Source organism: Jaculus jaculus, chromosome X, assembly GCF_020740685.1.
Source record: "Jaculus jaculus isolate mJacJac1 chromosome X, mJacJac1.mat.Y.cur, whole genome shotgun sequence".
NCBI classification, from domain to species: domain Eukaryota; kingdom Metazoa; phylum Chordata; class Mammalia; order Rodentia; family Dipodidae; genus Jaculus; species Jaculus jaculus.
Genome location: NC_059125.1, coordinates 148,787,081 through 149,075,438, shown reverse-complemented (window position 1 = coordinate 149,075,438; position 288,358 = coordinate 148,787,081). Strand labels below are relative to the sequence as shown.

At 45.3% G+C, this 288,358-nt stretch overlaps 2 protein-coding genes and 1 pseudogene across 11 annotated transcripts; 2 read left to right on the top strand and 1 right to left on the bottom strand.

The window, feature by feature from the left end:
* The first annotated feature begins 51,184 nt into the window (after positions 1–51,184).
* On the top strand, positions 51,185–171,371 carry Cd99l2 (CD99 molecule like 2). 4 transcript variants are annotated; one of them, XM_045140347.1, is made up of 12 exons: positions 51,185–51,327; positions 116,600–116,665; positions 122,511–122,579; positions 123,922–123,996; positions 146,159–146,230; positions 146,360–146,440; positions 149,555–149,620; positions 162,761–162,799; positions 163,695–163,814; positions 165,856–165,873; positions 167,455–167,520; positions 168,814–171,371. In XM_045140347.1, exons 1-12 carry the CDS (start codon positions 51,261–51,263, stop codon positions 168,876–168,878), a joined length of 804 nt encoding a protein of 267 aa, XP_044996282.1. In that variant the 5' UTR covers positions 51,185–51,260; the 3' UTR covers positions 168,879–171,371. The 4 variants fall into 4 exon arrangements, with proteins under 4 accessions (XP_044996282.1, XP_044996283.1, XP_044996285.1 ...); XM_045140348.1 differs by having other exon boundaries at positions 167,455–167,597; XM_045140349.1 differs by lacking the exon at positions 165,856–165,873 and having other exon boundaries at positions 51,186–51,327.
* On the top strand, positions 130,983–131,748 carry LOC101601770 (annotated as a pseudogene).
* A 661-nt stretch (positions 171,372–172,032) lies between the features above and the next one.
* On the bottom strand, positions 172,033–244,820 carry Mtmr1 (myotubularin related protein 1). Of its 7 annotated transcripts, XM_045140421.1 has the most exons (17): positions 244,535–244,820; positions 238,096–238,201; positions 226,157–226,180; positions 223,999–224,049; positions 219,738–219,813; positions 211,261–211,355; positions 210,826–210,933; positions 206,646–206,747; positions 206,077–206,160; positions 205,394–205,543; positions 204,086–204,274; positions 188,585–188,770; positions 187,484–187,690; positions 181,057–181,149; positions 178,336–178,449; positions 176,556–176,732; positions 172,033–174,397 (listed from the first exon to the last, which is right to left on the bottom strand). In XM_045140421.1, the coding sequence occupies exons 1-17, from the start codon at positions 244,675–244,677 to the stop codon at positions 174,233–174,235; spliced, it is 2,070 nt and encodes a 689-aa protein (XP_044996356.1). In that variant the 5' UTR covers positions 244,678–244,820; the 3' UTR covers positions 172,033–174,232. The 7 variants fall into 7 exon arrangements, with proteins under 7 accessions (XP_044996356.1, XP_044996357.1, XP_012806765.1 ...); XM_045140422.1 differs by lacking the exon at positions 226,157–226,180; XM_012951311.2 differs by lacking the exon at positions 223,999–224,049 and having other exon boundaries at positions 244,535–244,819.
* Positions 244,821–288,358: the final 43,538 nt, after the last annotated feature.

The window sequence follows — 288,358 nt, the reverse complement described above, 5'->3', positions numbered from 1 at the left end:
GTTCCTATAAGTAACCTTTCATGAAAGCTCCCATGAGTAACCTTCACTCAAGCTCCTGTGTGTAACCGGTCACCCAAGCTCCTGTAATTAACACCACAACCAAGCTCCGGTAGGTAGGGCTTCATCCATGCTCCTACACGTAGCTTCTCTCCCAAGCTCCTGTCACTTACCCTGTGCCAGTGCTCCTGTAACCCAAGACCCATGACCCTGTGAGTAACCCCTCACCCAAGTTTGTAGACCACTGTATCCATGCTCCTGTAGATAACACCACCCAAGCTCCAATAAACAACCAGTCATCCATGCTCCTGTGAGGAACTGCTACCCTATGCTCTTCCGTTAACCCCTCGAGCATGCTCCTATATGTAATCTCTCACCCAAGCTCCTGTGAGAAACACCCCATGCAAGCTACAGTAAACAACCCCTCACTCATGCCCCTCTGAGTAACCCCTCACCCATTCTCCTGGATGTAATTCCAATGCTTATGGACTATTATGAAGAGAGCTTGAATCTGCTAAGAGCAGAGAGGCTTGAACTTGGAGGCTTGACTTCAAAACTCTCTAAGGGAAAGGAAAGACTGCAGAAAACTTTGTTGGAACTGGGCTACTGGCATAAGGGCTGGCTATGTTCTGCTGCCCATGCCCAGAAAGTTTGATCAAGGTTAAATTTGTAATGGACTGATGTGCCTGAGTAAAGATATTGGACTGAGAGATTTAAGATTTTAAGTTGGAAAAACTCAGGCATGTTTAAAATTACAGGCACAGAGACTGGTTTTAGGTTACTGAAGCTGCTATTGTTAAACACATTAGCAATCTTAAGGAAGGTGGCCCAACTGCTTTACATTGAAACAATGAAAAAGATATGTAGTAGACAGCTTCAGGTTGCTGAGATGAACCTCTAAGCACACTTAGGAATTCCAGGTGGAACTCAGGCACTTTGTATGTCTTTATAATGGAATTTGAAATCCACCACTACACCTTAGAGCTGGACCCTAAGATCTGCCCAGTGACACTTCCTCCAGCCAAGTGGCTGGAAAGCCAAGAAGTTTTAATAAACTCCTGAAACCTATTGGGAGGCCTTTATTCAAACTACCACATTCTGCCCCTGGCCACCAATAGATTTATAACCATTTATAACCCACCCAAGATCCAATAAGTAACCCCTCACCCATGCTTCTCTGAGTAACAATTCACCCAATCTCCTATAAATAACCCATCACCCATGCTCTTGTAAGTAACTCCCCAACCTAGCTCACATGAGTAAACCTTTACCCATGCTGCTGTGAGAAACCCTCCATCCAATTTCCTGTAACCGCTTATCCATGCTCCTGTATGTAATTCCCCACCTAAGCCCATATGAGTAACGCCTCACCTATGCTCCTATAAGTAACCCCCCACAGGGCTGGAGAGATGGCTTAGCAGTTAAGGTGCTTGTCTGCAAAGCTAAAGGACCCAGGTTTGATTCCCCAGGACCCACGTAAGCCAGATGCACAAGGTGGCGCAGGCATCTAGAGTTCGTCTGCAGTGGCTAAAAGCCCTGGCACACCCATTCCCTCTCTCTCTCTCTGTCTGTCTTTCTCTCCCTCCCTCTTTCTATCTGTCTCTCTTTCTCTCAATAAAACAAATAAAGTAAATAAAATTTAGATACCTCCCCACAAATCTCCTGTGAGTAACCCCTCAACCAACCTCATATAAGTAAACGCTCCCACACTAATGTAAGTAACCCTCACCAATGCTCTTGATGTGACCCCTCAACCATGTTCCTATGAGTGACTTCTCTCCCGTGCTCCTGTAAGTAACCCTTCATCCATGCTCCTCACCCATCCTCTTATAAGTAATACCCTAGTCAAGCTCCATTTAGTAACTTCTCACCCATGCTTCTGTAAGAAACCCCAGACCCATGCTCCTGTGAGCAATCCCCTACTATGCTCCTATAAATAACCCCAACCTGAGTTCTTTTTCTAAAAAAAAAAAAAAAAAATTTTGTTCATTTTTTATTTATTTATTTGAGAGTGACAGACACAGAGAGAAAGACAGGTAGAGGGAGAGAGAGAGAATGGGCGCGCCAGGGCTTCCAGCCTCTGCAAACGAACTCCAGACGCGTGCGCCCCCTTGTGCATCTGGCTAACGTGGGACCTGGGGAACCGAGCCTCGAACCGGGGTCCTTAGGCTTCACAGGCAAGCGCTTAACCGCTAAGCCATCTCTCCAGCCCCCAACCCGAGTTCTTGTGAGTAACCTCTCGCCCAAGTTCCTGTGTGTAAACCCACACCCAGCCTCCTGTACGCAAATCCCCACCCAAGCTCCCGTAAGTAAGCCTGTCCGCAGGCTCCTATATATAACACGTCACCCATGCTTCTGTGAATAACCCCTCAGCAAAGCTTGTGTGAGTGACCCTTGACCCAACCTCCTGTATGTAACACCTCACCCAATCTCATATAAGTGACCCCTTCCCATGTTCCTATGAGTAACTCCTCACCTAAGTTCCTTTAAGTAGCCTCCACCCATGTTCATATAAGAAACCCCTCACCCATGCTTCTATAAGTAACCCTCCCCCAAGCTCCTGTAAGATGCCTCCCACCCAAGTTCCTTGAGAGTACCCCTCACCCAAGTGCCTGGGTATAACCCTTGACCCAATCTTCTGTAATTAACTCCAAACTCATGTACCTGTAAGCAATCTCTCACCCATGTTCCTTTGAGTAACACCTCATCCAAGCTCCTGTAAGTTACCCATCACCCATGCTCCTGTGAGTAACCCCCACCCAAGCTTATGTAGGCAGCTTCAGAGACCAATTTGAGATGTCTGATCTCCAGAACTGTGAGAGAGTCAACTTGTGTGATGCTAAGCCACTTCAACTGGGACTATTTATTACAAATCATAGGAAATCAATACACCTTATTCCTCCCACAGTGTAGAATGTGAGGCTTTCCAGGGCCTGATCTGTGCCTTATTCATGTGTCCTCATGCCTTGAAGGAACTCATCTGATTCCTAGTAGTCAGGAGACGTTTGTTTGAATTTGCTCAGCCAGAGAGAAGGGCCACCGCACACAGGAGGCTGGGAGAAGTCGCAAGACCTCCATAGTGATATGGTTGGGGGTCTAAGGAATCCCAGAACCAAAGCTTTTCCCTATTCTTTTTTTAAAAGTTTTTGTTCATTTTTATTTATTTATTTCAGTGTGACACAGAGAGAAAGAGACAGACAGAGAGAGAGAGAGAGAGAGAGAGAGAGAGAGAATGGGCACAGCAGGGCCTCCAGCCACTGCAAACGAACTCGAGATGCGTGCGCCCCCTTGTGCATCTGGCTAACATGGGACCTGGGGAACCGAGCCTCGAACCGGGGTCCTTAGGCTTCACAGGCAAGCGCTTAACCGCTAAGCCATTTCTCCAGCCCTTTCCCCTATTCTTAAAGTATCTGCAGCCTGCCTTACCTAGCCGCTAGCACTACACCCGAATCTGTAGACCCAAAGCACCTGTCCACTGGTCCAAAGTGACAGCTCAGTCCCCATCCCCTGGGTGAGAACCATTGTTCTGAGTTCCAAATGCCACACTTCCCAGGATGGAAACAAGGCCATGGCTGGGGTGTTTCCAGTGCCAGCATTAGTACCTGAGTTTGGATCCTCAGAACCTACGTAAAAGCCAGACACAGTAGCAAGTATATGTAGTCCTAGAAAAAAAAAAAAAAAAAAAAGAAAGAAAAAAAAAAAGTATATGTAGTCCTAGCCATCCTATATCAAGCAGGGTGACAGAGACAGGAAAATCTGGAATTTGGGGGGTCAACTAGGCTAGTATTTCCAGCAGTGGACAAGGTAGAAGGCAAAGACTGACAACCAAAGTTGTCCTCTGAGCATGCAAAAGCACACATACGCGCGCACACACACAAACCCGACCACACACAAAGATAACTGAACAAACAAGGCCCTCAGAGGGGAAAAGACTTGCTCAAGATGTCTGAACCACTCATTGATGGTACTGGACTAAGTGTGGCAGGAAAGAAAGGCATCAAAATTGACAGATGGAAGAAGTAGAAACTCACTCTTTCTCAGTTCTCTGGTCCACTTCCATTCTTCATTCTTGAGCTTTTCTCTTTCTTGCTTTATTTTTATTTATTTAGTTATTTTTGGAGGTAGGGTCTTGCTCTAGTACGGGCTGATCTGAAATTCACTTCACTATGTAGTCTCAGGCTGGCCACGAACTCACAGCAATCCTCCTGCCTTGGTCTCCCGAATGCTGGGATTAAAAGTGTACACCACCACACCCGGTTCCTTTCTCTTAATAAACTGCCTCTATTTCTATCTCCATCTGTGCATCCCTGGTCCCCAGTTCTTTGTTCTGGGACACAAGAATTGGGACATCTCGGTGCATGTCCTTCGGAAGCCCATCTAACCCTATGACGAGAAGCTAGGCAGCGAAGCTTCCAGTCAGAGGCCTGGGAAGACAGAAAGCAAACAACTGCAACCTGGCATGGTGGGCATGCCTTTAATCTCAGCTCTTGGGAGGCAGAGGTAGGAAGATTGCCTGTGAGTTTGAAGCTACCCTGGGACTTCATAGTGAAGTCCAGGCCACCCTGGGCTAGAGAGAGACCCTATCTAGAAAAATCAAAGGGGGAAAAAAAAACCCCAAACACCTGGCGTTCTGGAGTCTGTCAGCATGTGGACAAATGCACGTATAGAATGACAGAAGTGTTCCAAGATGTCATTGTGATGGTGGTGGTGCTTGTCCAACTATAAATTTCCTTAAAGTTACTGAGTGGTATGTATGTGTGCGTACAATGTATGTATTATTCCTCAATAAATCTGTACCAAAAAAAGACCTAACAGCTATTTGGAAAGCTCATAAACCGGCCTGTATTTATCCACCAGAAACTGTGAGAAAGCTTGCATTAGTATATTTGTCTAGTGCTGGGATACTAACATGCACAAGACTCCGGGTTCCATCCCAACCACTGCAAAAATATTACTTTTGGGGGTGAGGTACGGTTTCTAAAAGGCAGAGCTGGAGGGGCAGCCCACCCCCTGAGGCTGAAGGTATTCTATTCGCACACAGCTATATGTGTTTACGTGTAACTGGTGCCGCCCTCTGCTTCCAAGGAAGCTCACAGTAGGGAGATAGGGTGGTGACATACATGTCTGCACTGCCAGGGATGCCAGGGACTAACGGTTAAGGAGACATAGATCAGGTGCCAGTTTGGGGAGAACAAGCACCCCAACTGAGTACCCAGAGTGCCAGTCAGCACAGGAGCCCCTGCCCCCCCCCCCCCCAGTTGCCTGGGCTGCTGTGCTGCGGCAGAGCTTCCCATCTCTGCCTTTCCTCTAGCCCTCCTTCAACTCAATCCATTACCTTCTGTTTACAGCCTCTTCAGACAGTTTTCCTTGGCCTGGTGCCAAGCCAATTTGAATTAATTTTCCAAGCATGACCCTGTGAGTCACTATATTAAATGCCTTCCAGATAGCTCTCATTGCCGCATCCAGGCGGTGCGTTTGGCCAGCCATCTGCAATCGCAATGAGGTGCACCAGCAACAGACAGTCAGTCCTCCAGGATGATGCCGGGGCACATACCCCATGGCCCACAGTCCTTCTTTTGGGGTTTCTGGGCAATTGAAAGAGGCAGGTCAGCCTTGACTGGCATACAACTCACCTGCTAGACACATCACCCATTGAAGGTGCACACTTCCAGGGTTTTTGTTTTTTTTTTTTCTTTTTTAAATGCATTCACAGGTAGGTTCAGTTGTCACAGTCCATTTTGGAACATTTTTGTCACACCTAAAAGCAACCTATTGTCTTCCTCCAGCTCCTCCCCCAGCCACTGGCAGCTGCTAATCTCCTGTAGTCTCTCCAGATTTCCCTAGAGCAGACAATTATTTGAATGGAATCAACGGTATGTAGATGGCATTGGTCAGCTCTCAAAAGAGAAACTGCCAAAGGGCTAAGGAGCTGGATTTGGGGGTGGGAGGCGGATCCCTTGGCATGGAGAGAGGATGTTGGCCAGAAAAGAGAGAGCAACTCAAGCGAGATGGACAAGGGACGATGTCCCCGTGCGAGCCCTGCTCCCCACCCACAGCAAAGGTGACGCCTCGAGGCCTGCTCTGCTTTGCCCTGGCTGCCTCTCCTGTGGCTACTGTCCTCAAAGGACAGGGGAAGGAGTTTTCCTAGTTTCCGTCTCAGGAGAAGGCTAGAGGGAATCCCGCATGAAGAGAGGTCCACGGCCACCTCATGAGTAGACTTACACAGTCCCCTCCACATAAATTCTCCTTCAGCCCAGGCTGGACTTGAACTCACTGCATAGATAAGGCTGGCCTTTAACTCTTGAGCCTCGCCACCTCTCCATCCCCCTAAGTGCTGAGCTTATGTTTGTACTGGAGATCAAACCCAGGGTTGGGTTTTTTGTTTGTTTGTTTGTTTTGTTTTTCAAGGCAGGGTCTCACTCTAGCCCAGGCAATCCTCCTACCTCTGCCTCCCAAGTTCTGGGATTAAAGGCATGCATCACCATGCCTGCTTTTTAAAAACATATTTAATATGTTTTAATTTTGTTTATTTGCAAGGAGAGAGAGAGAGAAGAGAGATACAGAGAGAGAATGGGCAAGCCAGGGCCTCCAGCCACTGCAAATGAACTTTAGATGCATGTGTCCCTTGTGCATCTGGCTTGCATGGGTCCTGGGGAACCAAACCTGGGTCCTTTGGCTTCATAGGCAAATGCTTTAACTTCTAAGCCATTTCTCCAACCCTATGCGTGGCTTCTTGTTTGTTTGATTTTTCAAGGCAGGGTCTCGCTGTAGCTCAGGCTGACCTGGAATTCACTATGGAGTCTCAGGGTGGCCTCGAACTCCCGGCGATCCTCCTACCTCTGCCTCCCTGGTGCAGGGTTTTGAGCATGCTAGGCAAGCAGTCTACCAGCTGAGCTACCTCCCCAGCTCACGGAGTCCATATTTGAGGGGTGCCTGCTGCCTCCCATCAGTCTCCTTCTTGAAGTACGTTGACTCTTCTCCAGTTTGCGGGAGAGTCATGGACATCATCGGCAGCCTCCCCTCAGAGGTCTCCATAAAACCAAGCTTTGAGATATGTGGCCCAGACACAGATGGTTGTCAGCTCGGCCCCCAGCAGCTCCACTGAGTGTCATCCTCCTTCTCCAAGCAAACCAGGAGAACATTTGCCTTGCTTGGTGGTGTGGTTTGAATGGAACACGTTTGACTGCTTGGCCAACTGGTGGCGCCCTTTGAAAAGATTGGGAACTTTAGAAGGTGCAGCCTGCTGCAGGAAGCAGGTCATCGTAGGCAGGCCTTGAGGTTTATAGCCCAGCCCCACTCTTGTGTGTGTGTGTATGCTTTGGTATTTTGGATTTTTGGTTTTTCGAGGTATGGTCTTACTCTGGTCCAGGCTGACCTGGAATTCACTATGGAGTCTCAGGGTGGCCTCGAACTCATGGTGATCCTCCTACCTCTGCCTCCCAAGAGCTGGGATTAAAGGCGTGAGCCACCAGGCCTAACTATCCAGCCCCACTCTTTTTTTGTTTGTTTGTCAAGCTGTTACATTTTTTTATTTATTTGACAGCAACAGACAGAGAAAGAGGGAGAGAATAGGCGCGCCAGGGCTTCCAGCCACTGCAAACGAACTCCAGACGCGTGCGCCCCCTTGTGCATCTGGCTAATGTGGGACCTGGGGAACCGAGCCTCAAACCGGGGTCCTTAGGCTTCACAGGCAAGCGCTTACCCGCTAAGCCATCTCTCCAGCCCCCAGCCACACTCTTGAAGCACCTCTGCTTCCTGGCTGTGGCTGCAATGTGGCCAGCTGGCCTCCTGCTGCTGTACCTTCCACATCATGCTGGACTGTAGTCCCTCGAAAGTATAAGCCAAAATAAAATCTTTTCTTCCTTAAGCTGCTTCCTGTCAGGTATTTGGTCATAGCGATGAGTAAAGGAGCTACTCACTGCAGCTGGGGATGTAACTCAGTGTCGACAGGGCCTTTATGTAATATACTCAAGGCCCTCAGTTTCACCCCAGCATTGGGAGAGAGAGAGAGAGAGAGAGAGAGAGAGAGAGGGAGGGAGGGAGGGAGGGAGGGAGGGAGGGAGGGAGGGAGAGAAACAGGGAGAGAGAAGGGAGAAGGGAGAGTGAGAAAGAAGAGAGAGACATTGTCCTTACCTGGAGCCTCTCTCTAGTTTTACTGCTTAGCCCTCAGGGATAAAGTCTATTCTGGGGCTGGAGGGATGGCTTAGCGGTTAAGGCATTTGCCTGCAAAAGAGCCAGGTTTGATTCCCCAGGACCCACATTAGCCAGATGCACAAGGGAGTTTGTTTGCAATGGCTGGAGGCTCTGGCATGCCCGTCCTCAATCTCTTTCTCTCCACCCCTCTTTCGCTGTCAAATAAATAAAAATAAAATATTTTTTAAGGGCTGGAGAAACGGCTTAGCAGTTAAGCGCTTGCCTGTGAAGAAGCCTAAGGACTCCGGTTCGAGGCTCAATTCCCCAGGACCCACGTTAGCCAGATGCACAAGGGGGTGCATGCGTCTGGAGTTCGTTTGCAGTGGCTGGAGGCCCTGGCGCGCCCATTCTCTCTCTACCTATCTGCCTCTCTCTCTCTGTGTGTCTGTCTGTCACTCTCAAATAAATAGATAAAAATGACAAAATATATTTTTTAAAGAGTCTATTCTGTCTCTGCTTGAGTGTCTTGAAAAGATGTGAGGACATCTTAGGAGTCTGTCTTGAATCTTGTGCAGCTGGGACCAACAACCACATGATTAGAATTCTATCAACACTCCTCATTTTTTTTTTTTTTTTTCGAGGTAGGGTCTCCCTCTAGCTCAGGCTGACCTGGAATTCACTATGGAGTCTCAGGGTGGCCTCGAACTCACGGCAATCCTCCTATCTCTGCCTCCCAAGGGATGGGATTAAAGGCGTGCACCACCACGCCCGGCTGAACACTCCTTCTTTTTGTACATTGTTTGCTCTGTCTAGCCATCGATGCACACATGCATCCATCCGTCTGTCTGTCTGCATGCGTACATGCATCTGACAGGAATTGCTTAGTGCAATCATGCCAGCTAATAAATCCCTTGATCTCTGTGGCTGGCAGGCACCTCCTCAAGGCCCAAGTTCCAGGCGCAGCAAAACCAAACACAGAAGATGCTTGTCTTAGCTCATGCACTGAGGGGGAAGATACCTTCCTTCGCCGTTTTATTTCTCAGGCTCTCGAAATTGGAAAAGAGTGAATTAATTTACTCAGGTCAACCAACTCAAATGATCATCTCTTCTTGAACCACCCTCACAGACACAGTCGGAAATACTGCTTTTCCAGTAATCTGAACATTCCTTAGTACAGCCAAATTCATTCATAGAATTTCACTATCAAAGCCATAGCACAACAATGCCTGTGCTTTCTTCTGAGGGTTTGATACTTCAGGTCTGAAATTCATGTTTCTGATCCATTTCTAGTTGAAATTCAACTTGCCGTAAATGTGAGAGTTTACTTTGAATTCGTTTGGGGGACTTGGGGGGGGGGGTGTTGAGACAGGGTCTCACTATATAGGCCAGGCTTTCCTGCAATTCATTGTGTAACCATGGTTGGTCTTGAGGCAATCTGCCTCAGCTTCCTAAATGCTAGAATAATAGATATATGATATCATACCTAGCTGCTTCTAAATTCTTAGTTTTTTTAAAAATATATTTTTTTTTATTGACAACTTCTACACTTACAGACAACAAACCATGGTATTTTCCTCCCCTCCCCCACTTTCCCCTTCATAGCTCTGCTCTCCATCATATCCCCTCCCTCTGTCCATAAGTCTCTCTTTTAATTTGATGTCATCGTCTTTTTCTCTTATTATGAGGGTCATATGTAAGTATTGCTAGGCACTGAGAAGTCTTGGATACAGAGGGCAAATTCTGTCCGGACAGTTGTATGTAAGGAGTGGTGCCTTTCCTTTGGCTCTTACATTCTTTCCACCACTTCTTCCGCAATGGACCCTGAGCCTTGGAGGGTGTGATAGAGATGCTTCAGTGCTGGACACTCCTCCGTCCCTTCTCAGCACTGTGTTGCCTTTTGGGTCATCCCAGTGGTCATCACCATCTGAAAAGAGAAGCTTCTCTAACCAGAAGTGAGAGTAGCATTAATATATAAGTATGAACATTAAGTGTAGTGCTTTCAGGGCAATTTGGTGAGAGTAATATATGCATTTATCCAGACAAGAGCAGGCTTTATACCTCTAAGGCTCATGATTCCCCTGCCATAGGCTTTTGATTGGGTTTTCAGTACCAGGCATGTATTCCCTCCCATAGAGCAGACCTTCAGTCCAATTAGAGAGCAGTTGGTTTCCCCCAGAGCAGACAGGCCACTATTGCACTCGTTCAGTCATTTGTCCTGTCTGGCCAAACTTGAGGTTTCCAGTGTCCACTGCTTTCACCACTGATGACTTCTGTCTCCCATAAGGCTGCATACAGTGCAGCTTTTTCCAGCTTTCAGCTGGCTGGTCTACAGGGAGAAGGTTTTCTGCTCAGCACCAGCTTGATTTCTCAGTGACTTCACTGCTCAGGCATGTGAAGTCTTCAGCAATAGGGTCTTACCATCTCTTTCTCACGGGAAACCAAGGGCCTTGGCAATGGCCTATAATGTTTTGGAGGCAACAGGGACTTCCCTGGCCTACAACTCACTGGAAGGTATCCCATCCCTGACACTGAAAATTTTCTAGTAACAATCTATGGCTTCTGGATATGTCATTATTCAAAAAAGCAGATTTTCATATGTCTAATTCAGAATATCTTGAATTTTGATTGACCCTCCCCCACAACCTTCTTTTATACAATCTCTTCCCCTGACCTCACTAAGGCCTTTCCCTCCCTGTAATCTGTTCTTCTGCTTATATATATGTAATACCATCCCTTCAAGACCTTCCCTCTCCTCCTTCCCTTATAGCCTTTTTCTAGCTTGTGGATCTCTGCTACTGAGTTTTGGCTCCAGATCACACATAAGTTTATATTTTTGTAGCTAGGATCCACATATGAGAGAGAACATGTGATGTTTGGCTTTCTGGGCCTGGGTTACCTCACTTAGTATAATTCTTTCCAGACCCATCCATTTCCCTGAAAATTTCATTTTTCTTTACCACTGTAAATTCTTAGATTTTTAAAAATATTTTTATTTGGGCTGGAGAGATGGCTTAGTGGTTAAGGCACTTTCCTACAAAGCCAAAGGACCTCAGCTCGATTCCCCAGGACCCACATAAGCCAGATGCACAAGGGGGTGTATGTGTCTGAAGTTTGTTTGCAGCAGCTAGAGGCCCTGGAGTGCCCATTCTTGCTCTCTCTCTGCCTCTTTCTCTCTTGTTGTCTCAAATAAATAAATAAATAAATAAAATTTAAAAAAATATTTTTATTTATTTTCAAGCAAAGAGAAAGAAGAGAGACAGAGAGATGGGCATGCCAGGGCCTCTAGCTGCTGCAAATGAACTTCAGACACCTGTACCACTTTGGCTTAACTTGGCACTGGGGAATGGAATCCACACCCTTAGGCTTTGCAGGCAGTCTCTTAAATTGAGTCATCTCTCCAGCCCTAAATTCTTATTTTTTTAAAAAATGATTTATTTATTTATTTAAGACAGAGGGAGAGCGAGAGAGAATGGGTGCGCCAGGGCATGTGCCACTGTGTGCATCTGGCTTATGTGGGACCTGGAGAATCAAACCAGGGTCCTTAAGCTTCAACAGGCATGTGCCTTCACTGCTAAGCCATCTCTCCAGCCCTAAATTCTTAATTTTTAAGAAAGAGTATTTATATGTAGCCTTGTCTGGCCTGAATCCTCCTGCGTCTGCCTCCTGAGTGCTAGCATTACAGGCATATGCCAACATGCCCAGCCTAAATTCTCAATTCTATTCCATGGATCTATTTGTTTACCACACCCATGCATTCATTATTTATTCTTAGGTTAGTTTTTTAGTTGTTTTCAAACATATTTTATTCATTTTCAAGGAGATGGAGAGAGAGAAAAGGCGGGAGGCAAGGAGAGAGAGACAGAGACAGAGAGAGAGCGAGACAAAGAGAGAGAGGAAGACATAGAGAGAGAGAGAGAGAGAGAGAGTGCAAGCGAGTATGGGCATTGCAGGGACTCTAGCCACTGCAAATTGCATGCACCATTTTGTGCATCTGACTTTCATGGGTCCTGGAGAATTGAACCGAGGTCCTTTGGCTTTGCAGGCAAGTGCCTTAACCACTAAGCCATCACTCCAGATGCACCATTTTGTGCATCTGATTTATGTGGTTACTGGGGAACCAAACCTGGGTCATTAGGCTTCGTAGGCAAGCACTTCAACAGCTGAGCCATCTCTCCAGCCCTAAATATTATTTATTTATTGTTTTTTAATTTTAGTTATTTATTTATTTGAGAGCAACAGAAAGAGGCACATAGAGAAAGAGAGAGAGAGAGAATGGGTCCGCCAGGGTCTCCAGCCACCACAAATGAACTGCAGACGTATGCGCCCCCTTGTGCATCTGGCTAGCATGGGTCCTGGGGAATCAAGCCTTGAACCGGGGTCCTTAGGCTTCACAGGCAAGCACTTAATCGCTAAGCCATCTCTCCAGTCCTGTTTATTTATTTATTTATCTGACAGAGAGAAAGAGAGAGAGAGAGAGACTGAATCAGTATGGATGCACCATGGCCTTCTGCTACTATAAACTTGAGACGCATAAACCACTTTGTACATCTGGCTTTACATGGGTACTGAGGAATTGAACCCAGGCCATCAGGCTTTGCAAGCAAGCATCTTTAACTGCTGAGCCGCATCTTCCCCCCACTTCATTTTGTTTTGAGATAAGGTTTCTTACTGATCCCAGAGCTCACCAATTCAGCTAGACCAGCTAGTTAGAAAGCTCTGGGCCGGGCATGGTGGCACACGCCTTTAATCCCAGCACTTGGGAGGCAGAGGTAGGAGGATCACCATGAGTTCAAGGCCACCCTGAGACTACATAGTGAATTCCAGGTCAGCCTGAGCTAGAGTGAGACCCTACCTCAAAAAAAAGAAAAAAAGAAAAGAAAGAAAGAAAGAAAGCTCCGTGACCGTCCTTGCTCTTGCCTTCCCCAGTACTGGGTAACAGTTGTGTGCCATACAGCTGGCTGGATGCCAGTGTGGGTATGTATGCTCACGTGGCTAGCACTTTACTCACTGAGCCACATTACCAGTCCCAGATCTATTTTTTAAAGTTTTTAATATTTTGTTTTTTATTTGACAGAGAAAGAGGGAGAGAGAGAGAGAGAGACAATGGGTGCACCAGGGTCTCCAGCCACTGCAAACTCCAGACACTTGCACCACCCTATGCATCTTGCTAACGTCAGTCCTGGGAAATCAAACCTGGGTCCTGTAGCTTTGCAGGCAAACACCTTAACTGCAAAGCCATCCCTCCAGCCCATTTTTTTTTTTGTTGTTGTTGTTTGTTTGGTTGGTTGGTTTTGGTTTTCCGAGGTAGGGTCTCACTCTAGCTCAGGCTGACCTGGAATTCACTATGTAGTCTCAGGGTGGCCACGAACTTTCAGCGATCCTCCTACCTCTGCCAGCCGAGTGCTGGGATTAAAGGCATGAACCACCATGCCCAGCTCCCAATTTTTTATATTTTTTTTGTTTATTTTTTATTTTTTTTATTTGAGAGTGACAGACAGACAGAGAGGGAAAGAGGCAGAGAGAAAGAGAGAGAGAGAGAGAGAATGGGCACGCCAGGGCCTCCAGCCACTGAAAATGAACTCCAGATACATGCACCCACTTGTGCATCTGGCTAACATGGGTTCTGGGGAATTGAGCCTCAAACCGGGGTCCTTAGACTTCACAGGCAAGAGCTTAACCGCTAAACCATCTCTCCAGCCCCAGATCTTTTTTTTTTTTTTTTTTTTTTGGTTTTTCGAGGTAGGGTCTCACTCTGGTCCAGGCTCACCTGGAATTAACTCTGTCATCTCAGGGAGGCCTTGAACTCATGGCGATCCTCCTACCTCTGCCTCCCGAGTGCTGGGATTAAAGGCGTGCGCCTCCACACCCAGTTCCAGATATTTTTTTTTAATGTATGTGTGCTATGTGTGTATACGTATGTGTGTTTATGTGTGTAAGCTGCACGTATGCTAAGGAACATGAAGGGAAGTCATAGAACAGCTTTCAGATGTCAACCAACTTTTTTCCTTTGAGGCAGGGCCTCGCATTGTTCGCTGTGACTTTGTTTTCCAGGCTTATTGGCTTCTAGGAGTCCGCTTGTCTCTGCCTCCATTTTCACCTGTTGGTGTGTCTGGGCCTACAAACACCTGACACACCATTGGCCGCCCACTGAGCCATTTCCAAGCCTCCCAGACTTTGTTTTCTTTGGCGATAGGGGCCTTGTTTGAAGTTAACGAATTATTCAATGAATTAAAATTACATGGATATAGTTGCAGCATAAGTATGAAATATAGATCAGTAAAATAAATTAAGAATACAGAAAAGGGGGCAGGCTCATTCATGCCTGTAATATCAGTATCCTGGGTGCTGAGGCAGGAGGATTGAGACTGCAAAGCCAGGCTTGTTACAGAGTGAGTAAGAGGCCAGCCTGGACTACATGAGACCCTATCTCAAAACAAAAGAAAACATGAGAATAAAGAAGCATTTGTAACAGCCAGGCATGGTGGTGCATGCCTTTAAGCCCAGCACTCGGGAGGCAGAGGTAGGAGGATCGCCATGAGTTCGAGGCCACCCTGAGACTACAGAGTGAATTCCAGGCCAGTCTGGGCTACAACAAGAACCCTACCTCAAAAAAAAAAAAAAAAAAAAAAAAAGCCAGGCGTGGTGGCTCACGTCTTTAATCCCAGCACTTGGGAGGCAGAGGTAGGAGGATCGCCGCGAGTTCGAGGCCACCCTGAGACTCCATAGCGAGTTAATTCCAGGTCAGCCTGGGCTAGAGCGAGACCCTACCTCGAAAAACAGAACAAAAACAAACAAACAACAACAACAAAAAAAAACAAAAGTAAAAGAAAAAAGAAAAGCATTTGTAGATAGGAGACTGGAGGGAGGAAGGTGTGTTCCTAGCAGATCATGGGCAGAATATCTGTTTGCAGTAAGCGACTGGCCACAGCAAAATGTCTGTCTTTTAGAAAGCCCGAACTAAGGTCGCAGTGTAGAGCCTTCCCGACACAGGCCCTGAGATGATCTCACCTGCCCCAAAGCCTCAGAGTAAATGAACAGCGCTTCCCATGTCACAGATATTCTGTTCACAAGCTATTTGTACACTGAGACCCAAGCAAGAGCAAATGAGATGGGCTTCTGTCATGGTAGGAGAGTTTTAAATTAGCTCCAGAGCACAGCTTCTGGGAGTGGAGATGGTAATTAAGAAGATTCTTTAGTGATAACCTTGAAACAACTTAGCCATGGAGATGACTTCACCCTCATCCTCCTCCCGGGCAGGGACCTGAGCCTTGGGCCAGGGGTTGGAAAGACACTCGGGGAAGCAGATTTTTCCCTCATGGCATTTCAAATGAGACCATCTACAGAAGACCCGAAGAACTAGGCGGTGAAGTCCCTCTCTCACCTTTTACTCTCACTACCGTCTCCAGAAGACTGTATAGAATGCCATCTATGAAGCAGTTTTGGAGGAGAGAGATGGCTCAGAGGTTAAAGGCACTATCTTTCTTTTGTTTTTTGAGGTAGGGTCTCCCTCTAGCCCAGGCTGACCTGGAATTCACTATGTAGTCTCAGGGTGGCCTCGAACTCACGGTGATCCTCCCACCTCTGCCTCCCGAAGGCTGGGATTAAAGGCGTGCGCCACCACACCTGGCTCTAAAGTCACTATCTTTCAAAGCCTGTCAGCGGGGGCTGGATTTCCCAGTACTCACATGAAGCCGGGTGTACAAAGTAGTGCATTCATCTGGAGTTTGAGTGCAGAGGCAGGAGGTCCTGGCTTGCCCAAACTCTCTATCATTCATAAATTAATAAATAAATAAATATTAAAAATAAGGGCTGGAGAGATGGCTTAGCGGTTAAGCGCTTGCCTGTGAAGCCTAAGGACCCCGGTTCGAGGCTCGGTTCCCCAGGTCCCACGCTAGCCAGATGCACAAGGGGGCGCACGCGTCTGGAGTTCGTTTGCAGTGGCTGGAAGCCCTGGCGCGCCCATTCTCTCTCTCTCCCTCTATCTGTCTTTCTCTCTGTCTGTCACTCTCAAATAAATAAATAAATAAAAGATGAGCAAAAATAAAAATAAAACAAAAAAGGCATTTCACAGTGCTAGCCTGGGTCATAACGCCTTAAGACATCCCTGCCATAATTCCTGGAACTCTGTGACCTGCTGTGACCAAAGGAAGTTTGCAGATGCGATCCTGAGACCAGGAGATTACGTTGGCTTTCAAGGTGAGCCTGTCACTGGTGGTAGGGGCAGAGGCTTAGCTCCACTCCATCTCCCACAGGAAGGGTTCCTTTATTCCCATAAGGGCCCTCCTTTCTGGTAACACTGGGATTCGTGGCTTTTCCACAGAAGATAATTCCAGAATGAACCAATATGAGCAGAATTAGAGATTTTATTAACGATATTATGATCTAGATTTAAGCAGGAAGGCTAATTAACCAAGAAACAGGCGCTCAGGGAAAGAATGAGACCCAACCAAGCACAGGTTGGGTTTTCCAAGTAGGAGTAGCAGCTAAGTGTCTCTGTCATGGGTGTATATGTAGGGTCACATCTCTACAGGGTGCTTAGAACCCCGCCTCCTTTTAACACCGCCCGAAGATTGTAGTTTGTACCAAGGCTCAAAGTTGACACTTTCTCTTTAGCAAACGAAGTTGTAAAGTTGATTTCTGAGGGACATTGTCCAGACCGAAGAATGAGAGGCTAGTGCTCCAGATACAAGGTTATAGATCATGCTGACCCTGTGAGACAGGGTATTACTGTCTTTGACATGGTGTTTTTAGGAAAACATACACTGTCTCTGTGGGCCATTTGGCCCACAGGAATGGCGTGTGAAGTTTCAGCAGAGAGGGCAGATCAGGTTGGAGGAGTAGCTCCTCTTTCCTTTCCCGAGTTTCTCCTTCCCATGCCACTATAATTTTCCTATCTTTCCAGTCCACCTCAGGTCCAGTGTCAGCACTTGGGTCTTTGTAAGAGGGACAGGTGTGGGCTGGAGAGATGGCTTACCAGTTAAGCACTTGCCTGTGAAGCCTAAGGACCCCGGTTCGAAGCTCGATTCCCCAGGATGCACGTTAGCCAGATGCACAAGGGGGCGCATGCGTCTGGAGTTCGTTTGCAGAGGCTGGAGACCCTAGCACACCCATTCCCTCTCTCTCTCCACCTCTTTCTCTCTCTGTCTCTGTCTGCCACTCTCAAATAAATAAATGAATAAATAAATAAAAATAAATAAAAATTTAAAAACAGAGGGACAGGTGTGTCAGAGACAGAGAAAGACATTTGAAAACACCCCTCCAGTGGCTTTGAAGAAGGAGGAAGGGGGCCATGGATCACAGAACACGGTGGCTGTAAAAGCTAGTGCGTCCACGGTCCTATCCCCATCACAATATTCAATTTTAGTTCTCTGTGTTTTTGTTTGTGGTCTTCTTAAAAACTATTTTCTATATTTACTTGCAAGCAGCAAGAGATAGAGAAGAGAAACAGAGAGAATAGGTGCACCAGGGCCTCCAGTGACTGCAAGCAAACTCCAGATGCATGTGCCACTTTGTGCATCTGACTGTATGTGGGTACTGGGGAATTGAAGTTGGGTCATTAGGCTTTACAGGAAAGCACCTTAACTGCTGAGCCATCTCTCCAGTCCGTGTTTGTGGTCATTTTGGGATGTTTCTTTTTTATAGTTAGTTAGAGAGAGAGAGAGAGAGAGAGAATGGGCATGCCAGGGCCTCCAGCCACTACAAATGAACTCCAGACGTGTGTGCCCCTTTGTGCATCTGGCTAACGTGGGTCCTGGGGAATCGAGCCTTGAACCAGGGTCCTTAGGCTTCACAGGCATGTGCTTAACCACTAAGCCATCTCTCCAGCCCTGGGATGTTTCTTTTTGTGCTGGGGACCAAGGAACTGGGGCCCTTTAGCAATTAGCCCTCCACCGATTCCTAAGCAAGTACTATCTACTTTCAGTTGTTATCTGTTATGTTCCTCTATGAATATGTCTGAGATATAATTAACAACAACCTAGGTACTGGTTACTTTAAAAGAGAGATTTATTTTTGTTTATTTATCTATTAGAGACCGAGATAGGGAGAGATAGAGAGTGAGAATGGGCGTGCCAGGGCCTCTATCCACTGCAAATGAACTCAAGACACATGTGCCACCGTGTACATCTGGCTTACATGGGATCTCAAGAATCGAACCTGGGTCCATAGGCTTCACAGGTATGTGCCTTAACCTCTAAGCCATCTCTACAGCCCTTAGCTACTTTTCTTATTGCTATGACCGAATACCTGACAAGAAGCAGGTTAAGGGCCAACAGCTCTAGGGGATACAGTCCGTCATAGCAAAGAAGAAATAGTGGTAATACAGCTGATTATTCTGTTGGGTTTTTGTCTCATTGACGTAAAGACTGAAATGGATGGACGGAGAGGGTGAACAAAGAGAAGAGGACTTGATTCACACAACAATGATAACTCAAAAGAAGCAGTTGTTAACATCTCTGAATGCTCAGCGGCAATAGGATGTTGACCAAGAAGGCACAAAGGTGAAAGTAGCAGCTCCGAACTTTCAGTGATGGCAGGTTGCCAATGAGTGTCACAGCTCTAAGCCCTTGGGCGGCCTCAGGATTCCAGCCAAGAAAGGTTCTCATCAAAACAGAAATAGGGGCTGGAGAGATGGCTTAGCGGTTAAGGCATTTCCCTGTAAAACCAAAGGATCCTGGTTCGATTCCCCAGGACCCATGGAAGCCAGATGCACAAAGGGGTGAGGCCCTGGTGCGCCCTCTCTCTCTCTCTCTTTCTTTCTCTCTCTCAAATAAATAAAATATTAAAATAGAAATGAACAGAAAGCTGGGCGTGGGGGCGCACACCTTTAATCCCAGCACTTGGGAGGCAGAGGAAGGAGGATCACCATGAGTTGGAGGCCACCCTGAGACTCCAGAGTGAATTCCAGGTCAGCCTGGACCAGAATGAGACCCTACCTCGAAAAAAAACAAAAAGGCACTCAGAGATAAGAATGGCAGGAAGGAGCTAGTCTAGCAGCAGTGAGTAGGAGGAGGTCATCACAGGCTCTGCCCATAGATCCAGGAGGTCTCTGATTGGCTAGGTGCATGCAAATATGCAAATGAGGTGAAAGGGTTGAGGATGACTAAGACCGTGCCTATAAACCTGGGAAGGGAAAGTGAGGTCCTGCGTCCTAAGGCACCCGTTTTTTGTTGTTGTTGCCGCGGCAATCGCAAGGAAGAGGCGCTTGCTTGGCTGTCAAAAAAGGTTGAGCTAAGCAGCCTGCACCAGGTTGTTAAGCAGCTCCATCTGCCAGCTCCAGTCCCCGCTCTGACAGGGGCAGGAGCCAGAGGCGGCTGATCACACTACCGCGCACCTAGAATGCTAAGAGCCACGAGTGACTGCTTAGCTCACTCTCTCCTTCTGAGTAGTCTGGGTGGATCTTCCCACCTCAGTTAACCTAATCTAGAAACTTCCAGAGACTCGTCTTCTAGCTAAGTCTGGATCCTGTCAAATTGACACTAGTAACCATCATAGGCTCCCAACTCCATTTTCAGAGCTCTTAACCAATGTTACCCAGTTTTCATTTTCCCCTTTGATGGGTCTGTTAGAGATAATGCTTCTATGAACATTAACTTGCAAGTTTCACTTGGTCCAAAAAGGAAACAGGCAAATTCCCAATATGGATGACAACCCAGCTGTACACTTGGTTGCTTGAAGCCAGGAGATGGGCCCTTTTGTGGTATCTGGTGCCATATACCTTTGTTTGTTTGTTTGTTTTTTTAGGTAGGGTTCACTTCTAGTCTAGTCTGACCTGGAATTTACTCTGTTTTCTCAGGAGTGCCTCGAACTCACCGCGATTCCTCCTACCTCTGCCTCCCGAATGCTGAGATTAAAGGCGTGTGCCACCACGCTCGGCTATACCTTTGTTTTTTATTTTCCTTCTATAATAGTCAGTCAGTATGCGAGGTCCATTGAACCTATTGATTGGACTGTTTGGAATGCCTGGCCTCCCATGCCCTAGGTACTAGAAGGGAGCCTGAGTGGAAGGGACTGGAAACTTTGCTTTTAAGCAGCAATATATGTTGCTAAGACTCTTAAGAAGGCGTTGTGACATTGACTCATGTCACACACACACAAAAAAAGACATGTTAAGGTCCAAACCTCTGGTATCTGAATGTGACATTATTTGAAAATAGGACATGACCTAGAATCACTTAGGAATCACATTCCTAAGCAGGTCTGTGGTGAATTTCTAGACTCGTTTAAGTGAGGTGAGAGCCCTCACCCTAACTATGGATGGCAGCATCCCACGGGCTGGGGTCCAGGTTGTATAAAAAGGAGAAAGCTCCGGCTGGAGAGATGGCTTACCAGTTAAGGCATTTGCCTGCCAAGCCAAAAGACTCAGGTTTGATTCCCAGGACCCACATAAGCCAGATGCACAAGGGGCACGTGTATCTGGAGTTTCTTTGCAGTGGGTAGAGGCCCTGTGTGCCCATTCTTTCTCTGTCTTTCTCTCTTTCTGGTAGCAAACAAATGAATTTTTAATTTTTTTTATTTATTGGGGGGGGCAGACAGAGAATGGGCATGCCAGGGCCTCTAGCTATTGCAAACAAACTCCAGACACACGTGCCACCTTGTATATCTGGGTTTATGTGGGTACTTGGGAATTGAACTCAGGTCATTAGGCTTTTCAGTTAAGTGCCTTAACCACCAGGCCATCTCTCCAGCCCACAAATAATTTTTTTTAAAACAACAGAACTTTATTCAGCTGCAAAGAAAAATGAAATTATGAAATTTGCAGGAAAATGGATAGATCTGGAAAAGATTATAGTAAGAGAGGTAACCCAGGCTCAGAAACTCAGATGCCATATGCTGTCTCTCATATGAGGACCCTAGCCACAAATAATTTTTTTTAATTTTTATTAACATTTTCCATGATTATACAATATATCCCATGGTAATTCCCTCCCCAAATAAATTTTTAAAAAAGGAGAAAGGGTTGGAGAGATGGCTTAGCGGTTAAGCACTTGCCTGTGAAGCCTAAGGACCTCGGTTCGAGAACCCACATTAGCCAGATGCACAAGGGGGCGCACACATCTGGACTTCGTTTGCGGTGGCTGGAAGCCCTGGTGTGCCCATTCTCTCTCTCTCTCTATCTGCCTCTTTCTCTTTCTGTCACTCGCAAATAAATTTTTTAAAAAGGAGAAAGTTAACAGTCATCTTCCCAAGTGAGTATGCAATGTGACCAGCTCCCTCATGCTTCTGTCACCACGTCTTTCCCATCACGAAGGCCTGTACCCTCAAACTGTAAGCTAAAACTACCTTCTCCCTCCTGAACTTACTTCTGCCAGGCATTTGCTGAAGCAGTGGGAAAGACAACTAACCCAAGTTCATACTGGAATATGGTGGTGTATCAGGCGCTTTCTCATGACTGGGACAAAACACAGAACCAGAAGCAGTTTACGGAAAGAAAAGGGGTCTTTGTGGCTTACAGGTCCAAAGGGCAGTCCCCCACAGTGGGGGCAGCCTGGAGCAGGCGCTGATCACATTCCGTCTAACAGCGAGGAGGCGGAGTGCAGCAATGAATGCTGGCGCGCAGATAGCCCGTGGGATGGTGCCCCCCACAGCTAGGGTGGATCTACCTACTTTAATTAATCTAATCTAGAAAATTCCAAACAGGTTTGTTTCCATGGTGATTCGAAATCCTGTCAAGTTGACAAGCAGATTAATCATCATACGTGGCCCCCTAAATCCAATAATTGTCCTTATGAGAAGGCCATATGAATAAATAGGCACAGAGAACCCTCAAAGAGAAGGCCACACAAGGATGGAGGTGGAGAAGGGAGTGATTCATGTACAATCCAAGGCACGTAAAGAGTTGCCAACACAGTGACCTTGGGATGACTCAGAAGGCATCATGGTGCTGGAAAGAAGTGACCGGAGTGCTCGGTACTGCAATATCTTGATCGCACCTTCCAAGGCTCAGGATCTAAGGTGGAAGAGGTGCCGGAAAGGATGTAAGAGCCAAAGGAAGGGTAGGACTCCTTACAACATGCTCTCTCCAGACAAAAATGGCCTGGATATCCATGACCTCAGAGTGCCTGACACTACCTGCACAAGACCATCATAAGAGGAGGAAAGGATCATGACATCAAAGTAAAAGAGAGACTGACTGAGAGGGGGCGGGGATATAATGGAGAATGGAATTTCAAAGGGGAAAGTGGGGGGAGGGAGGGCATTACCATGGGGTGTTTTTTATAATCAGGGAAGTTGTTAATAAAAATTTGAAACAAAATGAATTGCCAATAGCCACCAGAAACTAGGAGAGGAACTTGGTGCAGAGCCTTCAGCAGGAACGTGGCCCTTGATGAATAGCAAATAGAGCTGATTTTATGCCAAGCACAGTTGAGGGCACAGAGTAAAAGCTCACCCAGGCCTGAACATTGATCAACAGGCCAAAAGATATCAGAGAAAACACCAGGCCAGGATAGTCCCTGCCAAGGTCAAACCACAAAGCATGCTGGGAAAGTGTACATGCCTCCAGGCTCCAAGGAAGAATTTCTAAAACCCACAGGCCTCTCCCTGTGTCTCTTCCTCCCTCCCTCCCTCCCCCGCTCCCTTCCTTCCAGAAACCTTTAAACCAGAGAGAAGTTACAACTAAGAACTTCCCTCAAATTCTTTTCATATTGAGGCTGGAGAGATGGCTTAGTGGTTAAGGCGTCTGCCTGCAAAGCCAAAGGATCCTGGTTCAACTCTCCAGGACCCACGTAAGCCAGATGCACAAGGGGGCGCATGCATCTGGAGTTGGTTTGCAGTGGCTAGAGGTCCTGGTTCACCCATTCTCAATCTATCTGCCTCTTTCCCTGTCACTCTCAAATAAATAAACAACAACAAAATAAATCCTTTCATTTCATGGAATTCTACTTCCCTTGACGTCTCACCAAGACTTGGGTGAAAGGAACTTATGTGAAAGGAACTGGCAAACTGGGAAGCATGAGAATTAAATCACTGGATCATGAATGCTAGACATTTCTGAGACTAGATGCTGCAGAGGGTGCACATGCATGACCCATGCCTGAGACAGAGTCTTCCTACGAAGCTGAGGCTCTCCTTGAAATCTGCTTTCCTGTATTATCCTCTCGAGCGGTAGTATTGCAAGCGTGCGGTACCACGCCCAGCTCAGAGTAGAGGCTGTAAGCGCGCGCCTTTAATCCCAGCACTCAGCAGGCAGAGGTAGGAGGATCGCTGTGAGTTCGAGGCCACCCTGAGACAACACAGTGAATTCCAGGTCAGCCTGGGATAGAGAAAAAAAGAAAAAATACACACTTTACCCTGGAGTGGTGGCACACACCTGTAATCTCATAGGCTCAAAACAAACAATAAAAGCATATTCATTGGACCCTATTCCGCCATGACGTGAAAGGCAGATGGCACTATCACATACCAGTGCATATTTGGGTAGCACAAGTTATGGCTGTAACCCTGGGTGAGCCAGCAGCATCCCGAGCACTGAGCAAGCTGGTATTTCAGGTCTAAAGAGTGTGGCCCTTCACTATGTTTCTTGTTTTTTTTTGGGGGGGGGTTTCAAAGTAGGGTCTCACTGTGGCCCAGGCTGACCTGGAATTCACTATGTAGTCTCAGAGTGGCATTGAACTCACGACGATCCTCCTACCTCTGCCTCCCGAGTGCTGGGATTAATGGTGTGTGCCACCACGCCTGACTGTTTCTTGTTTTTATTTTTTTAAAGATTTATTTTTATTTATTTAGTTATTAGAGAGAGAGAGAGAAAGTGAGAATGGTGTGCCAGGGCCTCCAGCCACTGCAACAAACTCCAGACACATGTGCCATCATGTGCATCTAGCCTACGTGGGACCTGGAGAATCGATCCTAGGTCCTTAGGCTTTGCAGGCATGCGCCTTAACCACGAAGCCATCTCCCCAGCCCATTCTGTTTCTTGTTACTTCATGGAACTTTCCAGCAAATGTCAGTGCAGTCAGGATATTGCTTATAACAGAATACATCAAGGAGGTTGTGTGGGCTCCCTAGGGTTGCTATGCCCAGCCACCCACGAGTCAGAGACTTGAAGCAGCAGGTACTCATTCTTACATTTCTGGAATCCAGAAGTCCAAAACTCATTTCACTGGGCCCAAACCACGGTGTTGGCTGGGCTGCTGTCCTCCAGGAAAACCATTACCCTCCTTCTTCCAGTTTCTCCAGCTGTGTTCTGCACATTCCTTGTCCATGACGTCCACCTTCTTCAAAGCCAGCCAACTGCTCAGGATCCTCCTTCAATGGTCAAAGCACTGTTTCCTGTGTGTACAGTGTCCTCTGTGAGGAGCCTTGTGATTTTAATTAGAGCCCGTTCACATGATCCAAGCTGTTCTTCTCAGTATCCATACCTAAATCTTTTCTACAAAGCCCCTTTGCCATCTAAGGTCACACACATTCACCAGAATCAAGAAACGGGTCACTCCTCTGCCTCTTATGGGAGTGAAGGTAAAACCCAAGTGTCTGTGAGTTGGCATGTATGACAACTGATCCCAGCCTTCTCCTCCCAATGGAAACAAGAGACGTATCAGGCTCCCTTGAGGGGCTCCTATTCTGCAGAGCTATATCACGGTGGTGGTAGTTCCCATCACACCCAGGTGGAGGAGAGCTTCCCCCCAGGGCCAGCAACAGTCATTGATCCCGGACCTGGTGGACATCTCAACCATGCTTTGGTCATATCACAGCAATTTGCAGCCTTCCTGGATGTGGCAGAGCCCATAGCAGAATGGATCATTTCAACTCCTCCAAGAAATACCTCACTCTCAATGTCTGCACTTCTTCTAAAGACATAATGACATACCAGCCAGATCCTCTGACACCCGTCTTGCCCCCTCACTGCCCATAATGAGCTTCCTTTTTTTTTTTTTTTTTTTTTTCCGAGGTAGGATCTTGCTCTAGCCCAGGCTGACCTGGAATTCACTATGTAATCTCAGGCTGGCCTCGAACTCATGGCAGTCTTCCTACCGTTGCCTCCCGAGTGTTGGGATTAAAGGGGTACACCACCACACCTAGCCAGAATGACCTTTTTTGATACTTTCACATACACACATATACGTAATGTATTTTGATCATATTTTCTCACTATTACCTTTTCTTGTCCCCTTTCCCCTCTTGTGGAACCCCTTCTTCCCAACTAGTCTCCCTACTACTTACATGTCTCTTTTTGTGTGTATAAGTCACCCCCCAAAATTAATTAGGGCTGGGCATGGTGGCGCTCACGCCTTTAATCCCAGCACTCGGGAGGCAGAGGTAAGAGGATCGTCATGAGTTCAAGGCCACCCTGAGACTACATAGTGAATTCCAGGTCAGCCTGGGATAGAATGAGACCCTACCTTGAAAAAAATATATAATAATTAGGGTTCCTTGCGTGGGTATGAGTGGGAAGTTGTTTACTGGAATACATATGAGTAACTTACATATGAGTGGCTACACCATTGAGGAACATGCCACCTCTTCCTCTGGTAACCATTGATTGCCAATAGCTCCTCAGAGATGGGGGGATCTCGTGAGGTCCTCCCTCATCCATGACCGAATGTTGACCAGCGTCATCTCATGCAGGTCTCATGCAGATAACCACAACTGCTATGACCTCATGAGTGCAGTGGTCACGTCAAATGCAAAAGACAGCATTTCATAACACTCCTCCCCACGCCCCAGCTTTTACATTTCCTTCTGCTCCCTCTTCTGTGACATTCCTTGAGCCTTGACAGGGGGTGATACAGATGTCCCACTTAGGGTTGAGCACTCAACAGTCGATTTATCCTCAGCCCTTTGACCAGTTATGAGTCTCTGAAGAATCCCCCCCCACACACACACCTTGGACCAAAGCTGAGAGAGGTACTAATCTATGGACATTCACATAAATATCTAGTGTTTACATTTAGGGGTATTTAGAAGGCAGTTTGATGGATACAACATGCCCCTTTAGTAAAGTAACAATAGCAACTTCCCATCTCTAGGCCTATGACCTCCCTAGTCACAGGCTTTAAAAAAATTTTTTTTTGTTCATTCTTATTTATTTATTTGAGAGTGACAGACACAGAGAGAAAGACAGATAGAGGGAGAGAGAGAGAATGGGCGCGCCAGGGCTTCCAGCCTCTGCAAACGAACTCCAGACGCGTGCGCCCCCTTGTGCATCTGGCTAACATGGGTCCTGGGGAATTGAGCCTCAAACTGGGGTCCTTAGGCTTCACAGGCAAGCACTTAACCTCTAAGCCATCTCTCCAGCCCAGTTTCAAGAATTTTCATGATCAGAGGCCAGACGTGGTGGCGCATGTCTTTAATCCCAGCACTTGGGAGGCAGAGGTAGGAGGATCACCATGAGTTCGAGACCACCCTGAGACTACAGAGTGAATTCCAGGTTAGCCTGGGCTATAGCAAGACCCTACCTTGAAAAACAAAACAAAGTTATGCTTAAGCCGGGTGTGGTGGCTCACGCCTTTAATCCCAGCACTTGGGAGGCAGAGGTAGAAGGATCGCCGTGAGTTTGAGACCAGTCTAAGAATACAGAGTGAATTCCACGTCAGCCTAGGCTACAGCGAGACCCCACCTCAAACCCCCCCCCCCAAAAAAAAAAAGATTTTTCATGATCAGGTCTTGTAGAGAGGTTTCGCCCATCTCCACCATCTTCCTTTACTCTCTAAACTAAATCGTCGACTCCCACATCCCTGGACCATTGTCTCCTGAACAAACTATGCAGCTGATGCCTTTGCGTCTTTGGTGATGTCACCTGCTCACCAGATTTAGAGCTTTCTTGAAGGATTAGAAGGGAAGGAAGGAAGAAAGGGAGGGAGGGAAGAAGAAAAGAAAGAAAGAAAGAGGGAGGGAGGTTTGGATTGTCAAACCCTCTCACCAGTGCAGAAGACCTTCCTACTGTCCTGGACTTTACAACAGTCACCTGGGGGCTTTGCGCCCTCCCGCCCACTTCCGAAAGACATTCTCCCAGGATGACTCAAGGTACAGCAAGTGTGGGGGCTGGGAAACTTTTGAGTCCTTCTGAAGCTGCGTGAATAAGGGAACTTTCTCCTTTTCTGTGAACCCCTGGGAGACAGTTCAGTGCAGGCAGACTCGCTAGGTCGTGGTCAGTAGTGTTAGAAGCTGAGTGATCTGGAGCAAGCTACGTCACACGGCCTCTGTTTCCTCAGCTGAAAAAAAAAAAAATGCACCCAAAAGTAGCACCTATCTAAGTCTGCCCAGGCTGTAATAAACAAATCGCCTGTGCCAAGCGGCTTGAATAACCAAGATTGGTTCTGGGGTCAGTGCTAGCATATTGGTAATCAAGGACGGTTCTCCTGACTTGTACACAGTGACCCTGCCGCAGCCTTATGAAGGCCCCATCCCTTCACGGAGGCCACAGCCCAACACCATCGCATTTAGTGACAGCGTTTCGACATAGGAATAGGAATGAGGGACGCACGTATTTAGCCCCTAATAGTACCTCATAAAGTTTCCCTTTTTCCTTTCCTTTCCTTTCCTTCCCTTCCCTTCCCTTCCCTTCCCTTCCCTTCCCTTCCCTTCCCTTCCCCTTCCCCTTCCCCTTCCCCTTCCCCTTCCCCTTCCCCTTCCCCTTCCCCTTCCCCTTCCCCTTCCCCTTCCCCTTCCCCTTCCCCTTCCCCTTCCCCTTCCCCTTCCCCTTCCCCTTCCCCTTCCCCTTCCCCTTCCCCTTCCCCTTCCCCTTCCCCTTCCCCTTCCCCTTCCCCTTCCCCTTCCCCTCCCTTCCCTTCCCTTCCCTTCCTTTCCTTTCTTTTAAAAATTCCAGAACATTTCCAAACTTCCAAAAGAAACTCTGCCCCTGTATGCCATTACTCACCACCCTTCCCTCCCCCTAGCCCTAGACAAATAATAATTTGTTCTTTGTCTCTGAGGGCTTGCCTATCAACATTTGGCATGTGTAGAACCATATGTTTCTTTGTGCCTGCCGTCTATCACTTAACATCATGTTTTCAAAGTTGCCTAATGATCTTCCTCTGCATTGGCAGAGCACATTTTGTTAATTCATCAGGTCATGGACACTTTGAGTTGTTTCCATTGGAGCTATTATGGACAAACTAGTAGTGAGCATTCATATGTGAGTCTTTGTGTATAAATGCATGGAGCTTTTTTATATTTATTTGAGAGAGAGAGAATGGGCACACCAGGGCCTCCAGCCACTGCAAATGAACTCCTTATACATGAGCCCTTTTGTGCATCTGGCTAACGTGGGTCCTGGGGAATCGAACCTGGGTCCTTTTGCTTTGCAGGCAAACGCCTTAACCGCTAATCTATCCCTCCAGCCCAGCATGTAGCTTTTTTATTTAGCTAGGGTCTTACTTTATCTTGAAGGCTGACCTGGAGTTCTCTATTGTAGCCTAGGCTGCAATATGCTTCATGCTTCAGCCTCCCAAGAACTGGAATAACAGACACAAGCCACCACATCTCCCTCTCTCCATCCTCTCCTTCCTTCCTTCCTTTTTCTTTTTCTTTGATTTTTTTCAATGCTAGAGTCAAAGTCAGGGCCTAATTCACATGAGATAAGGGCTTTACCACTAGGATACATCTTCAACCCTGGACAGTTTTCTTAGGTGTATGCATAGGAGTGGGCTTGCTGGGTCATTTGGTAACTCCATAATGAACCTTTGATTGTAGATAGTGCCTTATTCTGTAGCTGTAGATGTCCCGGAATATTGCCCAGGCTAGCCTTGAACTTGTCGCAATCCTCCTGCCTCTGCCTCCCAGGTGCAATATCACTGGCACAGAAAGTATCCAAATGTCTGAGACACAGGGGTCCTGTAACATCTCCCTGAGCCACAGTTTAGTCTTTTGTGGGCTGGAGAGGAATAAGGAGTAATCATTTTTTAGGGTGAGCACACTGATTGCCCTTCGTGAGCCTGGGCTCACAGGAATTACTTGGAGATGGAAATGGTGGGAGCAGGGTGAAGGCAGCATATCCCTGAGGGGTACTTTCCTCACTCTTTCCTGATCTTTTTCTAAATATATATATATACATATGCTTTTACTTTTTCTGGAGACAAGCCCAATAGACTGCGTTTTTTAAATGTGAGAGTGAGAGAGGAGGGAGAGTGAGAGAGAGAGAGAATTGGCATGTCAGGGCCTCCAGCCACTGCAATTGAGCTTCAGATGAGTGCCTGCCCTTCTGCACATGTGCGGCCTTCTGTGCTTGGGTCTCTGTGCATCTGGCCTACCTGAGATCTGAAGAGCTGAACATGAGTTCTTAGGCTTTGTAGGCAAGTGGCCTAACTGTTAAGCCATCTCTCCAGCCCTTTCTTGATTTTTTTTTTTTTTTTTTGTTTTTTTTTGTTTTTCGAGGTAGGGTCCTGCTCTGGCCCAGGCTGACCTGGAATTCACTATGCAATCTCAGAATAACCTCGAACTCATGGCAATCTCCTACCTCTGCCACCCGAGTGCTGGAATTAAAGGCATGTGCCACCACGCCCGGTCTCTCATGATCTGTTTTTGAAAATATTTTTATTTATTTACTTGAGTAAGAGAGATAGAAAGAGATGAGAGAGAGAATGAGTGGGTGCATGGGTTCCCAGGGCCCCTGGCCTCTGCAAACAAACTCCAAGTGCTTGTGCCACTTTGTGCATATGATTTTACGTGGGACTAAGCAATTGAAACCTGGCTGTCAGGCTTTGCAAGTGAGCGCTTTTAACTGCTGAACCATCTCTCCATCCATCTGCTCATTTTTTATTTTACAGAAAAACAGTCAGAACAATTAAAATGTAAGCATTTATATACTCTTTTTCTTCCCTCCCTTACTTTAAAAGTTTTTTTTTGTTTATTTTATTTATTTATTTGAGAGCTACAGACAGAGAGAGAAAGAGGCAGAGAGAGAGAGAGAGAGAGAGAGAGAGAGAGAGTGAATGGGCGCGCCAGGGCTTCCAGCCACTGCAAACGAACTCCAGACGCGTGTGCCCCCTTGTGCATCTGGCTAACGTGGGTCCTGGAGAACCAAGCCTCGAACTGGGGTCCTTAGGCTTCATAGGCAAGTGCTTAACCACTAAGCCATCTCTCCAGTCCTCCCTCCCTTACTTTTAATGCATGTGTACTCATGCACATGTGCATGTTTGTGTGTGCAGACCAGAGGACAACCTTGGGTTCCTCAGGAATGATCGGATCTCTCACTCGCCTGGAACTTAACCAGGTAGGCTCGACTTGATGTCCAGTGAGTCCAGAAATCTTCCTGTCTTCCACTCTACAGAACTGGTGTTACCAGCATTTATTGTTTTTAACTTCTTTTTTAAATTCTTATTTATTTATGAGAGAGAGAGAATGAGGCAGATAGAGAAAGAGAGAGAATGGGTGCACCAGGACTTATAGCCACTGCAAATGAACTGCAGATGCATGCACCACCTTGTGTATCTGGCTTATGTGGGCACTGGGGAATTGAACCTGAGTCCTTAGGCTTCATAGGAAAGTGTCTTAACTGCCAAGCTATCGCTTCAGTCTGTCTTTAACTTCTTCTTTTTTTTTAATTTTTATTAGCACTTTCCATGATTATAAAAAAATCCCATGTTAATTCCCTCCCTCCCCCCCACACTTTCCCCTTTGAAATTCCATTCTCCATCATATTACCTCCCCATCACAATCATTGTACTTCCATATACAATATCAACCTATTAAGTCCCCTCCTCCCTTCCTTTCTCTTCCCTTTATGTTGTCTTTAACTTCTGATTGACAACCTCCATCCGTGTTGACAATATACCATGACTGTCATATCATCCAACCACCCTCTCTTTTTCCTCACCTGAATCTACTGAGTCCCTTCTTCTTTCCAACTCGTCTCTCTTCTATTTTGATATCTCTTAAAAAAATTTTTTTGTTCATTTTTATTTATTTATTTTGAGAGAGAAAGAGGCAGATAGAGAGAGGCAGAGAGAGAATGGGCGCGCCAGGGCCTCCAGCCACTGCAAACGAACTCCAGACGCGTGCGCCCCCTTGTGCATCTGGCTAACGTGGGTCCCGGGGAATCGAGCCTTGAACCGGGGTCCTTAGGCTTCACAGGCAAGTGCTTAACCACTCAACCATCTCTCCAGCCCGTTGATATCATTTTTTTTCCTCTAATTATGCAGGTCTTGTGTAGGTACCATCAGCCACTGTGAGGTCGTGAATAACAAGGCTGCCTTCAGACCCAGCTTTCTTTTATGGGCATGCACTTTACCAACCAATCTATCTCCTTAGCATCTCTCTGCCTGTCTGTCTGTCTGTCTGTCTGTCTGTCTTGTGTGTATGTGTCTCATTTTTCTCCCTCTCCCTTTATTTCCTTCCTTCCTTCCTTTCTTCTTTAACAGGGTCCTGATAGATAACCCAGGCTGACTTTGAACTGGAGATCCTCTGACTTCCACCTCCCGTGGGCCGCCATACCCAGCTCAAAGGTTCAGAGCTCCTAACGGGCCATTCCACTAATGAATATTGGGAATAGATGAAGTGCTAACTCACCTCCACGTGTTCTGAAAGCAGGACCACCTCCATGCTGGAGTCTAATGGGAAGAGTGGAGGTGTGGAGGGGACAGAGAAAAGAGAGGCCTAAGTTCTAGGAGCACCACAATTTAGATAACTCCCTGCACTTCAACAATGTTCATTTTGAAATGGGAATTTGGGGGTTCCTTGCCAATACAACAATACGCCAGTGCACAAATAAATTTAGAGTACCCAAGACTCTTGTGTTATGAATTAATTTTTTTTTCATTATTTATTTATTTTTTATTTGAGAGCAGCAGACAGAGAGAGAAAGAGACAGAGAGAGAGAGAGAGAGAGAGAGAGAGAGAGAGAGAGAGGGAGAGAGAGAGGGAGAGAGAAAGAGAATGGGTATGCCAGGGCCTCCAGCCACTGTAAACAAACTCCAGACGTGTGCACCCCCTTGTGCATCTGGCTAATATGGGTCCTGGGGAATCGAGCCTCAAACCGGGGTCCTTAGGCTTCACAGGCAAGAGCTTAACCACTAAGCCATCTCTCCAGCCCTTGTCTTATGAATTTAAAGAATTAAAATCCATAGACCAGAGGGTAAGGTCGAGAGACTTCATTAGATTAAAAGAAGGAAAGAGCAGAAAGTACACAGAGCTCCTGCTATGTGGAGAACGGGAGGGGTTGAGATCTCATGGGAGAGTAAGGAGGGTGGCTCTCTGCTCATGTCCACCCAGCAGGGCTGAGAGGAGAGAAGTTGGTGGGTTTCCCCTTCTGGCTCAGGTGAACCAGAGTTAAGGGCTGATTTGCCAGGGCTAGGGCCTGGCTCAGAAAGAGGTGAGCCATGGCCCCAAGTTCTAGGGACTGAACTTGACCAAACAGTGTCAGGACTAGATTTAAATTCTAGGAAAGGGGACCTCTCTCCCAGGCTGCCCATGGAAAAACAGATCTCTGGAACTGTAGGACCAAGATAAGAAGTTGTATCATCCTTTGATCTCTAGCAAAGTAGAGGTTGTGGGGTCAGACATTCCTACCATGACTTCTGCGGGCCCAGTCATCCCAGGCTGACTAGCAAAGCTACCTGACTCCCGCTCAGAAAGACAATGGCAGAGAATGGAAGGGTGTACCTTTAGGTAGCAAACGCTCAGGACTGCCTGAGCCACTGAAAGCTGCAAGAGTCAAGAAGGGATTTCCCCAGAGCCTTCGGGGGCACCACCCTTCTAGTTCCTTGATTGGACTTGCAGCCTCCAGAACACTGAGAGAGGAAATTGCCGTCATTCTAAGGCTCCAAGTTTGTGACAGCTATGGCAGCCATAGGAAATGTGCCCTGCACGGGTGTAATGAAACCATTAAACATGGGACCTGGCAAGTGATTGCCAATCATTACGCACATTGCTCAATGCTTCTCAAGAAATGATTCCATCTCCAGTGCCCACATCCACAAGCTAAACCAGACTCAGTTATGCCCTGCAGGGGTGCAGTGTGTCCTCATCAAACCCATGCGTTCTCTGGGACCTTGTCAGCTCACACAGAAAGTGCCTGGCTCCTTTTCATTTGTCCTACCGACACAGTAGAGCTGGTGGCACATGAGCTGGGACACTGGGTTGCCACTGACTTGCTGAGTGGCCTGGCTAAGATTTGTTGTGTCATTTGTCTGTAATTTTCTTTTTATTGTTCTGTCTTTGTCTGGTTTTGGTATCAGGGTGATGCTGGCTTCGTAGAAGGAGTTTTGCAGGATGCCTTCCTTTACTGTTTTCTGGAAAAGTTTGGGAAGCATTGGTGTTAGTCTGGTTGTTGTGTCATTTGCAATTGTGAGAATGACAGGAATAATTCCCTCCTTCTTAATCTATCGATGGATGGACAAGGTGAGTTGTGCATTTCTAGATAAAATAGTATGGTGGTACATGGTTGTTGGGAGTCTGTGGTACTGTGTTCATCAGGAAGCTTGGAGCTGCAACAGACACCTCAGCAGTAGTCTTGCCCAACCACCTCAGTTTATAGAAGATAAAACCAAGACCTGGAGAAGGAAGTGACCCGCCAAAGGCACAAAGAGATCCCCTGACCCTGCTCCTGACCCATCAACATCTGTATGATGGGGTGCAAGGGGCCCAGTTCCTGAATGCTGGCCACCACAAATCCACTCCCCATGTGGCTTCCTCAAGCTCCAGACAGCTCCCCGACAGATTGGGTTTCTAGGAGTCCAGTGAAGTGGGCATGTCAGGCAGCAGCCAGTGTTCAGCTGTGCCAACCGCAGCTGAAAGACCAAACGACGAGAGGACTGTGAATGGGCCAAGGCAGGGGCCAGCAAGCGTTCTCTGTAGGCAAGCAGAGGCTGACTCAGCATTGTGGACCATGCAAATGAGCGAGTGTGGCCTTGTGCCAATAAAACTATGGACTCTGAAGTTGCATGCCACACCATTTTCACATGCCACAAAATATTATTTCTTCTTTTCAAGATAGGGTCCAACCCTTCTTGCCGAGGCCAACCTGGAATTCACTCTGTAGTCTTAGGCTGGCCTTGAACTCACAGCAATCCTCCTATCGCTGCCTCCCAAGTGTTGGGATTAAAGGCGAGCACCACCACACTCAGGTAAAATATTGTTAAACACACTCACGTGTCTTCTATACCCAAGCCAAGTACATTGATGACTTGAGGAGGAGAGCTCTGGCAAGTTAATTTTAATACCTTCCTTGGTCCGCAGAAATTCATCTGCATACCCAAGGAAAATGAAAACATATGTCCACAAAACAGTCTTGTAACATTAGTGTTTTTCAGACATATTTATTTATTTATGAGAGAGGAGGATGGGCACACCAGAGCCTCTTGCCATTACAAGCAAAATCTAGATACATGAGCCACTGTTTGTGACTGGCTTTATATGGTGGGTACTGGGGAATTGAGCCCAGGTCAGCACGCTCTGCAAGCAAGCACCTTTAACCACTGAGCAATCTCCCCAGTCCAACATGTATGTTCATAGCGATATTATTCACAATAATCTCCAATGGAAACATCCTAAATGTCTGTCTGTTGATGAATGGATAAACAAAATGTGGCATGATTACATAAACCAAGATTATTAGGCCATAAATAATGATTTTTTTTTCCCCCGAGGTAGGGTTTCACTCCAGCTCAGGCTAACCTGGAATTCACTATGTAGTCTTAGGGTGGCCTCGAACTCACAATGATCCTCCTACCCCTGCCTCCCCAGTGCTGGGATTAAAGGCGTGCGCCACCACGCCCAGCCAAGAATGAAATTTTGAGGCATGGTATGATTGTGTTGGATTTGTGTGTGTCCCCAATGGTTCATATAAATAGGAGCTTGATCTCCAGTGTGGAGATGTTGGGAGGTGATGGAACTTTTAAAAGGTGGAATTTAGTGCAAGGGAACTAGGTCATTGGGACACTTCTCTCTGAAGAGATTAACACAGTTCTTATGGGACTCTGTTTAGTTTCCATGAGAGCAGATTGTTATAAAAGAGCAAACTAAGCAGGTTGATCTTCATTGTCAACCTGACTGGATTTGGAGTCACCTAGGAGGCACACACCTCTGGACATGTCTGTGAGACAGTTTGTAGAGAGGTTCAACTAAGGAGGGAAACCTTCCCCTGAATGTGAATGGCACTATTCTATGGGCTGGGGTCCTGGATTTACTGGAAGAGGAAAAGGAAGAAAGTGAGTTGAGCATTCCTCTCTCTCTCTCTACCTTCTCACTGGACATCATGTAACTGCATCATCCTGATGCTGTGCCCTGACATTAGGGGCTGTCACCCCCATTATCAAATTGTTTTTGCCAGGTATTTTGTCACAGCAACAAGAAAAAATATCATATCTAATCACAGGCATGGTGACATATGCTTGTAATCCTAGCACTCAGGAGGTAGATGCAGGAGGAATAGGAATGAAATTTTGACGTGTGGTATAATTTGATGTATTATTCAATCTATTTTATTTATTCATTTATTTGAGATAGAGAGAGAGAGAGAGAGAGAGAGAGAGAGAGAGAGAGAGGGAGAGGGAGAGAGAATGGGCACACCAGGGCCTCCAGCCACTGCAAACAAACTCCAGACGTGTGTGGCCCCTTGTGCATCTGGCTAACGTGGGTCCTGGAGAGTTGAACTGGGATCCTTCGGATTTGCAGGCAAATGCCTTAACCGCTAAGTCATCTCTCCAGGCCAATTTCATGCATTATTTGTGTTCCCAAGAGTTCAAGGTATTCTTGGCTACGTAGCAAGTTAAGGGTCCAGCCTGGGCTACATGAGACCCTGTCACAAAAAAAAAAAATAAGCAAAATTGACCCTTGACTTTCTGTGACTTCTGGTCTCACCATGTGATCTCTTACATTACTTTCTTCAAACGGGAACCCATCTGCCACAAGGTCTTCTCAGAGACTAGACCAATGTGGCCACCTTTTCTTAGAATCTTAGCCTCGGACTGGAGAGACAGCTTGGTGGTTAAGATGTTTGCCCACAAAGCCAAAGAACCTCAGTTCAATTCCCCAGGTCCCACATAAGCCAGATGCAGAAGTGGCACGTGCATCTGGAGTTCGTTTACAGTGGCTGGAGTCCCTGCCTCCCAAGTGATGGGATTAAAGGCATGTGCCACCACAGCAGGCCATTCTCTCTCTCTCTCTGTCTCTCAAATAAATAAAAATAAAATACAGGGCTGGAGAGATGGCTTAGCTATTAAGGAGTTTGCCTGCAAAGCCAAAGGACCCAGGTTCAATTCCCTAGGATCCACATTACCCAGATGCACAAGATGGCACACACATCTGGAGTTCATTTGCCGAGGCTGGATGGAAACCCTGGTGCACCCATTTCTCTCTCTTTCTATCTCTCTCTCATATAAATAAAGTTAAATTAAAATTAAGAAAGGGAAATTAAAAAAAATAAATAAAATACAAAGAATTTTCAAAAGGTTAAAGGAAAACTGTCTAGCTAGGCAAGCTGTGCCCGCCAGTGCAGTGGTATGTCTGTTATGGAGGTCACTGCCAGCTCTCTGACTGGACTTGGGGCCCACTCCCCAGAAGCGACTTCATGCCTGGTACCGAAAACCTCATCAAAAGCCTGATTTTTGGCTACATACTATGCCCACCAAACTTCCCTTTAAATACTTATATTTATGCCCATATATCAGTGCTTCTCTCACTTTTAGTTAGAGAAGATTATCTTTTCAGATGGCAGTGACTGCTGGTGAGACTCAAAACTTGTCCACGTGCTGAGACGTGACATTGGAGTTTTCAGCACCAAATAAGACATCGCTACCACACCTTCCCGTGGCGCAGGGTCTAAATCAGAAGAAGTGGAGGAAGGAGCCAAAGGTTGGGGAAGGCTGTGCTGGAAAGCTGTCTGCTGCTGTGTCCCTTGTATTCATGACCTCATAGCAGCTGTTGATTGGTACAATATTGTCGTGGGTAACAAAGGAGAACAAACTAAACACGACATTAAGATACAGGACGGGGGCTGGAGAGATGGCTTAGCGGTTAAGAGCTTGCCTGTGAAGCCCAAGGACCCCGGTTCGAGGCTCGGTTCCCCAGGACCCACGTTAGCCAGATGCACAAGGGGGCGCACGCGTCTGGAGTTCATTTGCAGTGGCTAGAGGCCCTGGTGTGCCCACTCTCTCTCTTTCTTCCTCTTTCTCTCTGTCTGTCTCTCAAATAACTAAATAAGAACAGGGCTGGAGAGATGGCTTATTGGTTAAGCGCTTGCCTGTGAAACCTGAGGACCCTGGTTCCAGGCTCGATTCCCCAGGACCCACCTTAGCCAGATGCACAAGGGGGCGCACGCGTCTGGAGTTCGTTTGCAGAGGCTGGAAGCCCTGGCACGCCCATTTGCGCTCTCTCTCTCTCTCTCTCTCTCTCTCTCTCTCTGCCTCTTTCTCTTTGTGTCTGTTGCTCTCAAATAAATAAAATAAACAACAAAAAAAATAGAGGTAGAGGTAGGAGGATCACCGTGAGTTCGAGGCCACCCTGAGACTACAGAGTGAATTCCAGGTCAGCCTGGGGTAGAGTGAAACCCTACTACAAAACAAACAAACAAAATAAATAAATAAAAGAAAGGGGAAAAAAAAGGGAAAACTCCCTCTAGCTGTTGGATGCAGAATGGGTTGTTGGAGGCTGCCTTGCAACTCTTCAAGGTGGGATGGATAGGTATGACCAGGAGATGGCTCCTCGCCACCTTTTGGATGGGACTCTAGCAACTGGGAGACTGGGAATGCCATTTGCTAAGATGGGGGTTTGGAACAGTTGGAGGAGGAGCAGAGTGATCTAGGTGCCATGGATGGACAGTTCCGTTTTCAGACATTGTCACACTGGGATGAAATGGTATTGCTAACTGGATACTATGGGCCACGTTTGTATTCTACGAGTCTCATTTCAGGTGGCCTGGGCTGCTTCGAGGACATAAAGGAACTCACCTGCTGGCTTTTCGGTGAACTCGAATCTCCCAGGCGCTGGAGGAAGAGTTTTTGCTGGGTAAAATCTTAGATGAAATCCAAGTCCGCATTTGAGAAGCAAATGTTAATTCTTGTTCAGACCGAGGTCAAGATTCAGAGTAGAAAATGCTGCCTTGGAAGCGTTACAAAGACAAAAGTTATTTCTTGCCAAGCGTTTATGCAAATTCCATATGAATCTGACGGAGCCTTAAAAAGAAGTGCGCAGAGGAGCCGCTCACATTAGGAAAACGCGCAGGTCTGAGGTTTTGCCCTGCTTGACTTGGCACGCAGGCGTCCGGGGTGCTCTGCATATAGATGGTGAACGGGAGGGCTCCTGCTCATGACAATGAGCTTCGAGATGGCATCCGGAGCCAGAGGCCTTTTCACCTTGTTTCCCTTCTAGTCTTTACTATGGTGTGGCTCGTGAGGTGTTAAGAAAGCTCCTCAAACCCCAAGTGGCGGCCATATGGCTCCCTGGGTTCAATCTCTCCCCTCCCAACCCCTTCTCCTTCCCCCTTCTCTCCCTTCCCGCCCCCTCTCCTTGCCCTTCCCCTCTCCCTTCCCCGCACCCTCCTGTCCCCCTTCCCTCTCTCCGCTTTTGCCTGTCACGCCGGGGTCCCAGCCTAGTTCAGCAGCATTGCCTGAGATAGACTCTGGATTCCTTACAGCGCAGTGCCCAGGATCCTTGAGTTAGCTTTGGAATTCAAGACCGTGTCTTGGATCCGTGACCATTATGATGGGGGAGACAGAGAAGGGGAGCAGAAAGAGGGAGAGAGAGCCGAGAAGAGAAGAAAGGGAAAGGAAAAGGATGCATGCAGGAGAGAGGAGAGCGTGTGGACGGATAGAGAGGGCTAGAAAGGGGGAGGAGCAAATCCCTGAAGAGCTGGGAAGCTAAGGGGGGAGGGGGTTATGGAGAGGGGAGAAGCTGCTGTGACGGAGGGACCTTGAGTGGCGTGCAGAGGAGATAGAGGAGGTAGCTGGTAGAAGGTGGTCTTCCCTCCTCTTAGCCCAGATGTATCCCCAATTACCATCCTAGGAGGCAGTGTCAGGGTCCTGGGGCTAGCCTGACATGATGGCAGGGGAGAGAGGGGATGGATAGAGAGTTCTGGAACTCCTAACACCTTGAAGAAATGTCTCCAACATAAAGCCATCTGGTTCTCAGCATTCCTTCCCCTTCTCCGTAGGTGAGCTGTTGCTTTCCCTTCTAGCTCTGGTCTGACCCTCTGGATGAACCTGTGTCTGTATATGGAAGGAATCCCATATATTTAATGTTGCAAGCTTTTATTAGTTTAGATGGAATATACTCAATGTATAAGAAATGTAAAAAAAAAAAAAAAGGGCCAGGTGTGGTGCACTCGGGAGGACGAGGTAGGAGGATCGCCATGAGTTCGAGGCCACCCTGAGACTACATAGTGAATTCCAGGTTGGCCTGGGCCAGAGTGAGACCCTACCTGGAAAAACCAAAAATAAAAAAAAAAAGAAAGAAAAGAAAGAGAGAAAGAAATGTAAATGCTCCTAGGACTTTCAGTGAAGCGATAGACATTGCACTCCCCTCCTCTGAAACTGCAGCGAGGGAGAGTCCTCTGATGGTAGCTAACAAGAATTCCGTGGGCTGGAGAGATGGCTTAGCGGTTAAGCACTTGCCTGTGAAGCCTAAGGACCCCGGTTCGAGGCTCGGTTCCCCAGGTCCCACGTTAGCCAGATGCACAAGGGGGCGCACGCGTCTGGAGTTCGTTTGCAGAGGCTGGAAGCCCTGGCGCACCCATTCTCTCTCTCTCCCTCTACCTGTCTTTCTCTCTGTGTCTGTCACTCTCAAATAAATAAATAAATAATTAAAAAAAAAAGGAATTCCGTGACTCCGAGCCTGACCCCTTTGGGCAATATATAACTACCTTATCTCAGGAGACAGCTGCCTGTACTTAATCTTATTTGACAGAACCCTACACTTACGGATGTAAATCTCTCTCCTTTCCAAGCGCTCGAGGATTCAGACAAGGCATTGTAAAAGATACGTAAGTCTAACACAATCTGTGCTCAAGGCCTCTGGCAGGTTTTTTTGGCATTAGCCAGCAGAGGTCTGCGCGTGACTAAAGGCTCTCTCCTTCTCTCTGAAGTGGATTTTGCCTGATTATTCTCACTGACTCATCAATTCCTATAACAAACCCAGGGTCCTGACTCCAGTTGCCTGCACCCTAGGGAGTTATTTTGGCTGGGTTTTACCATTCCACTGCTTGGGTCCTTGGATTTTCTCATCTGTCCTGAGCCGAGAGCAGGGCGTGGCCACACCTGCGGCCCTCCCTTCTATAGATCCCGGGAATCTCCACCCAGATTCCCTCTTTAGAAGAGGCTGGTCTTAACGGGTGCAATAGTGGCACGTCTATCATGGCAGAAACCAACTGCCCTCTAATTGGACTGGAGGCCCACTCCATGGAAGGGAATACATCCCTGATACTGAAAACTTAAAACAGGGGTAATCATGAGCCCTAGGGGTGTAACGTCTGCTGATGTCTGGATAAATGTATATACTATGCTTATCAAACTGCCCAGTAAGCACTTCTGTTAATGTTAATACCCTTATATTAATGCTACTCTCACTTTGGGCAGAGAATCTTCTCTTTTCAGATGGCAGTGACCTTGGCATGACTCAGAAGGTATTATAGTGCTGGAAAGAAGTGACTGGGGTACCGAGTAACATCTCGATCACACCTTCCAAGGCTCAGGGTCTAATGTGGAAGAGGTGGCAGAAAGAATGTAAGAACCAAAGGAAGGGTAGGTCTCCTTACAACGTGCTCCCTCCAGACACAAAATGGCCTGGATACCCATGACCTCACAGTGCTTGACACTCTCTACACAAGACCATCATAAGAGGAGGAAAAGATCATGACATCAAAATCAAAGAGAGACTGATTGAGATGGGGAGGGGGTGTGTGATGGAGAGTGGAGGTTCCAAGGGTAGAGTGGGGGAGGGAGGGTATTACCATTTGATATTTTTTTTTATAATCATGGAAGATGTTAATAAAAATTGAGAAAAAAAAAAAAAAAAGAAGAGGCTGGTCTTAGTCCTGTAGACCGCTGGCCCGTCCTGCCACTGACCACCTAACATACTTCAGTGGCCTCCTTCTAAGCTCAGGATTAAAGCTGTACCATTACTGTGGCCATTCACATCCCTGCCCGGCCTTGTGGTGGTACAAAATCCATAAGAGGACAGAACAAGGATGCTGTGGAGAGGCCTAGGAGCCTGAGGAATCATCTGTTTATGACTCAAAAGCAGGGGAGGCTCCATCCTCCTCCATTCCCGAGCTGGGCTGTGTACTGCAGGTGAGACAGGTCAGGGGCGGCAGAGTCCTCTGAAATAAATGAAAAGTGGCTAAAGGTGGAAAATGCCCTTGTGGGAGGAGAAGCTGTCTCTTGCCACTCTAAAGGAGCCCTTACAGCCTCCCCTTGTTTAGAGGCCAGAAATGTCAGAAGGGTGTAATGTTTCCTGATCATGTCTTCCCTAAAGGAGTCCCTCTTGCCTCGAAGAGAAAATGAGATGAGACTCCCTCCCTTTCATGGAAACCTGGCTGCACCTGGACACCCGAGGTAGGTGCTGGACCGACCAACTCAGCCCCCAGCCAGCAAACCCACATGGTCAAGAGGGCTTTCACATTTCCAGGGAACCCCTTTTATCTCCTAGCAGGAGGTCTGTCTTCTTCCCTTCTCTTAAGCTCTAAAATAAAATCTTTCTAAATTTACCGGGTGTGGTGTCGCACACCTTTAATCCCAGCACTTGGGAGGCAGAGGTAGGAGGATCGCCATGAGTTCGAGGCTAGCCTGAGACTACTTAGTGAATTCCAGGTCAGCCTGAGCTAGAGTGAGACCCTACCACGAAAAACAAAAACAAAAACAAAAAGTCTTTCTAAATTTCACCCTCTATACCCTGTAAATGTCATTCTGAGGCAGTTTAGGGGGACTGGGCCCCTGAAAGTTAAACTGAGGAATGAATGTCTTTGATGCTATCCTTGCAGTCTGCACTTTACTAGAGATCAGAGAAGAATCTGGCTTTTCTTTATCTCTTGCTGCCTTGTTCCCTAGATCTGTTTTTCTTTTTCTTTTTTTTTTAATGATTTTTAAAAAAAATATTTGAGAGAGAGAATATGAGATATATATATATATGTGTGTGTGTGTATATATATATATATGTGTATATATATGTATGTGTATATATGTATATATATATATATATATATATATATATATATATATATATATATACATACATACACATACATACATACATATATGGCATACTAGGGCCTTAAGCCACCGCAAACCAACTCCAGACACATGAGCCACCTTATGCATCTGACTTACCTGACTTAAATAGGTACTGGAGAATCAACCAAACCTGGGGTCCTTAGGCTTCGCAGGGAATCACCTTAACCGTTAGGCCATTTCCCCAGCCGTAAGATTCACGGAAGGATTAAACCTGAAGCTGGCATTGTGGTTGGTGAACTCAGCTCTCATTCAGAACTTAAAAACGACCCCAACTAGGGAGTCTAGGTGGGCTTTCCTCCATTTCTGCCTCCTCATGGGCAGGAGCTCTCTGTATTGTCTCTTCCTTCCTTCTCCTAAGCTCTGGGATTCCTGACTTTTGGAGTCCTGGTCATGCCTCCTGGGCATCAGCTCCATATTCCTTCTTTCTCTGAAGTTCTATCTGTGAACTAAGGTTCCCAGAAAGCAACTCTGTCTGTTGCACCTACTTCCAGCAAGGCTGAAGGGACTGACAGAGCTCCTGAGACCACAGGGAGGAGGAATGTTGCAAGTCAGAGCCAAATTACCTTGGGCCACCTTTCACCCCAATTACTGTCTACCTCTAAGTCTGAATTAACATCCTGGTGACTATCAGTCGATCAGGTATAATCCTTTTTGAAATGCAAGAACAGACCCCAGCTTCCTCCAGCCCAGGAGCTAAGAGTGTCACCAGATAGCATCTGAGGCCTATGGCTGAGATTTCCCCACTTTGCTATAATAACCTGCCTGCCTGATGGTCAGCCAAGGTATTTGAAAAGTGCCTTGATTCACGAAACTGTTAATACATTGGCACATAGAGTTGGAGTAACCTAAATTTGTGTTCCCAGGCCGTGGTCACTCATATCTGGCTCCAGAATAGACTACCTTATATTTCTCTTTGAAGTGAGAGCTGCATCTTTTGCATGGGCATATCTATAATCTACAAAACCTGTAAACCTTGCTGTGGTACTTTGAACGTACGGCCGCATAGACTCAGGTGTTCTATTAAAATTAACTTTGCGCTTCAGTCTCCAGCAGGCAGACTTCTACTACAGGCTGTGTCAATGGGGCCGATCTGTACTCTAGCCCAAAGGTCTGGAGAGCTGGCTGAGCTCTGGTGGGGTCCCTGCTGCTTGCTGCTTTTTAGTGTTTGCTAACTGCTGGTGGTTTCTGTCTGTCTCTCCCTCTCTCTCCCTCCTTCTCTCTCTCTCTCTCTCTTTCTCTCTGCTTGGATTTATGAATGACAGCCAGCATCTTCTTCCATTGATGGAACTTTCCCCGGATATGTAAGCTTGAAATACATGACTTCCTCCCATAAAACTGTGTTTGCAGAGGAAACCCACTTGCTGTATCACATTGGGGTGTTGGCATATGCTGCAGTCAGCTTTGAATTGCTAACCATCAGACAAACATCAAACATCTGCGGTTCAAGTCTGATATCCGTAACCATGGCGCAGTGAAGAGTCTGGATTTTCCAGTTCTGCCCCTCCACCTGGGCTGCGAAGCCAGGGAAAACTTCCATTCTGAGCCATCCGCGCTCCATGGTAACCCTTCAAAGTCCTGGTATATCCAACCATCCTTGGGTCTCCACTGCAAACCACACAATCCACAATGGCTTCCCTAGTCTATCAGGATCATCACACCTTGCCTCACTCCCTGTGTCTCAGCAGTGGCTCCTGGAACCACGTGCACTTCATGAGCCACTCAATGCAGTTTTCATACTTCTGAAACCAATACCTGGTATGAAGGACACAGCCATGTGGTTAATTCAAGGATGAAATAAATCATGACCTTGAAGAGCAGGTCCCTTCCTTTCAGTCAAGTTTGCACTTCTACCATTCAGTCTTTTCTCAGGCATCCTTTCCATTGTTTCAATTGGGCCATCTTCCTTAAAATTGCTAATATATTTGACTGTAGCAGCCTCAGCAACCTCAAACAAGTCTCTGTGCCTGTAAATTTTTTTCTCATTTTTTATTAACATATTCCATGATTATAAAAAAAATCCTATGATAATACCCTCCTGTCCCCCTCTTTTCCCTTTGAAATTCCAGTTTCCATCATATCCCCTCCCCATCTCAATCAGTCTCTCTTTTACTTTGATGTCATGATCTTTTCCTCCTCTTATGATGGTCTTGTGTAGGTAGTGTCAGGCACTGTGAGGTCATGGATATCAAGGCCATTTTGTGTCTGGAGGGAGCATGTTGTAAGGAGTCCTACCCTTCCTTTAGCTCTTACATTCTTTCCACCACCTCTTCCACATTAGACCCTGAGCCTTGGAAGGTGTGATCGAGATATTGCAGTGCTGAGCACTCCTGTCACTTCTTTCCAGCACTATGATACCTTCTGAGTCGTCCCAAGGTCACTGCCATCTGAAAAGAGAAGATTCTCTACCCAAAGTGAGAGTAGCATTAATATAAGGGTATGAACATTAAGAGAAGTGCTTACTGGGCAGTTTGATAAGCATAGTATGTACATTTATCCAGACATCAGCAGACGTTACACCCCTAGGGCTCATGACTACCCCTGTTTTAAGTTTTCAGTATCAGGGATGTATTCCCTTCCATGGAGCAGGCCTCCAGTCCAATTAGAGGGCAGTTGGTTTCCACCATGATAGATGTACCACTATTGCACCCGTTGGCTCATTTGGCCTGGCTGGCTAATTATAATGCTTGCAGTGTCCACTGTTCAGTATCTTCACTGGTGGTATCTCTTTCTCCCATTGAACTGCATGTAGCATGGCTTCTTCCGGCTTTCTGTCAGCTGGTCTACATGGAGGAGGTTATCAGCTCAGTTCCAACAGGATTTCTCAGTGGCCTTGCAGCCCAAGTATGTGGAGTCTTCAGCAATAGGGTCTTACCATCTATTCCTGGTGGGAAACCAAGTGCCTTGGCAATGGCCTATAATGTTTTGGGGGCATCAGGGACCTCTGTGACCAATAACTCTCTGGAAGCTATCCCATCCCTTGTGCCTGTAAATTTTAAACTTGTTTGATTTTCTCCAATTTTTTTAAAAATATCTTTTAAATCTTTTTTGTTCATTATTTATTTATTTATTTGAGAGCAACAGACACAGAGAGAAAGACAGATAGAGCGAGAGAGAGAGAGAATGGGCACACCAGGGCTTCCAGCCACTGCAAATGAACTCCAGATGTGTACACCCCCTTGTGCATCTGGCTAACGTGGAACCTGGGGAACCGAGTCTCGAACCAGGGTCCTTAGGCTTCACAGGCAAGTGCTTAACCGCTTAGCCATCTCTCCAGTCCTCCAATTTTAAATCTTATATCTCTCAGTTCTATATCAGTACATTATAGATTTAACCATGATCAAACTCTCTGGACATGGGCAGCAGAACATAGCCAGCCCTTATGCCAGTAGCCCAGTTCCAACAACGTTCTCTGTGGTCTTTCCTTCCCCTTTGAAAGTTCATAAGCAAAGTCTCTATGTATGATTCTTTTTTGCGCTTAGTATTTTCAAATGCTCACCAGAATAGTCTGTAAAACTTGGCTTACCACTCTGGAAAGTATGTTCAGTTGCAGGTACCAAGTCCACGTCCTTTCAAAATAGAACAAAAGTTCCAAAAGACCAAAATTCACATGGTCAGATTTATTATACAGCAAAATCCTACTCCTGGTACCAATTTATGATGCACTCAGCTTTATAATGCTGAAATGAACCTCCATACCAGATACAGTTTATAGGAGGAGGGGATTTATTGGAAGCTTACTGATCCAGGAGAAGTTCCATAATGGCAAAAGAAGCTGCCCCCCTTTACCAAATTCACACACAGACAGAAAAACTACCAGCAGCATCACAAGCAAGCACACACTGAGAACCCCAGGCAGAGCTAAAGCGCTCTGCATACCTTAAGCTGGAAATCAGACTGGCCCCCAGTAACACCTTATTAGGGCTGGACCCCAGGATCTGCCCACAGTGACACCTCCTCCAGGCAGGCAGCTGGAGATCTAAGTTATAAGCTTTAATGAACTCCTGAATCTATTGGGGTGCATCCATTCAAACTACCACAGCACATCTTGGTTCATTGGTGATAAACCCCCAAATTCCTTCATCGATTCATTGAATTCGTCAGATAAGAACTCAGAGGCCACTGACTCAGTGGAAGGTTTGTGTGACATTGAGCTTCCTGCACTCTAACTCCTGAGTTATTACCCACCCAAGAGCTGAGAAAAACTCTGTTATTCTCAATCCCCCATTCCCATATCAGAGGCACAAACATGGGTCACTTTAGATTTTTTTTCTCCCCCCACCTTTAGCCTCTCTGTTAAATTTTGGAAACTAGCAGGGCGTGGCACACACCTTTAATCCCAGCACTCGGGAGGCAGAGGTAGGAGGATCATGGCTGTGAGTTCGAGGCCACCCTGACACTACATAGTGAATTCCAGGTCAGTCTGAGCTAGAGAGAGACCCTACGTTGAAAAAAAAAAATTGGAACCAGGTTTCATTTTGTGCAGTAAGAACCTTAAATAAGACAGTACCATGGTTCATGAAATGAGGACTTTGAACACCAGTAAAGTTCATGATTTCAGAATAAAGGTCAGTGCTGCAGTTTAATTGGACAGGGAAAGATCACTACAAGTGCTTCGTCCCCACTACCCCTGGGACTGGCAGATCCTTGCGTGCAAGGTCAGGCTTGGAGAGGAGTCCACAGATCATGACACCCCCTTACTGATGAGCCAGGGCCAGCTGATGATGAGCCAGGGCCTTTTCCTCCTTTCTTCCCCCCACACAGCCAGGGTCATAGGCTGTGAGAGTGGAGGACCCATGTGGGAGCCTGGGGCACCCACCGAGCTGCTTTTATTTCCTTCTTGCTGGAGTCGCCCATGGCTAAGAGATGACAGTAACGTACCAGGGAGGGGCAAATGGTTTGGTTTTGGTTTGTCTTCTGAAAAGTGGTATCTAGCCCAGGATAGCCTGGAACTATCTAACAGAGGATGATCTTCAACTTCAAATCCTCCTGCCTTAACTTCTTGAATGCTACTTGACATAGTAATGAGGGCTTCCTGCATGGTAGCCAAGCGCTCCACTACATGCTTGTCCTATTTTTCTTATTTTTTTGTTTTTTTGAGGTAGGGTCTCACTCTAGCCCAGGCTGATCTGGAATTCACTATGTCATGTCAGGGTGGCCTCGAACTCACAGCAATCCTCCTACCTCCGCCTTCCAAGTGCTGGGATTAAAGGCATGTGCCACAATGCCCGGCTTCTGTCCTATTTGTTTTGAGACAAGATCTCTGTAGCCTAGACTGCCTTGGAACTTTTAGCAATCCTCCTGCCTCAGCGTCTTGAATACTTGATCAGTCATGGACCACCACAACAGGCAGAAAATGGCAGTTTCAAAAGACAGTGATGCTCTACTGATGGCCATCTTTTTTTAAAAAAAATATTTATTTGTGTGTGTGTGTGTGAGAGAGAGAGAGAGAGAGAGAGAATGGGTGTGTCAGGGCATCCAGACACTGCAAATGAATTCCACATGCCACGTGCCCCCTTGTGCATCTGGCTTATGTGGGTCCTGTGGAGTCAAACCTAGGTCCTTTGGCTTTGCAAGCAAGTGCCTTAACCGCTAAGCCATCTCTCCAGCCCCGCTGATGGCCATCTTTGGCAGTGTCCTAGTTGGCAGATTTCCACCTGGTAAGTAGCTAGCATACGGAATTGAAGATTCTGATTTTGGCTTTGTGGGTCTTGGGAGCCAGAACGAGTTGTGTCTTTGGTAGCAATGGGCCTTTGTATGATGACCAGGCAGAAGGTTGGGGAGTGGTGGAACCCCAGGCTAGCCCTCAGAAGCCACTCAGATCACCAGCACTGCTCCCTGGCCTGCGTGGGCTTCTCCTGTGTGTCCAAGCTGGCCTGCTGGCTGTCTGTGGCTAAATGATACACTCTGCAGTGTAGTGCACAGCTGAGGAAAGGTAGGCATTTTGGAAAGGTACTTGGAAGGCTAAGTGGTTTTTGCCAATTGGTGGCAGTAGTCAGGTTATAAAAAGTTCATGGGGCTGGAAGTATGGCTCAGTGGTTAAGGCGCTTACTTGCAAATCCTAAGGACCCGAATTGGGTTCCTCAGTACCCATGTAAAGCCATTTGAACAATGTGGTGCATGCATTTGGAGTTTGCAGTGGCTAGAGGCCGTGGCACACCCATTCTCTCTCTCTCTCTCCTTTCTCTGTCTTGCTCTTTTCTCTCTCTCATTCTCTCTTAAATAAATAAATTAAAAATAAAAAAAAAACCAATTTGGTGAAGTGATACAGTTTATGGGTGATAACACCTAAAAGTAGAAGTCTCTTTCTCCCTAAAACCTCAGCACAGGAGGTGAAGAGGTGCCTGTGGTATTACCTCATTCTTTCTTAGAGAAAGGAATGTAAAGGGATTCCCTCTTCCAAAAAACTTGGTGGAACTTAGACATCTGGCATCTAGGGCTGGACTAACCAATTCAGTCCATCCAGTCAACTTCCCCAAAGACCCCAATCAGAGTCTCTCAGTGGGCTTTTCCATTTCCAGACACAACTCCTGCTGTACAGGAGCTCTGTCTTCTTCTTTTCTTAATAAAGTGTTGTTTCTATAAGTTCTATAATAAAATCTTTGTAAACTTTATACTCTGGTCTGTAGATTTCATTTGTCGAAATTCCTAGGACAGGAACCCAGAAGGCCACTGGTGTCTGGCACACTAGCTGCCAGGTTAGCTCTGAGAGAGACTCTGAAGCTCACAATTCTCTTATCAGAAGGGCTGCGTGTAGCTGTGTAGCCAGAGGGTGGGAACCAGGGGTGGTGTGGAGACAAGGATGCCTGGCCAGGCATAGATCCCCGAAGTCAGGGGCATTGACAGTAGGGGGGATGTGTGTATGCGGGGTATCTGGACCATGGTTTGTAAATGTAAGACTTCTTTTTTTTTTTTTTTTCCTTTTTTCGAGGTAGGGTCTCATTCTGGTCCAGAATGTCCTGGGATTCACTATGTAGTCTCAGGGTGGCCTCAAACTCATGGTGATCCTCCTACCTCTGCCTCCCGAGTGCTGGGATTAAAGGCATGCGCCACCATGCCCAGACTTTAAAAAAAATTTTTTTTGCAAGTGTAAGACTTCTTATATACAAGTCAGTTTCATTCTCAGCGGCAATTCTGCAGGGTTCCAGGTCTGAGATGCTCCCCCAAATTCCAGGGAGGATACGCTGATCAGCCCTAGCAGACTCAAATTAACATACAAGAGACCGAGCTACAAACTAGACCCCAGATGCCCTTACAAAAGCAGCGTTATCTGGTATGCTGATTCCTACATTTGCAGTGGCTCCTTTAAAAAAAAAAAATTATTTGAGAGAGTGAGAGGAGGGAAAAAGGCAGAGACAGAGAGCGAGGAGGGCGGGAATTTGAGCAAGCCTCTAGCCACCACAAATGAACTCCAGACGCATGCACCACCTTGTGCATCTGGCTTACGTGGGTCCTGGGGAATCGAACCGGGATTCTTTTGGCTTTGCAGGCAAGCGCCTTAACCGCTAAGCTATTCCTCCAACCTGAGCACCTCCTTTTGCATGTGGTAATGCTTCTTTTTCTCTTGGCTCTTTCTGCTACACTACAGCAGGCTGTCTGTGCTTATTCTGTGTTCCAGAACCTACTTTTGCGGATCTGCACCATCACCTGTCGATACCCACCCTTCCCTTGCTGCTAAGGGCTAGATGGAAAATACTTTAGGCTGGTGGGCTTCACAGTTTCTGCTGCAAGGGCTCAGTTCCCTAGTGATAGCTCAGAGAGCCACTGAAAATGCGGACGCCAATGGGTAATTTCATCACACACCCTGAGGACAAGGCCACCAACTGTCCACTGTCTCAGAGTCCTTAGGATAGGTTTTAGGGTCCAGCCAAGAGTCTGTACCATGGTGGGCTGGGCAGTGGGCTTTCTGGTATTCCCGTACCCCATTCGACACTAAGGTCCTGGCTCTAGGTATCCCCAGTGGTTCATCTTCCCTCAGTCGTTGAGGGTCAAGCGCGGGGACGTGTTTAGAGTAGCTACCAGCTTTGTGTTCATAGGAAGGACCCTCTCATGACCATTTATCCGCACCGCGTACACAGCAGTGGAAGGGATGGAAGTTCAGGGGGCGCGGGAACTGGAGGAGGAGGACCTCTGGCGGGGGAGGGGACACTGGGTAGTCCTTTGATGCGGCCCAGGACATCCCGTGCCGCATGATTGCACTCTGGCGGGCAGTGGCGCTTTCCCTTTGTCCTCAAGAGCCTCCACTAGAGTGTCGCACGCGGCTTCTTGCTGTTCGCAGCTGTACCAGCATCTGGTTTGGCCCGGGAGGTTCATGGGAAGGGACTGCGGCGCGGGTGTCCGTCAGTCACGGGGGCACGATTTTCTGATCGCCTCTGCAGACGTGAACTTGCACTTGGAGCGCGTTCAACCGAGCCTCCTGGAGGTTGGCCCGGTCCTTACCCTCGGGCTCCGGAGCGAGTTCGGGACCTCGGGCTCCGGGCTGCGGACACCCTCGTCTGCCCTGGCTTCTGCCTCGTCGCTGGGCCACCCAAAGAACCCTTCCCTTGAGTCTCCGGACAGGGTTGCGCTCCGGCTCCAGCGAGGGCGACTGCGGCAGCGGGGGAGGGTGTCCGCAGCTGGAAGAGCAGGGCCAAGAGGGAAGCCAAGTCCAAGGTCGCCAGCTCTGGCGGCGGACCCCTTCGGCGAGTCCTATCTGGAGCGAGCAGCAGTGGGCACGCCACCCAATCCAGACAGCCCAACCCACTGGGTGGCTTCCGGCTCCGCCCTCCGCCCCGCCCCTAGGCTGCGGCCGCGTCCCCAGCACTGCGGTGTCGCCGGGTCGCTGGGCCTCGCCCCAGCCGAAGCGCCCCCGAGCGAGCGCGGGCACTCCGGCGCGTCTGGCCTCCACCCTCCGGTGCCCGCGGCAGGCGAATGCCAGCTGTGGGCGGGGCCCTGCGGTGGGGACAGGGCTCCTCCTCCCCCGCCCCGGCCCCCCCTCCCCCTCGGGTCCTCCTGCGCTAACTGTGCTCCTCCGGGGCCCGGCGCCTCTTCCCAGCCATGGTGGCCTGGCGCTCGGCGTACCTCATCAGCCTGGCTTTTTCCTTGGCCACCTTGGTCCCCAGAGGTAAGGCGGGCAGGGATCAGGGCACCTAGGGACCTCGCTCTGTGGGCCAGGGGTCGTTCTGCGCATGAGCGGCCCGGCACCGCCTGGCGGGCCTGTGGCTGGGTGGTGGGTGACCTGGCTGCTGGTGGGGGCGGCGCAGGGCGGACGGGAGCCACTGAGGCCGCTGGGGCCGAACCCCCAGCGACCTAGGTAGCCCTAAAGGAGAGATGGGACTGTTCTCGGTGCTGGGCCTGAAACATGGACATGGCCCCTCGTTAGGATCCTGAACGAGCAGATGTTCCACTGGAGCCAACAGCTGTCCCCAGGAGTGTACCTTGGGGGCAAAACCTTGGAAAAAGCAGTCATTTTCAAAATTTCCACCCACAGCAAAAGCACCTGGAGAACCTCGTGGGCGGCTTCCCGCCTTTCGTGGGGATCTTGGTGGGGTCAGGATGAGGATGGCGTAGAAGGGGGGCAGCCTCTGGTTTCTGGATGCAGAAATTTCTCTGAAGGAAGGAAACAGGTTTCTTACTGTGCAACTCAAAGTGTGATCCAGGGCCCCGCCGCCAAGGTGTCACCTGGTATCTTGTTAGAAATGCAGAAAGCCACTCTCCACCCTTGGCCTACTGAGTCACATTCAGCGTTTTATTTAGCGTTTTTAACCACATTCCCGGGTAATTTGCAGGCACATTAAGTTCCTGTAGCATCTTCTTAGAATAAATGCAGTCTGTAGTTAAAAATAGGATCTTAAACACATACCAGTAGAATCTTCTTACATTTATTTATATCCCAGCTCCACACCAGAAAACACTGTAATTGAGCACGGAATTTGCTTTGAGCTTCTTGACAGTAAAGGCAAACCTATCCAGTGAAAAACATGAGCTCAGAAAAACAAAACCTAGTCCCAGTTCTGAGTTCTAGGAAGCTTATTTATTTATTTATTTTTTGGTCACAAATAAAGCATGCTGGAAAAGTGAAATTCCTAGTCAAGACACTTGTGCAAAAGATGAAGAAATAGTTTTCCTATGGCAACCCTGCTGAGTGGTCTATAGAGGTATCAATGGGTCTGTGTTCTAGGTATGGCCAAACACAGCTGAAGAAAGCCACCAGTTTGTTCTTTGGGGAGGTGACGACCTAGTGGGGGGGGGAGGCAGACACAAACATCACATCTGTGAATTGATTGTCAGGGCTATAGAGACAGTAAAGACTTGTTGAATTCTCTGCTTCACTTTTTTCTTTGAATAGAATGTGTTTTTTTTTTTTTTTTTTTCTTTTTTTGAGGTAGGGTTTCACTCTAGCTCAGGCTGACCTGGAATTAACTATGTATTCTCAGGGTGGTCTCGAACTCATGGCGATCCTCCTACCTCTGCCTCTGCTGGGATTAAAGGCGTGCGCCACCATGCCTGGTTTGAATAAAATTTTTATTGTCAACTAGGCTTTTGTATATGGTAGACCCTAACCCTTGGAGGATATGTGCTAAGTCTAATGTGTGAAACCACACGTTTTCTTATTTTCATTGCTCTACCACTGACATGCATCCTCAGCCCAGAAACCATGGCTTCTCCAAACCCTGTATACACTGTGATTTTCCTGTGGAGGTGGCAGTATTTCTCCATAGTATCAGAGCTCATCTGTCCCTCCTTGGCCTATGTCTTGTGCCTCATTCACCTCTCTGCTCTTATACTTTGGGGTCATTATTAAGTAAAGCAAGTGCTACCTGAACACAAGCCCTTCATGCCTTCCTATGTTCCTAATCTAGATGGCTACTAAGTGACTTAGGGGGTGTCCTTAGTGTGGATATATGGGACAAAGGAGTGCTTACTGCTCTGGGCAGGATGGAAAGGGTGGCCGTAGTGTTTGAACATGTTACTCAGAATAGTTCACAACTTGAAATATGAGTTATTTCTGTAGTTTTCTGTTTACTATGTTCTGGCCATATTTGCCCATAGATAGCTGAAACTGTGGAAAGCAAAACTGCAGAAAAGAATGCCAATTCACCATTCACAATGAGTTACTTAATTAATGAATGAATTAGTGAATGAATTAATTTACTTATTCTAAGTCATTTAAGTGAATTGTGCCTAGAGGCACGAACATTGAGAATATGGAATATAACTGGTCAAATCTTAGATGTGACTGTTTTGACCTAAGAAGCACTGGAGGGGACTGAGAACCAGTGCAACCATTTTCCAGAGGAGGAACCAGGAAGAGATGGCGTTGCCATCTTTAAGCACTAGGCATAATGCCTGCCCTTAGTGACTCTGAGGCTATTCAATCTCTGAACCTGTTTGGTGAGTACATTTAGTGACTAATAATTTTCAAAGGTGTATTGTGAGGGGCCCTGAAATGTGACCCATTTAGATCTGTAGTCTGGACGTCAGCTACCACCTCCTGAGCTGTGTGCCATGTACCACATGGACCATATCTTGGCTCTCTCTGGTCTATTCCTTCTCTCTCTCTCTCTCGCTCGCTCGCTTGCTCGAGAGAGAGAGAGAGAGAGAGAGAGAGACAGAGAGAGAGAGAAGGATATGTGTCTTTAGCCCAGGCTGTCATTTAACTCATGGCACTCCTCCTACCTTAGTCTCCTGAGTGCTGAGATTAAGGCCATGAGCCATCTCCCCTGGGGCATCCCCACACGATCCCAGACTGCATCCCAAAGGTCACAGGACTCAGTAGGACATAAGGTGTGAAATCCCTCCAACAGGCTCTGGTGAGTAGAGGTAGGCTTTGGCTCCCAAGAGTTGCAAGGGCGATTCATTAGGAAGTTGTCCTTGTCATGATGAGGGAAGTTCACGGTGTTTTGTGTGCCTGGCTTCTATCACTTAGCACAGTGCTTTCTTGGATCTTCCACGCTGCCGCATGAATCAGTACTGCATTCCTTGTGGCTGGAAAGTGTTCCCTCATGCGGCTACCCCACAGTTTTCCTGTCTGTCCATCAGCCACTGGACATTTGGATTATTTCTGCACTTTGGCTACTGTGAACATTCAGCCACTGGTCTCCAGGGTATTTACCTTGTGTATGGCTTTTTGTGACGTAGCCTCGGAAGTTACAGAGCATAGCTTTCATTATAGCCTGTGGGTTAGGGGTCATTTAAGGACTGTTTTTGAGTCAAGGGGACAACATATATCCTGTCTTGCCAGTGAAAGTGCGTCCAAGAATATTTAACCACAATTTACATGGGGCCTGGGGATCAAATTCTGGTACTCTGGTGTGAGCAGCAAACACTTTATTCACTGTTATCTCCCCAGTTCTCTTTAACCAGGATTTCAAAACTTCTTCCTAAGCCCACTTGTCCGAGTCCAGCCGAAGTGCTACTTCCCATGGAAGCCTTCTCCTGACCTGCTAGTGGTAGTAGCTGCCTGTGGTTCCAGTGTGAGGCTGGCCTCAGGTTCCTCAAATATATTTTATTCATTTTATTTGAATTTATTTGTCAGAGAGAAAAGGTAGAAAGAGAGAGAGAGAGGGAGGGAGGGAGAGAATGGGTGCACCAGGGCCTCCAGCCACTGCAAAGGAACTCCAGATGCATATGGTACCTTGCGAAGCTGGCTTATGTGGGTCCTGCAGAATCGAACCTTGGTCCTTTGCAGGCAAGTGCTTTAACTGCTAAGCCATCTCTCCAGCCCCTCAGGTTCCTTAAGAAAGAGTAGTCAGTGGATGTTTTTAACTCCATGTCCCTCTCTTCATTTCCGCCCTATTCTATGATGCTGTATGATGTCAGCTGCCAGCTTCTCTCTCTCTGTCTCTCTGAGGGCACCGGGCTGGCTGGCTTTGAAGGGCCTTGAAGCACTTTCTCTATGGGAGACCTCCTGCAGAAAGCCATGAGCCTCCAGGAGTACTGAGGAGCCCATGAGCTGGGGAAACCTGGGCCCTTCTCCATGTCAGACAAGAGTTCCTGAGGCCCTAGGACAGAGGCTCACCCACTAAAGGTGACTGTAGACAGTGCCCAGTGCCTGCCAGCTGGAGGGCAGAATCCTCACTTGTTGAGCTTCATTGTTGTTGACATGTCTATATACATACATGATGACTGGATGTGGTCATGCTGTCCTGAGGCAGTGATGAGGACAAAAACCTTTGCATACTGAAGTCACAGAGTGCAGTTGCAAAGACTACAGCTGCAAGCATGATGGCTGCATGTATGTGTGCATGTATGTGCACATGCATGTGTGTGTGTGTGCTGGGAATGGAGCCCCGGGCCTCCTACTGCATGCTAGGTTAAGTGTTCTACCACTGAGTCACATGCAACACTTTACAGATATCTGGATAAAGAAACAAACAATACAGAAATACAGGGTCTCATTATGTGTCTCTGGCTGGCCTCAAACTCTGTTCTTCAAGCTGGCTTTGAACTTGCAGGAGTCCTCTTGCTTAAGCCTCCCAAGTGCTGGAATTGGAATTGCCCTCTCTGACTTCAGTATGCCTTGTGAGTCACTGGTGTTTTCTGTCCTCATCCATCACTGCCTCTGGGTAGACGTGATGGAGGAAGTGACCATACAGGCCACTTTTGTGGATGGGTGTCAGCCCAGCTGGCCCAGAAATCCACATCGATCTCCTGTGCCTTAGTAGACTGTCACCAAGCTTTTTTTTTTTTTTTTTCTGAGGTAGGGTTTCACTCTAGCCCAGGCTGACCTGGAATTCACTATGGAGTCTCAGGGTGGCCTCGAACTCATGGCGATCCTCCTACCTCTGTTTCCCAAGTGCTGGGATTAAAGGCGTGCACCAACACGCCCAGCTAAGCTTTTTTTTTTTTTAATATTTATCCATTTTGAGATGGGGGAGGCATATATAGAGAGAATGGGCCAGCCATTGCAAACTAGATGCCTGCACCCCTTTGTGCAGCTGGCTTACATGGATAGTGGGGATTTGAACCTGTGGGTCCTTCAGCTTTACAGACAAACACCTAACCACTGCCATCTTTCCAGCTCTGTCACCAAGCTTTTTATAGGTAAGTCTTTTTTTTTTTTTTTGTCTAGATTTCCACAGATAGCTTATCACATCTCTTTCATGTTGAACTGCATTGATGTCCATTAAGTTGGCAACATGGTCCGTTTTAATGTTTGATTTTTTTTTTTTTTGAGAACCATGGGAAAAGGATCAACATAAAAGTAAGCCAAAGACTTGCCCAGGCAGTTCATAAGAGCAGAAACCAAATTAGACAGGGCTGGGGATATGGCTCAGAGGTTAAGATACTTGGCTACAAAGCACAAGGACCTGAGTTTGATCCCCTAGGACCCACGTAAAGCCAGATGCACAAGGTGGCACATGCATCTGGAGTATGTTTGCAGAGGCTAGAGGCCCTAGCGTGCCTTTTCTCTCTCTCGCCTTGCAAATAAATAAAAAAGACTAAACCTATGAAAAGATGAGCAACCACATTAGTAGCTGGAGAGATGCAAGCTAAACTGTAAAAGTTGCAATTAAATCTGACACTAAAACCAGAAAATCTGTGTCACCACTGACTCGGCAGAGCAATAGAATGTTGAGAATATCTGGGCGACTTCACATTCTCCCCTGGTAACAGTATCTATTCGTTCCTAGAAGGTACCCACCACCCTGATTTTGGGGTATTTATCTTGTTTTACTTTATTCTTGTGTTTTTTAATTTAATTTAATTTTTTGGTTTTTCGAGGTAAGGCCCCACTCTAGCCCAGGCTGACCTGAAATTCACTCTGTATTCTTAGGGTGGACTTGAACTCACGGCGATCCTCCTACCTCTGCCTCCCGAGTGCTGGGATTAAAGGCGTGCGCCACCATGCACGGCTCTATATTTTTATTTTAAAAAAAGTTAAAGAAATTTTAATTTATTTTATTTAGAGAGAGAAAGAAGCAGGTAGATAAGGATGGAATGGGCATGCCAGGGCCTCCAGCCACTGTAAACAAACTCCAGATGCATGTGCCACCTTGTGCATCTGACTTATGTGGGTCCTGGGGAATCGAATCTGGGTCTTTTGACTTTGTAGGCAAACACCTTAGCCATTCAGCCATCTCTCCAGCTCTTACTTTATTCTTTTTTAAAATTTTTATTTTTTATTTTTGGTTTTTTGAGGTAGGGTGTCACTCTGGTCCAGCTGATTCAGTAAAAATATTTTTTTTAAAAAAAGAATAAAGAGCCGGGCGTGGTGGCACACACCTTTAATCCCAGAACTCGGGCTGCAGAGGAAGGAGGATCGCTGTGAGTTCGAGGCCACCCTGAGACTGCATAGTGAATTCCAGGTCAGCCTGGGCTAGAGCGAGACCCTACCTCAAAAAACTAAATATATATTTGAGAAAGTGACAGAGGCAGATAGACAATGGGTCCGCCAGGGCCTCCAGCTGCTACAGACTCCACCTAGTGCATCTGGCTTTATATGGGTCCTAGGGAACTGGACCTCGGTCTTTAGGCTTTGCAGGCAAGTGCCTTAACTGCTGAGCCCTCTCTCTAGCCTTAACTTTATTCTTTTTCCATCTATGTGCACATCTAGAATAATGTAGTTTGTGGGGGCCTGGGAAGATGGATGCAGCACTTGCCACAAAACCACGAGTACCCGAGTTCAGAACCCCAGCGCCCATGTAAAAAGCTGTTTCAGTCATTTGTAATCCCAGCCATGCTTTTGGGAAGAAGAGAGGCTGAGATCGGAAGCTGGGCTCCAGCTCACCTGGCAAAAGCAGCAGTGAACACTGTGAGACTGTTTCAAAGGAGGGGGAAGGCGACGAGCAACACCCCAAAGTTCTCTGACCTCCACATGCATACTTATGTACACATACCAAAAAAATGTAGCTTGGCTTGTTTTTGTTTTTGATGTACTGGGCTAGCGCTGAGGCCTCCTGCATGTTAGGAAGGAGCTCGTGCACGGAGCTACACCTCCCTCTCATACTGTTGATGTTTAACCTGGGAAGACCAGCATCCCCACGCTATGTAAGCGCTGTGTTTTGTGTGCTCCGCTGGTGTTGATCAGCTGCTGCGTGTGGCTAGGACGCATCCCGTCTTCTCAGTGCTACATGTTATTCGGCGGTTTGTTTTTGTAATGCGTTCGTTGTCAGTAGGTTTCAAGCAGCTTTCAGTGTGGAGCCATTTCTGGCAACAGTGCCAGCATTCTTTCTTGTTTCTGTCAGGCAGAAATTCTCACCCTGTAGTCGGGGATCCATTTCATAGCCCTACAAAATTCAACTAAGAGCAGTGATATACCATTTGTCTTTTCATTATTGTTATTATTATTGAGAAGATTTTATTTTATTTTGGTTTTTCTGTTTTTGGTTTTTCCAGGTAGGGTCTCACTCTAGCCCAGGCTGACCTGGAATTCACTATAGAGTCTCAGGGTGGCCTCGAACTTGCGGCGATGTTCCTACCTCTGCCTCCTGAGTGCTGGGATTAAAGGCGTGCACCACCACACCCGGCTTGAGAAGATTATTTTATAAACATGTTGAATATTGGAAATATTCTCATTTGGAGACTTGAACTCAGGGCCTTATGCTTTTTTAGGAAGTGTACCTAACCTCTGAACCATTTCTCCAGCCTTTTTACTATTTAATTTTTAAAACGTTTTTATTATATTTTTTATATTATATTTTTATTTTACTTATTTATTTGGAGGTAGAAAAAGAGGGAGAAAGAGGGGTGGCATGGTATGCCAAGGCCTCTTGCCACTGCAAATGAACTTCAGATGCATGTGCTACTTGTGCATCTGGCTTTATGTGGATACTGTGGAATTGAACCCAGACCATCAGGCTTTGCAAGCATCAAGTACCTTTAACCATTGAGCAATCTCCCCAGCCTTGCAAGTTAGGTTATTTATTTATTTATTTAATTTTTGTTGTTGTTTATTTTAATTTATTTATTTGAGAGTGACAGAGAGAGAAAGAGGCTGAGAGAGAGAGAGAGAGAGAGAGAGAGAGAATGGGCGCGCCAGGGCTTCCAGCCTCTGCAAACGAACTCCAGACGCGTGCGCCCCCTTGTGCATCTGGCTAACGTGGGACCTGGGGAACCGAGCCTCGAGCCGGGGTCCTTAGGCTTCACAGGCAAGCGCTTAACCGCTAAGCCATCTCTCCAGCCCAGGTGGTTTTTTTTGAGATCAGGTCTCACTCCATCCCGGGCTGCGCTGGAACTCGCTGGGTAGCGTGGGCTGGCCTCAAAGTCGTGAGCGTCCTCCCGCCCGAGCCCCTGGAGCGCTGGCGTGGACGGCGCGAGCCTCCGCGGCGGCCCGGGAGCGCGGGGGGGGGGGGGGGGGGGGGGGAGCGCGTTCCCACGCGTGCGCGCGCAGCCGCCTCTTCGCCGTGCGTGCGCGGGAGCGCGCGCCGTCCTCGCCCGCCGCCCCGCCGTTTGCTGCAGGGCAGTTTCTGCCCGCGCTGGCCTCAAAGCACCCCTCCTCCTGACCCCTCACAGCCGGCTGTCCCCCAGCGCACGAGAGAGAGAAAAATCACGTCACTGTTTTGAACAAAGTCGGGTATCTTGACGTGTCCCTCTCAGTAATTAAAAAAGAAAAACGAAAATCAGATAAGCTATGAAAAATAAGCAACCTACTTGACCTAAAGGAGATGGAGAGAGTTAGGTTAATGTAAAGTTCTTAATTAAATAAATACATGAAATATATAATTCTCTCCCATCACTTTCCTTTATACCCTCCTCTACTCTCCTTTCACTGAACCTCCTCGTTTTTTTTTTAATGTTTGTTTATTTATTTATGACCGAGAGAAAGAGGGAGAGAGAGAAAGACAATGGGCGCACCAAGTCCTTTAGCAACTGCAAATGAACTCCAGACACATGTGCCGCCTTGTGCATCTGGCTTTTACATGGGTCCTAGGAACTCAAACCTGGGTCCTTTGGCTTTGCTAGCTAACACCCTAACTGCTAAATTATCTCTTCAGCCTGCCCCCTTCTGATTTTCTACTATTCCATTTTCCTTTTTTAAAAGATTTTTTTTTATTTATTAGAGACAGAGAGGGAGAGAGAGAGAGAGAGGGGGGGGGAGAATGGGCACACCAGGGCCTCCAGCCACTGCAAACAAACTCCAGACACATATGCCACCATGTGCATCTGGCTTACATGGCACCTATAGAATCGAACCCGGGTCCTTAGGCTTCACTGACATGTGCCTTAACCACTAAGCCATCTCTCCAGCTCAACCATTTTCTTTTTTTAAAAAACAGATTTATTTTTCTTTCTTTATTTATTAGAGACAGAGAGAGGGACGGAGAGAGAGAGAGAGAGAACGGCCACACCAGGATCTCTAGCCACTGCAAATGAACTCCAGATGCATGTATCACCATGTGCATCTGGCTTACATGGAACCTGGAGAATCGAACCCTGTGTCCTTAGGCTTTGCATTCATGTGCCTTAACTGCTAAGCCATCTCTCCAGCCCCAGTTTTTTCTAAATTTTTTAAATTGAGAACTTTATTGTATGAATACATTGCATATTGGGCATATTCCCATCAGGTTATAATCTTATGTTCCCTCTCCCATGCCCCATTCCCCAGAGGTCTTCCTCAGTGGGGTTATCTGTAATCACTGTTGGGTCATGAATGCACTAGTCAGTTCTTGTGATGGGGGCCAATACTTCATAGCAGATCTCCCCACCCTGTGACTTGAACATTCTTTCCACCCTCTCTTCCCTGTTCTGCAGTGTTCCCCGAGGGTGTGTTAAAAATCTTCTTTAGAGCCGGGCGTGGTGGCACACGCCTTTAATCCCAGCACTTGGGAGGCAGAGGTAGGAGGACTGCTGTGAGTTCAAGGCCACCCTGAGATGACAGAGTTAATTCCAGGTCAGCCTGGACCTGAGTGAGATCCTACCTCGAAAAACAGAAACAAAACAAACAAACAAAAAATCTTCTTTAGCAATGTTTGAGATGGGGAGGTAATATAATAGAGAATGGAATTTCAAAGGGGAAAGTGGAGGGGGCGGAGGGAGGGAATTTCCATGGGATATTTTTTTTTATAATCATGGAAAATGCTAATAAATTTTTTTTAAAAGTCATTACAAAATAAAAAACAGACAGGAGCTATCTTTGACATCAACTTTGCGCATATGTGTGTTAAAGACATAGGAAAAAAACGATCATTGTCACCAGGAAAAAAAAAATCTTCTTTAGTGCTGAGCTCTCAGAAGCCTCTGATTTTCTGCTTTGCTGGATTTTGAGTCCCCTCAGTGTCTGATGCCTTCTCCCTAGAAAAGGTTGTCAGGCTAGCAGTGAGAGCAGCACTCATATTTAATGCACTGCTTCCTCTGTGATGTTTCCTGGGCCATTTGTCTTTTGCAGTCTTCTTTGCTCAGGAGTATAATGATAAGTTTTCCTGAGGGTTCTTGTCATGTGAGAGCAGCACACATTTTTAGTAAGAACAGTAGTAATATTTTAAATTAGTGTACAAAGTAATAGTTTTGTCATAATATTATCATATATAATGTTTTGTTGATCCTTCTTCCCTCTCCTGGTTCATTTTCTCTCTACGAAGGCCCCCCATTTCCTTTCCTGTCACATGTATTCATTTACTCTCTTTTTCTTTCTCCTCTTCTCCCCTCAATTAAGACCTCCCACTATGGTCTCCTTTCTGGTTCCATACCCACTCCATATATATGATATATATGGGATATATTTATGCATATGGGATCCACATAGGAGAGAACATTCCATATTTGTCTTTCTGAGCCTGGTTTACCTCATTAAAAAAACAAAAAAAACATTTTCCAGTTCCATTCATTTGATGGAAATTTTCATTTCTTTTCCTGGCTACATAAAATTCCATTGCGTATGTGTACCACATTTTGATTTCCATTCATTGGTTGGGACATGTAAGATAAATTATGTATTAAACAATCAACTAAAACAAATTGGTTTGGCAAATGCTACAGTGAGTGATACCTAAATCTCTGTATGCCAGCTAAACACGTAAAATAGAAAGCGATGTAGAGGACCGCGTGCATGACCTAGACACAGTGGAACAAGGAAGAATGAAGCGAGCAGGGGCTGGAGAGATGGCTTAGCGGTTAAGCACTTGCCTGTGAAGCCTAAGGACCCTGGTTCGAGGCTCAATTCCCCAGGACCCACGTTAGCCAGATGCACAAGGGGGCACATCTGGAGTTCATTTGCAGTGGCTGGAAGCCTTGGTGGGTCCATTCTTTTTTCTCTCTGCCTGTTTCTCTCTGTCTGTTGCTCTCAAATAATAAAAATGAACAACAAAAAAAGAATGAAGCGAGCACCTCAGCTGATTCCATTTCCTAGCTGTTGTCAACAGTGAAGCAATAAACACAGCCGAACTTCAGTGGCAAGGGGAATGTGTGCTGCGCCTTCCAGAGTCCTAAGGAAACACAGTTTGGCACTTGCTGCTCTTGTGGTATCCCCAACAGTGTAATTTCTGGGTTCCACAGTACTTGTAACCTTGGTGTTATGAGGTGACGCCAAACAAACTGTCTAAAAATGATTATGTGGGGTTATCTTCCAACCAGCAGTCACTTAGTGGTCTTTTGGCTTAGACCGTTTGTCTGTTCTTTTCAGTTTAGTGTCTCCCCATTATCAACACTTCGAAGTTGCTGCTGTACGGCAGCCTGCCCACCCTTGGTCTTGGCAACTACATTCTCATATCAGCCCGTAGGTTTTGCCATCTGACGTGACTGTGGTTCCATTCACATGTCCTGGTTGCTGTGGGTATTGTCTGTTTCGTCTATGAAGTGCCTGGTTGAGTCTTTGGCTCAATATCTTCTTGATTCTTTGTCTGTTGGTGCCCACTCGCCATGTGTGACTTCCGTGGGTTCTTGGCTGTTTTGTTTCTGTCAGGAGGTAGGGGCCCTATGTACATATATATTTTTTAATTTTTTTGTTTATTTTTATTTATTTACTTGAGAGCGACAGAGAAAGAGGCAGAGAGAGAGAGAGAGAGAGAGAGAGAGAGAGAGAGAGAGAGAAAGAATGGGCACACCAGGGCCTCCAGCCACTGCAAACGAACTCCAGACGCATGTGCCCCCTTGTGCATCTGGCTAACATGGGTCCTGGGGAATTGAGCCTTGAACCAGGGTCCTTAGGCTTCACAGGCAAGTGCTTAACCGCTAAGCCACCTCCCCATTCCCCTATGTACATATTCATTGTCATTGCAATATATGTGTGTGGACCTTAGATGTCTAGAGCAAATGTGCCTTCTTCCAGAGATTTCTTTTTTTGTTGTTGTTGTTGGTGGTGGTTCTTTTGTGTGACTAACCTTTCTGACCATTTTACTCCTAGAGAGTTGCACTTGTAGTCCCCTGACCCTTAAATTGGGAGAGGCACCCTTACCCTTTGGGTACTATGCTTTAGGGTCCCAATTTAATTTGAGGAAATTTTCTGCTATGTCCTTTAATTTACTGGCCAGGAGCCTGGACCCTGGCTCCCTTTGCCTGCCTCAGAAGGTTGATGCTTGAGTCTCTGGATTTCCTGCTCTCTGTGTTTTGTCAATTCTTTCTGTTAGTTCATTAGTTTGTGTGTGTGTGTGTGTGTGTGTGTGTGTGTGTGTGTGTCTTTTTTTTTTTTTTTTTTTTTTTTTTGAGGTAGGGTCTTGGTAGGGTCTCACCCTGGCTCAGGATGACTTGGAATTCACTATGTAGTCTCAGGGTGGCCTTGAACTCACAGTGATCCTCCTCCCTCTGCCTCCCTAGTGCTGGGATTAAAGACGTGTGCCCAAACGCCCGGCCCATTGTTTTTAATACAGGATCTCTAACTAGGTGTGTATCAGACTGATCTTGAGCTCTGCCTCCTAAGTGCTGTGATTACAGGTGTGTGTCACTACACCCAACTTGTTTTTTCAGCTCTTAAACCATTTTTAAACTAAAAAAAAAATAGTGTGTATATGTGATGTGTGTGTTCATGTGTGTGAGTGCATGCACATGTGTGCCACAGTGGGTGTGTGTGGAGGACAGTTTCCATCTTCACCTTCCACCTTCCTCGAGGTACGGTCCTTGGTAGGAACTGCTAGCTGGCCTGTAAGTTTCCCGGGATTTTCCTGTCACTGCCTCCCTTCTTCCCGTGGATGTGCGGGGATTACAGACACCCAGTACAGCCTTCAGCGTTTGATGTGAGGGCTGAGAATCAGACCTCAGGTAGTCACACTGGCACAGCGAGTTCTTTATCCACTGAGCCATCTCCCAGGCCCTTGAATACCTTTAAATGATTTCGAAATCAGCCACTTTCTGCCAGGTGTCGGGGCACATGCGTGTAATCCCAGCAGTTGGGTGGTAGAGGCAGGAGCTAGGGAATTCAGGGACAGCCTGAGCTATATAGTCAGTGTGAGGCCAAGTGGGGCTATATGAGATCCTGTCTCAAACTCCAACAAATAAATTAAAAAAAAATTAAAAACCAGCAGTTTTGTCTGACATGATGGCACATGTTTGTAACACCTGCACTTTGGAGGCTGAGGCCAGGGGACCATGAATTTTAGGTCAGCCTGGACTACATAGTAAGACATTCTCACAAAAGACCAAATTGAGTGAATATGTAAATGAATAAATTGATTCAACCACTTTAGGATTTTTTGTTTTTTGGTAGTTATCCAACTGATGCACAGAAGTTGCATGCATTGCTTGGGTACCATATGAGACTTTTTTTTTGTTTTTGTTTTTGTTTTTGGTGGCAGGGTGTCACTCTAGCTCAGGCTGACCTGGAATTCACTATGGAGTCTCAGGGTGGCTTCGAACTCACGGCAATCCTCCTACCTCTGCCTCCCAAGTGCTGGGATTAAAGGCGTGCGCCACTATGCCCAGCCTACGATATGGGACTTTTTGAGATAGAGTCTCATTTATCCCAAGATGGAGGCTGGTCTCCAACTCACTATGTAGCTAAAGATGACCTTGAACTACTGATCTTCCCGTCGCTACCTCCTGAGTGCTTGGATCACAAGCATGTACCACCAGGCCTGGTTTTACGTAGTGCTAAGGATCAAATTCACAGCCTCTTGCATGCTAAGCAAGCTCTCTACCAACTGATCTACATCCTCAGCCCCTGCTATTTCTTTCTTTTCTTTTTGAGACAGTGCTCACCAGGCAGCCTAGGATGGCTTCAAATTCATGGTTTTCTCCTCTATCTACCAAGTGCTGTAGATGGAGACCACCACACCTGGCTGCTATGTGATGTTTCAGTACATGAATACATTGGGAAATGTTCAAATCAGAAAAAAAAAAATATACAATTTCCCTAAATATTTCTGTTTGTTTATTTATTCATTTATTTTGGTTTTTCGAGGTAGGGTCTCACTCTGGCTCAGGCTGACCTGGAATTAACTATGTATTCTCAGGGTGGCCTCAAACTCATGGCGATCCTCCTACCTCTGCCTCCCGAGTGCTGGGATTAAAGGTGTGCGCCAACATGCCAGGCTAGTTTTTTTTTTTTTTTGAGACAGGCTCATGTGGCCAGGCTGACCTTGAACTCACTAAGTTTCCTAGGTTGACCTTGGACTTCTGATCCTACTGCCTCCTCTTCCCAAGTGCTGGATTACTGGCGCACTCAGTTTATGTGGTGCTGGCTATCAAACCCAGGACGTGTGCATGTTGGGCAAGCACTCTACAAACTCAACTGAGCCACATCCTCAGCCCAACTTTATGATACAGACACTGAATGTGCTCTATTTTTTAAAATTTATTTTTATTTATGTATTAGAGAGACAGAGGGAGAATTTCTTTTTTTTTAATTTTTTTTGTTTATTTTTATTTGAGAGTGACAGAGAGAGAGAGAAAGAGGAAGAGGGAGAGAGAGCATGGGCGCACCAGGGCCTCCAGCCACTGCAAACAAACTCCAGACGCGTGTGTCCCCTTGTGCATCTGGCTAACGTGGGTCCTGGGGAACCGAGCCTCGAACTGGGATCCTTAGGCTTCACGGGCAAGTGCTTAACCGCTAAGCCATCTCTCCAGCCTGAGAATTTCTTTTTTTTTTAAGCAGGGAAATTAACCTAAATGAACTATTACTAGAAATGCAAACTGATACATCTTTTTCCTGTTTATGCATGCAACCTCATAGTATATTTCCTTATATAAAATCACTTTAGAGCTAGGTGTGGTGGCACACACCATTAATCCCAGCACTTGGGAGGCAGATGTAAGAGGATGGCCATGAGTTCAAGGCCACCCTGAGACTACTTAGCAAATTCCAGGTCAGCCTGAGCTAGAGTGAGATCCTACCTCAAAAAACCACACAAAAAATTCACTTTGAATATATATAATTTTTAATGAAAATGTAGGCTGGATCTAGGTCTTTGCTGTTGTCCATGGCAATGCTTTCTGCTTATTTGGCTGAATATAATAGCCCATAGCTCCAGGGTAGCAGGAAGAGGCGGGAGTGAGCATGTCCAAACCTTAGTCAGTGCTCAGTTATTGTTCACGCAAGCGATCATTATCATCCCACGTGCACACGAGGTGACTGTGATGGCCGAGTTCTGTTGTCAACTTGCTCTGTTTAGGAATCCACAGACATCCCTTTCGGGCAGTTCTCCGAGGTGAGGAGGCTTCCAGCAATGATTCACTGAAGGAGGAAGTCCTTCCCCAGGTTGAGTCCTTCCCCCTGAGCGGGGGGTCCCCTCTCAGAGGGGGGCTGTTGCAGTCTGGTTCACATTGCTGGTAAAAATCACCAAACCAAGAGCAGATTCTGGGAAAAAGAGATTCATTTGGGCTTTCAGTCTCGAGGGGAAGCTCCACAATGGCAGGGAAAACGATGGCATGAGCAGAGGGTGGACATCACCCCCTGGCCAACATCAGGTGGACAATAGCAACAGGAGAGTGTGCCAAACCCTGGCAAGGGGAAACTGGCTATAACACCCATAAGCCCGCCCCCAACAACACACTCCCTCCAGGAGGTGTTAATTCCCAAATCTCAATCAGCTGGGAACCTAGCATTCAGAACACCTAAGTTTATGGGGGACACCTGAATCAAATCACCACAGGGCCTGCAAACTGCAGGTTCATTTTCTCCCCTATCTCACATGTTTAGACATTCCTGTTTCACTCACCACACAATTCACTAAGACTTTCAATGATTTGGGTTTTAGTATATTTTACAGTGTTGTTCAACCATCAATGTCATCCATTCATCTTATTTTATTTATTTGCAAGTAGAGAGACAGAAAGACAGGCAGATAATGAGAATGGGTGTGCCAGAGCCTTCTGCCACTGCAAACCAACTCCAGAGGCATGTGCCAGCCACTTTCTGTACCTGGCTCTACATGGGTACTAGGGAATCGAACCTGGTTTATTACACTTTGCAGGGAAATGATTCAGCCACTGAGCCATCTCTCTAGCCTTCTTTTTTTTTGTTTTTGGTTTTTAGAGGTAGGGCCTCACTCTAGCCCAGGCTGACCTGGAACTCACTATGTAGTCTCAGGGTAGCCTCGAACTCACAGCGATCCTCCTACCTCTGCTTCCCGAGTGCTGGGATTAAAGGCGTGCGCCACCATCACCATGCCTGGCTAGCCCTCTTTTTTTTTTCAAGGTAGGGTCTCACTGTAGTCCAGGCTGACCTGGAACTCATTCCATAGTGCCAGGCTGGCCTCAAACAGCAATCCTCTTACCTGTGCCTCCAAAGTGCTGAGATTAAAGGAGTGTGTCACCATGCCTGGCCTCTTTTGGGTTTTGCTGACAGAATCTTATAATATAATGCAGGGTGACATTGAAATTCCAATTTTCCTGCCTCAGCTTCTTGAGTCCTGGAATTAGAGGCCGGACCACCATGCCTGACTCCCATTGGGCTTTAGATTGGAGTTACGTTCCATAGATCTGTTTTAGCAGAGTTTTAAATTTTTCACTTTTTTACAGTATAGAATTTTCCCATGTAAACTAATGGTACCTGGTGTATTTAGCTCTGCTAACCTTGTGTTTGTTTTTATGACTGTCCTCATCTTCATTCTTCTCATTGCTTGTTAAGCTTATTTGCAAGCACTTCTGATATACATTCCTATTTTATTGTATCTTTTTACAAATGAAAATTAAAATAATTTATGTTCAAATGTTTTCATTCTTTTAAAATAAACATATTATTTTTATTTTTTGATCATTTCTTTTTTTATATTATATTTATTTATTTATGAGAGAGAAGGAGGGAGAGAGAGAGAGGGAGTGAGTATGGGCACACCAGGGCCTGTAGCCACTGCAAACAAACTCCAGACACATGCACTACCATGTGCATCTGGGGAATCAAACCTGGGTCCTAGGGCTTCGCAGGCAAGTGCCTTAACTATTAACCCATCTCTCCAGCTCACATTTCCATTTTAAATAGGAGCTTTGTCCTCCTGTTTTTCTAAGGCATGATTATTGTAAATATCTGAGAAAATTATTGCTTTTTATATGCTTGAAATTGCCTGCTACCTGATATTAAATAGTCACTTTTTAGGGCTGGAGAGATGGCTTAATGGTTAAGGCATTTGCCTATGAAGCCTGAAGACCCAGGTTCAATTCTCCAGTACCTATGTAAACCAGATGCACAAGGCGGCACATGCGTCTGGAGTTCATTTGCCTTAGCAGGAGGCCCTGGTGCGCCCATCTCTCTCTCTCTCTCTCTGTCTGCCTCTTTCTGTCTCTCAAATAAATAACTGAATAAATAATATTAAAACAAGACAAAAAAGAAAAATAACCACCTTTTGTATAATTTTTATTATGAGATAGGGGTATCAGTATGTTTTCCAGGCTGGCCTCAAACTCCTGGGCTTGAGCATTCCTCCTCCTTCAGCTCCCAAGTAGCTGAGATTTGCTGGGGAGAGGGTTCAGTGGTTACAGGCACCTGTTTCCAAGTAGCTGGGACTATATACATGCACAGCTAGCTAAACATTTTGTGATTTTTCCTAGTGCTTTTTTTTTTTTTAAACAAATTGATTCTTAGATGTAGAGTCACATCATCAACAAATAGTGATGCTGTGTTTCTCTTTTGTTACTTAATTTCTGTGTCTGTTTGCTTCTCATACTTGAGTGCTGGCTCACACCCAGGTGTGTCTGAAGTAATAGTAGTGAGAACGGGTCTTGCTGTTCGTTCTTGGCTCTGGCTTGTGTTACAGGCCTTTTTTTTTTGAGGTAGGGTCTCGCTCTAGCTCAGGCTGACCTGGAATTCAGTCTGTAGTCTCAGGGTGGCCTTGAACTCACAGCCGTCCTCCTACCTCTGCCTCCCAAGTGCTGGGATTAAAGGCATGTGCCACCATGCCCGGCCCATGTTACAGGTTTTTATCATGTCGAGGAGAAAACCCCTTATCTGTCTTAATAAAGTTAAAAAAAAATCAAAATTGGGCTGGAGAGATAGCTTAGTGGTTAACGGGCTTGGCTGTGAAGTCTAAGGACCCAGGTTCGACTCCCCAGAACCCATGTAAGCCAGATGCACATGGTGGCACATGCTTCTGGAGCATGTTTGCAGTGGCTAGAGGCCTTGGCACACCCATTCTATTTCTCATAAATAAATAAATAAATAAACTGGGCATATTATCCTATGGTGTTTTGCTATCTCTCGTGATCTGTCTGGTGTCCAGAAAAGGGGCAGTAGTTCAGCATCTGGTTTTGGAACATGTGCATAGACTTTAGAGGTTGAACACCCCTATTCTCTAATACTACAAGATGAAAATGCTTTAACCTTTTAGTATTTGGTCAATTTGATCCATCAAGCATCCAGGTGGCTCTGGGCAAAACCACTGTCGTTTCTTTTGTGACAGGGCTTCACTGTATAGCCCAGGATGGCCTGAAACTCAATAACCACCACGCCTGATTTTGCATCTTTTATTTATGGCTTTTAGGTCGATATTAGAAAACAAAGTTAGACCGCAGTGTCCCTTTCCTGTGCTGTTTGCCAGGTGTCATTAAAGGAAAAGATGCCTTGCTCCTTTCTTGTTCCTGCGCTCTGCAGAGTGTGCACCATGGACAAATCATTGCTTTTGGGGGGGCTGAAATAATTCTGTAGTGGGCGGAGGCTGGTTGATGCTTTGCGCAGGATTGGCTCTCAGACACCCACCATTTTCTGCCTGTAGCATTTGGTCATTTTTTTTTCCTTTCTTGTTGTTTTGAGGGTTTTTTTGTTTTGTTTTGTTTTTTGTTTTTCGAGGTAGGGTCTCACTCTAGCCCAGTCTGACCTGGAATTCACTATGTCGTCTCAGGGTGGCCTTGAACTCACAGTGATCCTCCTAACTCTGCCTCCCGAGTGCTGGGATTAAAGGCGTGCGCCACCACCCCCCGCTTTGTTTTGTGTTTTTGAGACCTGGTTTTACTATGAAGCCCAGGCTGGTCTGGACTTGACTATGTAGAACAGGCTGGCCTCAAACTCATAGCAACCCTTCTGCCTCTGCCTTCAAAGTGCTGGGATTATAGGTGCGTGCCACAATGCCTGTTTTTTTTTTTTTTTTGAGGTAGGGTCTCACTCTGGTCCAGGCTGACCTGGAACTAAGTCTCAGGGTGGCCTGGAACTCTTGGCAATCCTCCTACCTCTGCCTCCTGCGTGCTGGATTAAAGGCATGCGCCACCACGCATGGCTTGCCTGTTCTTTTTTAAAGCACATTTTTAAAAAGTTTTATTTATTTAAGATAGAGAGAAAGAGGCAGACATGGAGAGAGTATGGGCACAGCAGGACCTTCTGCCACTGCATGCCAACTCCAGATGCATGCACCACTTTGTGCGTCTGGCTTTATGTGGGTCCTGGGGAATCAAACCCAGGCCAGCCAGCTGAGTGATCTCTCCAGTCTCTATAATGCCTGCTTTTGATTAATTTTTGAAAATGTATGTAGTTCTACAATAATAAGCATCCAATGACGTTATGTATATGATTATTTAGAAGCATTTTGGGTTTTATTTTAATCATTGATGTATCCCCAGGACCAAGAAGACATGTAGTAGTTACTTCTGTTAATGTCTTTTCAAATAAGAAGGGAGGATGGATGAGCAAAGCTGCCTTTTTCCATTCATGGCGTTTTGTCTTGGGCCAGGTGCAGTGAGGCAGTGAAGGCAGAAGGATGGTGAGTTTGAGATCAGCTTAAGCTACATAATGAAATCTAGTCTCAGGGCTGGGGAACTGGTTCGGTGGTTAAAGGCGCTTGCTTGCAAAGCCTGATGGCCAGGTTCGATTCCCTAGTAGCCCTGTAAAGCCAGGTGCACAAAGTGGTGCGTGTACCTGAGGTCCATTAGCAGTGGCCAGGGGCCCTGGTGTGCCCGTTCTCTTTCTGTCCTCTCTCTCTTTCAAACAAATACACTACTAACTAACTACATTTTTTTTAAAAAAAGAAATCTAGTCTCAAAAATGAAATTGTTTGCATTATTTTGATTTTCTTTTAAAAATATCTTATTTTTATTTATTTATTTGAGAGAGATAGATAGATACAGAAATAGGCAGATAGAGAGAGGGAGAGAATGGGTGTGCCAGGGCCTCCTGGTCCTGTAAACGAACTCCAGATGCATGTGTCCCCTTGTGCATCTGGCTTATGTGGGTCCTGGGGAATCGAACCAAGGTTCTTTGGCTTTGCAGGCAAGTGCCTTAACTACTAAGCCATTTCTCCAGTCCATTAAAAAAAAAACACATTATTTATTTATTTGAGAGCGAGGTAGATACAGAAATAGGCAGGTAGAGAGAGAGAGAGAGAGAGAGAGAGAGAATGAAATATATATTTTATTTATTTGAGAAAGAGGGAGAGAGAGAAAAGAAACGGGTGTGTCAGGGTCTCTAGCCACTGCAAACACACTCCAGATGCTTGCGCCCACTTGTGCATCTGGCTTACGTGGGTCCTGGAGAATCGAACTAGGATCCTTTGGCTTTGCAGGCAAACGCCTTAACCACTAAGCCATCTCTCCATCTTGATTTTCTTAATTTCAGTAGTTACTGTTTTCTGTGTCAGCTCCCTTTTATTACTTAGTTTAGTGCAATATGTGATTGTTTTAAAAAACAAATCTGGGCAGAGGGAACAAATCACCTGCTAGGAGAAAAGCAGCCAGATTCACTTTATCCTCCATGAGGACGGTATGGAGGGGAAGGGTGGGATCTAAGTAAGCTGTGATTGTTATGGAGAGGTAACACAAAGGCATTCAGAGAAATGTCAAGCTTTTTGTCCATGAACTTTCCTAACAGTCTTCTTTGTAGCTGCTCAGTACTCGAATGAGCCGACATGTCTCCCACCATGGAATACAGGTCAGCAACAAAAGCAGCAGACGAGTAAGAACCAGGAAGCCGCGCTCCGCTCCCGGGAAGAAGGCAGTGTTCAAGAACACAAGCCGCGTGATTCCGGTTTTGTGCCTTTCTTGGAATGACATCATTATGGCGGTGAATGAGAGATTAGTGGCTGTCGGGGCAGAGGCAGAGGCGGGGTGGAGAGAAGTGTGTTGTCTCAGGTCAGCCCAAGGGGTCATTAGCGTGATGACACTGTTCTTTATCCGGACTGCGGTGGGGCTCACATGACTCCGCGCTTGGGGTGAAGTTGTATGGAACTGAATCAACACCCTCCAACGAGAGCCCGTGAACCCGGGCCAAGCTGGTTGGATTAATGGCCACGTCCTGGTTGTGATAATGTGCTCTAACTTTGCATAATAGGACCTTTGGGGATAACTGGGCAAAGATCACAGGAATCTCTTTGTATTCCTTCTTACAACTCTATGCGATCTGTAATTATCTTGATAAAATATTGCATTAAAACCACAATCCTATGGGAGCTATGTGTCACTCAGGAATCCTCCTGGAGATACCTACTTAATATAAAACAGCCAAGGCAGAGATAGTTTAAGACGCTGTGCCCAAAAAAGAGGCAGGCAGGGAAGATCCCAGGCTTCAAAGCTCAGAAGCCATAAGCCCCGCCTCACAGGAGCAGGTGGAATCACTTTGGGGGTCTGGATGAACGTGCAAGATTTCAGTATGCAGGGAACACCCACCTTGAAGACATTGTCATCTGCGTGGAGGAGACTGTGAAGTTTCCCGCCCGCCCAGTGCAAACGCAGGCCTGGCACGTCTGCACGCTAACCGCTGCTATGGCCCTAGCTCAGTCACTGGTGCTGCTGTCTAACCGCGTTGTCAAGGGCCGCCTTGGAGCTCATCCTTCTCACTGTCTCACCCTGCATCCCTGTTCCTAAATCCCCCACCTGACCTTTCTCCTGTGCCTTCCTCTTTTCCTTCTCTGGCCTGTCCCTGTGGGCTGTGTGAATGGCGGGCATCTGCAGCGCTCAGGCCTCTCAGGAGGCCAACTCTGCCCGCAGGTCCTCTTCTGCTGTTTCCCTTTACCTGTCATGCTTAGCCAGGGACAGCTGCTGGGGTTGAATGGTCTCACCTTCTGTCACATCTTCTACCTGGTCCTGGGTAGCTCTTCAGTATGAGGTGTTGATTGAAATCATCCCATGCTGACTGGTTTTTTGTTTATTTATTTATGAAAGAGAGAGAGAGAGAGAGAATGAATGGGCACGCCAGGGCCTCCAGCCACTGCCAACGAACTCCAGATGCATGCGCCCCCTTGTGCATCTGGCTAACATGGATCCTGGGGAATCGAGCCTCGAACCAGGGTTCTTAGGCTTCACAGGCAAGTGCTTAACTGTTAAGCCATCTCTCCAGCCCATGGCTGGAGAATCTTGTGAAGAGCAATCACTGCAGTATTGCTGTTAACTGAAAACACCAGAGACTGTTGCAAATAGAATGGGATTTTCAGGGATGGGGAGATGGCTCAGTTGCTAAAGCGCTCACAAGCATAAGGATTTGAGTTTGGATCACTTGCACCTATGTGAAATCTGGGTGTGGTGGTGTGCACCTATAATCCCAGTGTCGGGGAGAGCCCCCCCCCACCAGGGCTTGCTCGTTAACTGAATGGCTGAGCTCTTGGTTCATCAGTGAGAGACCTGTCTCAAGCTAAAAACTGGAGAGTGATTGAGGGATACACCCAGTGTTGACCACTGGCCTCCACACACACGCACCCATATACATACAAGCATGCACGCACACATATGCACATACAACAGACATCTAAAGAAGAAAAGGGGGGGCTGGAGAGATAGCTCAGCACTTAAGGCGGTGCACGCATTTGAAGTTCATTTGCAGGGATTGGAGGCCCTGCATTCTCCCTCCTTGCAAATAAATAAGTAAAAATTAAAAAAAAGAATGGAATTTATAGAAATTGGACCACCAGGAGCAGCTGGGTGTCTGTTGTGATCACTCGAGGTACGCAGGCCATTGGAAGGACACCCTGTTTCATGCTTGGACAGTTCGCCTCAAGCTCTGGGTGGAGGCCAGGTGTATTTATGGCGAGCAGGATATCTGACCTGCCCTTTTCCTTCACACACCCTGGGTTCTTGGCTGCGTCTCGGCCCTCCGCCCACTTCCTTTTACCAGGTGAACCCTGATTATATGTGAGCTGGTTGACTCCTTCTTGGTTCCCTAAAATCTTTATCTCATTTATTTATTTGAGAGAGACAGAAAGAGAGGGAAGAAGAGGCAGTATGGGTGCGCCAAGGCCTCCTGCCAGTGCAGACAAACTCCAGCTGCATTTGCCACTTTGTGCATCTGGGTTTATGTTGGGAACTGGAGAATCAATCCCAGGCTGTTGGGCTTTACAAGCGAGTGCCTTTAACCACGGAGCAGCCTCTCCAGCCCTAAATGTAAGATCTTAAAACACAGTTTTCTTATTTTTCAAGGTAGGCTCTCACTCTAGCCAAGGCTGACCTGGTACTCATTCTGTAGTCTTAGGCTGGTCTTGAACTCACAGCCATCTGCCTACCTCTGCTTCCCAAGTGCTGGGATTACATATGTGCACTCCCACACCTGGCTAAAACAGAGGTTTTGTTTTGTTTTTCCAAGGTAGGGTCTCACTCTAGCCCTGGCTGGCCTGGAATTCACTGTGGAGTCTCAGGGTGGCCTCGAACTCATGGCAATCCTTCTACCTCTGCCTTCCTACTGCTGGGATTAAAGGCGTGTGCCACCACGCCCAGCCAGAGGTTTTTTTAAAATTTATTTATCTGGTGGGGGAGAGAATGGATGTACCAGGGCATCCAATCACTGCAAACGAACTCCAGATGCATGCGCCCTCTTGTGCATCTGGCTTACATTGGTACTGAGGAATCTAGCCTCGAACCTGCGTCTTTAGGCTTCACAGGCAAGCACTTAACTGCTAAGCCATCTCTTCAGCCCCCCGTTTTTTAAATGGTGTTCTATTTAGAACGTGAAATGTCTCTGATGGGCTCCTGTGTTTGAACATTTGAACCCTAGGTGATAGTACTGTCTTTGAAGCCTGCAAGGTCCTTTGGAACATGTGGCATAGCTTGTAGAAGTGGGTCACCGGGTGCCAGGCTTGATGTGGTGCCAGGCTTGATGTGGCTTACATTTCTGGTTCTGGTCTGAGTTCTGTTTCTTGCTCCTCAAAGATGGAGCAATCCCACCACACTTTCCCCACCATACTGACTATGTTCCCTAAAACTGCAAACCAAAATGAATCCTTCATCCCTTAAGTTCCTTTGTTGGGTATTTATTTATTTATTTATTTTGGTTTTTCGAGGTAGGGTCTCACTGTAGTCCAGGCTTACCTGTAATTCACTATGGAGTCTCAGGGTGGCCTTGACTCATGGCAATCCTCCTACTTATGCCTCCCGAGTGCTGGCATTAAAGGCATGTGTCACCATGCCTGGCTTGTTGTGTATTTTGTCACAGCACTGAGAACAGAAATACAAGTGGCTTTCTAATTACTGAGAGAGGGATCAGTGAGTAAGACCAAGCATGAGGGCTGAGTTCTACTCCTTAGCACCTGAATAAACAGCTAAGCATTGTCACACATCTTCACCAGTTTGAAACCTTTGGGTCACTCTAACAGTAGTCAGTCACACTCTTTTTATTTATTTATTTATTCATTGTTTATTTTTATGTATTTACTTGAGAGCAACAGAGAGAGAAAGAGGGAGAGAGAGAGAGAGAGAGAGCGCGTGCACGCGCTCCAGGGCCTCCAGCCACTGCAAACGAACTCCAGACGCGTGCGTCCCCTTGTGCATCTGGCTAACATGGGTCCTGGGGAACCAAGCCTCGAACCGGGGTCCTTAGGCTTCACAGGCAAGCGCTTAACTGCTAAGCTATGTCTCCAGCCCCACACTCTCCTTTTAGTCCCCAGGCCTCTTGATGGCTAAATCCTTTGTCTCTGGTGTTGGCCTCTGCTGGACATTTCAAGGTTGCATCTAGATTCCGGCATGGTTGGGCGCTGGTCATGGTTATTGGTAACGGTGGCTGGATGAGTGCAAGGAGGTTGCAGGCTTTCACCCATTGTCTGATGGTTCTTGGTGGCATTATCAATGGAGAGCCACTTGGGAGGCGGGCTGCAGGCTGGCATGACGGGAGTGGGTAACAGTTGAGCAGCATTTCTTCCAGATGCTCGACTTTCTCTCTTTTCCTCTCTTCCTCCCTCCTGTCTTCCCTTCCTTCTTCTTTTGTTCTTTCGTTCTTTCAACAAGGTCTCGCTATATAGCTCAGGCTGGCCTTGAACTAGCTTCTGCCTCCAGCGTGCTGGGATTACAAGCATGCATCACTACTCCTGCATGGCATTCCTTTTTTAATGCTGGGAACGTCTCTATTGTGTGGCCGTATTCCATTGTTCTGGTCCATTCCTCTCAGTTTAGTGGTATTGAAAATCACATATCTATGGGCATTTGGATACAAGGCTTTTTGTTTTTTCTTTTTCGTAAACATATGCTCTGTTTTCATCTCTTTGGGCTGAAACCAAGTAAAGACATGGGTGATTTGTGGGGCACAAGTATGTTTAACGTCTTGAGCAATGGCTGGTGTTTTCCAAAGTGGTTCTGTCATTTTATACTTCCACAAGCTGTGCACGAGTCTTTTCATTCCTCTGTATTGCATCTAACATTTCATGGTTCACAGCTGCTCTAGCTTGGATTTTTGCTTTTCTGATTTTAGCCACCTTTGTTCTCCTGGAAGGCCATCTTAATGTCCTCAGTGCCTGTGCCCTCCCTAGCACCTCTTGTGTCCAGGGTTTTGCTTTTTTTAATTTTAAACGAGCCCTCATGTATTTGTTCTAGTATTTTCCAGGGGTGTGGGGAACTCTTCCCGACTTTCTCCTTCCTTCTGCATGTTCTTTCCAAAGCAGTAAATAACAATTCTTGTTTCCTCTGCGTCTCTGATCAGAAACCGTTAACCTTTCAGCCATAGCCTGACTGCGCGCCCAAGAAGAACTTACTTGAGAGGAAATGGGACTGTTGACATTTTATATGATTCCAAATGTTAAAGATCTTTTTGTGGGGGGGGGTTAGGCAAATGGGAAAAAGTGTGGGTGAGGGTGGGAGGCACGGGGTGGGAGACGTTTGGGTGGGTGTCTCAGTGCTCAGCCCCGAGCCGCTGTGCCAGGTGAGTACAAGCCCGGCCCTCCTTGCACCGTCTTGCTAGTGTTAGAGCGTGCTTCCCACACGGAGCCTGCCACTCGGGGTTCCCCAAGCTGCCTAGGCTTAGGTTCTCACCTAGGTGTGGGGGCTGGGGGAGATGGCTCGGTTGATAAAGCGCTTGCTGTGAAATTATGGGGACCAGGGTTTGGTTCCCTATAACCCACCTACAAGCTGGGTGTGGTGGCAGATGTCTGTACTCCTTGCACTGAGGATGAAGATGAAGATCTCTGGGACTTGCTGGCTATTTGACAGGTGAGCTCTGTGTTCCCTATGAGGCCCTGTTTCCAAGAACTACAGTGGAGAGTGATTTAGGAAGACACCTGAGGACGCCGGCCTCTGGCCTCCAGACACACACACACACACACACACACACACAGAGGCACACACACAGGCACACGCACACACACGTGCCTACACAATACGAACACGGCACACATATGCACCCGCATGCAAATGAAGGCCCAAGAATACAAAGGACTAGGTAGGATGCGTCCACGGAACAAACAGCCAGCTCCAAGGAAGCTGCCAGTTCTAAAGGGAGACTCCAAATCTCTGCGTTCTGTGAGTTGATCACCTGTCATTGGCTGTCAGTCTGTGGGCGCGTGTTGGAGAAGCGTATTTTGCGAAGGGACATTGCAGACCCTGGTGGTGGTGGGGGGGGGGGGCGTGCCAGCACTCTATGTAAGTCTGTTGACTTTAAACATCTTTTTTCAGCAGAAGTTATCGTAGCCAGAGAAGCTGGGGAGGGGGGTGGGCAGAGGAGGAAGAAACCTAATTATGCAAATTTTGATCTTAAAGCTTTATTCGTATGTTTCCTGGCAGGCTGTTCTTTAATCTCAAGAGCAAGATTGCTCAGAATTACCATATATTCTCGTTAATTGCATTAAAATTATAGCAAAGGTTGTTTTTGCTATAATCAAGAGTGATTTTGATTAATACTTAGGAAATCAAACGCCTCACCAGCAGTGGGAATGAGAACAACCTTCTCAGTCAGCCGTCCTTTCTCTTCCTTCCCTCCCCTTCTTCCGAAAGGCCAAAGATGCGAACACATTTGAAAGGATTTTTAAGAGTCGCTTTGCTTCTATGACAGTCATTTTTAAGGGAAACATCTCAAAGAGGGCATTGGGATTTTCTCCCCCTGTTCTCTTGCGTATAAAGGCTTTAGAATACAGCTTGAGGAACGTCTAGAGATGGCCTTGACTGCACCTGTGATAGCAGCGCATGTTCTCTCCTGATAGGCTGGCCAGGGCCTATTGTTGGGCCCGTAGAGCCTGCTGGAACAAACCAGAAGAAACCTGGTAGAGAAGACATGACAGCATGTTTGAGGCAGACATTAGGATTGCATGGATAGGAGATAACAATGAAAGAAATAGGGGGTCAGTTTTCTAAGTGGTTGCGACCCCTCTGCCCTCTCCCTGCCTCAGTTTGGCGCAGTTGGGGGTTCGAACCTGGCGCTTCCATGGGTCGTTCAGGAGGGCTTTTGTGGCTGTTAACCGCGCTCCCGCTGACTTAAATGTTTTTGATTCTCCTTTTTCAAAAGAGGAGAGAGCACGAGGCTTTATTCCTAGCCCTTGGGAGGTAGAGGTAAGGTGGGTCGCTGTGAGTTCGAGGCCACCCTGAGAGAGACTCTACCTCGAAAACTGAAAACACAACAAAACAAAACAAAAAAGAGGATGAGCCTGGTGTGGTGGCGCACTCCTTTAATCGCAGAGGTAGGAGGATCGCCGTGAGTTCAAGGCCACCCTGAGACTACATGGTGAATTCCTGGTCAGCCTGGGCTTGAGTGAAACCCTACCTCGAAAAACCAAGGAGAGAGAGGGAGGGAGGGAGAAAGAAATAGACTAGAGAGGGAGGTAAGCCCATAGTGCTTAGGCCGAGGGCCGTTGTGTTGGCAGTAGGCACAAGAGAAGCAGCTGTCTGTCCTTGATGGGTGGGGTGTGGTTGGTGACGGGCAGGAGGTGTCTGGCTTGAACAGCAGAGATGATTCCTATAGCTTTTGGTGTTAACACATGTGCATCTGGCTTACATGGGACCTGGAGAATTGAACCTGCGTCCTTAGGCTTCATAGGCATGTGCCTTATCCGCTAAGCCATCTCTCCAGCCCGATCAGAGTTAACACAGGTGTATGTGTGGAGGAGTGCTGAGAAGTGGACGAGCACATTGACATTTCTAGGGGGCTCTTGGCTGGGATACAGAACCTTCACTTTCTTCCCAGGGCTGAGAGAAGCCCATTCTACAAGGAGAGGGGTTTCTCAGGGGCCACTCAACCATACGGGGCACTTGAGAACAAACTCACTTTCGAGGTGCCCACCTGCGTCCTGGGGAGGTTCACTCACTGGACTAGGGGAGAGCAGACAAAAGGGGTCCTCTTAGGTTCTGCTCCCTTCATCCCTGAGTGCTGGTCTCCTAAAACTGTGCTGGTAGCATGAAGTATGTCCAGGGAGCTAGCTACCTGGCCTCTGGTTTTCAGTGCTAGGGTTTGAACTTAGGGCCACACACATGCTACATGAGTGTTCTTCCATTCCTACATTCCTAGCGATGCTCTTAAAAATTATGAAAATAGGGCTGGAGAGATGGCTTAGTGGTTAAGTGCTTGCCTGTGAAGCCTAAGGACCTTGGTTCGAGGCTCGATTCCCCAGGACCCACGTGAGCCAGATGCACAAGGGGGCGCACGCGTCTGAAGTTCATTTGCAGTGGCTGGAGGCCCTGGCACGCCCACTCTCTCTCTCGCTCTCTGCCTCTTTCTCTCTCTCTCTCTGTTACTCTCAAATAAATAAATATAATAAAAAACAAAGAACTTATTAAAAAATTATGAAAATAGGGCTGGAGAGATGGCTTAGAGGTTAAGCGCTTGCCTGTGAAGCCTAAGGACCCTGGTTCGAGGCTCGATTCCCCAGGACCCACGTTAGCCAGATGCACAAGGGGGCGCATGCATCTGGAGTTCATTTGCAGTGGCTGGAAGCCCTGGCCCGCCCATTTTCTCCCTCTTTCTCTCTGCTTATTTCTCTTTCTCTCTGTCTGTCGCTCTCAAATAAATACATTAAAAAATAAAAATAAATTATGGAAATAGCACAGAGTTCCAATAATCTCTCCCAGCACTCCCTTTATAATGTGTGTGTGGTGTGCATATATATGTGCTTGTATGTGGGACCCTGCTTGGTGAGTGTATATGTGTGAAAGCCAGAGAACAATCCCAAATGTTATTCCTCTAGTATACGATCCACCTCTTTTGGCAACAGGGCCTCTCTATTGCTTGACATGAACTGATGAGACTAGACTGGCTGGCTAGCTAGCTCCAGGCATCTGCCTGCCCCCATCTTCCCAGCATTGAGATTAGAGGCATGTCCCACACGTCCAGTATTTATGTGTACTTGAGATCAAACTGAGGTCCTCATGCTTCCGAAGCAAACACTTTACCCACTGAGGATCTCCCAGCCCTGTCTGACTCTATCATTGACACGTTATGTTAGCGTAATACATTTGTCAGAACCTAAAAGCTCCTACTATATGCTGTCAGAAAATTCCACTCAGGGCAGGAGGGATGGCTTAGCGGTTAAGGCATTTGCCTGCAAAGCCAAAGGACCCAGGTTCGATTCCCCAGGACCCACGTTAGCCAGATGCACAAGGGGGTGCATGTATCTGTAGTTCGTTTGCAGTGGCTGGAGGCCCTGGTGCGCCCATTCTCTCTCTCTCCCTCCCTCTGCCTCTTTCTCTGTCAAATAAATAAATAAATAAAAAATATTAAAAGAAATTCCACTTTGCTGGGCGTGGTGGCACACACATTTAATCCCACTACTTGGGAGGCAGAGGTAGGAAGATTACCGTGAGTTTGACGCCACCCTGAAACTACATAGTGAATTCCAGGTCAGCCTGGTCCGGAAATTCCACTCTGTTTAGATTTCCTTAGTTTTTACCTAATGTCCATCTCTCTTCCAGAATGCCACTCTCTACCTAGCATTTTCCACATAAGAATTAATTCGGTTGAATGTTTAACTTTGAGTTCACAGTAGCTTGTGAAGATTTCTGAAACTAGGTCTCTGGGCCTCTCCCCTGGAGGGGGAGGTCCTCACTAGACAAGCACTGTACCCCTGAGGAACACCTTGTGGGCATGCCTTTGGAGGGTATATTTTGTCTCGGACTGCTGACTTCCTCTCTGCATCCTGGTCGCTGTGACATAGAAAACATACCCTTCTGCCATGATGGTTTGCCCAAAGTGATGAGGCCAAGTGAGCCTGGGCTTAAGCCTCTAAAACTGCATGCCAACACCGAGCTTTCCTCCTTGAAGTTGTGATATGCAGCTGATGACTCAGGCATGGGATTTCTTGTCATGGAGGACACAGACCTGAATCCACCCATGTGCTGCCGGGTGGTTTTTCCAGTGTCGGTACTGGCTCCCGCATCCTCCAGCAAGGGTCCATGGATTTCCATGTTCTTCCCACATCATACCTTCATTCATCTTTCTGATTCTGCTCACGTACCGCGCAGCTGTGCTAGGATGTCAGTATCATGATGAAATAAAGATGCTATTGGTCCTTTTCCTTCTCAAGCTGTGTTCTTCCTGCTTTTAGACATTTCTCTAGGACCGGAGAGATGGCTTAGCGGTTAAGGCGATTGCCTGCAAAGCCAAAGGACCTCGGTTCAATTCTGTAGGACCCACGTAAGGCACATAAGATGCACAAGGGGGCGCACGCGTCTGGGGTTTGTTTGCGGTGGCTGGAGGCCCTGGTGCGCCCACTCTCTCTGTTCCTCTCTCTGCCTCTTTCTCTCTCTCTCTCAAATAAATAAATAAAAAGAAAGTTTTTTTTTTTTTATTAAAGAAATTTCTCGAAAGCTCACAGCTTCTGGGAAGTCTTGCCAGATTAACCCCGCCTATTTCTCACTGTGAATGTTTCTGACACTGCAGATAATGCATTGCTTTCCTGAGGCTGCTGCAACAGAGTACAGTCAACAGACTACATGAAGAGAGCCACATAGAAATACCTGGCCAGTGTCTGACTTTGTGTGTGACATTATATACCACAGAGCCAGGAGTAGCATAGGCTAGCTGAGCTTTGCGGTAAGTGCACGCTATGAGGCTTGCATAGGGACCCCATGTACCAGAGAGTTGGGGCCAGTGTAAGCTAAGCCGAGGAGCTTTTAAGTACACACTGTGACGCTCTCCCAGTAGGTTGAAAAATCACCTGATAGCACATTGACTTTCTCAGAACTGTTCCTTGATACTACCTTGTAATATTTTTCAGAGTAGAAAAATAAAATGGTAAGTTTACATAGTGCACTGCACAGAGAACACCAGGTGTTACAGAAGAACCACTTGCCCGTTCCTTGTTTATTTTTTATTGACAGCTTCCATACTTAGAGACAATAAACCATAATTCCCTCCCTTCTCCCTCTTTCCCCTTCAGAAACCCACACTCCACCACATTCCCTCCCTCTCTCCATTAGTTTGTCTTTAATTTTGATGTCATCATCTTTTCTTCCTGTTCTGAGGGTCTTGTGAAGGTATTGCTAAGTACTGCGAGGTCGTAGATTTCAAGGCCAGTTTCTGTCTGGATGGTTGCATTGTAATCAGTCCTACCCTTCCTTTGGCTCTTACATTCTCTCTGCCACCTCTTCCGCAATGGACCCTGAGCCTTGGAAGGTGTGATAGAGATATTTCAGTGCTGAACATTCATCCATCACGTGATCTCAGCACCATGGTGCCTTTTGAGTCATCCCAGTGGTCACTGCCATCTGAAAAGAGAAGCTTCTCTAACCCAAATGTGAGAGTAGCATTAATATATGGGTATGAACATTAAGTAAAGTGCTTTCAGGGCAGTTGGGTGGGCATAATATATGCATTTAGCCAGACAAAGGCAGGCATTACACTCCTAAGGCTCATGACCGCCACCACCATAGGCTTTTGATTAGATTTTCAGTACCAGGCATGTATTCCCTCCCATAGAGCAGGTGTCCAGTCCAATTTGAGAGCAGTTGGTTTCCCCCATAACAGACATGCCACTGTTGCACCCATTGGCTCATTTGGCCTGTCTGGCCATACTTGAGGCTTGCAGTGTCCACCATTTTTTTGTTTTGTTTTCACCACTGATGACTTCTGTCTTCCATAGTGCTGCATGCAGTGCAGCTTTTTCCTGCCTTCTGTCAGCTGGTCTACAGGGAGGAGGCTTTTAGCTCAGTCCCAGTTTGATTTCTTGGTGACCTTGCAGCCCAGGCATGTGGAGTCTTCAGCAATAGGGTCTTACCATCTATTCCTGGTGGGAAACCAACAGTCTTAGCAATGGCCTGTAATGTTTTGGGGGCATCAGGGACCTCCCTGGCCAACAACCCATTGGAAGGTATCCCATCCCTGGTACTGAAATTTTTTTAGTAACAGTCTATGGCTTCTGGGTGTGCCATTATCCAAAAACAGCAGATTATTATATGGCTTATTCACAATATCCTGAGTTTCTTTTTTTTTTTTTTTATTTTTGTTTTTCAAGGTGTAGGGTCTCACTCTAGCCCAGGCTGACCTGTGATTGACTATATTCTCAGGGTATCCTTGAACTCATGATGATCCTACTACCTCTGCTTCCTGAGTGCTGGGATTAAAGGCGTGTGCCACCATGCCGGGCTTTATCCTGAGTATTGATTAACCCTCCCCTGACATTTCTTTTACACAGTCTCTTCCCCTGACCTTGCTTAGGGCATTCCACCCACAGTAATCTGTACATCTACTTACATATATACAGTATCATCCCCTTAAGTTCACCCCTCTCCTCGCTCCTTTATAGCCCTTTTCTAGCTTACTGGCCTCTGCTACCAATTTTTACTCCAACGCACACACAAGTCTGAACACTTGAAACTAGGAACCACATATGGGAGAAAACATGTGACTTTGGCTTTCTGGGCCTGGGTTACCTCCCATTCCTTGTTTTATTTTATTATTATTATTATTTGGTTTTTCGAGGTAGGATCTCACTGTAACCCAGGCTGACTTGGAATTCGCTATGTAGTCTCAGGGTGGCCTCGAACTCACGTTGATCCTCCTACCTCTGCCTCCCAAGTGCTGGAATTAAAGGCGTGTGCCGCCACACCCGGCTTTAATTTTTTTTGTTCATTTTTATTTATTTATTTGAGAGTGACAGAGAGAGAGAGAGATAGAGAGAGAATGGGTGCGCCAGGGCTTCCAGCCACTGCAAACAAACTCCAGACACGTGTGCCCCTTGTGCATCTGGCTAATGTAGGCCCTAGGGAATCAAGCCTCGAACCGGGGTCCTTAGACTTCACAGGCAAGTGCTTAACTGCTAAGCCATCTCTCCAGCCCCCATTCCTTGTTTTTAAGCAACAGATAATTGTACCACTAACTAGGGACTTTAAGATGAACCAAAATTCATTTTCTTACAATTCCCAAGAGTAGAAGTATCCAGAATTCAAGGTGTTAGCAGGGCCATGTTCCCTTGCACTCTCTTAGTTTCTGGGTAGAATCTTTCTCTATTAGTTACTTTCTCATTGCTGGGACAAAATACCAAAAAAAGGCTTAAGGAAGGAAAGGGCTTATGTTTAGCTTAAAGTTCCAAGGGGAAGTCCATCACAGTGGGAAAGCATGACAGGCACAGAAAGCTGGTGTTACATCATCATACCAGCATCAAAGAACGAGAGAGATGGCCTGGCTGGATGGCTTAGCCATTAAGGCATTTGCCTGCAAAGCCAAAGGATCCAGGTTCAACTCCTCAGGACCCACATAAGCCAGATGTACAAGGGGCGTATGCATCTGGAGTTTGTTTGCAGTGGCTGCAGGCCCTGAGTGCCATCCTCTGTCTCTTTCTCCTTTCCTCCCCCACCTCTTTCTCAAATAAATACATAAATAAAAATAATTATTAAAAAAAGAGGGAGAGAGGGAGATATTGCTGAATGTTGCTACTCAGCTAGCTTTCTCCTTTTTATATAGTTCCTGCCCTCCCAGCCCATGGAATAGACCCATAGTTAGGATGGGTTAATCTAATCTAGAAAATCCCTAACAGACATGCTAAGTGGCTTATTTCTATGGTGATTCTAAATCCTGTCAAGTTGATACGAGAAATTAGCCATCACACCTTCCTTGCCTCTCTGTAGGTTCTGGTAATGGCCACTGATCCTTGGCATACCTTGGCTTGTGGCTGTGTCACTCCACATGCTCATAGAATTGTCCCCCTGAATCTATCCAGGTTCCTCCCTTCGTGTAAGGACACCACCCATTGGATTGAGGTCTACTCTTCTCTCTCTCTCTCTCTCTCTCTCTCTCTTTTTGTAACCTAGACTTACCTTGAGTTAACTGTGGTGTAGCCAAGGCTGGCATTGAACTTTTTAAAAACTCTTCTTGGTATTCTTTTATTTATTTGAGAGAGAGGAAGAGGGAGAGAGAGAGTGAGAGAGAGAGAGAGAGAGAGAGAGAGAGAGAGAGATTGAGATTGGGCACACCAGGGCCTCCAGCCACTGCAAAAGAACTCCAGATGCATGCCCCCCCTTGTGCATCTGGCTTATGTGGGTCCTGGGGAATCAAACCAGGGTCCTTAGGATTCTCAGGCAAATGCCTTAACCGCTAAGCTATTTCATCAGCCCTTGAACTTTTGATCCTCCTGCCTCCACCTCCCAAGTGCTGCGGTTCCAGTTGTGGGCCTCCATGCCTGACTTTAGGTCACACTGGAATCCAACACAATTGCAGGTTAACTTGATCATATCCTCAAAGACCCTGTTGGCAAATGTGATTACATCTCAGGTTCTGGTTGGACGTGTGTGTGTGTATGTGTGTGTGAATTAACATCAGCAAATAGAAGCATGCAATACAAGCAAGTCAAAACACCTGCCCAAGACCACCCATGCCCCCTGTGATCAGCCAGTGCCACAAGATGCACATGGCAAAGTAAGGCAGGTACTCTGTGTTCTCACTTCTTGACACGCTGCCTTTGTGCCTTGGTCTTCTCAGCAGAAAGCAGGCATGCAGTGAGTCTACCTTTTGACGAGTGTTGGTAGACATTTGTAATATTAGCAAACTGAGTCCCTTGTGAGTAGACTTGACCCTTCCTGGAAGCCCCACTCTGTGTTTTGAGTTGCGAGTGGCCAAAAGCTGTTTTCCTTAGGTAAATATAAAACTCTGGTGGTTGGAATGCCATCATTTGTCACTTGGCCTAACACAAGTGCTCTGCAAGTACAATAATTGGAAGAAGCTGTGCAAATGACAGGACCATGGTATAATGTTCACAAATGCCAACATGTAGCAAAGACCTAATAATATACTAGGTGCGAATTATGGACCATAATTAAGGCCTTTGTCAGTCATATTGGCCAATTAGAACATACATAATTGTAAGTAGGACTCTTTTTTTAAAGGAATAATTGCTTGTTGAAAATGTGACATTAAAGAGTTAGTAGAATAGGACTTGGAAAGATTTCCAAATGAACACTGCAAACCTCTGGAGAACAAAAGTGGGCACTTGGCCTCTTCCAAACAGATGTCAGCTGCTCTGGAAACTTCTCTGGGACAGGAGATGCAATGGCTTTGCTGTTCTGAAATGGTATCTGGATGGACATGTGCATAGAAGAAAGGGGTTAATGATCTACATACATACATACATACATACATACATACACACACACACACACACACACATATATATATATATAATTTATGTATTTGAGAGAGAGAAAGAGGTGGGGAGAGGGAGAGAATGGGTGCACCACTCCAGATGCATGTGCCACATTATGCAGAATGGAACTGGGATCCTTTGGCTTTTCAGGCAAACACCTTAACCTCTAAGCCACCTCTCCAGCCCTAATGATCTACTCTTGCTGCTGTAACTAATTACCATGAACTTAGAAGCTTCACAGCAACACCGATCTAGTCCTTCACATTGTACTGGATGGCTGACCAGAGCCTCACTGGACTCAAGTCCAGAGTCAGCAAGGCTGTATTACTTTAGGAAGCCCTAAGGGTGTATCCATCTGTTTGCCTTTTCTAGTCTTTGGAGAGTGCATGCATCCAATGGCTCCTGGTCCCTACCTCTTGGCACATGCAGTCTGACCTACCCTCTTCCTTCTTTCCTTATAGAGATCCTTGGCGTTAGTTTTGAGTCCAGTCAGGTAATCCAGGGTTGTCATCCCCTCACAAGACTGTTGGCATAGTCACACATTATGACCATTTCCCCTACATAAAGTAACAAATTCACACATCCTTGGAGTTGGAATGGAAACAGCCTTGAGAAATTCCACCCACCACCGGAGTATTGGGAATTACAACATTATCATTGTATAATGTCATGTTACTACTTTTTTAAAAATAGTTTTAGCCAGGCGTGGTGGTGCATGCCTTTAATTCCAGCACTCGGGAGGCAGCCTGGACTAGAATGAGACCCTACCTTGAAAAACCCAAATAAAAAGTTTTAATTTTTAAATGTAAATATAATAGATTTCTAGAAAAAGGTATTATATCTGGACAACTTATATACATTTTGGTATGCATTGGTTCAGAGTTACGAAAACCAGGCAAAACCTCAAATAGGTAGGCAAGGTGAGGGCCTGGCTGAGATGATACAGACCCTCAGAGACCATTGTGAGGGTTAGACATGTTCTTCCCCACTACGAGGTGAACAGTGAGCATACAATGACTTATCCATGTTTAAAGGGGACGGTGTATGTGTAACTTCACTGTGGTAGTCAAGGTCATGAGCACTAGCCTGAAGGCTTCCTCACACCTATGTCACACCCAGGTAACAACTGATTGGCCTTTTCCCTCCTGTGTAGACTTTGTGTCCTAGAAATGGAATTGCAAAGCACACTGAATGCACTTTTTTTTGGTAGGTCTCGCTCTAGCCCAGGTTGACTGGAATTCACCGTGTAGTCTCAGGGTGGCCTCGAACCCATGGCAGTCGTCCTACCTCTGCCTACTGAGTGCTGGGATTAAAGGCGTGCGCCGTCACGCCCGGCTTGAATGCACATTTTTGTAGTCTGGCTCCTGCCACTCAGCATGTGTCTTCTTGCATTCCTCCATTCATTTCCCCCTCAGGTGGAAGGTGTTGGTGTTACTAAAATGTTGGGTTAGGGGATGGAGATATGGCTCAATGGTTAAGGCACTTGCCTGCAAAGCCTAACAGCCCAGGTTCAATTCCCTAGTACCCACTTAAAGCCTGATGCACAAGGTGGCACATGTGTCTGGAGTTTAAGAGGCCTTGGCATGCCCATTCTCATTCTCTGTCTCTCTGTTTAGCAATAAATAGACAAGTAAATAAATGCTGGGTTAAGTGCTCTTCTATGACAAGCTTGCAGAGTGGGCAACAGGCACAGAGACCCTGCTTCAGTCACCCTGGCCTCAGGCTTCTTGGGCTGTAGGTGGAAGAGTTACAATTCAGCTTGCCAAGGGCCTCCACATGGACTTGGAGTGACAGCCAAGAGGAAATGATCCTCTGTCTGGTGGGGTGGGGCTTCCCAGAGGACAAAATGCTTGACTGGGCAAAAAAAAAAAAAAACATTTCCTTGTCATGTGTTATGTGGCTTATTCTGGGAAGGTGAGAATCAGTGAATTTATTGTAGGTCCCTTACAGGAGCATGGGTGACTCAGAGGCAGCTGCATCACCAAAAGGCCGGCCCATATGGGTGATGACTCACTAAAGCCGAATCCTTGCACAACATGCAGGCAACTCCACTGAAGAGTCCCCTTTCTCGGCAGTTGAATTACTACTTAATCCCAAGGAGACGCCTTGTGAGCCTTGCAACTTTCATTAGCTTCCTGGGTCTTATGAGCCTCGCTCCCCCTCTCTAGCAGAGTATGACAGAGAAGGGTTCTTCTGGAGGAGGAAGGGGAAGGTATCCTTTAGGAAAACATGTGGCAGGCAAAGATATAGCAATAACAGGTTGGTGAGGGTGGAACCTATGAGTCAGGCACTAGAGTTTTTTTTTTTTTAAATTTCCTTCACTTTAAATTTTTTTTTGTTTATTTTTATTTATTTATTTGAGAGCAACAGACACAGAGAAAGGTGGGGAGGGAGAGAGAGAGAGAATATGGGTGCGCCAGGGCCTCCAGCCACTGCAAACGAACTCCAGACATGTGCGCCCCCTTGTGCATCTGGCTAATGTGGGTCATGGGGAATCAAACCTCTAACCTGGCTCCTTAGGCTCCATAGGCAAGCATTTAACCACTAAGCCATCTCTCCAGCCCAGACACTTGAGTTTTGACTTCAATAATAGCAGGTTTTTCCTGGGGCTGCTGTGATAAAGTATCTTAAACTGGGTGATTGAAAACAAAATGTGCTGACCTGGGCATGATGGCTCACACTTATAATCAGCACGCATGAGGCTGAGGTAGGAAGATCACTGTGAGGTCGGAGTCCAGCCTGGGCTCGAGCGAGACCCTACTTCAAAATCACAAAACAAGACCGTATGAATTCATCCTCTTTCGCTCCTGGAAGTGAGAAGTCTGAAAGCAAGTTGTTGGCAGGGTAGGATCCTTGGGAAACCTGTAGAAGGGAACCTGCCCTGCTTCTTTGAGCTCCTGAGGGTGTCAACAGTCCTTAGCATTCTCTGGTTGCATCCTTCCCCCCTCCCCCCCCCCCGCGTCTGTTTCTGTCTTCACTTGACTTCCATTATTATTGGGAAATCCCCAAAAGAAAGATTCACTAAGGTTCGCTGGTAGGGAGAAAATTCCGAGACTGCTTTCTTTTGGGGAGGGGAAGGTCTAGTGGAGGGGTTAGTATGCCATGGACGAGCATGGCATGGGTCCATAGCTTAGATTTCAGTTCTGAGGAGCAAAAGGAGGTTCTTGCCTTTTATGATTATCTGGGCGAAAAGCATGTGTCTGGACACAGACTACATGAGAGAAATCATGAAGGTAGTGGAGGGGACAGTGGGAGTTAAGAAGACCTCGGGCCCTTTAAGGTCTCTAAGTGAGGGCAGCTGTTTGGCTCCCAGCAGGGGCTGTGCAGGGAGGATACAGGAAGGCCTGAGATAAGAGAATAAAATGATAATTCAAGGTTGCTTCAACCCAGGCAGCAGGGCCCCATAAAATGACAAAGTGAATATTTTATAATCTATATTTTTAAAAATTGTGTGTCCTTCTCCTCCTCTTCTTCCTGTTCTTCATCTTTTTATGAGACAGAGTCTTTCCGTGTAGCCTTGAGTGGCTTGGAGCTCACTATGTAGAATAGGATGGCCTAGAACTTATGAAACTACTGCCTTTAACCTCTGATTTATGGCACTACATCCATTTGCCCTCTAATTGGCTGTCTTCTGTTTTGATGAAGGCACCATTTATTATTATTGTTATTATTATTATTATTTTGAGGTACGATCTCACTCTAGCCCCGGCTGACCTGGAATTCCCTATGTAGTCTCAGGGTTGCCTTGAACTCATAGCTATCCCCCTGCATCTGCTTCCCAAGTACTGGGATTAAAGGCGTGCGCCACCATGTCCGGCTTGGCACCATTTTCAATATATATATTTTTTATTTTTATTTACTTGAGAGTGACAGAGAGAGAAAGAGGCAGAGGGGGGGGGGGGGAGGGAGGGAGAGAGAATGGGTGCGCCAGGGCTTCCAGCCACTGCCAACAAACTCCAGACACGTGCTCCCCCTTTGCATCTGGCTTACGTGGGTCCTTAGGCTTCAAAGGCAAGCGCTAAACCACTAAGCCATCTCTCCAGCCCTGCACCATTAAAAAAATATTTTTTGTTCATATTTATTTATTTATTTGAGAGCGAAAGACACAGAGAGAAAGAGGCAGATATATATATATACACACACACACACACACACACACACACACACACACACACACATACACACACAGAGAAAGAGAGAGAGAGAGAGGAGAGAGACACACACACACGGGGGGGGGGTCGTGCCAGGGCCTCCAGCCACTGCAAACGAACTCCAGACGTGTGCGCCCCCTTGTGCATCTGGCTAACATGGGTCCTGGGGAATCAAGCCTCGAACCAGGATCCTTAGGCTTCACAGGCAAGCACATAACCTCTAAGCCATCTTTCCAGCCCTGCACCATTTTTTTAAACTTGATTACCTCTCTTAAAAACCTGTCTCAAACGCAGGCATATTCTGATGGACTGGACTTCAACTTATGAACTAGGTGGGGGACAGCTCAGCCCATCCAAAGGCGTAAGGTATTACTCTCCCCTCTTTGAATTAGTTGCCCCTGAAGCCATCACCCTGTTGGCATCCAGGAAGTCCCTAAGCAGTGCAGGGTCTTGTGGTGAGCAGCAGTAATTCAATGACCCAGAATGCGGTGAGAGGAGCGGAGAGATGTGACAGACCAAGTCATGTCAGCTTATGTCGGGAGGGGCATGCTCAGGAAAATCTGTGTGGTAGGTTGCTTGGTTTGCAACTTGACTTCGAGTGTGTGACTCCTGGGCCATACCTTGGGCTTAGGGCTGGAGAGAGGACTGGTCTCGGGCTGCCTGCACAGCTGCAGGAGACCAAGCTGACAGTACTGAACCCTGTGTTTGTGTGTGTGTCGGGGGGATGTAGGGGAAGTTCTCGAAGGTGGTGCATCTTGAATATCAGGCTATGCTTTTTTTGGGGGGGGGCTCTCTAGCCATTTCCTGATACTTGGTTTTTCACCCCTGCCATATGTCATGCAGGAACATCTGTTGGGTGCTTTTGCGGCGGTGGAAAGGTAGATTCCTCTTGGGTCCGCGTCCATTCTCACTGACAGTGAAGGGTGAATGAATGGCGATTTATTTACACTGGAATGTAACCACACCTTGAACAAAAACTGGAGTCTTGGTGGCCATGCTTTTGCCAACCAGGATGGCAAAGGTAGTGGTTCCAGCTCCAACTCTTAGGGGCACCAGATTGACAACTTCGAGAACACGAAAGGGTTACAGCCCTGCCTCCTTGACAGGCCTCCGGATAGCAGTCAAGAGGCGTTGAAGGAGAACCAGGCGCCGCCAGAGCAACAGCAGGTCCCAGAAGGTCAGGGGTTAGAGCCCTTGGGAGCAGCAGTGGGTTCCCGCTGAAGCCAGAGGCTGCTGAGGCAGTGGGTGTTGTCAGGTCTCTCTCTGAGGCAGGGGAGGGCATAGGTGCCAAGGACTAGTCGGAGCCTGGGGCAGAGGTGGGAACAAGTTCATAGCGCGGAGCATGAGCGGCTCCAGGGAGCCTCAAGTCCAGCAGCCCAAGTAGCCCCGGGGGCCGGACACTCGCTTCTCTCTTCTTAGTCTGGCGGATCTGTGTGCTGAGATGCTGAGGGCAGGAGCTTATATAAACATCGACAGCCACTGATTGGTGCATGCAAATGAGGTAAAAGTCCTGGAGACCAATGAGAGGTGCCAATGAGCTGACCAGAATCAGAAAAGTGGCCAGCGGTGGACCAGCAGCAGGAGTTCCCTTAGCACTGCAAATGTTACCAGGGAGGGGCCCTTAGCTCCTAGCCTGTCCCAGCAGCCAGCCATTGGCAAGGGGCACTCCCTTGTCAAAATAGGCACATGAAAGTAGGTCGTGGTAGCTCAAGCCGATTCCCAGCACTGGGGAGGAGCACCATGAGTTCAAGACCAGCCTGAGCTTCCAAGGTCATCCAAAGCTAGAATGAGAACCTGCTTCAAAAAAACCAGAAAAAAAAAATATATATATATATATTCATTCAATATAGGTGCATGCAGACAGCCATGCAGTTAGTGATTTGTGCCCCAATGTTTTCCCTGCCCGAGGATTTCCCATGCCCTACCTACACACTGTCACGTGCCTACTGTGGGAAGCCCCTGTCCAGGCTCAGTAGTCGTGGTTGCGGGAGTTGAGACGCACCAGTGTCCTTGCAAACAGCTAGACCATGGTGCACTGGGCTGGTGCAGCTCGGGGAGGCTTCCTGCTGCTGGTCCTATCTAAAAGGGCTAAGAGCTGGTCTTGGTGGCGCACGCCTTTAATCCCAGCACTTGGGAGGCAGAGGGGGGAGGATCACCGTGAGTTTGAGGCCACCCTGAGACTCCATAGTGAATTCCAGGTCAGCCTAGAGGGAGACCCTACCTCAAAAAACCAAAAATAAATAAATGCAAATTTTAAAATTTGTAAGGGCTAAGAATGTCCCTCAGTGGTAGGTAACTTGCCTCTCACACACAAGGTCCTGGATTCAATTCCCAAGACTATAAATAAATAAATGTAAGTAAACTAGCAAATAAAAGGGCTGTCTCTTCTGAAGTTAATCTTCTGGATGGCATTTCATCATCTTAAAAAAATATATATTATTTACTTCTTTGAGAGAGAAGGAGAGAGAGAGAGAGAGAGAATGGGCACGCCAGGGCCTCCAGCCACTGCAAACGAACTCCAGACGCGTGTGCCCCCATGTGCATCTGGCTAACGTGGGTCCTGCGGAATGGAACCAAAGTCCTTTGTCTTCACAGGCAAGCGCCTTAACCGCTAAGCCATCTCTCCAACCCTCACCATCTTTCAAAGACTTATTTTTATTTACTTATTGAAGACAGTGAGAGAGAACGGGCACACCAGGTTCTCTAGCCACTGCAAATGAACCCCAGGCGCATGTGCCCCCATGTGCATCTGGCTTACGTGGATCCTGGAGAATTGAGACTTCGCAGGCAAGTGCCTTAACTGCCAAGCCATCTCTCCAGCCTCAGTTCATCATCTTTGTTGCATATCATTAAAGAGCTCACCAGCTGAGAAACTTCAAGGTCCCAAAGGTCACAGGCCAGCTAGTCTGGCGCACAGCAGCAAAATAGTAGTTGAGCCCCTGTCTCAAAGAAGGTGGACAGGGAAGACAGGCATCTAAGGTTGTCCTCCGACATCCGCATGTGCCTTGCCCTGGGGGCTTCAAGGGCCTTCAGAGGAAGGAAGCGAGGACACGGTGGTCCGATCTAACATATGGGCTCTTTCCTGCCCCTGCCTCATGCATTCATGCACCAGGTTGCAGTGTTCCAGAGATCTTCCTGAACAGTTTTGCATGTACGGCTGCTAGAACGTTTCCATTTGTTACCCTCATCTTCTGTGCATGTCATTCTACTTTACCGGACTGCACCCAAGCACGCGTCTCTCTATCTGGTGGTGCAGGTGGTGGTATTGCCCTAGAGTATCTACAGATGGCAGAGCAGTGGTCCCCTACACACTCCTGTGAAGACCAGCAGTTGTGAGTAGCAGTAAACTACAACTTGGATAGGATTCATAAATACACCCTGTAATTTCTTTCTGCTTTTTTTTTAAATCTTTTGTTCATTTTTTATTAATTTATTTGAGAGCGACAGACACAGAGAGAAAGACAGATAGAGGGAGAGAGAGAGAATGGGCGCGTCATGGCCTCCAGCCACTGTAAACGAACTCCAGACGTGTGCGCCCCCTTGTGCATCTGGCTAACGTGGGACCTGGGGAACCGAGCCTCGAACCGGGGTCCTTAGGCTTCACAGGCAAGCGCTTAACCGCTAAGCCATCTCTCCAGCCCAACCCCCCTGTAATTTCTTATTTTACATCTATTCCTGGGTCTATGCCCAGGATAACTGAAAACATATCCATGTCTTCAGTTTGTGTAAATGGACATGCATGTAAATGAATGTTTATAACGGCACGATTTCTAGTATCACAAACTGGAAACCGGGCTGGGGTTTTATATAGCTGAGCGATAAAGCACCTGCCGTAATACCTTGCACTCCATGTCCAGAACTGCAAGAAAAAGAAAAAGTAGAAACCATTTGGATGTTACCTAATGAATACAAAACCAAAATGTGCTTTATCTGGTCAGTGGATTATTACTCATCCATAAAAAGAAATAACTTCTCAGCCAGTCATAGTGGCGCACGCCTTTAATCCCAGCACTTGGGAGGCAGAGGTAGGAGGATCCCTGTGAGTTCGAGGCCACGCTGAGACTACATAGTGAATTCCAGGTCAGCCTGGGATACAGCGAGACACTACCTCAAAGAACCCAAAACAAAAGAGATGATTTCTCACACGTGTCACAACGTAGGGGTTTAATGAGACAGACAGTCACAAAACATGCTGTGTCCATTCACACGAGATCTTCAGATCTCACCAGCCCATAGAGAAAGCAAGCAGATCTGTGGCTGCCAGTCACTGGGAGACACAGTAAGAAGGAATTGCTGCTTAATTGCCTAATGGGGATGGTGGAAAGTGATAGCTGGTGATTACAGACCAGTGTGACATACTAGAAGTCACTGAATTTCATACTTTCAGTAAAGTTGCCTTGAGAAAAAGCTGCATCTGGCGGGGAAGACGCGAGAGGAGCGTTTCAGCAGAGGGGCCCATGGGGGTCCAGAGTCGGGGAAGCGCCCTGTGAGGACTAGTGACCAAATGAATTCAAATGAGTTCCACAGGATTTGGGGCATGGTGGGGGCCTGTCATCTTGTATTGAGCCATTGTTCTCACAGATTTGGCTAACAGCCACAGCTCCCTAACTGGCCTCCCACAAACCCATCTCTATACAACAGAGTCAGTTGGGCCAAATGTGCTTCCTTGACTCGGAGTCTGCAGAGTTGGCCCATAAGTACAAGTTCACTTTACCAACCTTTAGAACAGTTGTGGGCACCTCAAGGCCCCCTCCTGCCCTGCTGCCTAAGAAAGCCACAGCAGTCCTTTGTTGCCAAGCAAGCCCAAAGCCCCTCGGGTTATGGCTTTGGGGCCTATCTCAGAGGCCATGCAGAACAGCCCCCCTCCTTAGCAGACTTCAAGGTCTAGAGAAGGCTGTCATCTCCTACTCCCCATTGCCTCCATGACTTCTAGTCTGTGCCCAGACACAAACCTTTCCCCTTGAAAATCACAAAAGTTACCATCTCACTTGGGTTTTCAGATATCCATAGCCCTTCCCCTTTCTCTGGCTTCAGACCCTACTATGCCACTTTGCCTACTATCCTAACAAAGTCTTCTCTCTGAAGATGCATTGTCTCAGTTCCTCTCTTTTGGACCAGGCTATCCCCCCATCCTGCTTTTGTTTAGCCACACCTGGCGCCCTGCCCCACCTACTGGAGGCTTTCAATCCCAGAACAAATGATGCGGGAGAAACAAGAGCTTCTTCACCCAGGCCCAATGGACAATGCGGTCGGTGCTTGATTGTAGTGGTCAGCAGAATAATGCTTCCCTTTCCTGGCCCTGATGGCCACATCCTCATCTCTGGAATATGGATGTGTTATCTTACAAGGCTCTTGAGAAAGATTATCCAAGTAGGGCCCAGGCATTCCTGAGGGCTGCTTGGCCGGCCAGAGAGGGGTAGGAGCCTCAGGAAAGGCACGTGATGGCCGAAGCGGAAGTTGCTGTGATGCACGTTGAGCAAGGTTGCAGGCAGCCTCCAAAACCTGCAAGAGGCAAGGGGACAGACCACCCTGTGAGCCTCCAGAGAGCATGTAGGTGGCCTGCTGGTGCCCTAACATGTATGCCAAGGCTATGTGGAAACCTACCAACTACTTTGTAAGCTAACCAAAACTGTAAGTTAAAAACTTGTAATCGTGGGTGGATTAAGCTGTCCTTAGAATCTGCCAATTATTAATCAAATAAAATCCCAGTGCCAGGAATGGTCACAGAGGATACAGAGGTCCCTAAAACAATTTAGCTTTAAAAAATTATTTATTTATTTATTTGAGAGTGACAGACAGAGAGAAGGAGGCAAAGAGAGAAAGAGAGAGAATGGGCGCGCCAGGGCTTCCAGCCTCTGCAAACGAACTCCAGACATGTGCGCCTCCTTGTGCATCTGGCTAACGTGGGTCCTGGGGAACCGAGCCTCGAACCGGGGTCCTTAGGCTTCACAGGCAAGCGCTTAACCGCTAAGCCACCTCTCCAGCCCAACAATTTAGCCTTTTGCCATTGCATTGGGTTGTCCACCAAAATTAGATGGTAAGCCCCTATTGTTGGACACGGCACGTGCTTGGGCTGCAGGACATAGAGAAACCAAACTGGAATTGAGTTGGAAGCTTCTTCCCTTCTGACTAGCTTTCCTTTTAACATTTATTTATTTTAGAATGGGGAGAGTGGGGGGGAATGAATGAGAATGGGCACATCAAGGCCTCCTGCCACTGCAAACGAACTCCAGACACTGTGTATCTTGCTTTACATGAGTATTGAGGAATCAAACCTAGGCCATCAGGCTTTGCAAGCAAGCACCTTTATCTACCAAGCCATCTCAAACATCACTTAAAATATTGATTATTTATTTGCAAGGAGAGAGAGACAGAGAAAATGAGAATGGTCATGCCACAACCTCTTGGCACTTGCAAATGAATTCCAGATGCATGTGCCACTTTGTGCATTTGGCTTTATATGGGTCCTGGGGAATTGAACCCAGAGCACCAGGATTTGCAAGCAAGTGCCCTTAACCACTGACCCGTCTCCCCAGCCCATAGGCATGGTTTTGTTTAAAAGTAACTAAAGCAAGCCAGGCGTGGTGGCACACGCCTTTAATCCTAGCACTCAGGAGACAGAGGTAGGAGGATCGCCATGAGTTTGAGGCGACCCTGAGACTACATAGTGAATTCCAGGTCAGTCTGGGCTAGAGTGAGACCCTATCTCGAAAAACCAAAAAAAAAAAAAAAAAAAGTAACTAAAGCAGAATAAAGTCTTGATGACTCTGTCTTAACACGTTATGAGAAAGAAGGGTCCTCAATGAATTTGGTAGCCTCAGCGATTAATGAGCTTCTCTGGAAACCTTTCATAGCTCGTGAAGGAGCTGTGTAGTCTGCTGAGGCTGCTGAGGGAGGAAAGTCCCCAACAGTCTTCCCCATCAGGGGGCCCTGTGTGCTACATAGAGTGCCAGCGATGCAATGGTGGCAGTAAGTGTTAAATGAGATACCTATGTCACTTCCTCCAAAGCTCAGAGAACTTTGTAGAAAAGGGGTGAAGAGAGTGCAAGCCCGAGGATGAGGAGGAGTGCTGTGAAACACTCACTTCAGGGCATTTCATGGACACTGCAGTCCCGACCTCTCAGGAGCTGCGATCTGCACCCCTCAACGTGCCAGGATGGATGAAGGAGGGGCTCACAAGATCCTCTCCTTCCAAACGGCTGCTGGCGCTTAATGGTTGTTGGGCATGGATGTGGTGCAGTCAGTAACCTCCTACCCACGCTAATGCAAGCAACCCTAATGCAGCTCACTGGGTCACGAAAAAAGGCATGAAAGTCGGAAGGGGGCTAGTTGGGAAGAAGGGGTTCAGTGGAAGTAGGGTGATGAAAGGGTAATGGGGTGGAGAGGATGTGGCGGCGCACGCCTTTAATCCCACAACTGAGGACACAGAGGTATGAGGATCGCTGTGAGTTCAAGGCCAGCCTGGAGCTACAGAGCTAGAGGGAGGCCCTACCTCCAAAAAATATACATACATATATGAAATGGTCAAAAAAGAAAAGTGCCATCAATTCCTGTTGTTTAAATTTTTAAAAGTGTGGTAAAAAGCACATGACACATACCACTGTTTATCTGTAGATAGCTGTGTAGCCTAGGTTAGCCTGGACTCCGTGTCCAGGGTGACTGCTGGGATTTCAGACGTGCGCTACCGTGCCTGGATAAGTTTATCATCTCTAGTCATTTCCTTCTTTTTTCTTTTCACTTTCCTTTTTATTATTTTTTTTAGATAGTCTCACTGTGTAGCCCAGGCTGGCCTGAAACTTACTATATACTCCAAGCTGGTCTTGAACTTGTAGTACTTTTCCTGACTCATCCTCCTGAATGCTATGTCTAAGCAAATTCACCATCTTTAACCATTGTTTTCCTTTCTCTTCCCTCATCTCCCACCCTCTCTCTTCCTTCCTCTTCCCTCCTCTTCCCTTTCCACCCCCTTCCCTTCCTTTCTTCCTTGCTCTCTTTGCTGGCTTTAAAAAAAAAAATCTTTCTTTCTTGGGCTGGAGGGATGGCTTAGTGATTAAGGCATTTTCCTGTAAAGCCAAAGGACCCACGTTAGCCAGATGCACAAGGGGGCACACGCATCTGGAGTTCGTTTGCAGTGGCTGGAGGCCCTGGCACGCCTATTCTCTCTCCCTCTCTCTTTCTCTGTAAAATAAATAAAATATTAAAAAGAATCTTTCTTTCTTGATGTGCTGGGAATTGAACCTAGGGCTTCATTCATGCTAGGCAAATGTTCTATCATTGAGCTAGAGTCCCAGCCCGTTTATTTATTTCTTTACTTCCCAAGACAGTGCTTTATAAATGGTGCCTGGTGCCCAGTACGTAGACACACACACACACAAAACAGGAATCGAATGGTTCAGCTGGGCTTCATTCAGCACGAAAGCAAACCGAGAAGGCAGTGGATAGCACCCAAGTGATGTGTCTTGCTCCATCGCTTCCTCATTAGCATTTGGTAAGAACCAGAACAGAGGCAACATTAGAAGTTCAGTCTTACCCTGTGGGCTAGGTGGCTTGGAGATGGTTGGCACGCTTCAAGGGCTTGTCTCTCTGTAGTGGGGGAGGTCCGGCTTCTCCATTATTAGGTGCAATGTGTGTGTAGCACAGGAGGGTTTGCATTCAAGGCCACCGAGTCCGGCTTTCTTCCTGAGTTTCCATTCGGGTGACAGGTAAACCAAGGGTAATCTCACAACAAGGAAACCATCAACCATGTATACATGCTGAGCTGCTTCCAGGGTATTAATTTTTAAAAATATTCATTTAGGGCTGGAGAGATGGCTTAGCGGTTAAGCACTTGCCTGTGAAGCCTAAGGACCCCGGTTCGAGGCTCGGTTCCCCAGGTCCCACGTTAGCCAGATGCACAAGGGGGCGCACGCGTCTGGAGTGCGTTTGCAGAGGCTGGAAGCCCTGGCGCGTCCATTCTCTCTCCCTCTATCTGTCTTTCTCTCTGTGTCTGTCGCTCTCAAATAAATAAATAAATAATGAACAAAAAATGTTTATTTATTAAGTGTGTGTGTGAGAGAGGGAGAGACTGGTACACCAACACCAGGGTCTCCTGCCTGCTACTGCAGACAGATCCACATGCATCTTTGTGCATCTGCCTTTATGTGGGTCCTGGGGAATTGAACCAAGGCTGTCAGGCTTTGCAAGGAAGAACCTTTAACTGTTGAGCCATCTCTCCAGCCCTGCTTCCAAGTTATAAGTACAAATGTGTTCTTATAATCTAGAATATGAAATGCCCTTACATTGTGTCTTCAATAGCTTTACTCTAACCCAGGCTGGCCTGGAACTCACAGTGTAACTCTGGGTGGCCTGAGACTTGTGACATTCCTTCTGTCTTAGCCACCCAGTGTGCTAAGATTACAGCTCTGGAACCATTTCAAGTATATGGTTAGTAGTATTAAGTATCTTCACACTGGGGCTGGAGAGATGGCTTAGCGGTTACGGTGTTTGCCTGTGAAGTCTAAGGACCTGGAATCGATTCCCCAGGACCACAAAAGGCAGATGCACAAGGGGGCACATGCGTCTGGAGTTCGTTTGCAGTGGCTGGAAGCCCTGATGCGCCCATTCTCATTCTCTCTCTCCCTCTCCTCCTCTTTCTTTCTCTCAAATAAATACATAAAAGTATACATAAAAAAATCTTCACATTGTAGTTTCGTAGTCTGTTCATGCCAATATGTGCACAGTCCCGCTCGGGTCTTGGTGGGCAGTGCCTGCTGAGCCAATGAAGTGCTCCCAGTTCTGAACAGTGTGGTAGTTTCAACAGTAATCACAATGGTTTTGGGGAGAACCCATACCCAGTTTGGCATTCAGCACGTCAACTAGGGGCATCACCAAATAAATGGAATTTGGTGCTCTGTCCAATCCTCCTCCAAACAGCTGCCAATCTGTGACTGCACCAGATAATGCTCAGCTGTGCACTTCAGCCCTTTCCTTGCCTGAACTCCATTCAATAGTCAGTGAAATGTGGCCTGTGCTCTGGAAGGTTCTGCACACAGGTACCAAGTTTCTGCAGGGGAGCCCTTTGCTCTGTCCTAAGGAGGAGTGTCGCACGGCTGTTTCCTCAGGAAAATATTCTTCAAGACTCCTGACTCGGGAAGTTCACGAAACGTACAAGCTTCAGGAAGCTCAGGAAACTTCTAAGACTCGGGAAGGTCAGAAGCTGACAAGATTCACAAGCCAAAATAGCAGTAAATAATTTCTGGTGACTGGTAACTCTGGCAAAGCTGTCCCCAAATTAAGCATGGAACTCCAGGGATGCAGCTTTTAGAAGCTGTCGCCTGTGCTGGGAGAGACCTGGGTACATTCCTCCACGCCCTATGTGCAGTGAAGAGATGTCTAGTCAGGTATCCCCAGAGAAAGTCACACAAGTAGTAATAGTGTTTTTATTTATTTATTTATTTATTTGACAGAGAAAGGCGGGGGAGAGAGAGAGAGAATGGGCGCGCCAGGGCCTCCAGCCACTGCAGACAAACTCCAGACACATGTGCTACCATGTGCAGCTGCCTTTCGTGGGTCCTGGGGAATCGAACCGAGATCCTTTTGGCTTTGCAGGCAAACGCCTTAACCGCTAGGCTATCCCTCCAGCCCAGTAATGGTGTTTTAATGAATATTTGAAGTGAACATCATACACAAGGTAAAGAAAAAAAAAAGTATAGCCAGAATGTCACGTAACAAGTATCTAGCTCTCTTTTCATTTTGTAGAACTGAAACTCTTTCCCATTGAACGACCTCCTATTTTCTCATACACACTCCCTGGAAACCCCTTATTCGACTTTCTGCCTATAAAACTGACTAGGGAGCACAAGCAATTGCAGTTATACAGTATCATCTGTCTTTTTGTGTGTGACTGGTTTAGTTCATTTAGCAGAAAAGTCTCCAGGTTCTTCCATATTGTAATCACCTGCTGATATTTTTATACTTAATTATTTGGAGGTGGTCCTCAGACGTGCTCTGGAAGCAGATGGGCAGTGCTGAGCATGTGTCTGCACTATGAGGGTGATAGCAGAGATGACTTGCAGATGTTGGATTTGTTGAGCAGGTGGGCAGCTGTGCCATTCAATAAAGTGGGGGGTATGCTGGGGTCATGGGGATGTGATTCAAATGGGAAGGAGCAGGGCATAGGTAGCCATGTAATAAGTTGGGGCCTGAAGAGGAGGGGGAGAAAACAGCAGTGATGAGGTGGGGATGTGCAGTCAAAAGTGGGTTTCCTCCTTCAAATTGGGATATTTAAGTGTGTTTTAAAAATAGATAGGGTGAACGCCGGGCGTGGTGGTGCACGCCTTTAATCCCAGCACTTGGGAGGCAGAGGTAGGAGGAACACTGTGAGTTAGAGGCCACCCTGAGACTACATAGTGACTTCCAGGTCAGCCTGGACTACAGTGAAACCCTACGTTACAAAAACAAAAACAAAACGAGAGAGAGAGAGAGAGAGAGAGAGAGAGAGAGAGAGAGGGAGGGAGGGAGGGAGGGAGGGAGGGAGGGAGGGAGGGAGGGAGGGAGAGAGAATGGGCACATCAGGGCCTCCAGCCACTGCAAATGAACTCCACATGCATGTGCCACCTTGTGCATCTGGTTTACGTGGGAACTGGGGAATCGAGCCTTGAACCGGGGTCCTTAGGCTTCACAGGCAAGCGCTTAATCACTAAGCCATTTCTCCAGCCTGAAAAACACAACTTTATTTTTTAAAATTTATTTGAGAGAGAAAGACAGAGAGAGAAAGAGGCAGAGAGAGGGAGAGAATTGGTGCACCAGGGCCTCCAGCCACTGCAAATGAACTCCAGATGCACATCTCCCCCAGGCTCATATGCCACCTTGTGCATTTGGCTTACGTGGGTCCTGGGGGATCAAACCTGGGTCCTTTGGCTTCACAGGCAAACACCTTAACCACTAAGCCATCTCTCCAGCCCTAATGAGCTATTTCTTTACAAAAGACTTCTATTTCTATTTTACCAATTTGAAACAACCAGGAAAATTATCAATCTTTTGATGGACTATCTTTATTTCCAAAACAAGTGGATTAGACTCAGTGGTCTCTTAGGTTCCGGTCTACTCTGCCTGACTCTGATTTGGAGATGCTCATCAGACACTATGCACTTCCCCTAAGAAATTCCACAGAGTGTATGCCACCTGTACGAGAAGGAAACACCCCAGTGGCATTGGCATTGGCATTGGTGCAGGAAAAGTGTGGAGTGGATATGTCCGCAGATGGCCAATTCAACTCTTGTGCTCTGACTTCCCGGGTTTATGTCAGAACAGTGGGATCCCAAGGGCTATCAGACAAGCGGCCAGTTGACATCCAGATGTGGCTTTGTTCTCCTTGAAGACTTGCTGAGCTTTTGAACATTTGAACAGGAGTGTCCTACCAGCTATTTCCCTATACATACTTGAGAGGAGCCCTCGACTGTGACCAGAGGCAGAGGCCTGACACATTCTGTAGCTGAAGGCTTGACCTGGCTAAAGGCCCACTTCCTTCTCCACATCCACCGTAACGTTAAGGGAGGGGACAGCCGAGCTTAGGTGGGCTCTGATTGGCTATGTGTATGCAAGTTCAGTCCACTCTTCGCACCCCAAGAGCTTGCACGTTCAGCCTCATAAATCCTCCCTGCAATCCTATGCCTTGCCTGCCCCTCAGTGTCCACACACCTCATTTTTCATGGCCATGAGACAAGAACCTGGCACATAAGGAAGAGAGTCTGCAACACTATTTGATCTAGTAGACTTGATTAATACCTCACATCCTAATAATGATAGCTAACATCTGAGTGATTCTTATGCGTCAAATACTAAAGTATACATTAATTAAAAAAATTTTTTTGTTTATTTTTATTTATTTATTTGAGAGTGACAGACAGAGAAAGAAAGAGACAGATTAGAGAGAGAAAAAGAATGGGCACACCAGGGCCTCCAGCCACTGCAAGTGAACTCCAGATGCGTGTGCCTCCTTGTGCATCTGGCTAACGTGGGTCCTGGGGAATCGAGCCTCAAACTGGGGTCCTTAAGCTTCACAGGCAAGCGCTTAACCACTAAGCCATCTCTCTAGCCCCTAAAATATACATTTTGTATGGAATAACCAGTTAATCCTTCTAGCAGTCCACTGAAGTCGATTCCATTGTTACGTCCATTGTCCAGGTGAGGAAACTGAGGTTTGAGCTCTCAGATCTTTTGCTTCAGGTATCCTGCTGGTGAATGGCAGAGCAGGGATCTGCATTTAGGCTGGTGGGCCCCACCCAAATCCGGTCATCAGTATGGATATCCCCTTGTGTCGTCCTAGAAAAGCCTTGACCCATTTCTCCGCGACTCAGCAGTGTCCCCTCTAGAAATGCACTTGGTAACTTGCATCCCAGCCCCGAGGGCAGTGTACTTCTGGCTACGAGGCTATGATGACACACTAAGCCCACTGACACATGGCAGAGCGCCTTCCATGGCTGTGACACTTTTGTTCCCATCATGTGGTCCACTTTCTTTAGAGGGATGAACAGTTAGGTGTGGTTGCTTTGACATACGGAGAACAGGATGCACTGTAAGGCCAAGGATTTGTTCATTGACGCCCAGGCAGTAAGTGGCACCCTGAGGTGTGGCCATCGGGCTCATTCACAACAGGGTCATCTTGGCACAAACTAAGCCTGAGGCCATGGGAGGCTGTGCTCCTTGGGCATAGTACCTTGAAGGTGAGAGCTCACAGCCTCTCCAAAGATTTCCCGATGAAATAACCATGAACAGACAACTCGTGAATGTGATCTGAACTGACATGCACCAGGCAAGCAAAGTCGGGCTCTATGAGGACGTACGTGAGTCAACCAACTTGCGATTGGTCCTGTGTCGGTAATAACAAACGTGCTTTCTTTTTTTTTTCCTCGATTTTTATTAACATTTTCCATGATTATAAAAAGTATCCCATGGTAATAACCTCCCCCACCACTTTCCCCTTTGAAATTCCATTCTCCATCATATCCTCTCCCCATCTCAATCAGTCTCTTTTATTTTGATGTCATGATCTTTTCTTCCTCTTATGATGGTCTTGTGTAGGTAGTGTCAGGCACTGTGAGGTCATGGATATCCAGGCCATTTTATGTCTGGAGGGAGCACGTTGTAAGGAGTCCTACCCTTCCTTTGGCTCTTACATTCTTTCCGTCACCTCTTCCGCATTAGACCCTGAGCCTTGGAAGGTGTGATCGAGATGTTACTCAGTACTCCAGTCACTTCTTTCCAGCACTATAATACCTTCTGAGTCGTCCCAAGGTCGCTGCCATCTGAAAAGAGAAAATTCTCTACCCAAAGTGAGAGTAGCGTTAATATAAGTGTATAAATATTAAGAGAAGTGCTTACTGGGCAGTTTGATAAGCATAGTATATATATATTTTTATCCAGACATCAGCAGATGTTACACACCTAGGGCTCATGACTACCCGTTTTAAGTTTTCAGTATCAGGGATGTGTTTAACAAACGTGCTTTCAATATGGCTCTAGCTTCCCACAGATTTCTCCTGATGAATCCTCAGTAAAAGCTGTGAGTACAGTCAATATGGAGGTTTCTCTCCAGGGAACACCCCGACCCTCCTGACATCATATTTTGTGTGTTGTGTGTTCATTTCACGGTAATCTAAACACTTCTGGATGACATATACATTGGGATAATACCTCTTTGTGTGTGTGTGCACATGTGTGTGGGGGGGAGGTGAGTACAGCCGGGCACACTGGGATAACACCGCTTCTCTGGGTGTGTGCTGCGTATGGCAGGCCCCCTTGCCTGTGAGCTGCTGGAGATTCTCCTGCTTCTGTCTCCCTTCGTGACGTACGTTCGGGGATGACATAGGCGTGTGCTACCACGTTTGGCCTTATGTGGGTTCTGAGGCTGTGAACTCAGGTTGTAATGGTGGCGCACCACCTCCCTGGCCTGCAGTGGTATTTCTCCTAGCATGGGTTCTGCTGCCAAATTTTAAATTGCTATGGCTCCTGAGGTCTCCCAGACAGTCCATGGAGATAGCTTTCTAGCCTTTATTTTTAAAACTTAATTTATTTATTTGAGAATGACAGACATAGAAAGAGGCAGTGAGAGAATGGGCGCGCCAGGGCTTCCAGCCACTGCAGATGAATTCCAGATGCATGCGCCCCTTTGTGCATCTGGCTAACGTGGGTCCTGGGGAATCGAGCCTCGAACCAGGGTCCTTAGGCTTCACAGGCAGGTGCTTAACTGCTAAGCCAGCTCACCAGCCCAGCTTTCTAGTCTTTGTAGAGATGTACATTACAAAACGTAAACTTCACCCTCTCAATGTCTAAAATTTAGTTTCCTTTTTTAAAAATATTTTATTTTTATTTATTTATGTGAGAGAGAAAGAAAGCAGGAGAAAGAGAGAGAGAGAGAGAGAGAAAGAAAAAGAGAGAAATAGGCAGGCAGATAGAAAGAGAATGGGCACACCAGGACCCCCAGCCAGCACAAATGGACTCCAGATGCATGCACCACTTTGTGCATGCATGTGGATGTGGGTTCTGGGGATTCGAACTGAGGTCCTTTGTGTTTGTAGGCAGGCGCCTTTACGGCTAAGCCATCTCTCCAGCCCTAAAATTTAGTTTTCTTAATAAACTTATTATGCTGCACAAACATCACCCTCTATTTCTAGAAAATTCCTGCCACCCTAAAAAGAAACCCCATACCCATGACTAGTACATTCCCTTCATCTCTAGTACTGGACACCCCCCCCCTTTAGTCTCCTCTGACTTCCACGGAGGGGCTTCTTGGGGACATTCAGAGCACATTGGAGGTCTCCTCTGTAAGCAACCCATCAGGGGACATTTGGTTTTCGATGTGGAGAGGAAAACCAACCTCTCCTTTGAATTGCACACTCATCAGTGAAGTGACTTTTCCCATTTGTACAGCAAATCCTTCCCCCACGTTGAAATCAAACAACCTGCTATGTAGGACACTTAGCTGCTTCCTGGAGATATATAAAAAGACTCTCAGCCCCGGCGCCTGTATCTGAAAGCCAAAGGAACCGGAGCGAGGGCGCCCTGCGCATACTTGCAATTGCAGCCAACTCCCACTCCATTGGCCACTGCATTTGGCTTGGAAGCAGCGGCTGTTTGGACTCCAGTGCTGATTCCTGTCATCTAGTGAACCACTGCCTCCTGTCATGATTGTCCTCACCGAGAGTGCTTTCAATTGATTGCTGGAACTAGTTGGAGCTCAGATGGCAAGAGCTAAATGCCTTTAGTAATCAGACTACGAGGCACCATTTTCATATTCCCTTGCAGTGCTGCAGTGCCTGACTAACCCAGAGGGTATTAATTACTCAGCACGCTTTGAGGTGGAGAAGCATAAATTTGTCAGGGCAAATGCATCGGAGAGTAGAATGCAGCAAGGAGAGTTGAAATGGTACAAAAATCTCAGGGAAATTGGGCATGAACAGAACTGGCATTCTCAATTTGTCCCTGCCCTTTACAGCACAAACCGTGTGAGGGGTGCCTACTTCTGTGCAGGAGGGGAGAAAAAGGATTTTCATCAAAAAGACTTTTGGATAAGCAAGCAAACAAGTTGAACATGCCAGTCCGCGTGTTGCGTGGTCTTCCTGCAAGCAGTTTTTAGGAATGCTTTCATGGTAGACATGGGCACATGGGCTGCTCTTCATGGTGTAGCCTTACCTTTGGTTAGTTGTGGCCCCCGGAGGGGGCACAGGGACGCCAGGTTTCGCAGGCATCTGCATCACGGGAGGTCTTTCTTCCTCCCTCCCTCCCTCCCTCCCTCCCTCCCTCCCTCCCTCCCTCCCTCCCTCCCTCCCTCCCTCCCTTCTTTCTTTCTTTCTTTCTTTCTTTCTTTTTGGTTTTTCAAGATAGGGTCTCACTCTGGCCCAGGCTGACCTGTAATTCACTATGCAGTCTCAGGGTGGCCTCGAACTCACAGCGATACTCCCACCTCTGCCTCCCGAGTGCGGGGATTAAAGGTGTGCGCCACCACGCCCAGCTATGTGAGGTCTTTCTTGTATGATGGTGACGCCTTCCTTATCCGTGGCCCATTTTGGGTTTCACTGAGCCCCTTCATCTCTGAACTGGGTTCATCTCATTCTTTGAGCCCAGGTGGTGTAGAGGCTTATGGCACAAGCAGAAGGGCTGAGACATGGTTTGATCCCCGAGACCTGATTTTGGTTCCTCTGATAGCCCACTGTCTCAGTGGCGGGCAAGCCTGTTTCCTTGTTGGTAGTAGCTTGTGCCCTTGGTGGTGGTGGGTAGACGCGGAGGGTAGCTCAGATGAGAGGTGGCTGAGAGGCAGCCTAGCCTTCATGATTACACTGAAGTATAGGGTAGGTGTTTATGGCCCCTCCATTAAGAGAGGCAGATGGGAAAATCTGAGGTGACACATCTGTGACTTGCCATCCTAAGCTGTCTCTGGTGTGGCGTTCTTTCTTTTTCACAAACTCAGAAAAGGGTCAAATTTCAAAACGTGAACACCGAAGCAGCTTAGGTCAGAATCTCTTCATTTGGGACTTATACTGGGCCCCTTCCAGGAAACCTGAAAACTGCTGACATGCCCAAAACAAACAGGTCGGGTAGAAACAATCCTTAGAAAGCAGGAGAGACAGATGCCGCTGGCCACTGTTTGGCCCCAGCTTGGCCTTGGAAGTCTCTGGCATCTCCTCTGCATCTACCACCCTCTGCAGATGACTTTCCTTTTGGCATGAACCCCAAGTGTATTGTCACCAAGTCCTATGGACTGAAATTTTGGGGGTATTCAACATTTGTTGAATTCTCATTAATTTTATTTATTTATTTATTTTTTATTTTTTTATTTTTTTGGTTTTTTGAGGTAGGGTCTCACTCTGGCTCAGGCTGACCTGGAATTCACTATGTAGTCTCAGGGTGGCCTCGAACTCTCAGCGATCCTCCTACCTCTGCCTCCCGAGTGCTGGGATTAAAGGTGTGCGCCACCACGCCCGGCTCATTAATTTTATTTTGAGCAGCCACACATGACTCGTGGCAACCATGCCAGACAGGGGATGTCGAGGGAGGATGCTCGCAGATACTTACCTGGAAGGGGAAGCTTTTAGGCTGAACCACATGTTGCAGACAGGAAGAACAGAGGCAGGAGTGATTAATTAATCAACTCCAAATGAAAAGCTACTTAAGGACCCATCAGATGGTCTCTTAAGGATCAGGCATTGCCATCAAGGCATTGGCAGATGCTGGCACACTGCCAGCTCTTGACATCATTGGTTAACAAGGGCCCACTGTGTCTGATTTTACAGCCTAGTCCTGGCAAGTCAGATTGCAATAGGAGCCAAGTTTGTGTTCCTCCTCCAAAGGACAAATGTCCTGGAGGACAGACACTGGCCACCACCATTGTCTGCAGGTAGAACCCAGCGCTTTGATTCCACGGACTCCCTCTAGGACACACACAAGTCCTTGGGAATTATTTCCAACGTTTTTCTCTATCCAGAAAACTTCCAGACTGGTATCATTGCTCACCGTGAGCCTTTACCATTAACATTCTTCGTGGTCTTCCTTTGAATACTGGCTTCAGATGCAGCTATTAGGGCAATGGCAGGAGGGGGGGGGGGAGAGAATGAGAACGAGCGAGCTGCGGGGTTTCCACTGGCCCCAAACTGAGAAAGGTGAATGACCATCAGCCTGTTTGGCACTCTCTTGTGACGACATTTGACTTAGCTGTGTCGGGTCGCAGGTGTTGGTTGTTTTGTTGTGCCGGGATGAACCCAGGGCATGTTTAGCAAGAGCTCCACCCCTGACCTACATCCCTAGTCCTACCTGTAGGCTCTGAAGAAGTCTTTTTTAAAAAATATATTTTATTTATTTATTTGAGACAGAAACAAAGAGAGAGAGACACACAGAGAGAGAATGGGCACGCCAGGGCATCCAGCCACTGCAAACAGACTCCAGACACATGCGCCCCCTTGTGCATCTGGCTAACGTGGGTCCTGGAGAGTCGAACCGGGATCCTTTGGCTTTGCAGGCAGAGGCCTTAACCACTAAGCCACTAAGCCATCTCTCCAGCTTGAACAAGTCTTTTTTTTTTTTTTTTTTTTTTTTTTTTTTTTTTTAATGAGACGGGGGTCTCTATGTAATGCAGTATGGCCTCAAACCTGCAATGTCTGAGCCTCATCCTCCCAAGTGCTGCAATCACAGGCATGAACTGCCTGCCCAGTTCCATGATTTAGCTTGAGATCGAAAATGTTTCACCCAGTGATAGCTTTGGTCTATTCAGTCAAAGGTCAATGAGAAGTTAGTAAATACTCCAAATTGTGTCCTATTGCTCTTAACCAGAGAGAGGAGAGAGAGAGAGAGAGAGAGAGCGAGCGAGCGAGTGAGAAAGAGCAAGCAAGAGAATATGGGTCCTTCAGGGCCTCCAGCCACTGCAAGCGAACTCTAGACACCTTTGTCATGTTGTGCATCTGGCTTTATGTGGGTCCTGGGGAATTGCACCTGGGTCCTTTGGCTTTGCAGGGCAAGCTAACCCATCCCTCCAGCCCTACAACAGGGCTTTTTTTGCTGTTGCAAACAAATTCCAGACACATGTGCTACTTTGTGCACCTGGCTTTATGTGGGGGCTGGGGAATTGAATCCCAGTGGGCAGACTTTCAACCACTAAGCTATCTCTCCTGCCTCTTCCTTTAGTTTTTATCTAAAATCCTTCTGGTTCCAGTATCCAGTCACATTCGTGTGACTTTCGCTTGTTGTCTCCTTAGATTCCTCAGGCTGTGCCCCGTTCTCGTAACTTGCTTGGGAAGATCTGGATAGTTGTGAAGGGAGGGGTTAGTCAGCTGTTGTGCATACCACCCCCTTCTGTGGAATTTGTCTCATGGTTTTCTCATGCTTATACTGGGAATGTGTGGGTCTGGGAAGTGCTGGGGTGATAAGTATATGCCACCATACCCAGTTTAAAATGCCATTCTGGGCTGGAGAGATGGCTTAGTGGTTAAGGTGCTTGCCTACAAAGCCAAAGGACCTCGGTTCGATTCCCCAGTACCCATGTAAGCCAGCTGCATAAGGTGTGCCCATTTTCTCTGTGTGTGTGTGTCTCTCTCTCTTTCTCTGTCTCTCTCACTCTGCCTGTTTTCCTCTCTCAAATAAATGAATACAAATAAATTTTAAAATGTCATTTCGTCTCATCAGGAGTGCATGCTATCAACATGATTCCTTCCTGTTGCTGCTAGTGACCTTGGTCACCTGTTATTTCTGCACAACAGAAAGTAAAACACTCCCAGCCCCACCCATGTATTGTCCTCTTTGGAAAGAAGTCACTGAGTTCAGTTACCCTCTGAGCATAATTAGATTTTTTTTGCATGAGAAACTTTTTTTCTGTCTGTATCATGTATTTATGCAATGTGATCATTTACTTTTCTCCCCATAGACTCATGGGTATGACTGGGTGATTAAAAGAAAAAACTTTCTTGGGCTGGAGAGATGGTTTAACGGTTAAGCGCTTGCCTGTGAAGCCTAAGGACCCCAGAACGAGGCTCAATTCCCCAGGTCCCACATTAGTCAGATGCACAAGGGGGCGCACGCGTCTGGAGTTCGTTTGCAGTGGCTGGAAGCCCTGGTCTGCTCATTCTCTCTCTCTCTTTCTCTGCCTCTTTCTCTCTCTGTCTGTCACTCTCAAATAAATAAATAAATAAACAAAAAATTTTAAAAACATACTTTCTTGTTTGCTAACATTACAGGTGCTTCAGGATTATACTGTGTATTTCCTGACATGGTCCAAAAGCCAGCTGTTTCTCCAAGGAGACTTGCTTCCCTGTCTTGAAGAATTGTATTTAAAATCAAGATCTGGGACTAGGTGTGCTTATTCGTGGTAGGGTGGCGTCACTCTAGGCTCTCTCGGGTGATAGGACAAGGAAACATGTGTCATACTAATTCACGCATATACACATGTCCATAAGCGTTAGTAGATTACTATCTGCATAGTCACTCATACTGCAGCCTCTCCAATCCTGATCCATTAGCCTAGGGCTCCTTGTAGCCTGTTTCTCTTACCAGTAGCTTCTCTGTGTGTGTGCGTCAGTACTCAACCTGCCTCCTACCCAACAATGTCCATTTTCTCTGCCTTCTGTAAAACAAAACCAATTCTCCAACCAAGAGTGAGAGTAGCTTGGGTTAAAGGGGATAGGCAAAGTGATTTGAGAAGACTTTCCAGGGGGCAAGCCCACTCTTCTTCTCCAGAGAGCGGTGGGGGCTTCTCTTTGAACTCTGTGCTTCCTGACCATGGATTCTGACTTGGTTTCCAGTACCAGATAGAAGTTCGTTCCCACTGAGTGGGCCTCATGTACAATCAGAGAACAGTTGGTTGTGCCTCACTAACACTCACGCAAGTGTGCAATTCTTAACCAGCTGGCTGATTTCGTAGTCTGCGGGGTCCCTTGCTTATTCAACTGTTGATGACTGTTGTCTTCCAGCACTGTGAGGGCTACCCAGAAGAGAGATCCCTTTCCTCTGGTTCCAGCAGACCATCAGGTTCTGTTAGTGAATACCTTTAACCTCAGGGCCGTCTTCCCTCTCTCCTTTCTTTATACAGGGTCTCGCCAACAAGCTATAGAAACTCTCCACCTCCTCAGCATTGGAAATTGCTTAGATATAGCCGCTTTTACTCCTGTTTTGTCTTCCATTTACTTGGGCTATCTTTTTATTTATTCCTTTATTTCATATGTATATATATATACATTATATACATATATATGTATATTTTTTTTGGTTTTTCGAGGTAGGGTCTCACTCTGGCCCAGGCTGATGTGGAATTCACTATGTAGTCTCAGGGTGGCCTCGAACTGTCGGTGATCCTCCTACCTCTGCCTCTTGATATTTCATTTTTATCTATTTATTTTTTAACAAGATACAGTTATCTTTTAATCAAGTTGAACTCCATTTTCCTAGATTAGATATGTTTAGCCTTTTCAATCCAATTACTAGAATGATATGGGGGGGGTATATATTCCTTACAGAATAAGAACATTGTAGTTTCAAGGCAACCAGAAGATAAAATATCTAATGTTCTCTGCTGTTTGCTTTTATTTATTTATTTGGGGTGGGGGGAGAGAGAGATACATAGAGAGAACGGGAGTGTCAGGGCCTCTAGCCACTACAAATGAACGCATATGCCACCTTGGACATCTGGCTTAGGTGGGTTCTAGGAAATCAAACCTAGGTCCTTAGGCTTCACAGGCAAGCGCCTTAATCACTAAGCCATCTCTCCAGCTCCATTTGCTTTTCACTGGAGTGACTGTTGAAAATAACCCTTGTCATTATTCATAGACCTACATTTATTTACTTAATCTAGGTAATTGTTTGTTTCAATTATATGTGGTGAAATGCAGAAGACTTTTATTTTTTTATTATGGAAAAACATGCAAAAAATAGCATTAATATCACTGCATGATCCCAACACCTGGTTTCAACAATTATTAACTCATCATCAGTCTTGGTTCAGTTCTGTACCACCCACTTCCTCCTATAAACTTTGTCCTGAGATTTCATTTCACCATTTAAGATTTCAGCATGTGTCTCTAAAACGTAAAGTTCTTTCAGGGGCCAAGTGTTTTATCAGCCATTTTTTGAGACTTAGTTGTGGGGACATTTGTCAAAAGATGGTGCAAATGTTTGACTGAGAGCTGTATTTCTCTAATATAAGGATTCTAGATTTTAAAAATGTTTGCATGTATGCACACATACAATAAGAAAGTAAAAGGGGGAGAGGAAAGAGACCAGCAGAAGTGGAGAAACACAAGAGGTAATGAGTAAAAGTTGGGAGGGGGGAAGATACCAGCAGAAGTGGGGGAACACCAGAGTAAAAGTTGGGGGGGTTAAGAGACCAGCAGAAGTAGAAAAACACAAGAGGTAATGAGTGGAAAAAAAGTGGGGGGTTAGGGCTGGAGAGATGGCTTAGCGGTTAAGTGCTTGCCTGTGAAGCCTAAGGACCCCGGTTCGAGGCTCGGTTCCCCAGGTCCCACGTTAGCCAGATGCACAAGCGGGCGCACGTGTCTGGAGTTCGTTTGCAGTGGCTGGAAGCTCTGGCGCGTCCATTCTCTCTCTCTCCCTCTATCTGTCTTTCTCTCTGTGTCTGTCGCTCTCAAATAAATAAATAAAATTAAAAAAAAAAGTGGGGGGTTAAAAGCGGCGTGGTGGCGCACGCCTTTAATCCCAGCACTTGGGAGGCAGAGGTAGGAGGACGGTTGTGAGTTCGCGGCCACCCTGAGACTACAGAGTGAATTCAAGGTCAGCCTGAGCTAGAGTGAGACCCTACCTCCAAAAACCAAAAGAAAAAAAAGTGGGGGTTTAAGAGACCAGCAGAAGTGAGGGAACACCCAAGGTAATGAGTAGAAAGTGGGGATAGAGGGAGATCAGACGTAAGGGAAACACTGGAGGTAATGAGGGATGAACAGAGAAGCAAAGTGTATGGTACTTAGCATGAAAATGTCATAACTGTAATCTAAATTAATAAATAGTTTACTCAGAAAAGCAAGCAAGCTGCATTTCTCCTGGGAAGGGAGGGTGCAAAGTCAGAGGTGGGAGTGAAGCCCATGCAGCCCAGCACCCATGAAGGGAAAGAAAGGCAGTCCTCCGACTCTTGGCAAGTTCCACTCTTTGCGAAAAGCAACACTTCGAGTCTTGGACTACTCTCTTCCTCGTCAGCCTTCTACACATTGGGTGACCCTTCTTTCGGAGTTGTCCATGTTCTGGCCCTCAGGACCCTTCCGTATGTCACTTTACAAAGCAAAACGATCAGCGCAGATGTGAAGAGTTAAGGACTTTGTGATGAGGCAATATCCTAGATTATCCAGATGAGCTCAGTGTAGTCACACTGGTCCAGTCCTTGTCATTGAGCTAGGAGGCAGGACAGAGAAATAACTATGGGGATGAAGGCAGTACTTAGAGCTATGTTTATGCTAGCTTTGAAGATGGAGAGAAGCCATGAGCCAGGAATGTAGACGCCTCTAGAAACAGGGAAAGGCTAGTCTCCTTCAAAACTTCTAGATATAGTACACATCACATCTTGATGTGAGTCCCATGAGATACATTCAGACTTTTCACTTTGAGCTTTACAAAATGATAACTTTGTATTGCTTCAAGCCACTGACACGAATGCTCATCCTTAGCCCCATTCTCCTTTAGTTCAGTCTGGAACCTCAGTCCATGCAATGGTGCCTCCCACAGCTAGGGTTTGTCTTCCTATTTTTTTTTTTTTTTTGCAAGGGCAAGGTGCTTTTAATTCGGGCTTAAGCTTGGTCTCTTGACTTCACCAATGCAGTGGGTCCATACAAGAGCCTGATTTTTTTTTTTTTTTTGAGATAGGGTCTCACTCTAGCTCAGGCTGACCTGGAATTCACTATGGAGTCTCAGGGTGGCCTCAAACTCCCTGTGATCTTCCTACCTCTGTGTCCTGTGTGCTGGGATTAAAGGTGTGCACCACCATGCCCGACAATATGATATGTCATATTTTTAAAACAGTCATTTATTTGAGAGAGACATGGGAAGAGGCAGATAGATAAGATTGATAGAGCATGCCAGGCAACGAGCCACTGCAGATGAATGCCAGATGCATGTGCCACCTTGTGTATCTGGCTTTATGTGGGTACTAGGGAATTGAACCCAAGTCCTTAGGCTTTATAGGCATGTGCCTTAACTGCCGAGCCCATCCCTTATTGTTTAAATGGAAAATACCATGTCACGAGTATACACTAGTTTAGTGTGGTGGTGTACGCCTTTGATCCCAGCACTCAGGAGGCTACATTAGGAGTATTATTACCATGAGTTTGAGGCCAGCCTGGGCTACAGTGAGACTCTTCATCAAAAACACCACCACCGCCACCATGAGTATTTACTTCAGGGTGTAGCTCAAATGCTAGAACACTTTCTCAGCATACTCTAGACCCTGAGTTCATTCCCCAGCACCAAACATAGTAATGGTAAATGAAAAGAGAGACATCCAGGCTGGAGAGATGGCTTAGTGGTGAAGCGCTTGCCTGTGAAGCCTAAGGACCCCAGTTCGAGGCTCGATTCCCCAGGACCCACATTAGCCAGATGCACAAGGGGGCGCATGCATCTGGAACTCATCTGCAGTAGCTGGAAGCCCTGGTGCACCCATTCTCTCTTTCTCTTTCTCTGCCTCTTTCTATGTCTGTCGTTCTCAAATAAATAAATAAAAATAAACCAAAAAAAAAAAAAAAAAGAAAAGAGAGACATCTCAGTATTACTATCTTTCGTGCGAAAATGCTTAAATTTAAAATTATCTTTTAATTTGTAGGCTATGGCGACTTTGGTGATGGTTTTAATCTGGAAGATGCGCTGAGTGAAACTTCCTCAGTCAAACGTAAGTAGTCAATCTAATAAAGCATTCAAAGCAGACCGAATATAACCTTCAGAAAGAATCAAACTTCGCTGCTCAGAGAAAGTACCTACATGATAAATTATATCAGTTAAAAGAAAGACAGCATATAAAGTCTCTTGTTGGCAATCTGCAGTGGTGTTCGCGAGAGGGAGCCAGTCAGTGTGGGAGGCCACGATGATGGCTGGCTGTGCTGTGGTCTGTCTACACATGGCTTAGTCAGTACTTTTGTTTCTTTGCTCTCTATGACGTACGCAGGGCTTTTTTATATAGTCATATGCTTTCACTGTGTTCGTTAATGTACATTCAAAACCTGAAAGAACGAGCCTATCTGTATTAGGTTTTTCCTGCCATCACAACTAGCTACCACACACTGCATGACTTACAAGAAGACACCTCGGGGCTGGAGAGATGGCTTAGTGGTTAAGCGCTTGCCTATGAAGCCTAAGGACCCCGGTTCAAGGCTCGATTCCCCAGGACCCATGTTAGCCAGATGCACAAGGGGGCGCACGAGTCTGGAGTTCGTTTGCACTGGCTGGAGGCCCTGGCACGCCCATTCTCTTTCTTTCTTTCTCTATGCCTGCTGGTCTGGGTTCGCTTTTGATTTCCCAGTACCCATGTAAGACAGATGCACAAAGTGGCACATGTATTTGGAGTTTGTTTGCAGGGGCAGGAAGCCCTAGTATGCCCATTCCCATTCTCTCTCTCTCTTTGCAAATAAGTAATTAAAAAGTTAATGAAAAATCTAAGACTCAGATTATTACATTCAGGAGAAAAAGACTGGACATTACTACAAACCTTGCAGAAATAAAATGATTTTAAAGGAATACCTCGAACAATCATGCTTCAATAAATTAAATAACTTGCATGAAACCGGTAACTTATTAACACAACAGATAACAAAAGTGACTCAAGAAGAAATAGAAACTCTGCCCCACCCTAGAGCCAGTAAAGACATGGACTCAGAAATCAGAACTCTTTCTTCAGGGCTGGGGAGCTAGGTCAGGCAGCAAAATGCTGGTCTTGCGAGCCTGAAATGAGGACCTGAGTTCAAGCCCCATGCCAGGTGCAATGGCACATGCTGGTGGGGACAGGCCGATCTCTGGCGCTCACTCCCCAGACAGCCTGGTTGATGAGACTGATGCCCTCACTAGCTGCTGTGTGAAGGAGGCACCTCCAGAGAGTTGTCATTGCTGAGCTCCAAGCCAATGAGAGACCTTGTTTCAAAGGCTGAGGGTGATTGCTGCTCCTAAGGGGGCCACCTGAGGGTTTCCTCGGACTTCCACATGCACATATTTATATACACATGTTCCCTCTTACACATCACACACACACACACACCAATGCACACCACACACACATGCTACACATGCATACACATGTGCAAAAGAAAGCAACAAATCCATTTGACCCCACCCCAAAATCTTCACACAACGAAAGCTCCATGAGCAAAAGCCTTCATTGGTGAAACTTTACCAAATATTTAAATAATGCACGGTAGTTCTTCTTAAACTCTTTCAAAATTTATGAGTGATAATACTTCCTAATTCATTCTGTACAGTCGGTAGTACCCTAATGTCAGGGGAGACAAATACACTTAAAAAAAAAAAACTACAGGCAAGCCAGGCGTGGTGGCGCACGCCTTTAATCCCAGCACTCGGGAGGCAGAGGTAGGAGGATCACTGGGAGTTCAAGGCCACTCTGAGACTCCAGAGTGAATTCTAGGTCAGCCTGGGCTAGAGTGAGACCCTACCTTGAAAGAAAGAAAAAAACAAAAAAAAAAACCATACAGGCATTTAACTCTTGTGAACATGGACATAAAAATTGTCAACAAAATACCAATAAATCAGGCTGGAGAGATGGCTTAGCAGTTAAGGCACATGCCTGCGAAGCCTAAGGACCCAGGTTCTATTCTCCAGGTCCCATGTAAGCCAGATGCACTTGGTGGCACATGCATGTGGAGTTCATTTGCAGTGGCTGGAGGCCCTGGCGTGCCCATTCTCTCTCTCTCTCTCTAAAAAATAATAACAATAATAAGACCAATAAATCAAATTCAGCTACTGAGTACACATGATCATCAAGAACTTATCTCAGAAATCCAAAGGTGGTTCAATATAATAATAAAAAAACCACTCAAAGCAATATCCAATATAATCGAATGAAGGAAGAAGTACATGGTCATCTCAATCAATGCAGAAAAAGCATTCAACAAATATCAACACCAGAGGCTGGGGCTGTAGCCCTGAGATTAATCCCCAACATGAACCCCTCAACAGGAGCCCAAACCATTTCACTACAAAAAACATGAAGAATAGAAGCGAATTTTCTCAATCTGATGAAGAGCTCGTGCAAAAGCTTTGTAATTGTCCTGATTCGGAAATGTTAAATACTGAGCTTCCCCTACAAATACGCAAACACAAGGAGGTCCTTTCCCAGTGCTTGCTAGTTCAAGGAGGAAAAAGCCGTCACTCAAAGTAGAAAGGAAGAACTTGACCTCTAAAATCAAAGGACAGGATCTTACATAGAGAAAACCTTGGAGAATGCACAGCAAAATAATTTTATTTTTTATTTTTGTAAAAGTATTTTATATTTCTTTATTTGACAGAGGGAGAAAGGGATGGAGAGAGAGAGAGAGACAGAGACAGAGAAAGAGACAGAGGAAGACAGAGAATGGGCACACCAGGGCCTCCAGTCACTGCAAACGAACTCCAGATGCACCCCCTTGTGCAGCTGGCTAACACGGGTCCTGGGGAATTGAACCTGGGTCCTTTGGCTTTGCCGGCAAACGCCTTAACCACTAAGCCATCTCTCCAGCCCATATTTTTATTTTTTAAATGTTTTATTTTTATCTATTTTTTTGAGAGAAAAAGGCAAAGTGGGGAAGGAGAAGATGGGGTGAGAGAGAAAATGGACACACAAGGGCCTCCAGCCATTGCAAAATATTTTTAAAACACTATTAAGAGATAATAAGGTGAGCAAAGTTTCAAGATATGAAATAAATATGTGAAAGTCAATTGTATTTTTATATAGTAACATCAATCAATCCAAAAGGGAAAAAAGAGAGCACAATTTCATTTAGAATAGCAGTAAGATGAATAACACTCTTAGGAGCAAATTTAACCAAGGAAGTAAAGAAATATACAATAAAAGCTACAAAATATAATTGAGAAAAAAATCAATGCAACCTACATGAATAGAATAAAATGCCAAGATAAGACTGCATATTTGAGCCAGGCATGTGAGGCACACTTGTGATCTCAGCACTTGGGAGGTAATAGCAGGAGGATCAAGGTTTCAAGTTCAGCTCAGCTAAACGTACAGTTTAAACCAGAAATGGGAACACCACATGAAAACAGAAGTAAAGATTGGGGTGATTCGGTTACAAGCGGCCCAGGGCCACCAGAAACTGGGAACTTTGGGGAAATTTTCTCCCCTCCAGTCTTGGAAGGAAGTATGGCTCTGCTTACAACTTGATACGGGATTTCTGTTCTCCAGAACTGCGACAGGCCCGAGGTGTCTTTTTTTTTTGGGGGGGGTATTTTTATTTATTTATTTGAGAGTGATAGACAGAGAAAGAGGCAGATAGGGAGAGAGAGAAAATGGGCGTGCCAGGGCCTCCAGCCAGTGCAAACGAACTCCAGACTCTCATTGTACTTATAATTTACCTTGTGCTATCTTCTGTGGCCATTGTTTTCAGTGTCCTTCTCTCACTGATTTCTGTTTTCATTCCATTGTGGTTGAAGGACATGGATTATATGATTTCAGTTCTTTTAAGTTTGAGACTTGTTTTTCCGCCTACATATGGTCTTTCTTGGAGAATGCTTCATGTGCCCTTGAGTGTAATGCAGCGTCTTCTACTGGTCGGTACATTGTATAAATGGCTATTAGGTCTAATTGGTTTATAATGTTGTTCTACTGTTATACCTTTGATCCTGTGCCTAATTCTTCCCTCTTCCCTGTGATTAACAAAGAAGGTGCTGAAATCACCAAGTGTTCTGTAAATTACGTAGTCTTTTCTTCAGTATTTTCATATTTGCTTTAAGCATGTTGATGTTCTATTAGATGCATACATGTTCCAGATCTCTCTGTTGAATTTATCCTTTTCACCACTATAAAAGTCTTTCCTAACAGTTTTTCTTTCCTGTCTATAGTATCATATTTTCTTGAATTCTGGCAGTAGGAAGAAATTCAGCATGCTTCGGATGTGTTGCTATGAACAAATAGCTGACCCAAAGCAACTTAGGGAAGAAGAGAGTTCATCTTGCCTTCCAGTTCCAGAGGGTAGATACAGCATGGCGGGGAAGGAAGGCGAGGCAGGAGTGGGAAGCCATCTCGTAAGCCCTGCCTCGGCAGTCAGGAAGCAGAGAGCAAACAGGAAGTGGCATCGGGCTATTACCATCTCAAAGCCACTTCCACTGACCCAGTTCCTCCAGCAAGGCTCCTCCTGAAGGTGGACAGCATTCCACAATAAATCCGCCAGCTGCGAGACAGCATCTGAGTCTATGGGGGGTTGCATTGTATATTCATAACATAACACTGAATGCTCTAAAAGCAGTTGGCAAACTCGTGTGAAGCATGTAATTCCTGTGGATGATATCCATAATTTTCAGGGACCATGGCTTAGTCCGAAGCCCTGATGCTTACATACAGTATGGTGTACAGGTGGTGTTACCTGTTTCAGTTTAGGAAACCTTGCAGTATTCCACTCAGAACACAACTTGGGTCTGTCCCTCAGCAGTGTTGTCGATGGATGAAGTGCTGCTACGGCTGATGGTGTGGGACTGAGACTTGGACTGTCAGGGCTGGTGTGGACACTGTGGTCATCTCCACCAGGCTGGGGCTCCAGGTTGCACATGGGACCATGTTCTCCTTAACACAGCCATCCCCTGAATAGTGAGAAAAACCCATCTCATCTGCACCTACTTATTTCTTTTCAAATTTTTATTAACAACTTCCATGATTATAAAAAATATCCCATGGTAATACCCTTCCTTCCCCCACTCTCCCCTTTGAAATTCCACTCTCCATCATATCCCCTCCCCATCTCAATCAGTCTCTCTTTTATTTTGATGTCATCATCTTTTCCTCCTCTTATGAGGGTCTTGTGTAGGTAGTGTCAGGCACGGTGAAGTCATGGATATCCAGGCCATTTTGTGTCTGGGGTGAGCACGTTGTAAGGAGTCCTACCCTTCCTTTGGCTCTTACATTCTTTCCGCTACGTCTTCTGCCATGGACCCTGAGCCATGGAAGGTGTGATAGAGATATTGCAGTGCTGAGCACTCCTGTCACTTCTTCCCTGCACCATGATGCCTTCTGAGTCATCCCAAGGTCACTGCCATCTGAAAATAGAAGATTCTCTACCAAAAGTGAGAGTAGTATTAATATAAAGGTATGAGCGTTAAGAGAATGCTTACTGCATAGTTTAATAAGCAGAGTATATAGATTTAGTTGCACCTACTTTTAAAAAATATTTATTTCTGAGAGAGAGAGAGAGAATGATCACACCCAGGCCTCTTGGCACTGCAAATGAACTCCAGACGCCATGTGCCACCTGTGTATCTGGCTTTACATTGATACTGGGGAATCAAACTCCAGTCCTTGGGCTGTACAGGCAAATGCCTTAACCGCTGAGCCATCTCTGCAGCCCATGAACCTACATCGTTTTATCATTCTCCTCAGTATGATTCTTTTGCAGGCTCCAGCCTACAGAGGGGCTCAAGGCACGCTACCAAGGGTATTCTCTTCCTCATGTGACTCGTGCCAGTCATCAAGTAGCTTCTGTGGTTTGTTACTGATGTGCTTCTCTTGCTGGCCTCTCTTCTCCATTTAGAGCGATGGGACCACCTCAGCACCACCACCAGGAGGCCGGGAACACCCATACCTCCGGCAAAGCCTGCAGGTAATGTGGCCGCCCTGAGAAGGGCTACAAAGAAGGACCCACTAGAGGGCCCTCTGGGGCAAAGTCGGCTGTCTTAACCGTGGGTTTGACTCAGTAGAGCAATACTTGGTTGATTGTTGTACCTCTTGTGTTTTTCTTATGAAGTTTTGTCTGGGAAAAATGTAAAGGGAAAAATACATTTGGACTTCTCCCATTTCATATTTGCAACCATATCATTCATATATCTATATCTATATCTATATCTATATCTATATCTATATCTATCTATCTATCTATCTATCTATCTATCTATCTATCTATCTATATATATTTTGGTTTTTCGAGGTAAGGTTTCACTGTAGCCCAGGCTGACCTGGAATTCACTATGAAGTCTCAGGGTGGCCTCGAACTCACGGTGATCCTCCTACCTCTGCCTCCCGAGTGCTGGGATTAAAGGCGTGCGCCACCACGCCTGGCCCATTTCATATTCTTAAATTAGGGAAGAAGCAGTTGGTTAGGTTTTATACAGCTATCTAATGTTCTCTTTGGCCAGAGGAACCATTTTGAAATGAATTTTATTTTATTGTCTTATCTTTAATTTTTTTTGTTATTTTTATTTATTTATTTGAGAGTGACAGACAGAGAGAGAAAGAGGCACACACACACACAGAGAGAGAGAGAGAGAGAGAGAGAGAGAGAGAGAGAAAGAGAAAATGGGCACCCCAGGGCCTCCAGCCACTGCAAACAAACTCCAGATACGTGCATCCACTTGTGCCTCTGGCTAACATGGTTCCTGGGGAATCGAGCCTCAAACCGATGTCTTTAGGCTTCACAGGCAAGCACTTAACTGCTAAGCCATCTCTCCAGCTCTATTGTCTTATATCTTTAACCCACTACTTCTTTAAGGTTCTTTCCTGGAATTGCTTGAGCGGTTCTTCAGGTGGCCCATTGGCCATTTGAACATTTTCAGTGATGTAAAGAAAAACTTAGCCTTGGAGTTAGGAACTCTGTCATTGTTCCACCTGGTGGCTCATTACACTTTAGGGATATGCTAATATGTTTGATGCAGAAGAGAGCTTCCTTCTTCTGAAAACCTAGTGATGACCCACGAGAGTCTGCCACTGTTGATTCACCTGATGTCTTCATGTTTCTACGTTCATGGAGGTGCTTTGTGATCACATGGACCCTTTTTGATTCATATCCTACAGAGTCGAAAAGCAGTAACCTACTTCATGTCTAAGTTTCTTGTCATAACTTGTCGTACTGATCAGGCGAACCCGTGGGTGGTGGTGTTTTGTTTCTTGTTGGTGTTTTCAGTCATTAATCAGTTACCTGTTTCCTTTTGGTTTTGGGGCCACTGAAGGGAGTGATTTTGACCTGACTGATGCTTTGGGGGATCGAGATGATGGCCACCGGAAACCGGGTGCAGGAGGACGAGGTAAGTCCTAGCTGGCTGAAACCATGGGTCTGTAACAGTTGCTCTATAGACTGTTCATGCTGTGGTCCTTCAAGCCACAGGAGAGCGCTCAGAGGTGGTCAAGCATTTGGGTCTCAAGCCTCTTCAAATTATTGAGGATTTCAAGAGATTTTGTTTCTGTGGGCCATATGTGTCAATATATATCTTTTGAGTTGAAAAATACTGTTAAAGAAAATAATGAAAACCATCTACACTTACATATGTATGTTTTATGAGAAATAACTATGCCTGGCAGATAAAAATGTAATTTACCGTGAAGAGTAGCATTATTTTCATTTTTATGAAGTCTGCCTTGAATAGGAATGAGGTAGATTCTCAGGTCTCTATTGAGAGGTGACATGGCGTCTTAGCTGAGTGCCTGAAGAAATTCCAGGCTCCCACAGACATGCAGTCGGAACATGGAGGAATAGCTTACTGTATTTTTCAGATCAGTTGAGACATTCTTCTTGGATAGACACCAACACTCAACGAGACATTCTTTCTCCCAGGACAAGTGCAGTGTGGACTGTGAACCCATATCAGTGAACTCTTCCTCACTCAGCTCTACTGAATCCCATTGCACTCTCCTGCCCTTTGAGTAGATCTGTTAAGATCTGTCCATGGTTTGCTATCACCATGAACTTGGAAACACTGGCACGTTGATCCTGACATGGTGTCAGTCTACAGCATCATAACATTACGTTGCTCAATATTGTCACCTGCCTCATGGGAGAAGGCTTTAACGAGCCAGGTATTGGGGTGCACGCCTATAGTCACAGCACTTGTAAGGCAAAAGCAGGAGGATTGCCACGTGTTCGAGGCCAGTCTGATGTACAGAGTTCCAAGCCAGCCAGGGCTACATAGTGAGACCTTGTCTCAAAAATGAATGATCAATAAATAAATACAATAAACAAATGTGTAATTTTTAAAGCCTTTTTTGAAATTTTAAAGTTGGCTTGAAAGCTTGAGTTGGCAACAGATACTGTTAAGGCTTGCCTTGAATTAATGGAATCATTTCACCAATTTTCAGGAAAAAAGCTGCCAGACATTCAAGTTGGGGTAATGGTAGTTGGTTATAAAAACAACCTTCATCTATTACTCTTGAATTCCTAGAAAGAATGGCTCATGAAGCTTAGATGGAGGTAATAGTATAAGTGCTTTATCTCGGCCAGCCTGTGGATTTTGATGTGCTGTGTCACCATTTAAATATATATTTCATGCCTTGCTAGAGAGCACAGAAGTGATGCTTTAATAAAACCAATAATATTTCTAATTTGTGATAAATTTTCTAGTGCTGCTGAATATATTACCACAAATTTAGCAATTCAAAACGATAGTTGTTTGTTTTCTAAGTTTCCCTGTGATGTTGCTTTAAATTTCTTTATTTCTTTATTTTATTTCGGTGTATATATGTGAGTGTGCTGTGTGTGTGCGTGCATTGTGCACACATATGGGCACACACATGGCATACTGAGATCATAGATGCACGTGCCACGGTGGGTCCAAATTTATGTGGGTGCCAGGGAATTGAACCCAGTGTAGCAGGCTTGCCCTTTGATGATTCTCAAATGTCACTTGATTCAATTTTTATAATTAAATTTTGATTTGTTCTGGTGCATTTAATGTATGAATTAATTAATTTATCTTTGGTTTTTCTTTTTTTCATTTTACATATATATATATATATATATATATATATATATATATATATATATATTATTTATTTGAGAGCGACAGACATAGAGAGAAAGACAGATAGAGGGAGAGAGAGAGAATGGGTGCCCCAGGGCCTCCAGCCACTGCAAACAAACTCCAGACGCATGCGCCCCCTTGTGCATCTGGCTAACGTGGGGCCTGGGGAACCGAGCCTCGATCCGGGTCCTCAGGCTTCACAGGCAAGCGCTTAACCGCTAAGCCATCTCTCCAGCCCATATCTTTGGTTTTTCAAAGTAGGGTCTCACCTTAGCCCAGGCTGACCTGGACTTCACTATGTAGTCTCAGGGTGACCTTGATCAAACTCATGGCGATCCTCCTACCTCTGCCTCCTGAGTGCTGTGTGCCACCATGCCCGACACTTTTTGTTTTTGAGCTAGGGTCTTGCTGTAGCCCAGGCTGACCTAGAATTCATTAGGTAGTCTCAGACTGACCTCAAACATCAGGAGTGCTGTGATTAAAGGCATGTGCCACCATACCTGGTTTATATATATTTTTTTCCTCCTCCCTCCCTTCCTTCCTTGCTTCCTTCCTTCCTTCCTTCCTTCTCTGACTCTCTTTCTTTCCTCCTTTTTTCGAGGAAGGATCTCATCATTTTATCCCAGGCTTACCTGGAACTCACTCTGTAAGCCCAGGCTGGCCTCAAACTCACAGTGATCTCCTACCTCAGCCTCCAGAGTGTTGAGATTTAAAAGTGTGCCACCATGTCCAGCTGTGACTGTTGTATTTCTTATAACTTCTGCATTGGTGAAATAGGGTATTTTTTCCTCCATTTTTATTAACATTTTCCATGATTATAAAAAAAATCCCATGGTAATACCCTCCCTTCCCCCACTTTCCCCTTTGAAATTCTGTTCTCCACCATATCCCCTCCCCATCTCAATCAATCTCTGTTTTATTTTGATGCCATGATCTTTTCCTCCTCTTATGATGGTCTTGTTTAGGTGGTGTCAGGCACTACAAGGTCATGCATATCCAGGCCATTTTATGTCTGAGGGGAGCACGTTGTAAGGAGTCCTACCCTTCCTTTGGCTCTTACATTCTTTCCGCCACCTCTTCCGCATTAGACCCTGAGCCTTGGAAGGTGTGATCGAGATGTTGCTCAGTACTCCAGTCACTTCTTTCCAGCACTATGATACCTTCTGAGTCGTCCCAAGATCGCTGCCATCTGAAAAGAGAAAGTTCTCTAGAAATAGGGTGTTTTGTAATAAAGTACCTTTACAGTAAATTTAAACTTTAAAAATTAGTGTTTATGTCTGGGGAGAACACTCAGCAGTTAAAGGCACTTGCTTGCAGAACTCACCAGCACAGGTTCAGTTCCCCAGTTCCCACTTAAAACCTGATACAAAAAGTGGCGCAAGCATCAAGCATTCCGTTTGTAGTGGCAAGAGACCCTGGCACACATGAGCACACACGTGTGCCCATAAAGAAATAAGTCTATGTGTCACAATTGGAGAGAGCCGAAAGCAACTGGAGTCACTTCCACATTCTGACTTACTTCATGAGCCTTTCCTTGTGCGACATGTTGCCCTGCAAAGATTTTACAAAGGCATCCTCTGCAGATGACCTTGAGGTGCTGGCCCACTTTGCCCAAAGAAGCTCCGAGCTCCTTGTGTGTTTTGGCTCTCAGTCTCTTATCGGGTGATTGGCTTGCAAATCTTGACTTGCATGCTCTGCACTGTGGACTGTGTCCTCTACAGCGCAGGAAGCGTCACAGGCTGATGTGATCCCATTCACCTGAGGAGCTTTTCCCTTGTATTTTCAGATGTTACACTTTAAGCCCTCGGTCCCTTTTCAGTTGCTGTCTTATGGCATAAGGGTTTAATTTTACACTTCAGCTTGTGGGATAGCTACTTTCCCAAGGGTATTTATTTATTTATAGGCATATTTATTGATATCACAGTGTGTGCAAGTGTGTGCAGGTGTGTGTGTGTGTGCGTGCACATGTGTGCTTGTGAAGGCCACACGGCAACCTTAAATGTCATCTTCACAAAGCGTCTCTCATTGGCCTGGAGTTTACTAATTAGGCTACATTGGCTGGCCAGTGAACCCCAGGAATGTTCCAGCACTAGGGTTACAACCACACACCACTGTGCCAGGTACGGGAGTTCGCAGGATCAAACTCAGGTCCTCATGCTTGCAAGGCCAGCGCTTCTCCCACTGAGTTTTCTTCCCAACCCCCAAGGCTATTTATTGAAGAAGCTGTCAGGTCCCTCATTGTATGTTCATGCCGTCATAGTCCACGATTAACTGACCATTTGATTTGTATGTATGTCTATTTTATTTTTAATTTTATTTGTTTGAGAGAGAGAGATGAGGGAGAGAAAGAGAGAGGCAGAGAATTGGTACATCAAGGCTTCCATCTGCTGCAAGTGAATTCCAGATGTATGTGTCACCTTGTACATCTGGCTTAATGGGTCCTGGGGAATCAAACCTGGATTCTTTGACTTTGCAGGCAAGCACCTTAACCACTAAGCCATGTCTCCACCCCAACTCCATCATTTTTTTTAGTTTTCTTTTTTAAAAAATATTTTTATTTATTTATTTGAGAGAGAGAGAAAGAAAAAAAAGAAAGGAAAGAAAGAAAGAAAGAAAGAAAGAAAGAAAGAAAGAAAGAAAGAAAGAAAGAGGCAGAGAGAGGGAGAAGGAAAGGGAGGGAGAGGGAGAGAGAGAATGGGCATTCCAGGGCCTTCAGCCACTGCAAACAAACTCTAGAGGCATGTGCCCCCTTGTGCATCTGGCTAACGTGGGTCTTGGTGAATTGAACTGAGATCCTTTGGCTTTGCAGGCAAACGCCTTAACTGCTAAGCCATCTCTCTAGCCCCTTTTTGTTTTTTCGAGGTAGGGTTTCACTCTAGTCCAGGCTGACCTGGAATTCACTATGTACTCTCAGGGTGGCCTTGAACTCATGGTGATCCTTCTACTTCTGCCTCTCGAGTGCTGGGAATATTTATTTATCTGTAAGGAGAGAGAGAACAAGCATGGGCACGCCAGGGCCTCTAGCCACTGCAAATGAACTCCAGATGCATGTACCACTTTATGCATCTGGCTTTATATGGGTATTGGGAAATTGAACCTGGGTTGTTAGGTTTTGCAAGCAAGCACATTAATCTCTCCAGCCTGGCTCCATCTTTTTTGTTGTTGCTCAGAAATTGCTGTTGAGAGTCTTTTGTGGTTACATTTGAATCGTAGGATTTTTTTGTTTTTGATATCTGTGAAAAATGACATTGGAGATATTTTTCTTGTTTGTTTTGACAATGTCCTGCTACATGATCTAGAATTGACTTACTACTAGCAATCCTCCTGCCTTTGTATCCTGAGGGCCAGGATTATAGGTCTGTACCAGCACACTTGGCTGTTATTGGAGTTTTGATAGGAATTGCACTGAATCTGTATATCTAATTGAATAGTATGCACCTTAATAATATTAATTGTTCAGACAATGAACAATGCATATTTTTTTCTGTTCACTTGTATTCTCTGCAAGTTCTTTTATTAATATCTTAGAGTTCCTAGTGTACAGGCCTTTTACCTTCTTGGCTAAATTTATTTGTAACTTGGTTTGTAAATATGTCAAATGGTATTGTTTTATTGATTTCTATGGCTTTGGAGAGTTTGTTTCTAATATATAAAAATGCTATATATGTTTGTATCTCCTGCAACTTTACTAAATTTGCTAATTATTATCAGTTTTTTGAGAAATCTTTAGGGTCTACTTTGTTGTTGGTAGTGATATATTTTGAAACAAGAACTGATGTAGCCCAAGTGCTGGGATTACAGGTATTCACTAACATGGCCGACTCTCTAGAATTGTCTACACAGACGATCATGTCATCTGCAGACACAGTTAACATCTTTCAGGTTTAGATGTCTTTTCTCTCTTGCTTTTACTAGCATTTCCAGTACTGTGCTGAGTAGGATTTTCAATTAAAAAATATATGTGTGTGTATGTATATATATATTATATATATATTAGCCATCTCTATAGCCCCCAAGGTCATTGATGGTTTTTCAAATGTTTTTCTATCTCTATTGAGATGATCACATGATTTTTATCCTTCAATTTTTTTTTTTTTGTTGTTGTTGTTGTTTTGTTTTTCAAGGTAGGGTCTCGCTCTAGCCCAGGCTGACCTGGAATTCACTATGTAGTCTCAGGGTGGCCTCGAACTCATGGTGAACCTCCTACCTCTGCCTCCAGAGTGCTGGGATTAAAGGCGTGTGCCACCACGCCCAGCCTATCCTTCAATATTTTAATGTCTATTGGATTAAGTATGTTGTACTTACCTTGTATCCAAGGCACAAATCCAGTTTGATTATTGTATGTGAGATTTTGCACGTGTGTGAAGTATGTGTGTGGTGTGTATGGTGTACGCATGCGAATATCCTGATTTGTCACCCTGCGTACTCAGCATCTGCTGAGGAGGATGTCTGGTGTCCCCTCCATCACTCACCCTGTTTTTCCTTGCAACATTTGACTCTTACTGATTCCAGAGCTTTCCATTTTTTCTCTTTCTTTTTAAAAAATTAATATATTTTATTTATTCATTTGAGAGAAAGAGGGAGAGAGAGAAAGAATGGGCACGCCAGGGCCTCCAGCCACTGCAGAAGAACTCCAGATGCGTGTGCCCCCTTGTGCATGTGCCTTACGTGGGTCCTGGGGAATTGAACCTGATTGAACTAGGATCCTTTGGCTTTGCAGGCAAACGCCTTCACCGCTAAACCATCTCTGCAGCCCCCAGAGCTTTCCATTTTTGAGCCCCAGTGATTCTCCCATTTCTGCCCCACAAAGGACTGGATTACAGGTGTGTGTGGGCATGCTCGCTGTTTACTCAGGTTGGAGATTTGAACTCAATTTTATGATCCCTCAGGCTCTTGTACTTGTGCAGAAAGTGTACTTAACTACTGAGCCATGTCCAACTCAAGTGTATGATTTTTCTTTTTTTCGAGGTAGGGTGTCACTGTAGCTCAGGCTGACCTGGAATTCACTATGTAGTCTCAGGGTGACTTTGAACTCACAGCGATCCTCCTACCTCTGCCTCCACGCCTGGCTTTGTTTCCATTTTCATTTGCCTTAAGATTGAGTCTTTAAAAATTCTCCTTTGGGCTGGGGAAATGGCTCAGTAATTAGAGGCTCTTGCTTACAAAGCCTGCCAGCCGAGGATCGATTCCCCAATACTCATGTAAAGCCAGATGCAGAAAGTGGCACAGACCCGTTTGGGCGGCCACAGATCCCACACTCGCGGACCCGGGCTGCGATGGCCGCGCCGGTGACCCGGCAGGTCAGCGGCTCCCCCGGGGCCCCGGCCTCGGCCTCCGCGGGCCGGAACCCTGGCAGCGCCTGCGGCCGCCGTCTCACAGCTCCCGGTGCTGGACGCGGCGGGCAGGCTGGTGCCTTTCGGCGCTCTGTGCACAGAGGGGCGGGCCGTGGCAGTGTTCGTGTGGCATTTCCTGTGTTACGTTTGCAAAGAATACGTGCAAGATCTGGCTAACATCCCCAAGAGTTTCTTGCAAGAAGCAAATGTCACCCTTATAGTCATTGGACAGTCTTCCTACCATCACATTGAGCCTTTCTGCAAACTGACTGGATATTCTCATGAAATGTATGTTGATCCTGGGAGAGAGATTTATAAAAGATTGGGGATGAAAAGAGGTGAAGAAGTTGTCTCCTCAGGACAGAGACCCCGTGTAAAAGTGAACCTGCTCTCGGGAAGCCTGCAGAGCCTGTGGCGGGCAGTGACGGGCCCTCTTTTTGATTTCCAAGGTGACCCAGCTCAGCAAGGTGGAACCCTCATTTTGGGTCCAGGTAACATCAGCCATTGTATACACCGTGATAGGAATAGGTTGCATTACAAGCCCATAAACTCTGCGTTACAGCTTGTAGGAGTTCAGCACGTGAACTTTACAAGCAGACCCTCCATTATCCATGTGTGACTCAACACTGAATCTGCCTCTTGTCCTGGAAATGTGTCTTCACTGCAAGGTGTCACAGCTCTGTTCAGTGTCTCACCTGCTCGCCCTTCCCAGCCCTTGAGGTGTAACGAACACAGAGAGTACCTGTTGTCAAAAATGTGATACACATTTAAATATTGTTTGTCTGTGTGTGTGAGCACATGCATGTGTGTAGGTGTATATGCACGTTGTACGTGTGTGTAGGCCAGAGGCTGATACTGGAGGCCTTCTTCAGTCACTCTCTACCTTATTTTTTTCTCAATTTTTATTAACATTTTCCATGATTATTAAAAGTATACCATGGTTCTCTACCTTTTTTTTTTGTTGTTGTTGTTTGTTTGTTTTTCGACATAGGGTCTCACTCTAGCCCAGGCTGACCTGGAATCCACTATGGCGTCTCAGGGTGGCCTCGAACTCACGGTGATCCTCCTACCTCTGCCTCCCGAGTGCTGGAAGTAAAGGCGTGCGCCACCACACCCAGCTTACCTTATTTTTAACAAAACAGAATTTCACCAATTATGAACCCAGATCTCATCAATTTGGCTAGCATATCTAGCCAATTTGCTCCAGGGTTCTACCTGTCCCTGCCTCTCAAGTGCTGGGATTGCAGGTTGGAACTGCCATGCCCTGTATTTACATGGGCTCTGGGGATCTGAACTCAGGTCCTCATGTTTACATGGCAAATGCTTTTACTGACCAAGCCATCTTCACCATTTCTAAAGTTTATACGTTTTTATGGCTTTTGCAGTTTTATACCAAATAATTACAGGAAACATTTTTAATACTTATAACATTATGAGTACCATTTTATATGATAGTAAATCCATTCAATAAAAGAATTTTTGGCAATTGAAATATATAAAGGGAAGGCAAGGTCAGATGTGATGGTGCATAGCTATAATATTAGGCTTAGCTTGACGCAGGAGGCCAGTTTGAGCTCCACACAGTGAGACCTTGCCCCAGAAAAACAGTCAGTCATCAAATAGTGAAAGAGAGGGATGAATGAAGGGAAGGGAAGCCACTCAAGACCATTTCATTCAGTTAAAGAAAAAAATTTTGTAGTATAACCACTTTTTTAAAAATATTTTTGTATGCTTAGAAAAGAGGAAATGATGCACCCTAATATCACCAGTCGGTGTGTGCGCAGGGTAATGACAGGTGTTTTTGCTCTTCCAAACTTCACAGTACTTCACCTGTTCTCTGGTGAGCCTGAGTGACTTGCCTGACCAGAATGGTCTTGAAAGGGCCAACACCTGCCTACAGAACTCTCCCACAGGGAGCGGAGTGCCCAGGTTGAACTTCCATTGTGTTTGCGCTAACGAAACCTCAAACATCTCACAGCCACTGCTCAGAGCCCATGCTCACTCCACACCCACCACCCAGTTCACTGGGAGTTATTGATGGAGTGAGGAGGGTCGAAAAAAATACTATGGGGTTTTGTTTTAAAAGTCCTCATGCCTTGTACGATGTGGTGGCGCACGCCTTTAACCCCAGCACTTGGGAGGCAGAGGTAGGAAGATGTCTGAGAGTTTGAGGCCAGCCTGGGACTACAGAGTGAGTCCCAGATCAGCCTGGGCTAGAGTGAGAGCCTACCTCGAAAAATAGAAAAAGTTCTCATGCAGGCTGGAAAGATGGCTTAGCGGTTAAGGCGCTTGCCTGCAAAGCCTAAGGACCCAGGTGCGATTCCCCAGGACCTATGTAAGAGATGCAGCATGCATCTGGAGTTCATTTGCAGTAGCTAGAGTCTCTGACATGTCCATTCTCTTTATCTGCTTCTCTCTCTCAGAAGAGTAATGAAATTATTTTTAAGTTCTCATGCACAGAGTACATACTCTAATCACTGAGCTAATCCTTTAACCCTGACTATATTTTATTTTATTATTATTATGGTTTGTTTGTTTTTCAAGGCCGGGTCTCACTCTAGCCCAGGCTGATGTGGAATTCTCTGTGTCGTCTCAGGGTGGCCTCAAACTGATGGTAATGCCTTTCTACCTCTGCCTCCCAAGTGCCGAGATTAAAGGTGTGTGCCACCATGCTCTGCTTTTTTATTTTTAACCATTTTTATTTATTTATTTGCAAGCAAAAAGAGAGAGAATAGGTGTGCCAGTGAAAACATACTCAAGATGCATGCTTCACTTGGTGCATTTGGCTTTATGTGGGTTCTGGGGGATTGAACCCAGGTTGTTAGGCTTTATAGGCAAGTGCCTTAACCACTGAACCATCTTTCCAGCACTTATTTTTTTGTTCATTTTTTTTTAAATTTATTTGAGAGCGACAGACACAGGAAGAAAGACAGATAGAGGGAGAGAGAGAGAATGGGCGCGCCAGGGCTTCCAGCCTCTGCAAACGAACTCCAGACGCGTGCGCCCCCTTGTGCATCTGGCTAACGTGGGACCTGGGGAACCGAGCCTCGAACCGGGGTCCTTAGGTTTCACAGGCAAGCGCTTAACTGCTAAGCCATCTATCCAGCCCTCCAGCACTTATTTTTATTTTTAATTAGCATACAAAGTAGTAGGTTTCATTGTGTCATTTTCATATATAATCTGTTTTTGTTGATCATCCTCTGCCCCACCCCCTGATCCGCCTGTGCTTCTGCCTCTGAAATTCGTGTTCATACCCCGTGTGTTCGGGGAGTCCCTCCCTCCTCTTCAAAACTGCCTTTTCCCGTCTTGGGACCGAACTTATTATTTTTTAATTTTTATTAACATTTTCCATGATTATAAAATATATCCCATGGTAATTCCCTCCCTCCCCACCCCCACACTTTCCCGTTTGAAATTCCATTCTCCATCATATTACCTCCCCATTACAATCATTGTAATTACATATATATAATATCAACCTATTAAGTATCCTCCTCCCTTCCTTTCTCTACCCTTTATGTCTCCTTTTCAACTTACTGGCCTCTGCTACTAAGTATTTTCATTCTCACGCAGAAGCCCAGTCATCTGTAGCTAGGATCCCCATATGAGAGAGAACATGTGGCGCTTGGCTTTCTGGGCCTGGGTTACCTCACTTAGTATAATACTTTCCAGGTCCATCCATTTTTCTGCAAATTTCATAACTTCATTTTTCTTTACCGCTGAGTAGAACTCCATTGTATAAATGTACCACATCTTCATTATCCACTCATCTGTTGAGGGACATCTAGGCTGGTTCCATTTCCCAGCTATTATAAATTGAGCAGCAATAAACATGGTTGAGCATGTACTTCTAAGGAAATGAGATGAGTCCTTTGGATATATGCCTAGGAGTGCTATAGCTGGGTCATATGGTAGATCAATCTCTAGCTGCTTTAGGAACCTCCACACTGTTTTCCACAATGGCTGGACCAGATTGCATTCCCACCAGCAGTGCAGAAGGGTTCCTTTTTTTCCACATCCCCGCCAACATTTATGATCATTTGTTTTCATGATGGTGGCCAATCTGACAGGAGTGAGATGGAATCTCAATGTAGTTTTAATCTGCATTTCCCTGATGACTAGTGACGTAGAACATTTTTTTAGGTGCTTATATGCCATTCGTATTTCTTCCTTTGAGAACTCTCTATTTAGCTCCTTAGCCCATTTTTTGATTGGCTTGTTTGATTCCTTATTGGTTAACTTTTTGAGTTCTTTGTATAGCCTAGATATTAATCCTCTATCAGATATATAGCTGGCGAAGATTTTTTCCCATTCTGTAGGTTGCCTCTTTGCTTTTTTCACTGTGTCCTTTGCGGTGCAAAATCTTTGTAATTTCATTAGGTCCCAGTGGTTAATCTGTGGTTTTATTGCCTGAGCAATTGGGGTTGTATTCAGAAAGTCTTTGCCAAGACCAATATGTTGAAGGGTTTCCCCTACTTTTTCCTCTAGCAGTTTCAAAGTTTCCGGTCTGATGTTAAGGTCTTTAATGCATTTGTACTTAATTCTTGTGCATGGCGAGAGAGAAGAATCTATTTTCATCCTTCTGCAGATATTTATCCAGTTTTCAAAACACCATTTGCTGAAAAGGCTGTCTCTTCTCCAATGAGTATTTTTGGCATTTTTATCGAATATCAGGTGGCTATAGCTACTTGGGCTTACATCTGGGTCCTCTATTCTGTTCCACTGATCTACATGTCTGTTTTTGTGCCAGTACCATGCTGTTTTTGTTACTATGGCTCTGTAGTATAGGTTAAAATCAGGTATGGTGATACCACCAGCCTCTTTTTTGTTGCTCAGTATTATTTTAGATATTCGAGGTTTTTTGTGATTCCAAATGAATTTTTGGATTGTTTTTTCTATTTCCATGAAGAAAGCCTTTGGAATTTTGATAGGGATTGCATTAAATGTGTAGATTGTTTTAGGTAAGATTGCCATTTTCACGATATTGATTCTTCCAAGCCAGGAACAAGGGATGTTTCTCCACTTTCTAGTGTCTTCTGCAATTTCTCGCTTGAGTGTTTTAAAGTTCTCATTGTATAGATTCTTTACTTCCTTGGTTAGGTTTATTCCAAGGTATTTTATTTTTTTTGATGCAATTGTGAATGGGAGTGATTCTCTGATTTCATCCTCTGTGTGTTTGTTGTTAGCATATACGAAGGCTACTGATTTCTGTGTATTTATTTTGTATCCTGCTACATGGCTGTAGGTTTTGATCAGCTCTAACAGCTTGCTAGTAGAGTCTTTAGGGTCCTTTATGTATAGAATCATGTCATCTGCACATAATGATAACTTGATTTCTTCCTTTCCAATTTGTATCCCTTTTATGTGTGTCTCTTGCCTTATTGCTATGGCTAAGACTTCCAAAACTATATTAAATAGAAGTGGAGACAGTGGACACCCTTGTCTTGTTCCTGATTTTAGTGGAAAAGCTTCCAGTTTTTCCCCATTTAGTAATATGTTGGCTGTAGGCTTGTCATAAATAGCCTTTATTATATTGAGATATGTTCCTTCTATTCCCAGTCTCTGTAGGACTTTTATCATGAAGGGATGTTGGATTTTGTCAAATGCTTTCTCTGCATCTAATGAGATGATCATGTGATTTTTGTCCTTCAACCCATTTATGTAATGTATTACATTTATAGATTTGCGTATGTTGAACCATCCCTGCATCTCTGGGATAAAGCCTACTTGGTCAGGGTGAATGATCTTTTTGATATACTCTTGTATTCTGTTTGCCAATATTTTGTTGAGAATTTTTGCATCTATGTTCATGAGGGAGATTGGTCTGTAATTTTCTTTTTTTGTTCTATCTTTGCCTGGTTTTGGTATCAGGGTGATGCTGGCCTCATAGAAGGAGTTTGGTAGAATTCCTTCTTTTTCTATTTCCTGGAAAAGCTTAAGAAGCAATGGTGTTAGCTCTTCCTTAAAAGTCTGGTAAAATTCAGCAGTGAATCCATCCGGGCCTGGGCTTTTTTTAGTTGGGAGATTATTGATAACTGCTCGGATCTCCATGTTTGTTATAGGTCTATTTAAGTGATTAATCTCATTTTGATTTAATTTAGGTAGGTCATATAGATCAAGGAAATCATCCATTTCTTTCAGATTTTCATACTTTGTGGAGTATATGCTTTTATAGTATGTCCCTATAATTTTTTGAATTTCTCTGGAATCTGTTGTGATGTTACCTTGTTCATCTCTGATTTTATTAATTTGTGTCTCTTCTCTCTTTCTTTTGGTCAGATTTGCTAAGGGTTTATCAATCTTGTTTATCCTTTCAAAGAACCAACTCTATGTTTCATTAATTCTTTGGATTGTTCTTTTTGTTTCTATTTCATTAATTTCTGCCCTAATCTTTATTATTTCTTCCCGTCTACTACTTTTTGCTTTGCCTTGTTCTTCTTTTTCCAAGGCTTTAAGGCGAAGCATTAGGTCGTTTACTTGCGACCTTTCTAATTTCTTAATATAGGCACTTAAGGCTATAAATTTACCTCTTAGAACTGCCTTCATTGTGTCCCAGAGATTTTGGTATGTTGTGTTCTCATTATCATTTGACTCTATAAATTTTTTGATTTCCTTTTTGATTTCTTCATTGACCCACTCATCATTTAGTAGTGTATTGTTTAGTTTCCATGATTTTGTGTATGCTCTATAGCCTTTCTTGCTACTGATTTGTAGTTTAATTCCATTGTGGTCAGATAGAATGCAAGGAATTATTTCTATTTTCCTGAATTTGTTAAGATTTGCTTTGTGTCCTAATATATGGTCTATTTTAGAGAATGTTCCATGTGCTGCTGAAAAGAATGTATATTCTGCAGCCTTTGGGTGAAATGTCCTGTATATATCTGTTAGGTCCATTCCTTCTATGACCTCATTTAGTCCAGATGCCTCTCTGTTTATTCTTTCCCTGGATGACCTGTCAATTGATGAGAGTGGGGTGTTAAAGTCACCCACCACCACTGTGTTTGGTGTTATCTGTGACCTTAGTTCTAATAGTGTTTGTTTGACGAATTTGGGAGCCCCCATGTTAGGTGCATATATGTTTAGGATTGTAATGTCCTCCTGTTGGAGTGTGCCCTTAATCAATATAAAGTGACCTTCCTTATCTTTTTTGACTAACGTCGGACTAAAGTCTACCCTGTCTGATATTAGGATAGCAACCCCTGCTTGTTTTCTAGGCCCATTTGCTTGAAACACCGTCTTCCAACCTTTCACCCTTAGATAATGTCTATCCTTTGTAGAAAGGTGAGTTTCTTGGAGACAACAAATTGTAGGATCCTGCTTTTTAACCCAGTCTGCAAATCTATGTCTTTTCATTGGGGCATTGAGACCGTTGATATTAAGAGATATTATTGAAAGGTGTGTAAAATCCCGCACCTGGCTTGTCCTGCGGCTCGAGCCGAGAGTCCGGCGGTTTTCTGCCGCGAGCCGCCCCGGAGCCGCTGTTCCCGCCTGTGCGGGCTCTGGATGCTCTATAACTCTTCCACTTCTCCGCTGCCGCCTCAACTTCCTATACACCTCACTTTTTAGTAAAAGTGTGTATTTTGCTGAGTTTTTTTGGTCTTTTTCCCCCCTAGGCTGCTTTGGCGTGGTACCTACGCCGCCATCTTAACCGGAAGACCGAACTTATTTTAAATAACTAAAATGGACTCCTAGTATATACAAAGGACTTTTTTTTCAGTTTTGAATTATTTTTTCTTACTGACAACTTCTATACTTATAGCCAATAAACCATAATAATTCCCTCCCCTTCTCCACTCTCCCCTTCACAACTCTACTCTCCATTTTACCCCCTTCTCTCCATTGGTCTCCAAAGGATTTTTAAGAATTATTTAAATTTTCAAAACTTTTTAACTTGTGTCTAATCTGGTAGCTGGGTCACAACCCATGCCTGTTTTCCACGCATTCAGGAGGCAGAGACAACAGAAGTGTTCTCTGGAGACCAGCCTGGGCCATAGAGTGAAACAATGTCTCAAAAGAAAACCAAACAAAAAACATGCACTGTGGCTTGGATGGACATTCTTAGACAGCACTTTTTCTTACCCTCTAGTTGCTTTTTTAGAGAACTATTGTCATATTGGACTTTTCTAGAATCTTACTCTTTTGGGAACTGTCTCAGGTAATTCTGATAAAAAGTATCACAGAATCAAAATATTAGTGATTATTAGCAGCTGCAATACTGCTATGGACTTAGGGTACTTATATGGAAAGCACATGAAAGTCACAGAACTATATATTCAATGTATTTTCATCAGTATGTACACAGTCACATTCTTAGTCAATAAAAATGAAAAATTTAAAAAAAAAAGAAAGTGGCACAAGCATTTGGAGTTTGTTTGCTGCAGCAAGAGGTCTCAACATGTATGCTTTCTCTCTCTCCTTACAAATAAATAAAGACAAGTATTTTAAAAATTCTTCTTTGGCCGGGTGTGGTGGTGCACGTGTTTAATCCAGTGCTTGGGAGGGAGAGGTAGGAAGACTGCCGTGAGTTCAAGGTCACTATGAGACTACATAGTGAACTCCAGGTCAGCCTGGGCTAGAGCAAGACCCTACGTTGAAGAAGGAAGGAAGGAAGGAAGGAAAAGAAAAAAAATTCTTCTTTGATCTATTTGTTGTTCATTGTGTGATTTCCACATATTGGTGATTTTTCTTCTTGTAGTGTCACATATTTTGGTTGGAAAACATAATTGCAGGCTGGAGAGGTGGCTTAGCAGTTAAGGTGCTTGTCTGCAAAGCCAAGGAACCCAGGTTCAATTCTCCAGTACCCACATAAACCAGATGCACAAGGCGGCTCATGTGTCTGGAGTTTGTTTGCAGTGGCTGGAAGCCCTGGTGCGCCCATTCTTTCTGTCTCTTTCTTCCTCTGTCTCTCAAATAAATAAAGAGATAAAATATTTTTTAAAAAAATACTTGGGCTGGAGAGATGGCTTAGCGGTTAAGGTGGTTGCCCGTGAAGCCTAAGGACCCAGGTTCAACTCTCCAGGTTGCAGGTAAGCCAGACGCACAGTGACGCAAGTGCACATGGGGACAGATGTGTTTGGAGTTGGAGTGCAGTGGCTGGAGGCCCTGGGTAGTTACTTCTCTCTCTGTCTCTCTGTCTCTCTCTGTCTCTCATGCATGCGCGTGCTTTCTCACTGTTGGGCTTGCCTAAAAAATAAATAAAATCAAGGCTATTTTAGGACTTCTGCCTTCCCATAACCATTTTAGAGTAAGTCTATTTCTAGAAAAACAAAGTTTACAAAGAAAATTGGTGGAATGTTTTTATAAGTTCATGTTAAACACATCTTTATTTTGTTGAATCTTCCAGTCTTTGAACATAGCGTGTATCTCTATTGACTTAGTTCCTCTTTATTTTACATAGTATTGTAGTTTTTATCAGAGTGCTGGAATTTTAGCATCTATGTTTCTAAAGTTAGCTCTTTTGTTTTCTTTGGAGCTGTTGTGAGTGGTATGTGCTTTCAATTTGGGGTTCCATATGTTGACTGCTGTTCCACGTGAATGAGAGAGAGGCTTGCTCATGTATCCTGAAATACTGCCGAAATAGGGACAGATGGAGGTCTTCTTTTCCAATCTGCATATTTCCTTTTATTTATTTGTAGAACTTCCAGCAGTACTTGAAATAAGATGTCCTTGCTCTGTTCCTGATCATGTAGGAGGAAAATATCCTCTTCCACCAACAAGTGTAGTAACCAGAAATGGGTTCTGGCTGTTCTTCCTGAAATTCAGGTAGTTCCCCCTTATTCCTGGGTTAATGAAAACAACGTTTGCTCATAAGCAACTGCTGGATTTTTTTTTCATGTCATTTGGCACATTTATGTTCTTTTCTTCTTTAACCTATTGATATGATGGACTACACTGGCTGTTTTTCCGGGCTTGCAGATCTGAAGACTGTTTTTGCTTGGTATGAACAAATCCATTCCTCCCTCCCTCCCTCCCTTCCTTCCTTCCATCTATCCATCCGTTCATCTATCCATCCTGTCTTCTTCCTCCCTATCTCTTCCTCCTTGTTGGTTTCTTTCTTCTCTTCCTTCTTGCTGGGATCAAACCCAGGGCTTCATGTGTATTGGTCATGTACCTACCATTGAGATATATACCCATCCCTGTGAAATTATTTTTTATAAGTTCTATGCAATTTGCTAATATTTCCTTAATGATCTTTCCCACAAGTCCAAGAAAGCTATTGGTATGTAGGGCCTTTCAAATGTGCTCTTCATTCGTGCTTGTTCCTAACATAATACTGGCTTCATAAAATGAATTGCAAAGTATTCCCTCCGCTCTAGTTTCTGCAAGATATTGTGTAAACTTTTCATTTTTGAATGTTGGGCAAAATTCCCCAGTGAAGGCATCAAGGCTCAGAGATTTCTTTTGTGAGAGCTTTTGAATTAAAATTTCAATTTCACTACAAGAAAATTCAGGTTGTCTATTTTATCTAGTCTAAGGCTTTTTTTTCTTGTGATGAGCATATAGAACAAGGCTTGCCATTTTGTCCACTGTGGGGTATGACTTGGTGATGTTAAGTAACTCACAGCATTGCACAGCTGTCCCACTGCAGATTTCCACAACTTTGTCATCAGCCCAAACAGAATCCCCTGGTCCGGAGTGTCCTCGATGAGACTTCTGTCTGAGAATTTGCCAATTCTAGGTATTTCATATATTTAGAATCATGCAATATTTACCATTTTGTATCTGCATCATTTCACTTAACAATGTTTTCAGGGTTCATCTATGTTGTAACATTGTCAGAATTTCTTTGTTTACAATTCTTTCTTTCTTTCTTTCTTTCTTTGAGAGAATGAGGGAGAGTATGGGTGCTCCATGGCCTCTAGTCACTTGTGCATGTGACTTACATGGGTCCTAAGGAATCAAACCTGGGTCCTTTGGCTTTGCAGGCAAGCCCCTTAACCACTAAGCCATCTGTCCAGCCCAGAATTTCACTTATTAATTTGCAGTCTTTTCATTTATAATGTATGTATGCAGTACAACTGGGTTTCATTTACTTATTCATAACATTTGGGTTGTTTCTATGTTTTAAACAGTTTTTTTAGGTAAGCATCGGAAGGAATAGATTTCACTGTGATGATTATGCTTGGTTTCATTCACATTTTCTCCTCCTTGTCCTCAGTACTCCCTCCCTCTCCATTCATGTGAAATTTATGCCACCATCCTTCTAGTTCCCCTTCACTCTTCCTTTGAGATTTCTCCCTGACATTCAAAGTTCCCTTTCTACTTTCATATAATGTGTCTATACAAATTTATGTCTGGATTCTTTTTTAAAGTTAACTTTTTAAAACTATTTGTTTATTTAAGAGAGAGGCAGATATATATAGAGAGAATTGGCATGCCAGGGCCTCCAACCACTGCAAACAAACTCCAGATGCATGCCACCTTGTGCATCTGGCTTACATGTGTACTAGGAAATTGGACCTGGGTCCTTAGGCTTAGCAGGCAAGTGCCTTAACTGGTAAGCTGTCTCTCCATCCTCTATATCTTGATTTTTTTATATGAGGTTTATTTCTGAACCTAGATTATTTAGTTTGACATAATCTTTAGTTCTATTCATTTCCTGCAAAGACCATCATTCATAATTCTTCTTTATAATTGAATAAAATTCTATTGTGCATATGCATCATGTTTTTTTTTCATTATTTATTAGAGACAGAGAGGAGGAGGAGAGAGAGAGAGAGAGAGAATGAGAATGGGCACGCCAGGGCCTGTAGCCACTACAAACAAACTCCAGATGCATGTGCCACCATGTGCATCTAGCTTACGTGGGACCTGGAGAATCAAACCTGGGTCCTTAGGCTTTGCAGGCATGTGCCTTAACTGCTAAGCCATCTCTCTAGCCACATCATGTTTTCTTTATGCATTCATCTGTTGATGGATTTCTAGGCTAGTTCCATAACTCAATTATTATGAATAGTACAGCAATAAACATGGCTATGCAAGTAGCTCTGTAAAACTTAGAAGTCCTTTGGGTACATGGCCAGAAGTGGTATAGCTGGGTAATATGGTAGTTCTCTTTTTAGCTTTTTTAAGAACCCCCACTGGTTTCAGTAATGGTTCCACCAGTTTATACTCCCGCCAGCAGTGTATAAGGTTTCCTCTTTGCCCGTATCCACACCAACATTTGTTAGCATTTTGATTTAGACAGTCTGGCTGGGGTGAGATGGAATCTGAAAGCACTTTTAATTAACATTTACTTGAGGGCTAATGATGTTGAATAGTCTGCCAACTATTTATTGGGCATTTGTATTTCTTCTTTGGAGAGCTACCCCATTTACTGATTACATGTTAGTTTATTTGTTTTGTTTAATTTTTGAAGTTCTTTATTAATTCTCTGTCTGAGGAATAGTTGACAGATATTTTCTCCTATTCTGTAAGCAGTTTCTTCACTCTGCTGATTGTTTCTTTTGCTGTGCTTTTCAATTTCATATAATCCTGTTTGCCAATTCTCGTATTTTCTGTGTTATTGGTGTCCTTTTCAGAAAGTCCTGTTTCTGTCCTTATCTGGATGTGTTTGTCTATTTTTTCTCTAGCAATTTCAGAGTTTCAGGCCTTCCATGATGGACTTGGTCTATTTTGAATAGATTTTTGCACAGGGTGAGATATGGGCCTAGTTTCATTCTGTGTGTGTACATGTGTAGTATGTGGTGTATGTGTTCACATGTGGTGTGAGTGCAGGAATGTGCACCCTGTGTGAGTGCATGTTGAGGTCAGAGGAAGACATAAGGCGTCCTCCTCCATCATTCTTCTACCTTAGTTTCTTAAGAAATCTCTCATTGAACCTTAAGCTCACTGTTTTTCAGTTCAACTAGCTGATCAGGGACCCCCATGATCCTCATTTCCACTTCCCACAGTGCTAGAGTCACAGGCAAGTGTGGCCGCACCTGCTCTTTTACATGGGTGCTAGAGATTTCCTCGTACTTGCACAGCAGTGGCTGTTACCTGCTGAACCTATCACCCGAGCAATCTAGTCTCATTCTATTAAATGTGAAAATTCAGTTTTCCCAGTCCCCTTTGTTCAAGAGACTTTCTTTTCTCCAATGTATGTTTTTGACACCTTTGTAAAAAATGAGGTGGCTGTGGCTGAGTTTAGTCCTGGGTTTTGTTTTCTCTTCCAGTGATTTATCTTTTGGGTTTGTGCCAGTGCCATGCTGTTTTGGTTACCATGGCTCTGTAGTATCATTTTGGATCAAATCTTGTGATGACTGTATCCATAATTTTTTTCTTTTAAGGCTGAATGATGTATATGTATATGTACATACCGTATTTTGTGTATCCATTCATATACTGATGGAGGCTCGGTTTGTTTCAACCTCTTGGCTGTTGGGAATAATGTTGTTATGCACATTGGCATGCGAGTATTTGTGAGTTGTTGCTTTCAATTTGAATACATCCCTAGAAGTGGAATTGCTGGACCATATTGCAATTCTATTTCTATTTTGAGAAACTGGCAAACTGTTTTCCACATCAGCCATACCATTTTAAAGTCCCATGAGCAATGCACCAGGTTTCTAATTTTTTCATGTCTCCACCAACACTTAATATTTTTTTTTCCTTTTTCTTTAGTTAATAGCTATTTTAATGAGGGTGAAGTGTGATTTGATGTGAGTTTGATTGCATTTTTTGATTCACTGGTGATATTAAGCTTCATTTCACATGCATACTGGCTATGTGTATATTTCCTTATACGCATATTTGTGTTTTTGTTTATTTTATTTATTTATTTATTTATTTATTTATTTATTTATTTATTTATTTGTTTGGTTTTTTGAGGTAGGGTCTCACTCTAGCCCAGGCTGACCTGGAATTCACTATGTGTAGTCTCAGGGTGGCCTCAAACTCCTGGCAATCCTCCTACCTCTGTCTCCCGAGGGCTGGGATTAAAGGTGTGTGCCACCACGCCTGGCTCATTATCAATCTTTGCTTTAAGTTTTGTAAAGGTTACTCTCAAAGTGAAAAGAAAACTCACAATAATTGGAGAAAACATTTTCTAATAATAACTGTACTACGGGATTAGTATCCGTGCTACATAGAGAATATCTACAACTGAACAACGAGGAAAGAAAACACTACCTTAACTTTGAAATAAACAAAAACAGCCAGGCGTGGTGGCGCACGCCTTTAATCCCAGCACTCGGAAGGTAGAGGTAGGAGGATTGCCAGGAGTTTGAGGCCACCCTGAGACTTCATAGTGAATTCCAGGTCAGCCTGGGCTAGAGTGAGACCCTACCTCGAAAAACCAAAAAATAAAAAAAAAAAATTAAAAATATAAAGGAGAGACGTGTGCATCGTGCTTCATGTGGGAACTGGGGAATCAAACCCAGGTTGTCAGGCTTTGTAGACCAGTGCCTTAACCACTGAGCCATCTGTCCAGCCCTAGGGTCCAAACTTTTTCTTTTGCATGTGTGTATGTCTGCTTATCTTTTACCTGCTTGCTATGGCACCATCACGGCCTTTCTCCCGGGGTGTCTTCAGTACTAGGAAACACTGTGGTAAAGTGTACACTTCAAGAGAAGAAACTGTTGGGAAACTCATGAATGACATGCAACTTATTTGAAAGAAATGCTTATTTCTAAAAGACTATGGTTGCATTCCAAGAGACAATAGTATCTACGCTTATTCAAAAATTATGTGTGTATGTTTGAGCCACTTTCAGTTTATAAAACATTTGCGTGCATCACAGAGAATGTATCATTGTCCACTTCCATCCAGTTTTGTGTGTGGTTCAGTGGCCACGTGAAGAATGGTAGGAACCAGGGGTTGAAGTCCTCAGGGATCGTGCTTAGGATCTAGTTCTCCCCAGGCCATGTGGTCATCTCCAGCAGACCTGGGACCTTAGTCCAGCTGTACCCCTTACCTGGTCATGCATGGGCCTATGTTATTCTCTCAGTGTCTGAGTTCAGAAGAATATGGGAGCAGACCCACCACACTTAACACCTTTTGTATCTCTTTGACATCTTTTTTCAAGTGATTCTTTGGACATCACGTAGGGTCCTCGAGAACCAACACAGCATTTCCCTGTGCCAGGGAGTGAGTGTACGTTGTGTTACTCAACTTGCTGTTCTCCTTCCTGCCTTTAGGGACATGGGACCATGTTGCTACCACCACAACTAGGAGACCAAGTACAACTAGAGCACCAGCAAACCCTTTAGGTAAGGAGGCTGCTATGAGGAAGGCAGAAAGGGAGGACCACATGGAGCTTTTTCTGGGCAAGTTTCAAAATGAGCGACTCTTAGCTTAACTAGTTGACTGTTTCTTTTGTCTTGTGGCCTCTGAATCAGATGACTTTAACCTGGCTGATGCCTTGGATGATCGAAATGATCGAGTTGTTGACCCAAGAAAACCAAGCGCAGGAGGGGGAGGTAAGTTATAGCTGGTTGAAACCACACACCATCTCTGTAGCTCCAGATAGAGTCTTGTCTTACTAACGACAATGCCACATGTAGCTATTCATAACCTAGTAGAGCTGGGCCACCCCACACCACAGAAGAACCTTAAAACAGTGCTGCTCACACTTTTTGGTTTGAGGACTCCATATTATTGAGGATCTGAAAAACTTTTGTTTATATAAATCATATATATCACCCTTTATCATTTGTCAACTTATAGTTCAAAAACTGATGCCATGCGTGGTGTTCACTCCTTTAATCCCAGCACTCGGGAGGCAGAGGTAGGAGGATCGCCGTGAGTTTGAGGCTGCCCTGAGATTACATAATGAATTCCAGGTCAGCCTGAGCTAGGATGAGACCCTACCTCGAAAACAAAACAAACAAACAAACAAACAAACAAAACAACCCTGATCTAAAATGATGAATACTTAATGCCCTATATGTAACATAAATAGTATTTTATGAGAAATTTCAGAGAGAATAGTGGCATGATGTTGTAGTGTTGCAAATTACTATAATGTCTGGCTTGGATTTTCATGTTACTATTTCTTTTTCTTTTTTCCTCCTTTTTGGTTTTTGAGGTAGGGTTTCACTCTAGCCCAGGCTGACCTGTTATTTATTATGTAGTCTCAGAGTGGCCTTGAACTCATGGCAGTTTTCCTACCTCTGCCTCCTTAGTGCTGGGATTAAAGGCATGCACCACCACGCCCGGCTTTCATGTTACTTCTTAATTGAATTGTGACGTTGTGGTTGATGTTTAGAAAGATGGTCCAGCCTCACAGAGAAAGGAGAATGTGTTAGTTATCTTTCTCATTGCTGTTACAAAACATCTGACATCCACAAAGGAGAAAAGGCTCTATTTGGACTCACTGTTCAGTTCATGGTCACCTGGCCCTGTGTGTTTGGCCAGATCATTATGGAGGCGGGAGTACATGGTAGGCGACAGCTGTGTGCTTCATGCAGGTCAGGAAGTAGAATGGAGCAAGAAACAGTCAAAGCAAGATAGACACCCCTAATTACCTACTTCCTCCTAGTTGGTCCAACCTCTGAAAATTTCCAGAAATACCTAACATAATGCCACCAATAGTGAACTAAGACCCCAATGTAAGAGCCTTTGAGGAGTAGACTACATAGCTAAACCATAATAGGCAAAAATAGTATTAGAGAGAGGGAGAGAGAGAGAATGGACATGTCACAGCCTTCTAGCCACTGCAGATGAACTGCAGATGCATGTGCTACCATGTGCATCAGGCTTACGTGGGATATGGAGAATCGAACCTGGGTCCTTAGGCTTAGCTGGCAAGCCCCTAAACCACTAAGCCAGCTCTCCAGCCCAGGCAGAAATATTTTAATGGACTTTGAAGATTACTGAGGACATTCTTTGGGGGTTTTCCAGATTAATTCGAGTTTGAAATATAAAATGTCATTAGTGAACTTTCATCATTTGGTGCCACTAACTCTCTTGCCCATTTTATTAGTTACTTTTCTCATTTCTGTAACCAAATACCTGATAAGAAACGACTGTAGGGAAGGAGGATTTATTTCAGGTTGCGGTGTAAGAAGGAATATGGTCCATCATGGTGAGGAAAGGGTGGCCATAGTTAGGAAGAGAAAACGAGAAAGTGGCCTGTCCCAATGACACATTTCCTCCAGCTAGCCTGTACATCCTAAAGGTTGCACAGTATTCCAAAACAGTATCACCAGCCGTGGACCAGCTGTCACATTCAAACATTACCCATATGTGGTTTTGTAACAATGAAGGTTGATCATCTGGAAGTTTCTCAGGCTTCAACACAATGCCACACTTGAATGTCACCACCAGTGTTACTGGAAAGTCTCTTATTATTGAGATGCTACTAAGCTCCTTCAGTTAGAGAACAGATTTTCCTGAATCCTGTTTTCATTTGGGTTCTTATCACTGACAACAGTTACCATCAGTAGCTTTCCTGAATTGATGGGCTCATGTCATTCATTAAAAAAAAAAAAAAAAAAAGCCGGGCGTGGTGGCACATCCCTTTAATCCCAACACTTGGGAGGCAGAGGTAAGAGGATAGCCATGAGTACAAGGCCATCCTGAGACTCCATAGTGAATTCCTGGTCAGCCTGGGCTAGAGTGAGACCCTACCTGCAAAAACAAAATAATAATAATAATCATCATTTTTTCCAGATATTCAGGTTGCCATGACTATCATTCATTCAGTCCAATAAAAGTGGTTTCCTATGACACAAAGCAGCCAAAACCTATTAGAACTAGAATAGTCACTACACAGTGCTTCTGTAAGACAATCAACTAGAAGTTTGGAGTATAGCACACTTCCCATTTCATCACATAGAACTTTCAGAGAGGTATGCACTCAGTAGTGAAGCTATACTTAACTTTTCTGCTTCCTGTGTTATCAATGACTGTGTAAATAAAGAATTTGAATGAGTTGTAAAAGGAAACTAGTCAAGGTAATACCTCTCTGTCATCTCAGGTTCCTTGGGTTGATTAAGAAGCTTAGTTTTGGGGCTGGGGAGATGGCTCAGCAGTCAAGTCACATGTCTGCAAAGCCTGGCATCTGGAGTTTGTTTGCAGTGGCTAGAGGCCCTCATGCCCCCATTCTCTCTCTCTCTATCTGCCTCTTTCTCACTCACTCTCTCTTAAACAAATAAATAAAATATTTTTTTAAAAGCAGCTCAGTTTTCTGTCCAGGGTCTCATATAACTGCAAACATGTAGCTGTAGATGTGTATATCTCCCTTTGGCTTTAGAGGGAATGGCTACCTGCATCTTCAAGACCAGTGGGAGAAACACGGGGAGTATTGGGAGAAAAAGAAGGTATTTGAGCTCAGGCAAGACCAAAACCTGCTTTGAAAGGGATCACTTGGTAAAGTTAGCCCCCCACTTTTTTTTTTTTTTTGAAGAATCCCTTCACCTTTGGCATATCATAAAACTTTGTCATCGAATGGTATTCAGCCTCTCTCTGAGGGTGTGAGTTTATACCGGGCACAGGCACTAGCAGTGGGCAATCAGAGGATCCTCTTTGAATTTGTCCGGCACTCATCAAAGAATTTGTTGTCATTGAGATGTATGTTTATTTTTTCCTAGGCATTTCAGACAAGGATCTTGAAGACATATTGGGAGGTGGGGCATACTCTCCTGATAAGAATAAAGGTAGGAGTATTTCTTTGTCCAGCCCTTCCCCTGACTCTGGTTACAATGGTGACCATGCAGCCTGTAGGCGAATTGTGCCATTTTCACCGAGCCTCTGGGAAATGTGAGGTGGTACCTAGACATCTCAGCTTGCAAGTCAAATAGTTCAGGAGAGTTCCTGTGTCCTCTTCAGCCAGCTTCCCCTGGGGACAGTCTGACAGAGCCATAGCAGATTACCTAAACTAGGAAGCTGAGCTGGTCATGGTGATGCACTCTGGAGGCTGAGGTAGGAGGCCCATCCTGAGTTCAAAGCCAGCTTGGGCTACAGAGAGAGTTCCAGATCAGCCTGGGCTAGAGTGAGGCCCTGCCTCAAACAAAACAAAACAAAAGGAATCAAACAAAACAAGTAAGACATCAAGAAAAAAAAAAGTGAAAAGCAAACCCAAACTAGAAAGCTGCCATCTGCACAATACTATGCGGTCATCTCCTGAGCGGATTCAGAGTTTGCCAGATCATTCCTGTGTGAGGTGTGTGGACATATGAAATTTTATCCCATGTGTAGATTTCACCAGTTGTCCCCACAGTTAAGGAGGTGGAATGGTTCTACCCGCACAAAGCCTGACCCTCATGTTACTTCTGGATAACCACATCTTCCCCCAAACCTCCTATCTTCAGCTTCCCCAAGCTACCAACAATTTGAACCTGTCATCACAATACACGTCAAATCTGAACCTAAGTCCGTGGGGACGTCAAACAGATGCGTTTGACATAACAGGTTATTGTGATTGTAATCTGGCTATGACTGTAACTTGTGGTTGTGGTATAACTTGTGGTGTGTCTATTTGTTTAGTACCTGTTGTGACGGCAAGTTGTAACAAGGGTCCAAGGTGACAAGTTATGAATGCATGGAAAATACTCCCCACATCCTGGCTGCAGCATTGGCTCCTTTCTCACAAGCACTGGGTGCCTCTCAAAGGGGAAGAGTATTCTCTTCTGATTAAAGCACACCGTCGTCACACTTGTCCCTCGAAACACCTTTCCAGATGGTGTCATCTCTAGGAAAAAGCCCTAAAAGCTTCTAAACGAACCTCCCAGGTGTCAGGAGAACATGGAACATTTAAAGGGCAAACCTAGCAAATTAGCCAATTACTCCTGGGTGATAAATGGTATTTCCAGATGGGAAGATGAGGGCAGTAGTCGCATATGTGAGCGCACACAGATGAAAATCTGAACGACATGTCAGGCCCTTTTCTTTATTATAAGTACTTGTTTTAGCAAGGAAGAAATGTTAGGAAATTCCTTAATTAGGCTCATATTGGAACTCCTCTTGTAAAGAATAATCAATTGTTAGCTTCAGTTCTACCCGCTGTCATTATGGGCGCCAGGAAAAGAAGATCAAAAGGCCCTAGCAGAAAGGACAAGTGTGACACTGGGCCATCGTAATGAGAAGCACACAGTGGGGTTCACAGACACTCTCCTTATACCAGTACGTGGGCACGCTGTAAGGGAAGAGAAGGCATCACATCAAAATGAGCGACAGAGCCAGTGTAGACAGGCCATCTCTAATGCCCTGCTCAGGCTTGGGGCTGAGAGACAATCAGGCAGCCATTCTGCAGTATATTATCTACTAGGTGGTTTTCCTCAAGAAAACATGTTTCTGGCCCCAGAAAAGCCCCATATTTTATATGTCTGAAAATGATGATTCTTTATTTTATTATCTATTTATTTATTATTTTCTTAAAGAATTTTTTTTTCATTTTTATTTTATTTGAGAGGGGAGAGGGAGAGAATGGGGATGCCAGGGCATCCAGCCACTGCAAACAAACTCCAGATGTGTGTGCCCCCTTGTGCATCTGGCTAATGTGGGTCCTAGGGCATTGAGCCTCGAGCCAGGGTTCTTAAGCTTTATAGGCAAGCGCTTAACTGCTAAGCCATCTCTCCAGCCCATTATTATTTTTTTTTTTTAAGATAGGGTCTTGCTCTAGCTCAGACTGACCTGGAAACCTGGAATTCACTATGTAGTCTCAGGGTGGCCTTGAACTCATGGCGAACCTCCTACCTCTGCCTCCTGATTGCTGGGATTAAAAGCATGCGCTACCATGGCCGGCATGATGATTGGTCATTGATGGACCCTCTTGCTTTCCACTAAGAGGGTGGCCTTCTCTCCCCTCCACTCCTTTCCTAGCCAGCCTGGACTTAGATTGTCCCTGTTTCTTCCAATAGCCTACTTCTCTCCCTAGCACTTTGACTGAGAAACTTGAGACCATGTAATACCACATGCCCATTATCCCCATCTTTTCAAAATTGTTAAGAATTTAGTACATATATATATAGGGCTGGAGAGATGGCTTAGTGATTAATGTGCTTGCCTGCAAAGCCTAAGGACCCAGGTTCAGTTCCCCAGTATACACATAAGCCAGATGCACATAGTGGTACATACGTCTGGAGTTCATTTGCAGTGGCTAGAGGCTCTGATGGGCCCATTCTCTCTCTTTCTCCCCATATCTCTCTGTATCTGCCACTCTCTCTCGCTGTCTCTCAAAAAAATAAATAAAATAAAATATTTTAAAAAAAGAATTTAGAGTTGGGCGTGGTGGTGCACGCCTTTAATCCTAGCACTTGGGAGGCAGAAGTAGGAGAATTGCCATGAGTTTGAGGGTACTGTGAGACTACAGAGTGAATTCCAGGTCAGCCTGGGCTAGAGTGAGACTCTACCTCAAAAAACGAAAAAAGAATTTGGGCTGGAGAGATGGCTTAGTGGTTAAGCGTTTGCCTGTAAAGCCTAAAGACCCTGGTTCGAGGCTCCATTCCCCAGGACCCATGTAAGCCAGATGCACAAGGTGGCGCATGCATTTGCAGTGGCTGGAGGCCCTGCCACGCCCATTCTCTCTCTCTCTGCCTCTTTCTCTCTCTGTCTGTCGCTATCAAATAAATAAAAATAAACAATATTTTTTAAAAAGAATTTAATGCATGTATATAATGTATTGAAATGATCACCCTGTCCTATTACATTCTCTTGTTCCCTCCTCCCCTCCCTCCATCCCATGGAACCCCTTCTTCTTCCCAGCTAATCACTTTTCTATTTGATGTCTTTTTTTGCTGTGTGTGTGTGTGTGTGTGTGTGTGTGTGCGTGCGTGTGTGTGTGCCCACTGAGTTTAATTCAGGTTATTTACAAGAACACTTGCAACCTACCTGCAGCTACTCCAGTGGAGAGAACGTCACATGTTAGCCTCTGGGCCCACCATGGCTTCCAGTGACTTCCCTCTGTCCTGTGTGACCTCTCCAGCATTTAACTTTGAGGATCACCCACACTTACACACAGGGTGTGTCTGGTTCACCCACAGGGGTTGTTCTTTGTACTGTGCAGAGCTAAAGATGTTACTGAGCGGAGTCAGTTGGTTGACTGTCTCTTTGAGTGCTCATTCCCTCCAAATGTCACCCGTTGATCTGTCCGTCCATCCTGCATTTCTTTGCACGCGTGTTCACAGCCCAGTTCTTCTGTTCCATGTACCTACCCAACACATGCCGGGACCCAGCAGATTTCTCCCGGTCTTTGAATGTTCCATTTCTGGTGGGTTTTTTTTCCTCACAGTAGCCTAGGTGAGAAACCTTGTCTTGGAGCTCTTGCTCTGCTTGTACCTCTAGTTTTCCAGACTCCTGCTTCTGCACACCAGCATCGCCCCCCCCCCCGGAACTGCTCCTCAGCACACTTAGCAACTGTCCATGGTCAGCAGCCTGTGTGCTTGCCTCTTGACCAGCCTCTGGAAATTTCTATCCTACTTCCCACTTCTGTGAATTGGACGACTTCGGAAATCACGTATAAGTGGAGTCATACAAAATTTGCCTTTTGTAGCTGTGATACTTTGCTCAGTGTGAACAAGGTTCACTCCTGTTGTAGAGTGAGTGTGTCAGCATCTCTGCTCTGTCAGGCTGAATAACTTCCACTGTATGGATGGGTTCATTTTCTTTATCCATTCTCCCTACTGAGTGTGTGTGTGTGTGTGTGTGTGTGTGTGTGTGTGTGTGGCATATGTGTGTGGTGTATGTGTGTGGTGTGTGTGTTGGTGTATGTGTATGATCTTCCTGCCTTAGCCTCCCCAAAATCTGAGTTACAAGTAGGTACCACCACACCCAGCTTTGTTTATTCGTCTTTCTTTGTAAATTTTATAATGAACTTCTCTTGCTAGGTGGTGGTTGTTTTTTTAAAGTGATCCAAATGCATTTTAAAGTAGCGAAAAGCCCTGGCTCTGTTTTGCTGTAAGCCCAGAGTCCCGACCGGTGTCCTTGAACACTCGGACCTCCCCCAGCAGTCTAGCGCGCATCATCGTACCGTTCGTGGCTCCGTGTCCTTGGCGACCGGACGCGTCAGACACTCACGCTAAGCCAGAGACCGGGCTGCCGTCAGAGAAGGGCAGCGCCTGCTCGTGGCCCTGTCGCTCCTGGTGACGGGCTCTGCGGCACTCAAGGCTGACGTGGACGTGCGCATTGTTGTCTTTGTGTTTGAGACTGAGCGGCTGACCCCTCTGCTGACAGGCCGGGTAGCCGTTCTCTGCTTCTATAATAGGACACCCAGGCCTGGAGCAGGAAGAAAGAAAAGCAGTTTATTTACCTCCCAGCCCGGGAAGCCGGGAAGCCGGGGTGGGCGGCTGCATCTGCTGAAGGCCTCATACTGCATCATCACATGACAGAAAGCCCTGGCTGTGAGACCCACGCAAGCTGGTTCACTTTGTGACAGCCTGCTCTTGTAACAAAGCCAGTCCCGGGACAAAGACACGAAGCCCTCTGCACCCAAGTCACCTCCCAACACTGCCACAAGTTTCCAAGGGGACAGGACATTGACACCATTGCACATGACTCTCTCGCTGATGCCTCCTGTCCTACAGGGTCCGTCCAAGCAATGGTGGTTGCTATAGCTACGGGGTCCTGTCATTATGGGACCATTATAGCAATGTTCACTGGAGCCACGCAGTCCACGAAGCTGTCTGTGTGCCTAGGTGTCTGCGTGTTAAGGCAGTAACAGTATGAAGTGCCCTGTGCGTGGGCATTGCTGGCATAGCAGCGGGCTACCCTAGCCTGGCTCAGAAGGCAAGCGGGATTCAAAGCCTGCTGGTCTACAAGTTGCAGCCTTGCTAGTGACTTGTGAGATGGCGTCACTGAGCTGTCCTGCCTTCGGTTGTGTGAAAGGAAGGGAGCGATTTTCATGGACTTTGAATATATCAGAATTTTCTTTCTTTCTTTTTTTTTTTTTAAAGATGTTTGATTTTCTTTTTAAACAATCTCACATAACATAGCACAGGCAGAACGGAACTTACATTGTAGGCTGGGTTGGCCTTTCAGCTCATCCCAAGCCTTGGGCCTCAGCCTCCCAAGTGCCGTGATCGCAGGCGTGAGCCCCCGTAGGCATCGGAGAGTTTTCTAAAATTATATCAAAGGCATTCTGTGTCTCACCATGGAAGAAGAAGAGTAGTTGGAGCTTCATGTTTGGAGTGCTTTTTCTATACATTGGTTGATACTTGGCTCTGTTTTAAGTGTTTTCTTTTTAAGATTTTATTTTATTTAATTTTTAATTTTTTTTTTTTATTTGCGAGCGAGAGCGACAGACACAGAGAGAAAGACAAATAGAGGGAAAGAGAGAATGGGCGCGCCAGGGCTTCCAGCCTCTGCAAACGAACTCCAGACGCGTGCGCCCCCTTGTGCATCTGGCTAACGTGGGTCCTGGGGAACCGAGCCTCGAACCGGGGTCCTTAGGCTTCACAGGCAAGCGCTTAACCGCTAAGCTATCTCTCCAGCCCAAGATTTTATTTTTATTTATTTATTAGAGACAGAGAAGGAGAGAGAGAGAATAGGTGCACCAGGGCCTCTAAGCCACTGCAAACGAACTCCAGACACATGTGCCACCATGTGCATCCTGCTTACGTGGGACCTGGAGAATTGAACCAGGGTTCTTAAGCTTCACAGGCAAACACCTTGATCGCTAAGCCATCTATCTCTCCAGCCCTATTTTAAGCTTTTAGTTATTTACTTAATTAATGTTGACACAGAGCCTCGCCCATAGCCAAGGCTGGCCTCAAACCCAAGACAGTCCTCCTGCCACAGCCACCTGAGTGCTGGAATTACAAGTGTGCATCACCATGTCTGGCTATATGCATGTTTTATACAACTGGAATCATGCTATCCCTTTATTTATTATTTTGTTTCAGACAGGCTTTTGCTATGTAGCCCTGGCTAGCCTGGTACTCACTGTGTAGCCCAGGCTGGCCCCAACTTTTTATCAATTCTCCTTCCTCAACCTTCACAGTTCTTACAGGCTCATCTTATACTAATCATTTAATCCAGGTTTTATAAACTAAGTAACATATATTTTGATGTGTGTGCATGTCTATGTGCCAGAGGAAGGCACTGGGTGTCTTTGTCTATTCAGAGTCTCTGTCTGAACACACTGCTTGCTGTCTTTTGGATAGACTGTGCAACCAGGGAGTCCCAACAATCTTTCTGTCTCCTCCTCCCTTAGTGTCGTGGCTGCAGGCATATGTGACTATGCCCAGCTTTGGCGGGGGATTGAATTTAGGAACTCATGTCTGCTTAGTGAGTGATCTTACTCTCTGAGCCATCTCTCCAGTCCCTAAAACCAGGATTTATTCAGTAATACTCTGAATGTCTTTATAAAATTATCAGTGAGTACATAACTCATTTAACAAGTACCTTATGTTTCTGCAGGAGTTCCCCACACTTTTTACTACTGTACACATACACTCAAACACACACACACTCGCACACACTGAACATTTTCAAGCCAAAAATGAAATGCCAGAGGGTTTTTTTGAGAGAGAGAGAAAATTGGCACACCCGGGCCTCAGGCTCTACAATCAAATGCCAGATGCTTGCGCCACCTAGTGGGTATGTGCGACCTTGCACTTGCCTCACCTTTGTCCATCTGGCTTATGCGAGATCTGGAGAGTCAAATATGGGTCCTTAGGCTTTGCAGACAAATGCCTTGACTGCAAATCCATCTTTCTAGCCCCAGAGTTTTTTTTTTTTTTTTCTTATCAAAAATCCTAGTAGCGGAACTGATGGGTCATAAGACAGATGGAGTTTTAAACATGTGAATCTGAGTGGCATTTCCAAATGGTATTCCACCAAGGTTCTACCAACCTCCTTTTCTTTTCTTTTAAAAAAATGATTTGTAATCAGAGACAGAAAGTGAGTGAGTGTGGGTGTGCTAGAGCCTCTTGCCACTGCAAACACATATATCACTTTGTACGTCTGGCTTTATGTGGGCACTGGGGAATTGAACCAAGGCTGTCAGGCTTTGCAAGCAAGCACCTTTGCAAGCAAGCACCTTTCTGTAACTGCTGAGCCACATCCCCAGCCCAACATCCATTTCTCCTACCATGCATATGCAGGTGTGAGTTTTGTACTATGTGTAACTTCAATCAGAGCAAAACTATCCTATTCAGATTTTCATTTCTTTGAATCTAAAGAATGCAGATTACTTCTATACTTGTTATTAGAAACTGTTCATTATGGGAATGCCTGTCCATGCCCATGATCCATTTTCTCATTGATTTATAAGGGTGTATTTTACATGAGAGCATTTTCCGTATATTCCAATGTTTTATTTATTCACTTGCCCATTGATGGACCTTTGAGTTTCTAGTTTTTACACATGATGGATGATTCTGTGAGCATCTATATTCATACACATTTTTCACTTGTCTTGGATATGTATCTGTGTCATAGACAAGGTGCTGGCATCTGTCCAGCATCTGATAAGGATGCTAATGGAAACATCATTTAATCCTAATTCCCTCCCAACATCCTCACCTCCAAATAGCATTTATATATTACCTAAGAGATTAAGTTTCCAACACAAGAATTCTGGAGAATATATCCAAACCATAGTTATCTAGAGGTGGCATTGTTAGGTCATACCAGAACTTGATTTTTCATACTTTAAGAAGCTACAAAGCAAATGGACAATTTTCCATCCCCCTAGCAATGTATGAGTGTTCTAGTTTCTTCATATCCTTGTTAAAAACTCTTTTCCTTTTCCTTCTCCACCCTAAAGGATGAGCCTGCTATATCATTCCTGTTTTTGTTTGCATTTCTTTAATGACTAATTATGTTGGCCAATCTTTTCCCAGGTCAACAGTTGGCGATTCGTGTGCCTCTTTTGTTAGGTGAATCCTTTGCTTCTATTTTGAATTGACCCCTTTGTTATTGAGCTGGGAGAATTATACGTGTATCCTCATTACTAGATATCAAAAAATCAGATCAGTATCATTATACTTTTTTATTTTTTGTGAGGGAGGAAAGATTTTATTTCAGGCTTTCAGTTTCCAGGGAAAGTTTAATCATGGTGGAAGAAGTATGACATGAACCAGATGTCACTTATCTGAGTAGAAGCAGCCTAAGTAGTGGCCTTAGAGCTGTGGAAATAAACTTAAGGGTCTTCCCCCAGTGACACACCTCCTCCAGCGAGGGCCCACATCCCAGATTGCCACTGGGCATTAACTATGAGGCTTAATCACAAACACATGAAGCTACAGGGTACATTTTAAATTCAAACTACTGCATTACACCCCTGGACTCAGAAATTCATGGCCAGATCATGATGCAAAATGTATTCAATCCAACATTAAAAATCCTCATCATCTTTACCAGTCCCAACACTATTCATAAGTCCCAAATCCAAAGTCTCTTCTGAGACTTTCAAGACAGTTTCTTAACTGTGAGCCTTGTAGAGTCAAAACACAAGTTACAGACTGCTAGCATATAACAGCCCAGAGTAAGCATTCCCATTGCAAAAACGTAAAGGAAAAGTGAGGCAAAATTGGACCGATGCAAGATTGAGAACAGGCAGGGCAAACATCAAATCTAGAAGCTCCATGTCCAGCATCTGGAACCCATAACAAAACCTCTGAGCTCCAAATTCCACCCCTACAGATTTAGCAGATCCATCCAAGCCAGAGCAAGGAGCTTGCTTTGGCAGCTGTCCGTGGTCCTGTCATTTCCAAAATCCTGGGGTCTCCGCTGCAATCCGTGGTTCATCCTCATGGCTCCATGCCATGACGTCTAATGGCCTCTCTGCGGGGCCTGTGATGCCGCCACACATTGCCTAAGGACTGTCTTCAAAAACCTGCATTATAAATCCAGTGCCCAAAGCAGTACCAGGTGGAGTTACAAATTTTTATTTGTAACTCCTGTGGGGAATAAAGCAGATTTTAAGAAGTAGGAAAACTCCTTCAGTGTTCTGCCTAAGGCATCTCCTTTCAGAAGTCAGCACTCCTCGTGTTCAGTGTAAAGTAGCTGGTACAGTCTCTGAGTCCAGATTCCAAACCTGCTCACGTTCTCTCCTCCAAAGACACGGATAGCAGCCAGCCTCTCTCACCGAATGCTTCTAGCCCATTTCCGATGAACTTCTTCCCCAGTCTGAAACTTCCTAAGCCAAGCCTCCAATGGTACATAGTTATTTCTGCTTCTGGGGTTTTCAAACTCTTACCAGAATGGTCTGTCAAGCTCTGCTCACAACACTTGATGGCTTTTCTAGTCCAGAGTTCCAAATCCTTCCATATTCCTCCCCCAAATCAGTTACAGAAGATCAGAAAACAGACGCAGGCTTGTTGCAGCGACAGCGCTGGCCTCGCTCCTTGCTGCTAAGCTCTCGTTGCAGTTCAGCTTCTTGTGGATGGAACAAAACACCCACTTAGAAGCAGCCGATGGGAGAAAAGGGGTTATTTCAGGCTTACAGTTTTGAGGGGAAGTGTCATTATGGCACAGAAAGCATGCCACGAGCAGGTACCTGGCACATATTTGGGTGGAAGTAGTCTATATTTATTTGTGTTTGAGACAGAGTTTTGCTGTGTAGCCAGAACTGGCCTCAGGTCCTGATTCTCTCCTACCTTAGCAACCCAAGCATTAGGGTTACCGGCATATGTCATTGTATCCTTCTTTACCTGCATTCCTGTGTACGTTCTCACCCCCTGCTCTCTTCCTCTTACACTCCCAGCCTTTTTCTTTTCTTTCTTTCTTTTTTTCTCTTTTTTGGAAAGGTTGTATCATGTAGCCAAAGCTGGCTTTAAACTGACGATCCCTCTGCCTCAGCCTCACCAGTGCTGTGATTATGTGATTACGTGAGCCATGGCATGCAGCTCAATTGCACTTCATTGATAATGTCCCTTGAAACATAAAAGTTCTTAATTTTGACAAAATTCAGTTTCTTTTGTGTTGCTTGTGCTTTTGTTACTAAAGCTTTGGCTTTTTATGTGTGTGTGCAGGTTTGGAGAGTGTGTGCGTGCATGTGTGCGTGTGTGCATGTGTGTGCATGCACTTGGAGGTCAGAGGACAGCCTTGGCTATCTATCTTTTTTGAGGCAGCATGTCTCATATGCCTGAAGCTTACTAATTAGGCTAGACTGGATGGCCAGTGAGCCCCGAGGATTCTCCTGACTCTGTCTCCCCAGTGCTGGAATTACAGGGGCATGCTATCCCACACACCCAGTGTCTTTTTTATTATTTGTACTTATTTATTTGCAAGGAGAGAAAAAAATGGGTGCACCAGGGCCTTTTCCCACTGCAAATGAACTCCAGATGCATGTGCCACTTTGTGCACCTGTCTTTACGTGGGTCCTGGGGAATTGAACCCTGGACTTGACAAGCAAGAGCCTTTAGTTGCTGAGCTATCTCCTCAGGTCCCAGCTTTTTTTTTTTTTTTTTTTAATTTGTCAACTGAGCTCTCTCTCCAGACCCTGAAATTTTTACTTAGGATTTTTTTCCATTTTCAGTTTCTGGCCTTAGAATTAGGTTTGGAAAGTTATTTTCTTACCCACAAGACAGTATGAATGGTGGTCTAAAATTTCTTTTTTAAATAAATATATATGTATATATGTGTGTGTGTATGTATATGTATGTATGTGTATATACATACATATACATACACACACACACACACACACACACACACACACACACATATTTGGTTTTTTTCAATGTAGGGTCTCACTCTAGCCAGGCTGACCTGGAATTCACTATGTAGTCTCAGGGTGGCCTCAAACTCGCGGCAATCCTCCTCCCTCTGCCTCCAAAGTGCTGGGATTAAAGGTGTGCGCCACCATGCCCAGATTATTTATTTGTTTAAGAGAGAGAGAGAGAAAGGACAAAAGGGGCAGAAAAAGCAAGAGAGAATGGGTGCAGCAGGGCTTCCAGCTGTTGCAACGAACTACAGATGCATGCACCACCTTGTGCATATGGCTTAACGTTGCCTAGGATTACTCCAGTGACAAGCCCATGTGGCTGACTTCAGTTCAAGTTCCTGTAGCTGGAGGGACAAAAGTATTTAAGATGCCTTTGATTTTCTAGCTATTCTCTACCTCTACAGACTGACTTACCCGTAGGATGGGATCATGGTTTTTGGAGGTGGGAGAACAATATTTTTGTTGTTGTCTTTGGGCAGTGCTTCCTACAATCACAGCAACTACTGGAGAGAAAACACTGGGCTCTAGATAGCATGAGGAAATGCCAGCTTTTCTGTGGATAAGCTTGGGAGCATGCAGTTTCCATTTCCTGAAACTCGCCAGCTCCTGGTTCAGCAGTCACCTAGGCTGTGTCCTTCAAGGTGCTAGGTATTCCTGAAGCCAAGTATGAGCAAGGGAAGAAAAACACTTAGGAGCGTTCGGCTGCCCTCTCCCTTGAGGTGAAAGGATTACTCAGAGTCCAGAATCCAAGAAGCTAGTGACTGCAGCCCAACATCAGCCTTGCCAATGGCCACAGCCAGTGCCACACATGCCAATACCAACCATCAGACTCCAAGTACTCACCACTGACACATTAAGGGACACTGATTACTGTCCCCCATCCCATTCTACTTGGGAACATGACCAACATCCAGTTTGCTTCTCTAAGATGTTTCATTTATAAAAACAGAGTATTTCTCGAGTAGCTTTCGATTTGCAGCGAGACTGAGTGGAAAAGACAACGTTCTGTGTCCCACCTGCCCACCCCTCACATTTCCTGTAACATTCCCCACCATAGTGCAATATTTGTACAACCACAAATGCTTTGGTTAAGGAAAGATCAGCGCTTGTTGCTTCTAACAACACCCTAAGAGCTCTTCACCTTGGTGGTATTTCAGAGCCATTTCAGTGTGAAAAGAATGGACTGTTATCAGGAGCTTGCACTTGTGTGTGTTCCAAGTACAGTAAGTCGAGATGCACAGGAGACACTTGGTGATTGTTTCAGTTATTTTCTCATTGTTCTGCACAACTACCTGACCAGAAACAACTTAAGGAAGGCAAGGGTTTATTTTTGGCCTACAGTTTTGAGGGCGCATGTAGTAGACAGCTCCATGTTGCTGGGATGAATGTCCAAACCAGACAGTTTATGGAAGGGGTTTGTTTCAAGCTTACAGAACCAGGGGGAGATCCATCAATGGCGGAGGAAGCTGTGCCCATACATCCAAGCAGAGAGACAACCAAACAGCCAGGGAAGAAAAAGCAGCAAAAACAAATCAGCGGGGGCCCTGCCATAGCTCACACTGATTCTGGGCTGGAAATCAGATTGTCCTCCAAGCATACCTTATGGCTGGACCCCAGGGTCTGCCCCAGTGACACCTCCCCCAGCCAGGCAGCTGCTTTACAAGCATTCATAAAACTCCTGAGTCTCTGTGGGACATGCCTTTAAACAACCACAGGAACTTTCCACCGTGGAGGGGAAGGCAGTGCAGGCCAGCTGGTCACGTTTCATGAAGAAGCTGAAGCCAAACAGGAACTGAATCTGAGCTATGATGCCTCGAGGCTCACCCCCAGTGACCCATTTCCTCCAGCCAGGTTCTTCCTCCTGGAGGTTCCTGAAGGTGCCACCAGCTGGGGACCAAGTGCTCAAACTCACTATCCTGTGGTAAACATTGCACATTCAAACCACAACAGTGGTATCATTTGCAGCTAGGTTCACCTGGCTCGTGTTCGTCTCTGCCTTCTGCCTACAACCTCGGCTCCCTCACTTGTAAGGTGGGGATGCTGTGTGTGCAGCTGTCCCATTAAGTAGTAAGAGTGAAACTTAAAGCCAGTGCCTGAAGAGTGCTCCATGTATCGAGTGCTCCATGTACCAAGTGCTCCATGCTTAGGAACCATCATTTCAACAGGACATCTTCTGCTCTTTCTCCAGGTGATGGCGGTTATGGCAGTAACGATGATCCTGGATCTGGTGGGTTCCCGTGCTGCAAGGTTTCTGCTAGAACCACAAAAAGGAACAATGCTGGCCCTCTCTGGCTTCAGACCTGGTCTTCCTTGTCCTTCCCCTGAATGGTTGTCAGTCAGCTATCCATCATCATAAAAAAAATACCCGAGATAAACAACTTTAAAACATGTTAGCCGGGCGTGGTGGCACACTCCTTTAATCCCAGCACTCAGGAGGCAGAGGTAGCAGGATCACCGTGAGTTCTGAGACTCCATAGTGAATTCCAGGCCAGCCTGAGCTACAGTGAGACCCTAGCTTGGAAAACCAGAAGAAAAAAAGAAAACATATGTTGGCTCACGGTTTCTGAGGTTTTAGCTCATGGACTTTGGACGTGTGGGGAGGCAAATCATCTTAGCAGAAGTTCATGGTGGAGGTAGATGCTTGCCTCATGGCAACCTGGAGGTAGACAGAGTCCCTCCCTGAGGTGCATCCACTGTGAATCCATGCACAGTTAAGGATGGAGCCTTCATGAGTCAGTCACCTCCCATAGGCCTCTCCCGCAACCACTGCTGCACTGCGGACCAAGCCTGCACCTCATGGGCTTTTCCACATTCAGACATCCAGCACCCCACAATGGTGCATGTCACACAGGAGAGGGGTGCAGTTACTGAGGGGATGGACATACGTGGCTGGATCCTTGGGTAGGTGGCCCAGCAGGGAGCCAGATGTCTGGACTGTACCATTTCCACATCTGTCTTCATGGAAATCCAGAAGCACTTGGCAAAACCTAGGGTACTGTGGCATGGTTATACCTTGGATGTATGTGACATAGCCCTTGGAGTAACTGAGGGGCAGTGCTGTGCCACACCTGTGGTGCTCTGGCTTTATTCTCTTCAGCTCTCCCTATTCTCCCCACGTGCAGGTATGTCGGCAGAAACGGGCACCATCGCCGGCGTGGCCAGTGCCCTGGCCATGGCCCTGATCGGGGCTGTGTCCAGCTACATCTCCTACCAGCAAAAGAAGTTCTGCTTCAGCATTCAGCGTACGTGCACACCTGTGTGGGGAATGGGGCCCCAGCAGATTCCCGTTTTGGATATCTTTAGGGACAATTTGAGGCCAAATGAAGCAAGTATAAGCAGCTCAGGGCTTATAAATGGCTTATAGGAAGGAGTCTTGTGGTGACAGAAGCATTCATCTTTTTGTTAAAATTTTATTTATTTGCAAGCAGAGAGTGACAGAGACAGAGAGAAGAGAGAGAGAACGGCATGCCATGGCTTCCAGCCACTGCAAACAAACTCCAGACGTGTGCGTCCCCTTGTGCATCTGGCTAACGTGGGTCCTGGGGAATCGAACCAAGGTCCTTTGGCTTCACAGGCAAATGCCTTAACCACTTAGCCATCTCTCCAGCCCTAGAACCATTCATCTTACTATGATGAAGCACACCACCAGGTCCAATTTCCCCTCGCATGTGGTTGAGGAAGCAACCCTGGCCTTGAGCCTTAGCTATGAAGCAGTCTTGTAATCACTTCAGACCAAAACCATTCCCCTCCATATAGGAGCCAGCAAGGCTTACCAGCAAGCGTCACCAGTGAGCAGTCTCCCCGTCCAAGTTTCCTATAGTTGCCAAGACAATGAGCCACTGTCTGAGTGGCTTCAGACAACAGAAACCTGTTTCTGAGCCAGGCTTGGTGGCTCACAGTTATAACTGCAGCATTCAGGAGATTGAGGAAGAAGGATTGGTACCAGTTTGACGCCAGCCAGGGCTACAGTGTAAGACCTTGTCTCAGAAATAAGTAAATAAAACTGAGCATGGTGGTGCACGCCTTTAATCCCAGTACTTGGGAGGCAGAGGTAGGAGGATGTCTGTGAGTTCAAGGTCACCCTGAGACTACTGAGTGAACTCCAGGTCAGCCTGGGCTAGAGTGAAACTCTACCTCAAAAAAAAAAAAAAAATCATGAAACAACAAAAAAAGTAAGTAAAGCTAGGTGCGGTGGCTCATGCTTATAAACCCAGCACGTAGCAGGCTGTGGTGGTAGGATCCCTCTGAGTTTGAGGCCACCCTGGACTACATAGTGAGTTCCAGGTCAGTCTGGGCCAGAGACTGTACCACAAAAATGACAATGAATGGAGGAGGAGGATAAACAAACATAGGGGCTCTTTCCCAACTTCGGAGGCCCTAAATGTGAAGTACAGATGTCCCCTATAGGGAACTTAAGGGACCCCAGCTTCTAGGGGTTCCAGATGGTCCTTGGCTTGTGGGCCCGTCACTTCAATGGCTGTCCTCATCCTAAGGCCAGAATGAGCTCACCTTTAAGTCCTTAATGACATTAGCAGACAGAGTCACATTCACAGGTCCCAGGGGCTAGGACACAGATACCTCTTTCGCATCACTTCCCAACTGGGTGGTTTTATCTACCTCCCAGCCCCTATCTGCCCCACGCTTCGCCCTTCCCCAGTTTGGCATTCAAATCCTAGTCCTTCAATTCCTTCTGACACCCAGGAAGCCTTTCTTCTCCACAGTCATCCTCCCTTCTCCTGCTCAGCCCTCCTCAGTGTGCAGCCTTGGCTGTTTCCTTTCCTTCTAGCTCCTTCTGTCAGTTCTTCTAGCTCCTTCTGTCAGGGGCCAGAGGCTGCTCTTCCCAGGGAGCCTTCCTGCTAGTCAGCCCGCAAGCCGCTTTTGCGTGCAGCCGCAGCGCCCCCTGCCGACCGTTCCTGAGCCCGACCTCGCCAGTTTCCTGTAGATAGTCCATTCCAGGGAGCAGCAAGGGTCCCCAGGATGTTCATGGAGTGGCTAACCTCAGGAGAAGCAGGGGTGGCAGCTCCCATCCCACTGTTATACTGAGCTGCTGCCCCAAGTCAGCTTTGGCCATTAGTGCAAGGAGATCTAGGAAGGAAGATGGGGAAGGTGCTAGAAGGCATGCTCCTTGCCGCTGTGGCTTCTAGCCAGTGCTATTACTAAAGGGCTCCCTGCTTCGGGGACCCGCAGTGCCAAGGGTCAGTGAGTGTCCCAGAAAGCCCGAGGGCTTGTTGGCTGGAGCCGAGTTCCTCCTGCAGGGTTCTAAGCTTCGTGTCTTGCCTTCAGATGCAGCAGAAGGTCAAGGTAACTACGGGCTTTCACTTCCATGCGCTCCTCGTGCTTTGGACTTGGCCACCTCATTGACCATCCATCCCCACCCCCCTTTCCTAGGCACCCTTGCACTGTCCTCACTCTCCCTGGCACTCATCAACTTGGCTGAAATCATCCCAAGCTTTTCCTGATAGTGTGTGAGGACGCCACCTGATGGCCACCTGATGGCCCAAGATGGCTGGGCTAGAGGCGCGCTAGGAGAAAGGAACATTCAGATAGCCTCTGGTGATCATCCCTGAGGAGCATCCGGAGGAATAAGGCCATCAGATGCTCACCAGCTAGATAGTGAGTGGGACCTTCAGGGGCACTGGAGCCATCGTTCGTGTGGCTTTGCATGGTGGCCAGCCACCCTGCCACAGAGTAATAGGCATGGGCCTAATTTGGCTTCCACCTTGAAGCCAGCAGCCATAAAGGCAGGCAGAAGCCTATAGCCTGCGATGGCGACTTGTGATTGGATCGGCTAGAATCGCGCGCATTTTCCCCAGAGGCCCTGGATTAGCCAGAGAGAAGACAGAGGGAAGCAGCACAATGGTCCTCAGTGCTAGCCTTTTGGCTGATGTGAAGAGGATGCTTTGTTGAGTCTCCACATTGCTCTTGGGAACAGACCAGAGCAGCTGTCAGTGGGCCGGGGCCCTCCAAGCTTGGGTGGATGTGGCGGTTACTGCTGCTCGGAAGATCCTGTTGTCTTCTCCGTGCGGGTGCAGCTCGGAAGTCCCTATGCTGGCATGTCCACAGTAGTCCCCTCCTTGTCTTGCATCCATCAGTCACTTCCATAGCTCTTGGCTCCCTCTCCACCTCCCTGGACCCTGGATGTGGCCCCATGGGCAGTGCTCCCTGTGCTGGCTGAAGCTGCTGTCTTGGCATGGTGGCCATTGACCTTCGGGGATGGGGTGTCAGGCCTATGATGCCTGGTGTTATTTGCAAAGATAGTGACAAGAACTGGGCAGTGCAGCCCAAGACAGCCATCATCAGATGGTGATGATGTCAGGTGACCCGGGGGGGGGCAGGGTCACTGTTAAAGATGTCAGGTGATCCAGGGGTGGGGCCGCAGGGTCACTGTTAAAGATGTCAGGTGATCCAGGGGTGGGGGGCAGGGTCACTGTTAAAGATGTCAGGTGATCCAGGGGTGGCGGCCAGGGTCACTGTTAAAGATGTCAGGTGATCCAGGGGTGGGGGGCAGGGTCACTGTTAAAGATGTGCAGGTGATCCAGGGGTGGGGGGCAGGGTCACTGTTAAAGATGTCAGGTGATCCAGGGGTGGCGGCCAGGGTCACTGTTAAAGATGTCAGGTGATCCAGGGGTGGCGGCCAGGGTCACTGTTAAAGATGTCAGGTGATCCAGGGGTGGGGGGCAGGGTCACTGTTAAAGATGTGCAGGTGATCCAGGGGTGGGGGGCAGGGTCACTGTTAAAGATGTCAGGTGATGGGGGGTTGGGGTGCAGGGTCACTGTTAAAGATATCAGGTGATCTGGGGGCAGGTCACTGTCAAAGGTGTGCATGTGGCCCAGGGGCTTTGCTTTCTTGTGCGTCACTCACCTGCTCGTGACTCTTTGCAGAAGGTCTAAATGCAGACTATGTGAAGGGGGAGAACCTGGAAGCCGTTGTGTGTGAGGAGCCCCAAGGTGAGGACTTCCTGGTCACCTGTGCCCTCCTGAAGGTCCCAGCTAGCCTGTGAAATGTCCAGGCTGCAGGGGCCTAGGTATGCCTACACCGTGCCCCTGGCCACATACCCTCCAACTTTCTTGAGACTGGGATCACTGGGATGATAGCCAGGGCATCTCGTGCCACAGTGATGATTCTAGGGCACTGCTGCTTATTCTGCCTTGGTCTTGATTCATTTTCTTGGGTGCCCCAGGCACCTCCGCTCCCTGCGGGCAGAAATGCCTGGGCACTAGACATGCTTGCCCGGAGCTGTGGGAAAGCCTTGTACTTAGATGTACAGCCTTTGAGTTGGAAAGTGGCCAAAGACAAGAGGACAGTTGGTTAAAAGCCAGATGTTCTCTGGACTCATAGAGCACTTTGGAGGTTCAGGAGCTGGCAGCAATTGGGGGCCACTATCTTGAGTGGCCAATCACTTGAAAGAGACATGCCCTGGGAACCCAGAATACTGATGAGGAGACAAGGCTTTATGAGGCAGGGGCCAAGTCAGCTCCCCACCAGCCAGGCTATAGTGGCACAGACCTGCCGGGCAGCTGGTGGGATGGAGCCGGGGAGTCTGGCCTTACCTGCTGTGTAACAAGGAATGGGGTCCCCATGCCATTGCTTACACCAGTTACCTGGTAGTGCTGCATCACATAGACTGAAACAGCCCCGGACCCAGATGCTGAATCATGGATTCTATGTAGTATTCTCGGTCACAATTTTCTTAAACCCTTTTAGGCAGCGCTGAGTAAGCACTTATAGGCTAAGTACTTCGAGAAATGCTTTAGTTATCCATTTTCCAGATCGAAGGAGGCTGAGCTCTTCACAGAGCCTGGCTTCCTCCTTTTATTAAAAAAAAAAAAAATCATGTATTTGCAAGGAGATAGAAAGAGAGGGAGGGAGAAAGCGCGCTCCAGGGCCTCCAGCTGCTACAAACGAACTCCAGATGCATGCACTACTTTGTGCATCTGGCTTTACGAGGGTATTGGGAAACAGAACCTGGGTCATTGGGTTTCGCAGGCCAGCGCCTTAACTGCTGAGCCATCTCTCCTTTTTTCCCCTTCACCTACCCAGAACTCGGCATGCAGGGCCCCATTGCGGTCCTAACTGGGGCAAGAAGCAAGCCCCAAAGGGAGGGTGCCTGGGATGTGCTGAGCTACCCAGCCTCTACCGGCACACGGGGAACTGAGTTTCTGTCGTAGTAGGGGCTTGCTCGCGTCTTTGCGCCTGCGCAGGGCCGAGGTGGACTTCTAACAGCCCTTTTCTTTCCCTAGTGAAGTACTCCACGCAGCAAGCGCAGTCTGCAGAGCCTCCGCCTCCGGAGCCGCCCCGGATCTGAGGCCCTGCCCAGTGGCAGGTGTCCACCAAGGGTGCCGCAGCTTGTGACCCAGCTCCTGATTTCATCTGCCCACTTCCTCAGCTGCTTACCACGCCACTGGCTTCTCATTGTTCTGAGTTTTCTTAACAAGCTTCAGGTGTTTGTGAGTGTGGTTTCTGTGCCCTGTCCTGCAGGGTAGGGTGTCTGCCCTCCCCTGGGTAGAGATTTGGTGCTGAGACTCAATACCTAACTCTGACAGATCACCAGCAACGAAAGCTGCTGGATCACTGATTCCACAAAGCCTGCCTGCTCCAGCCTTGGAATGGCGGAGGTGGGGCCGAGGGTGGGCGGGCGGTTGGATTCTGCTGGGGATGGTGCCAACTATCACCTAGGCAATGGACTAACCCCACAGTACTGTGAGCCCCCACCTACATGCAGGAGGGGCTCACTGTAGCAGGGGTCTGTAGACAGCCCCTGGCAGTGGCCTGTGAGAGCTGTAAGTAGGGGCCCATCTAGCATGTGGTTCACTCGGAGCCATTGCGAGCAACACATCAAGCAGCACCAACGCATGCAGGCACAGGCGTGCCACATGCGCCCACACACAGTCAGGCGGTTATTTGGTCTTTCTTTCCAACCCCAGGTTTGGCATTGCTGAGTTGCCAGAGGTTTTTGCTTATTTAAGTGCAAATGTGCATCTCATGCTAGTCTTCCCTTGAGTTTAGTCAGGAGAAATCAAGCTGTTACTCAGAGGCCTAGCTAGCTCCCATCCTCTTCCACAGGGGCCTGGGAGTGGTCTCAAGCTGACCTGGCAACAGGTGTTCGGTGTCCCTTCTACACTGAAAATGAGTTTTATGCTAGATGGGGGGGGGGGGCGTTTACCCCCACACTGTACATGACTTTTTTCCCCCCTTTTGGGTAGCAAGAGCTACAGATACTGAGAATGCGCATCAGAAGCATGCTTATTGATTAGAAATGTGCGGGGGAGGGGGAGGGGAGGGGACGTTGGCTTGGTCGCCTGGAATGTCGCGCTGCCTTTGTAGCTCTGTAGCTGCCCTCCCTGTGTGCTTTGATGAAGAGGTGACCATGCTTCCCCATGGAAACTGTTAAATCCGGGAAACCAAGTGCGGCTCGGCCTCAGCAAGCTGCGCCTTCAGAAGCTGAGCTGGAGTCTCTACCCCTGTGGACTGATGCTCTACTTTGCCAAAAGTGCTTCTTGAAGCACGCTGTCACTGCGCAGGCAAGATCCCAGTTAGAGCACTTGCAGGCTTCTTCGGACCACAAGATAGCCCCGGTATGCCTCAGGCCGGGTATTGGCTCCTTCACCTCCAGAAACCACTGAGGTCTGAACAGACCCCACAGGCCGCCTGCCTGGAGCGTTTGCTGGTACCACCTACTGTACTTGCGGTGGGAGCTGGGGAGGGGCCCATGCCCAGGGCGCGCCTGGGAGCTCTGGGCCACTCCTCACCCTGCTTCTGAAACAGGGACTGGAGCTTTGGGGAGGAAGGGTGGCCTCGGGAAGCCCACCTCATTCCTCAGCAAGTTAATTAGCTAAGCAGCAAGGTAGGCAATTGCTTGCCAGATGTTTCTGTTGCCAGGACCTCCTAGCTTGCTGGTTGGATTGATGCCCATTCTGTTAAGATTTGTGCCTTCCTGATAACCAAGACAGGATGGCACCAGTGCTGAGCTAGAGGTGGCTCAAGGGAGGAGTTTTGCCTCTCAGGCCCATTGCTAGGTAGGCGAGGGGGGCACTTTCTTGTTCAAGGTGAGGTCTGATGGCTAAGCCCTTGCAACCCTACAGCCACGATGTAAAATACACACTATGTGAAATACTTTTCTCGGTAGCACCGGCTTCAGAGAGGAGCCCACTCTGCTCTCCCTTAGCTACCTCGGTGCCTTCTGCATCAAGCCCTTCTGCATAAAACCTCATCTCTCGGCCCGCAGGCGCTAGCTCCGCTCCCGATGGCTGGACAGGCCTGGGCGGGCCATCGGCCTCCTGTTCACACAGTCTCATCCCAGGGGCCGGGCTCCTCCTTCCCGCTGGCATTTGACACTTGCTGGGGCACTGTAGCCTGCAGAAGTCTTGGGGCTGTTCTTAGAACTCTGTCCCCCTGAAGGTTTGAAGTGGCCAGCTTGGGTCAGTCCCAGGGGATAGAAGGAAGAAAGCACATGAACTAGAAAAGCCAGTTGCAAAGATAGGCTCTCTACCGGTGCCTTCGGTGGGGAGAGCGTCTAAAAAGCTCAGTATTCACAGTGCCACCTGTGAGTACAAATGGGCTGAACTTGGCTTCAGGAAAGGTAGCTACATGAAAGCAAGAGACTTGGTGTGTTGTGTCGGGGGGAGGAGGATCCCCTCGGTATGGGACAGGCCCATTGCCTCGGCCACTTAGGTTGAGGTTAGTACCAGTTCTGAGAAAGTGCTAGAGACTGCCAGAATCCCTGTACATCGTCTCGTGCTTGTGTCCAAATGTGAATTGTAAACAGTCCAGTGTTTGCATTAAACAAAATGGAACCTGACAGACCTGTGTGTTGAGACGGTGCTCGGTGCTTCCTCTGTCAAGTGGGTGTGCTTGGCTTTTCCAGCATGTACTTCGCTCCTCCCCAGCCCGACGTGTGCCTCGGGCAGGCTTGAGATCTTGCTCCTGGGTTGAGTGTGGGGGGGAGGCTCCAGTCGAGTCTGTCTTGTCACACAGCAGCAGCTCCTCTGACCCTCAGGGGCACTGCTCTGTCCTCCCGAAAGCAAGCCAGTCATCAGTGTGCCTTCTCGCTGGGTATGGCTGGCCCAGGCAGGCAGAGAAAGCTGAAGGAGACAGGGAGCCTTCCTTGGGACCGGGTCTCAGCAGTTACCGTTGACGCTCACGGCTTGACCTGCCAATCGCCAGATCTGTAGTGTGAAGACAGCTCGACTTTGTCTTCAGCATTTCCTCAGGGTAACGGACAAGGGGCAGTTCAGATTTACAAGTCAGAGAGCCTCCATGTTGCAGCCCAAACATGCAAGACTCATGACAAACTACATCGACGATTTAGTAAGTTAATTAAGTCACATAAGCCACTTTACATGTTAGCTATGGTTGGCACATGGTACTCATTCAATTCATGTTAGTTTATCATTACTAATTTTCCTCAAGAGAAAAACTACTAAGATGATTAAAAAAGAGACAACAAAAAGAGCAGGGAGTAAACATATTATAATTTTAATTCCAGATTGAAATACAGTGCATCAGGTGATGCAAATACAGTATTGTACCAGTTTTTCTTAAAAACATGAACCGTAAAAGTTTTACATTCTAGTACTTAAATAAAACTAACGCACCAACAAAGAATTGCTTAGATAAGAAAACTATATATCAAGTGGGTTTAGAAACAGCTCTGTGCTGGAACATCCAAAGGGAAGTACTCTTGTGCTTCTGTAAAACTGAATGGGAATTTCCAGGAGGGGGATCGCCTTACCCTAGCAGCCACGGGCACCAGGCTAGCTGAGTGCACCAAGCAGCCCTCCTCACGGCTTCTCTAGCTGGGTCAAGAGCGCCATGCAGTCCACACTACTTTGACTAGTCCTAGTGGACCTGGGGGCTTAACGAGTATTTCTGAGGGGAAAATAGGCAATGCATTCATTCTTTAAGGACGTATATGAATGAATTTGCTATTTTCTGTTTTGGTATTGTTTTTGAGACAGGGGCCCGCTCTGTAGCCCAGGTTGGCCACAATCTTCCTGCATCAGATTTCGGAATGCTGGAATGATGTACCTGCACCTCAATGCATGGCTGTTTATTCATTCATAAATAAGCTTTTGGATGGATTTGAATCAAATTTCAGAAACTAGTATTAATTAAACTATGATTTAGAAACTGATCCCCTAGATGATAAAAATGTACAATTGAACTCAGGTTATCGAACTCCCTTGAACAAATATCTCTGCTATCTTATGATTTTCTGTAAGAATTAGAAGGCTCCAAGTTGAGAAACAGAACACTTATTCTCTAAGTATTAGACGATAGAAAACCTTTAAGAATATATTTTCAAAACTGAGGTGGATATATATGCATATGCATGACTTCCAGTGATTTGACATGGCCCAGGAGAGGATGCAATGTGCCGGTGTGGGGCTGACCCTGTGAGCTCCTATGGCATCTCTGAATCTGACTCAGAAAAGGCTTGCCTCTGCTGCAGGTTGGGGCCTGGGGGCATGCAGAGATGGGCCTGGGGTAGGTGCTGGCACCACACCGAGGAGCTGATGGTAATTCATTCCTGCTACAGCTGATGGGGTTACAGAGCTCAGAGTTGTTAAAGGAAGGTGCAAACCCATGCAGAGAAGCTTGAGCAGCCAAGGCTGGCTCAGGAAGCAGAGCCAAGGGTGGCACGTGCTTTCTTCTAGACTGAAGCCACAGCACATTGGTCACTGTAAAACATGGACAGGCAGCCAGGCAAATAAACTGAGGTAAAGGGACTATGATAAAATGAGAACAGCTTCGTTCAGGCACCTGAAAGCAGGTAAAAGCAGACTTGCTCTGATACAAGGTAAGATGTTCCAGAGCAAACTACAAGCACTGCTCCTTCGAGGAGCTGTCTCAGAGGGAGGCCAGCACCTGTACAGAGCTGCCTGAGTCCTCAGTTTACCTCCAACAGGGCCAGAGGATTAGGCATGCATAGTTTGCTATGTCCTAATGGAACCTGCTGTTACCCTGTCAATGGCCCATGCCACCTTCAGAAGGCAATTACCACAGTTAGAAGACAGTAAGAGATTGCCACTAAGATAGCCATATCTGAATCTTGTTTCAAATGTACCACAGTAAAGTTAGCATGGAACCTGTTGGAAAGAATGTCTCCCATACAGTTCATCAGGTACCTCCTCAGGTGAATATTCTAAACATAAAAAAGGACATAGGAAAATAAAGGCATGTTTCTCTTTTTAAAAAATACCTTATATGTACACAACAGTAACTGGTACGGGGTACTCCTTGTATGAAGATAACTGTAGACCAGGTGACAATGGCCTGTTGGCAGCCCAAACAACTCGCTTAGAAAGTTTTCAAGTCGTGGCAAGGAGCCAAGAGAAGCCATGTGTCTGACGATGTGGGCTTGGTGAATGGTGTGTGCTTACTGAAGGACCACTGTGGAAGGAAGGTGTGTGTTTCACACTCACTCGCTTCTCCCCAGCTACAGCGGACAGGCGGCTCCCTGGTGAGACAGCGGACACAGGCTGTTTTTCAAAAAAAAGCACTTGCCAATCGTGGTATCATCTCACCATACAAATGGTCCCTGGGGCCTAATCCTAAGAGATAAGATCATAGGCTACAGCCATAAAAGCAGTGGCCAAGTCCCTGAGCTGCTGAGAGACAGTGGAGCAGCAGGCTGGCCCAAGACGCTGGCCTGGCCCATCACACTGAGGTGTGCACAGCAGGGGTTGAGTGAGCCGGCGAGGGGCCCTTCTCAGAGGAGGACAGAACGGCCCGTGCGGCCACCTCCCGCTGCAGGTCCTCTACCCGCTTCTGGAGCTCAGCCCTGACAGCCAGCAGCTCCTTGAAGTTCTGGTGAATTGGCATCTAGGAGTGAGCAGAGAGACAGGCTGTCAGCATGCTGTGGTTGGAACACCGTGTGTTCTTAATGCATTTTAACATCCGTGCCCTTAACGTCATGCTTCTTTCACCAGACAGACGTATCCTGGACCACCGGCCAATATTTCAACACCTGTACGGTGGCCACCCAGGCTGCCCTTCAGCTCTCAAAGAAAAGCTGGGCATGGAAGGGCACCAGGTCCCTCACCCTCTGCTCTCCTTGCCCGACGTCCTGTTCTAGCAGAAAACATAGAAGCTCATGTGAATCATGAGTCAACCAAGGTTGCCAAGTGTAGACTCCGAGCAGGGAAGCTTTCAGACGATGGTATATAAAAAAAAACCCAATGGCTGCTTCCTTGCTGTCAGGCTACATAGGGTTCATATGGAGCACCTAACCTTAGGATCCCTGTGCCTGTGCATTTATAAATAGCTCTGCTGACTGAAACTTTATTTTTTTATATTTCAGTTTTTTGAGGTAGGGTTTCACTGTAGCTCAGGCTGATCTGGAATTCACTATGCAATCTTCAGGGTGTCCTCGAATCCATGGCGATCCTCCTACCTCTGCCTCCCGAGTGCTGGGATTAAAGGCGTGCGCCACCATGCCCGAGTGAAAACACTTCTTTTAAGATTGCACTTTCTACAGCTTAGAGCTGTGCGTTTTCCTCAACCAGCGCAGGAGCTGGCTGAAATCCCTAGAGTAAGCAATGCCATAGGGTGGGTTCCCCTGTTGAGACCAGCCCATTGCTTCATCCTGATTCTATTTTAAACCCATTGATGGGCACAAAAAAGAGAAGGTTCTGCCATCTAATGTTCAGAACACACAGCTCTCCACGCTAACAAGAAGTAGGAAGAGATCCAAGATCCTGTTTTTCCCTCATGGGTATTGCAGACTTAGGGCGAGGCAAAGCAGGGAGGCGGCAGCATGGGGCAAGTCTGGGGAGCCTCCACCCTCTCCCTTGCCTTACGCACACGGCGGCTAGGTAGCTGGGTCTTAAGCCTCGGGGAGACCAGGTGACTCACCACCTAACACCCTCCAGTGGACACCATCCTGGGCTTGACAGTACCACCTTGATCTTGGCTTCCAAGCCCAAGCCTGCTTCTCTGGCCCAGTTCTTAGTCCTGCTTCTATTTCCCTCGAAGACTTGGAAGTGCACTAGCTTGGGGCCATGTGATCAGGCCTCCAAAGATCTTGGGCAGACTAAGGACGGAGGGAAGACAGCCAGGTGCCTCCACCATAACAGGGTGTTTGGTAATTAGGACCAAAGAGACAAAGAACAAACTTTCCATCCTGGCAGGCCTGGGAAGAAGAGCAGAGCAGTATCTCACTGCAAAGGCTGATTCCAGAGGACACGTGGCGGTGGGTAAAAGCCCCGCTCTTCTTCAGGGTCTAGATGGTCTGTGGGAAATGTGATTCCAGTCCCAGGAGGAAATGATTTCCAATTAAGCCTCCATTAGGAATCCACACGTGACCTTAAGTTCTGACCTTGCAGTGCCCAAGACCCTCTGCTGCTCAACTGAACTATTATGACCTTGTGTCTTCATGCTCCTGCTTGTGTATTTTCTCACACGCCAGCATTACTTGCAGTTACGCAAAGGCATTTCCCAAGGAACAGAAAACCCTGAGCCTTAAGTACAGGGTTGTGTTAGAGAAAACGCCCAGGGAAAAGAGGATGAGCACTGCCAGTCCTCACAGAGGTCCTCAGATGCTGGCATGAAGCTCCTCAGTGGCCAGTCTTGCTACCTCTTATCTCAGAAAGAGACCCAGTGACTACGGTCCCTGTACTTCGTCTTTGTGGCCCTACCTGGCTCACTGCTCACTGCCACCATCTGTCTGTACCCCACCTTCCTGCCCACTTTAATGCTGCCACCCATCATACCTTCACACAGTTTATAAGACTTGGAGCCAAATGTAGTCATCTACCCCTTTTCCAGTAGAAGGCAGACATGTAAGATTTTGAACTCATAACCCAACAAAGGCATTGGGGTAATGTAAGAGGGACTTTCTAGAACATAAGTGCTGAAGATGGAACCCTGATGGTGATGCTTCAGTTTGTAAATATTGACCATACACACATTTTTATAATACCACCTTCACTTGGAAAGAAAAACATACTCTTACGAAAAGAAAAAAAAAGAAAAGAGATACCTGTGGTCTCATCCGTGGATTCCATCGTACATAATAATTTACCCATAATTCCAAATGACTCATACTAGCAACAGGATATAACACATGGTTTTCATAGTTCACAAAGAAGGGATTTGAAAATTCATCTAGTTGGCTATTGATATATGACCATAAAGATACAGTCCTTGTATGTAAATCCTGAAAAACAAAAAATTACATGAAAATAAACTCTCCTTCATAGCCTCAAGCACGAAGATTTCATCAAGAGGACTTGAACATTCCCAAAGCCACACCCCCATCCTCTGTCAGCATCCAGCTTCATGCTGGGATGACATGGGGAAAGGTACTGGCTGCTGTCCTAAAAAAAAATGCAGGTGCAGGTGTCCCATGAGCTACATTCCCACAGTAACTACAGACCCATAATCCCCACCAAATGATGTCACAGTGATTCTCTTACCTCAGCCTCCCGAGTGGTGGGGTTAAAGGCGTGCATCACCACATAACTTCATTCTTTTGTATTGGCTATCTACTTGTCCCAGCATAGTTTGTTGGAGAGACTTGTTTCTTCTGTTGATTTGTTTTGTCACCCTTACTGAAAATCAGCTGGCTCTAAACATGAGCTAATCTCCGTGCTCTTTCCTGTTCCATTGGTCTGCATGTCTGTCTAGGTTCTAGCGCCACTAGAATTGATATTGTAGCATTACAATAAGGTTTGAAAATGAGAAGTTTTGAAGGAGAAACAGAAACCAGATAGCTTTTTTATAGGCAGTTCGCCAAGGACAAAGGCCCAAGAAGAACAAGGAGGTGGCACCTTGCCTGCCCTGGCAGGACTAGAACCTACATCTGATCCAGTCTTGTTCAAGATGGCTGCAAGCAGCACTCCATAGCAGCCACTTCCTGCTTCTTCCTCTGCTTAGTATAGGCCTAGGTGTGCTGGCCCTCCTGGGTCAGCCCCTTGAGCTCACCAACCAATCAGGTCTCTCTCTCCCTTCACACCTGAGCCTAATGGCAAAGCTCATCCTACTTGGATGTTTGACACATACACATGGGCGTGGCAGGTGTGTGTAACTCTCTCTTGGCTATTCATTCTGCTGGTGCCTGAATCTCCTGGTCCTTGCTTTGGCAAGCTCTTCCCCTTCTTGGCCTGGCTTGGAAAGCGGGATTTCTTCTTGTCCGGGCACTTTCCTGTCTTGTTTTGGGTGTTTTTTCACCTTGTTACATGTATGATCTCTCTTTAAGCTCTGCCCTTTACTAACCTCTCTTAATTCTTTCTGACCCCTTATGAAAAGTTGAAGGGCTTTTTCTCATGCTTTGCTTGCCACGTGTGTGTGCATGTGTTTATCTGACTCTTTTGGCCTGGGCTCTTATGTTTTGCTGTGTGTGTGTACACACACATACACACTTTCCTGGAGATTTCTCTTATGTGAGGGATATTCTGTCCATTCTCCCCTCTCCAGCTGAGCAAGTAGAAAAACTGCCTTTTGGCTTGTGTCTTTCAGCTAGCCTTCCCCTGGATCCTAATTCTCCCTAAAATAAACCTCATAATTTACTCTTCTCCAGGTTCTTTTTTTAAAATACTTTATTAACTCAAATAAGGAAAAATCCTGCTTAAGTGTGAGTCACATGTTCATGAGTTGCTAGATCCCTGGAAGGGTGTCTTGGGCAGTTGCCCCCACCCCTTACCATGGCCATTTACAAATGGAAGCCAGACCAGAAGTCAAATCCTCCCTTCCATTCAGGCCACCTCCTAGTGGCACTTACAAGGAAAGGACAAGAGCGATAGTGGAGTAAATACACTTACCTCTCTGGCTCGCTCTTGTTCACAGTTGCACAAAAAGGTCCCAAAGAGACAGCTATAAAGGTGGTCCAAAATTGTAATCAAGAATAATTCATTAAATTCGAAGGCTGAAGGAAACTTAATTGGAGAGGAAAAAGAAGATTTAGTCTTAAAGTCTAATTTCTAAAACAAATTACTACAACCTACATATTAAATGCAGCTTAAGTGCAATTCAAGTGAGATTAAAGGGGAGATAGAGTTAAGTTCAAGCTAACAGATCTGGTTAAGAAACAACTGGAAGCAACAAAAGTTCTTGTGCTCCTCAACACTGAAAAGTATTTTTTTTTAAATTTTACTTATCTAATTTATTTATTTTATTTGAGACAGAGAGAGGGAGAGTAAGAATGGACATGCCAGGGCTTCCAGCCACTGCAAACAAACTCCAGACGCATGCACCACCTTGTGCGTCTGGCTTACATGGGACCTGGAAAATCAAACCTGAGTCCTTAGACTTCGCAGGCCTTAACCCCTAAGCCATCTCTCCAGCCTGACAAGGTTTTAGGTAGCTTCCAGTTCTTACATGGTAGAACAAAGCCCAGATTTATCCTTCTGTCAGAAACAACTAGAAGGCTGGTTAAAATACATGAAACAAATCTTTAGCTACTGGTGATGGGTAAGATGTTATTGTGTCACTTTTCCTCCTGGAGCCGCACTGCAAGCAACAGATTGGGGAGGGGACTTCCAGATTCACCACATACCAAAACTGAATCAAGAAGAAACTAAATGGCTCTGTACCTATTAGAGAAACTACTCATACTTAGGGATTTTCTCACAAACACAAACCATAAACCTATGTATCTAAATCCTTACCAATGTGTAAGCAAACTTAATCTGGCAGTATGTGAAAAGAATACTATTACATGACAAAGTTAGTTTATCTCAGGAACGCAGGGCAAGTTCAACACTAAAAAAAAAAAAATCAATGTTACCAAAAAGTCAATTGCTATGATTCATTCTACTAACAGAATACACTGAATCTTCACTGAAGATTATTAGCACTACCAGCAGATTCTAGCCAGTAACGGCCATTTAATAGTCATGAGACATGTGGAAATGATCAGAATCCCAGAAACAGGTATGTATGCGGTTGTTCTATGCTGTTTCAGGTTTTCTTCCTTGATCTGGATGTAACAATCATTTAGCTTTGTCATTTGCCAACAAAGCACCAATCTAAGCAGCAACAAATGGAGGATGCCGTGAGTAGCAGGACTTCTAACTAGCCTGTGATTGCTGTTACCTGTCACTTGGGCATGCTCCTCTGAGAACACCTCTCTTCCTACCAGTGGCCAGCTGTAGCTAAGTGGCTCCTTTTAATCCCCTGTGACATGGAACATGGTAACAACGAGACCACAATAAGCATGTTGTTACTGAGTCTAGAAGTGAGGGCCTGAGCACTAGGTGACAGCTACTTGAGCCACTCTGCACCCTTCCCTTGTTTCTGTCTGAAGATAGCTCTGTGTTCTCTAGACCTGTGTCAGCATAGTGATCTGTCAAGCAATAGCTTTACATCCCCTGACTCAGACTCGGGTCATTCAAGTTCCAGTAGGGCTGGTGTAGCACTGTGCTCTCAAAATTAGATATACCCCAGAATCTTCTGGAGAACTTGGGATCCCCAGAGTTACTGAGTCCTGCCCCCACATTATCAGCAGGTTTGTGGTGGGCCCAAAAGCTGGCATGTCTATTGAGTTCCTAGGGGACACTGCTGGGGATCAGAGGCAGAGTGGTGGTTCTCAACATTCTCCTCCAATACACACACCCCTCACTAACAGCAGCTCACAATAAGCAAGTAAGACAAAGACCTCACAGCTTTCCACAAGAAGAGACAAATGTCCTCTGAAAAAGTCCAAGGTGACTTGAGAAAGCTACCAGAAGGACCAAACATGAGCATCAAGGCTGTTGCAGGGATCCCGGCAGGTAGCGGCAGTTTCCCACAGGACCACAGGAGGGAGAGCACTGGCCCCAGTTGTCAGTCCTTGGCTTAGCCTTTGGCCCAGCCAGGCTGGACAGACACACCAGCAAAGCTACTCTCTGGTCTCCCTTCCCTCTCCCTCTGGTGTCAAGCCCATTTTCCTAGCACCATCTTCTATCCCAAGGCTAAGACCCCAAACTCAGGCCTCAGTGTTGGAGAGTAGGGAAAAGAGTGGGCTTTCGGGCTTGTTGGGAGATGAAGCCTGAGGGCCTGACTAACTCAGACATACTTCCTTGCTTACCAGTGCTTTGTGCAGTGCCGTTAGAAAGCCAAGCAACAGCAATGACAAAAGGCTATCCAGCTTACTCTCTGCCACTCACTGGCAGACACACATTTCCTTTAGTGACATCAGGGTGTGAAGTGCTTTGGCCTGGGGCAGAGTGTGGCAATTCTTCGATCCCCTAGTTTGGACCCATTTACAAGAAGTTCTAGCATCTTAGATGAAGTGTTTAGCAAGAGATCAACAAAAGGGAGCAAGAGGGGCAGAACTGACTACAGAGCAGGGCTTTGTTTAGCTGTTTTGAAATTGGCTATCTCTAATTTTCTGGTTAAATTTTTAAGTAAATTAGAATCCAATTGTATTGAATAATACAAGGGTCATATTTTAAACACACATACACATTCTGAATGAAGCAGCAATGGACGTTTAATCATTAACTAACAGATATTTGAATCAAACACTATATAAGTCAGGAAATACACATGAAGTCTCTCACCTGTCTTGTCATCTGCCAAACACAATCAATAAACTGAAGAAATATAGGCGATCGATCAGCGTCTGCATGGTTGTCATCACCATGGCCCACTCGCTGAATAAAAAACAAAAGGTTATGTATCTTTGTGTATGCTGCAGTCCTCCTCAAAGTCATTTAAACTACCTGATGGTGAAAGGCACATCTCCTTATACCTAACAGAACTTCTGTACTTCGCAGGCATGGAAGCATGTTCATCAGAAGGGCGCATCTGACCAGAGTATAGTAACGTGTCTGCAGGAAAATGTCATGATGAGACCATGACTTTGTATTTGAATTTCAAAATTTATTTAAATGACTGTATAATCTTTAAAGATTGCTCATTTGATTTAAGACTTCCGTTTCTTTTAAGAAATCATGTCTCAGTTTACTATACTTTTACGTGATGACTGTTTTACAAATTCTCTTTAATACAATTCACAGCAAAAACAAAATAAATAACTGCCTAGCAAGCTTTTCAGTTCAAGAAATGGGCTCAGGGGCCCACTGCAGCGAGTGCACAATACTGACGAAGCAGTTTACAAAACACATTAGGAAGGCCATTTTCTCCACAAGTGTTGCATTGTGGAGAAATTAACATTTTTCAGAAATGTGAGGAAGTCTGAGGATCAACAAAAGAATAAGAACCTACAGGGTTTAGCCATTTTTACAAGAGCCAGAGAATCCAAGATCTTACTCTTTGAATGGTAATGGGATGGAGTCCTTGCTCAAGCAAGTCCAGGATTACACTTCATACTTTTTGATAGTTTACATGAATGCACACATACTGAAATATTCTCCATTGCATAGTCAGGATTGCCAAAGACACTGAAAATGCCTTGACACCTACACAGTCAACATTTCCAGACAAATTTCAGATAAGCAAAATGAAGAGAAAGATCATTGAGGACAGAAATCTATCAAGAGAGAGACAGCATGTTCAAAAAAGATACAATCTATGAAATTGCCACCTGGAATAATAAAGACATGACTAAGTCAATGTTAACACCTCAGAGTAACAGTGTATTACCTTCTGTGATAGTTCATATTGATTGTCAACTTGACAGGATTTAGAATCATCCTAAACTAAATATTTGGTGCTATCTGTGAGAGTGTTTTTAGATGAGGTTCACTGAGGTAGGAGGACCCATTCTAACTCTATGGTCTGCTGTCCTGGGCTAAGTCAAACATAGATAGCCAGTTGAGCACCAGCAATCATCTCTCTTTGCTCCCTGAATATGGATGCAGTATAACTGGCCACCTCACACCTCCTCTGTCCAGCTCTCCCTGCCATGATGTAGTATGCCCTCAAACTGTGAGCCAAAGTACACCCTTTTTCTAAGTTGCTTCTGTTAAGTATTTTGCCACAGCAATGAGTAAAGTAACTAATATACCTTCTTTTCATTCTTAATTACAATAAAAAACCACCTAATATAAATGTTATTTTAGGGCTGGAGAGATGGCTAAGTGGTTAAGGCACTTGCCTGCGAAACCTAAGGACCCAGGTTCCATTCCCCAGTGTATGCACATAAGCCAGATGCACAAGGTGGCACATGTGTCTGGAGTTTGTTTGCAGTGGCTGGGGGCCCTAGAGGCCCATTGTCTCTATATATCTGCCTCCCCCTTTTCGCTCTCAAATAAATGCATTTTTTTAAAAGTTATCATTTGGAGGCTGGAGAGATGGCTCAGTGGTTAAAGGCACTTGCTTGCAAAGCCTGATGGCCCAGCTTTGATTCTCCAGAACACATAAAGTAGCACACATATCTGGAATTCATTTGCAGTGGCAGGAGACTCTGGCAAGCCCTTTCTCTTTCTTTCTCTCTCTCTCTCTCTGCTTGTAAATAAGTAAATATTTTATTAAAGTTATTGTTTTAAGCATTTTTAATGTACAGTCCCATGACATTAAGGATATTAACACTGGGGACTGGAGAGATGGCTTAGCAGGTAAGGCAAAAGATCCTGGTTCGATTCTCCAGGACCCACATAAGCCAGATGCACAAGGGGTTGCATGCATCTAGAGTTCGTTTGCAGTGGCCGAGGGCCCTGGCATGCCTGTTCTCTCTTTCTCTCTCTCTCAAATAAATAAATTTTAGAAATACGTTAACACTGGGCCGGGGGAAAGGCTCAGTTGGTACAATACTTGAGGACATGCGCTCAGACTCTAGAAGTGCCAGGTGCAACAGTGCACACCTATAATCAATCCAAGCACTCAGGCGGCAGGGAGAGGCAAACTTCCCCGGGCAAGATGGCTAGCTAGACCGGCTTAGTTGATGAGCTCTGGGTTGAGAGCATCTGCACCAATAAGTAAAGTGCTAAGTGAGTGAGGAAGAAACTCCACACCAAGCACTGGCCTCTACATGCACCCATACATGTGGCATACGAACCACACACACATTTGTTCATCCACACAAAAATAGTGTTTTTTTTTTAACATTACCACAATCCATGTACAGAACTTTTTCATCTCAAACAGAAACTCCCCCCCGCACTAAACAGTGAGTGCCCCTCCTCCTCCTCTCAGTCCCTGAAAACCATTGACAAACTATGACTGACTAAATGTAACTTGGTGTAAGTGGAAAACCATTTACCATTTTGTGACTGGCTTTTTCCATTTGACATAATGACTTTAGGATTCATCTATGTTGCACCATTTGTTAGAATTGCCCTCCTTTTAAAGACTGATTAGTATTACATTGTAGGAATAAGACATTTCATTCATTCATTCATCTGCTGACAGGGACTTGAATCGTTTCTACCTTTGAGCTATTGTGAATGCCACTTTAAACACTGAAGTCTGCGTGCCTGTTATCACATCTTTTGGATATTTACCCCTAAACAGAATTACTACATTTAATTCTATCTTTAGTTTTCCGAGAACTGCAATATTATTTTGACAGCAACTGAAGACTCTACCTTATTTCTGTACTTCCCTTATAAACAATGACTGGTAGAACTTTCTCTGGTTTTTAAGGTACTTGGGGAACAGACTTCCACTTATAATCCACAACATAAGATTCATTCTTTCAGCAAATGTCTGCTGACCACCTCTGGTATGTATAAGGTGTCCTGCCTGGCCCTCATTATTTCAGGGAATTTCAGGGAATCTAGCAGAAGCCCTGGCTTTGAGGCACAGTACTTATACTTGACTGGCTAAGGGAGAAAGACTTGTCAACAACAAGGGCAATAAAGTGTTACAAAGGCTTCTGAATATGCAATGGACACTAAAGAAGGTGTGAACTAGCCTAGGATGGGGTTGAGGAGGCCTCGTTCAAGGGGAGGGAGTCAAACAAGGATTAATCATAGGGGGTCCCGTTTACATCAACTTTGAATGACAGGGAGATGCCTGCTCCTTAGTATCCAGGAATGTATCACAATCATTGGGAATGTGGTGGATGGCACCTGAGAAGGCATAAATGGCTTGGCATGACTGAGGCTCAAGGGATGAGGTGAGGGGATGAAGGTGAGAAATGAGCCAGGAGAGGTTGGATAGGGACAGATGTACCAGGGGCTTTGAATGTCACACTAAGAAGATGCCCATGATCCTGTTGGCCACAGGAAAGCACTGAAGTGTTCACACCAGACCCCATGTTCCATCAGGCTGTAAGAGGATGATAGATAGGAAGGGACAGGACACAGAGAGACTGCTTAGGAGACAACTTCAGAAAGATAGAAACTGAATTAAGAGGGCAGGAGTGGCAATGGAAAGGCAAGGGCAGACTTGAATATGTGCATTTGAACTTGTGGGACTTGCTGAGATGACTAAGAGATTAAGAACAATTCAAAGACTGAGCCCTGGAGGACCCCACCATTAGGATTTTGGACAGATAAGGGAAGACCCAAAGTGCATCAAAGGGTCATAAAGAGCCGAGTAATCCCAAAATTCAGGAAGCATAGCATCAAATGATGAGGCCAAATAAGAGAAGGGCTCGGCGAAGTGACAGTCACAGAGTATGAAAGTCCCAGTTGGGAGGGAGAAGCCCAGTTGAAGTGGGATTAAGACAGCTGAGAGTGAGGGGTAGTGATGAATACAGACAACAGTTATGAAGAGTGTTCTTGTAAAGGAAAGCAGATAACTGGAGTAAGAGCTGGATGAGGGCATGGGGTCAAAAGGGTTGTTTGTAGACAGTGTATTTCTCTACTATTGGGAATGAAGGAAGGACAGCTGGAAAATTCCATGATAAAGTCCATGAGATAGGTGATGAAAGCCAGTGGCTAGGGCAGGAATTGGCCTGAAGGGCTTCGAGGGTTCACCCACAGAAGCTGGAGTTATGGTAGACAACAGAGATCCAGCAGGTGGTGGTTGAGGCTCCCCTCTAACAAGCTGTGTGACCTGAAACCTGGTTCCCTTTCGCCAGTGGTGGCACTGTCTATCCAGATCAAAGTAATCGTGCTGGACACAGCACAGTGCTCAGTGAATTAAGGCCACTTCTCTTTCTATGTAGCCAACATTAACAAAGGTGATATTTGACATCATATTGCCTGAGCTCCTCCTGGTCAGTCCTGGTGCTGGCTGTAGTTGGCATGCACCTAACACTCTCCCTCTGGTAAAAGCCCCTTCAAGCCCTCTTGTCTCCCGGACATAGATCCTTGGGGGGTGGGGTAGAAGAAAGTGGCCTCTGAGTCTTCTTTAAAGAAAGCTAGTTGTGGGCTGGAGAGATGGCTTAGCAGTTAAGCGCCTGCCTGTGAAGCCTAAGGACCCCAGTTCCAGGCTTGATTCTCCAAGACCCACGTTAGCCAGATGCACAAGGGGGTGCATGCATCTGGAGTTCGTTTGCAGTGGCTGGAGGCCCTGGCGTGCCCATTCTCTCTCTCTCTCTCTCTCTCTGCCTCTTTCTCTCTGTTACTCTCAAATAAATAAGTAAAAATGAACATTTTTTTTTAAAAAAAGAAAGCTAGTTATGAACATTTAGAAAGGCTCTCCATTGTTCTCCCCACTTAGCTCAGCTCTTGCTGAGGAGTAAGAGGTAGAAGTACTTCAGATGGTGTTTTTAAAAGCTGAGGTAGAAAGATCACTCGCAGTGAGTTTGAGATCACCCTGGGGTTACAGAAAGAGTTTCAGGTCTGCCTGGGCTAGAGTGAGACCTTGTCTCAAAAACGAACAAACAAAATAAGCCACAAGAGCTAAACCTGACCTGGCACTTGGCAGGGGCCAGACAAAGCCATAAGCACTTGGCATCCAAATACCTCTCTGCCACATCTCACTTCACGGAGGAGTAAATCAAGGCAATAAAGGGAAGAACAATGTCTAACAATCTGACAAGTGCTGCCAGAGCAGGCAGCTCAAAGGCTGGAGACCAGTCCTCTCCCTCTCAGGGGGCTCCTGCCCAGCTCTCTTCCCTGAGAGTGCAGTCATAGCAGGTCCACTGGGCATACACACTGCTCAGTCTCCCTTCCATAGTGAGTCTCACTGGGACTTTAGGAGTGTTCTGATTCAGTATGATGATGAATCCCTGACAACTCAATAGGATGCCCAGACTAGAATAGCTACCAACTGCACTAACACAAATGGCTGCTCAAGAATGTCCCACCAAGTGACCTAGCAACTTCACTCGGGGTGTGTGTGTGTTCCTCAAACTAAAAGCAAGTTGATGACTGCTGTCTGTGAAGACAACAGGGACATGTACACAGAAGAAAAACTGTATGTGAAGAGGGAGCAAAAGGATGGACGTGTACAAACTAAGGAGAGAAACCTCAGGAGAAACCAACTCTGCTGGCAACTCAACTTTGGACTTCCAGACTTCATAACAGTTAAAATACACATTTATGTGGTTCATGTAACCTACTCTGTGGTGTTTTGTTATGGGGGAAAAATACAAACAGTGGGAAAAAAACAAAAGGTCCATCTACAGGTGAATGTGAACAAAATGTGACATGCATATACAAGCAAATACTACTGAGTCATAAAAAGAACAAAAAATTGATACATGTTACTATATACAGAAACTTTAAGAGCATTTGTTTAGTAAAAGAAACCAGTCACAGGAAGATCAGTAATGTATGATTCTACTCACTGTGATCTCTATAACAGAAAAGCTCAGAGACAGTTGGCATTAGTGGTTGTTAGGGGATGAAGGGAAAGGAAAATGGGAGTGATTAATGTACATAGGACTTCCATTTGAGGTGATGAAGTCAGGGTGAACAATGGCTATCCAACATTGTAAATACTATAGCACACTGAGTTGAGTACTTTCAAATGATTAATTTTATGTTATATTAATTTGACGTCATTTAAAAAAGCATCACTAGATTTCAAAAGAAATACTACTTGAAACATACAATGTTGAATATTTTATTATGGCAATTCAGTTCTGATAGAAAACCTGAAAACACATATATGCATACACACATATGTATGCATGCGACACATGCATGTAAGAAAGCAAAACGTTATGTATAAACCATTTTAACATACCAGTGCAAACCTATGTCCAAAGCTTATCCACTCCTTTTCTATGAGAGCTTCAAATCCTTTAATGGTCCGGTAGTAACTGTCCAACATCAGCATTGCCAGAGATGTGAGCTGGGCTGTTCGGTCCCAACCATCACTGCAGTGAACCACCACAGATGTTTTCCCAGATTCTATCTTATCAGCAATCCTTACTGCCCCGGCAAGAAGCATCTTCAGAAAAGAAGGCGCAATCACACAATGCTACATTGAATTTCAACTGTTGCATAAAACAATTTTAGGGAGAATTTGGAAGTGCTGGTCAACACACCACACAAGAATGTCTATTACACACAAGGCCCCTGGATCCATTCCCAGTATGAACATATATATAAAAAATTAAAATAACATAAAAGGAGAGGAAGAGAGAACAATGGAATGCCATGCAGCCAACTGAGAATCACTAGGAAATATTAGTTTCCTGTTAAACACACACACACAGAGACTTACATTATGAAAAACAATAGCAGTAAACAGGCTCCTTTATTAAAGGGTCACAGAGTTTTTTTAAAAACCTAGCTTTCCAGTTATAGAGGTGCACACCTATAATCCCAACACTTGGGAGGCAGAGGAAGGAGGATCACTGCAAGTTCCAGGCCAACCTAGACTACACAGAGAAGCCCTGAATCAAAACAAATACTATTGTAAAAATTGCAGTACTTGGGATGTAGAGGCAGAAGGGTCAGAAGGTCCAGGTCAGCGAGGCTCGATTCCCCACTACTCACATAAAGCCAGATGCACAAAGTGGCACATTTGTCTGGAGTTCATTTGCAGTGGCACAAGGCCCAGGTGTGCCCATTCTCTCTATCACCTTCTCTCTCTCTCCCTCTCTCTCAAAAAGGTAAATAAATAATAAATATTTTTAAAATAAAATAAAAAATAGAAACATCATCCCTTTCACTGTTACCAAAGCCTTCCATAGACCATAGCCCAAGTGTTGCAAGGAGGAAAATACAGAAGCTTTCATACATAACAAAGATATGTTCCTCTCCTGGGTTGATACAGAAACATTTATGGCACAGATGGGAGAGGTCTTAACTGGAAGTCAGACAACAGACTGGAGTTTACCTTTATGTATTCCAGCCAATGTGTCCCATCTACATTGGAGAGCCACCGTGACTCATCGATGGAAGGGTACACGATCTCTTTCAATTTACGCAGTGACTCTCTCATCACATGAATATTGTGGATCTCCAAGAATACGAGTTCTGCATTTGGGTAATTACTTTCACTTTCATATCCTCCACCCTTTGCCTGTAAAAAAAGAAAAAGAAAACACAAAATATATAGTATTTTTTCTGGAATTAACTTTTTAAAATGTATTATTTATTTTCAAGTACACAGAGAGAGAGAGAGAATACGAATACGGGTACACCAGGACTGCCTCTTGTCACTGGAAACCAACTCCAGACACATGCAACATTTTTGTGCATCTGGCTTTATGTGGATACTGGGGAATCAAGCCTGGGCCATTTGGTTTTGGAAGCAAGCACCTTCAGTCACTGAGCCATTGCTCCAACCCCTGGAATCAACTTTTCTATTGTTTTTACCAGGACCAGACATAGACATGAAGATAACCCTCCTATATCCTTATATGATTTTATAGGAGCTGCTAGAACAAGCTATCACATGCTGGGTAGCATACAACAGAACTGTCTCAGCTCACTGCAGTGTACTGCCATTAGTGCATCGAGGTTCTCAAGGCTGGAGGCTGAAATACAGGTGTTACTGGGCCAGGCTTCCTTAGAAGCCTCTAGGTGAGATGTATTAGTTACTTTTCTCATTATTGTGACAAAATTCCTGGCAAAAGCAACTTATGGGAGGAATGGTTTACAGCTCAGTTTGAGGGAACAAGCCATCATGGCAGAGAAGCCATCATGGCAGAGAAGCCATCATGGCAGAGAAGGCGTGGCAGGCAGCAGGAGTCTGAGGTGAAGGGTCACAATGGGTTCATGGTCAGGAAGCAGAGGGAGAGGAATGCTGGTGCTCAGCTTGCTTTCTCTTTTGTCTCTTTTTATTCAGCCAGAAATCCCAGGCCATGGGACGATGCTGTCAACATTCAGGATGGGCCTTGCTTCCCTCCTATTAAACCCCTCTGGTAAAATTACAGGATTGTCGACAGGTGATTTTAAATCTCATGACATTGATGAAACCAACCATCCAAGTAGGCTTCTTCTTGAACCCACCCCCTAGATGCTGGAACCCTAGGCATTTCTAGATTCATAGACTCATGACTTGAAAATCCACAACTCCCATCAATACTCTCCTCTGTCTGTGTCTTCTCTCCTCTTCTGCCATTACACAGAATTAAGGTCCAGCCTAATCCAATAGGACTTCACTTTAACTTGGTTAACATTTATAAGAATGCCTATTTCAAAATACGGCCACATTCATAGACTGTACGAGTTAGGACTGCAACATATCTTTTCACCAGGACATGATTCATGGCTTAATAATCTTTTTTTTTTTTTTTTTTTCGAGGTAAGGTCTCACTCTAGCCCAGGCTGTCCTGGAATTCACGATGGAGTCTCAGGGTGGCCTAGAACTCACGGCAATCTTCCTACCTCTGCCTCTCAAGTACTGGGATTAAAGGCATGCGCCACCCTGCCCAGTAATAATCTTTAAGTAATTTTTTTGTTACTGGTTTTTAAATTGGCTCTACTCAAGGAGAATTAGATTTCAAAAGGTTACTTCTATTAGTGCCTTCTATCTGAATAGAAATGGTTACACTACCATATAGTACCACAAAATTTCTGTAATAATAATAATTTCTATAATAATAAAACAATTTGGAGCTCTTAAACCATGAAAAATTTATCTTAGCAATTTAAGTAAAATACAAATGTAACAAAAAATGGGAATATGCCTTACCCCATGGTGATCTCATAATAAAACCTGGTCTGGGGCTGGAAAGATGGCTTAGTGGTTAAGGTACTTGCTTACAAAGCCAAAGGGCCCACGTTTGACTCTCCAGATCCCATGTATGCCAGATGCACAAAGGTGAGGCAAGCCCACAAGGTCGTGCATGTGCACAAGGTGTTGCATGTGTCTGGGGTTTGACTGCAGAGGTTGGAGGCCCTGTTGCACCAATGCTCTCTCCTTCTCCTCCCTCTTCTCTCCCTCAAAAAAGTTACAAACAAAAATCTGGTCTGTAATTAGTTTATAAATTTTACAGAGGTCAACATTCAAAACATGTTTGTGATGAGAATGCAGAGAACTCAAAACTCATACAATGCTACTGGGAATGTAAAATGCTACAGCTACTGTGAAAAACAATCTGATGATTCCTCAATCAATTAAACAAAGAATCACCATGCAATCTAATTATTCTCTTCCTGAGCATATGTGCCAAATAATTCAGAACAGGCATTTATAATTTATTTTTATTTATTTATTTGAGAGCAACAGAGAGAGAAAGAGGGAGACAGAAAGAGAATGAGAATGGGCACACCAGGGCCTCCAGCCACTGCAAACAAACTTCAGACACATGCGCCCCCTTGTGCATCTGGCTAACGTAGGTCCTGGGGAGTAGAGCCTCGAACAGGGGTCCTTAGGCTTCACAGGCAAGCGCTTAACTGGTAAGCCATCTCTCTAGCCCCAGAACAGGTATTTAAACAAAAACTGGCACACAAATGTTCACAGAAGCACAAATCACAACAGCCAAACAGGAAAGGGGTCCAAATGTCCATCAACAGACAGATAGGCAAAGAGAATATGCTCTGTTTGCCAATGGGATGGTCATCTATAAAATGGATGGACATGCTGCTGCTACAAGATGTATTCACCTTGAAAACAAAGATGACTTATTGTAGCATTACAATTCTATTGAGTGTCCAGAAGCAGGGAATCCACAGAGACAAAGACTATTAATTGCTGCCAGAGGCTAAGGAAGGGGAATAGGGAGTGACAGTTAATAGGTATAGGTTTCTGCTTGGGATGAAGAGAATGTTCTGAATCAGACTAATTGCACAATGTTGTGGATTTACTGAAAGTTACTGTATTTTAAACTAAGGAATGGCTAAAAGGGTTGAGTTTCTGGGGCAAGGGAGATGGTTCAGTGGTCAGACATTTGCTTGAAAAGTTGGCCAGCCCAGGTCCAATTCCCAAGAATACATGTAAAGCCACATGGACAAAATGGTGCATAGATCTGGAATTTGTTTGCAGTGCCAAGAGACCCTGGCATGCCATACTCTCATTCTCTCTCCTGTTCCCTGAAAATATATGAAAAATATTTTTTTAAAAAAGGGTTGAGTATTATTATCTAGACTTTATCTTCATGAAAAGAAAACATGTCTGTGACTCAAAGAGCACATACTACTAATTTAGACTGCAACCAACTGCTGGGGATATACAAATGGCCAGCCTGAGCTAACTGCTTGGTAATAATGATGAACAAGTGTTAACTCTGGTCCTGTAGGCCCTCCGAGTGTGGTGTGGCGAGAAGAGGAGAGAAGGGTCAAGGGAAGCACAGCACTGTGGCTCCTTTGACCCAGGAGGTCACAGGAGGTGTAGAAGAAAGCACAGTAGACCGGGGGGAATGACACTTATACCCAAGGGCTCGTACAAAGGGGCTACAGAGGTGCTTGCTGAAATAAGGATAAGAAACTGAGTATTTAGAACGCAAGGCCAGAGGTAAGAATGATGAATGAGGTCGGAGAGCATGATGGGGTTGGACGGGAGGAGTGAAGAGTGTCAGACAGTAGAGGGACCGGGTTGCATTGGGAAGGAGGGACTAGCAGAGGGTAAGACCTTGTGCGGGTAGACAAGCACTGAGATGGACAACCACCTGGCTGAAGGGAGGTCAGCGAGAGACAGCACATTTGCAATATTTAAAAGGTATGACACAGCGGCATTCTGGAGCAATGGAAGTGGGTGGGGCAGGTGACACCTATGATTCTGGGATAGGCAACCTGAGAGATGGTGGCATCATTTATTTTGAGACTACTGGAGAAAGAGAAGATTCTATGAGGGAGGAGGGTTTGCTTTTCAGTATAGTGAGAATTAAATGTTGCTATGAGAAAACTCAACTGGAGACATTTATAAGCAGAGTCTACAGGTCTGGAGCTCAGAGCAGAGAACTGGAAATATCAACAGGGAAGTCACCAGCATATGTATGGATGGCACTGAAAACCAAGGTATGCTGCAAGGTACTCTGGGACAGTGTGTCATTTGAGGAGAGACATGTAGGCCAGAAGCCTGAAGGCCAACATTTAGGTAATATAAAGGAGAGGGAGAAGGAAGTAGAGGAGAAGAGAGAGACTGATAAAAAGAGAGGACAGGGCTGGAGGGATGGCTTAGCAGTTAAGGTGTTTGCGAAGCCAAAGGACCCAGGTTCGATTCCCCGGGACCCACGTTAGCCAGATGCACAAGGGGGCACACGCGTCTGGAGTTTGTCTGCAGTAGCTGGAGGCTGTAGAACACCCATTTCTCTCTCTCTTTCTCTCTCCCTCTTTCTCTGTCAAATAAATAAATAAAGAGAGAGGAGAGGGGAGGGGGAAGAGAGAGACAAAGAATAAGACTGAAATAAGATCCCTGACTAGGTAGCAAAGGGTAGGAATGGAACACAGGGCCTGCTCTTCCATAGCAACAGGAGGCAGGAAGGGGAGAGGGGTGGTTCCTGACTGACAGCTTGTCCTCTGTGTAAAAAAAAAAAAAAAAAAAGCAAAGGTAGCTGTTGTTGACAATGAAGGGCGGGCAGGGCCATGCACATGAAGAGTCATAGAGGGGTTGAAATGACCCTTGTGGAGACAGAAAGACAGCATGTTGGGCAAACTTAAGAGGACTAAAGCAGTACAAAGGGCTCATCTGAGGCTGCAGGCTATGAATCTGGAGTGGCTTTAACCTGCATACTGTGAGCCTTTTATTCTAGAATATTCATCAGCCCAGGGTATGGGCATGAGAAAGGCAGACAGGAGAACAGAAGTGGAGAGCCAGGCTGGAAAGACCTCACTAGGAATCACTTTGTAGCATGCTGCAAGCTAGGCAGAGTAATCAGTGACAGTGGGTGTCCAATGGGGAAGCACCACCATGAAGTAATAAGCCTGGATCTATCTCATGGCTATTTAGCACATCGGCACAGAGAAAGTGTGCACAAAGAGTTGGAATGGACCCAGAGCACACATTTAAAGACGGTCTATTGTTTAAGAACTGGTTTAAAAACTGCATACAGGGGCTGGAGAGGAGACTCAGTGGTTAAGATGCTTGCCTGTGAAGCTTAAGGACTCATGTTTGACTCTCCAGGTCCCACGAAAGCTAGACACTCAAGCACACAAGGCTGCACATGCACACAAGGGGACACACACATCTGGAGTTCAATTGCAGTGGTTGGAGGCCCTAGTACACCAATTCATTTTCATTCTCTCTCTTACTCTTGCATAAAAAGGCAGTCTGTTGAGCTTGCCTCAAAAACAATAACAACAAAAACCCTTTAAATAAAAATGCATACAAGACAACGATCATGAAAAATGAGGCTCTACAGTCAAGTCACAGCATGTCAATTTGGGGACAGGTATCTAGAGACCTGCAGACATGAACATGAGAGTGAGTAAAGGACCCCACTGATAACGTGGGACAGCAGGGAGTGAGGTACAGAAAAGTTCTAGAAAACAAGACCTTGTTGGAGACTTCACTTTACAGGGGCCAAAAAAAAAAAAAAAAAAAAAAAAAAAAGCAAGCAAGCAAGCAAGCAAGCAAGCAGGTTCCAGAGAGGAGCTGGGGATAAGGGGTCCTTGTTGAGTGTCTGTGCCCAAGTCTCCAAGCTGACAGCAGTGGAGCAGGGCCATACCATCCCTTATGGGAGACAGAAACCCACATATCCTTTGGGAAAAAGCCATCAAGATGGCCTCAGGTTCCCCTGATTTCAAACCAGCTCTTCAAGGATTGCTGAAGGCCTGCCTGCCTGCCAATCAGCATGACAATCCTCACAAGCAAGGAGGAATTCCAAGGACAGTGGAAGCAATAGCTCCCACACTTTCAGACTGCAAAGCCTGTACAACTCCACCCTCTCTAGTTCTCTTTTCTCTTGCTCCTGCCCTCGCCTGCCTTCTTGTGACCTCAGCCCACCACTTGGAGCGCTCTTCCCTTCACTGAATCCTTCATGCTGCACGGACAGCATTTCTGTGTTTGGCCTCTGTGCGCCAATGCTGCGACCACCACTCAACACCAGCTGAAGCCATTGTCAACCTCCAGAGTCCATCTCTCCCACACAGGATGGATGCTTGCATGCAACAGGGTGAAGCCTCCACAGCACAGAATCAGAAGCTCTCACTCTGCACACAGATCCAGAAGGTTCTAATGCACTGTGCAATGTCACTCACTGTGTTGGCTTGATTCAGGTGTCCCCCATAAACTTAGGTGTTCAGAATGCTAGGTTCCCAGCTGTTGGAGATTTGGGAATTAACGCCTCTTGGAGGGAGTGTATTGTTGGGGGCGGGCTTATGGGTGTTATAGCCAGTGTCCCCTTGCCAGTGTTTGGTACATTCCCCTGTTGTTATGGTCCACCTGATGTTGGCCAGGGGTGATGTCCACCCTCTGCTCATGCCATCATTTCCCCCTGCCATCATGGAGCTTCCCCTCGAGCCTGTAAGCCAAAATAAACCTCTTTTTTCACACAAGCTGCTCTTGGTTGGGTGATTTCTACCAGCAATGCGAACCTGACTGCAACAGTACTGCTGAAGTGGGATGGCTGCTAGACACCTGACTGTGTGGCTTTGGCCTCTTTGTAGCTGATTTTCAAGAGGAATGTGGAAAGATTTGAAACTTTGGCTAAGAGATGCCTTGCGGTGCTGTAAGTACAGCTTGATGGACTATTCTGATCAGAGTTGAAAGACCTGAATGCAGTAAGAACTATGGACTGTGAGGTTTGGCTTATGAAGGTGTGAAAGAACTTTGCTTGGACTGGGCTACCAGTTTGTGTGAGAAGCTTGTTGTTACGCCCGTGTCCTGAGAAGCTGTGCAGGGTTGCTTTGTGTAGAAATTAACTGGTGTGAGCAGAGGGATATGGCACAGAAAGAAAAATCTTTGGGCCTAAACTGCTGCCCACTCACCTGTAAATTGTTTGAGAGATTACAACCACTGAGATTGGGCCAGCTGACCTGCACTGGGGCAACAGGAAGAATGTAGACTCTTTTGGAGGGACCTGAGTGCTCAAGGAGTGTCCTGTTCTTCAAAGTCTGCCTTATTCCCCCCTGGATTAACAAATTAGTATTGTGGAGCATAAGAAATGCAGGCAAGAGAGGAACATTGAGTTTGTAACACGGTCTTGTGTTTTAGAAATGGCCATGGGCAGTGTGAAGCAGGTTTGCTAGATGCCTGCATGGAGACGCCATGGGGCCATGAGGATGAACCCTGGACTGCAGTGGAGGTGCCAGGACCACGAGATGGCTGCTAAGGAAAGCTGTTGGCCTCAAGGAAGTTTTCCAGGACTGTGAGTAGAACAGCTGGAGGGGCGAATTGGAATGCCAGGGAAGTGCTGCTGGCTAGAATTATCGGACTTGGAGACTTTTTTCAGTGGCTAGAGTTGTTGGACTTGGAGTTAACAGTTTGATGTTTGGCCTGGTTGTTTCAAATCATGTATTGGCTTAATGTTTCTTTGCTATGTCCAATGCCATCTTCTGCAGTGTGAATGTTTATTCTGTGCCATTATAGTGTTCTTTTTGGTATTATCGCTCAGTTAAAAGATCCTGGACTATGGGGATATATTAATATCATTGGAATTTATTAAAAACTATGGGAACTTTTAAAGTTGGATGAATGCACCGCATTTTACATCATGTATGGTTATAAATTTATGAAGGCCAGGGGTGGAATGTGGTGGTTTGATTCAGGTGTCCCCCATAAATTTAGGTGTTCTGAATGCTAGGTTCCCAGCTAAAGGAGATTTGGGAATCAACACCTCCAGGAGGGAGTGTATTGTGGGGGGCGGGCTTATGGGTGTTATAACCAGTTTCCCCATGCCAACGTTTGGCACACTCTCCTGTTCCTATTGTTCACCTTATGTTGGCCAAGGGGGTAATGTCCACCATCTGCTCATGCCATTGTTTTCCCCTGCCATCATGGAGCTGCCCCTCGAGCCTATAAGCCAAAATAAACCTCTTTTTCCCACAAGCTGCTCTTAGTTGAGTGATTTCTACCAGCAATGCGAACCTGACTGCAACACTCACCATTACTTCCTCTTATAGTGACTGTCTGTGGAGAGATGATTTTGATAGCCAGTCAGCCCTTTATCTCACAGCCCTGAGGGAGCCATTACTGTTGAGGATACAAGGGGAAGTGCAGAGCATCGCAATACAAGGTCTCTCTGAGAAAGTGACCTGTAAAATGTCACCTGAATGATGAGGAGTGGTAAGCTGTGTAAATACAGGCAAAGGTTCTGAAATGACCCTGGATGTGCTGTAGCGTACGACCAGAGCATCATGTAGCTGGTACAATGACGTAGGAGATGTCGTGAGAAAGAAAGGAAGGGGCTCCAAGGAAAAGGCCCTGGTTAAGAATCTGAAGTCCCTGCTTAGATTATGCTGTACCACATAGTGAGTATAGCCAATGACAATGGAGTACATACATAAAAACAGCTAAGAAAAACAGTTGGAAGTGTTTTACCTAAAAAAAAAAGAAGTTTTATATAGCTGCATTGGCTTTATTTAGCCACTCTACAATCTATATATGTTTCCAAACATGTTGCATACCATAAATATATACTATTCTGTCACTTAATAAAAAAGGGCTAGAGACATGGCTAAGCAGTTAAGGCATTTGCCTGCAAAGCTTAAAAACCTGGGTTCAATTCCTCAGTACCCCAGTACCAAGTGAGGTGCAGAAAGAGGCAGATGCATCTAGAGTTCATTTGCAGCAGCTAGAGGCCCTGGGGCACCTATTCTCTCTCTTTCTTCAAAAAATAAAAAAATTAAAATAATAATAAAATTATTAAGAATCCTATCACAGGGATGGAGAGATTGCTTAGCCTTTAAGGTGCTTGCCTACAAAGCTTAAGGACCCATGTTTGACTCTCCAGATCCCACATAAGCCAGACGCACAAAGGTGAGGCAAGTACACGGTTACACATGCCCATAGGTGATGCAAGCGTTTGGAGTTTGACTGCAGTTGCTGAAGCCCTGGTGTGTCAATTCTCTATCTACCCACCCTCTCGTGTGTGTGCTCTAAAATAAAATAAATAAATAAAATTTTAAAAATCCTATCACAGGCTGAGGAGATGGCTTAGAGGATCAAACACTTGCTTCTCAAGCCTGAACATCAGAGTTCAATCTTCCCCTGGCCCCGCACAAAAGCCAGAAGCTGTGGTGGGCTTCTGTAATTCCAGTATGCTTGCAGACAGATGGGAGGTAGAGACAGGAGAAATTCCAAGAAGCTTGTGGTCCTGACAGCCTAAAAAATGCAGCAGTGAGCAAGGAGAAACCTTGCCTCCAAGGAGGTAGAAGGCCAGGATCAACACCCAAAAGTTGTTCTCTGACCTCTACTCACAGGCACGCACGCATGCACCCCACCCACCCAAAAGGAAAAGCAAAGATCACGGTGCTGTAGGGCTGGCACCTTCCAAAGGCTCTGATACAGAAGCTCATCCAGCCAGTCTCCCAGCTTCTGGAGCGTGCTGACAGCCCTTGGCCCCTGGCGGCCTCCAGTTGTGGCAGCACCCCAACCTGTGCTGCCACTGACCCGCAGCCCTCTTTCCTGTTTGCTTCTACACGGCCTTTTTCTACGGAGACTGGTTATTGGGTTGAAGCTTTCAGTTTTTTTACCATTAGATATGATAGCTGTTGGGTTTTATATATATATATATATATATATATATATATATATATATATATATATATTTTTTTTTTTTTTTTTTTTTTTTTTTTTTTTTTTGAGGCACAGTCTCACTGTAGCCCAGGCTGACGTAGGATTCACTATGTGGTCTCAGGGTGGCCTCAAACTCTCTGCGATTCTCCTACCTCTGCCTCCCGAGTGCTGGGATTAAAGGCATGCGCCACCATGCCCAGCTATATTTTTAACTATTAAACCTACCGGACGTTTGGCATAAAAAAAAAATCAATCAAGGGGCTGGAGAGATGGCTTAGCAGTTAAGGCATTTGCTTGCAAAGCCTAAGGACCCACATAAGCCAGATGCACAAGGGTTAGGGTCTGGAGTTCCTTTGCAGTGGCTAGAGGCTCTGGGACACCTATTCTCTCTATCTGCTTCTTTCTCTCCTTCTTAAATAAATACATTAAAAAAAATCAAGTCACATTAACAGAATGAAGGAAAGAGAAAAACATAAACATTTCAATCAACAGAAAAAAGACTTCTGATAAAATCCAATACTTTCTCATGATAAAAACTCAACAAAGTAGGAATAGAAGGGAACTTTCTTTACCCAGGTAAAGGGCATACATGAAAACCCAACAGCTATTATCATATCTAATGGTAAAAAACTGAAAGCTTGTTCACTAAGATTAGGAATTAGACATGGAGGCCTGCCTTCACCCCTGTGAATCCACAATGTGCTAAAGACACTTGACAGTGAATCAGACAAGAAGCTAGACAAGACATCTGGATCACAGTGAAAGCTATACAATTCTCTCTTTACACATGGCGTAAGTACATATGTAGACAAGCTGAGGGGCATTTGGACAAACAACATTGTGTCTTCCTGATACTTCCTCTTGCTATAGTGAAAATCATTCTAAACAGATAAGTTGTCTTCCCTCTATTTCTTCCACATAGCATAAAATATAATGCACTCCCTCTGCACTATTAGATATGCACAAGACTTTTTTCCTGGCTACAGCTCATATTTTCTAACTTCTTGGAATTGTGCTACAGAGGGGACAGGAAATGGCATAGCCAAGCTAGCATAATGAATGATCCACCAGACATGGCCTGCCTGATAAAGGACACCTTCCTATAGTAGCCTGAAAAGTGTTGCCCACGGAAGACAGCTGCATTAAATCTGGCAACTGTGAGTGTGACCTTGTGTTGCAGTCTGGGTTGCATTGCTGTTAGAAATCACCTAACCAAGAGCAGCTTCTGGGAAAAAGAGGTTTATTTGGCTTACAGGCTCGAGGGGAAGCTTCACGATGGCAGGGGAAAACGATGGCATGAGCAGAGGGTGGACATCACCCCCTGGCCAACATAAGGTGGAACACAGCAACAGGAGGGTGTGCCAAACACTGGCGTGGGGAAACTGGCTATAAAGCCCATAAGCCCGCCCCCAACAATACACTCTCTCCAGGAGGCATTAATTCCCAAATATCCATCAGCTGGGGAGCTAGCATTCGCAACACCTAAGTTTATGGGGGACACCTGAATCAAACCACCACACCTTGTTTGAAATACAGGTGTTTGCAGATGCGATTAAGGACCATAAACTGAAGGGATAATCCTGGTTGTCTCAAGTGGGCCCCAAATGCCACTACAATAGGTGGTGCTTTGAATTAAGTGTCTCCCATAAACTCATGTGTTTTGAAGACTTGCTGCCCAGCTGGTGACAATTTGAAAGGTGGAGTCTTGCTGGAGAAAATGTATTGTTGGAGGTGGGTTTATGGGTGTTATAGCCAGCTTCCCCTTGCCAGTGCTTGGCTCACTCTATTGATGCTATTTTCCAAAGGTGGCAAAGGTGATGTCTAGAGTTTGCTCCCCTGCCATCATGGTGCTTTCCCTTGAGTCTGAAAGCCAAAATATACTATTTCTTCCCACAGGCTGCTTTTGTTTGGGTGTTGTTCCCAACGATGTGAAGTTAACTATAATACAGTATCCTTAGAAGAAAGAAGAGAACGAGACAGAAACAAAGAAGAGAAAGCAAAGAAAAGATGAGGTAAGAAGGTCATGAGATGGAATTATGGTCAAAATACATTATGTACATATATGAAAAATGTCAATAAAAAATGTATGGAAGGGGCTGGAGAGATGGATTAGTAGTTAAGGTGCTTGCCTACAAAGCCAAAGGACCCAGGTTTGATTCCCCCAGACCCATGTAAGCCAGATGCACAAGGTGGCACATGTGTCTGAAGTTTGTTTGCAGTGGCTGGAGGCCCTGGTGCACCCATTCTCTATCTGTCCCTCTCTCTGCTTCTTTCTCTCACTCAAATAAATAAATGAAAAAATAAAATATTTTAGAAATAAGAAAAAATGTTTGTAAGAAGATGAGGCTACAAGCTCATGTCCTGGAGCAAGTACTCCAAGCAGCTCGAGGAGGTAAGAAGCAGACTCTTTCCTGAAGACTGCAGGGAGCACAAAGTGCTGACATTTTGGACTTCTAGCCGCCAGAATTTTCAGACTACATTTCTGTTGTTTTATACCCAAAATCTAAGGTGGTTTGTGTTCTAGCCTTAGGAACTAGTATCTTCCCTGGCCTGTTCCTGTCCCCATTTTTCCCATGTTAGTAACCAACACTACAAGTCACCATCTGTAGTGGTTTGATTCAGGTGTCCCCCATAAACTTAGGTGCTCTGAATGCTAGGACCTCAGATGGTGGCAATTTGGAAACTGGATCCTCCTGGAGGCAGAGTATGGGGGGGGGGGGCTTATAGATGTTATAGAAAGCTTTTCCTTGCCAGTGTTTGGCACACTCTCCTGTTGCTGTTGTCCATATGATGTTGGCTAGAAGGTGATGTCCACCCTTTGCTCATGCCATCATTTTCCTCTGCCATCGTGGAACTACCCCTCAAGTCTGTAAGCCAAAATAAGCCTCCCCCCCACCCACAAGCTGCTCAAAGTTGTGTTTTCTGCTAGCAATGCGAACCTGACTGCAGTGCCATCCAAGTCAGACTTCTGTATGATCCCATGACCCCAGAGGCCAGCTTAGCAGCAGCATGTACAGAATACTAAGAATGTGCCTGCCACCATGGAGAGGTCTTCATATGTGCTATTCTTAATCCTCATTTAACCCTCTATTTAGGACTCTGGTCTCATTTCTCATTTTGCACAAGAGGTTAAAAATCACTTGCCCAGGTTTCTACAGAGCACTGAGTGGCAGAATCAGGAGGCAGCCCAGGAGAACTGAGTCAAAAACCCTATCATACTATGTCTGAGGTTGTGAAGCCTGGGAGATTGCAACTGGAGATGGCAGCCATGCAGCGGGATGGAGATTCAGTCTCAGTCTCAGGAGGTATCTGGGCAGGACACACTGCTCTGTATGACTCAGCACAGTGATGGTGTTTGTGTCCTGGCTGGGAGATTGCTAGAGGACCCCCAGACCAAGTTCAAAAGCAATGCCACTTGAAAATCAAAAGATGAAGAGGAGCCAGTGAAAAGACACTAAGAAGGCCAGGCTGGAGAGCGGGCCCATAAAAGCCAAGAGAATAGAGTGGTCCACGGAAGGTCATTAGTAAGAACAGCAAATGTGAAAGGAATGCTTTCTCAGGGATGGCCCCCATGGAGGTAGGAAGCTGATATTTTGGAGACTACAGTTGATTATGGAATACTCACTGAGGAAAGAAGAGCAAGCTGATGACAAAGTAAAGCAGAGGCACTAACTGGTGAGGTAATGACCATGCGCCAGGGCATCCTCCTTTCCTGGCATTCTTATAAAGGGCGTGTCCTGTCACACCATTGAAGAAGAGTGTGATGGCTAATCACTGGTTGTCAACTTGACAGGATTTAGAATTACCATGGAAAGAAATCACTGGTCATATCTGTGAGGGATTTTTCTGGATTAGGTGGGAAGATCTACCCCCAGCCCTACCCCTACCCGAACTACAGGTGGTACCATCGCATGGACTGGGTTCCTGGACTGTATAAAAAGGAGAAAGCTAGTTGAGCATCAAGCATTCTTTGCACTGTCTTCCTCCTCCCTGTTGATGTGCCAATGTGACCCCAGCTTCCTGCTCCTGCCACACTTTTCCTCCATTAAACTGATTTTTGTCAGGTATTTTGTCACTACAATGAGAAGCTGACTGAGACAGATAGGGACTCATGCTGTATGGAATGCTCTCCCCACTGACTATACAAAGCCAGTTCAAGTGGCACCTTTTTTGTAAAGCCCTAGCTAAGTCTACAGCAGGACTAGCCATTCCATCTCCAGCTTCCCAGCATGCCTAGCTTATACCTAGCAATAGCACCTCACTTTGTCAGCCTTTGTATTTCCCTAGCACTTTGTCTCTGAATAGCAAGTGTCATTTTACAAGTAGGCATCAGATGGTCATTAGCTTTCTAGTACTAGAAAGTACTTGACAAGAGAGCAAAGACCTCTGACTATCAAATGCTTGCCTACTATAACAGAAATTGGGAAGTCATCAATGGGAAACAGAAATTACTCACATTAAAGCCTTTCCTACTTGGAAAGCAGGTACTGAGTGAGACCTGACCTGGACACATTCAATAGATACAAAGAAGCTAGTGGAGAATGTATGGGGGCTATTTGAAGAGGTATACATCTCACTGTCACCAGATGCATGCTACCACTGTTTTATGTGGTTTGTGGGAACCTTGTGTATTTGCACAGTTTCACATGACTGAGTTCATTCTAAAAGAGCTTCGTACCAGGTATGAATTAGTCAAATAATCACTATATTTATTAGGACTTCCAAGGGCCTCATGGTTGATTCACTAAAATACTTCTTCATTCTTTCTGTGTCTCTGCTTAACTGATTCATTGGACAAGACTGTGGAAAAGCAGTGAAGAGGCAAGACCTCAAACATATGCCCAAGAGTATTAACCAGGGAGGGACAGCCATAGATGACTCCAAAAGATTCAAAGATCAGACGGGGGCTTTTCCCAAATGTATAATGGTTTTTAGAAAATACACAAGTGCAATAGTGGTACACAGCCATGGTGAGGAATCAATTGCTCTTGATTTGGCTAACTGATCCACTCAGTGGTACTAGACCCTTAGCTGGAGCTGGGAAACAAGTCAGAACCATACCCAAACACAAGCCCACTCTACAATATCAAGCTACCATCAATCACGGGGTATAAGAGGGCCTACACCTATCAAACTGTCTATCAAAAAAGTAAGTGTTATCTCAATTTTCTGGGTGCTAACTTACTCTCCGTTGGAGAATCTGCTTCTCTTTTCCAGATAGATGCAGATCCTAAGAAGAGAGCTGCCCCAACATACCTCAGAAGGGGCCCAACTGAAACTAAGGACAACTGGCGAAATAAGCAAGGGTGTTGTTTTCCTGTGAACTGGATACCAGCACAAAGGGGAAGGAGATCAATGCAGAGAAACATCAACTCCTACCAAATCAGAGAGCCAGAGCCTCAGAGGCCCCCAACACCTCAGCACTGAAGCAGACCAAAAATGAACCCAACATGGCTCAGGGAAATCTTGCGGAAGAGGGGGCGGAAAGAATGTCAGAGTTACATGTTGGGTCATGATTTTCAGAGACATTTATCATACTAATAACTGGGGGCTAACTCCACAATGCACGACCCATTTTCAATAATAAGGAGGGTCTAATGGGAGGGGGTAGATCACAGATGAGCCTAAATAATGGTACCAAACTGCCTGTATTTACTGAAAAGAAAACTAATAAATTAAATTTAATTTAAAAAAAAAATTAAAATTAAAAAAAAAAAAAAAAAGAAAATACATGAGCCAACAGCTAATGTTTGTGAAAGGTTACTGAGAACATACCTTGTTGGTATCAGCAACACTGTTCTGCCGTGCATCAAAGATGGTAAGTTTGTGTGACTGTGCATTAGCATCCATTATTGTTTGCAAGTATTTTTCATCTTCTTTGCAGCGTTTGTCATTGGGACCCACCAGTGGCTGGCTACAGCGTGTAATTGTTGCCTGACTTTCCGGATGAATCCATGACAACACCTAATGTTTTTAAGCAACAAATACTGGCAATTAAGTATTATTACTACAACAGTACATGATCTAAATAACTGTTAGGAAAAGCACAGACTCTTGTGAAGGTTTAGCTCACAGTGGAGAGAGGGCAGGCAAACCATAGCACTGCAGTGGTCTGCTCTGGTCAGGTTCAAACAGATCTGACTAGACAGTCTTGAAAACTTCCCTTCCACCTCTAAAATCCTATCATTCTAAGCAAAATAAAACTTACGTCAAACTACTATGTTCAAAACCTGGGTCCATTCCTATTTGATTAGCTGATTTCTTCATTTGTCTTCTAATATTAAAATATCTCTGTATCTCCACAAGATAAGTGGCAGGGTGAGATCAAAGTGTATATATAGTCTGTTATAAAATTTGAAACTGTCTGGTTAGAGAGATGGCTTAGCACTTAAGCGCTTGCCTGTGAAGCCTAAAGACCCCGGTTCGAGGCTTGATTCCCCAGGACCCACGTAAGCCAGATGCACAAGGTGGCACGTGCATCTGGAGTTCGTTTGCAGTGGCTGGAGGCCCATTCTCTCTCACTCTCTGCCTCTTTCTCTCTTTCTTTGTCACTTTCAGATAAATAAATAAAAATAAACAACAAAAAAGAGGCCAATCTTCAAAAAACAAATTGAAACTGTCATGACTTCCCATTTTCTTCCAGAGGCCAAGGTTTATTCCTCATGCAAACTCTGGGCAAAACCCATCACTTCCTTCTAGCTACAACTGTCTCAATAACGGTGTCCCTTCCATGCAGCTAGCCCACTGAGCACAAAGGAAGATTGTCTTTTCTCTTGGGCGGCATGGTGAAATGAGTGAGATATATTGTTAGTGTATCAGCATACCCTTGCTACTCTTCTGGTTTTTCTCTACTACACTGTGAGAGCATAACTAGTTTCCCTTCATCTCAAAAAAGGAAATATCCAAGGGGGAAGGCATACCATAAGCTATTTCTATAAGGGTTTTCTTAAGAATCATAGAAAGGTAGATTAAGGTTTATACATTAGCTTTCCTGCTTTCCATTTATTTCCCTAGATTGTCCTGTCTTTCCACATTAGGTCTGGCATCCACCATATGTTTCTATGTAAATGGCTTGTTACTTACAGGGATTCTGCCTTTTGCTCGAAAGGCTGCCACTTTTGAAAGGTCATCATCTTTTACACTACTTGGCACAACAAAGATGGCAGGGTAGGTATCACAAAACTCATAATTAGTGTTTATTCTGCAAAACTTCCAACTCTCATTTGGCAAGCCCTGAAAGACATGAGAAGAGAAGGAAGGGGGAAACTATGCATTTCTACTTTGAGAAAAATACTAAGTATGAATCATATCTATCTTTCCAAACAAGAATTCATTTATAATGTGTTCATGGTTATATAACAGTTCCTCAAAGCTTATCTCAGAAAGGTTGATCCTTACTCATCAACTTTTTATGAGCTCATGTAACAGAAACCATCTGGAAGAGGCTAGGGTGTGGTTTAATGGCACTTGCCTAGCATAAGGAAAGAAGGAAGGAAAGGAGGAAGGGATGGGGGGGGGAGAATCTGGGAGATCGGAATGTTAAAATTCCTGTCCTTGAATCCCACTTACCCTCTGGAAAATGATGAGCAACCCAACAGAGTCCAGGGTTTAGCATAGAAGGTAGCACCCAAGAAATGAAGGCTATACCAGCTAGAAAAAAGTTAGGCCCAGGTAACAGTTGTTGGAAAACTGTTTTCTCATCTATTACATCTCTATCCTTTTAGTACAGAAAATGATATTTAAGTTTGAAAAACAACATACTCTACCTGTCTCTTATATTCACATACTGGGTCATATACTTTCCAGCCATTAATTGGAAACTTTTCTTTATAGTTGAATGCAAATAGTGCCTACACACAAAAAAGAACCCCACAAAATATGTAGTCAGTATTTATTATCCTATAGCAAATATTAAATATTTTTTCATTGCAAATTCTGAAGTAACAAATAAACAGCTCTTTGTAATCACTACACAGAAGTTAAAAATTCAAATATCCTGGGCTGGAGAGATGGCTTAGCACTTAAGACACTTCCTTACAAAGCCTAAGGCCCCAGGTTCAATTCCCTAGTACCATATAAGCCAGATGCACAAGGTGGCTCATGAATCCGGAGTTTGTTTCCAGTGGCTGGAGGTCCTGGTGCTCCAGTTTTCTCTATCTGCCTCTCTCTCTCTCTCTCTCTCTCTCTCTCAAATAAATAAATAAATTTAAATTTTCAAATATGCCAATTTAGCTACTAACAGAAAAAAGATAGCCTCTGAAGAAAGAACAATTAAATATGAAGTTATGTGCCCCCCATAAATGCATGCAGAAAAGGGTTACTTTGGTACATTTACCTGCCCATTTGAAAGGGGAAATGCATGTTTGTTGAGGTTTTCAAAGATTCCAAGTTTACGCTGCTCCTCTTGTTTATATGCAAGTCTCAAATTCCTCATATCCTAGTGAGCAATTCACAAACTCAGTTATTCAACATCTAGTTAGCACCTGCTTGCCAGACATCATGTTATAAATAGCTAAAAGTATTTGTGTTCATGCTCATTCTATGTTATATCATTCTCCAACTAATGGAAGGCAATTTAAAAGTACTTCCAGTGAGATTGGAAAACTTAGGAAACTGGATACAAGGCATATGTGCAGAGAGGACAATCAAAATACATACCTTATAACAAGATACACAAAAGCCAGGCCGCCATGTCTTGTGCTGTTACTGGTAAGGACATGCTATGGAATGCGTTGTGTACAGCAAACTGCTGCAAGAGCCTCATGTGTGCAGCAAAAATGTGTCAGAGGCTTCTCCCCACTGTTGAAAGAAGTCCACATCACGTGGAGACTGTGGCCTTCAATAACCTCTTTTTTGTTTTGTTTTTGTTTGTTTTTTTTCAAGCTAGGGTCTCGCTCTAGCCCAAGCTGACCTGGAATTCACTCTGTAGTCTCAGGATAGCCTTGAACTTAGCGATCCACCTACCTCTGCCTCCTGAGTGCTGGCATGCGCCATCACGCCCAGCCTACAATAACATTTTTGTGGCAATATAGTGCTGTTTCTTAAGATCACAGTTTCATGAACCACCCCACCCCCTACCATGTAAGCTGATGGCCAAAGGCCAGGCACAAGACAGCAGAAGCTAGTCCACCAAGGCCAGCATGACCTCTTCTTATGACAATGTTTTAAGCATTGCCTCCCAACCTTAAGTCTATTCACATGTCAGGTAAGCACACAAATCTCATTCTTTTGTTATTTTTTTTTTTTTCGAGGTAGTGTTTCACTCTGGTCCGGGATGACCTGGAATTCACTATGTAGGCCTTGAACTCACGGCAATCCTCCTACCTCTGCCTCCCAAGTGCTGGGATTTAAGGCATGAGCCACCATGCCCGGCCAAATCTCATTCTTAACATTAAATGGAATTTGATGTACACATAACCACAAATCAACATTAGTTTGGGAAATAAAATTATGATACTATTTATAACAGCCTAAGAATAGCAATAACTCCAATGTCTGTCGTTAGGGGTCACAGTTAAATAAACTACAGTAGAGCTCATGGAATTCTAAAGGCTTCTTAAAAACAAGATGTAGGGTTGGAGAAATAGTTCAGTGGTTAAGACACTTGCCTACAAAGCCTAAGGACCTGGGTTCGATTCCACAGTACCCACATAAAAGACAAATGCAAAAAGTGGTACATAGATCTGGAGTTCGTTTGCAAAGGCTTGAGGCCCTGGTGCACTTATTCTCATATTCATTCACTTTTTTCCTCTACCTCTCCTTGCAAAAAAATAAGTAATTTTTTTTTTTTTTACAAAAACAAGATACAGCTCTGTGTAACAAGCACTCATCAGAGAATTCCAAGACACACTGTCAGGGAAAAAGGAGGAGCACGACCTCCATGTTTCCATGCACACAGCGTCACTAAGGGTAACATAAGGAATTGGTAAGTGGGAGCCTACAGGGAGTGGAACAGGGTGGCTATATGCTTGGGGAGGCGAGATTGACTACATACAGACTTTGTACTGCAGTTATCATCTGTTAAAAATATAAAACCCCACACCTTGTTAGGCACTTAGACATGTGCTGAGAGCAGGAAGCCTGGCCTTAGTAATTCCAGGCTAAGAAACACTAAATCAGCTGTTAACAAATGCCAGCCATAAAAATATCTCAGTAAAACAGTCATAGGACACATGCCAAAAGAACACAATTTCCTGATACACCCACCCTTCAAGCTACACTGGCTGTACACACACACCCTGGTAACTCACTTGTCCAAAGGGAAAAGCATCTTAAGCCATAGAAAAGCATGGGCAAAGAACCTTGTGTGGAGCTAGGGTGTAGCTCAGTGGTACAGCACATGCTTAGCATGTCTCTAGGTTCCATCAACAACCATATGGGGGGGGAAGGAAGGAGAGTTTTGTGTGCATTTTTATGTGCATGTGAGGAAATGGGAAGAATTCTGAGAAGGGGTTAAGATGTAGCTCGGTGGTGGAGCATTTGCATGGCATGTAGGAGACCCTAGCTTCCAACTCCATCACAGCCAAGAAACAATTACAAGGCAATGACAGTTTTCAAAATAATCACAGAATTGTTCATGTCACCCTTGTATGTTAAAATCCTGAACTGTTTGCCTAACCTGAGTCTAGTAAGCCAGCAGGTTCATGAGCTATAAAAGTAAAGGTATCCAAAAAAAAAGGAGGGGAGGTGAGGGGAGGAGAAAAGAAAAGAAAGAATCAACTGCATGCTAGGGCCAACCAAGGACAGCTGTCCTAAGAGATCCCAACACGCCAAACAGATGGGTTTGGCGGAATCCAAAGCCCAAGTTTGGAAGAGGCCTCGATGAGTCTGTAGGCAGGATCCTCTGCCTGGTAACATGGGTCAGATTTTAGTAAGCTGTATTACATGAATCAAAGTCACTGGTATAAAACATATGCATTATGGGTATTTCTTTTTTCCTACTTCTTAAAAGTTTTAATCTTTTTAAATTATTAACAACATACTTCATATGGCTATGTCATGTGTTGGTACCCTCTTTTCCCTTGCTCCTGCCCCCATTCCGCTGGGGGCCCTCCTCAGTGGGGTTGCAGGTATTTCTTATGGGGTTGTGTGTTAGGCATTGTGGGAATAGCAGTCAGTTATTTGGGGGTTATTTCTTAAGTGACTATCATTAAAGTGCTCTCACACATTCATATTTAACTCCTTGAGGGAAGCACAAAAACAGATGAACACAGCTTAAGGTAGAAAAACCCAACCTAGGCACGAAGCTTTAATTACAAAAATTACAAAACATGCTGCTCCTGTAAGAGATCTGTGTGTGTGTGTGTGTGTAGATGTGTGTACAATGTAGAATGTAGTGTGTGTGCATGCACGTGTAGATGCATGTAGAATGTAGTGTGTGTGTCCTATGTGCATGTGTGCAGAGTCCAGGAGAGAACATCAGCATCCTCTATCACTTCTCCACACTGGTTGCTGATGACAGTTTCTCACTGAACCTGGAGTCGCTGGTTTGGATGGGGCAGGATCATCAGTGAGCCCCCGACTCTCCTGTCTCCACCCCTTGTAGGACTGCACTTACAAGCGTGTGGGGCCACATCCAGCTTTTTTTTTTAAATTTTTTATTTATTTATTTGAGAGCGACAGACACAGAGAGAAAGACAGGTAGAGGGAGAGAGAGAGCAAATGGGCGCGCCAGGGCTTCCAGCCTCTGCAAACGAACTCCAGACGCGTGCGCCCCCTTGTGCATCTGGCTAACGTGGGACCTGGGGAACCGAGCCTCGAACCGGGGTCCTTAGGCTTCACAGGCAAGTGCTTAACCGCTAAGCCATCTCTCCAGCCCCACATCCAGCTTTTCATGTGGGTGTGGGGAATCCAATTCAGACCCCTCTGGTCCTCAAGTTTGCACAGCAAGCACTTTTACTCACTGAGCCATCTTTACAACCTCCTTAAGGAAGCCTTTTATTTTTTTTATTTTTATTTTTTAAATTTTTATTTATTTATTTATTTGAGAGTGACAGACACAGGGAGAAAGACAGATAGAGGGAGAGAGAGAGAATGGGCGCGCCAGGGCTTCCAGCCTCTGCAAACGAACTCCAGACGTGTGCGCCCCCTTGTGCATCTGGCTAACGTGGGACCTGGGGAACCGAGCCTCGAACCGGGGTCCTTAGGCTTCACAGGCAAGCGCTTAACCGCTAAGCCATCTCTCCAGCCCAAGGAAGCCTTTTATTATCCATTGCTTTGAAGGGTTGTCTTAAAACAGCAAACTGGGGAAAAGTACTGATCTCTGCTTCCCATTTGGTTTCTCTGAGATATGACAAATAATGCCAGCACTTAGGTGTATAGGTCACATCAACTAAAAACACTTCCATTTTAGAAAAGGACTACTTGGATGGATTACACTACAGTTTGATATGAGAGTCAAATAGGTGTTGGCCTAAAAACAATATAAATTACTCTAATTACACAAAAACCAAAATGAATGAGTCCAAAATCTGAGCTGACAGCCCCCTTTTCATCTCCATATGTTTATAGTCTACCTTGCACACGATCTCTATGCCACAAGAATTGTCACCATGGCTCTGTGCTCCAATCTTCTCAACTCTGCTGATCACTCCAAGGGGAACATCAAGGATGAAATGCGGGTCCTAGGTTTCAAAATGTAGAATTAGTGCCTCTCGAGGGCAGTCAACAGGTTTCATGTTTTAAGTCTTTTCAGGGTTACAAGACCTGCTTGTTTACTTTGAATTGTTTTCTTTGCCACAGCTGCGAGGGGGGTGTGATTTATTCATAGCTTATAAGGCCTATCCTGACACTGCAATGAACCCCCCCCCCCGGTCTAAATGGTAATATGCAAACATGACACCTTAAAACTCATACTCCTATTACCTCCCTGTGAAGAGCATTCAGGGGACTGTTTATTTTCTTTTACTGTTCACAAGATTTTAAAAGTAAAGCAAAGGATAAGAACTCACCCTCTCTACGTTTTTGAAGTACATTTTAAAGTCCGTCACTGTCAGAGTTCCACTCACTGCTCCCATAAATGGGCAGATATACATGACATCTTTCACTGAAAGAAAAAAGGCAAAGTAGCAACGACTGCCATACACTTGTGCTTCAGTAACTCTCAGTACGTGCTTCCATACATACACTTATGATTACAGTGTCTAGGACTTTAAAGCCATACAATTGTATCAATTATTACTTTATATAATGATATACATGGAGAGTCTTCTAATAAAGTTCAATTTTTAGAACAAAGCTCTACTTTGCTAGTTAATGAAGTTTTAAGTAAAAGGGCATATAGTGAGTCATATTTCATAATTTTGTCCACGTCACTAACATTTTCCCTGGGTGATAAATTAATGATGTTCAAAACATTAATTAAACTCTGAAGACACTAGGCTATCATTTTATAAATTGCTGCTATTTAAAACTAATGAAAGCTAAACAATGCCCCCTAATGCACTTCCAAGGGAAACTGTTTTACAGATGATACAAGCAGAAAAAGGCTATTTCCTGACTAGGTGTAAGCTGTAGGCTGTATACCTGTTACAAGTGGAGCTCATAGGAACAATGGGACAAAGGTGACTTGCTTCAAATTCCTTACCAATTTTTAACTTTCTTTTCTTATCAATCAAGTGAATAACATATTTCATTATTGGGAGTACTAAGAGGCTTGCACGTATCATAAAGATCCCCCATCATCATGACTTTCCCAAAATACCATCCCACTGGCATGTTGGGATGACAGGAACGTACAGAACTATACATAAGTCTTAGTGGAGTGATTAAAGAGACTAAAACTGCCACTCAGCCAAATTCTCAAAGGCCTCCCATTAAATATTTCTATAATTCAGTATGCACTGAATGTCTTCTATTGCTGTGGTTCCAGGTACAATTGGACATAGTCCCTGCTCATAAGCAGCCACAGGCATGTAAGATACTACACAGAAATCATCAATACACTATACCTGACAAATGCTACTACAACAATGTGGACACACAGTGAAGCTCAGAAAAATATCCCTTGAACTCATGAGGAAAGCAGTCAGAGTGTGAGGTTGTTAGAAGTTAGTCAGTATGGCTTGCATCAAAGAGTGCAGTGAGGATGAGGGGTCATGAGGCCAGAGAGGTTGTCAGGGAGCCAGCCAGTGTTTCTGTAGAATGATGAGGCATTATTACTATTCCATCCTTTAAAGGAAAAAAAATAAAGGCCATACAGCATGGGATGTATAACACATACACAAGTAGAGTAGATGATAACAGTAACAGAGGCTGGAGGGGACATATGGAGGTATAACTTGTACAGTGCTAATCCTACACATAAAGCAGTGAAAAAAAAAAAAAAAAACACCTGAAGGAAGACTGTGGTAAGTAAATGATCTACAGTCACCAGTAAAATAACAAAAAAGAATTATAGATACTGTGCTAGTTTGAACGGATGTCTCCCAATAGATTGATGAGTTTTATTCAAGCTTGTAATTTGATGTCACTGTGGGTGGATCCTAGGGTTCCAGTCCAAAGGTATGTTAGGGGGCGGATCTGAATTTCAGCCTAAGACATGCAGGGCGCTTGAGCTCTGCCTGGGGTTCCTGAGTGTCCTTGCTTGTGGTGCTGGTGGTGGTATTTCTCTCTGCGTGGACCTGTGAAAGGGGGCCAGCTTCTTCCCCCATTATGGAACTTCCCCTGGATCTGTAAATAAATCCTGTTTCTCCCATAAACTGTATCTGGTATGGAGGTTCACCCCAGCAATGTGAAGCTGACTGTGACAGCTACTATTACAAACGTTATTAGATAAACTGTAATCTTAGTAAGCTCTTACTTGGGGCTAGGGATAGAGCTCAGTTGTAAAATACGTGCACAGCAAGCAGATGGACTTAAGTTTAGTCTCCAGCACAGCAACAATGAAAAGAAGAAAAACAATAACAAACAGAAAAAAGAAAACAAATGACAATATGGTAAATTTAAGCCTAATTATATTAACAATTACACATATGTAAATGGTCCAAATGCCCCAATTTAAAAAGACAAAGATTGCCAGTATGGTGGTGCATGCTTTTAATCCCAACACTTGGGAGACCCTAGGAGGATCACTGTGAGTTCAAGGCTAGCCTGGAGCTACACAGAGTTCCAGGTCAGCTTGGGCTACAGTGAGAGCCTATCTTGAAAAAAAGGGCAGAGACTGTCAGATTATGGATGAGAGTAAGATCTCAACTCCATGTGTCTTAAAAAAAATCATGAGGGCTGGAGAGATGGCTTAGCGGTTAAGCGCTTGCCTGTGAAGCCGAAGGACCCCGGTTCGAGGCTCGGTTCCCCAGGTCCCACGTTAGCCAGATGCACAAGGGGGCACACGCGTCTGGAGTTCGTTTGCAGAGGATGGAAGCCCTGGCGCGCCCATTCTCTCTCTCTCTCTCTCCCTCTATCTGTCTTTCTCTCTGTGTCTGTCGCTCTCAAATAAATAATAAATGAACAAAAAAATATTTAAAAAAAATCATGACATAGAAAGGTGAATGGATAAAGAAAATGTGGTACATACACATAATTTAATTTTATTCAACCATAAAGAAAAATGAAAATGAAATCATGACATTTGCAGGAAAACAGGTGGAACTGGACACTACTGTGTTAAAAGAAATAAGCCAGACACACAAAGACAAGTATCACATGTTTTCTTTCATATGTGAGACTAAATTTAACGTTTACATATGCATGTGTGAATATACCTGTGTGAAAGTATGAATACAGGTCATGAAACTAGAAGGGGGACCACAAGAGGGAAAAGAGGTCTCAAGTGGGCAGGAAGAGAAGAGATTATATATGACATGAAAGCAGGAAGACAGCTACTGGGTTGGGCAAGGGACTAACAGGACAGGCGAAAGAGGACTGAAAAAATGGTGCACACTTGTAATCCTGCACTCAAGAGGTGAAGGCAGGTGGGTCACAGTTCAAGGCCAGCCTCAGTTATATAGGGATTTCAAAGCCAGCCTAGAATAGTAAGAACCTATCTCAATTTTTTAAAAAGCCAGGTGTGATGTCACATGCCTTTAATCCCACCACTCAGGAGTCCAAGGCAGGAGGATTGCTGTGAGTTTGATGCCAGCCTGAGATTACATAGTGAATTCCAGGTCAGTCTGGGCTAGAGCCAGACCCTACCTGGAAACTGCCCCCCCCAAAAAGGAGAAGGAAATATATGTGTGTGTGTATGAGTGAGAGAGAGAGAATATGCTATAATGAAACCTGATCCCCTCCTTCATCGGTGTTCATATTGTGTGTGTGTGTGTATGTCTTGGGTGTTGTGTGTCAGTAAGTCTAGATCCTTCCTTCTTTCTTCTCTTCCCTCCCTTCCTTCCTTCCCTCCCTTCCTTCTCTCTTTCTTCCTTTCTTTCTTTTTCATAGCCAGAACATCATGTATCCCAAGCTGACCTCAAAGTCATCATGCAACTAAGAATGACCTTGAACTCCTGATCCTACTGCCTCTACCTCTTAAGTGGTGGGATAAACATACTTGTAAAATAAATCAAGGTTCAAAAACAAGTCAGGCATGGTGGCACACGCCTGTAATCACAGAACTTGGGAGACAGAGGTAGGTGGATCACCGTGAGTTCAAAGCCACCCTGAGAATACATAGTGAATTCCAGGCCAGCCTGGGCTAGTGTGAGAGCCTACCTCAAAAACCCAAAACAAACAAACAAAAAAAAAAAAATGAAAGAAAAAAAGAGACCAAAAAAAACTCAAAAGTGTTTTGAGCCTAACAGAAATAAAAGCACAGTTGTAAGCAGTGCTAAAGCACTGGGAGGAAAACCTAAACACTCAAACTAGAAGAGAACAACGTTCTCAAATCAAGGGCCAAATCTCAGAGAGAAAGAAAGAAGGAATCAAAGACAAAGTTAGATGATAGGAAGCAATAAAGAAACAGAAATATGGGCTGGAGAGATGGCTTAGCGGTTAAGCGCTTGCCTGTGAAGCCTAAGGACCCCGGTTCGAGGCTCGGTTCCCCAGGTCCCACGTTAGCCAGATGCACAAGGGGGCGCACGCGTCTGGAGTTCGTTTGCAGAGGCTGGAAGCCCTGGCACGCCCATTCTCTCTCTCTCTCCCCCTCTATCTGTCTTTCTCTCTGTGTCTGTCGCTCTCAAATAAATAAATAATTAATTAAAAAAATAAAAAATATTTAAAAAAAACCAGAAATCTGGGGAGATGGCTGAGAGTAAAAGGCACTTGCAAGGTCTGTCAGCCCAGGGTGCAAGCCACATGCATAAGATAGACACAAAAAGTAGTGCAAGGTGTGTGAGTGTTCACAGCAGCAAGAGGTCCTATGTGTGCATGCACCAGCACACACACACAATAATTTTTAAAAATAGGAAACACAATGATGAAACCAAAAGCTAAGTCTTTGAAAAAAAAATTAACAAAATTGACAAACCTCTAGCCAGACTTATCAGGGAAATGAATGAGAGGTAAGACATGCATATTACAACTGTAAAAAATAAGATGATATCACTATAACCTATAGCTATTAAAGAAATCATGAGATTATAAATGATATTTTGATAATTTCATAGCTTTGATTAAATGGGACAATTTTTAGAAAGTCATTAACTACCAAGCTTACTTGAGACAAAAAGCCCAGTTAAGTAATCCAACACCTACTAAAATCACTAAGTTTGTAGTAAAAATCTTCCCACAAAGAAAACTCAAGGTTCAGTTAGTTCTAGTGATGAACCTCTCAAAAGTGAGAAACAGGAGCTGGGCGTGGTGGCACAAGCTTTTAATCCCAGCACTCGGGGGGCAGAGGTAGGAGGATTGCCAGGAGTTTGAGGCCACCCTGAGACTACATAGTGAATTCCAGGTCAGCCTGAGCTAGAGTGAGACCCTACCTCAAAAAACCAAAAAAAAAAAAAAAAAAAAAAGGTGAGAAATAGGATAATTCTCATTTTTTTTAATGAAGCCAGGATTACCGATTTGAAAACCTGGCAAAACCATTCCAAGAAAAGGAACTGCAGGCCAGTTTGCCACAGAGATAGAAAACTTCTAACCAAAATTTGTTTGTTTTTTCAAGGTACCATCTCATTCTAGCCCAGGCTGACCTGGAATTCACTCTGCAGTTCCAGGTTTGCCTCAAACTCACAGCAAAACTTCGATCTCTGCCTCTGGAGTGCTGGGATCAAAGGTAATATGCCTCCACATCTGACTGGAAAACTTCTAAACAAAATTTTAATAAGTTAAACCCAAGAATATATAAAAGATAATATATAATAAAAAGTAGAGTTTACCTTAGGAATGTGTTAAGCATTCAAAATCAATTCATATAAGTGATATAACTATAAGCAAACGAAAAGTCCCATTATATAAACTGATACCAAAAATGCATTTGACAAAATCCAACATCTATAAAACCTGTCTGCAAAGTAGGAACAGAAAGGAACTCCCACAAAAAGACCCACTGCTAGTATTATTTTTGTGATGAAAATCTCACCATTAGATATAAGAATGTCTTCCTCTTACCTCTTCCCTGTTACTTAATAGTGGAAGTTTGAGCAAGAATAACATGGTGGTTTGATTCAGAGGTCCTTCATAAACTTAGGTGTTCTGAATGCTAGGTTCTCAGCTGATGGAGATTTGGAAATTAGCGCCTCTGGAGGCAGTGTATTGTTGGGGACGGGCTTATGGGTGTTATAGCCTGTGTCCCCTTGCCGGTGTTTGGCACACTCTCCTGTTGCTATGGTCCACCTGATGTTGGCCAGGGGGTGATGTCCACCCTCTGCTCATGCCATCATTTTCCCTGCCATCATGGAGCTTCCCCTCGAGCCTGTAAGCTGAAATAAACCTTTTGTTTTCCCCCACTAGCTGCTTTTGGTTGGGTGATTTCTACCAGCAATACTAACCTGACTGCAACATGTAATAAAGCAAGGAAAAAACAAAGGAATTCAAATTGGAATGCCAAGAGATGGAATGCTCATGTACTGCTTGTGGGAATATATATCAGTACAACCAACATGAAAACAATTTAGTAGTGTTTTCAGTTAAATGCACATTTGCCAAATGGCCCCTCTACGCCTTAGGCATTTATCGCAGAAGGAAACACGCTTATAAGACACGCGCAGAGATGACCAAGCAGCACCCGGCTCTCCCTTCTGCGGCAGTCTGCTTTGTAATGCCAAAGCAGTGGGGCAGCCCAAATGTCCACCAGCAGGTGAGCTGACAGTCCAAACTCACATGCGGCCACACAACAAAACACTACTCAGCAAGAAAAAGGAATCACTGCCAAACGACGCATATCAAAATAATTATTTGATTGGAAGAAGTTCGAAAAAATGCTAGGATTTCACTTCTAGAAAGCACTAGACAATAAAAACTAGTCCATAGTGATTGGGGATGGGAGGAATGGACAGACAGATTCACAAAGAAGCATAAGAAAACTGCTGGGTGTTATTAAGGATACATTCAATACCCTAACAGTGACAATGGCTTCCTGGGCATATACTGTGCCATAACTTCACATTCTAAAATAATCCTCCATAGGGAGCACTTTACTTTACAATGACCTACTTTAATGTACTGCCTCCAGAAGCATATTGTATTGAAAAGTAAGGGTTACTTTACTTCCCCTCTGCAAACCTCTGGAGGAATGCAAAACGTGCTTACATTGCTTAAGGATATTCAGATGCCTTGAACAGAGCACTCCAACAACTGGCAGAGGAGTGGGGCCAGGCAGCAGCCTGCCTCTCTCGGAGCCCCTCCAGAGTGAAAGAACTAAGCATGAAGGGGACCCCCATCCCCAGAGAAGTGCTTGGAAGCCCCCTCCTCTTATAACGCAAGACTAACAACACTCCTTGCTAATACAAGTGTGAGTCTGATGCACACAGTGATCAGGCACCTAGCTCAGCTCTGAACTCTTCTACGTTGACTCTGGTTGGCCAACAAAAAGCAATGTGGACAAGCCCTCCTTGGGCAAGACAGATGGCTCAGCGGGTAAGGTGGCTTGCCTGCGAGGCCTAACGAGCAGGCTTCAATTCCCCAGTACCGACCTCAAGCCAGATGCAGTGATGCATGCATCTGGAGTTCGTCCTCCCTCCATCCCTCCCTCCCTCCCTTTCTCTCTCTCTCCTTGCAAATACACAATAATAAAAAAGCCCTCCTCACATTGTACAATGTGCTTTAAGTCTGTGGAACTGAGTGAAGCAGCAGCAGAGGACCTTAAGTGGATCAAGCTCAAAGCCAAAGGAAGATACTGAAACCAAGAGTGGATAATGAAGATTTGTTTTTAAGACTTAGTTGTGTGAGTGGAAAAGCACACGCCACAATACATGTGCGGAGGTCAGAAGACAACTGCGAGGCTTCCCACTGCCGTAGCTATGTTGGGAGCACAGATGCATACAGCACTTTCCACTCAGCAGTACGTGGATTCTGGGGAACTGAACCTGGACTGGTAGGGTTTGCAAGCAAGTGTCTTGAACCAGACCTGGATAATAAGAATGCTAAGAACAGAGTCACAGGCTAGAATATTCAGCAGGAATTACTTTGAGGCTCTGCTAGGAGAGCCTGGCCACTCAACTGTCCCAATAGAAGATGACTGTACAAAAGTGGAAGACAAAGCTTTGGGAGACAGAGGCCCCCAACACCTCATCACTGAAGCAGACCAAAAATGAACCCAACATGGATCAGGGAAATTTTGCAGAAGAGGGGGTGGAAAGAATGTCAGAGCCACATGTTGGGTCATGATATGCAGAGATATTTCTCCTACCCATAACTGTGGGCTAACTCCACAATGCATGACCCATATACCTCAATAAGGAGGGGCCAATGGAGAGGGGGTAGGTCACGGATGAGCCTAATAATGGTACCAAACTGTCTGTACTTGCTGAATAGAAAACTAAAAAAAAAAAAAAAAAGCTTTGGGAGAGAGCCATAAAAGGTGAAAGAAATAGCCGAGCAAAGCACCCTATCCAATCCAGCCAAGTAATGAGATGACAAGATGGCTTTCCGGCCTAGCATCTACCAGCAATCCAGGCCAGCAGCACATGGCCCTTTCTTCCACCACAAGGCATTTCCAGAAACCTTATAAGCCACTAAGATTTCTCTGCCAAGTTCTCCAAACTGTTACTTAGGGATGATATGGATCTTCTAGCAGTATTTTGCCATTCTGGTCAAGTGGTCCAACAGAGCAGCAAGCTGGCATTATACTGGCTGTCCACTCAACTCACAGCTCAAGAACAGGTGGGCCCATTTTTGGTGGGTAATGCCATCTAGTACTCAACTACCACTTACCAGGATCCTCTACACTCTTTCATCTGTTAAGGTCAGCACCGTGCTCATAAGAATGAACAGACCCAGTTCCTGCGTCCTCGGTCTAAATGGGTCGACTTGATGTCCATCCCTTATATCACCTGCGCTCGCAATCAAACGCATCTCACTTTATAGGTCGCCAGAAGCAAGGATACAGTCAACGTACCAATGGCCTTAATTGACTCTCCTGGGAAAAGTGGAGCTTCTTCCATCTGTGCCAGCTTGTTTCCGTCCCTTAGAGCCTGACGAGAAACCAGACAGGAGTCAATCTCACTTCCATCTCCATTTCAGAAGCATCCTGGTGTTCTGAGGTAAAGCTACAGAAGCGTGCAAAATGTATGCCCCCTCCCTTGAAGGACAGTGTCAAAGCTTGGCATCACAGGGCATCATGCTGCATAGTCCAGCAAACTGTTACAACACACTGACAGTTCACAGTTAAAAAGCATTAATAAATACAGAAACGGCCTGACGGGACAGATAGGTACTGTAACCACTATGCAGACAGCTGCTGTAAGTGCCTCCAGATTTTAGAAATGGGGTCAGGAGCACTAAACTACCACAGACAAAAACAACAGATGGAGGTGGTTGGCTAGCTGTAGAAATGACCCAGCTTACCAAGTGATCTGAGAAAACCTCAAGTCTAACTAAAGGGAGCAGAGAATGGCCTCAGCACAGCATGTCAGTCAGGAAAGCCACAGCGGGCAGCGGGCAGTGGGCAGGGCGGGAGGAAGTGCAGGACAAGGGACATGGAGAGTAGGATTGCTCCTGGTCACCTAGTTTAGGCCAAGAGAGTATGCGCTCTCACCTCGTCAGACAAGAGTTTAGGTTGAACGTCCCTAATCTGAAAACCTCAAATGTCAAATGTTTCAAAATGAGAAACTTTCTGAGAGCAAATATAATGCAAGAGGAAAATTCCACACCTAACCTTACAGGATTGGTTGCAGTAAAAATTCAGTGCACTCAAAAACACTTGGGGCCCATCCCTAAGACATCTCACTGCATGTATGCAATATTCAAAACTATGAAAAATTCCAAATTTCAAGACACTTCTTGTTCTATACACTTTGGACAAAAGAAACTTAACCTGTATCCCAGACTGCACAACAAAGCAGACTGCTCATCAGGCATCTCTCAGCCAATGCATTTTATCCAAATTTCACACCGATCAAGAAAATTGCTAATGAATTATACTAGCTTCCCTGGGTACATGGATACTAGGAGAAGGATGCCTAGGATAGCTGTATAGTTTGTGCCTACATTTCTATGACCAGACTGGCATTATGTACCCGGGAGCCAGTCTCTTGTAAGCGTCATTGTATACTGCCAGATAACTCAGAGGACACCAGACAAAAAATTGTGTTCTTGAATTAAAAAGCTAGGGAGCCTAAACTTGGGCCTATTCCAAGGTACTGCCAACCCATGAGATGCTACCAAGGAAACCAGTCACTTTCTCCTTGGCATGCCTAACATAATGTGTCATGAATAAAAATAGCTGATCAAAATTCCAGCAATTACCAAGCTGTGTTTCCTATAACATTAATTTCCCAAGAGGCGTAAACAGGAGTGATGTTGTTGCTTTCCAGCCTGGGAAATACTGGGTTAGACAAAACAAGCTAGGCTGGATTTTTAGAGTCGACTTTTTAGTATGTAAGGACTCAGCAAGAGGGCGCTAGAGTATAATGCATGCCTCAAGCCCGTGTGATGGTAATGGGGATTGTTTTTTCCAAGGAACACCTGTTGGCACCATAGAGATGCCACTAGTGTTCAGAGGAAAACAGGCTGGATGACAGCAAGATTCCATCACAACGTAGGAAAGGAGAATGTCTTTTACAATTCTAAATTACTGAAAATTTAAAATAAATAGTAATTATTTTTCATAGTTATGGTTTCACTATGTTTTATTACAGGGACTTAAAGAGCAATTTAAGAACATTATACAATGTAGTTGCATCAAATTTTATAAAGCAAAGGAAAAAATGCCAAGATACAATTAGTAAATTCTATGAAAAATGTTGTCAGTTTATCTGTTTGATCTAAAGGGTAAAAAAGTTCCTTCTCTCTACATCAAAAAGTTCATGGTTTAAATCATATGTACATTAGGACTCAATTACTTCCAAATAACTTATTCAATTTTAATTTCTAGTACAGATTGGCTAAGAGATGATTCAACCAACATTTTAAAAGACATTAAAGGAGACACATGGAAGCATCTGTAAAATTTTGGTTTTGTGATGCTGGAGAGCAAACCCAAGGACATTACTTTTAAGACTTTCATAGAAATTTAATGTTCTTTTTCCATTTAAGGTCTTCAGTTGACAGTAATTTCCATTGTATTTTTTTTTCTGTGTTTAATCAAACACGGGGCTTCAAGCAAGCTAAATGAATGATCTACCACTGAGGTAGACCTCATCCCAATTTGTAGGTTTATTTCTATACTTAGGTTTTAAAATATACCTTTTATGCAATGAAACAATCCAATGTGTATGCTTTTAAATGGTTGTTTTTACACACTGAACTATCACCTATCTTTTTTTTTTTGTTTTGTTTTGTTTTTCAAGGTAGGGTCTCACTCTGGTCCAGGCTGACCTGGAATTAACTCTGTAGTCTCAGGGTGGCCTCGAACTCATGGCGATCCTCCTACCTCTGCCTCCTGAGTGCTGGGATTAAAGGCGTGCGCCACCACGCCCGGCCTATCACCTATCTTAAGGGAACACTTAAATTTCCAGACGTGCTTTAACTTATTGACTGAAGTACTGACTAATTTATTATTTAGGAAGCTACATTAATCAATGTCAGAGTCTAAGTTACAAATGTTACAATGATAAAGTTTATTATAAAGGCCAAATATTATATATTATATAGATGGAATTCCTTCACTTTAGAATAACTGGGGCTAGATCACTTTGAAATATATTTAGAAATGCAAGCTAATCTAATTAAAATATATTTATGAATGCAAGCTGATCTAAGGGACTGGGGCAGACAAGATTCTCCTTCAGCTTTTGAGCAAGCCACATAGAACATTTTAATGTCCTCAGCCTAGCACTAGTTAATAAAACACTGCAGTCGGGAGGCCGTGCACAGAAGGAGAATGCACAGTGTTCTCAAGATAAGGCTGAGGATCACCAGGTTCTCTTCTTTTCCACATTCACAGCCAAGTATGACTGGAAATGCCTGTGCATTTTTATGAAGTATGAATGTTGGTGAAAAACAGGGAAAAAAAAAACTTATAAAATCTAGGACATGTTCTTAAATTGTGAAAAAAAATGATGAGAATAAAACAAAGAAATGACCCCACATTTCATTCAGCTATAACACAGGAAGTCAAGAAAGCAGTTTTAAAGGGTTAGGGTGGGGTGGTGATGGTGAGTAGTCGATGCCCTTTATGAGGCTGATGTTAAGAGATGGGATTCACATTTGTGCTAGATTAAGCTTTTACTGCAACTACCAGGTTGCATGGGACATGATTTGACCTTTGATTTATCCAACCCATATATGGCACAATCATAAAATGGAAGTGGGATCCCACAGGCAAACCATTCTTGTTGGTGTGTCTGCCCACAATTGTGTCCAGCTGAGCAATCCCCTCTGAGGAGCTCATCTCAACCTTGTTACTCCAGTAATGAAGGCCCAGCTTTTATACCTAAAGGGCAAAGCCCAGCCAAGTGAGCATGGCTCTGTCCTTGCATTGCTCCTCAGCGTGAGTGTGAGCTTCCAGGTAGATGGTTTATACCACACCTGCAGTTCTTTGCAAAGTAAACACCTCATGGTGCTCCTGGAGTTGCTGCAGGAGGGTGCTGCCAGGTAGGTGATAGAGGACAAAGGCCCAGCTGAGCACTAAGGCTTGCCAAGCAGGGGCCCCTGGAGCCGCTTTTCTAAGGGATTCTCACTTGACGTTTTTCTACCAGCAGCGGGGAAAGCTTTGAGACCCCGAAGAGTGTCTGGAGGGACCAGCACAGAGGAAGCACTCAAGAAGAGGCTTCCACGTCCTGATAAAAAGTGTAAAATGTGTCTACTCATTCCACAGATACAAGAGCCAAGTCCTGTGCCACGCATGGTCCAACCAAACTTGAATCCTGCCAAGTCCCTAGGCTCAGGAAGCACCTGGGTCATTTGTCCGCTGCCTCTAGACCCTTGTGAAGGCACCGCCTAAGCAACAGTGATGGAGGGTCACTAGCCTCACCAATGACCCTGCCTGGGGAAACCAAGAAGGACAGATGAACACATTTCTACTTGGGATTAAAACGTTGGATAAACCAATTTTTGCAAATAATGTCATAATGGCATCTACCAAATAGATGGGGAAGCACTGCCGTAGTGGTCAAAGCAACTGGAGAGCTCTGCATATCGCCTAGAAATCTACCATGAAATGGCTTCTAGGTACACGGTCTGCAGCTACAAACAGATGAACACGTAGAACTTGCCACCTGATCAGCTGCCGCTTCAGAAGGGTAGCCACTGTGTTCTTCCTGAGTCTCCTGCACAGCACCAGGAGCGTGGACAAGAAAAGGCAAAGAGGAGAAAGAGAAACACGTGCAAACAGACAGGTGAAAGGACAGAACTTCTTGTTTAAAGAGGCAGTAAGCATGTCAAGCTTTGCATATCACAACATTTGCTCCCTTGGACTTAAGGAAATAACATGAGGACCACCTATAGCAGGATCAGCCTAGAGGGAAGGACCATCCCTGCTGGGTTTGTGTTGGGATACAAAATGAAAGGCAAACAAACATCACAGATTTAGAAACAATGTGTGCTCTTCTAAAAACCTAACAACATGGTAACATACAGCAAAGAAATAAATAAAATAGCAGGTACATCATGTGCTCATTGAAAATAAAGCACACCACAGAACACAGGTAAAGGGCAAAGTCAAGCCAAAATAGAAAGGCAGTTCCTAGACAGGTATTTTAGACAGAAAGCATTCTCATACTCTAAAGAATTACTATATTTCCCAAGGTTAAATTTCATTGCAAACATGCACATAGCACATGCAAGAGATTTTATATACATGTACATATATTATATACATATATAAATATATATCTACTTTTATTGATTATTGCTAATTAAATAGTGTGGCTTACAAATGAATGTTACATTGAATGGTTCTACTTGCAGTATCAACAATGTGTGTCAAATAAACAATGGAAAGGTTGCATATCCTTCAGTTTTTTCCAATCTCTTTAAAAGTATACTAATTTTTACATAGACTATTTTCTTTCATAAAACTTTAGAAACTTGCCTTTTAATCCAAAAGGTAGTATAAAGTATGTGAATAATAAGAATGACAAAATTATAACCCATTTTAAAAGTGGCATCAAATTTCTGAAGTTGAAACTAATTAGATATATTATTACTTTATGACACATTGGTTCCAATGACTATCTTCCATAAACAGGCAACCAATGAAGAAGTGGCACAAGTTCAAATTTACTATGCCCACCTTGCATTTCTAATCAATGAATGACAATGACTACTGACCATGTGCTTGTAGTCCCTCATTGGACTGAACTTAGCACATAGTGGATACAGCCACCCATGAAGGGAGTCTGATTTTTAAATGAAGCCAGTGGTTTCAAATTTCTCGTCTACAAACACAAAGAAAACAGAATTACTCTGCGGCTTAAAATAATATTTAAGGCAGAAAATGAATGAATATACAAAAACTCACACAGCATTTCAAAGTCATGCAAATATAAAGGCAAACACTAATAGTTAACAATGTAAATCAAGGGAAGAAAGTGATTCCCACAAGCAAAAGAAAACATAGTTAAAATAAGACTTAAAAGGCAAACAACTAGTATAATAAGAATTTTACTTAATAAGGTTATCTCTGTAATACTTCATTGGCTTCAACAAGATTAACATTTTTTAAATGAAAGTCATTAAAGTATACTGTGAAAAATCCACATTGTTTCCACTTAATGGAACTAGGTTAATTTGCCATGTCTGGTACTAAGAGTTAAATGCATGCATATTACCAATCTTTGTCTTGCTTTATGTATATTCTGAAATAAAGGGAAGGAAAAAACCATGAGGAAAATATAAGCTATAATCTACTGTATCTGCATTTTACAAAATACTAGGTGGGGTGGATTGTTTTCAGACTCTTCTTCAAGTTTAGCGCTTATTGTGCTTTTTACATGGAACATGCCAACAAGCAGGTCTCTAAGTCTTACTTAGACTGGAGGACAACAATGACCACTTCTTTTGTCTGCTAAGTTCTTTAGCATGAATCACACAGTAGGCAAGGTTAAAAGAGGCCTCTGTAGGTCTAGACTTCAAGCTCCTGCCATGAGCATCCAGGGTGAGAATTCCTGTAGTAGGGGAAGCCAGTATGACACACTGGTAACAATTTTAGCATCTTGCCCCCATGAACATTGGCTTTTACTGCACAGAAAAAAAAACGACATTGTAACAGATAAAGCATTGCTAGTGAACACTGCAAGCTATGACACAGCAGAGCAAATTGATCTGAGTGACTCGTAGAAACCAGTATGAAGGTGAAGACCACTACACAGAGTGCTCCAGAAAGCACAGCCACACACATGTAGGAGGCCGTCTGCTGAAAGCAGGTATCCTTACCCTTATATCAGGCCTCCTGAAAACCTGTCAGTTAAAATACAGAACGTCATCATTGTGGACATGATACTTTTGACCTGTGAAAGATGCCATTAAATTCAATAGTCTACCCCAGGCACACCCCCTCCCCCCAAAAAAAGAACATCACAATCATTTAAATTTTGAAAACATTGTGTTTGAAAATTTCATTTGTGTTTCTGTTTGGAATTAAGAACACAACTGTCACTTGAAAACAATGATATGAAAAGGGAAGTATGGTTCCAAACCAGCCCACAAAGCCAGAAGTCCCACACGCTAGACCTAGCACAGTTTAGCTATATAGTCATGAACAGTATCATAATACTGAGGTCACCATGGGACTTAGTCTGATTCCTACTGAAATTGCATGTGCAGCTCATACTGCTGACTTCAGTGTGTGGAGGTGCTTGTTCCACTGCAAGCAGGGTGCCTACTCTGGTGGACACTGGCAGCGAGGGGAGCTCCAGGGAGGAAGAGGTAGTGGCTAGTGCTCGAGGGGAGATGAAGGCATGCTTTATTCAACTGCCCACTGACTTGGGCAACACCGCCCCCATGCCCGTGGTCAGTAAACCCTCACTGAGCGTGCAGGATTCGCGCTGAAGGAGCCCTGCTCTGAGGAAGTGGCCCACGTGATAGAACTTCTGAAGAGCAAACGGCTTCTCGTCACATTGCCAAGTCAGTGATCCCAGGCCCTGGCCATTCCAGTCTCCAGTGAGAAACATCAAGAGGACAGCCACCACCACAGCTTATTAATCCGATGCTTTTACTAAGAAGGGAGATGACCACATAAGTATGAATATACAGACGTCCTGGACATTAACCCCTGCCCTCATCAGCTCACAGCAGCTGTGCACAAGACCTGCACAAAGGTGGACCCACCAGCATTCCAGTCATGGATGGGGCGGAGTTCATGATACCCGACTCCTTGGCACTTAATGCTTGCTGGCGGAGGGGAAAGAGAGTTTCTTCAGTGGTATGGCCACTGGTAAGATGCCCATGGTCATGCAAATAACCCTTACTAAACTCAGTAGGCCACAAAAAAAGACATAAAAGGGTTGCAGAGATGGCTCAGTGCATAAAGCCTGAGGGCCTCAGTGTGTATCCTCAGGTCCCACGTAAAAGCTGAAAGGCACAACAGACGGCTGTAATCCCAGAGCGGACAGCAAGGTGAGTTCCTGCAACCTCACAGACCTCACAGCAGTGAAAGCAGTGAGAGCCCGAGAGCTGCCTCAAGTGAGGGGGAAGGTGAGGAGGGACCCAGGAAAGTTTCCCTCTGCTCTCCACATGTGTGCCATGGCATGTATGCACTCGTCCTTACACACAAGTCATACATACATACATACATACATACAAAGAAAGGAAGGAAGAAAGGAACCTAAACAGAAACAGGACTAGGTGGGATCAGTTGGGGGAGTGAGGGTAGTAAGAGATGAATATGATCAAAATACAATATACAGCTGTATGAAGTTATCAAAAATAAAATACAAATGAATTTAAAAAAAAAGAAGCATCTCTGTGTCAGCATGAAAAAAGGCATTTGAATTCAAACTGGTGTGCTGAATTAAATGGCACAGTACCTCAAAAAGAATTAAAAGATAAAGGGAAGAGAAAGGAAGGGAAGAGGATACTTAATAGGTTGATATTGTATATATGTAAGTACAATGATTGTAATGGGGAGTTAATATGATGGAGAATGGAATTTCAAAGGGGAAAGTGCGGGGGGGGAGGTATTACCATGGGATATTTTTTATAATTATGGAAAATGTTAATAAAAATTTAAAAATTAAAAAAAATTAAGTAAAAAAAGAATTAAAAGAATTATAAAGCCCCTGTGTTCCTAAAATTAGGACATTTAAATTAAGCAACTTAAGTCTGGCTTTTGCAGGGAGGACTGTGTGCATATGTCAAAATTTATTAAGCTCTGCAGTTTAAATATGTTAATTTATCACTTCCTAGCTATGCCTTAAGCAGGGCAGCAAAAGCTAAGTAAAAGGAATACATTCTTTTGGTAATTAAAGCTTTGAAATTGGGCTCGAGAGCTGGCTCAGCAGCAAGAGCATCAGGGCCTGAGGCCTGGCAGGCCACTGAAGTTCCCTCTCCAGGCCCCACATAAACAACTGGGCAAGGCCGTGCACATCTGCAGCCCCAGTCCCAAGAGGGACCAGAGATCCAACAGTCAGCGGAGCAAAGGACAAGCTCCAGGATCAGTAAGACAGGGGCTCAAATAAAGCACAGGTGGAAGAGAGTGAGCGGAACACCCAACAACCTCTTGGCCACCACAGGCAAGCGCGCCCTGCTGCAGGGAAACGCATGGGGCACTGCAAGGTCACATACATGTGCATTCACCCCCCCCCACACACACACAGGCACCAAAGACCAAAAACTAGAAAGACCTTCAAAACTGAAGGGGTCCCCACTCAAAACAAGCTTCCTTCCCTGCTGTTGGGTGGATTCCTTGATGGCTCACAGATCAAGTGGGCTCAGGATCTCTGTCTCCACCTCCTGAGCACTGAGGTTAAAGGTGAACCGCCACCCCTACCTGGCATTCACATGAGTGTGGGGAATCTGAACTCAGATCTTTCCTCTTGTCAGCGGGAGCTTTACCATCTTGATACATCATCTTTAAATAGATTACTGGCCTTTTACTTAAAAGATGAGCGAGTCAACTTTCTCGCCAGCTTCTGCACTTGATACATATTAAATCTTACATGCTATTATGTTATATATTAAATGTCACCAAATTCCTTTTCTGGGTTTTTGAGGTAGGATCTCATTGTAGCTCAGGCTGACCTGGAACTCACTGTGTAGCTCAGGCTGGCCTCAAATTCTGGGTGATTCTCCTACCTCAGCCTTCTGAGTGCTGGAATTAAAGATGTGTGCCATCCATGCCCAGCACATTATTAAATTCTTAGAACAATTAACTATATTGAGATTTAAAAAAAACTCTATTACTGAACCCACTTTTTAAAAGTTTTATTTATTTATTTGAGAGTGACAGACCAAGAGAGAAAGAAGCAGAGAGAGAGAGACAGAGTGGGCGTGCCAGGGCCTCCAGCCTCTGCAAATGAACTCTAGATGTGTGCCGCCCCTTGTGCATCGGGCTTACGTGGGTCCTGGGGAATTGAGCCTCGAACCTGGGTCCTTAAGCTTCACAGGCAAGCGCTTAACTGCTAAGCCAGCTCTCCAGCCCTACTGATCCCACTTTTGATGATCAAAGCAAGCCACAGTTAATGAATCTGGCCAAAGTCAAGATGGCACAGCTGCTACTTAAACCTTGGCATGCTGGTTCAAGATTTACTCCCCTGACAATGCTGCCTCTGTGTGGGTCCTAACACACGAACTATAGTCACAACCCCTATTTTGACACCTCCACATTACACTTAGATCTCCTAACGTGTTCAAGGTTTACTGAAAAAACCAATACCTCTCCTTCATTCTCTTCCCCCTCAATCTCTGCTGCACTGTTTTTACACTTGTTCCGTAACTATAATTTCTGATGCTTTTTTTTTCAATTATTTATTTATTTATTTATTTTGAGAGTGACAGACACAGAGAGAAAGACAGATAGAGGGAGAGAGAGGGAATGGGCGAGCCAGGGCTTCCAGCCTCTGCAAACGAACTCCAGACGCGTGCGCCCCCTTGTGCATCTGGCTAACGTGGGACCTGGGGAACCGAGCCTCGAACCGGGGTCCTTAGGCTTCACAGGCAAGCGCTTAACCGCTAAGCCATCTCTCCAGCCCATTTCTGATGCTTTTTAATGAACAATAAAAGTGGAAAACGAGAGAGCTTCATTCATGATAATGTTACTGTAGAACCAAATCGTGGATTGCGCCTAGTATCAGAAGACCTGACTCCTTGTCAGTAAACCTTCGCTACCGAAGGAGAAGCCAGTTGGATGTTTCTTCAGTGACTGTAATGAATTCGCAGTAGTCTTAGCAGGAGAGGGAGAAGGTTCATAGGAGCTTACCCAGTCTGTAGGTGTGTTTCTCCCCGATTCCCTTTGACCCTATCCTGAGCCCTTCCAGATAAAGGCAGAAGTTCATTTTCTTCTTGAACTGATTTTGACAGAGGCCAGAAGAGAACAGTGCTTGTAAGTCAGGAGGCCAAGGACCTCATCTCTACACTACAAAGTGAGAGCCATTTATGGGATGACCTCAAGGCCCATGCCAGTTCTAAAATCCAAGACTGGGATATCTAAGCCTGATGATAATCTCCCAGAAAATATCTCCCAAACTGAGCTGTTGGGAGGCAAGGTGGTACAGTGGTTAGAAGGATGTGGCCTAGAGTCAAATCCTGGCCCACGGCTTCCTTACGGCCCCCTCTGTTGCAGTCTTCTCTAAATTGGGATGCTAAATGCAACCCCTTGCAAGTTGTCAAGACAGCAAATCAGCAAAGATCGCTGCACCTGGGGTGGGGTAAGGAGCTTTAGTTAAATGGCCTCAGCTGTCCCAACTGTGCCTCAATAATGTTCAGCTGCCCCACATCCCTCCCTCACCTTCTACAATGCCAAGAACCCAAGAGAAGCTGCAAGAACGTGACAACTTTATCCAACAAATGCAGCATACAGAAGGAAGAACAAAAGAAAGCAAGCTGGGCTGGAGAGATGGCTTAGTGGTTAGGCGCTTGCCTTTGAGGCCTAAGGACCCCGGTTCGAGGCTGGGTTCCCCAGGTCCCACGTTAGCCAGATGCACAAGGGGGCGCACGCGTCTGGAGTTCATTTGCAGAGGCTGGAAGCCCTGGCGCGCCCATTCTCTCTCTCTCCCTCTATCTGTCTTTCTCTCTGTGTCTGTCGCTCTCAAATAAATAAATAAAAAAAATGAACAAAAGAAAGCAAGCTTTTTTTATAGGCAGTCAGCCAGGGACAGAGGCCCACAGAGAACATGGATGCTACATTGTCTGCCATGGTAGGACTAGAGCCTGCATTTGATACACTTTTGTCCAAGATGGCTGCAAGCAACACTGCCCAGCAGCTAAGCACTACTGGATGGGCTGGCCCCTCCTGAGTCAGCCCCTTGACTCGGCCAACCAATCAGTTCTCTCCCTTACACACCTGAGTCTGATGACCATGTGTAACGCACTTGGTCCCTTTAAATTCTCCTGGCTCCTGACTCTCCTGGTCCTTGCTCTGGTAGGGCCTCCCCTTCCCAGCCTGGCTGGGAAGGCAGGGACGATTTCTTATTTGCCTAGGCATTCTCCTGCTTGTTTTCTACATGCTTTCCAGGTTTACTACAATGTGTGATCTTTTGTTTATTTATTTGAGAGAGTCAGGGAGAAAGAGGCAGAGACAGAATGAACACACCAGGGCCTCCAGCCACTGCAAATGAACTCCAGAGGCATGTACCCCCTTGTGCATCTGCCTTACGTGGGTCCTGGGGAACTGAACCTAGGTCCTTTGGCTTTATAAGCAAACGCCTTAACCGCTAAGCCATCTCTCCAGGCCACTCTCCTGTTTTGGTCTTTTCTAACCCCATCTGGGAGAACGAAGGAGAGGGGACTCTTGGTTTGGGCTCTCATGCTTAGCTTTCTACACGCACAAGTGTCTTCTCTAGAGGCTCTTTCCCCTCTTGGAGATTTCTCTGTGAAGGACATTCTCTCCATTCTCCCCACCCCTTGCCAGTGGCAAGGAAGATACTTCACTTCTGGCTTCAGTCTTTCACCTAGCCTTCCCCTGAATCCTAATTCTCCCTAAAGTAAACCTAGTAATTCGTAATTTATCCTTCTCAGAGTTTTTTTTTTAATCCTTTCAATTATTTTCGGCCACTGATAAGAATCCAAAAGTTGGAATCCAGGCCTGGGATTCCCTGCATTTTTATGGAATTTAATCCCTTCCTAAACCCAAATCCTGCATCAATACCATCCAAGTTAACACAAACTTTATGTGCCCTTACCACATTCTAAATGGCTTTCAATAAATCAAGGAAAAGCCACAAAATTGAAATGTATAGAAAGATTGTTGAGTGTAAATGAAGCTCCTCTCCTCCCCTATATGTCATTCTCTCAGGCACTCCCACACAGAGGGGTGAGGAGTTCTGTTGATCCTCCACTTGGTGCCTGTGGTGGCTTGATTCAGGTGTCCCCCATAAACTTAGGTGTTCTGAATGCTAGTTCCCAGCTAGTGGAGATTCGGGAATTAACGCCTCTGGAGGCAGTGTATTGTTGAGGGCGGGCTTATGGTTATTATAGCCAGTGTCCCTATGCCACTGTCTGGCACACACTCCTGTTGCTATGTCCACCTTATGCTGGCCAGGGGGTGATGTCCACCCTCTCTCTGCTCATGCCATCGTGGGGCTTCCCCTCAAGCCTGGGAGCCAAAGTAAACCTTTTTTTTTTTTTCCCCACAAGCTGCTTTTGGTCAGGTGATTTCCACCAGCAATGTGAACCTGACTGCAACAGTGCTAATTTGGGGAAAAGGCCCACTTTGGCTCTCTGGGCCTGTTTGCTAAGGACATCTTTGAAGGGATAGCTTGGTCTCCTTGACTTGTGGGGAATGTACTGCTGCAGGCCCCACCTCCAGAGAGGCCTTAGTTGTCCATAGTCATGTTGAGAGCAAATGAGGCAGTACGCTGTGAGTGTGCACCGTGAACAAAGCTGAGGTTAAGGTTACAACTCCATGGTAGAACATGTGAGACCCTTGGTTAAATCTGTAGCACTGCAAAAAGAAAGTCATAATAAAGGAAGATAATTTGATCTAAATCTGTTTTGCTCCTGTTTTCTCACTTCATCCTCCTCCTTGCCCCCATCCCATCCCTCGTCCAATATGGATGATGTTCATGGATCCTGAAAAGTCTTGCTCAAGCTAACCTTTTTATACACTAGTGCCCATTTTAGGAAATACTAACCAAAAGTTAGTTCAAGCATAATGAAGTGTTTCTCATGCACTGCCTCCAAGTTCTCTCCAAAGCCCTTCTGGAAATTTCTGTTGAGGATCCAGAGTATAATTACTGCATTATCCTGTTCCATGATTAAGCTTTGTATAACACATCCCTATTTCCTCCTCTTCCTTTAGAATGATTAGAGAAGAAATCTAGCTATTGTGTGCACACAGGAACAAAAAGACAGGAGGGGAACAGAAAAGCTAAGACAATAAATACTATAGTTCCCTAATCTAGCCAGAATCAAATCCTTTTGAGCAAAATATAAGTGAAGAATATTCTAGAATAAAGGCACTTAGCTTATTTAACCATTGTCTCTTTAGACTTCCAGATGAGAAAAGCCCAGAAACAGATTCTGCAAGGTCACAGAGCCAGCCACCACTATTTCTACTATCCCATCAAACCTCTCTCCTGGTCTACTTCTACTGTCCAGACAAGGGATGCTACGACCAACTGTGTCATTTTAGTTCACTTTGTACCTGCATTACTGCATCTAATCTATGAATGATTATAGGCGCATCGTGTTCTAAAAATTTTCTAATTCAAGATAAAGGTTTTTGTTTGGTTTTTTGTTTTGTTTTGTTTTTTGAGGTAGGGTCTCACTCTAGCCCAGGCTAACCTGGAATTCACTATGGAGTCTCAGGGTGGCCTCGAACCCATGGCAGTCCTCCTACCTCTGCCTCCTGAGCGCTGGGATTAAAGGCGTGTGCCACCACGCCCAGCTCTTTTTTTTTTTTTTTTTTTTACTGTTTGAAGGTCTAGTAAAATGAAAACAATTGAGTTCGTAAGAGGAAAGTAATCAAAACAAAATATTTTATTTAATAGTCTTAATTATCCACAAATACTTGGATGAGTTGCCGTTAAAGTGTGTACTTATTAATTTAGTTAACTATCATTTCAGCTGTGACAGCGTCATTTCACAACACTACCTCTGTAAGCTGAGCATGCTACCTGCATTAATAGTTGTCTTTACAATGTGAACAAGAAGTAGATGAGGCCAGGACTGGCGGGGCATGCCTGCAACCCCAGCACTCTTTGAGGCAGAGGCAGAGGCAGGAGAGGGTAGAATTCAAGGGGACAGGGACAGGAAAGCAGAAGAAAAGAAGGCACAGAAGAGAACACAAGGGAAAGCAGGATGGAAGAAGAAGGAAGAGGAATGAGAGAGAGAAGAGGAAATGGGGAGGTTAGATGGCAGGAAAAGGTGCAGGAACTAGCTAGAAAGCTTTATTATTAGGTAGCCAGTTAGGGGAAGGCTTCAAAAAAAAAGGGGGGGGAGCCCAAAAGATGTCAAAATTGGCCTGCTGCAGAACTAGAACTCAGCATCTAATCCAGTCTCATCTAATCACCTATCTTTCTCTCTCTTTCTCTTCCCCCTGAGCCCAATAAATAGACTTATGGGGAGGTAGGGGACCTTCCTTTATTGTCTTGGCTGCTCATCGCTCCATGTCTGAATCTCAGAGGTCCCAATACCAGTAAGACCATGTCCTTCCCACTCTCTATTTTGTTAAGGCCCTTAGTTTTTTTTAAGCTATAGCATTTTAAAATCTCCCTGAGAAATTCCTTCACAATTTTTCCCCAGGCCCATGCTCGGCTCCCACATGGGCTCTCTGATCACGTGAGTGCATCCAGCCCCTTTCCTTGGCTCATGGACTCCCCTGAATAAATGTAATAATTTATAATTTATCCTTCTTAGCCTGTTTATTTCAATGCTTTGTTTAAAACAGATTAGAAACCCAGGGTTTCAAGTTTAAGGACTTTCCTTGAGCTCCAAAATCCTGTTGCAAAGGGACTAAAGAAGTGAAGAGAGGACGGATGAAGGGGAACAGAGGATGGCAGAGGAGGAGAACAGGAAGGGACAAGAGAGAAAGGGCAGGGAGGGGATAGAGAAAGAAGGTGGGAGAAAAGAGGACAGGAGGAGGGAAGAGAAGGAAGAGGACTTGAGAGAAGGGAGAGAAGGAAAAAGAGAAAAGGAGAGTAAGTAGGAAGGGGAATGGAGAAGGAGGGAGGGGAAGGGATAGGGGAGGAGGTGAGAAGAGGTATAGGAATTGTAGAGAAGAGGGTTTAAGAGAGGAGAGAGAAGGGGAGACGAGATGAAGGGAGGGGAAAGGAGAGAGAAGGGGATGGGAAAGAAGAGGAGTGGTGCAGAAGAGGAGGAGAGGAACAGAGGAGGTAGAGGAAGGGAGGGGCATGAAGAAGAGATGGAAGAGGAGGCACAAGGAATGGGAAGGAAGTGAGAGGTGGAGGGAGCAAGGGGGAACGGGTGGTGAGGAGAGATGAGGCCATCCTGAGACTACATGGTGAATCTCAGGTCAGCCTGAACCAGAGTGAGATCCTACCTCAGGGGGAAAACTAAAAACAACAAAACAAAACGCTAGTTCTTCGCTCTTCAACAAGAATGTGGATTCAAATCCCAATCCCAATTTTAATTACACAACCCTAAAGAGGTCACTCTCTAAGCCTGATACTTACAACAGTGCGTAGCTAGTTCACTGGGCTGTTAGGCTTACATGAACAGCACATCAAAGTGTCTTACAGGACTGTGAGTAGAGCTCAGCAGGAGCGCACTTACCTAGCGTATGCAAGGACCCCCAGCACCGCACCACCAGAAGTGTTGTGAAACCACACAGCCCAGAAGCTATATTAGCAAAGACAATGCAGGGCTGCTCCTATTCCAATCACCATAATAAAGGAGCCCTGCATTTGTATTTCAAAGAGGATATTTATTCAGTATGTAATTTCACATATTATCAAGGAGTAGCTTCAACTGAAAGCCTGTATTTAGACCTTCAGAGCCAGCCCCGTGTTATCACTCATGCAAGAGGGTCCCAGTCACCCAATGGGACTACCCTGAGTTTTATTTATTTATTTTGTTTATTTTTTTTAATTTGAGAGCGACAGAGAGAAAGAGGCAGATAGAGAGAGAGAATGGGCGCGCCAGGGCCTCCAGACACTGCAGATGAACTCCAGATGCCTGCGCCCCTTGTGCATCTGGCTAACGTGGGTCCTGGAGAATCCAGCCTCAAACTGGGTTCCTCTGGCTTCAAGGCAAGCGCTTAACCACTAAGCTATCTCCCCAGCCCCTACCCTGAGTTTTATAATTAGCATGTACAATTATCCTTGGGGTGTGGGAATATGTTACGCCTTTATTTAAAAAAATCTCCTTGACAGAAAGCATACTTCACAAATCATTAGCTTAATGCTGACTCTGCAGATGTACTCCAGGGCAAATATAGTAAGGACAGAGACAAAACATGCTGTCTTACACTATCCCAGCAAAGGCTTTCAATATGCCCTGATACAGCAACTTAAATTTTCAGTTCTCAAAACACAGAAAAGCTTTATTATTTATGAAAATCACCCATTAAACCACCCTAACATGAGCTGATTCTGCTATGCAAAATGTGCAAACAGATGAAAACTGAAATGTCATGTCATACATTCAGTACAAATAATATAAAGGTTAGAAAGCTGTATTCTCAGTCAACACTCCAACTTCTCCAGGGAGGAAGAAGGTTGAGACAGGTTTCACACTGTCACCCAGGCTTGTCTTAAGCTCACTATGTAGCCGAGGCTGGCCTTGAACTCTAGGTGATACTCTTGCCTCAGCCTGCCAAGTGCTAATATTACCACAGTGGCCATGCTAGAACACACATAATACCATTCAACCACAGTAAAAACGCTGCATGGCTGTCCATAGGAAAAGGATGGTGTGAGAGCTACCCTCTGTTGGCCTACATCCTCAAGGATCTCCTTCAGTGGGCAGTTTTAGGTGAGGTGAGGGCAACTGGGACCAGTGGAATCCAAAGTTGTCCCACGACCTGCCATCCAGTGATCCAGTAGATGATATACTTCCCACTAGACATACCATGTTTTCCAGGCTAGGCCTTGAAGACCAGGCGCCCCAGGTGTTCCTTTAAGATCAGGCAAAGGAGGACACTCTGAAGGGACATACTGTCACTCTTCTAGTAGGCAGATTACCCAATCTGTAGTACATAGCCCTTGGGAAGCATAATAAACAGCCACCTGCTGGTTGGTTGAGGCAAATCTCAGCCACATGGGCTCTTGAGTCTGCTTCTGCACTTGTTATGCTGACAGAAAAGAGGAATGAAGCAAGGCGCTCTTAACTGTTCAGAATTAGAACCCTGATTGTAGTTCTTGAAGCATGTGGATGATCTCATGTCTTGCAAGGACCATTCTTTGGAGAGACTATTAGCTGACACCAATTGTACTTCACATATGCTTATCCAAAGACAACCGTCTCTTCCTATCGGGCAAAAATGACTGCAATACACCCAAACCCCAAGGAAACACAAGTGAAATATAAACATGGTTGCATTTGGTGTGCCTGTAAATAGTTCGGCATTAAAACAAAGTTAGTCTTTAGCCTGAACAAAGATGGAGCAAGTGAGAGTTTTGCTTGTAATTCAATAAATGAGTATCGATGATGCTCCAGGATAATGCTGGGCTCACAGACTGTGCCAAGATGCTTAACTGTAGAATATGCAGAGGACCCAACTTTTAAAACAAGAAAAATTATTTTTCTTCAATAAGAACTAAAAAACTGTGATTTTCTATTTTGAATTCTAGTAACCCAGGTTAATGGTGAGTATTCACAGGTTAAACCCAAATACAAAGACCCACTGTGAAGTGCGGGAGATCCTGCACATTATGGGGTCTCTTGGAATGCAGAACAGTAAAGAAAACATATGCATTTCTTTTGGTTTGATGTCTGAGGTGATATGGTCCCACTATGTAACTCAGTATGCCTCAAACTCCCTTATAAGGACCCTGCCCAGCTATGTAGTACTCATAATTAAACAGACCTTGATTTTTAAAAGAATGGCTAGACTCGAAGGATAGTTTGCTCTCTCAAAACTGAACAGATGTAAAAATTTTCCTCTAAATTACAGATTGGTCAACAGAGATCCATTGTCCTCTTTCCCAAGTAAATGGCAGTTAAGCATTAGCAGCCAGAGACTTGCATGAACTACAGCTGTAAAACGTCTTGGCTGTTTATCTGCTGAAATGAATTAAACACCCAATATCGCTTACCTTGTAATCTCGGGATACATTTTCTGATGTCACTGAACCTGAAATCTGACTAGAAATTGTAGCAGCTATAAGCTGTTTACACCATTCAACATGTGACCCTGTAGGACTAAAAGAAATAATGTGATTAAAAATTTCAAAACATAGCCTCCTGGTGAGAAAAAGGCATACAGAAAAGGGAATGGATATACACACCTTTTTTTTTTTTTTTTTTTTGAAACAGGGTCTCATGTAGCCTAGGCTGGTCTCAAACTCACTATGTAACCAAGACTGGCCTTGAAATTTCTAATCCTCTTGCCTTTGCCTCCTAAGCACTGGGATGTCAGGCATGTACCACCATGACCAGCTAGTATGTACATTTCTTTAGATTAATGAACTTTTACTGAGCTATTTCTTTGCTTTACCATTTATCTTAAGAACAGAAATACTGATGCAAAAAAGTAAGATTAGGTTTTATCAAAATCATATGGAAAGGGCTGGAGAGTTGGTTTAGTTGTTAAGGTGCCTGCCTGGAAAACCAAAGGACCCAGGTTCGACTCCCCAGGACCCACATAAGCCAGATGCATTAGGTGGCACATGTGTCTGTAGTTTGTTTGCAGCAGCTAGAAGGCCCTGGCGTGCCCATTCTCTCTCCCTCTCAAATAAATATAATAAAAAATGAAATAAAAACTTAAAAAAATAAATTATATGGAAAAATGATTCTGAACATAATATATATAATTATTTCAAAGTAAAATATTCACTTTACAGCGTATGATCTTCAAACATTCAATCAATTTTGGTGAACAAAAGGCTCTTGATGGAGCCAAGGTGATGGTAATTGTAAAGAACAAGCTGGAAATGGCATTTCGAGTACAATACTAACACTGCATTGCATTTCTGCTTGTGTTTCAATGACTTACAAAAGGTTCTGTCAGTTGTTATGGGATAGTCTCATAACCATGTGTGACAAAAAGGCAGAATAGGGACTTGCCAGCTTGGGTGGAGATGAGGAAATAGAGGTGCTGAGGCCACAATATGCCATTAGGAAGTGGCCCTCCTTCCAAATATGCCACAGCCAATGATGACCAGCTGACTGAGCACAATAAACAGAACCTTCTGCTTTCTTGGTCCTCTAGTGTTCCGCACATGTAGCCGCGCAGTGACCCATTTTACAGAGCAGAAAAGTCCAGCCTCCATTTTTGTCCAAAGTCACCTGACTGGAAAGTGGCTGGGTTGGGCTCACCTGACCTAATGGACCTCATAGGAAACTAGGCAGTGACAGAATTGAAACTTGCCCCCCGGAGCCAGGCTCCTCTTCAGACCTGACAAAACAAAAAAATATCAAGCAGCAGCTGGGCATGGTGTCACATCTTTATTCCCAGCACATAGGAGGACTGCTGTGAGTTCAAGGCCAGCCTGAGACTACAAAGTAAATTCCAGGTCAGCCTGGGCTAAAGCAAGACTCTAACTCAAAAAAACCAGAACAGCAAAAGACACTTTATCTTTAAGAGATGTTTTAGACATTTAAAAAATGTCAATTTATGAGGGGACTTAATAGATTGGTATTGTATGTATCTAAGTACAATGATTGAGATGGGAAGGGGATATGATGGAGAATGGAATTTCCAAGGGGAAAGTGAGGGGGGGAGGGAGGGTATTACCATGGGATATTTTTTATAATCATGGAAAATGTTAATAAAAATTGAGAAAAAAAATGTCAATTTAAGGGCTTGAGAGATGACTTAGTGGTTAAGGTACTTGCTTGCCTGCGAAGCCTAAGGACTCATGTTCAACTCCCCAAATCCCACATAAGCCAGACGCACAAGATGATGCGTGCATCTGGAGTTTGACTGCAGTGGCTAGAGGCCCTGGTGTGCCAATTCTCTCTCAATTCTCTCTCTCTCATAAAATTTTTTTTTAATTAATGTCAATTTAATCTGCACTCATGTGTTTGAAGGAAACAATGTGTAAACTAACCTAGGTAGTAAAATAAACAAAACTGAGGTCCTGTACCAGTCTCTCATTAACGCAGCCCCTCTGTGTAGTTGAAAATATAAGTAGAAACACTTGCTGACTGGTCAGATATTTCCGATATACTGGAAATCTATAGTCCTCATAGAAATCAGAACTCTACCACAAGTTCTAACAGGGAGGAGGGGAGATGGAGGGCTCTAGTTTCCTTTATAAAGGAGTCTGTCACCTTTATTACTAGTTTATAACCTTTTTTTGTTTTTGAGGTAGGCTGACCTGGAATTCAGGCACACCTCGAACTCACAGCGATCCTTCTACTTCTGCCTCCCAAGTGCTGGCCTGTTTTTTTTTTCTTTTTGAAACAGGGTCTCATTCTGTATTTCAGCTGGCCTAGAACTTGCTATGTAGATGAGGCTGTCTTCAAACTCATAGCAACCCTCCTGCATCCACCTCTCAGGTGCTGGTGATTACAGGCACGAACCATCAAACCCATCTTCTTTTTTTCCCCTCTATCAGTACCCACGCTCACTGCAAATACAGGAAAAACCTGGGCAAACACTACTTCTGATAAGATAAGATCCTTTTCTGCCTTCTTCAGATAAGGACACTTCTCTTTACTTTGAGGTACTGCACCCCCCACTTCATCAGAGTCTATGGGGAGAGGGAAGGAAGGCCTGGCACTCCCTTGTGCTTCCACTTGTAGATGAGCGACCTGGGCCCAGCCAATCCCAGGTTCCTCTTCTACCAACAGGCTGCTGGAGGCCTATCCCCACCCATACCCATTTGAAGAAAACGAGACAGACAAACCCCTCTTGGGAGCAGTTTTGTGAGCCAAAATATCTCCTCTGTGGCTTAAAGTAGATTGAGCTGTGGGGTTTTTTTTTTTTTTGGTCACCTGCAGCAGGAAGTGTCCTGGCCAGAGAAGTTACACAGAGTGGTATCATGAGCCAGTAGACAGAAGGCCTAGGTTCAAGTCCCAGTAGCTCTGTGAGCTTCAGCAAGCCACATCCTCCCACAGGACCACAGCTTCATCACCAAGAGAAGCGCAGTACTCACAGGAGTGTGAGGGCCCCTTGGCTCATGGCACACGGGCAAGCCAAGCTTGTAGAGCCCAGTTTCACTCCTCAAAAACATGGGACACTTGACCTCTCCAGCCCCTTAGTCTGTGCAGCTGCCGCCCATGCTCCCTCTGCAGGCTGGAAGCTCCTGGCTTGGTGTTTATATCCTGGGCTCTCTTGAACTGACAGCGGAAGGCTCACCAGGCTGGCCCCACCTTTCGGGAACGTTCCTTGAAAATCTCCCTGCCCTGTTCCCATCCTGGAACCTTATTCTTCTGTGTCCGCCTAGTTCTCTGATTTAGGTCTCCAGCCAAGGTGCCACCCCTCAGCTCCAGCAGACAGATGCTTCCTTGGCAACTGCTCTTGGACATACCAGTGGCATCCACAATTTCTACATCCATAGCCTGCTGCTTCCTACCCTATTCTACCTAAAAGACGTCACCTCGGTAACACCATCTCCCCATAGCTAAAGATCTTGCAGCCCTCCTCCAACCTAATTGATTTTTCTCTCACAGCCAACAAACAATCTTCAGCAAACCCAAGCACCTCTACGTGCAAGTCGTTTTCAAAGTCCAAGAGTGACCACCTCTCTCTCCACGGCTCCATTACCCCAGGCTGACACCATGCTCTCACCTGGATGACTCCTACAGCCTCTTATCTGGGGGTTTTCTGCTTCAGCTCCTTCCCTTTCCTGTTTGTTGTCCCCACTGCACCCCACAGCCTACTCAAATCTCCTCAGCAATCAAGTCCCTAACGGTCCCTGCGCGGCTCTCCGCCAGTTGCCCCTGACCTCTCTAGCCAAACTCCTCTTCTCTCCCTGGAGCCCTTCTCACTACTAACACCGTGTCTGCTTGCTGATCCTGCAACATTTCTCTCGCATTCCCATCCCGAGATCTCAGCACCACCACTGCCTGGAAAGCTCTCAACTCTTCCAGCGCTTGAATCAAGTATCTCCTTTCCCTGCTCACACTACCTAAAACTCCAACTGCTGCACAAAGCACATACCCCATTCTGCCTGTCCCCTTCCCAGCTGACTTACCCCAGCACCTATGGCCATCTAACACAGGACACATTTAGCCTAGCTTTGTCCTCCTTGCAGCCAACATATGCTCCATGAGGGCAGAGATGGGCATTTGTATCCGGCTGTATCCCCAACTCAGGCACGCCTCAAAAAGTTGTCTCCCAGACATATAAATGAACTTAGATTTCAGTCTTTATTTGCCAAAAAAGGATGCATGGATGATAGTGTTGCTTCTCTTTTATCAAGGTTGACAACTTTAGGATGTATGTTTTAAAGTATGTATTTTTAATTAGAATAAGTGCCTTGATGTTATTTCTCATAAATATTGCTTAACCATCTTTTAGGACAATGATGAGATATTGCCTGTTAGAGGGAAGGGGACTTGGTTAACAGCATATTATTTTCTTCTGAAAGAATGTTTCTGGTGTTTATTATGTAAGATCCTATATGTGTGTTTGTGATATAAAGGTATCATTTCATTTGTTAATAAATAGTTATGTAATTTAAAAAATGTCCCATATTTGCAGAGCAAATGCATGAGTGAGGAAGCATTTTGTTAACCTGCTGACCAGACTCCACTGCCATTCAATTTGCCATAATGCTAACAGCAATCGTTCTACACTGTCAACAGGATCCCCACAGCTCACCTGAAACCTTTGGTGGGCCCATTTGTGAAGGTGACCCCATAATTTCTCACCCAAAATAGAAAAACATGAGAGTGTAGAAGAAAGATTTTAATAATAACATCCGTGCCGGGTGTGGTGGTACATGCCTTTAATCCCAGCACTTGGGAGGCAGAGGTAGGAGGACTGTCATGAGTTTGGGGCCACCCTGAGGCTACATAGTGAATTCCAGGTCAGCCTGGGCTAAAGCAAAACTCTACCTTGAAAAACCAAAATAATAATAATAATAATAATTACACCTATCCAACAGGTAAAACAGGACCATCCTGCATGACCTGTCCTTCTCATAGCTAAAGTGGTTATTAAAAATGCAGAATTCAGGGTTGTACCCCAGAAACTAGACTTACAGTGGGGCCCAAGAATCTGCACTTGCCCTTGAGGTGCTTCTGATGTAGGTTATATAGAACCACATATACCTAGGATGGCTGTCTTCCCAAGGTAATAGGCCTTGCCCTTAATCCCACATCACCTACATGTCTGCATGATCTAGTCTCATGAACAAAAAAGCCCTCCCCACTCCAGGTCTTGGGTAACTGCTACCAATCACCATTTAGTTCAAATGTCACACTTCCCCACACCTGTAAATGAAGACAACTACCCCACATCCACACGATACAGTGGATCACTACTGAGACTTTGGAGCTTTTGCGAAATACGAATTTGCAGGTCTCCCCTGAACTTCTTGAATCAAAATCCTTTGGCATGGGACCTGATCACTTGGAGTTCCTGAAAAGCACTGAACATGAGACATGCTGAGCTGGGGTGACATCCTCTAGCTCCTTCAATGATCCAGACCCACTCCCTGGCCGGAGTATACTTCTGCGTTCACCACCGGCCTAGCCTATCACATTTAATTTCAATTGTAAGCCCGAGAGCAAAAGACATCTTGTGTATTATTTGAACTGCCCAGACCTCATGCATTGTTGAGCACTTGCAGATGCATGAAGTCCTCACACCTGTAAGTGTTGTCTTAGCTGTAATTAGTTTTTAGGGAAGCTGATCGCTTGCGTAACTGACTTATTAAAATACACTGTAATGACATCCAGTTAGCAATCATGCTGCCCCTGTCTTTGGAAACTCCCCAAACTTCAACACACTGGTATGACTAAGACAGGCAGGAATGAACATCTGAAACTGACTGAGTGACATCCCAACAGTCTCTGTTGCCTAAGTGCACAGTGTCAGGGAAATAAACGGCAAGATGTGGAGAAACTGGATTTTCCAGCCATCCTTGTCCTCACTGGACTGGGTTGTGGCCTTTCCCAGCTGTACATGGTCTTGAACTGATTTCTCCTTAGTTCTGCCACTGCCTCAGAGGCAGGAGGCTCATGTATTCAGGAAAACGATGAATGAGTCCCTCGGAAGTGTCAAGAACCGAAAGTCCCCATTCTGTGTCCTCGCTTCCTGAGCAGTCTGGAAGTTGTCCCGTCTTTATCCACTGCCTAGGGGATCCTGTCTCCCATCCCAGTCCCTCACGTTAAAGACCCCAGGCGGCAGCCGCGGCAACGACAGTAAACTTGGGGTCTGAAATCCCCGCGAGGTCAGAAAGTGACGCTGAAAATGAGAAGCCGGGTGACACCGCCCATCGGAGGCTTCGCGGCGCTGGGCAAGGGCAGGGCAGGGCACGCCAGCGAACCGGGCGGAAGCGAGCCAGGTGCGCAGCCGAGCGGCCCGACACCGGGGGCGGGGAGGGGCGGCCGAGCTCGGGCGCGGCCCCGCTTACCTACCTGTCCAGAGTCTCCACGCTGGGCTGCCGGGAGCCGGCCGACGCGGCCCCGGAGGCCCGCGGAGCTCTCCAGCCGCCCACCGAGCCCAGGCCCGGGGCCCCGGCGCCTTCGCAGCCCGCCGCTGCCCCCACCGGCCTGTCCATGGCGCCGAACCCCGCCGCCTCCGGGAAACCGCAGTTGGCAGCGGACCAGCGACCGGCAAACCTGTGTCACTCGCCCCCTGCCTCCCCGCTAGGCCGGCCGCCCGCCCGTCAGCCCGCTTCAAGCAGTCGCCGCCATTAAGCTGTCACCTGGCGGCCCTATGTTACCCACAAGGCCGCGCGCGCGGGGGCGAGGGGGCGGGACCTGGCCGGTGGGCGGGGCCTGTCTGATGGGCGGGGCCTAGGGACTACTCAGGGCCGCCCCGGCCCCCTGGATCTGGGGTTTGCCTGCTGCCTGCCCCCCGGACGACCCGCTTGTGTGGCCCGAACATTTACCAAACCAAGGAGACTGCCAACGGCTTATAAATGACAAACTGTGCTCTGCAATCTAACCAGATTGACTATAGAGATATGTGGCGTGGGGAAAAAAAGATGCTTGGAGAAGTTCCAGAATTAAAACAAAAATTGTTTTCCCGGGCTGGAGAGATGGCTTACCGTTTAAGGCGCTTGCCTGCAAAGCTACAGAACGCCGGTTCAATCCCCCAGGACCCACATAAGCCAGCTGTACAAGAGGAGCGCATGCATTTGGAGTTCGTTTGCAGTGGTGGCTAGGGGCCCTGGCGCGCCCATTCTCTCTCTCCTTGCAAATTAATTAATTAATTTAAAAAAAAATTGTTTTCCCCCTCAGGGAAGTTTCTGGGAAGCTCCTTGCGTGCCTCTGTCCTTGACATCTTGAAGCAATGTGCGATTGCCTACGTTTTAGCAGTTCCTCCCCATCCTGTTCTTGCCTCTACCCCCCTCTCCATCCCCCACAAATCAACCTCCCTGCCATCTGTAGAGCAACCATGTGTCCCAGTGCCACCCTCAGAACTTCCGCCCCTGGTTTATGTTAACAGTAACATTTAATTTCGGTTATTGAAACTCACCACTGTGAAAATCAAGCCAATGTCTGATGATAAAGGAATCTAAGACATCTGACTCCTGGGCCAGACTTTGCTCCTTTGGCTTGGGGTTTGCTCTCTGGGCTACTCACATATCAAGAGGACAATGGTCATGTCATGCCCTGCCAACAGTGTCCTGCAACAGAGCTTCCCGTGTTCATCCTGTGTTCATCTTGTTCTACTGGCTGAATAGCTTCAAGCTGAACCTTCAGGAACCATCTTACATCCAAGCACAGTAAATGTGGAGTAAAGAACGGCACAGTGAGGAAGGCTCGGGAGCAAGGAGGGGAACACTGCAGTCACACTGGAAAACTATCTCCTACAAGCTTCTGGTTTTCCAGTTTCTGTTTTTGTTTTGTTTTCTTTTTGAGACAGGATCTCAGTGCAGCCCTAGCTGCCCTGTGACCCTTTTTAAAAAAATTTTATTTATTTATTTGAGAGCGACAAATAGATATAGAGAGAGAGAGAGAATGGGCGCACCAGGGCCTCCAGCCACTGCAAACGAACTCCAGACGCGTGCGCCCCCTTGTGCATCTGGCTAACGTGGGACCTGGGGAACTGAGCCTCGAACCGGGGTCCTTAGGCTTCACAGGCAAGCGCTTAACCTGCCCTGTGACTCTTTATGTAGGCCAGGCTGTCGTTAAGCTATGATCCTTCTCCCCTTGCCTCCCAGGTGCTGGGATTACAGGCATGTACCATCACCTCCAGCCAAAATGACTCACGTTTCACTCACTCTTAGGAACTGAATGGTCATGTCCTCAAGTTTACATGTTGGAACCCTACTTTTGTGTGATGGTACATGGCGATGGGGGCTTTGGGCACTCATTAGGTCCTGATGCAAGACTGATCAAAATGGATTCCTGCCCTGGCTGGGGACAGAACTCCAGACTGCTCTGTCTTGTGCTCTCACATGCATAAACAAAGAAACCCAGAAGCCCATGGGTGGGGGGGGTCAGAGTGACATAGCTCAGTGACAGAGCTAGGGCTTCGCATGAATAGGGCCCTTTATTAAAAAAAAAAAAAAAAAGCCTTGTAGGGCTGGAGAGATGGCTTAGCGGTGAAGCGTTTGCCTGTGAAGCCTAAGGACCCCGGTTCGAGGCTCGGTTCCCCAGGACCCACGTTACCCAGTTGCACAAGGGGGCGTACGGGCCTGGAGTTCATTTGCAGTGGCTGGAGGCCCTGGCATGCCCATTCTCTCTCTCTCTCTCTTTCTCTCTCTATCTGTCGCTCTCAATAAATAAATAAAAATAAACAAAAAAGCCTTGTAAGGACATAAAGGACACAGGAAGCAGGCAGATGTCCTCAAAAGGAACAAACCCAATCAGAAGCTTGATTTTGGACTTTCCTGTTAGGACTGAAAAAACCAATGCCTATTTGTTAAGACCACCAGTCTATAGCATTTCTAATGGCAATCTGGGGAAACTAAGACACAGTCAAAAACAACTCAGTCTAGACTCAGGATTGGTGGCTTTGACATAGCAAAAAATCCAGGAAGAACTGGTATGAAGCAGAATTGGAAATTTTATTAAAGATATTTATTTGGGGGCTGGAGAGGTGGTTCCGTGGCTAAGGTTGTTTGGCTGCAAAGCCTAATGAGTGGAGTTGATTCTCCGGTACCCACATAAAGCCAGATGCAAAAGTGGCACATATGGCTGGAGTTCATTTGCAGTGGCTAGAGGCCCTGGCAGGCTCAGATTCTTTCTCTCTCTCTCTCTCTCTCTCTCTCTCTTTCTTTCTTTCTCTTCCTTCCTGCCTTCCTTCCTCTCTCTCTCTCTCTCTCTTTCTCTTCCTTCCTGCCTTCCTTCCTCTCTCTCTCTCTTTCTCTTCCTTCCTCTCTCTCTTTTCCCACTCCCCCTTTTCTCAAAAAATTATTTATTTATTTATTTATTTGAGAGCGACAGACACAGAGAGAAAGACAGGTAGAGGGAGAGAGAGAGAATGGGCGCGCCAGGGCTTCCAGCCTCTGCAAACGAACTCCAGACGCGTGCGCCCCCTTGTGCATCTGGCTAATGTGGGACCTGGGGAACCGAGCCTCGAACCGGGGTCCTTAGGCTTCACAGGCAAGCACTTAACCGCTAAGCCATCTCTCCAGCCCGGTGGTGAACACTTTTAATCCCAGCACTTGAGAGGCTGAGGTAAGAGGATTGCTTTCAGTTTGAGGTCAGGCTAAGACTACATAGTAAATTACAGGTCAGCCTGGGCTAGAGGGAGACTCTATCTCAAAAAAGATATTAATTTTATTTTTAAAATTATTTATTTATTGATTTATTTGAGAGAGAAGAGAAAGAGTGCGCCTAGAGATCTTACCACTGCAAACTATCTCCAGATGCATGCACCACTTTGTGCATCTGGCTTTATGTGGATACTGGGGAAATGAACCTGGGCCACCAGGTTTCCAAACAAGTACCTGTAACTGCGGTGCCATATCTTCAGCCCTGAAGATATTTTTATTTTTATTTTTTTTTAAGGTAGGGTCTTGCTGTATCGCAGACTGACCTGGAATTCGCTAGTCTCAGGCTGGTCTGTACCTCACAGCTATACTCCTACCTCTGCCTCCCAAGTGCTGGGATTAAAGGCATATGCCACCATGCCCAGCCTTAAAGATGTCTTAATATGCTTAAGCACAAAGGTTAAGAGAAAGAAAGGGCGCTCAGACATAATGGAAGCACAGCCAAGAACATAATGTGGGTTCCTTTAAGACAGTCTCAAGTTATATCCCAAAAGGTTACTAAAAAAGCTTTTTTTCCCATCCCCTTTCCCCCCTTTTGATAAATGACATCATAGAGGGCTGGAGAGATGGCTTAGCGGTTAAGCGCTTGCCTGTGAAGCCTAAGGACCCTGGTTCGAGGCTCGATTCCCCAGGACCCATGTTAGCCAGATGCACAAGGGGGCACACTCATCTGGAGTTCGTTTGCAGTGGCTGGAGGCCCTGGCTCGCCCATGCTCTCTCTTTCTCTGTCTGTAGCTCTCAAATAAATAAATAAATAAATAAATAATAAGCAACTTTTTAAATGACATCATAGAGTGGCTCCAGATGTGTTTTGGGGTTACAAGCTGGTAAAGTAAAATCGGGAGCTATGAGGGTTCCACGAGGGGTTTAGAACATGTTCTTTCCCTGTAAATGTAGTTTGTGGTGAGATTCTTAGAAGGTTACAGGTTTAGAGAGGCCTTAAGCTGTTGTTAATTGTGCTGGAATTCTTGCTTCTTTACTCCTCCTTGATCATGTCACCATAATTTTCCTCGTCTAGCTTGCCTCATTTCTCCTTCGGAGACTTTGGTCCCTTAGTATTAAGGTTTGCAGGAGGTTGGATATTAATCATGTTCAATTGTTTTTGTGGAGGTGAACAGGGACACAGGCCCTAACTATCTAGGGGTCAAACATCCCAGACTGACGGATTACATGGGAAATCAGAACTTAAAGAGTGGAAGGCCACAGCTTAAAGGAAACCTAGAAAAGATGTCATTACTTGAGATAGCAAATCATATAAATAGTATATCTTACATAAGGCTGTTATGTCCAATGCTAGGATTAGCGCCAAGAATGCCAGGGACTTTTTCCACCATGTGGTCCCTCAAAACCATGATACTAGTAAATAATAATTAATAATAATTTAATAACATCCCCTTTGTGTTGCTGTAAGAATACAGAGAGCCATTAAGTCTTGTACGATAACTGTCATCTTAAACTTGGAGTTTAGGAATGAGGTCTCACAGACTGAAAAAAAAAAAAAACATTGACAGATATGTATTAATACTATGACAAAGCATAAAAGAACAATTTTAAGAAGAGATCCAATGGTAGACTAAATTAGAAGGAAAGCAATGAGATTAGAAACACTGAGTATATTTTATATCAACAGTGTTCAAAAGAAAAATCAAGCCAGGCGTGGTGGTGCACACCTTTAATCCCAGCACTCGGGAGGCAGAGGTAGCAGGATCACTGTGAGTTTGAAGTCACCCTGAGACTCCATAGTGAATTCCAGGTCTTCCTGGGCTAGAGCGAGACCCTACCTTGAAAAACCAAAAACGAAAAAAAGAAGTAAAAGCATAAGTTAATATTTTGTAATTATTGACATATTTATAAATGGAACTTATTTTTGTATTTAAGAAGACATCCTTTTTAAAGACAGACATGACTGGAGTAGTCAATGTCTGTCTTTCCAGGTGATGTGAGTCATGAAGTCCCTTAGCAATATTTTATTTCTTTTATGACAACAGGAACTTATTGAATTGCTTAGCTATCTTCTTATGGAGTGACTCACTTTTTTTTTCTGAATAAGATAGGCTACATTTAATTTCAGGAATGAAGTTTTAGATCCCTATCTATAGCCTCAGAGCTCTACTGTAAGTTGTTATCTTAGCTCTGAAGTTTATTTTTAATCAGAAATGTCCAGGGCCAAGGCAAACAGCCCTAATCTACACTGGTCACTACAGAAACTGGTTTAGAAAGGGGTCTTGAAGTGTTGATCAAGGCAAAGAATAAAACCTTGTATTGAAAAGTTAACATTTTACCTTCATGTCAGAATTATTTGAGGTGCCTGATGGCTATCGGGATTCTGTGGATTGGGGCGTCTTCTAGGGAACCTTAGGCAGCATCTTTAAGGGCACCCCTCATTGGAGCTGAAGGCTCATTCTCCCATTGGCTGGTGAGACATCATCTCTTACAGTGGTCTCCTTCTTTGTGCAAGGCGGGGGGGTGTCTCAGAGGGAGCAGAGCCCTGTTAGTATTGGAACTCTACTGAGGACAGTTTTTTTTTTTTTTGTCAGTGCCCCTTCAAACCTTCAACATCCTCTTTTCAGCCTGATTTTTCTCTGTGGTAGCAGGTTATCTGCCTGCAGAAATGTACCATTCCCCAGGGCCACTGCTATTAAATTAATTAGGTCTGTTTTACTGCTTATAATTTTTTCTCTTGTGCTTTCAGGTTATCTCTATCTCTGCTGTGAAAACCCCCAAAAGTCAAACTTAAAGTTAATTTAGACTGCCTGCATGTTTTTGTAGCTTCCTCCTAATGTCTGGAATCAGTTAGCTGATGTGGTGGTTTGCAAGTAAAATGTCCCTCATAGGTTCATGTACTTGACTACTTGATCCTCAGCTAGCAGTACTGTTTGAGAAAGTTGTACAGCATTTGGGAAGTAGAGCCTTGCTGGAGGAAGTACGGTTTGATAGCCTCCTATAATGGAAACTTCCCCCAGAAACTGTATGCTGAATGAAACCCTTTACCTTCCTTCCCTTTAATTTTTTTTTTATATTTATTTATTTGGGGAGAGAGAGATGGAGAGAGACTGAGTGAATATGTGGTCTCCAGGCCCTCTTGCCATTGCAAATGAACTCCAAATGTATGCACCACTTTGTGCATGGCCCATCTGGCTTTATGTGGGTACTGCGGAATAGAACCCAGGTCATCAGGCTTTGCAAGCAAGCTCCTTTAACTGCTGAGCCATCTCTCTAGCCCCTATAAGTTACTTCTTGTTGGATATTTTGTCCCAGCAATGAGAAAGTAACTGCTACAGCCGAAGAAACAAGTGTCTTACAAAATCTAACCTTAGGATATTTTTAAAGTATTTTAATTATATTAAACTTAATTATATGTATACCATCTTCAACTAATTTCTTTTTTAAAACTTTATTTTATTTATTTGAGAGAGAAAAAGAGGGAGGGAGGGAGGGAGAGAGAGAATGGGCATGCCAGGGCCTTCAGCCACTGCAAACAAACTCCAGATGCATGTGCCACCTTGTGCATCTGGCTTATGTGGGTCCTGGGGAATTGAACCAGGGTCCTTAGGCTTTGCAGGCAAATGCCTTAACCACTAAGTCTTTTCTCCAGCCTTGAAGTTCTTTCAGTTTTATCACCTCAAACCTTCTTATAACTTTGGTGTTTTGTGCCATGCTTAAAAGTTTTGATTCCCCACTCTTTTCTCCTTTTGTTTAACTATCTTTTTAAGGATAAGCTCTCCATATAAAATACTTTTTTTCATCTGAAAGCATTTCCTTTGTTTCTTTAACTTTCCATAAAACCATATCTATATTTTTAGTGTTTCTTTTATTATTTAATTTCTTCTGCTGTATTACTAATAAAATTTAGAAACAAGTTTATTCTTAAAATAGCTTTATATTTTAATGAAACATAGAAAACTGTATTTGAAACTCTGGCAAACACGTTCACACACTCAGGAGGCTAAGGCAGGAGAGCTGCTTATAATCCCTATAAACCTGCCTATAATCCCAGCCCTAGGGATGCAGAGACAGGGAGTCCCCAGGGCAAGGTAGCTAGCTAGACAGGCCAAAATGGTGTGCTGTGAGTTCAGCTGACAGACCCTGTCTCAGTAAGTAAAGTCGACAGCAACTGAGAAAGACACCCAATGTCAACCTCTGGCATCCACGTGCGTGTGTGTGCGCGTATACACACACACACACACACACACACACACACACACACACACACAGAGAGAGAGAGAGAGAGAGAGAGAGAGAGAGAGAGAGAGAGAGAAATGCTCCAAGTTCAATCAAAACGTACAATTAATATATATGTACTTCTTGGGCTGGAGAGATGGCTTAGTGGTTAAGGCGCTTGCCTGCAAAGCCAAAGGACCTAGGTTCAACTCCCAGGACCCATGTAAGCCAGATGCAAAAGGTGGCACATGCATCTGGAGTTCCTTTCCAGTGGCTGGAGGCCCTGGTGAGCCCATTCTCTCTCTCTCTCTCTTTCTCTTTCTCCCTGCCTATTTCTTTTTTTCTCCCCTCTGCCTATTTCTGTATCTCTCTCTCAAAAAAAAAAAAAAAAAAACACGTTAACAGTCTTGGAGATTTTTTTTTTTGTATAAATGAGCTTAAATTAACCAATTTGAAGTTGTATTATCGTGAACACTTAGGAACTTTTGTTTTGTTAAAAAAAATTCACTTATTTGATACTATAATGCAACCTAGCCAAGATAAAGTTTTAGCATTTTTGTCTTTATTTTATCTCTCTGTCTTTCCCCCTTTGAGTTACCTGCATACCCTTGCAGGGAACCATATTAATCACACATGGAGGCCTGAAAGTACAGAGACACTGGCCATGCTAATCCCAAGAATCCTAGATGAGTGCAGTTATCCATTAGGGAAAGGCTACATCCTGCAAAAGGAACAGCCATCTCTTAAAACCAGTCTATCCTCTCAACCAATAGGACCATCTTGCAGAAGTAGAATTAAGAGAGCCTGCAGGGCATGGTGGTGCATTCCTTTAATCTCAGCACTCAGGAGGCAGAGGCAGGAGGATTGTTGTGAGGTTAAGGCCAGTCTGGAGCTACAGAGTGAGATCCAGGACAGCCTGGGCTTGAGTGAGACCCTACTTTGGAAAAAAAAAAAATGAGCCGGGTGTGGTGGCACACACCTTTAATCCCAGTACTCGGGAGGCAGAGGTAGGAGGATTGCCGTGAGTTCGAGGCCACCCTGAGACTACATAGTGAATTCCAGATCAGCCTGGGCTAGAGTGAGACCCTACCTTGGAAAACCAAAAAGAGAGAGAGAGAGAGAGAATGATCAGTGAGATAATACCCTAACCATAACTGTTTAATTACACATACCTTTTGTCATTTAATTTTTTCTTACTTAAATTTAAAACACATGTTAATACTTCAAAGATGGATCTGGAGCCATCAGACATCTCAATTTGCTTCCCACATTGACATGTTGATTACATATATGCTCTTTTTTCCTTTCCATTACTCTTAATTGGCATGCTGGAGAGGTGGGCAAGCTTACTTAACCTGTTTGGGGCTATTGGAACTAAGGTGTTTTTTTTTTTTCTCTTTCTCTAAAATTTTAATTTTATTATCTAAACTAAAAGAAATTCGGGTCAATTTAACAACTTCAATTCAATTTATATTATCACTCACTTACAAGCCAATTTGGAGCAAACAATACAAAATCATAAGCGCATGTAAACAATACACACACATAGTCTCTCCCTCTTTCTATATGATACACACACACATATATGTGTGTGTGTGTGTGTGTGTGTGTGTGTGTGTGTGTGTGTATGTATATATACATACATATATATATGGAATTATTATAGACATATGACAATTACACAAAAGCAAGCGCACTCCAAGAAAAGAAAAACAAATAGAATATTTATATTCCTCTCTCTGACATATAAGATGCATTAGTGATACAAAAGGTCAAAAGTGAGAAGCTGGTCTTACAGACCTAAAGCAATAACCTTCTGTTTGTTGTTAGCGAGCTAAACAGTATAGGAAAAGATGTCCTTAACAGCAGTGGGGAAGGTGGAAATAGCTTCAGCATTCAGAACCATTTTGGGCCAGAGCTCTTGACTCTTAATTTATAGTGAAGCTAGATTTATTCCCTGTGCTTGCTTATGTATCAGAAAAGGAAGAGAAGTAGACTTGGAATACCTACTCTCCTTTTTGTGGGTCCACACCCTCGATCAAAGCCATAGCTCTAGGTCTGTCCAGTGGCAGATTTCTCAACAATGCTTCAGATGGATTCTGGACAAATGCCAAAATGCCAATGGTAAGGGGACTGAGAATGGGGTCCACATTCTTACCCTCAGGAGCCTGAGGAGTGTCCTTAGAATCTTAGAGACTTCAACTCAGACCAAACCTAGGATTCATGGTTTTGACACAGGAAAGAATTCCAGAAAGAACCAGTATGAAGCAGAGTTGAAAAACATTTTTAAATATTTTATTTATTTCTTTCAGAGAAGGAGACAGACAGAGAATGGGCACACTGGGGCCTCTAGCCACTTCAAACAAACTCCAGGTGCATGCACTACCTTGTGCATCTGGTTTATGTGGGGACTGGGGAACCGAACCTGGGTCCTTTGGCTTTGCCAGCAAGTACCTTAATCACTAAGCCATCTCTCCAGCCCCAAAAGTCGGAAAAATTTTTAAAAAATGTATTCATAACTTTCATAACTATAAACAATATCCCATGGTAATGCCCTCCCTCCCCTCAAGTTGGCAATTTTATTAAAGATATGTCATAAGGCTTCAGCAAGAAGGTTAGATGAAAGAAAGGGCACTCAAAAAGACAATGAAAGCACAGCAAAGAGCATGGGCACAGGGCCCTCTGAGAGAGTTACAATTCAGTGTTTACAGCATTAGTGGTGCTCTTGGTTGGGTGATTTCTACCAGCAATGCGAACCGGACTGCAAGAGTAAAGTGGTACCGAGGAGTGGGATTGCTGATGGACACCTGACTGTGTGGCTTCGGCCTTTTGGAGCTGATTTTCAAGAAGAATGTGGGAGGATTTGAAACCTTGGCCTAAGAGATGCCTTGCAGTGCTGTAAGTACAGCTTGATAGACTAATCTGGTCTGAGCTGAAAGACCTGAAGGCAGTAAGAACTATGGACTGTGAGGTTTGGCTTATGAGGGTGATAAAGAGCTGTGCCTGGACTGGGCTAGCAGTTTGTGTGAAAAGCTTGCTCTTATGCCCGTGTCCTGAGAAGTTGTGCAGGGTTGCTTAGCGTAGAAATGAACTGGTGTGTGCAGAGGGATATGGCACAGAAAGAAAAACCTTTGGGTGAACTGTTGCCCATTCAGCTGCAACTGAGAGATGACAACTTTGAGACTGGGCTAGCTGACCTGCGCTGGGGCAACAAGAAGAATGTAGACTCTTTTGAAGGGGCCTGAGTGCTCAAGGAGTCCTGTTTCTTCAAAGTCTGCTTTATTGCTCCCCCCCCTGGATTAACAATTGGCACCCTACCTGGTATCGTGGAGTATAAGAAATGCTGGAAAGAGGGTCATTGAGTTTGCAACACGGTCTTGTGTTTTGGAAATGGCCATGGGCAGTGTGAAGCAGGTTTGCTGGTTGCCTGCATGGAGACCCCATGGGGCCATGAGGATGAACTGTGGCTTGCAGTGGAGACCCAGTGGAGATGCCGGGACCATGAGATGGCTGCCAAGGAGCTGCCGGCCCCGATGAAGTTTCCCAGGACTGTGAGTACCCTAGCTGGAGGGGCGGAATTGGAATGCCAGAGACTTGTTGCTGGTTAGAATTATTGGACATGAAGATTTGTCACTGGCTAGAGTTGTTGGACTTGAGGCTACAGAGTTTGATGTTTGCCCTGGTTGTTTTAAATCTTGTATTGGTTGAATGTTTCTTTGCTATACCCAATGCCATCTTTTGCAGCGTGAATATTTATTCTGTGCCATTATGGTTTTTTTGAGGTTATTTTTTGGTATTATGGCTCAGTTAAAAACTCTTGAACTAAGGAGATGCATGAACATCATTGGAATTGATAAAAACTATGGGGATTTTGGGGCTGGAGAGATGGCTTAGCGGTTAAGCACTTGCCTGTGAAGCCTAAGGACCCCGGTTCGAGGCTCGGTTCCCCAGGTCCCACGTTAGCCAGATGCACAAGGGGGCGCACGTGTCTGGAGTTCATTTGCAGAGGCTAGAAGCCCTGGTGTGCCCATTCTCTCTCTTTCCCTCTATCTGTCTTTCTCTCTGTGTCTGTCACTCTCAAAAAAAAAAAAAATACTATGGGGATTTTTAAAGTCAGACTGAAAGCATTGTATTTTACATCATGTATGGATATCTGTTTATGGGGACCAGGGGCAGAATGTGGTGGTTTGATTCAGGTGTCCCCCATAAACTTAGGTGTTCTGAATGCTAGGTTCCCAGCTGATGGATATTTGGGAATTAATGCCTCCTGGAGGGAGTGTATTGTTGGGAGTGGACTTATGGGTATTAAAGCCAGTTTCCCCATGCCAGTGTTGGGCACACCCTTCTGTTGCTGTGGTCCACCTTATGTTGGCCAGGGGGTGATGTCCACCCTCTGCTCATGCCATCGTTTTCCCCTGCCATCGTGAAGCTTCCCCTCGAGCCTATAAGCCAAAATAAACCTCTTTTTCCCAGAAGCTACTCTTGGTTGGGTGATTTCTACCAGCAATGTGAACCGGACTGCAACACACCATTTTGTGATTCTCAAGTTATACCCCAAAAGGTTACTAAGAAATCCCAGCTTTTCTCTTTTTCAAAATTTTCTCTCTTTTTAAGTTCATTTTATGTATTTACTTATTTTTATTATTATTTATTGATTTTTTTAAGGCAGGGTCTCACACTTGTCCAGGCTGACCTGGAATTAACTATGTAGTCTCAGGGTGGCCTCGAACTCACAGCAATGAGTTCCTACCTCTGCCTCCCGAGTGCTGGGATTAAAGGCATGCACCACCACGCCCGGCTTATTTTTGTTTTTAAGAGAGAGACAGAGAGAAGGAGAAAGAGGGAGAGAGAGAGAGAATAGGCGTACCAGGGCCTTTCAGCTGCTGTAAATAAACTTCAGCTTCCTGTGCCCTCTTGAGTGCATGTGCGACATTGCATGCTTGCATCACTTTTGTGGTTGGTTATACGTGGGACCTGAAGATTTGAACAAGCATTCTTCAGCTTCGCAGGCAAGTGCCTTAACCATTAAGCCTGCTTTCCAGCCCTTCTCTCTTTTTTGATAACTGAGATTATAGGGTAATTCCAGAGGTGTTTGGGATTAACTATCTGATAAACCCCAGAGCCACTGAGGTTATATATAGCAAGGGGTTTAGTATATAGCCAATCCCTATAAATGGGGTTTCTGGTGAGATTCCTAAAGAGTTGCAAGTTCACTCCTGGCAAATGGAAAGACCATAAACAATTGTTAGTTGTAGTGGAATTCTTGCTTTTTGCTATGAGAGGCTACAACCAGACTCCTGGGGGATGGGCTCCTCGTTTCTCATGTCTGTATGTTTTTCCTGATTTTTCTACCCTGCCTATTGCAGTCAGGTTTGCATTGCTGGTAGAAATCACCCAACCAAGAGCAGCTTGTGGGAATAAAGAGGTTCATTTTGGCTTACAGGCTCGAGGGGAATCTCCACAATGGCAGGGAAAATGATGGAATGAGCAGAGGGTGGACATCACCCCCTGGCCCACCTAAGGTGGACAACAGTTACAGGAGAGTGTGCCAAACACTGGCAAGGGGAAACTGGCTATAACACCCATAAGCCCGCCCCCAACAACACACTCCCTCCAGGAGGCGTTAATTCCCAAATCTCCATCAGCTGGGAACCTAGCATTCAGAACACCTAAGTTTATGGGGGACACCTGAGTCAAACCACCATACTACCTCAAGTCCCTACGGTACCTTTGTGTTTATGGAAAAGAACCTTCTTTATTGCCACACAGGCCTTCTGCTTGTTATAAAATTGTTATATCAAGTTTTAAGATTTATTATATGTATGTATATATATTAGTTTTTCAAGGTATGGTCTCACTCTAGCCCAGGCTGACCTGGAGTTCACTATTTAGTCTCAGGGTGTCCTTGAACTCATGGTGATCCTCCTACCTCTGCCTCCTGTGCACTGGAATTAAAGGCATACGCCACCATGCCTGACTTTATATTATTTATTTATTTGAGAGAGAATCTGCGCTCCTGGGCCTAGCCACTGCAAATGACGCATGTGCTGCCTTGTGCATCTCACATACGTGGGCTTGGGGTATCAAATCCGAGTCCTTAGGCTTTGCAGGGAAACACCTTAACCACTAAGTAATCTCTCAAACCCAGTTATATTAAGTTTTAAAGCTCAATGGCTACTTAGCATATACCCAACAAGACCTACAAAACTCTGAGGACGACACTGAGAATGGTCCTTGTAGTTTGTGCAACTCTGAGAAATATAGCATAGAGCTGCTAATGGTAAAGACTAATTTATTTCTCATAGTTCTGAAATCTGGGAGACTCAAGATCAAGGCTCTATCTGGTGAGGTACCAGAGGTTTTCTCTGATTCAACAGAGAGAGATCTAGAAGAATATTTAAGACAATGGACTCAAGTCTGAAATCTTCAGGGGTTGATGTTGCAGCTTGGATTTGAAGGCAGTCTGGAGCAGGTCTCCCCCTTCTTTGGGAGTCCTTAGTCTTTTCTTAGTGGCTGCTGCAATTGGATGAGAATTACTTACAAATTGGAGGATAGTGTTTTACCCAATGGCTACTGATTTAGATATTAAAAGTATTGTTATGGTTTGAATGGGAGCCTCCAAAACTATGTTTTGAAAAATTAATTCCCCATGTAACAGGAGTTGAAGGTGGTGTTGCCATTGGTCTCTACCTGAGGGTTTCTAGGTTTTTGATAACTCTTACTCAAACAATTGAACAAAGGCTGTAAATTGCATGGTAGAGAATGTAGGACTAGAGACAAACTGTTGATTGGGTGCAAGATTTTTCTAACAACCGGCAAGAGAATTGTGGAATCCAAAGTGAAAGGAAAGAGGCTTCAGAACCCCAAGTAAAGGGAAGAAGGAGATTTTTTTTAAACTTTTATTGTGGAGGGGAGGAGGACTCTTGTTGCAACTTACGGTGGGAGGTGCTTGCATTCCTCCTCCAAGTCCTGGACAAGGGGGGAATAATCAATTTTCCTAACAGTAGAGAATCCAAATATCACAAACCTTAGTACTTTGGGGATGTCATATGTCTCACTTGTGGTAGAGGAATAACACTCTTGAAATGTAATATGGTGCACATAAGTAGTGAAGCAGCAAGAAATTTGTTAAAAGCAAAGGACTAATGACGGTTGGAAATAACACTTTCAAGAGTTGTCAGTGGTCCATGTGACTGAAAACTACTCAAGGGCCTTGGTTATTATGAATATTTCCCAGGGCGTCTTTGGAAGGAGTCCACAGATCAGTTGCCAGGGGCAGAATTTGGGTGATGCTGCAGTTTGAATGGCAAGTTTGGTTTATATGACCTTTTCTCTACTGTACATGTCCCTTCCCATGATGCATCTGATTTTAATCATATGCATGCATGGTTATACATAGGCATAAGGTAAATAGTTCACTGAAGTCGCACAGTTTGCTTTATTGAGCAACCCTACAGCAGTTACATTCTCATAGCTAGGGTTGATTTCCAGATTATAGTTCTAGGAGAAGTGTGATCAGGGGGTAGAAAGCACAGCACAGAAGGCAGCTAGCTCACATCTGCATATATCAGCAGCAGGCTGAGAACAGAAAGACTGAGATAACTAACAAACATCAAGGTCCCCATGACATATTTCCTCCAGCAAGACTCCAATTCCCATAGGCCACACCAGCCAGGGACCGTAAGGCTTAATCAGAAACACATGAGACTATGGGGGACCTTTCATATTTAAACCACCACATACCCTATAGCAGGCCTGGATGGATACCCTCGTGCTTGGACCCCAGATATATGAGAATATACAAAATTAAAAATGGAATATATCCTCAGGACTGGAGAGATGTCTTAGCAGTTAAGCGCTTGCCTGTGAAGCCAGAGGACCCCAGTTCAAGGCTCGATTCCCCAGGACCCATGTTAGCCAGAGGCACAAGGGGGCGCACGCGTCTGGAGTTCATTTGCAGTGGCTGCAGGCCTCTGGCGTGCCCATTCCCTGTCTCTATCTGCCTCTTTTTCTCTGTCTGTAGCTCTCAAATAAATAAATAAAAATAAAAATAAATGGAATATATCCTTAAAAAATGAATTACAAGTAATGGGGTGTATGTGAAGCTTTGCACTGGTTGGGGTTACAGGCTGTCAGCAGGTTGCTCAGGTGCATTAACAGGAATGGAATGTATTTATTATCCAGCCAAGCACTGTCCTGGGCGGCTGCACTACCTCTAGCAACTATGAACTAGCTATATATCCTAGGGGAGGGGCAGGCCTTGTGAGTCCCTCCTTTTAACAGCTGTGAACTACCTATATATCCTAGGGGAGGGGCCAGGCATTGTGAGTCCCTCACTCTAGCAACACTGAACTAGCTATATATCCTAGGGGAGGGGCTGGGCCTTGTGAGTCCCTCCATTTAGCAACTGTGCACTACCTATATATCCCAGGGGAGGGCCAGGCCTTGTGCGTCCCTCCCTTTAACAACTGTGAACTATCTATGTATCCTAGGGGAGGGGCAGGCCTTGTGTGTCCTTCCCTTTAACAACTGTGAACTGCCTATGTATCCTAGGGGAGGGGAAAGGACTTGTTTGTCCCTCCTCTAACAACTGTGAACTGCCTATATATTCTAGGGGAGGGGCAGGGCCTTGTCACTCCCTCCCTCTAAAAACTGTGAACTACCTATATATCCTATGAGAGGGGCCAGGCCTTGTGGGTCCCTCCCTATAAAAACAGTGAACTACATATATATCATAAGGGAGGGGAAAGGCCTTGTTTGTCCCTACCTCTAGCAACTGTGAACTACCTTATATCCTAGAGGAGGGACTAAGCCTTGAGTCCCTCCCTTCAAAAACTGTGAACTACCTATATATCCTAGGGGAGGGCCAGGCCTTGTGTGTCCTTCCCTCTAACAACTGTGAACTACCTGTATATCCTAGGACAGAATAGGGGCCTTGTGAATCCCTCCCTTCAACAACTGTGGACTACCTATATATCCTAGAAGGGGAGCAAGGCCTTGTGAATCCCTCCCTTCAACAACTGTGAACTACCCATAGATCCTAGGGGAGGGGCAGGGCCTTGTGAGTCCCTCCCTCTAACAAATGTAATATACCTGTATACCCCAGGGGCGGGGGGGGGGGGCCTTGTGTGTCCCTCCTTCTAACAACAGAGCATTACCTGTATATCCTAGGGGAGGGGCTAGGTTTGTGCATCCCTCCCACTAACCACTGTGAACTACCTATACATTCTAGAGAAGGGGCGAGGCCTTGTGAGTCCCTCCCTTTAACATGTGTGAACTACCTATACATGCTAGGGGAGGGGTTGGGCCTTGTGTGTCCCTCCCTTTAACACCTGTGAACTACCATTATGACCTTGGGGAGGGGTGAGGCCTTGTTAGTCCTTTCCTTTAACAACTATGAACTATGTACATATCCTAGGGAGGGGCCTGGCCTTGTGATTCTCTCCCTATAAGAACTTTGAACTACCTATATGTCCTAGGGGAGGGGCAGGCCTTGTGAGTCCCTCCCTTGAACAACTGTGAACTACCTACATGTCCTAGGGGAGGGGCAGGCCTTGTAAGTCCCCCGTTTAACAACTGTGAACTACCTATATACCCTAGGGGAGGGTTGAGGCCTTGTGAGTTCCTCCCTCTAACAACTGTGAACTACCCATCTATCCTAGGGGAGGGGCTGGGCATTGTTTGTCCCTTCCTTTAACAACTGCAATCTATATATTCTAGGGGAGGGGCCAGTTTTGTGCATCCCTCCTTCTAACCACTGTGAACTACTTATACATCCTGGGGGAGGGTTGAGGCCTTGTGTGTCCCTCCCTTTAACAACTGTGAACTAACTATATTTCCTAAGGGAGGGGGCAAGTCTTGTGAGTGCTTCCCTTAATAACTGTGAACTACATATATATCCTAGGGGAGGGCCGAGTCCTTGTGTGACCCTCCTTCCCGCAACTGTGAACTGTCTCTATATCCTAGGGGATGGATTAGGCCTTGTGAGTCCCTCCCTTTATTTTTTATTTATTTATTTATTTATTTATTTATTTATTTATTTATTTATTTAATCAAGGAAAGAGATTTATTTAGCTCACAGTTTCAAAGGGTGGAAATCCAAAAACAGCATGTTGCAAGCTGGTTAGGGTTCCACAGTTGATATCAGCTCATGTTGATGGCGCCATGATGTGGGGCCCTCATGAAGAGGGAATATCAAATGGCCAGGCTGACTTCTTTGCTCTGTTTGGACTCCTTACCTCCGCCACACAGTCAGGAACTTGATGGGTCCCCAGGGCCACCTGCCTGGGGGCTGTCTGAGCTCCCTGTGTGAATCCCTCCCTTTAATAACGGTAAACTACCTATATATCCTAGGAGAAGGGCTGGGCCTTGTGTGTCCCTCCCTTTAACAAGTGTGAACTATGCATATCCTAGGGAAGGGGCCAGGACTTGTGTGTCTCACTCTAAAAACTGTGAACTACCTATATATCCTATGAGAGGGGCTGGGCCTTGTGGGTCCCTCCCTATAAAAACAGTGAACTACATATATATCATAAGGGAGGGGAAAGGCCTTGTTTGTCCCTACCTCTAGCAACTGTGAACTACCTTATATCCCAGAGGAGGGACTAAGCCTTGAAAGTCTCTCCCTTCAAAAACTGTGAACTACCTATATATCCTAGGGGAGGGTCAGGCCTGTGTGTCCCTCCCTCTAACAACTGTGAACTGCCTATATATCCTAGGGGAGGGGCCAGGCCTTGTGAGTCCCTCCCTTTAACAACTGTGAACTACCTGGCTGGAGATATGGCTTAGCTGTTAAGCACTTGCCTGTGAAGCCTAAGAACCCTGGTTTGAGGCTCCACTCCCCAGGACCGACTCCCCAGGACCCACGTTGGCCAGATGCACAAGGGGGTGCACACCACGTCTGGAGTTCCTTTGCAATGGCTGGAGGCCCTGGTGTGCCCATTCTCTATCTATGTCTATCTGCTTCTTTCTTTCTCTGTCTGTCACTCTCAAATAAATAATGTTTTTTTCAAGGTAGGATCTCACTCTGGTCCAGGCTGACCTGGAATTAACTCTGTAGTCTCAGGGTGGCCTTGAACTCATGGCAATCCTCCTACCTCTGCCTCCCGAGTGCTGGGATTAAAGGTGTGCGCCACCACGCCCGGCTCAAATAAATGATTTTTTAAAAATATAAAAAGACAGTGAACTACCTATATATCCTAAGGGAGGGGCCAGGCGCTGTGAGTCCCTCCCTTTAACAACTGTGAATGACCTATATATCATAGGGGTGGGCGAGGCCTGGTGATTCCCTCCATTTAACAACTATGAACTACCTACATTCTAGGGGAGGGCTGGGCCTGTGTGTCCCTCCCTTTAACAACTGGGAACTCCCTATGTAACCCTGCAGTGGGGCAAGGCCTTGTGAGTCCCTCCGTTTCACAACAGTGAAATATATATATATATTTATAAATTTATAAACTTATTTATTTATATTATATATATATATTAGGGGAGGAACGAGGACTTGTGTGTCACTGCATCTAATAAGTGTGAACTACCTGTGTATCCTAGAGGAGGAGGAAGGCCTTGTGGGTCCCTTGCTCTAGCAACTGTGCACTAGCTATATATCCTAGGGGAGGGGCAGGCCTTGTGAGTGCCTCACTCAAACAACTGTGAACTTCCTATACATCCTAGGGAAGGGCCAAGACCTTGTGTGTCCCTCCCTTTAACAACTGTGAACTACTTATATATCCTAGGGTAGGGGCTAAGCCTTCTGAGTCCCTCCCTTTAACAACTGTGAACTACCTGTATATCCTAGAGGAGGAGCAAGGTCCTGTGTGATCCTCCCTCCAGTAACAGTGAACTACCTCTATATCCTAGGGGAGGGACCCAGCCTTGTGAGTCCCTCCCTCTAACAACTGTGAACTACCTACATATCCTTGGAGAGTGGGAGGCCTTGTGAGTCTCTCCATCTAACAACTGTGAACTACCTATGTATCCTAGGGGAGGGGTGAGGCTTTTTGAGTCCCTCCCTTTAATACCTGTGAACAACCTATATGTCCCAGTGGAGGGGCTGGGCTTTGTATGTCCCTCCCTCTAACAACTGTGAACTACCGGTATATCCTAGGGGAGGGGTAAGGCCTTGTGAGTACCTCCTTCTAGCAACTGTGAACTACCTATATATGCTAGGGAAGGGGCCAGACCTTTTGAGTCCCTCCTTCTAACCACTGTGCACTACCGGTATATCCTAGGGGAGGGTGAGGCCTGTGTGTCCCTCCCTCTAGCAACTGTCAACTATCCATATATCCTAAGGGAGGGTCAATCTTTGTGAGTCCCTCCCTCTTGCAACTGGATACTACCTCTATATCCTAGGGGACGGGTCAGGTTTGTGCCTCCCTCCCACTAACATCTGTAAACTACGTATATATCCTAGGGGAGGGGCGAAGTCTTGTGGGTCCCTCCCTCTAACAACTGTGAACTACCTTTATATCATAGGGATGGGGCAAGGCCTTGTGTGTCCAAACCTCTAGCAACTGTGAACCACCTATATATCCTAGGGGAGGGGCGAGGCCTTGCGAGTCCCTCCCTTTAACAACTGTGAACCATCTACATATGGGGGGGGGAGGCTAGTACTTTTGAGTCCTTCCCTTTAACAAATGTGAACTACCTATATATCCTAGGGGAGTGGCTGGGCCTGTGTGTCCCTCCCTAAAACAATTGTGAACTACCATTATAACCTTGGAAAAGGCGTGAGGCCTTGTGAGTCCCTCCTTCTAACAACTGTTAAATACCTATATGTCCTAGGGGAGAGGCAAGGCCATGGGAGTCCCTGCCTCTAACAACTGTGAACTACCTATAAATCCTAGGGGAGGGGCGAGGCCTTGTGTATCCCTACCTCTAGCTACTGTGAACTACCTATATATCCTAGGGGAGGGGATAAGCCTTGTGAGTCCCTCCCTCTAACAACTGGGCACTGGCTATACATCCTAGGGGAGGAGCATGGCCTTGTGTATCCCTCCCTCTAGCAACTGTGACCTACCCATATTTCCTAGGAGAGAGCAGGGCTTGTGAGTCCCTCCCTTGAGCAACTGTGAACTATCAATATATCCTAGGGGAGGGGCAAGGCATTGTGTGTCCCTCCCGCTTGAAAGTGGACACTACCTATATATCCTAGGGGAGGGACAAGGACTTGTATGTCACTAGATCTAACAATGGTAAACTACCTATATATCCTAGGGGAGGGGCAAGGCCTTGTGTGATCCTCCCTGTAGCAACTGTGATCTACCAATATATAATAGGGGAGGGGCCAGGCCTTATGAGTCCCTCCCTCTAACAAATGTGAAATACCTATATATCTTAGGGGAGGGGCTAAGCCTTGTGAGTCCCTCCCTTTAACAACTGTGAACTACCTGTATATCCTAGGGGAGGGGCCAGGTTTGTGCGTACCTCCTAACCACTGTGAACTACCTGTATGTCCTGGGGGAGGGTTGAGGCCCTCTGTGTCCCTCCCTCTAACAACTGTGCACTACCTGTACATCCTACAGAAGAGGTGAGATCTTCTGTGTTGCTACTTCTAGCAACTGGGAACTACCTTTATATCCTAGGGGAGGGGTGAGGTGTTTTGTGTCCCTCCCTTTAACAACTGTGAATTCCCTGTATATCCTAGGGAGGGGCTATGCCTTGTGAGTCCCTCCCTCTAACTGTGAACTATGTATACATCCTAGGGGAGGGGCAGGCCTGTGTGTCCCTCCCTCTAACAACTGTGAACTACCTACATATCCTAGGAGAGAGGCAAGGCCTTGAGAGTTCCTCCCGTTAACAACTGTGAACTACCTATATATCCTAGGGAAGGGGCAGGCCTTGTGAGTCCTTCCCTTTAACAATGTGAGCTACCTTTATATCCTAGGGGAGGGGCCAGGCCTTGTGTGTCCCTCCCTAAAACAACTGTGCACTAACTATGTATTGTAGGGGAGTGGCCAGGCCTTGTGAGTGCCTCACTCGAACAACTGTGAACTTCCTACATATCCTAGGCAAGGGGCAGGACCTTGTGCGCCTCTACCTCTAGCAATAGTAAACTACTTGTATATCCTCGAGGAGGGGCTAAGCCTTGTGCGTCCCTCCCTTTAATAACTGTCTACTCCCTATATATCCTAGGGAAGGGGCAGGCCTTGTGAGTCCCTCTCTTTTACAACTGTGAACTGCCTACATATCCTAGGGGAGGGGCAGGCCTTGTGTGTCTCTCCCTCTAACAACTGTGAACTGCCTATATATCCTTGAAGAGGTTTGAGGCCTTGTGCGTCCCTCCCTTTAATAACTGTCTACTCCCTATATATCCTAGGGGAGGGGCTAAGCCTTGTGAGTCCCTCCCTTTAACAACTGTGTACTCCCTATATGTCCTAGGGGAGGGGCTAAGCCTTGTGAGTCAATCTCTTTAACAACTATGAACTACCTATGTGTCCTAGGGGAGGGGCGAGGCCTTGTTGGTCCTTCCCTCTAGCAACTCTGCATTACCTATATATCTTAGGGGTGGGGCCAGGCCCTGTGAGTCCCTCCTTCTAACAACTGTGAACTACCAGTATATTCTAGGGATGGGGCGAGGCCTTGTGAGACTCTCCCTCCAGCAACTGTGAACTACCCATATATCCAAGGGAGGGTCGAGGCCTTATGATTCCTTCCCTCTAACAGCTGTGGACTACCTATATATCTTAGCGGAGGTACTAGGCCTTGTGAGTCCCTCCCTCTAACAACTGTGAACTACCTGTATATCATATGGGTTGGGGAGGTGTTGTGAGTTCCTGTCCCCCAGGTGATGTTAATTGTCTCAGTTTTGTCCAGGTTTCCTCCAGGTAATCACAACTGCTGGGAGTTTAAAGGGTAGTGGTCTTGTCATGCCCTAGGGGAAGACCATTCCCCAACATCTCCATAAAGGTGCCCAAACATTTGCCTCATTCATCCCTTGATGTTTTCTTTTCTTAATTTTTTATTCTTTATATTTTATTTTAGGGAGAGAGAGGATTGGCACACCAGGGCCTCAGCTGTTGCAATCAAGCTCCAGATACTTGTCCCTCCTTGTGTGCATGTGTGACCTTGTGTTGGCCTCATTTTTTTGCATCTGGATTCTGTGGGATCTGGAGAGGGATCGACCATGGGTCCTTAGGATTGCCAGGCAAGCGCCTTAACTACTAAGCCATTTCTCCCACCCCTTTGGTGTTTCTTCTTCTTATTTTTTTTGACAAATATTATTTTATTGTTTTTTTGTTAATACTATTGTTTTTTTTTTATAAATTTTTTATTTATTTATTTGAGAGCAACAGACACAGAGAGAAAGACAGATAGAGGAAGAGAGGGAGAATGGGCGCGCCAGGGCTTCCAGCCTCTGCAAACGAACTCCAGACGCGTGCGCCCCCTTGTGCATCTGGCTAACGTGGGACCTGGGGAACCGAGCCTCGAACCGGGGTCCTTAGGCTTCACAGGCAAGCGCTTAACCGCTAAGCCATCTCTCCAGCCCACTATTGTTTTTTTCAAATACTATCTTATTATTTTTTGACAAATACTGTTTTATTATTTTTCTGACAAATACTATTTAATCATTAGTTTTTGACAAATAATACTTTATTATTATTTTGACATATACTTATTGTTATTATTTGATAATACAATTTTATTATTTTTTATAATTTATTATTTTTTAAAATTAGCAGCTTCCATGATTGTAAAGAATACCCCATGGCAATTCCCTCCCTTCCTCGATGTTCCCCTTTGAAACTCCACTCTCCATCATATCCACTCCTCCTCTCAATCAGTCTCTATTTTATTTGTTTTATTTTTTTCTTTATTTTTCTTTATTTATTTGAGAGTGACAGAGAGAGAGAAAGAGAGAAAATGGGCATGCCAGAGCCTCTAGCCACTGCAAACGAACTCCAGATGGATGTACCACCTTGTACATCTGGCTTATGTGGGTCCTGGGGCATCGAGCCTCAAACCAGGGTCCTTAGGCTGCGCAGGCAAGCGTTTAACCGCTAAGCCATCTCTTCTCTCTTTTATTTTGATGTCGTGATCTTTTCCTCCTATTATGATCTTGTGTAGGTAGTGTCAGGAACTGTGAGGTCATTGATATCCAGGCCATTTTGAGTGTGGAAGAGCATGTTGCAAGGAGTCCTACCCTTCCTTTGGCCCTTACATTCTTTCTTTTTTTTTTCCTCCAAGAGTAACTGTTTTGTTAGAAATATTCTAATACATTTTAATGAAAATATAAATAAAAAATCAAAAAATAAAGACATAGGTGATTCATGTGAATATATAAAGTTTTTTACTCTGAAATCAAGCAGTATAATGCTTTTCCAACTTTCATGGATAATGACAAAATTCAACAAATAGTGAACTATGACTATGAGGCCTTATGAGTCCCTCCCTTTAACAACTGTGAACTACCATTATAACCTTGGGGAGGGGCAAGGCCTTGTGAGCCCTTTCCTTTAATAACTGTGAACTACATATATATCGTAGAGGAGGAGCCAGACCTTGTGAGTCCCTTCCTCTAACAATTTTGAACTACCTATATGTCCTAGGGGCGGGGTTGGGCCTTGTGTGTCCCTCCCTTTAACAACTGTGAACTACCATTATAACCTTGGGGAGGGGCGAGGTATTGTGAGCCCTTTCCTTTAACAACTGTGAACTATGTATATATCCTAGGGAGGGGCCAGGCCTTGTAAGTGTCTCCCTATAACAACTGTATATCCTAGGAGAGGGGCCAGGCCTTGTGAGTCCCTCCCTCTAACAACTGTGAACTACCTACATATCCTAGGGGAGGGGCAGGCCTTGTGAGTCCCTTCCTTTTCATGCCTTTTCAAAAATATTCTTTTAACAACTTCCATGAGTATAAAAATATATCCCATGGTAATACCTTCCCTCCCCCCACTTTCCCTTTTGAAACTCCATTCTCCATCATACCCCCCTCAATCAGTCTCTCTTTTATTTTATTTATTTTATTTTATTTTTTTTTCAGTCTCTTTTATTTTGATGTCATCATCTTTTCCTCTTATGATGGTCTTGTGTAGGTAGTGTCAGGCACTGTGAGGTCATGGATATCCAGGCCATTTTCTGTCTGCGGGGAGCACATTGTAAGGAGTCCTATCCTTCCTTTGGCTCTTACACTCTTTCTGCCACCTCTTCCGCATTAGACCCTGAGCCTTGGAAGGTGTGATAGAGATATTTCAGTGCTGAGCACTCCTGTCACTTCTTTACAGCACCATGATGCGTTCTGAGTCATCCCAAGGTCACTGCCATCTGAAAAGAAGATTCTCTACCAAAAGTGAGTGTAGCATTAATATAAGGGTGTGAATATTAACAGAAGTGCTTACTGGGCAGTTTGGTGAGTATAGTATATACATTTAGCCAGACAGCAGCAGACGTTACACCCCTAGGCCTCTTGACTACCCCTGTTTTAAATTTTCAGTATCAGGGATGTATTCCTTCCCACAGAGTGGGCCTCCAGTCCAATTAGAGGGCAATTGGTTTCTACCATGGTGTTGTGCCACTATTTCACCCATTGGCTCATTTGGTCTGGCTGGCCAATTATAAGGCTTGCAGTGTCCACTGTTGAGTATCTTCACTGGTGGTATCTCTCCCATTGAACTTCATGTAGAATGGCTACTACCAGCTTTCTGTCAGCTGGTCTACATGGAGGAGGTTATCAGCTCAGTTCCAACAGGATTTCTCAGTGGCCTTGCAGCCCAAGTATGTGGAGTCTTCAGCAATAGGGTCTTACCATCTATTCCTAGTGGGAAACCAAGGGCCTCAACAACGGCCCATAATGTTTTGGGGGCATCAGGGATCTCCCTGGCCAACAACTCACTGGAAGGTATCCCATCCCTGGCACTGAAAATTTTCTATCAACTATCTATGGCTCCTGAGTGTTCCATTGTCCAAAAAAGTAGTTTTCCATGTGATTTATTTATATCCTCTTAGATTTTGATTAGCCCTCCCTCTACCTTTCCTTTACTCAATATCTTCCCCTGACCTCACTTGGGCCTTTTCACCCCCATTAATCTATTCTTCTACTTATATATATACAACACCATCCTATTAAGTACCCCCCTCCCTTCCTTTCTCTTACCTTTATATCTGATTTCTAGCTTACTGGCCTCTGCTATGAGTTTTTTTTTTCTACTCACAGAAGTCCAATCATCTGGAGCGAGGATCCATATATGAGAGAGAATATGTGATGCTTGGCTTTCTGGGCCTGGTTACCTCACTTAATATAATCCTTTCTAGATCCATCCATTTTCATGCAAATTTCATAACTTCATTTTTCTTTACTGCTAAGTAGAACTCCATTGTATAAATGTGCCATATCTTCATTATCCACTCATCAGTTGAGGGACATCCAGGCTGGTTCCATTTCCCAACTATTGTGAATAGAGCAGCAATAAACATGGTTGAGCAAGTATCTCTAAGGAAATGAGATGAGTCCTTAGGATATATGCCTAGGAGTGCTATAGCTGGGTCATATGGTAGATCTATTTTTAGCTGTTTTAGGAACCTCCACACTGATTTCCACAATGGCTGGACCAGACTGCATTCCCACAAACAGTGTAGAAGGGTTCCTTTTTTTCCACATCCCTCCCAACATTTTTGATCATTTGTTTTCATGATGGTAGCCAATCTGACAGGAGTGAGATGGAATCTCAGTGTAGTTTTAATCTGCATTTCCCTGATGACTAGTGACGTAGAACATTTTTTCAGATGCTTGTATGTTATCCATACTTCTTCTTTTGAGAACTCTCTATTTAGCTCCATACCCATTTTTAATTGGGTTGTTTGATTTCTTATTATTTAGTTTCTTGAGTTCTTTGTATATCCTGGATATTAATCCTCTATCAGATATATAGCTGGCAAAGATTTTCTCCCATTCTGTATGTCGCCTCTTTGATCTATTCACAGTATCCTTTGCTATATAAAATCTTTGTAATTTCATTAGGTCCCAGCGGTTTATCTGTGGTTTTATTGCCTGAGTAATTGGAGTTATATTCAGAACGTCTTTGCCAAGACCAATATGTTGAAGGGTTTCCCCTACTTTTTCCTCTAGCAGTTTCAGAGTTTCAGGTTTGATATTAAGGTTTTTGATCCATTTGGACTTAATTCTTTTGCCTGGAGAGAGATAAGGATCTATTTTCATCCTTCTACAGATACATATCCACTATTCCCAGCACCATTTGCTGAAGTGGCTGTCTTTTCTCCTTTGAGTATTTGTGGTATTTTTGTTGAATGTCAGGTGGCTATAGCTACCTGGACTTACATCTGGGTCCTCTATTCTGTTCCATTGATCTATATGTCTGCTTTTATTTTATTTTTTTATTTTTTGGTTTTTCGAGGTAGGGTCTCACTCCACCCCAGGCTGACCTGGAATTCACTATGGAGTCTCAGGGTAGCCTCGAAATCACGGCGATCCTCCTACCTCTGCCTCCCGAGTGCTAGGATTAAAGGCGTGCGCCACCACGCCTGGCTTCTACACGTCTGCTTTTGTGCCAGTACCATGCTGTTTTTGTTACTAGGGCTCTGTAGCACAGGTTAAAATTAGGTATGGTGATACCACCAGACTTATTTTTGTTGCTCAAAATTGTTTTAGATATTTGAGATTTTTTTGTGCTTCCAAATGAATTTTTGATTGTTTTTTCTATTTCCGTGAAGAATGCTGTTGGAATTTTGATGGGGATTACATTAAATGTGTAGATTGCTTTTGGTAAAATTGCCATTTTCACAATATTGATTACTTCAATCCAAGAACAAGGGTTGACAAATACTACTTTATTATTATTGTTAAAAAAATTTTTGGTATTTTTATTTATTTATTTTAGAGTGACAGACAGCGAGAGAAAGAGGGAGAGAGAGAGAGAGAGAGAGAGAGAGAGAGAGAGAGAGAGAGAGAAAGAGAGAGAATGGGTACTCTAGGGCCACCAGCCTCTGCAAACGAACTCCAGATGCGTGTGCCCCCTTGTGCATCTGCCTAACATGGGTCCTGGGGAATCGAGCCTTGAACCAGGATCCTTAGGCTTCACAGGTAAGTGCTTAACTCCAGCCCTTATTTTTTGACAAATACTATTTTATTATTAGTTTTTTCTCTCAGTGTTTCTTAATCATGTTTGCCAAGTTAGCTTGATATCTTCTTTCCTGGAAGGTCACTTGCGCTAGCCCTCTTTCGGGTTGGTGGCCTTGCTCCCTTGCCTCTGACAGATGTCTTATTGGGAGGAATGGCTCACATGATGCAACCCTGTGCATGTAATATTTATTATTTTCATGGTGTTTCTTGTCCTGTTCCCAAACCACTCTACCCAAATATAATAGATATATCTCTTGTGTATTCCTAATATAGTTTATAATTTTAGCTGTGACATGGAAGTGTAGGATCCACTGTGCATTGCTTTTTCTATACAGCAGGAGTTGCAATGAAGCTTCTAGTTTGCTTGTGGTTCTACAACTGTACGGTTCAGCCTTTCTTTTCCAGCACTCCTTTCTATCGTTATCAGAATGAGTTCTCCCTATCTTGCTTGCTATTCTATGTAGGGATAGTTCTGTTTTTTTTAATTAATTAATTTATTTATTTATTTGAGAATGACAGAGAGAGAAAGAGGCAGATAGAGATAGAGAGAGCGAGAATGGGTGCACCAGGGTCTCCAGCCACTGCAAACAAACTCCAGATGCGTGCGCCCCCTTTTGCATCTGGCTAACGTGGGTCCTAGGGAATTGAGCCTTGAACTAGGGTCCTTAGGCTTCACAGGCAAGTGCTTAACTGCTAAGCCATCTCCCCAGCCCAGTTCTGCTTTTTATTGTATTTTATTTTTTGGTTTTTAAAGGTAGGGTCTTGCTCTAGCCCAGGCTGACCTAGAATTTACTATGTAGTTTCAGGGTAGCCTCAAACTCATACCAATCCTCCTACCTCTGCCTCCTGAGTGCTGGGATTAAAGGCATGTGCCGCCATGCCTGACCATTTTAAAAAATATTTATTTATTTATTTTTGGTTTTGGAGGTAGGATCCCTCTGTAGCCCAGGCTGTCCTGGAACTCACTATTCAGTGTCAGGATGGCTATTTATTTATTTGAGAGAGAGAGAGAAAGAGAGAGAGAGAGAGAGAGAGAGAGAGAGAGAGAGAGCATGGGCATGCCAGGGACTCTATCTGCTGCAAATGAATTCCATACAGATGTGTCACTTTGTGCATCTGGCTTATGTGGGTCCTGAAGAATCAAAATTGGGTCCTCAGGCTTTGTAAGCAAGCACCTTAAACACTAAGCCATCTCTCCAGTCCAGTATTTCTAGACTCTCTTGCTCTACTGACACAATTCCATTGTCATGCCATTCTCACACTGTCCTGTTCATTGACACTTTATAAGTCTTGAAAACATGTAACCTCTCCAACTCTTTTCTTCAAATTATTTGGAATTTTATAGTTGGGTTTATTTTTATCCTTATATGCGAAGGAACACCAGCTAGCTAGTCTGTTTCTTAAAAGCACTTCTAGGATTATGATCAGGATTTAATATAATCTATTGATGGGCTGGAGAGATGGCTTAGCGGTTAAGTAAGTGCTTGCCTGTGAAACCTAAGGACCCCGGTTCGAGGCTTGACTCCCCAGGACCCACGTTAGCCAGTTGCACAAAGAGGCGCATGTGTCTGGAGTTCATTTTCAGTGGCTGGAAGGCCTGGTACGCCCATTCTCTCTCTTTCTCTCTATCTGCCTCTTTCTCTCTCTGTCACTCTTAAATAAATAAATAAAAATAAATAAATAAATATAATCTACTGATAATTTTTGGAAGCACAGTTGGTACCTTCACAATATTGAAGTGCCTAATAATTGAGTGAGGTACATCTCTTTTGATTTGGGTCTTCCTTGCTTTAGTTTTCTAGTGCTTTGTAACTTGTGGTATGAGGGTCTTGTAATATTTTGCCAGGTTATACCTCTGTATTTCATGTTTCTCATTCCATTATTATTTTTAAAAATATTTTATTTTTAAATTTATTTATTTGAGAGGGGGAAAGAGAGAGAGAGTGAGAGAGAGAGAGAAAAAAAATGGACATGCCAGGGCTTCCAGCCACTGAAAACTCCAGATGCATCTTGTGCATCTGGCTTATGTAGGTACTGGGGAATCAAACTGAGGTCCTTTGGCTATGCAGGACAAACGCCTTAGCTGCTAAACCATCTTTCCGTCCCTCTAATTCCATTTTTAAATTTCAGTATTTTTTCCTTCACTTTTCAAGTGTTCACTGCTAGTATGTAAAGGTGGAAATAACACTATATATTGGTCTACTGTCTTGTGAATATTAAGCTCATTATTAGCTCTTGAAGCACTTTTTAAAGATTTGCAGAATTGACGTGAGAAGGAAAATACTTGGTAACAGAGGCCAGTAGGTTAAAAAGGAGACATAAAGGGTGGAGAAAGGAAGGGAGGAGGATACTTAATAGGTTGATATTGTATATATGTAATTACAATGATTGTAATGGGGAGGTAATATGATGGAGAATGGAATTTCAAAAGGGAAAGTGTGGGGGTGGGGAGGGAGGGAATTACCATGGGATATGTTCTATAATCATGGAAAATGTTAATAAAAATTAAAAAAAAAGATTTGCAGAATTGAGCCAGGTGTGGTGGCTCACGCCTTCAATCCCAGTACTTGGGAGGCAGAGGTAGGAGGATCACCTTGAGTTGAAGGTCACCCTGAGTCTCCATAGTGAATTCAAGGTCAGCCTGGGCTAGAGTTAAACCCTACCTCGAATAAACAAACAAACAAACAAACAAAAAGATGTGCAGAATCTTCTGCATACACTAAAGAAAGTTATCCTTCCCCCTTTTCCATCTACGTTGTCTGGCTCAGGCACTGGCTGAGATGAGCAGGCCTCTCCGAGTATAAATTCCTAGGAAGCCCAGTGGGTCTAGTCTACACAGGGAAGTCTGGTTGACAGTCTGTAGGCCTGGATTGCAGGCTGCAAAACAGACAAGGGGGCCCTGCAAACCCAGAAAAGGGGTAAGATCCCAATGTTCCCTGGTGATAGGGAAGAAGTGAGGCCAGGTTGCATGAGAAAATATATTTGATGGCTAGTGGAAAAATTAACATCTCATGGTGTTAAACACAGCCATAATAACATCATACAAACACATCCCCATGAGGAAGACTGGGACAAAATAGCATGTAGCACTGAGTTATGGGCGCCCCCTGATATGTGACCTGTCTGAACTGGTGTGTGGAAATGAGGAAGGATTCAGCTCAGTTTATATAACCCTATAGGAGTGTTAAAGATATCTTCCTGTTCTCCAACCAAAACATCTCGGCCTCCTCTCCCCCTGCAGGGCATCAAGGAGGCGCTCTGTGCCTTTAAGCTCCTCCCCTATGATTATAATGAATGGGGGCGTGGCTTGATGACCCAACAATGTGGAGGTGTAGTCATTCATTTTCTGGGGAGGGGCTTATGCCCAGACAGAGATCAAGAGGCCTGGGGCTAGACCGCCTGCTGTGAATTTAGGAGATGGGCAAGGCAGCCACGAAACTCCTTCCATCTGACAGTGAAAATGATCAGCACCAGACACCAAGCACCCAGGGGAAGGTGAAGAAGAAGGCATCTTCCAAACCAGGGCCCCAAAGGAAGACCTTCTCTAAATCAAAGCAGAAGGCCAAGGTGAGCTGAGCCACCCACGGTTCTCTGGCTGTTCCCCTTGACTCTTTCCCTTAAGACTCCTACCCTGTCCTTACCTGTCCCCTTCCCCGGAAGCCCCTGTCCCTTTTCACCTCCGCTCTTTCTACAAATTAGTGCCTTCCAGTGACCTCCCTGTTGTCTTCCCAGGTGACCCAAAGGGCAATGAAAGCACAGAGAACCCCAACACGGAGCTTGAAGAGAAAGTGTCCGAGAGCCGAGACAAGTACAGCAAACCCAAGAAGGAAAAGGCCAGCAAAAGCCAGCGAGGACAGCTTCATGAGACATGAGCCCAGTCGAAAGCCAGAAGAGATCGAGATGACGGAGGAGTCCTCCTCCACTGACGATGAGAGTTCTCAGGAAGATTAGGCAAGCCCTGTGCACCAACACTGCTGGGCAGTAGTGTACTGTGCAGACGATGGAAATAAACTGGAACTCTAAGGAGAAACTGTGTGCACGCACATGTTCTCTGATAGAGGAGCGTGGAGAGCTAACTGGGGGGTAGGAGGTGGGAGTGGGGGTTGGGTCTAGGGGTGGGCAGGCAGGATGCAAGTGTAGGAGTGAAGGGAGGTATGGAGGTGGGAAGGGGCAAAAGTGTGGGGGGGTTGAGCAGGCACTGAGAGAGAAGGCAGGATGCAAGTGTGGAAGAGGATGGGCATGGGGTTTGGCAAGCAGGCAGCAACAATGCGAATGTTTGGGAAGAGGATGGAGGAGGATGGGGAAGAAGGGGGCTGGTGACAGGGTAGGAGAAGGGGCAGGATGGACACGCAGATAGAAGGCAGGATGCAAGCATGTGGCAGGAGCTGGGGATGCCTCTTGGGTGGGGGTGGACAGGGAGAAGGAAGGATACAATGGGATGGAGATGAAGTTTTCAGGTGGGGGAAAGTGGAGGTTGATGGGTAGGAGGGTTGGTCAGGGCTGGATGTCAGAATGACAATACCACAGTGAAGTGGATTGTGGGATGAGGACCAGGTTAAGGCACTTAAGAATAATGGACTGCCTGGAGAGGAGAGTTACATATGTGCTGACACAAAGAATTGCCTCCAGGACCCTTCCTCGGTCGTGGGGGTGTTTATTGCATATGGAACTCATGATTGTGCTACTAAAACCACCAACATTATGCAGAAACACTAACATAAGAAATTTGCACATCACAAACCCAACTAGGAAAGGAGAAGTTGGCTATCAGGGATGAGGCAGTGGGAGTGATTCGTAGTTGGTGCAGGCACTAAAGGGAAGCATTCTTCGTAGACCATTATTATAATTCACTTCTTTAATTTGAGACAACTGTATATTCACATGCTGTTGCAAGTGACTATTTTTGCCTGCCAAAAAATAATAATAGTGCAAAGGTATACAACATGTCCATCAGGCTACTGACCTTGATACGTTTCCATCACAACGGGAACTCTTCCATTTGCTTCTCTAGAGGAATATTGCTTCCATCTCACCCCTAACCCTCCACAACCCCTGACAACATTTTCTTAAGTTATCATTTCAGGAACGTTATTGCAGAGACTCTCTGCAAGTCATGTAGCATGGTGTGCAGTTAGCTCCACAGACATGGCTCTGTGGTGCTGCCACCTTTGAGTTACTTCTGTAAGTAACCCTTGATTCTGCTCTGTAAGCAATCTCAAGAAACTTGTTGGTTTATCAAAAAAGAGAATACTATTCCTTTGACAGGAATGTTATTAGCATTTTTTATTTGGCATGCATATTAGGGGCTCTGTAGCAGTTACATTTCATTGCTAGAAGAAAATATCCAGGGCTGGAAGGATGGCTTAGCAGTTAAGGCATTTGCCTGCAAAGCCAAAGGACCCAAGTTCAACTCCCCAGGACCCACATAAGCCAGATGCACAAGGTGGCACACACGTCTGGAGTTCCTTTGCAGTGCCTGGAGGCCCTGGCATGCCCATTCTCTCTCTCTCTCTTTCTCTCTCTCCCGCTCCCTCTTTCTCTGTCAAATGCATAAATAATTAAAATATTAAAAAAAGAAAATATCCAACCAAAAGCTGCTTATTTTTCACTTATAGTTTTTTAAACTTATTTTTATTTATTTATTTATTTATTTATTTATTTGAGAGCAACAGACAGAGAGAGAATGGACACACCAGGGCCTCCAGCCACTGCAAACGAACTCCAGACACGTGCGCCCCCTTGTGCATCTGGCTAACGTGGGTCCTGGGGAACTGAGCCTCGAACCGTGGTCCTTAGGCTTCACAGGCAAGTGCTTAACAAGTAGGCCATCTCTCCAGCCCCTATATTATAGTTTTGAAGGGAAGCTTTATCATGTTGGGGATAGCATAGCAAGAGCAGGCAGCTTGCTCACACTGTCACATGGCAGGGAAGAATCAGTAAGACTGACCTGGATCGGAACTCCCATTGAGCTGGACAAGTAAACCTCAGGACCTGCCCCCAGTGGCATTTCTCCTTTAGCAAGGCTCCATTTCCCAGGAATTGAGTATGAGGCTCAATCATGAACACATGAGGCTATGGGGAATACTCTACACTCAAACCTCCACGGTCTATGTCTGGCCCCCATAGACTCATGGCTATCTCATGTTGCAAATAGCATTCAATCCAACTATAGAAGTCCCTATAATATTTTTTTTTATTTTCATTCCTTTATTTTATGTCTACACTTATAACCATAAAATGATACTCAAAACCGAGTTGCTTTGCTAACACTTATCAGAAGTCTAAAGATGACCACTGTAGACTTATCAACCTCAGCATTCCACTGAGCCTTTTGTTTCAATCACACAGAGCCTATGTTAACCACAGCTCATGGTCCTCATCATAAATGTAGGCAATGCACACCTGAAAACTTCTGACACCACGGTCATGTGTGACTGATGAACCTGTACCTGCGCCACACAAGCTGACAGCTCAGCGAGCTCTGGGCAGCACAGGTAACTGAACCTGTCTGTCCTCCTGGAGCATTGCACAGATGGAGCGACAGACATTATACAAGTTCATGGGCTAAAGACAACAACAGAATTGACAGGATGGATTTAAGTAATTATTAGTGCAGGTCAACATCTTTCCTAGACAGTGACACATCTGACAGACATGACAAAAGGTTTATCCTGAAAAGTGCAGTGAGTGAGTTGGTAGCAGGAGGTAGATTGGTGGATATTGACCACTGGAGCACATGAGTTCATACTCTGCTTATGACCAGGCATCCTTGCTGGTCACAAGCCCGGCCAAAGGCCCCTTCAGCCTGCCTGGAGAAGGGCCTCTTCCTGTCCTTTGTCGGGGTCAGTTAACTGCTCTAAGCCCGGGGCTGCCACCCTCTGGCAGACAAGCTGATTGCAACCTGCTAACACAATTTGGTCTATCGGGCCTGATCCACAAGTTCTCTCTCAGTAGTTTTCTGTACCACTTTCTGCAATAAATGCACGAGTCTCAGAACACAAGCAGACAACTTCTCACGATCCTTGACAGATATCTGACCTGCAACTTCTAGGATTATCAATAATCCCAAATAGTCCTAGAGTGCCTGGAATTCGATGTCCTCCATAAACTGATGTTTTGATTGCTGGGTGTCCAGGTGGTGGTAATTTGGAGGTGAAGCCCTGATGGAAGAGGTATTTTCTGAGGTATTATAGCTATCTCCCCTTTGCTAAAGTTCGGCTTATTCTCCTGCTGTGGCAGAGGTGATGTGCAGCCTCTGCTCATGCTATGCATTCCCCTGACATGAAATTTCCTCTTGGGACTGTAAGCCAAAATAAGACATGTTCCTCCCATCAGCTGCTTTTTCCTAGCAACGAAAAGGTAACTACACCTTCTCAAGAACCTGCAGGCATTCCGGGACTATAACTAAAGGGTTGTTTATCTTGAGGGTGCAAATACCAAATGGTGGGTCTCTTGTCTGCATCTGACACCTGCCATGTCTTAATCGTGTGAATAGTATGAAACATCCAGAATCCATATTCTTCTTCGCCTGGTTAAGGGGATCACTGCCCGAAAACACTCTCAGCCTTTTACAGTTTAGGTGTGGCAGGGTAGGCTGACGAGGTTCCTCTAACACCTGAGCCAACCGGCATTGTGAAAACCATACCTTGGTCTGGGTCAGAAGGGTTCTTTCCATACCTGAGAGTTCTGATCAACTCACACGTTGTCCCTCTCCCTCTAAAAACTCATTTCATCTGCTTAAAAGTTCATCATCGGGGTCCGGTGGCTTACGGCTCACTCTCCTCACACCCCCTTTTGCAGCCATCTCCTTGGGGTCCAGAGCACACTAGTCTCGGGACGGCCTGTCAAGGTCGCAGGTTTGTTCTGGGCTCCACCGGCCCGCAGAGCAGGTGGGAACGCGGAGATCCACAGGCTTCCAAGGCTCGCACCGGGCCGGGGCCAGTCTTCCAGGTCCGCACGCCGCGGGCCCGGGGTCTGAGGAGACAGAGGCGGGTCAGGAAGAGCCGGCGCCCGCGCCCTTCCCTCCGCCAGCCTCCTCACCGGCACCTGCCTACCCTCCCCAGGTCCTATAATATTTTTAAATGTTTTGTTTAGGGCCTGGAGAGATGGCTTAGCAGTTAAGCACTTGCCTGTGAAGCCTAGTTCGAGACTCGATTCCCCAGGACCCAGTAAGCCAGATGCACAAGGGGGCGCATGCGACTGGAGTTCGTTTGCAGTGGCTGGAGGCCCTGGTGCACCTATTCTCTCTCCCTGTCTCTTTCTTTCTCCCTCTCTTCCTCTTTCTGTGTCGCTGTCAAATAGATAAATAAAAATAAATAAATGTTTTGTTTATGTATGTGTGTATCCGTGTGGTGTGTGCAATCGTAGGTGCCCTTGTGGTGTCCCATATGCTTACCTGTGGTGGCCTGGAGGTGTATCACTCCATAATTCTCCTGCCTGGTCTTCTTTGAATCCTAGTCTCTTCTTACTGATTCAAGCTTATAGGGCTCTAATGATCCTTGAATGTCCATTTCCCTATAGGACTGGAATTACAGGTATGCATGGCCATCACCAGCTGTTTTTACATGGGATTTGGAAATTTGAACTGAGGCAGTCTCAGCACTCCTTCAGGCCCTCATGCTTGTGCAGGAAACATACTTAGTCACAGAGTCATCTCTCCAGTCAAGTCCCTATAATCTTTTTTTTTTTTTTTTTTTTTTTTTTTAGTTTTTCGAGGTAGGGTCTCACTCTGGTCCAGGCTGACCTGGAATTCACTCTGTAGTCTCAGGGTGGCCTTGAACTCATGGCAATCCTCCTACCTCTGCCTCCCGAGTGCTGGGATTAAAGGCGTGCACCACCACGCCCGGCGTAAGTCCCTATAATCTTAACCAGTCCCTAAAACTGTTCAAAAGTCCAAAGTCCCACCTGAGATTCAACACAGTTTCTTATTTTTATTTTTTTATGTAAAACATTTAGTTTTATTTATTTATTTGCATGTGTCACTTTGTGTATCTAGCTTTACATGAGTACCAGAGAATCCAATTTGGGTTGTTAGGCTTTTTAGGCAAGTACCTTAACTGCTGGGCCATCTCTCCAGCTTTGTATTTATATTTATATTTTTCCTTTTTTATTATTTATTTTTTAAATTATTTATTTTTTATTGACAACTTCTATGCTTCTAAACAATATCCCATGGTAATTTCCTCCCTCCCCTACTTTCCCCTTTGAAACTCCACTCTCTTTCATATCCCCTCACCTTTTCAATCAGTCTCTCTTTTCTTTTGATGTCACTGTCTTTTCCTCCTATTTTGATGGTCTTGTGTAGGTAGTATCAGGCACTGTGAGGTCATTTTAAGCAGAGAGAGAGAGTGATTGAGAATGACAATAGACACACCAGGGCCTCTTGCCACTGCAAACACACCCCAGATACATGTGCCACATTGTGCATCTGGCTTTATTTGATGTCACAGTCAGCTCCATGCTGCTGGGATGAACCTCCAAACCAGACACAATTTATGGGAGGAATGACATTTATTTCAGGCTTACAGATCCAGGGGAAGTTCCATAATGGTGGAAGAGGCTGATTCTTTTTACCAAATCCACAGAGAAAAAGAAAAAATACCCATCAGCACCAACAGAATCAAGCAAAAACAAACAAACAAACAAACAAACAAACAAACAAACAAACAAAAACCCCCACCAAAACAACAGGAACCCAGGCAGAGCTCAAGCACTCTGTATACCTTTAAGGTAGAAATCAAATTTACCCCTCCCCCCATAACACCTTAGGGCTGGATCCTAGGATCCACCCACAGTAATATCTCTTCCTGCCAGGTGGCTGGAAATCCAAGTTACAAGCTTTAATAAAACATTTGAGTCTATTGGGGGGCATGAATTCAAACTACCACACATGGGTACTTGGGAGTTGAACCCTAGCCATCAGGCTTTGCAAACAAGTTCAAGACAGTAGCTTAACTATGAGCCTTGTTAAGTTAATACACAAGTTACACATTTCTAGTATATAATGGCATAGAATAAACATTTCCATCTCAAAAAGGAGAAGCAGGGGTCATAGCAAGGAAAGATCAGATTAATGGAAAAATAAACAAACAAAAACAGGGCTGGAGAGATTGTTCAGTGGTTAAAAGTGCTTGCTTGCAAAGCCTGATGGCCTAGGTTCAATTCTCAATACCCAAGTAAAGCCAGATGCATGAAGTAGCACATGGGCTGGGAACTGGTTCGCAGTGGCAAGAAACCCTGGTTTGCCCATTCTCTCTTTCTCTGTCTCTCTTTCTCTCTCTCTCCCTTTCTCCTTCCCTCTACTTGCAAATAAATAGCACATTTTAAAAAAATCAACAGGGGCAAACATCAAATTCTACAGCTCCATCCATGTTCAGCACCCAGAACTCATGACGAAATACTCTGGGCTCTTAAGGACTTGGATCATTCCATTCCTGTAGCTGTGCTTCTTACTTCCCAGGTAGAACCCTCCCTGAGTCAGTAGCCTCCCTTGGTGTTTCTCCCATAGTCCTGGAATTTCCAATATCCTAGGGTCTCCACTGAAACCCACTGTTTATCTTCATAGCTCCATGTCATGGCCCCTGTAGTGGTCTGAATATGAATGTAAGTCCCCTATAGACTCAGGGATTTTTGATTAAGGATTTGCTTCTTACTTAAGTCTCCAGCAACCTACTGGAGGTGTCACTGGGGGCGGATCTTAAGTCTAATCCAACTGGATGTGTAGAGATCCTATTTGAGCTTTGGCTGTTCATATTTGCTTGCTGTTGGTGATGTCTCTCTATTAAAAATCCATGGAAGTGAGCCAGCTTCTTCTGTCCTGATGGAACTTCCTTTGGATTCTGTAAACCTAAAATAAGCTCTTTTCTTCCATAAGCTGCTTCTGGCTAGATGTTTATCCCAGCAATGAAAAGTAACTGCAACAGAAAATTGGTGCTGGGAAGTGGAGCCATGGCTGTAATGAATCTATCCATGTAGGTTTCAGTCTTTTGGAACTTGTGAGTGGGAGGAATGTGGAAGGATTTGGTACCTTGGACTGGAGAAACCTTCCAATGTTGTAAGAAGAGCTTGATGAACTATTCTGGTAAGAGTTTGAAAATGCTAGGTCCATAGAGAATTGTGTGCTGTGAAGACTTGCCTTATGAACTTTCAAAGGGGAAAGAGAGAACTTTGTTGGAACTGGGCTACTGTTAGAAAGGCTGTCTTCATTTTTCTACCTATGCCTAGAAAATTTGATCAAGGTTGAATTATACACACACACACACACACACACACACACACACACACACACATATATATATTTATTTATTTGGGAGAGAGAGAGAGAGAATGGGCACACCAGGGCCTCTAGAAACTGCAAATGAACTCCAGGCGCATGCACCACTTTATGCATCTAGCTTTATATGGGTACTGGGGAATCAAACTTGTGTCCTTAGGCTTTGTAGACAAGCATCTTAACCACTGAGAAATCTCTCCAACCCATCAAGGTTGAATTTAAAATAATTAACTGGTGTGCTTTGTGGAAAGTATAGAACAGAAAGATATGTAACATATACAATTTATTACAGGAAAATGTTCAAGCAAATTTGAAGTTATAGCACAGAGACTGGTTTTATGTTAGCGAAGCTGCAGTTGTCAAGCAGATTGCCCATTAATGGCTCACCAATTGCTTTGCATTGAAACAATGAAAATGATTCCCTGTGGGTGAGCCATTGAAAGGAGGTGACTTGAAGGAAGAATCCTAAAGAACTATGCAGCTCTTCAAAGTCAAGATTTATTCCTCCCTGGATTAACACATTTGGTAACCCATCTGGTACTAAGAAGTAGAACAGATTCTGAAAAGAAAGGATCATGGGATGTGTAACACAGTTATATTTTGGGGGCAAGGCAAAACAGAGTTGAGATTCCTATATGGAGGCCCAGTAAGGCCATTTTATGAAGGTGAACTGGAGCCACTGTTGAGATGTGCCATGAGAAACAGGGTTGAAATCACTGTATTGGAGAGCAAGTAAGGCCAGTGCATGGAGCTATGAAGATGAACCATAGTTTGAAGTATAGACTCGAAGATGTTTTGGATATACCAGGACTGTGGAACAGCTACCATGGAGAACAGCTGGCTTGGAATTCTGGACTGCTCAGCTTAGCTGGAGAGGCAGAATGGTTTAGAACTATGAGGCTAGAGAGATTGCTCAGCAGTTAAAGGTGCTTGCTTGCAAAGCCTGATGGCTTAGGTTCAATTCCCTAGTACCTACGTAAAGCCAAATGCACAAATTGACATATGCATCTGTTCCTTTGCAGTGGCAAGAGGCCCTGCTAACTTGGACAAAGGACCCAAAAGTTAGGGTCCTCAGGTCTGGGATCTCCTGCATCTTTCTTTATGGAATTTAATCCCTCCATGGACCCAAAATCCTCCATCACTGCCAGTTAATGTGTCTAAAGAGGTTACCATAAAATAAGGTTGTGTGTAGCAAGTCACTGTTGGAAAGATGACGGCATCTGAAGGCAGCTTCAAGACATATGAGTGTACTCTGTGATGATTGACCTCATGCATAGATCAACTCATGCTTTCCAGCTACAGATGCAGAGCGTTAGCTTACCAGCTACCCATGATTCTTTTGTAAAACTATGGGCTCTGTGTTTGTGCCTCATCCTTCGGAGTGTGGAGTACTTCCAGGGCTGCCAGATGACCACACTGGAATAGCGAGTTGCCATGAGCTCGGGAAGAAGCCTGGAGGCTGTTTCACACTGAGGCTGAAATTCAGTAACATTTGCTGCAGTTTGCTTGCTAATCTTTAAAATTCTTAACTGTGAGCCGGGTGTGGTGGCGCACACCTTAGTCCCAGCACTCGGGCGGCAGAGGTAGGAGGATTGCCGTGTGTTTGAGGCCACCCTGAGACTCCATAGTGAATTCCAGGACAGCCTGGGCTACAGTAAAACCCTACCTCAAAAAAATTCTTAACTGTAACTGTAAGCTCTTAGAACATCATCAAACAAGTTACATACTTCTAACCTGCACCAGCACAGAGTAAACATTCCCAATCCAAAAGGGAAAATGGGGGCACTCCTCAAAATGATTAGACCAAAGCAAGGCTGAAACCCAGCAGAGCCATCTCCAAATCTTGTAGTTCTGAGTGTGGCATCTGCGACTCATGATTGGGGTCATCTATGCTCCAATGGGCTTGGATAGATCCACCCTTCCAGCTCTGCTCTCTGTACTACTCATAGCCTATCAAAGGGCAGCTCCACTCAGAATCTGCTGCTTTCATCAGCTGACATTGTGTAACTCAGTCATCTCCATCAACCTGGGGGCTTCATCACAACATGCAGTTGCACCTTCATAGCTTCATGCAGTGGCCTCTCAGGGATTTCAACCATGCTACACAGTGCTTGGCTTTAGTAGCGCTCTAGAATCATGGTGAAATACTTCATGACCAGGGCCTCCAGCTGCTGCAAACAAACTCCAGATGCATACGCCACCTCGTGCATCTGGTTTACATGGGCCCTGGGGATTCGAACTGGGGTCCTTTGCCTTTGCAGGCAAGTGTCTTAACCATCTCTCCAGCCAAATTCCCCCTTTTTGTTGTCAGTTTCTATTCAAATATGTTCTCAGGTAGATCTAGAATCTGAACAGAAGGGGGCTGTCCATACTGGATGGATATTGGGTTGTGCACACTAAGGCAAACTATGTACTATGAGTGAAGTTTTATGGAGCAATCCCTATTTGCCACCTTATACTTGTGCATAACCAGACATACATATGAATAAAATGAGATACATCTTGAGAAGGGACATGTGCAAATAGAGAAAAGGATATATAACCCAATCTCCTTGCCAATTAAACCAGAGCACCACTCAACTATGTTCCTCTTCTTGCAGACTCCTTAAAAAGAACCCAGGCAATATCCGGGTCCCTTGAGTACTCAGGTGATCCACTGTCCCTCTATCCAAACCTTTACTATTGCTTTCTCTTAATAAACTTTCTTGCTGCTTCATTATTTGTATGTGCTTCTCTTCAATTCTTTGAGTAATATGCCAAGAACCTGGAAACATCCAGAGACTGCTGGCAAGATAACCCTTATGGAAATCAGTGTGTAGGTACCTCAAAAACTAAAAGATACAGGGGTTGTCATGAGCCCTAGGGGTGTAACATCTGAAGATGTCTGGATAAATGTATAGACTATGCTTATCAAACTGCCCAGTAAGCATTTCTCTTAATATTTATACCCTTATATTAATGCTACTCTCACTTTGGGTAGAGAACCTTCTCTTTTCAGATGGCAGTGACCTTGGGACGACTCAGAAGGTATCATAGTGCTGGAAAGAAGTGACTGGAGTACTGAGTAACATCTCGACCACACTTTCCAAGGCTCAGGGTCTAATGAGGAAGAGGTGGTGGAAAGAATGTAAGAGCCAAAGGAAGGGTAGGACTCCTTACAACGTGCTCCCTCCAGACATAAAATGGCCTGGATATCCATGACCTCACAGTGCCTGACACTACCTACACAAGACCATCATAATAGGAGGAAAAGATCATGACATCAAAATAAAAGAGAGACTGATTGAGATGGGGAGGGGATATGATGGAGAATGGAATTTCAAAGGGGAAAGTGGGAGGGGGTTTTACCATGGTATATTTTTTATAATCATGGAAAATGTTTTTAAAAATTAAGAAAAACTAAAATAAGATTAAAAAAATAACCTAAAAGATAGAACATCCATATGATGCAATGAAGCCTCTCCTGGTTCTATTCTTGAAGGACTGTAAGTCAGCGTACCACAGCATACCTCAGCAAACCTCCACAGTCCTGTTTACCGAGGCTACTCCTGCTCATCTGGGGTTTGGTTCTATTGACTAAGGCAGAAGGATCGTGATCTAGAGTACGAGAGGTTGGGGATTTGGGATCTAGATTGGCCTGCATTTGTGTGACACACTTAGAGGTAGGTTATTCATTAGTTTTGGGAGTTAGATAGTACTAGAAGTGGCAGATATTCCAGAGCCAAAAAGGCCTAGGGTGTCAAAGCATCAGAATATAGAAATTAGAAGACATGGTGACCATGCACAGTGAAACATGCCTGAAACATCCCATCTTTCAAGTGGAAGAAGCAAGGGAATTCAAGGAGCATACAAACTGAAACCATGTGCCAAAAGGAGAGAGAGAGAGAGGAAAAAAAAAGACTAATACATTATTGTAGATACTTTCATGTTTCTGAGACAAAACTTGATCAAAAGCAGCTAGTGGGAGCTGGAGAGACGGCTCAGCAGTTAAACGCACTCACTTGCAAAGCCTGATAGCCTTTTTTTTGTTTTGTTTTTTGGTTTTTCAAGGTAGGCTCTCACTCTAGCCCAGGCTGACCTGGAATTCACTCTGTATTCTCAGGGTGGCCTCGAACTCATGGACATCCTCCTACCTCTGCCTTCCGAATGATGAGATTAAAGGCATGTGCCACCACACCCAGCTTGATGGTCCATATTTGATTACCCAATATCAGCATAATCCTAAATATGAAAAGTGGCACATGAATCTGGAGTTCATTTGCACTGACAAAACACCCTGGCCTGCCCATTCTCTCTCTCTCTCTCCCTCCCTCTTTATATCTGTCTGTCTCTAAAATAAATACATAAAAATATTTTTTTAAGAAAAGCATCTAATGGGCTGACAGAAAGCTGGAAGAAGCCATTCTGCATGCAGTTTAATGGGAGAAAGAGAAATCACCAGTGAACTTAGTCAACAGTGGACACTGCAAGCCTTATATTTGGCCAGCCAGGCCAAATGAGCCAATGGGTGCAATAGTGGCACATCTATCATGGTGGAAACCAACTACCCTCTAATTGGACTGGAGGCCCACTCCATAGGAGGGAATACATCCCTGATACTGAAAACTTAAAACAGGAGTATTCATGAGCCCTAGGGGTGTAACGTCTGCTGATATCTGGATAAGTGTATATACTATGCTTATCAAACTGCCCAGTAAGCACTTCTCTTAATATTCATACCCTTAATATTCATACTACTCTCAGTTTTGGTAGAGAATCTTCTCTTTTCAGATGGCAGTGACTTTGGGAGAACTCAGAAGGTATCATAGTGCTGGAAAGAAGTGACTGGAGTACTGAGTAATATCTCAATCACACCTTCCAAGGCCCAGGGTCTAATGCGGAAGAGGTGGTGGAAAGAATGTAAGAGCCAAAGGAAGGGTAGAACTCCTTACAACATGCCCCCTTCAGACATAAAATGGCCTGGATATCCATGACCTCACAGTGCCTGACACTACCCACACAAG

Coding starts and splice junctions, on each gene's coding strand:
- Cd99l2 (XM_045140347.1), top strand. CDS start 51,261: ATGGTGGCCTGGCGCTCGGCGTACCTCATCAGCCTGGCTTTTTCCTTG. Junction 146,441..149,554: donor ACCAAGCGCAGGAGGGGGAG/GTAAGTTATAGC, acceptor ATTTTTTCCTAG/GCATTTCAGACAAGGATCTT. Junction 167,521..168,813: donor TGTGTGTGAGGAGCCCCAAG/GTGAGGACTTCC, acceptor TTCTTTCCCTAG/TGAAGTACTCCACGCAGCAA.
- Mtmr1 (XM_045140421.1), bottom strand. CDS start 244,677: ATGGACAGGCCGGTGGGGGCAGCGGCGGGCTGCGAAGGCGCCGGGGCC. Junction 210,934..211,260: donor ACTTCAAAAACGTAGAGAGG/GTGAGTTCTTAT, acceptor TTTGAAACCTAG/GACCCGCATTTCATCCTTGA. Junction 176,733..178,335: donor AACAAGAGCGAGCCAGAGAG/GTAAGTGTATTT, acceptor TTTGTTTTTCAG/GATTTACATACAAGGACTGT.